This window comes from Enhydra lutris, unplaced genomic scaffold, assembly GCF_002288905.1.
Source record: "Enhydra lutris kenyoni isolate GAN:26980312 unplaced genomic scaffold, ASM228890v2 scaffoldscaffold1, whole genome shotgun sequence".
Taxonomy (NCBI): domain Eukaryota; kingdom Metazoa; phylum Chordata; class Mammalia; order Carnivora; family Mustelidae; genus Enhydra; species Enhydra lutris.
The window spans coordinates 55790440-56078797 of NW_019154085.1; the positions used below are offsets into that span (position 1 = coordinate 55790440).

General features: G+C 37.8%; 1 protein-coding gene and 1 pseudogene across 1 annotated transcript; both read right to left on the reverse strand.

Moving 5' to 3' along the window:
* Positions 1–51612: 51612 nt before the first annotated feature.
* Positions 51613–230795, reverse strand: LOC111145087 (coiled-coil domain containing 148). The gene is made up of 14 exons (XM_022499720.1): positions 230729–230795; positions 229626–229747; positions 222270–222373; positions 216405–216487; positions 216047–216198; positions 214319–214414; positions 214058–214239; positions 195212–195350; positions 192850–193056; positions 138353–138493; positions 110282–110400; positions 58704–58821; positions 55947–56087; positions 51613–51759 (listed from the first exon to the last, which is right to left on the reverse strand). The coding sequence occupies exons 1-14, from the start codon at positions 230787–230789 to the stop codon at positions 51613–51615; spliced, it is 1812 nt and encodes a 603-aa protein (XP_022355428.1). The 5' UTR covers positions 230790–230795.
* LOC111142625 lies at positions 83503–88028 on the reverse strand (annotated as a pseudogene).
* Positions 230796–288358: the final 57563 nt, after the last annotated feature.

Below are 288358 nucleotides of genomic sequence, written 5' to 3' on the forward strand. Positions count from 1 at the left end.
GATCATCTTAGAAATGCTTATTGATTAGCTCAATGGGATTTACATCTTCCATGGACATGCCCTCCAATTTCTTGACCAAAGGATTATCAGGCATTGGGGAAGACATCAAGTAAGACTAAAGAATAAAACTAGTGGTTGTTCTAGCTTGAGAATTTCTTCTTGAAAGAAGAAATATGGAGTAGATCAGTGATTTTAAAAATATTAAGATCCATATCTCCTTGACCCACTGAATCAGAATTTCTATGGGTGAGAGACTAGGTATCAATATCTTTTAAAGCACCCTAGGTGATCTGAAATGTTGATGGAGTTTAGAATCATTAGAGAAGATGAATGGCACTTTTTTATAGAATAATGATTTATAGATTCCATGGCGGAAATCTCCAGATTTTCCACAGGAAAATCTTCAGAGAGCGAAAGCAGTTTTGTAGAGTAAAACAGAAAGTGTAAAAGAAGTTAGAAGAGAAAGTGGATGGCAATGTTTCCTCAAACTTTAATGTGCACAGGAATGGCATTAGAGTTAGTTAAAATCAGATTTTGATTCAGGAAGTCTGGGGTAGGGACTGTGATTTTATGTTTCTGACATGCTTCCTAGGCAATGCGGCTGCTGTTGCTGGTCCACTGACCACACTTTGTCTAAAAAGGGACTATGGGTCAATGTCCTCTTACCCTTCACCAAGAGAAGAAAGGGGGTGTCCTTTTGTCTGGAGGCTTTGAGGCTTGTTCTGAAGTAGGAGAGCATACTAACATCATGGAATGCTTTATTTTTGAAACCAGTCATGATCCACTAACTAATTAAGAATCTGTTACCCTAAATGTTTTTGAGGAGGAAGTTAATAGTACTTCTGTTCCACTTCCTGAACAGTTAAATTTAATTCAACAAATAGAATTTGTTAAGCCTAAGGGATTAAAAAAAGATGTATGAGACAGCTTGCATGAGGGAATTCACAATCTTTCTGGGGAAACAGAAAATTAACATGTAAAATGCTAAACCAATGCTCTAGAAGCTCAGTGTGGGGAATCCATATTGATTGACCAGCAAGGAAAGATTCCTGGAAAAGCCTTCATGGAGGAGGTGATATTTGAATATGAAGTTGAAGAACAAGTAGGATTCCAATACATGAAAAATGGAAGAGAAGGGAAAGGATGGTTCAGGAACAAAGGCCTAAAGCAGGGGTTCCTAACTTTGGCTGCACATCAGACCATCTGGGAAGATTTAAAAAGTACTTTCAGAGAATTGGGGCCTGAAAATCAGTATTTTTTTGAAAAGCTTCCTGGTGATTTTAATGGGCAATTAGGTTGAAGATCACTGGAGATATATAAAGACACCAGGTTTTTATTAAGATTTTTCGAGGTATTTGCAGGGAAATGGGAAGAATGCAGAACAAAAAAGTCCCAGATGGTTCTTGGCAAAGATGGCTTGACCCACTGTGGTGTGGGGAAGAAAACTCATTATCACTAATAATTAAAATAGTATATAATTATTACTGAAATAACCAAAGGCTGTGGATGATGGGCTTCATAAAAATGGATTAGATTGTTTTAAGGTCATTCCTATAGTAGCAGTCATCTCACAGTCTTGCATACATGGCTGGCATTGTTTTGCTGAGAGAGGGGAAGGTTGGTGGTCTAGCTAGCACTGCTCTGCTGGAGGCCTGGACTGGGGCAGTGGCCACCTGGAAGGAAAGGAGATAGATTCAGCACAGGTGGTGGAGTGAGTCCTCAATGGAAGTGCTCCTTAAGGCAGGTTGTTTGGACCAGCAAAATTGGCACCAATGAGGGGCTTATCAGAAATGCAAATTCTGACACATACATCCCCAACCTATTGAATCAGAATTTCTGGCAGAGAGCCCATGAAGTGTCCATTGATTCTTATGTTAGCCAAATTTTGAGAAGCTCTGGTCTGCAGAGCTGAAAGAGGCTTCAGGACTCATAGATTACATGCACACATACACTCAGACATAGACATACACAGGACTCCATGGAAAGCCAAGAAGGAGGCAAAGAAGTGTGTGAGCTGGAGAGACAGGAGAGTGGGGCATATGGAAGGATTGCCATGGGAACCTTGGGCTGCCGGTTCAGGATGCAAAGTTCATGTATTGGGGGAAGGGGCTAGAGGACTGGGAGCCATGGCATGCCTAGGATGGATGGCGTGGCCAGGGTGTGCTGGGATGTTATACCCAGAATGAGTGGGAGTGAACAGTAACCACTGAATCACATTGGGTGATGGAGTGATGGGCTGGCACCATAAATGGCTACAGGGCCTTCTGGCTATAGTCCTTTCTTTCTGGCAAGTCTGTCTTCCTTTGGCTCCATAGCAATTTTTCTACATTCTCTCTAGAGAATCTGGTGGAAGAATGCTGCTGGACAAACAGTATCTATATTAAAATGTCTTCCTTCTTTTCTCACCTTCTGTTTTTCAGTTTAACTTACCTTATTACAATAATTTTGTATTATGCTGTCACATGTTTTGCTAAAATGAGGTTTTTGAATATCTCACTCCCTCCTTCTCCAAGCTCTTTAGCCTCGTGTCTTCTTCATGCTTTTCTTGAGCATTCCTTTTCTTGATAAGCTCTAAATCTGGTTTCTCCAGAACTATATGCCCATTCATTCTTTCTTTGCCCCTACCACAACCAAACCCAGGATCTCAGGTTCCTACTCAGCTCTGTGCCTCTGTCCTCTGTCCTACTCACCTCATCTCCACTTCATTTATTTCTCACTTAAATCTAATGGGACAAAGTTCATTTCCAGGTATGTTGACAAAATTAAAAACCTCTTATTAGTCAGGTAGGCTAATGCTGTTTAAATTATCAGTGGCTTCAGGGGCACCTGGGTGGCTCAGTTGGTTAGGCACCTCACTCTTGATTTTTGGCTCAGGTGGTGACTTCTAGACCATAGAATAGAGCCCTATATTGGGCTCTGTGCTCAACATGGAGTCTGCTTAAGATTCTCACTCCCTCTGCCCTTCCTGCTGTTCACTGGCTCTCTCTCTCTCTCAAGTAAATAAAAAAAAAAAAAAAAAAAAAAAACCATCGGTGGCTTCTTGCGCAATCTAAAATAGTGATAAAGTAAAGGGAGGTGTGGAGGTGTCTACTCTGTAGGCTTTTGAGATCTACGGCCTTCCATCTCCTGCATTTGACCAGAAGGTAAGGGATTGAGTGAGATCCTGGCTTTTAGGAGCTATACCTAGGAGTAGGTGTGTCATTTCCACCCACATTCCTTTGGCCAGAACTCAGTCAGATGACCTCAACTTACTGCAAAGAACTTGGAAATATGGTCTAGCAATGCCCTCAAGAGGAAAAAGATAGGGTTTAATGAATACACTTTGCCACACACTATTTTCCATGTCGGTCTCTCTAAAGCTGGTATCTTTCAGATTCTCCATGTTGGGGAGGCATAATAATGAGAGTTCATTAGTCTCTGTTTCTTATACCTCATGTGTGTCACAAACATTATCTCAGGCTTTAGGTCAATTTTGCAAGTTATTATTTTCACTCTACCTATTTTACAGATGAGGAAACTAAAGAACCAAGATAAAGTAACTTACGCCAGAACCCAGGCACTCTGATTCCATAGTCCAGTAGCTTATATTGCACAGTCCCCATGCAAAGAAAGAAAATGACCACAAGGGCCAAACAAAACTGGAGAAATAAGTGTTCTGTAATCTACTGGTTGTATAATCTTGCAGAAGTTTCTCAATTACTCTAAGCCTTGGCCTTGTTTGTAAGTTGGATTATTAGTATTACTTAATAGAATGGCTATGCAATTGAAATGCAACCTACCAGCAATGCTTGGGGATGTAAAAGTATTTCTAACTTTAAGAAAAACAATTGAGTTTCCTCTGCTACTGTTTCTTATTTTTCTAATATAAAGTTTATACCTTCAGCTAGAAAAATGTCAGATATTCCAGTAGGAACCCAAGCTATGTTGATACTCTAAAACCATTTAGAATGTACACATCATGAACAATTGTTTCCACCCCAACAAAACATAAAGTGTCCCAAACTAAATTGAATACAAGCATGATTATTTGGCTGCTCTGGTCCCTAGAGATGAATACAATTTTATTGACAATACTGCTAAGTGTTCAGAATTCATTACAATTCAGTTCACAGTTTAACATCTACATTCATAGCTGAACCTCACTAGTTCTCATTAAACCATAAAATAACTCAACAAAACTAACAATACTATCTTATTCCACTTCTTGAAAGTAACCATTATCCAATATTTCATATTACTAAGATGTGTTATTTCATAAGAAATATGAGAAAATTTTTTATGGAATACTGTTAGGAAAATTGTACATCTGTATTTATTTTTTCATATATATATACTTTTTAATTATAAAAGCAACTCATGTTCATTATTTGAAATTGGAGAAAATAAAAAAATATACCTAAAAAAACCCCTACTATCAAAACACAGGCACCATCAATTTATTTTTTCTTCCAACCCTTTTTAATAAATAGATTTTAAATAGATTTTAAAATAGCTAGAATTATATAATTTGTATTCTGCCTTTTTTACTTAACTTTATGTCATTAACATTTCCCCATATTATGACATTTTCTTTGAAACATGTTGTATATGGATGCCAAGGGGCTGTGCCATTGGTAATCTTGTCTATTGTTGGCTTTTATGTTGAAGTATTTTCTATTATAAACAGTGCTCAAATGGATATTTTTATACCTAAAGATTTTTCATATTACTTATGATGATTCACAGAAATGATCAAAGGAATAAACTTTTTAAAGAACTTCTGTTTTCTGGGGCGCCTGGGTGGCTCAGTGGGTTAAAGCCTCTGCCTTTGGCTGGGGTCATGATCCAGGAGTCCTGGAATCTAGCCCCGCATGGGACTCTCTGCTCGGCGGGGAGCCTGCTTCCTCCTCTCTTTCTCTGCCTGCCTCCCTGCCTACTTGTGGTCTCTGTCTGTCAAATAAATAAATAAAATCTTAAAAAAAAAAAAAAAAAAAAAAGAACTTCTGTTTTCCAAAAGGTCTGCCCCTATTCATAGTCCCATGAGTTGTATGATTTTTTTTTCTTTTCTATTATTTATTTATTTATTTATTTATTGTTGATTGAAGTGTAGTTGACACAGTGTACACTAGTTTCAAGTGTAGTGCAACATCAGGTTTCAACAAGTCTATAGGTTGTGCTGTGCTCACACAGGTGAGGATTGTGTGAGAATCTGTGAACTATCTGTGCAGTGTTCACCTAACTTTTATTCACTTCTTTAGCAGTGAAAGAGCAAAAGTCAAATTTCTACATTCACTGCTTTGCTAAATCTTCATATTAACTCTTGTAGGTGAATTTAGCAGATACTAATCTCCTCCATAAAACAAGGTAATTGTTCTGAGAGGTTCAAGGAGGTAAATAAGTTATACCATATAGGGGCAAAGCTAGAACTTGGACCAAGTTTTTCCAAGTCCCATTTCCAGGCTTCTTGCCCACTACACTAGGTACACTCTCAGAGTCATAGAAACTGAGAATAGTCCATTAAATGGGAGGAGTATTGAATAAAGGGAGGAAGAAGAGGTAGAGGTTAGCTAGAGAAAAGAAAGAAGGAGAAGAAAGGAAGATGAAGGAAGAAGAAGGGAGGGAGGGTAGAAAAAGAAATAAATCTGCAATGTTCATTAATCATTGGTGCTAAATTGCTTCCCATGTCTCCAAGGGCATCTGTAATAGGCATAACACAGCTGGTTAAGGAAAAGGGTGGGATTAAACCTTAAGTTTCTCTGAAGAAAAAAGTAACGGTGCTTTCTCTATTTGAAAGAAAAAAATACTACACTTTGGTATTCTGAAGGTTAGTTTCCGGGAAATCATTGGGATAGAAAGCTTTGTCTTAGACATGAAAATTATGACACTACTAACTCTCTCTATCTCTCACTCACACCTGTCTGTCTCTCTCTCTCTCATACACACACACACAAACACACACACACACACACACACAGTTGTCTGATCCTTGTTACAATTCCAGGAATCAGGCCTTTACCTTTCTACCCAATAGATTTTCTTTTGCACTTATTCTCACACTCTGTCTGTCATAACCGCTATCCAACCTTATAAACTCACATCTACTTGGTTATGGACCTCTTCTGCAGATTCTCTTTTGGATAAATAAATAAATACATGCTCTGGTTCAGAACCTATGTGTTTCCACCAGAGCGCAACTCTTATTGATTGGGCCATTTTGATGGATAGAAGGCAAAATTCTGTATATGTGTGTCTGTGTCTTTGTGTGTTGCGTGGATTAGGGAGCAGATAATATAGTTCCACATGATCAGAACTCTCTGTTTAACCTATTGCAGGATTCTTTAGAGGCAGCTGGCAAAGTCTGTTTTATACACCTTGAAGATTTTCTTGAAACTTGTCTTCCTCCAGCCACATTTTTATCTTTGAATGAGAGCATGCTAGGTTCAATCTCTTAACTCCCTCAAATCCCAGGGCAGCAATTCTAGCTAAGAAGAGAGCAAAAAAAATCCATCAGTACCTGAAAACTCGGCCTTGTCTTCATAGAGTGGTAATCATTATTAGTAGTATTATCTACAAAAGAAAAGGAGAACTCTGGGTGTGTAAAATTTAAGCCTTAAAGATTCTGATAATCCTTCTTATTTCCTTCATTTCCTTGCTTACTAGATTTTAAAGGGGTTTGCTAGCTGGTGCTGAAAAATATTAGTTGCTTAACACAATGTGAGTTTATTTCTTACTCACATTGACTACAAAGTGAATGTTCCTGGTGGCTTTCCTCCAACTGGTGATTCAGGGACCCAGGCTCCTTTCATCTATCTTGTTGTTCTATCACCTTCAAGGAGTGGCTTATGAGGTTTCTCTGGGTGTCAACACCCATCCAGCAGATGGAAGAAGAGCATTAGTGGGAGATTTCCATAGGCTGGGACTGGAAGTGGCACCCATCAAAAAATTGTTCACATTCTAGTTGCTGAAACTTCAAGCATATAGCTTCATCCATCTGGAAAGGAGGCTGGAAAGTTGAATTGAGTTGTGTGCCTGGAAAGAAGGGAAATAGCTGTGGTGCTCAGCTAATCAGTCTTTATCAAATGGACTAGAAATCAGACCAGATTAATGCAACTTGGACAACATGGCAAAGTTAAGTCCTTTAAGACATGGGATATATTCAAAAGTGAGTTCATTCTGGCAGTCATTACTTTAAAGTCCATAATATATTTTTATAATTCTTCAGAAGAATTCCTTCCCAATACATTTCTATCTTCTTTGATAAAACCAGGAGAAATGATAATTTTGTGTGGGATATAAATCGTAGAAAGTAACACTTAAGGTCAACATTGGTGGTCTTCCACCATATTTTACTTCTCATTAAAGCAGCCAGACTGAAAATTGTGTCTAGAGGTGATACTTAGTAAGTCTGAGTTAGGAGTAAGTCCTCAAGAATGAAAATGTTTCTGTCTATACATATTATCTTTGTGTCTCCAGCAACATTCACAAATTCCTGTTGATTACAGCAGTATCTATAGTTCAAAGAAGAATTCAAACCACAAGCTATTCTAACATCTGTTTTGGTTTTATGGTCGATCTGAATAGTTGTAATTTACATTTGCTGGCACTACACAGTGAAGTTATTTTCAAACTACTGTATTTTGTAAAAAGAAAACAACAACAAAAATGAACTCTTTGTACTTAGATGGTGAGCCAAGTCCTAACTACCCATACCAACAGAGGGAAAAATGTCATGAATTATTGATAATAACTTAAGAACTCACCTTAGACCATAGTCTTACCCTCTTTGCTACCCAGCTTTTATGACTAACTTGCATTGCAGTTCATTACCACCCTTAGGCCCATCAGAGAAACCCAAAAGAGGGCACAGAAAAGACAGTAATGAGGGTGGAAGAGAAGCAGAGACCCTGGATAAAAGGATAATTACATCGTATAGTTGAAAATGAGTGTGGAACAGGAATTATTGTTAAATGGAAACAGAATGCATCATGCAATCAGACCACCCAATAATCCTAGTAAATCATTTGTGAATGAGGGCGCCTAGTCTATAACTTCAGTGTTGGGTACTTCCTTGGACATGTATTCTTCATCGCTGGGAGGAAGCTCACCAGCAATCCTTCTGATCCTCTGCCTAATGCTGCCCACATCATTTAGGCACCACCAACTGCCTTTCCTTACTGGATTTGAACAGCTTCTTTTGTACTAAGTTCTGCAAATACAGAAACAATAAGCAAGTTCAAAAGCAAGGCCAGGGAATTGCTACATGATGTGAAAAAGAGTAGTTGCCATTTGTTGAACACTCAGAAGTCACCTGGCTTTGTGCAAAGTCCTCTGCCATATCTGATCTCCTTTTGTCCTTACCAAGCCCTCCGAAGGATGGTTCTGCATTTTTTCTATCTTGGAGACGATCATCTGAGGCACGTAGAGACTATGTGTGTAACACTAAGCAAGTCACTTAATCAGCAATAGGGTGGGGCAGGCCCTTAAACACTACGTTTGGTGCCTTATCTCTCTGACTTGGACCTTCTTCAGACTCTGTGCACCCCACCGCTTAGCTTAGATTTCCAAATGGCTTTGCTTCTGGTGCTCTTCTATGAGCTATACGTCCTTGGGTCTCTGACGTCACTGCTGGTGCTCACCAGGCTACCCATACTGTTAGGCGGCTGCCATCCTCTCTCTGGTCTCCAGCTCACCCATCCCCAACACTGGTACACCCCTGATAGGCTTTTGCACAAGCTGATAAAACTCCCAGACAGTTTTATCACCGTGTTTTATTCGATTGGACACCCTTGACTGCAACACCTGTGAAAATGTCAAAGATGTTAAAATGGGAACAAAACAAAAACAAAAAGAAATCACTAGAATTGGTGAAATAGCGTGGCGAGATTTCCAGTCTACATGATAAGGCTTATTCCATGAGAATTTCTTCTGAAGGAGAAGTTGGAAAGTCTTGGTGTGATTTCTTTAAAGCTTTAAGTTAACGTAGCACATTTTACAATGAAAACTACTGTTTGGGAATATGGAATGAGAAGACATATCTAAAACTCACAGTTCTTTTTTTCCTCCTGTTACTTGTATTCCATGGCCATGATAAGCATATGGCCTGCTAAGGCACTCAAATGAGCTGTCTGTATCAACTTAAGAGGCTGGTTGATGTTCACTATAAACAGCAACACCGGGAAACACCTACTTGAACTAAATCAACACCTACTTTGATTTTGTGATTACCTTTTCCTTTACTAATTAAGTACATCAAACTTGGCATCTGGTTGCCTTATTTACGGGGCAATGATGTAAATTAGCTAACTCATGAACATAACCCATAGCGTCTATACATACCCTTAAGTAAATTATTGAAAAAATAAAATTAAAACATTAAAGTTGAAAGCTGACCCTTGGTTCTTATCTTGGTTATAAGGCAGGTTTTGTTTACATTTATTAAGAATCTGCATTGGGGGGATCCCCAACACAGTGAAAGAGTTTGCAGTGTTCATGTGCAAGGAGCTGGTGGAGGAAAGTAGAAAGGACGTAAAGGATGGACAGATATTGTATGCACAAAAGTCATCCTGTGTCCTCCATTGGTCTAAGTACTCAATGGTTGCCCTTCAGGCGGTCATTACAAGCTAACAGAAAAAGGTGGGAAATTCTGCATACAGGAGTTCTTTCTCCTCACCTGCTTTGCATTTTCACACAATTAAACTAAGTGCCCAGGTGTGGCATTCATTCTAGGGGTAGAACATGGCATTCAGTGTCACTTTATTTAGTTTATTAGCTACCACTTAGCTATTCAAGTGGGGGGGTCACCCTCAAAGCACACCTCCTCTCTTTAGTTTAGAACTGATTAGGCCTCCAGCAATTTTCTCTCCTCTACCCCTTATCCAGCTTTGGGAATGTTGAGCTTTTCGTACACAGGGGCCAATTTTCCAGATTGTCAAAACATGCTGTTTAACACTATAATCAGCTTGCTGAAAAGCTGCTAATGCATTTCCACAAGCTCTTGTGACCTGCTCCCTGGATCTGGACTATGTTAACAGCTCTGGATACACATGGTGTCCTAAGACAAAATGAAAGTGGACTGATTTACCATTTTAGGGAACACATAGACCATTTCCCTCTTGGACTCCGGGGAGCATCCCCACAAGGAGAGTGTCTACACGAGAGCACCCAGATGGTCTTTTTGTCTCTCTGCCACAGGTCCGTATTCCGAAACAATTGCTCTCTGTCTCTCATGTGTCTGAACACTGCAGCCCTCCTAAGAGGCCCAGCCAGGCGTGCCAGAGGATAGGGCAGGAGTCCACTGCACATGTGTGACACTTCTAAGGAGCTGAATTACCTGCAGCTCCCACCCCAGAGGACAGCCCTCGTCCGTCAAATCACCTGATAGTACCTAGAAGGGAAGATGATGAAAGCCAGCTGGGCAGCTAAGTGGATTTGGACCAAGAAGGCCTCATACCTGCTTGTGAGGCTCAGATGGGGGAACCCATTCATTTAGTCATTTGTTCATTCAACAATCGTAGAATGTCTACATTAGAAGGAAGCTGAGTATTCTCCAATTCTGGCAAATTTTGTTTTACTAATCTTCACTTGACTTTTAGACTACAACCATTTGTCCTTTTTTGCACAGTAAATGGGTAACTGCAAAAAAAGGTAACGTTTATATAAATATGAAACTATCATAAACAAGCAGTAAAACTTCAGAGTCAGAAATAAAAACAGCACTAGACGGATCCTGCTGTCCTGTCTGGGAAAAAGACCTGAAATATATATCATGTCCAGAGGTCAGCCAATTAAGAGCAGTCCTCACTAGGCTGCAGACAGAGATTTCCAATTGGGACTCCTTCTTTAAAAATTCTTTCTCTCCAGCAGCCGCTGAAGGTGTGTGTGTGTGTGTGTGTGTGCTTGCACGTGCTCATGTGTGACAGAGAGAGAAAGAGAAAGAGAGAGAGGGGAGTAAGAGACAGACTTTAGCAGGAATATATAAACCCATTTGTCATTTTATCATCATGTTGCATAATAAGTGATAATCATAAACCTATCAAATATCTGATTTAGAAGGAACCCAATAGATCAAATAATAGTTCATTCTCTTAATTTATAGTCGAGGAAAATGAGATTTAGAGAGTCTACTCATTAATGGTAGAGCCAGTGCCAAAGCCCAGACTTGTTAATCTTGGACCTACAAATTAATACAGCTTTGATTCATGTCTCCAGGAGGCTTACAGTGCCTTTGGAAGTCAGGACATGTTCAGTAGGAACCAAAAATGGGGAAGCCAGAGGTTCAAACTTTCCCTAGTTTAATATTCTTGATGGTGAAAGGGAGAGAACTCAGCTGAGCACATTGTGGTTATGGTTACGATGGGTTTCCAGATTTAGTGAGAGAATTAGTAGCAGGTATCACTTTATTGCCAAGATGCCCCTGGTGCCTGCCCAATGCAAAGTCTTTGTACCCAAGAGGAGAACATGTTGAAGAACACATTTGACCCTCTAATATTATGTTAAGAATGAAATAGCCACTGATTCAAAACTCAGTTCCAGCTACTACAAATTCCAGCTTAGAGGGTCTTTCTGGAGAGTTATTAGAACATATTATAACTACCAGGAGTTACTAAATCTTCTAAATATTCTGGTGATAAAGATTTTATTATAGCAAATGCTGAGGAAAATAGGGTTATGGTCCTGAGTATAGCAACACAACCTCAGCTATGCTCTGAATGGTGAGGTGTGAATGTAACCCATACTTCTACCCTCATACCTTTCAGACTTCTCCTTGAATTAGCAGAGAATGAACAAGGCCACCACGAGCGCAATGAAATGGATTTACTCTTTCATTTAGTACAGTGGAAGAGGACTAATTACAAGGCAGCCAAATTTATATTTCCTCAGAATCAAGTCAATCTTGCAAAAAGCTCTTTTTCAAAGGCTCACTGAAAAGAGCCCTGTGGGGCGATGAGAAATGGCCATGCCCGGACACACCCGTACACCATGCCATCCCCACCTTCTGCTCTTGACAATGAGGGCTGAACTTAGTGTAACTGGCAGGGAGATGTCTCTGTCTGATCCTCGCAGATGGACACATCTATCAGCATGTCAGGTAGGCGTCAGTTAGAGCTGACTTACGTTTTCATCAGCTTTGGCAAAGTCATAATGATTATGTAAATTAATCTGAGGGCTGTTAACTTGTAATGAAGGAAGAAAATATGTCCTGTGCATGTACCAGTTTGCAAGATGTATAATGACTTTCTCTTTTCTCTCAACCGCATGGCACTGGCATTCCCTCCATTTCCATTATGCCTACGCTTCACAAACTCATCAAATTACTGCACCATGTCTGGTGCTGTGATGTTACTGTTATTGGAATTGGTACATCAGGGAGAATAGGTGAGATGGGTTGATTTCTATTATTAAATCCAAGTGATTTTTCCCTACAGGGTAGCTGCCAAAATAGAGCAACATACTCAGAGCCCAGCAGATACCCAGATGGGCTAGAAAGTGTCAGGAGGCTGGGCTTGAGGAAATTTAAAGAAATTTAAACTTAAAAAAATTTTAAAGAAATCTAAAGAAATATTTCCTTTTTATCTTCCTCTTTTTTCCTCCATGGAAATCTGGCATGAGAGATCACACTGCTTATTGCCCAGATGGACTTAGGTATTCTTAAGGGGAAGAATGGAAGAATTGTTGACAAATATGTATAAGGGTAAGTGTAAGTTTTGAGTATAAGTATGAGTAAATTTTGAGGCTGAGGAATTTTATAAGTGACAGAAAAAGTGCTTGGAGGGAAAAATTAATCACTAAGATTTGCCTTGTTTGTCAGCTAAGGAAGCAGACTTTGGAGCCCTTAGGAAAGCTCTGTTTTAGCTCATGTCAGCAACTACATTCCATTACTTGGTGGCTATTTTCCTCATGCACCAGAAGAGATCAGGCTGGGTTTTTAGAGAAGGGTCAGGTGATGTTTCCTAAGGTTTGGCCAGGACCCCCCCCTCCCTTTTTCCTCTGGTTAGGGGCTGTGCCTCTGCTTCCACACTTGGGTTGATGCCAAGTTCTGAGGAAACCTCCTTTCTTTTTCAATCTTTTCTCCAGGAGCAGGCGTTGGAAGGAGGTGATTTTACCATGTCACCAAATGCAAATACAGACAGGACATTGTAACCAAAAAGGTTTGGTTGACAGTGTGATGGGACTGCATGGGCATTGTCAAAAGGGCTTTCAGAATAACACAGTTCTAGAATAAGTGTGACCTTGGAAACCTTGGACAAAGAATTAGAGAAGTGACTTGTCCAGTTGCCAGAACCACTGGTTGTGGAGTGATGCTTCACTAGAAACAGACATGTTCACAAGGATTATGCCCTTTCTACCACTTGACTTTGTATAGGGTCAAGTCCAGCCATGGCCCTTACAGGTGGCATAAAGAACATTTGTGGATGCCCATCCAGAAAGAGAGGGAGAATGTTGGCCATCATTGTTAAATCAGGCATCCTTCTGGATTGTTGTTCCACCAGTGTTACCCCCAAATAATAGGTGGTAGATAACAGTGCATTTGGGGATGAAAGGCATAAAATTGTTATTAAGATTGCTTATAATTTGGGGTTGTGGGTTCTAAGGATCTGTCTTCATTGCCCATGTCCATGCAGTGTACCATCCTTGATGCTGTGTCTGTCATGTGATATGAACAAGGGTCCAGCATGTGCAAGGCACTCTGCTGACCATCCAGCTCATGGTCATGGATCCTAGTTCTTTCATTTTGTGGCAACACAATGTATCCAGCCCATAGGCTGCCCCAGTATCTCAATGAAAGTCTATGAATAGTGGGAAATGAAACCACTGTGCTGTTGTGGAGACCTTCATTTTGAAGTTTTGTCCTCATTAGGAGCCTTAGCTTATTGATAGGATGAGAATGTTTTGTTTTAAGCAGCATTACATTCAGAGACGAAGGAGGTAAAACTCATTCCTTTATTGATGTTCCCACTCCTTAGATGAGCCAACAAATCAAGGATATAATACCTGATTAAATGGTACTTTGACCTTTGAGAGATTTTAACCAAGATATTAATGTTCTAAAATATCTAAATCTTAGGATGGTAGGTGAATAATATCACTTTTGATGCCCACATTTTCAAATTCCTTCTCAATCACTTTCCTGTTCTTGGGACAGTGTGAATAATTCAAGGAGCCACATATTTGACTTATTTTTTACTTACTTTAAAAGTGTCTGACCCACCAAGTCTCTTTCATCATGGGTCTCTCCCTGGACCTTCTTAATCAATCTCATGTTGATCAATATTGGAATTTATAAAAACCCAGAAGGATATGGCTGTTCTCTGAGTCAGGGGTTGATAAACTTCTTCTGTAAAGGGTCAGATAGTAAATATTTTAGGCTTTGCAGATCATATGATTTCTGTTGGAACTTCTCAACTCTACTGTTGTAGTGTGTAAGCATCCAGAGATAATATGTAAATGAATGAATGTGGCTATGTTGCAATAAAACTTTATTTATAAAGACAGACTGAATTTGGCCCATGGATTATAGTTTGCAGACCTCTGCCCTATGGCATCTCTATGGAAGCATTCACTCATTCAACAAATTTTTATTGAGTACCTATAATGTAATAGGCATAATGCTAGGCTTGCAGGACAAGAGTAAACAGACATTGCTCTTACCTTTATAGAGCTCGTATGTTATCCCAGCAATAGACAAACAGTGAGTAATTACAAAGTATAATAAATGTTAAGACACACAGAGTCTAGAGCACTATCAATATATGTCCCCTTATCCAGGCTGTAAACAGAAACCAGAATGGGTCAAAAACTAGATCAAACCTGGGTTGGGGAGATTTAATGTAACTTATCCATATTGCTTTTTATTTTTTCCCCCTCCATGATTCAGTTTTGAAAGAACTGACTTATGTGCATACCTGAAGAATGAGTTGGAGGTAGTTTGATGAAAGAGTGTAGGAGAGGACAAGACAGCAATGTAGGCAGGGAGAATGGGAGTTGGCAGTAAATGGTTTCTCGGGTCCCTGAGACTTGAGTTCCTGAGTTCCCTGAGCAAGCCAGGCTTTGCAGCAATGAAAGGTCAGCCAAGAGGCCTAATTTACATGGGGTTGGAGTGGGGGAGGATGGACATGACAAGAATCAGAAGGGAGAAAGGATAGAGATGCAAAGAAATTATAGTAATCAAGGAGTTGCAGAGAAGATTAAATATCAAGTAGTCACATCACTTTATGAAAGCTACTTGGTGGCAGGCTCATTTACTTTATTCCTGACCTAATTTACTCAAATTTGAGCCTAAAGGCCACTACTAATTTGCATGTCCAAGAGTCATGTTTGTCTTGAAATCTAAACCTGATCACGTTGTAAATGTGAATCTGGAAAGACAGCAAATGTAAATGCCTGTTCTGAATGTTCCTATTTAATTGCATTTGCAAAAGAAAATAATTTAAAAGATGAAAATAGGGAGAATCATTAGCAACCAGCATTAATTAATGTTGGCAGAATGGATTACATACTACATGTCAAAAGTAAACTCTAAGTGACATTTTCTGTAACCACTCTTTTAATCCCACATTGCAATACTGCCCTGGGGTCTGCGGTAATAGCAGATGCTGCCACAGACTCCTTCCTTGATCCCTGGCTTGAATAGGGAATCTTGGACGACATCACCCCCTGAAGTACTAAACTTGACAAGGAACTGCCCCAGGAGTTCCCCAGCTCTAGCAAGGGAATCCGCCCCCCCCCCCTTACAGTCCTTAGCAGACACGTGATATATACCTAGGATTTTTATGAAGGTGACAAGAAGTTCTAAACTGGGAAGGCAACAGAAAATTGTCAGCTACTCTTTGTTATTCAAAGCCATATTTTACATTAAAAACTCTGCTTTAGAAAATTAAATAGTTGGGGATTTACAAAAGGGACTGAAGCAGCCTTTTTGACTTACTAGAGCGTAAGAATGTAAGGACATAATAAGCAGCAGACAAACATCCATAATGAATTTATATTGAGAGTGGGTTTAATCCTCCAAGAACAAATCAAATACTAAAATACAATTAGCAATGTTAGCCAAATCTTATCTCTGTTTATGCCTTTAATTTAAATTGGTGACTCTGGAAAAGAGGAAATGCCGATTCTATGTTTCTGCCATTTTGAGGTACATTCAACCATACCCAGGGAAGAGTGGGGACCAGGAAATAGGGAGAAATATTTGGGGAGGAAGTCTAAAGGGATGGGTGGTCTCAGAATGGCACTTTTTTCTCTCAACCATGAGGGTTCCTGAAATCAGGTGATTTGCCAAGTAGTAGCTCTTGCTACAAGGGGTGGGAGAGGGGCCAGGAGAAAACACCCTCAAGGACAGACCCTGCTCATTCTAGAAGAAAGAACCTAAGCAGGATTGTTACCATTCCTTGAATGGCCTTCTAGAAATCTTATAGTGTTGTTGCATTCATGTATGTTCATCAATTTTGGTATTATCTCATCTTAAATTATGTTTCTTTTCTTTTCCCTTGGATCAGACTTAGGGTATTATATTGAATTTTTTAAAAAATTATGTATGGAAACAGGTTATATTATCTTCAAATGTTACTTCAGTTTAGTAAAAGGGGTGTCAGTACATATGTGTTATAGAATAGGAGGCATGTTGGGTCTGATAAGGTTGAGACTCTGTCATAGGCCACAGGCCCCTTCACTGGGAGGGTCATCGATAGGTTTTAGCCACAGCTTGCAAATGGCGGCCTGTTGGAGTCAATGTTTTCTTTGGCCTGCACAGTATTTTTTAAAATGTTAATTAGTTTGCCAACATTGAAAATTTCTGGAGGTTTCACAAGAAAGTCCAGATTTTTGGCTTCTTGAGATAACATAACATAAAAAATATAAAATAATATAAGCATGGCAGCCCTGGCAAGCCCCAGCTATCATCCAGGCTAAGTTTGCTGAAGGTGAGGCCAGGCTGTTCTTCCCTTCAGACCAGGCAGACCTCATTGATGTTACCTGCTCAGCTTCTGGGACATGGGAGTTTGAACTGACTTAGATGACACTGTATTAGAGGTGTTGGCAGACAGCACTGAGGAGGAGGGAACAAGGAGAAGCAGACAGCCAGGGTGGAAGGAGCGTGTAAGAGAAAAGGGAGAAAAAGAGTGGAAAGGGAGCCGAAATGGGGACTGTGCAAATAATGGCTGGTGACAGAGTGTATCAGCCTTCCTGCTTCAACCCTCCTCACTCAAGAGGGAGCTGCGCGGGCACAGTGGGGGAGGCAAAATAGCATGAGGCTTCTCCAAAAGGAAGAAGGAAGCTTCTTCCTTCTGACTTCACTAGCTGACACAGGTGATAAATGAACCCTGAGAGCAGACTAGAAGGAAAAAAGCAATCACAAAAGGGTGGCATGCAGCCCAAGACATGTGGCAGGGAAGAAGGGAGACAAGTTGACTGCTTGAATGTGACTAGCACTGTCCTCATGGGGATGGAGAACTGCAACGTCTCAACCACCATCTTGATCCTTAATAGCTTCTAGAGGCTTGAAGCCGCTTCTTCTCCACCAGCACCTGTCCCTGAGCCATCCCCCAGTCACAGAAGCAACCTGAGATTTTCCTCAAAGGGCAGATCTCCCGGCAGCCCTCCAGGTCTTGCTGTCCCAGTACAGTGCTAGCTGCTGTGGCCTCTCAAGGATTACTTTTCCCAGAGCTGGAGTGTTCAACACTACAGAGACTCCTCTCTACGAGGGACTCTTTTTTTCTTTTTAAAGATTCTATTTATTTATTTGATAGACAGAGATCACAAGTAGGCAGAGAGGCAGGCAGAGAGAGAGGGGGAAGCAGGCTCCCCACTGAGCAGAGAGCCCAATTGGGGCTCGATCCCAGGACCCTGAGACCATGACCCGAGCCGAAGGCAGAGGCTTTAACCCACTGAGCCACCCAGGCGCCCCACTACAAGGGACTCTTAAGCCAGGCATGGCCGTGCTTCAGGTGCCTTGAGGGGGAAATTCAGATGGCTGGATGTGTCCTACCAGGAGTGCAGACCCAAGCATTAGAGTTAGCCATTGAGCACTTGGGTCCCCAGCAAGACACTTAGTGATGCTGCTGCCACGTTGGTAGGACATCAGGTTGCTAAGAGTTCTCCACTCTCTTTCAGTCTGGTGTCAGCCAGGAGGAGCACTGGGGTCCTTTTCCAGAGAAGAAAAGTTACATTGCTTGAAGGCAGCATATAAAGCCAGAGTCAGAAATACTGAAATGGAATCAGCAATGTTTGTTGCTCTGTGTAGATTTTGTGGTCTAAAAGGTAAGCTATTCATGAAAGCCTCTGGTCCAGTTCTCCTTTTTCATGAAGTTATTTTCACTTCACAGGAGAAGAAAAAGGGATCCAACTATATATTACTTGGGGTTGAACCATGCCTTGTAATTGTTTATAATATCATCATAATATCTTATGGGAGGCAGGACATTATTCTCATTATGCAGATGAGGAAACCAAGTCTCAAGGGTCAAAAGTGAATTGCCCAAAGTCATGAAGGTTATATAGCCAGGACCTGACAGCAAGTTCCACTTTCTTGATCCTGGTAGTGGCTGCTATTTTCTGTTGCAATTAAATGTATCAAGACATGATGTAATTGAGATATTTATAAAATAGTTCATCAAAGGACAAAACGTCAGTGGAGTAGTATGTTTTCAAAATTAATTTACATTCAGTTTTGTTTTTTCCAACTTTTTATTTTGAAAACTTTTCATAATTCAGAAAGAATTTTAAAAACAATAAATATCTATGTACACTTCACCAAGATTAAATAATTTTTTTAATATTTTGCCATATTTATGAATGTTCTCTAAATATTTATAGATGTATATGTATGTAAATAGGTGTGTGTAAATATAAGTACACATACACCTGTTTGCTTTTCTCCTGATTCATTTGTAAATGAATTGCAAACATCATTCCACTTAGCTCTTGTGCCTCAGCATCATTTCCTGAGAATAAAGATATTCTCCTAATAATCAAAATCCCATTATCAAACAAACAAACAAAAAAAAACAAAACTAAGGGAAGTAAAAAGAGCTTCATAACATCACTTACTATCCACCCATATTTAAATTTCCCTAGTTTTCCTAAAACATCTTTCATAGATTTTTTTTCTTCCTCAACATCAAGATAATTTCATATATTACTTGGTTATTATATCTCTGTATTTCTTATGTCTAGAATAGTCCCCCACTCTTCCTTTTCTTCCTATGACAATGGATTTTTTTAAAGAGTCAAGGCTATTAACTTGTTGAATAGACCATGTTCTAGATTTGTCTATGTGTTTCATCAGAGTTTCACTTGTTCATCTTACTGTGCATTTCTTGTAAGTGGAAGTGAAGTCTCATGGCCTCACTAGATTCAGCTTTATGGCAAGAACACTTTATGGCAATGTAAACTTCCATTTGCACCACCTCAGGGAGATGTAATGTGAAGATGTCCCACTATTAGTAATTTCAAATTGGATCACTTGGTTCAAGGGGTTAACTGCTATTGCTTTCCACTGAAAAGTTAAACCTTTCTCTTTGTTTGGAACAAGTAATCTCTGCAGTGACAATTTAGCAACTGCATGAACACCTTGTAACCCAACCACCTTTACCAATGATTTTAGCATGGCTTGCAAAATGACGATCTTTAATGCAATTATTCCCCCTACATTTAATAGCTGGCATTCTGCTTTAAGTTTTTCTCTCTCACACTCCTTTATCTCTTTCTGTCTGGTGGTGGGGGTAGTTATTACTGCTTTGTGGATCTAGTTTGAATCAATATGTTGTAAATGGTTTCTGTCATTGTTTTTGATACTCAAACTCTCCCAAATTTGGCCAGGAAGAAACCCTTCTAGCACACTCTTTTGTCCTTTTGACATAATCCTCTTAGCTCTTGAGAATTTTCTTGCTTTCGAACACAACAGGATTCTCAGCACAACTTGCACTTTCCTTGCCTCAGGTCTGGAATGAGTCATTTCTCCAGGAAGCTCTGGTGTCTCTTGGTGGAGAATGGTAATAAGAAACCAAACATGAGTGTGTCATGCATTTTAATTTTGGGTGAAATTATTCCAATAGAAGCACCAACCTTTGGCTACCACCAAAAAGAATCTGATGAAGTAAAATACAATTTTCATGAGCACTCATCAGAATAACTATTCTTTATGATTTTCAATTATTTTCATAGTTATCCTCTAGGTTTTAAAAATTGTAAATTTTATTGATGGCAGAGAATAAAGCTATAAAGAAGCTATAAAGTGAATAAAATATTATTTTTGAATAAAATATTCTTCATTAAATTGATTAAGAAAGCCTCAGACCTAAAGCAGAATAACACCATCTAAAATACTGTTTTTAGTGGAAAGCAGTCTCCAAATATTGACAGTGATATCCAAGAAAACATTGGAGCAATTTTTTTCAGAAAGATGGTTTTGCATTTCACACAACAATTGTCTTTTTTTTTTCCAAATAAAAAAAAATAGGACATAAAATATCTCATCATCTCAAATGTGTTTTATGGTGTGCTTACTGAGTACATGATACAATACTAAGAAACCTAGTTTTCAAGTCAAATCTTTGGTTGGTAAGATTTATCCCAATTATTACCTTCTTAAAGAAAGGACTTTTTTAAAAAAATTATTTATTTATTTTAGAGAGAGAGAGAGAGAGCACACCCATGAGAGGGTGGAGGGGCAGAGGGAGAGAGAGAGAATCCCTAAGCAGACTCCTAACTGAGTGTGGAGCCCAACTCTAGGCTGGATCCCTGGATCCTGAGATCATGACCTGAGCCAATGCCAAGAGTCAGACACTCAACCAACTGAGTTACCCAGGAACCCTAAGAGAGACTTTCTTCTGTCCATCAGCCTAGTGGTCTGAGTGCCCAGGCACTGGGGATTTAGCAGAGGACAACACAGACAGCCCCTGCCCCGTGGTGTCTAGTGAGGGAGACAAACAACAGCAAAGAGTGATGTATAATAACAGTAATACGTTAGATGCCGAAGAGTGCTATGGCAAAAATTTGGATAGGGGAAGGGAACAGAGACAAAACAGAGTAGGATGGGAAACCACAATTTTAAATCACATGGTCAGGGAAGAATGCATGGAGAAGGTACTATTCAGGAAAATGGCACAGGGATATCTAGGGAAGAGCCTGGGACATGCAAATCAAAGGCTTCCAGGCAGGAGCATGCAAAGTGTGTTGTAGGAACAAGGAGACTAGTGTGACTGGAGGAGGGAGAGCAGTGCAGAGTGGGAGGAGGTGGGGGCTGCAGACTGTGTGGTCACAGTGAGAACTGTGAATTTCACTCTGAGGGAAATGGGAAGCCACTATAAGGCTCTGAATAAAGAAGTGACCATATCTGACTTGCATTTTAACAGGCGCCCACTGGCTGCTGAGTTGGGGAGAGCCTACTGGGGCGGGGGGCCACAGTCAGAGGCAGGGAGGGACGTAAGAGGGTAGTATGGTGGTCCAGGGGGAGATGATGGACCAGGGTGATAGTAGTGGAGGTAGTGAGAAGTAGTCAGATTCAAGGTACATTTTGAAGACAGATGCAACAAGATTTGCTGGCAATTTGATATGGATTTTGAGAGAAAGACAGAAGTTGAGAACAACTTTTAAGTTTCAGTCCTGAACAACTGGAAGGATGAAGTTAACATGACTGGACTGGAGAAAATTAGAAGTAATAGACATCAAACAGAGGCTAAGGAATGAGGTGGATTTGTGAATCTGGAGTTTAGATGAGAAGTTCGGGCTGGAGAAGTAAAATGTAAGTTGACAGCATAAATTTGGCACTTAAAGCCACACAGCAGATGAGATAACAAAGCAAATGAGTCTAGAAACAGAGGAGAAAAGGTCTTTGGTTAGATGTGAAAAGTTAGGGGAGGTAAGGGAGATCCAGCAAAGACCAAAGAGGAGTGGCCAGTGGAATTGGCAGTACACCTGGAGAGTCTAGTGTCCCATCTCCCAGAGAAGAAACCTCCAAAGAAGACGTCAAGAATTATAACATGTTAATGTGTCTTTTAATCACAGGTAGAATTTTAATTCCAATATTTGTCCTTATAGTTGATCAATTATAATATATAAAACTACAAACAAATATATGCAGTAACATTTATAAAAATACATTTTAAGAAAGAAGTTATAGCTCATACAAAGAGATTACTTGTAGAACCACAATGTCTCTCAGAATACACATACATGCAGATCCTTGTAATATATGGGTGAAGAATTCAAATGCATCCTTATCCTCTTTAAAAGGTCATCATTAACACCCTCCCCCCGCCCCAGGTTAGTGAGAGTGAGAGCTGCAGGTGGTGGCGGCTTGACCTTGCCCTGAGCAACAGTCCAATCAGCACACCATCTGTAGGAACACCTGGATTTAGACATGTCTGCCCTAGGAAATGGCTCCTCGAATTTCTTTATTATAGAAATAACAAATGGTCACTTGAACCACAGCTCCACATAATATGCAAGTGGAGAATTGATAACCAGTTTAGTTAGACAAAAACTGCCTCCTTCCGAACAGTGCTGCCCTGGTTGTTAAGTTTGGTGATGACCATTAGTTCTTTCCTAAGAGGCACTGATTGGCAATCAGGAAGAATCTAGGCTTGTGAATGCTGGACCCTGATCCATCTCTCTTTAAGGGTGTTGTCAAAACCCCAGAGAGGGGTTACGAGGGAACTTTCTAGACTCTTAGACTCTTTTCTCTCCTGCTTCCTGTAGCTCTGGGAGCCCTGCCGACCTTTCCTTTCCCTGAGGCTCTGGACCCATAGGTAGCTGATCCCAGCCTTCCAGCACCTAGCTTCTGAGCCTCTGTGGCAGCTCTCGCCCTGAGCCGACCTCTTCTGGACTGCCAACATTCACACTACAGGTTGCATCTGTAGCTCTCATCCTGTAGTGATGGGAACTCTTATCTCCCTCAGACGCCACTGTTTTCAAGGTGAATTCCTGTTACAGTGCCCCCGGCAGATTGACCAGCAGGTCAAATCTCCATGCATTCAATGCCACCATGTCCCCATCTTTAATCACCACTTTATAACATTCTTCCCCCACAGCAGTGAAGCTTGGAAAAGCTCTGTGTGAGCTCAAAAAGCTTGCTGTGCAGAACTGAGAGAACCTTCACAAGAGGCTGCTTTAACATGGAGGAACTTAGGGAGAAGACACCAGTGGTTAAGTACCACTGGACAACATATTTCACTTGGTAGCAATGGCTCAGAGCCCACAGGCTGTGGCTGGCCTCCCAGACCTATTCTCCTGCTCCCCCAGCCCCCCGCCATTCTGTTCCTACTGTTAGTAATGGCCACCCCCACCCTGTCTGTCCAGACCACCTTCTCTAATGGCCTTTTCTGTCCTTTGAATATCACCAGATGCCTATATAACCACTCTGACTTCATACAAAGTTGGTGATAGCTAATGGTTTCAACTCATAAACAGCTTGTTATTTAAACAAGGGTCTTCTAGAAGCCATTGTTCTAACTCAGAGGAGTCACTTGCTGAATTTGGATTGATGCAAAATTGGATCTTTCTTCATCCCCCGGGGAGAAGAAGGTCTTGTGTCCAAGTGGATTACCACTTCTTATCTTATGATTCATATCTGCTCTCACCACAAATCTCACTTCATCAGCAAGCTTTCCTTGTATAATGACCTCAACTCAACTCACTCACCCATTGTACTCCATTTCTCTGCATCACATTCACCACTATAAATTATATTCTGGTTTCTCTATATATTAACTTTTATACTATTTTACATATATTAATGAGTTAGAGGTGTGTATTTAACATCTCTCTCCATTAGAAATATAAGTACCATGATAACACGGGACCTTGTTTGTAGTTTTCTTGCTATACCCCCAGTCCTTAGGATAATATCTGCCATCTGGTCATTCAATAAGTATTTGCTACATGAATGAACAAATGAATGGAAGGAGTGGACATTAATTCTCATTTACCGTGAAAAATGACTATGGCAAATTCATCTGGTTCCTTCATTCCCTGACCACACTGATGGCTTGGAATTGCTAACGGGCCCCAGAGGATCTCTGAACTGTCCAAACAGGAAGAGACAAAGCCTTAGAGTTAAGCCTTCCTTTGCTGTAAGATTCATTCCCTCCTGCTGCTGGAGCTCTAGCCCTTGGATCCTTTGATGTCTGATAGGTGTACAAACTGCTTGAAAGGTAGCCACGGACACCTATAAGTCACTGCTGTTATCCTGATCTTGTTATGCTGAAAAAGAACAGAGGAAATCCAGTGTTGCTTTAACAAAGATTAGGGTGAAGGGAAATGGTGGCATTCACAGAATTATTCCCCACTGAAAGGCTAAACCTTCAGAATAATGTAAACCCACTGTATAATGCTACATAAATGAATTCATCTATGATTCTATATTATGCATACATCTGTCTCTTTCTTTAAGCAAAATCCAATTAAAACCCTAACACTCTGATTAAAGATGATAATCCTTTTGAACTGTGAACTTGTGATAAGTATGTTCAATTTGTACCATTTTTAAAAGACAGTGCTACCTTTTGACATATGCTTGCTTGCATGGCAATAGGTGAAACCTAATATTTATCTAAGATTAAGTTCTGCTTAAATCCTCTTTTTTGTCTTTGTTTCTGTTATTTGCAGCACTCACTGTGGTTTTTTGTTTTGTTTTGGTTTGGTTTTGGTTTTGGTTTTTAGTAAAAGAAGAATCCAGTGTTATTTCTTTTGAAATAAAAGTTACCAGATACTGGTAACTTTGGGGATATAGTCGTCTTTATGATATTACTTCATTACAATTCAATGAAAGGGAGCAGAATCTTGATTTTAACTCAATTTTATATTCTTCTGCTGGTTCCAGCAATGAAGGATAGTGGGCTCTGGGAACTGCATGACGATCACTGGTAAAGAAGATATTACCACAAGGATTAAAGATTACATTCGATCTGGAGCTAGAGCATTTCTTAACTGCAAAATAGAAAAAAATCAGGGTTTTTAAATATTATTACACAAGAGTAAGAAGCAACTAAATGCCACTCTCTTCACCCTCCCAAGAGACCAACTGTGGCTCGCAGAAGTTCAGTAACTAAACCTCAAGTCCCCCAGTTAACACACAGTTGAGCTGGGACTGGAGCCCAGCTCTGATTTGAGGCCTCTTTGCACCATGCCCTGCTGTGTCATCCCAGCAGCTCCCCATGGATACACAAGGTTCACAGTCTGTTCAGAAGACCAACAACAACAAAAGTGCAGATTTCTTTATTTTTTTAAAAGATTTTTTAATTTATTTGACAGAGAGAGAGATTACAAGTAGGCAGAGAGGCAAGCAGAGAGGGAGGGGGAAGCAGGCTCCCTGCTGAGCAGAGAGCATGATGTGGGGCTTGATCCCAGGACCCTGAGATCATGACCTGAGCCGAAGGCAGAGGCTTAACCCACTGAGCCACCCAGTTGCCCCCAGATTTCTTTATTTTAAAAGTTGTGAGCAGATAGTCATTCTACCTCAGCCAGCAAACCCTAAGGGCTAAGCATATACCAAGATGGTTGGAGTTGGAATCAAATAAAGCATTAATTTGACACTTATGCAGTAGGATGCATCGCCATTATTTTGCCAAGAAAATTAGTGTATCTGGGAAATCAGGCATAAATGGTAGGTAATTCATTTATTACTTTTACAAAAATAAGATTTTAAAAAATTCTTTCTTCTTTGTTGATTTTTATATATTTTTAATCATGGTAAGCCTCTATAGTTTTATTTTATTTATTCTAGTTGTCCTCTCCTACCCTCTATCCAACTCCTCCCTTCCACCATACCAATACACTCACATATTAGAGGATCATTTAGGGCCACTGACTCAACCCTCTGTCTGGTTGGCATTGCTTGTGACCTTTTTGGCCCTCACTGTGACTCCAGTGAGGCTTCCTGGGTGCCCCTCCTGGAGTCTCCCACCCGCAGCACGTCAGGTTCCATCCTCTGTCAATCCTGACGCACCTCCAGTTGGGGGTCCAGCATCTAGCAGATGCTCAAGGACTAAAGGCTGCAGCTGGACTTCCTGGAGATGACAGCATGCTCCTCACACCAACAAGATAATGGGAACACATAAGCTGAGAGTATGGACCTGGGAGAGACCTCCGAGATCCAACTTGCCCCTCTCTCAAAGGGTGAAATGAGGCAACCTGCCAAGGAAACCCAGCTAGGCAGAGAAAGATAGATGGATGAGAACTGAGATTTCCTGTCTCCTGATCTCCACTCTCTCCAGTATTCCATAGGTGTAAAAGAGTAACACATTTATCTACTGACAGATTACTTGTGTTCTCTGTTTTTCTTTTTTTTTTTTGAATGGACATTGGCAGCAGCTTTCAATAAAGGAAGAAAGTTTAATATAATTTAAGCAAAGGTAAAGAGAATATATATATATATATATATATATATATATATATATATATATATATATATATTTAAGGGAGTGAGTGGGGAGTTTTCAGTATGAAAGAGGCCACCTGGGAGTATAGTACTAAAGCTAAATACTTAGATTAAGTTCTGAGTTTCCTGGAGGCCAAGTTGAAAATGGAAACACTTTGAGTTACATAACATCCATTATCTAATAAAAGAAAGCATTTGAGACTTCATCCAAATGTTCATCCGAATGTTAATCTTGAGTGGAATTGTCACCTATATTATAATAGATAATGTCTTCAATAATTCTTTTATAAAAGATTTGGGGCAATTCTTTTTTTTTTTTTTTAAAGATTTTATTTATTTATTTGCCAGAGAGAGAGAGAGAGAGAGAGCACAGGCAGGCTGAGTGGCAGCAGAGGCAGAGGGAGAAGCAGGCTCCCCGCCGAGCAAGGAGCCCGATGTGGGACTCCATCCCAGGACTCTGGGATCATGACCTGAGCTGAAGGCAGCTGCTCAACTAACTGAGCCACCTGGGTGTCCCTGGGGCAATTCTTGATAGAGTTCATGCTAAATCTTGGTTCTGTCTAAAATCAGCATTTCTATGGGAACCTAAAGCACTGGGGTTCAGGTATGTAGTTGTATCTTGATTTGATTCAGGATGAAGTTTAAGATTTTTAAAGCAATGGTTCTCAAATATTAATGTGAAAATAATTTATGGGTAAGGTTTTCTTTTCTATGTAGATTTACTGCCCTCCCTCACCCTCATCCCTCATTCTGTATGTCCAGGATAGAGCCTAAGAATCGGCATTATTAACAAACCCTGGGGACGACTCAGTGGCTCAGTTGGTTAAGCCTCTGACTCTTGGTTTTGGCTCAGGTCATGATCTCACGGTCGTGAGACTGAGCCCTACATGGGGCTCTGCAATCAGCTTGAAGTCTGCTTGAAATTCTCTGCCTCTCTCTCTCCCTCTGCCCCAACTCCTGCTCTCTCTCTCGCTCTCTCTCTCAAATAAATAAAATCTTAAACACACACAATACAAGCTGTGGTTCTGATCCAGGGGACCAGTGGGACACATTCAAAAAATACCGGTCTAGAAGAACAAATTATTCTTATGCTCCTTGGCTTTGATCCACCCCTTTGAATATAAATTTTCTCCACTTGGTTTTGACTAGCAGCCAATAGCCTGAAATTGAAGATTCAGGGAAGATAGAGGATATGCATAGGCTCTGGGTTGTTGAGATTTCTATGTTTTATATTCCACACATATACCCAGTAAAGATGGGGACTGTAGGGGGCCATGAAAAAGGCTGGGGATAAGTGGAAGAGGAGCAGTCATAAGGGCCAGCCTAGAAACGCCAAAGCTAACCTTTGCTGCTTCACCATTTTCTTAGGCCCAGCCTTATTTGGGTTCTGCAGTGCACAGGGCAATTTGTGCCTTGCCTTTCTGTCTTTGCCTACAGTTTATGCAAATACCTTCCTGGAAGTCCATCTGAATCAGAGAGGGAGGGCTGAAGTGGAGGTCCATCAAGATCTGTGGATTCCTAAAGTTTTCGTGGTGGATTTCAGGGGCCCTGAATTCCCTGAAATGATACATGAATATTTTGTGTGTATGTGTATTTCTGTGAAACAAGGTTCCAGTGACAACTTTCATCAGATGCTCAAAGGGACAATAAATGATCCCAAAGAATGCAGAATCACGAGGAATTCCTGGTGGGGCTGAGGTACATCAAGCTTCCTGTTCATGTTGGTGTGTTCCATCCCATGGCAGCCTAAGGTCAGTTAGTTGACAACTTCCTTGGTGACAGTTAGGTCACTAAGTATCTCTCCATAGGAGCCACTGTCCCTGCCCAATCTGAGGATTACGGTAGCAAAGCTGTCAGGCTTAATTTTCACAAATTGTTTTGGGTAATTAGTCCCTTTTAATTGCTCATGGAAATAGTAATTTTAGGTGACAAGATTATTATACGCTACTTGTTAATGGGTCCTCCACGGTCGAGAAAACACCGATGGGGTTGCTATGACCTGTTCTTTTCCATCTTTGGCATTCCCCTTGAAATCACCAGAAAAGACATTTAGTAAAGCCAGCTTCCACTCTGTGAAAAGTACAGAGCACGAGTTTCCTTTTATCCTTTTGCCAAGTGAAGGATTAGAGAAGGACTTTCAGCTTTTCCCTACTACTGCCAACCCAAGTCAGGCTTCACAGACTTGCTGATCATTAACTCAAAGAGCTGAGGAAGTTTCTAGCCCTTCCCTTTGCTTATTTACCTGTTCAACCAAGTTGCTTTACAAGTGAGTGAGTTTTGAATACATAAGGTCCTAGGTGATAAAATATTTGACTCAGTTCAAGTTGAATATTTTCATTGCTTTTCACTTCACTGAACAGGAGAATCAGGTTGACCAGGAGTTCAGGGCAGGTCTGGGTAATGGTTCACCACGTGCCTGCTCAGGGGAGCAGTAGATGGAAGGCAGAGAACTCTTCTCAGCTCTTCAGGAGGCTGGGAATTGACTATTTACTGTGTCATTCTGGGCCATTTGTTTGACCTCCTTAAGCCCTCATTTCATCATCTGTCAAAGGGGATAAAAATAATAGCTAGCTCATAGTATGGCTGTAAGGACTCAATGATATTGTAAATAGTTGGCATATAACAAGAACTGAACCGAACAAAAAGGATAGCATCTCATATCATTACAGTCCATTTTTCCTTCCCAAATTGAGGTCTTATTAAGCAGTCTGAATTAGTGTGGAGGTCAAAAAAATAAATATTACATCCACACCCAACTTGATCTCCATGCCTTACAAGCTTGTTAATGTAAGCACATCTAATCCTATGTATACCAAAATGTATAACTATCTAAAATGTTGCAGATGAGGGGCACCTAACTGGCTTAGTCAGTGAGCATGTGACTTTTGATCTTGGGGTCGTGAGTTCAAGCCACACATTGGTTGTAGAGCTTACTTAAATAAATTAATTAAATAAAATGGTACAGCTGAAGATAGAAATTACTACATTGCTATCTATTTAAAGTAGTTAACATTGATTTCAGCTGTGTAACCATGTTCCTTGAAATCAAAGATTTCATGTGAAATTGACAATAAAGAATTTGTAGGGGACCCAGTTTTTCTCTCTGGTTCTTCTTGGTGGAAGAAACCAAAGATACTACCTTCATGTACCTTCATGGTGACTTTTCAAAACTGAGAGATTCTTTTGTTTTGTAATTTTTTTTTTAAGAAAAAGATGTTTGTACTTCTCCCCTGGTTTCATATCTATCTTAAAATTTTTATTCCTATTCTTTAGCAACTAAATTCTAAAAAATTTGCTCCCTCATGGTGCTGGCTCTTAGGTTTATGCATTTCATTTCATATTTTCCTTCTCAAATTTCACAAGGGTCAGGGATCACATTTATTGGTATTTCCTGAGGTTTGCTTTCATACCTCTTCTCTATTTACTTTACTCTTCAGCAGGGGCTGAAGCAGGCAAACTCAAACATCGCACCACAGAGTAAAATGTCATCTCAGGAGTAATAGCTCGTTCTCCAGTAATACCCTCAAGCAAGAAGATCCTTCTTTAAGAATTGGCAATAGGATAGAAAGCTGGGAGCTTTGTGTGTCTAGGATGGCAAAGATCTCTCCGTATTCTTGTCCTGAACACAAAGTTTTCCTGAGCCTTAAAAAGGAGGAGAATGCTTAAGATTATCCCAGTTAACTTACCTAGACGCAGTGTTTGATGGAGTCCACAGAAATATGAATTATATGAAAAGCTAGAGGGTTCAGGAAGTTGCATCTATGTGATGGGAGATAACACAAAGTACATATGCTAGGGAGATCGGGATTTTTGTCTGGTTTCTGTACAAAGATAAACCCATTTGTTCAGTAATGATGTCACCTGCTCTTCTAGCTCCTGCGCTCCATGCGACGCATCTTGTTGGACTTAAATGTGACCAGATCAGCTTACCCCACGAGCAACAGCCTCAACCCCTAATCTCCAACTTCATCAAACAGCAGCTTGGATTTCATGACCAGATGTCATAACTGTGTAGCCCAATCCTTCCCTGCAAGTTTGTAGTTCGAGTTGTAGTGCTGAAGTCATGTATTATTTGTGATGTTTTTATGTAGTTCTTATCCATGTGCTATAATCATTACAGAGTGGTTTTATAAAACCCCTTTCTCTTGAAAGATGAATTTATTGTAAAGGAATTTAATGCTTAATATTAAATTTAATTAAAATTTCATCTTAGAATAACTAAGTTAGTCTAATAATTAAAAATTTAAAACTCCTGGATTGTAACATTTGGAGTTTCATATGTAGCATTAATTAAGCTCACATCAAAATAGATTAGCCACTTGTAGATACAGTTTCCAGACACTCTGTTTCTGAAACCAGTCCAGAAATGTTGGAACATTGTCAGGCACTTACTAGGTGTTGGACAAGTGACAGAAATTGATGACGCACATTTAGAATAGCTACACAAAAAAAGCGTTTGTGTGATGTAGGTCTATATGAGAAAGTCACCCTTCAGGAAATTTGACCACTCTTCTTTTCTACCCTCTGTGTGATTTCAGTGCAACATGGACTAGGATTAGAGGCTTATGTTTGCCTATATTTCTGATTTTATCATGGAGTATAACAATTCTAGGCCATACATTTATATTCAGATGAAAACCCTAGGTAAAGCAAAGAATAATCCTAACTTTTTTCAGAACTCATAAATGACTAAATTGCCTTCTAGCAGTTTTCTTGTCTTTTGAGGAAATGTTTCAAGGAAGCCATATTTTTAAATCTCATTTCAGTATTAACCAAATAGAGTGAGGAATTAATAACAACTGAGTTTAGACTTGAGTTCAGGATGAGAAAGTTGTGCTTTCATGTGACTGTGCTTCATGGGAGCTGCTGCCCCCTGGAGTGGTTTCTGAAGCCCAAGCAGTTGGGAAGTGTGGATGGGGGATGGGTGGAGGATGGCTGACCCACTTGTATAGTGTGTAATGTTGTGGACAGATATTTATACGGTCATGACTCAAATAAAGCTTAACACCAACAATAATAAAAATTATCTGCCACGTGAGTGACAGAGTGGAGGCACAGGGCGGGGTTCCTGTTGGTGGTCAACATGGTCTGGGCTGCTGGAGTCTGCAGGAGCCTGCTCCTGCTCAGAAAAGGATTTTCTCTTTTAGTCGGTGACAATAAACAACCCTCCTGAGAGGTGCATCAGTTTGAGGACTTCTTTTGGCAATAGATATGTTTGGAGTGCGATTTCTAGGGTGCCCCAATAATCAATCATCAGGTAGAAAGATCAGAGCTGAGAGTAATGTAGAATAACACTGCAGCCACTAGTGAGGTTTTCCCTTTGCTTCGTATCTTTGTAGACCACGTGGAATATTTCATAGTGCAATCCATTAGCCTTCAGGTTGAATTTTTACCTGTCAGGTCCTGGAAAATCTCCTTTATTTTCCTTTTCATTGGGAGAAGAGGAAGTTATGAAAGAGAGAGAAGAATTACAGTTAATCATCATCTCAGCTCCTGACTAGGAGTGTGCATGTGCGTGTGCGTGTGTGTGTGTGTGTGTGTGTGTGTGTGTCCCTGCCTACATAAGTATATAAGTTTGTGTATGTATGTGTGTTTTCCCCACTAGTTATTTCCCATCTCAGGAAATGGTATCAGCAGAACAAGCCAGGGACCTGGGCGACCTCTTCAATGATTCTGTTCCCTCCCAGTCAATTGCCCAATCCTATTAATTGATTCTCCTAAATATTTCTCCAATATGTCCACCACCTTCCTGGTCCTCAACCCAGAGTCCTCCCAGCCAGCCTTGGCCACAGCTTCCCACAGTGCCTCTACGGCCTCCTCAAAGTACTCACCACAGCTTGCAATTATGTTGTGATTTGGGTCATTATTTAATGAATGTCTACTGCCTAGACTATAAGGTTTGCGAGGGCAAAGTCTGTACCTATTTTATTTACTGATGTAACCGAAGAACCTAAAACAGTGCCTGTCACATACTAAGTGCTCAATAAATATTTGTTAAACGAAGAATGAATCCTCTTGTTAGCATTTCCTGTATAAACTCTCACAAAATGCCCAAAATCTTTGCAAGACTCATCCTTCCTTTAGTCAGTCCCTTGTCAGCATGGCTCCCCCGACTGTCCTTCCCATCTCACTTTTTGGATGAGGAAAGGCCTCTGTACATTAGTGTAGAGTTGTGGCAATGTCTAGAACCTGGATTTCTCCTATAGCATATGGCTTTCCCCGCTTCACAACCAAACCCAGATTACCCACCTTCAGGAAGGTCTCTAAGCTTAGTTCCCCCTCACCCCATCATGACTTCCCTTCTTGTTCCTTTTGAACTAGGGTTACCCTAGGAGATACCAAATTGTTCTCAGTCCGATATTGTGTTGAGAACATTCATCCTTTTTCATGAACTTGGCTTATGACCACCCAGCTTGTCCTCATTCGAAAGGCCCGTGTCTCCCTTCTACCCTTAGACTGCCATGGAGTAGCCCCCTGTAGGTATTTTCTGTCTGCTCACCTGTGCCTGCCCTATGTCTGGGCACTGGCTTTTCACTTCACCGCTAATTTCATCTTCTCCACTCACTCATTTCATCTTGCCTTCCTTGAACACTCTTCAAGAAACAGATATGCTTGCAAAAACTCTCTTCTGGTTATTCTATGTATAGGGGTTTCTGTGCATTTTTTGATATGTTTGTTCCTTTGTTTGTTCATTCATTATAAATACATATCCCTCCTTCTTCCCTAAAATAATTAGAAACAGTTTATAAGAATAATAAAAGCACATCCAGATAGTATAAATTAGAATAAATGAAGAAGGAAAGGGAAACGTGAAGGGAAGGGGCTTCACTGGCACAGAGCCTGGAGCTGATACTGAGATGCATAGACGCGTTCCATACAGTCTAGTCATTGGCAGATGGCAGGCCATAAATTGGCTTTGGGCTAACTAGCATTGCTTCATAAAGAGAAAATTTTACAATGTCTCTAAGATAAAATGTGAACTAATAATTAGGAGAAGAACAACTAGTCCTGATTCTAAGAGGTCACAGTGTAGTGCAGCGAGAAGCGTGGGCCCTGGAGCAGATGGCCCGGGTGTGGGAGGTGGGGTGGGTGGTGGTCAACGCATCTACTCCAAGTGGTTCTCAACACTAGTACACATTACGATCACCAGGGAAGCCTTTAAAAAACACCATTTGGAGACCTTCCTCAGGCCAACTAAATAAGAATCTCTGGGAATGGGACAAGGAAGCCCTATTTTAAAAATTTCCCCTGGTGATTTGCTGCCAGGGTCAAAAGCCAATGATTTAGAAGAATGGGTAGCCTGTGAATAGGGCAGGGTATTCCTCTAAGTGGACTTCTACAAGTCTTTATTTTTTTTTTTAAGATTTTATATATTTATTTGACAGAGATCACAAGCAGGCAGAGAGGCAGGCAGAGAGAGAGGGGGAAGCAGGCTCCCTGCCGAGCAGAGAGCCCGATGCAGGGCTCGATCCCAGGACCCTGAGACCATGACCCAAGCTGAAGGCAGAGGCCCAATCCACTGAGCCACCCGGGCACCCCAACTTCTACAAGTCTTTAGATAGTGTGTCCCCTGGAGTAGTTAAATAAAGATCAAGCTCTTTCACTTGACTCTTATTCCTCAATGTGTGTGTATATACACACACATATACATTTAACTGAGATATAATTGACAAATAAAATTGTATATATTTAAAGTGTACAATATGATAATTTGATATACATATATATCGTGAAATGATTACCACAATCAAGTGAACTGACACTACCCACTACCTCACATAGTTACATTTTTCACAATAGTCAAGATAGGGAAAAGACACTAAGTGTTGATCAATGAGTGAATAAAGAGAATGTGGCATATGCACACAATAGACTATTATTCAGTCATAAAAAGGAGGAAATCCTGCCATTTGTGACGGCAGGGATGAAACGGAAGGGCATTATGCTAAGTAAAATAAACCAAAGAAAGACCAATACTGCATAGTAATACTTACCTCTGAAATAGTTAAACGGGAAAAAAAAAGTCAAACTCCTAGACACAGAATAGAATGTCAATTACTAAGAGCTGGGGGTCAGGGAACTGGGGAGTTGCTGGTGAAATTGGTTAAAGGTTACAAGCTTTTAGTTACAAGAGGAATACATTCTGGGGATCACAGCATGGTGATTATATTCAATGCTATATTGTATACTTAAGGTTTACTCTTCTGGTAAATTTTAAGTGTCCTTACCGCAGAATAAATCTTTTTTAGAAAGGAATTTTTTATCCCCTCCAAAAGGTATATGTTGAACTTCTGATCCCAGTGTGGCTATATCTGGAGATGGGACCTGTAAGAAATTATTAAGGTAAAGGAGATCATAGGGTAAGGCCCTGACTGGATAGGATTAGGGTACTTATAAGAAGGGACACCAAAGAGCTCACTCGTTCTCTCTGTGTACACATCATGGAGAAAGGGCCATGTGAGGACACATGAGAAGGTGGCCATCTTCTCACCAGATATGGAATAGGGTAGAATTTTGATCTGGGACCTCTAGCCTCCAGAATTGGGAGAAAGAAATTTTCTGTTGCTTAAGCCACTTAATATTTTGTCAGCTTGAGCTGATTAAGACATATATTTTGTATGTATATAATCATATATATATGAATTATATATGTATGTATATACGTAATGAATTTACATGTATAACTCATTCACTCTTACAATGTACCAAGCACAGTGCTAGTGTGTGTGTGTGTGTGTGTGTGTAGTATATAATGATATACATACAAAAATAAACAAAATCAACAAAGCCACCGTAAATAGGATAGATAGACAGATAAAAGTAAATATATAGCTAACTGCCTGTCAACTTAATTTTACCCAAATGATAGTCTTAACCAACCTTTCAGAGTAATATGTATATATTATTCAGTGTAATTTGCTGTGTGAACTCATGAACAACCATGACCAGCTCTTTAATCCCACGTTTCACTTCTAAGCACCAACAAACTAAGTAACTGACACACTTAACAGTTGCTTAGTCAAACTGAATCTTTGGTCCAAAATACACTAAAAAACTTCTCCTGGATTATTTGTATCTAGTGATAGAATGTTATTTAGTGCTTTGTACCTTGTAGATCCTTAACAAGGGCTATAAACCATCAAGCTCAGGAATATAACAAAGTCAGTTTGAATTTTATTTCCATCACTTAAAAATATAGCTCTTAACATTTGGGACTCGTTTTGGAGACTGTTGATAAAATCTATGGGCCCGCTCTGCAGGAAGAGACACAGTCACACATATATCCCCAAATCTGCATAAAACTTCATGGGTCCAGACACCCGCCTCAAGCTGTGCATGGCAGGATAACTTGTGTCCTCTACCTACCAATGTCCAGACCTCCTATCGGTGGGCCTTGCCATATTGCTGTCCTCTCCAGGTTCTGGTAATTTCTCTCCCTACCCCCTCAGATCAGGGCTGGTAACAGCTGTTCCCAGCTGCACCATCCTTTTTGTTCGCTCTGTCCCGACCCATCCCCCTTTGTAAACAGTCCTTTCAGTAACTCTCTCAATACCTCGGTTTAATTGTACCATCTGATTCCTGCTGCGAACTGGCAATACAGCCTCCAAATTACATCTGGGGACCCAAAACAGTTTTGAAAAGCACTGACTTAAGAAACTCCATTCCATATGAAGATCTTTCGATTACAATTTTTTTTACTGCAAAACAGAAGTTAGTATTTTTCTTTTAACTGGTAGAATACTTTCAAAAAGATAATCTTCTAATACAAGAATGTTTATTTTTACACATAAAAGTTCTCATGGAATTCTCCAGGGCTTGAAGCTTGAGAAACATGGTGCTTGACTTATTTTCCTAGAGGGCTGCTGGGCATCACGTGTTTGAAAGAATTGAAAGCTTGAGTAAAAGACAGATAAATGGCTTCTGTTGCTTGCCTCCAAGCTGTATGTCCTGTCATCCTGTCATGGAAGGAAATTAAAATTGCCTGACACATACTGAGTTTCATAAAGCCACACTGTTCCTCTATAGGATCCTGGGCGCCTGGAGAAGTCAGTACCACAAGTAGATTTTTTGAGGATTTGATCTATAATCTTCATTTCGGAATTAAAGTTAAGTAAATTAATATTTAGTTATTGGAGTCTCTCTTTGTCCCTTTTTTTAAAAGATTTTATTTATTTATTTGACAGACATATCACAAGCAGGCAGAGAGAGAGGAGGAAGCAGGCTCCCTGCTGAGCAGGCAGAGAGAGAGGAGGAAGCTGGCTCCCTGCTGAGCAGAGAGCCGGATGCTGGGCTCGATCCCAGGATCCTGGGATCATGACCTGAGCTGGAGGCAGAGGCTTAACCAACTGAGCCATCCAGGTGCCCCTCTCTTTGTCCCTTTTAAAAAGTAAATGAACTCTATAATTTTTCTTTCCTCAGTCCTTCAGGACTTCTGTCTTCAAAGAATCCTAAAACAATAGCCAGTGGCTCTGCCATCCAGTGTCTCCTAAGATGAATAACTGAAAGACTTGTAATTTGCAACCTGCTTCATTATTAACTCCTTAACTGTTTCCCCATTTCTAATTTGCTTTTTTACTCCCCCCAAATAGGTATCACTCAATTCAGAATCGGTATTTATAATTTGTTTTTCTAAACACTGAGCATGACAATTTTCACTAGAGAATAAAAGCCCACCATTAAACCACCTTTTTCCCCTGAAACTTTAAACTTGATTTAAATATTGTAAATATTAAGTAATTTAAAAATCATCAAGCAAAGAACCTAGAACCAATATTATATTTTATAGATGATTAGTCAAGAATTAGCTACAAAAGGCAGTAATTTAAGATTGTGTTTATTTTTTCTAAATTTCCAAAATTTCTTAGAAAAGCTGTTTCTCTCTACAGTAGCTTATTCATTATCATCATGAAACACTGGACATTTGGAGTTACAGAAATCATCGGAGTAAACTGATTTTGCTCCATGCCCTATTAGAATAAGAAGAATGAATTATTTAAGATCTAGGTTCTTCTTTTCATTTTCATATCACATTATTTTTCATCTGAGTTTAAGGTCTTTTGCATTTACATGTCTTCACAACATTGCAACAAACAAAAACTAAGAGGCAAACAAAATGTTATCAATGTTCTACTTATTCTGGGTAAATACTCAGCAATGGAAACCAGTCCACTACTCAGATATATTTCCCACACTTCATTGTCCTGCCTTCTTATTTCTTCCACAGGGACTCAAAAGACATCACCCGTTATACAGCTGGTTCAATGATTGATTTAAGATTGCAATACCACAGATCTGCACTAAGTCAACAAGCAAATGGTAGAAGAAAGGTATTTATAAAGAACCTACTTCAGGTAAGTCATAGTAATAGGTGTTGTGGGAAAGCAAGACACAGTAACTTCCTTAAACAATGTGTAGCTTGTTAAGTTTGAGACACTAAGACAAATGTGTTATAATTTAAAAGATAATCTGATAAATTCCATAAGAGAGGTAGAAATAAAAACATTTGGGGGAGTCCACAGAGAGAACGATCATATGAAGCTAGGATTTGAAAACATTTCTTAGACAAGGTGGATATTTGAGGCAAGCTTTATTTAAGGGCTGTAATTTTGAAACACACTTGGGGGAAGGCATTTTCATTGAAAACAAAAGCATGAAATAAGACAAAGAAGGAAAATAGGACATCACTATTCTAGTCATGTCCTGTTTGGCTGAATCTGGAAAGGTAAAATGGGGTTCTATTATGTGGGACCCTACAAGTCAGGTTAAGGAGATGGGGCCTTGAGCCTAGGCAAAGGGAAGTGGCTGAAAGGCATAGAGCAGAACCAATGAGGAGTCTGTTGGAGGTGAGTGGGAGGAGGGGAAGTAAGGTAGAGACAAGTACCAGTAACAAGAAACTTTGTCCAGGTATGGATGACCAAGACTTGACCACAACCTTCCGCAATATCCCAAGGTTGCAGTGACAAGCTGTGGCCGCCAAAGACATCATTTTCTTGTTAAACTAGTCAGCTCCCCTACTTGTGAAGGTCAGTGCCCTCACATTTTCACCTAATAAGTTAAGCAGCTTACATATTTCAGAATAAAAATTCCCTTTCATGTGAAGATGATGTGTTTCCCAAGTCTTTCTTTTGCTAAAAGGCAAAGGAGAGTTTGAGCAAAAGTGTATAAAATTCAATATATTAAAAAAAGGGTCAGTGAAATTCTGACATATAGGATAACATGGATAAACCTTGAAAACGCCATGCTAAGTAGAATAAGACAGACACAAAAAGACAAATATTGCATAATTCTTCTTATCTGAGGTACTTAGAGTAGTCGAATTAATAGAGAAAGAAAGTAGATGAGTTGTTACCAGGAGCTGAGGGAAAGAAGACAAGGGGGTTATTGTTTAATAGGTACAGTTTCCGTTTGGGATGATGATAAAGTTCTGGAGATGGACAGTGGTGATGGCTGCACAATAATGTGAATGTATGTAATGCCACCAAATTAGATACTCAAGAAAGGTTACAATGGTAAATGTTATGGCATGCATATTTTCTACAGTTTTTTAAAAGCAAGGGCTGTGAGGTCTATATTGTGGTTTTTATGATGCCAAATTCTAATTTACTAGGTGTTAGGGAGAAAATTCACACTATGTGACCTGATAGGATCATGCCTACAGACTGTCCTTTCTACACAGGCCTCTATTCTGCAGAAGGAGTCATGGTCTCTAAGAGGTTACATAGGGAGTTAGGAGTCAGAGCAAAGGAGATGCATATAGTAATGGCTACAGTAGAAAGATTGTTTGGCCTAATGTTCCTGTCTTCAATGTAGGAATATATCTGCCAAGGAGGTCTGAATCTTTGCATTAGCCTGTCTGGGTACTCTTCCTCAAGACAGTGTAGCCAACCAAGGCTATTTTTCAAAGCACAGTTCATCATAGTCACGAATGCAGTGAAAAATATGACAAACACATCAATAGCTATCATAAAGAATGATTAAATCTAAAATACTCACTAGAGAGAAGAGGAGTGATACCTGGGAATATTTCTACAGGATCAAAGTCTGATTTTAAAGTGAAAATTTCCTGCATCAACCCAATATGCATGGCTCTTGGTGTAAATGCCTTGGTGTCTCAATGAAAGGAGAAGACCAATTAATAGGGCTATTTATCTTTGCGGGTTGACATAGCGCATATGGGACTCTGTAGGATCGAAATAAGCTACCAAAGAAAGAAAGAAACTGATGTGAAGTGGGAGAATCTGATAAGAAAAAAATGAAAGGAAATACTGAGAGGTCAGGAAGACTAGCAAGAAAGGAAGGCAGTTATAAAATCATGTTATGTGAAGGAAGAAGTCTACTGGGGTTCTGTAAGATGGAGAGCTAACATATCTCCAAAGCACTGGAAACATCTACAAAAGCTGTATGAAACAGTTTTGGAAGGGAATTAAAATATGCCTTAAAAAAAGAAAATTTGAAGTCAGAGTGGTGACCTGAATGAATACTGATAACCTGGAGGCTTGGGCTTAAACCTCATTTAGACATGAGGTCTCATTTTGGGGGAGGCAAGGTGTTGGAACTAAGACCTCAAAAACCTAAGACCCTCAAATCCAATAATCATGTATTCCCCTAAGAAATCCAAACTCCATGCTTGATACTCATTCAGACTTGGAATTTAAACTTATGTTCTATTTCATGAAACCTCACTTAAAATATAAACAGAAATTTGGTTAGGAAACAGAGATACCCCTTGGCACGAGTAAATGCAAAACCCCCACTGGGGAACACAGACACGCCTATGTGGCAAGGGTGTGACAAGCTCACTGCAGATGAGCCCACGATAAGAAGTCAAAGAATAAGCAAGTAACAATTTTTGTGTGAGGTATAGGCAATGGACACAAGATACAAAAAGATTAGACCCGATAATGGGAGTTACCAGAATGGAACTTAGAAAGTGACTACTAAAGAAAAGATCTTTAAAATTATTAAAACTGTAACAGGAGTGATTAAAACACAGGAATGAGAAATGCAAAAAGACAAGCTACTGTGAATAATGTTGGTGCTGCTGATGATAACAGTACAGTACTGGCCACTTGCTAGGCCCTTTTCTAAATGCTTTGCAAATATTAACTCATTTTGCAAATATTTTGCAAATATTAACTCATTTGGGGGCACCTGGCTTGTTCGTCGGTTAAGCAGCTGTCTTCAGCTCAGGTCATGATCCCAGAGTGCAGGGATTGAGCCCTGCTTTAGGCTCCCTGCTCAATGGGGAGTCTGCTTCTCTCCTCCCGGTTCTTGAGCTCTCACTTGCACACTATCTCTCTCTCTCTCCCTCTCAAATAAATAAATAAAATCTTTAAAAAAAATAGTAGCTCATTTAATCCTCACAGCAACATTGTATTATGAGGTATTAGTATTTTCCCATTTTAAAGAAGAGAAAACTGGGACAAAAAAGCTAAATAACTTCCTCTAGGTCACAAAAAAAAGTGGCAGAGTTGACATTTGTACAAGGACATTATTTATACAAATGTCTTAGTCCATTTAGGCTGCTATAATAAAATAGCATAGACTGGGGGGGTTTATAAACAACAGAAATTGGTTCTTCCAGTTCAGTTCAGGAGGCTGTGAAGACCAAGATCTAGGTGCTGACAGATTCAGTGTCTGGTGAGGCTGGTTTCCCGGTTCATGGACTGCAATCTTCTTAGTGCAACCTCACATGGTGGGAGGGGCAAGGGAGCTGCCTGGAGCCTCTTTTATAAGGGTACTTATTGCATTACTGTGGGCTCTACCTCCATGACCTCATCACCTCCCCAAAGCCCCTTGTGCTAATACCAACACTGGGGGGTAGGATTTTAATACAGGATTTTGCAGGGAGTGGGGGTGGTAATGGTACACTTTCAATACATTTACCAGAATATAGGGTCTTAATCACTACACCAGACCAAAGAGCAAAGTTTATTTTCAAATGAAATGCCAAATTGCAAAGCCTTTCAAGATTTGAAAATTGCAAAAATGAAAAAAACTTGTAATTTTGACAGAAACTCAGTAAATGAGTTAAATAGCAGATTAAGCACAACTGAAGAAAGAATAAGTGTAAAATAGAACTGAAAAAAATCTGAAAATATAGCCCAGAAAGAAAAAGAGATGGGAAATATAAAAGCAAGAATAAGAAATATAGAAAATACAATGAAATGATCCAACATATTTCTAACAGAAGCAGGAAGAGAACAGGAAGAACAATAAAGAGGCAATATTTAAAAACATAGTGGCAGAAATTTCCAGAATTGGTGAAAGACATAAGTATTAAAGAAGTGTAGTATAAGTAAAGTTAAATCACACATGGAAATTTTGTAGTGAAAGTAAGAAAATTAAGAGAAAAATGAGCAAAAAAGAGAAAAATTAAGCAAAAAATGAGCCAGGTTCACTATAAATGAACAATTAGATTAATAGCACATATCTCAAGAGCAGCCATAAATTCTAAAAGATTCTAGATTATCTAGAAGATAATATCTCCAGAGTCCTGAGGAAAAATATCATAAATGTGGAGTTTTATACCCAGATAGTATATTATTCAGGCACGAGGACAAAGTAAAAATCCTACACTTATATTCCTGCTGAAAGAACAGCTAATTGAAGAATCTAGTTCAGGGGGGAAAAAAAACTCAGAAGAATGTATAGAATCCAAGAAGTAATGGTAAGCAAAGACACTGGTGAACATGACTGAGAAATCAATTTGGGGGATTAAAAAACAGTACCAGGTCACGTTAAAAATAGAAAACTGAAGTGTGATCAGTTCAGTCTGTGCACCATGAGGAAGATTACAAAGAGACTCCTTCAAGAGAGTCAGACTATTGAAATGAGTGTCTTCTCTGTAAAAGGATGAGTTGAGGGAATATCTAACTGTTCGCAAAGGGTACAAGTAAGGAAACTTCGTGACCCTGCTCTAGATGGGAGTTACTCTGAAACTGGCAGCATTGCTTGGATTCAGTTCTGCTCTTATGCCCACCACACAAGCAACCCACCGGCTCCAAGGTCCATTTCCGCAGGTACTTTCTCTCCATCAGCTAGCTGTATTCCAAAGGAGGTGGTGCCAGCATTTTCTCTCCATTGTTTCTGTGCATTTTTTCATTCACTGTGGAAGACTAAGTAGTCTCAAGGGAATAATTTCATCCCTTGGGGCCTGACAGAGTTGGAGCCCGGCTGCAGGCAGAAGAGACACTTGGGTTCTCCCCTGGATGCAGACCACTACGACATCATGGCACTACTACATCCTGGCAAGCCACGCCAAGGAGAATGGGACAGACTCCTGTGGAAGAGTTGGCCTGGGATCACATCTCAAATATTAGTCCTTTACTTCTCTGGTCATAATCCCCTTTAAGTCTTTAAGCCTTCAATAAATCTTGTGAATTGCCACAGGCTGATCATAGCTATTACTGTGTGGAATTAAGGAAATTCCCTGTTTTCATGTTTGGAGCCAAGCTTAGAGAGAGAACAGCAACTGTCTATTGTGAAGCCAAATATGAGATAGCAGAAGATGGTCTTCAGAGCCTAGCACTGTGGTTGGAGTCACAGGACTGGCTAAGATGACAAGCTGCACCCAGGACAAGTTTGTATGATATGTAGGCATTTCCAGAAATGTGGAGAGGAGTAGCAAGTAAAAACAAAAGCTGATGGTTATGGCAAAACTAATGATAATATAAAAAGGAAGTGAAACTTCATTGTCACTAGTTGGGAAGTCATTTGGTGCTTGAATAGAAAGTTCTATAGAATAGACCTTGGAAACAATGGCTCAAATTAGTAGCCCTCCTAGAGGATTCACATTTTCATAAATGCTTCACTACTGGAAGGAATTTGGGCTCTCTGTGTGGGCTATCTCCCAGCGGGGTGGTCAGACTTCTCCCATGGTTAAGTTTCTTCCAAAAGCAGAAGCTGCCAGGCCTTTCCTAACCCTCAGGTCCAGAGCTGGCACAGCCTCACTTCTGCCCACGATACTGGGTAAAGAAGTCACAAGGTCATCCAGATGCAGTGAGGAGGGAAGGGACTACCGAAGGGCATAGCTACTAGGAGGCATAGTTCACTGGGTATGGTCTAAAGGAATTTTGTAAAAGGGAAAGGAATGAATGAATTCAGAATTCTTTTTTCTCCATCATTTGATAAGGATCAGACTCCATTCTCCCCCACTTTCACATCACCTCACACCTGATTTATTCTAAGTAATTGTAAAAGGCTCCCCCAAGTCCCAGTCTTCTCCCCACTTTCACCCAACTTGTACCAATTCTCATGTTAGCCTTCCAGAAACACTGTCTTTCTTTCTATGCCCAGGAAAGCTTGACTATGTAGTACTGTCTACATGATAAAGTTTGAACACCTTAGGCTTTTACTCAAGGGTCCACGTGCTTGTGCCTGAGAAGAGGGGTTATGTTGGAGAATGACAGAAGTGAAACTCGCATGCCAGGAACTACTATCTTCCAGCTTTATCAAGCCTAATAGGTGCACAAACAGCACAAAGGAAACATCTGAATGATGCATCTCTTTTTTTTTCATCATAGGAACAGACCATAGAGGTAACAATGGTCAGCAGCTTGCAGGGATGGAAAAAACCTGCCAGATATGAACAAAAGCGCACCCAGAAATTCATTCTTTCCTACTGGAAGGATCCCATTATCACCCAGAAGAAAACTTCTGCTACCTTGTAAAGCCACTCAGCAAGCCATGTCACTTAAGACAATCATCTATGCCCAATGTTTGAGCTCTGGGTCCCAATAATCTTGCTGCATAATATTCTACTATCTATTTTCCTGTGTCTGCACTATAACTTATGCAGCTGCCCTTATATATACCTGTGTAGGAGATTAGGGGATTTCCCATTTCTCCAGGGGGGCAGTTTGGGTTATGGTGAACCACAGAGGTCCTCTGCAATGCTATCCCAATTTCATGTTTTAACTTCAGACTTACCTTTGTGCCACACAGTGTTTACCATAACCCTTTACCCCTTGATGCAAACCTTTGCACCCATTCATATTGGTCTATCTTCTCAGTTTCCTCACTGCCTAGTCCTTTCTCATCACTCTGCATAAGATAGGAAGAAATGGAGAAGACAAAAGCTGTTCTGATGTCCCAAGAAGCTGAGGAGTTGCAACACAAGCCATGAGGGTAGCAAGAAGGACAAGAATGCCTTGTTATGTAGTCCTCTCATACCTACTGCCTTTTACTTATATTTTTTCTTAAATACATGAAATGTTCTATCTCCACAGCCATACACTGAGCATGCTTTGGGAAAAGGACAGATGCATTTTATTTATTTTTTTAAAGATTTATTTATTTATTTTAGAAGGGTAGGGACAGCAGGAGAGGGCAGTGAAAGAATCTTAAGTAGACTCCACACTGAACATGGAGACTGACATGTGCCCAACCCTCCAACCCTGAGATCATGACCCTGAGCTGAAATCAAGAACCAGATGCTTAACCAACTAAGCCACCCAGGCACCCTAAGAAGGGATTTATTTTAAACAGTGTCTTTCTACTCTATATATTTATACTTATTCAGAGCAGCAATAGATAATTGTTAGTTGGTTACCTCATAAAATAACAAAACTCTTACAGTTCACCTGTCCATCCATCAGTCCATTTTGTCACTGACTCAATCATCATTTACTGACTCCTCTCCACCACAAACCTCTGCTGGGCAGTCCCATCACTGGGCAGTGTATGCGGGTTCTGGTATTATTAGATTGCTCAGCATCTGATACATGGCACCAAATAAAATATTCAGCTTTAAAATTATAAAAATAAAGGGATAAAGTTATGAAAATAATACAAGCTCATAGCAAACATGAACACAGCATAGAAGGGTATAAAGGGAAAAGTAAGACTTCCTGGTTGCCACTCTACACAAACTTCCCATTCCAGCTGTCCAAAAGTAATGGTTGAAGGTTTCTTATGTATCTTTCAGAAATTAGTTTTTTTTTTACAAAAATAATATCATTCTATATGTGTTTTTCTCTTGTTGCTCCCACCTCTCATCTATACAATATATCTTGGTTTTCTTTTCATATAAGGCCATGTAACTCTCCTTGTTCTTTTTTTTAAGGGGAAAAAAAAACAGTTTTATTGAGGAGGGGCACCTGGGTGGCTCAATTGGTTAAGCATCTGACATTGGCTCAGGTCATGATCTCAGGGTCCTGGGACCAAGCCCCGCCTTGGGCTCCCTGCTCAGCATGGAATCTGCTTGTCCCTCTCCCTCTGCCCCTCCTCCCCACTCAGGCTCTCCTTCTCTCTCTCTCTCTCTCAAATAAATAAAAAAGATCCTCAGAAAAAAAAAAAAAAAGGCAGTTTTATCAAGGGGCACCTGGGTGGCTCAGTCAGTTAAGCATCTAACTCTTGATTTCAGCTCAGGTCATGATCTCAGGATCATGCAATCAAGCCTGTGTCACTGGGGTCTGTACTAGGTGAGAAGCCTGCTCAAGATTTTCTCCTCCGTCTCCCCTCTTTTCTCCCACTTGTGCACTCTCTCTCTCAAAACAACAAAAAAAGTTTTATTGAGATATAATTCACATACCACGCAATCACTTATTTAAAGTATACCCAGGGGCGCCTGGGTAATTCATTCAGTTAAGCATTGTACTCTTGGTCTCGGCTCAGGTCATGATCTTGGGGTCCTGAGATGGAGCCCCAATCTGAGCCCATGTGGGCTCTGGGCTCATCAGTGATTCTGCTTGAGGATTCTCTCTCTCCCTCTGCCCCTCCCCCCACTCACACGCACTCTCTCTAAAATAAATCTTTTTTAAAAATAGTGTATCATTCAATGGTTTTTAGATTATTCAGAGCTGTGCTGCCACCACCACAATCCTCATTCATTATTTTTAATGGTTGCAGAGATTTTGTTTTATCTTATGCCATGAGGTCAGTAAATACTTGTTGAATTGGTTTAAACTATAGATTTGGATTGAGAAAGTGGAGAAAAAAAAGAAAGTTGTCTAGAAACATAAAAACAAAAAAGCTCCAAGGCTTCTGCTGGTCCTTTAAGCCAGTTTTAAGCAACTATGTTATACTGATATAATATGGATGAAAAAATATTCTTTTCATTTTATCTAGATCTTTTCTTTCCAGATAGCAGAGTTCTAATCCACATGGACACAAATTCATGTTGCATTGTGCTGGATTTCCTTTAGCAAGTCAATTATTTTTGCATTCAAGGAACGCTTTATTTCATTTGGGTAAGTTTAAAAATAAATACTACTTTTAATAATCTTCCCAAATCAAGTTAGTTTGTAATATTTCAACAGTAACAGGACAATTTTTGCAGCATTTGTTTTAAATATACTGTGAAGGTAAGCATTTCAGATTAATACAATATTTATAAAATGTCTAAAGCAATGTAAGCAAATTGTTTTTGAAATTATTTATAAATATTAGGAACTTTAAGCATATGTGGTGCTAAGTAATACTGACATGTCTGGGAAAATGTGCAAAACAGAGGGAGATAATGCAACTACTCTTTCCGCACACTTATATTCCCACATACAAAATAATACATTCTCCGAGGGGGAAAAAAGGCACTTGGTAAATTAGTAAGTCCTACAGTGACATTAAAACATGTACTTAAATACTAACCTGAATCAGGCTAAGCAGTGGAAAATGTGGACTCAAATGCTATTGAAGATAGGAAAGGAAACACGGGCACTTGTTTGTAAAAAGAGGAAATGCTATGGTTGGAAAACATCTTTCTGGAGATTTTAAAAATATGACAAGAACAGGACAGATTTGATGCCACATTCCTCTCTCAGGATCGAGACTTGATCCCACGAGGGCATACTGCTCGTGGGTTCTATTATTATAATCCAGTCCCACGCTGAGCCTCGAAGTGCAATATTCACTATTCCTCAATGCTTAGTGTCTAAGTTCCTGAGAACTTTCCTCCTCAGGATGGCTCTGGTTCTCAGCAGTGATCTAGCAAGTGCTCTTCGTCAAGTGCATCAGGAAGCATGTACCATTTTCCCAAAACAAATTGATCAGATGTCAGAAACAGAATTCTCAGTTCTTTTTCTCTCCTTAGGTCAAACTCCATCATTCCTGGGATTTGACTGAGATCTGAAAAATACTGTATTTTATATTCTCCAGCCAAACAGTCATGATCTTAAAAAGTTTCTAATTTCCCCAAGTTTCCTTAAAAATGTATTTTACATTCTATATGACTTTATACTTTACCTCTGTGTCCTGGACTTAAAATCTAGCACAGCTAAGGAGATGATGGAGCTGTTTTAATGAGGGTAAAAGAAAACCCAAGAAAATATGGGTTCCATAAAAAAATAAGCAAATATATGCCAGATATAGGAAGCTTCAGCCTCTTTGTGCTTTCTTAAAATGCCATATGGGACTCTGGATATGGGGAAATGGGCTGAACTCTTTTAGGAGAGAGAAAGTAATTTCTAGTTGGCCCATCCTTAGAGTGAAAATCATTGCTGTGAAAAACAGTACTCAGCAATTAAGGTGACCAAAAAAAAAAAAAAAAAAAAAAAACCTGAACTGTTTTCTTCTTCCTGCTTTCTGAAGAGAGGGAAGATGTTAATTGAGAGGACAGATTACAAAGACACATCATCAGTGGAGAGCATGCGACTGTGCTTGGTGCATAACAGGAACTGCAGAAAGATCAGTGTTTCCTGCCACCACAGTAGCAAACCGACTTCAGCTAGCTTACATAGAAAAGCAATTTATTAAAGAGTGCTAGGTATTTCTGCAAGACCAGAGAGTCTCTGTTTGAGGTTATCCTACTGGGAAGATGCTCAGCGCTTACCAGGAAACTGCTTCATGGAGACCCACGGCTGCTCTGGTAGTCCCACACACCTCTACGGGCATCACCTACCCGGACTGCTAGATACTACCAGTCATGCAACTTTTACCCCCCAAAGCTTGAAAGCCTCTATGGCTAGCCTTGCCAGAAAATGGATTCTTGGGCTCTCACATAGCTCTCTCATAATGAAATCTCAAATAGGTGCATTGGATTGCCATTGACTATATACCATGAGAACCAGGAAAATGGAGTAGCTAGCTTCCACTCTGGGAAATGGGTACATAATGGAAGACGATTCCCAAATATGAGAATGGTGTGGCTGGGTAGCCACAGGGCATAGCACACATTTTCCATGGAAAGAATGGCTCCATTATAGACGCCGGAAAGTTAGTAGGTCTTGACAGATTAGATATTACAGTGAGAAGAGGGGGCAGCACCAGTGACTCTCAGATTTCACATGTGCATCTGTGGTGGATGGCGGTGCCATTACTGAGTTGGGGTGGGCTTGTTCAGTGCAAGAAAAGCCACCGGGGTCAAGAATTCAATGTGGGGGGATTCTGGGAAGATGACAGCAGAAGTGGCATAATTTGTTAATCTCCTCAAAGCAGCCTATAAAAAGAAACCAAAAATAGCACAATAAAGCCAAACAGTAGTCTTCAACAGTAGGTATAGTCTTCAACAGTAGGTATAGTCTTCAACAGTAGGTGAGAAGGAATTCCCATATGTTACAAAATATGAGTGGGTAAGGAGTAACCACTGACAGCTTTAAGACCTGCTTGTACCAACACCTGCGCAGGACAGAGGGAAGCAAGGGACATCAGACAGACTGGAGAACCCCAAAGAGCCAAGAAGTACTCACTGGAAACTTCAGAAGACTGACAGGGGTTTTATACTCTAATAATGAATGAGCATAAAGAGCTTGCAGTGAACTCTGAAGGGGCGACAGAAGTCTGGGTCCCATGAAGTCCTACACTAAGTATTCAAAACTTACTTCTAGGACAAAGTTCCATCACTACAGGAAATGTTGCAAGGAGAATGCAAATTGAGCACCACAGGAGCGGCAAAGTCCAAGGAAATAGCAGGTCCAGTTAAAAGTAGGGGAGGACGTAGCTCCAGAAAGTAAGCGACACAAATAGGACAAAAAAGAGAGAACTATAGATCTGTGAAGTTAGAAGGATTATCTGGAGCTACAGTTATTTCTAGAGTTAAGGAAAACAAATTTTAAATATAAATGAACAAAAAAAAGAATCAGATCTTCGTGTTAACGTAAACAAACAAACAAACAAACAAACAAACAGATTAAGAGGCAGAATAAACATCCCTACAGATTAGGAAGGAACACTAGAGAGACATTACCACAACATGTCTTGCCACAGAGAGAGGATGTGCTCTGACATGAAAGTAGGGCTTTCATGGCTTATGGTCTGAAGCTTTGTGTCAAGTAAATTGAGGGCCCATGAAGGAACACTGTGACCATGGGAGACCTTCTCAAGAGAGTTGCCAATGTTCACAGCCCTGAGTCTTGTTAAGGATTCCTTTTCCTCTTCTTATTAAGAGATGTGATGATGCAAAAGGCTGAACTGGGAGGGCATTACAATGAATTGTGGATAGAGATAAGGGATTTTGCCAATAGACTTTTCAGTGAAGGTTTATTCTAATGAGCTGGGTTTGCTACATTATTTATTCCCATCATGTTGGAATACTCATGAAGCCAAATATTCCACCGGTCAGACTGGACCTTCTCTTTTTTTACGTTATTCCAGTAACTGCAACCCCTGAGCTAGAGGTGCCTAGGAAATGGCAGGGAGTTGCAATGGAGAGGAAAAGAGCTTGAAGGGGGGGGAGGAAGTCTTCCTAACAGTAATAATGGCAACTTCCAAAAACACAAACTTGCTATTCTGATTAAATAATCAATTTTTTTAAATAGTAAGAAATATATGCTTAAGGTTTTTTTTTTTTTTTTTTTAAGATTTTATTTATTTGAAAGAGAAAGAAAGAACACACAGGTGGGGAGGGGTTAGGAGGAACAGAGGGAGAGGGAGAAACATACTCCCCACTGAGCAGAGAGCCCAACTTGGGGCTCAATTCAAGGACCTCGAGATCATGACCTAGGCTGAAGGCAGACGCTTAACCAACTGAGCCACCCAGGCACCCCATGCTTGAGTTTTATTTGAAATGTTTCCTACCTGGGGCACCTGGGTAGCTCAGTCAGTTGATTGGCCGACTCTTTTTTTTTTCTTTTTTTTTGAATTTTCATACTTTCATTTAACCCAGTGTATCCAAAATATTTTAATTCTGACGTGGAAGCATTTACAGTTATTAATGATATTTTACATTATTCTTTTTTAAATTTTATTTTATTTTATTTCAGTGTTCCAAAATTCATTGTTTATGCACCATACCCAGTGCTCCATGCAATACGTGCCCTCCTTAATACCCACCACCAGGCTCACCCAACTCCCACCTCCAAAACCCTCAGTTTGTTTCTCAGAGTCCACAGTCTCCCATGGTTTGTCTCCTCCTCCGATTTCCTCCAACTCATTTCTCCTCTCCATCTCCCAATGTCTTCTGTGTTATTCCTTATGCTCCACAAGTAAGTGAAACCATATGATAATTGACTCTCTTTGCTTGACTTATTTCACTCAGCATAATCTCTTGATTTAGGCTCACGTTATGATCTGAGGGTTGTGGGATCAAGCCTTGCAGTGGGCTCTGTTCTCAATGGAGAGTCTGCTTGAGATTCTCTCTCTAAAAATGAATAAATCTTCTTTAAAAAATGCTCCTTATCTATAATACTTCCTAGATCTTACATAGATAATTTGGAATTTTTGATAGCTTTTAAATTATAAATTTTAAAATACTCCTTCCAAACAACCACACAAATACATTTTTTTCCCAAGCCAAAACAGATATTCCCGTGCTTGAAATGCTGTTTCTAATTTCTAACTTATTTTTACAGACTAATTTGCAAAATGAAATTGTTCGGATAATTGGTTTGCAGTAAACATGGTATACCAAATTGGTTTCTAAATTTAGAGAAAGGTTGAGTCTCCTCTTATAATAATCAAGAAATAATAGAAGTATTAATGATAATGGAGTTTCCATAATTAAAAAGCCAAATTCTGAAATAACAAGCAGAAATAAACTTTAGCAGGTAGTAGCAACATAAATTATAATTCTTGCAAATAGTTATTTTGAGCTTTTTTCATGGGATAATGCAATCTCCAATATGCAATTTACTAAATGATAAAACATGTATCATATGTGTCATAATTATGTTTCACAGTCTTGTTGAATTTAGTACTATTAGACATAACAAAGATATGGGAAATAGTGCATGAAATTCTGAGAGTCATAAAAGACAAAGTTGTTTTAATTAATGCTTTGATTTCTATGTTTGATATTTAAAAATTTTTAAAAAGTAGTAATTGTTATCCATATAAATGTTTTCAAAGAAAAATCTTGCTTACATATAATAGGATTTGCAGATGAACTATATTTTAAATACAGTAGACTCCATGTCCTTTCTTGGAGGTTTTTGAGGACTGATTTTTGGTAATATCTCTTTGGCATAAAATGTTTTATGAAGTCCAGCTTCTCGAAGTGCTAACTCAAAACGGAGTCTAGGGTCAGAAATTATCTGTAGAAATAAAATACATTTAAATAAGTAGCAATTCATTGAACTAAATTACATTTTATTATTTTGTTTCACATTTCCTCAAGCTGTTTAACTTTTTTTCTGGGTAGATGACTATAAACTTGGTATATACAGTGACTATATTCTGTTGGGTTTTGTTTGTTTTTTACTGGAAATGTCCAGGGGCACCTGAGTTGTTTGGTTGGTTAAGTGGGAAACTCTTTATTTTGGCTCAGGTCATGATCTCAGGGTCTTGGGATAGAGCCCCAAGTTGGGGAGTCTGCTTGTGGATTCTCTCTCCCTCTTCCTCTACCTCTGCCCCTCTCCCTACTTGGGCTCATTCGTGCTCTCTCTCTCTCTCTCTCTCTAAAATAAATAAGTAAATCTTTTTAAAAAAGAAAAGTAACACACACAAATTAAATTAAAAGAAAGAAAAAGAGAAGAAAAGGAAATGTCCAAATCTTCTTAGTATGATTATTTTCCAGTGTATCCCTCGTTTCCAACATAAGGTATAGGGAATATCATGCCAAATTAGTCAAAAAAAACCACATTGAAATTATTTAAAAATGGGGTGAAAAAAGCTTACTTTCAGTACTATTCACTGATTCATTATTGATAGCTAGAATTAGAAAATAAAGACAATCATCATTTAAAATAAATCTAAACCACAACCTTATACACTGTTCTTTAAACATCAATTTCCCCATCATTCAGCAATATGTAAATTATGTTTAAACACATGGCCCCTACTTTAATAACAACAACAACAAAATCAATCAAACTCTCCTTCCAAGGCTGGATTTCTATTTCAAGCAGGATTAGAAAATGTTTCCACCAATGTGATTCTAAGTGGGAATTGAAATATGAGTAGCTCAATTTCTATTTTCATTTATAGCTGATTGGGCCTTCTTCCTCTTCCCCTTCTTCTATGAACATTAAATGTCAACAGACACTGCTTGCTATGATAAGGTAGCCACATATGGATTTTAGCTAATGAGGCATTTTACATGGACTTGAAGTTCCCCTAGAGGATGGGATAATAAGCTGTTGAAAGCAGCCCCTCCTTGAAGAAGCTCTTGAGCTAACAGGGGTAATAAGAATGTATACAGATAACTGCAACTCGCGTGGCCCATGTGACTGATGTTCCAAGAGTAGAAGAACACAGAGGTGCATTTCCTCATGCAGGTGAGACTAGGATGACCTCAAGTAAGCAACAGCACTTGAGCTAACTGTGATGTCCACCCTATTCCTCTACAAAGCAGAGTGGGGAGGAAAACAGAGCAGGAAAGGAAGGCACATGCAAATTTAGAGGTGAAATAGGTCAATTTGGGACCAGGGCGGTTCGGGTAGAACAATGGAGTAGCAGCAGTCTGCTACAGTGCTCTACCCATGAAGTACTAAGTGCCTAAACTTGGCTGGCAGCAAGAAGAAAGAACTGTCGAAAACACGATGAAGGGAAGAATCAAGAGATTCTGGCAACTAAAGAGGGACGGAAATGAGAGACAATGGTGCATGCAAGTCAAAAATACAGAGATTTTGTGTCTGAGAAGCAACGTAGTTGATCCTTCCACCCAGCGTCTCTTCTGGATACAGTCTCCGTGGTCCCCCTCATCCACATCCATGGATTCAGGCTCCACCTGTATGCTCCCTAATTATCTCCTGGATTCACCTGTCTTCTCAGCTTCTGGTTTGTGAGGTTTAAAATGTCTCATTATTCTATTTTTAAAATAGACGAAGTGAAATGGAGATCTCTCTCAAAAGCTGACCGTCATTTCCCCCAATTCACCTCCCCAGAAGCAGCCAATCAGTTTCTCGTAAATATGTTCTAGACATCTTCACCCTAGACATGACAGGAACAAAACACATTCTCTTTCTCCCTAAGTCTGTTTTTACTTCTGTATTCTTATATGGTTAATGGCAGCCACAACTAATGATTATAATTTACTGAATTACTTCTAGGTGCCGGGCAATATCCTAGGCAATTGACATTTATTATCCTAATCCTCACAAGAACCTTACAGATTATTATTTTACAAATGAAGTAAACAAGACATAAAGATGTTAATAGCTTAAACAAGTTCACATAGCCAGTAAATAGCGGACGTGGATTTGAATCCAAAATGCAGGCTCTCCTCAGTATCACTTGCTACCGAGCTTGGTATCATGACTCCCTCCTCTCAGACAAAGCCATTCATGCCCCTCCGTCCCGTGTTGATGAGGCCTCCGCCATCTGAAAAGGGTCTGACCCCTAAACCCACCAATTTTCTATCCAGGACATGTTGCTAACACATATCTGATTATATAATTCACCTGCTTTTGAGTCTCCCCTGTGCTCACAAGATAATGTCTTAGCAAGCTAGAGCTTCTATACTTTTCATCCCGACCGTAATCTAGGTTTCCAGTCTCATCTCCCAGCACCCACCCTTGCCGCTTACTTTACAATGAAGACACGCCAGTGAGGGCCCCTTTCTGCCCTCCTCTGCTTGGTGAAACCCTTAATTGCCTCAGCCCAGGTACCTGAAAGTTTTCCAGTTTCTGACCAATTCTCTGCCAACCCCGGCTGCCCTCCCTGCTTTGGCTTCTGGAGACACACTTACGTCCTTATAATAAATCCCTTTCTTTTTACCCTACCCCTCCTCCCAACGTATTTTTGTTTGTTTGTTTTTAGTTTAAATCACCTAGAGTAAATTTTGTTACTGCTGCTAAGAATCCTCGCCTAAGATGCAGATTAGTTTCTTCTTTGACACTTTGACTTCCCTAGTCAGCGTGTCCATGCATGTCCATGGTCTGCTTACCCCTGCAGCCCTTAGACCTCCACCATGGAGGTAGTCTCACCCCAGGGGCAATACTGCCACACAGGCTACTTTCCCTCCCAACCCAGCTACCCTGCTCGCTTCCTCCAAGAGAACAAGTCCATCCTGTTTGGAATGCAGCCCTGGCAACTCCACAATGCCAGAGACACTGTATGTTCCATAAATATTTGTCCAATTAATAAATGAATTGTTCACAAAGAGGCACACTCAATTTATTTGCCAGTGGGTGAATGGATGCAGTTTCTTACTTTTTAAATAATTAAATATTGAGCTGCGCTCTTTAGATTTGTAAAATTAATAAACTAGGGGGAACTACTTTCTCCCTTAATTTCAGTGATATCCATTCATTCATCTGTCTTCCCTCCTGCTTTCCATCCATCCATCCAAGAAGACTTTTTTTAAAAAATATTTATTTATTTATTTATTTGACAGACAGAGACCACATGGAAGCAGAGAGGCAGGCAGAGAGAGAGGAGGAAGCAGGCTCCCCGCTCAGCAGAGAGCCGGATGCAGGGCTCGATCCCAGGACCCCGGGATCATGACCTGAGCTGAAGGCAGAGGCTTTAACCCACTGAGCCACCCAGGTGCCCCCCAAAAGACTTTTTAAGATTCTTTCTTGGTAACAGACTAAAAGGAGTCAGAAGTTCCTGGAAATGGTTAAATACACCTTAATATTTTTCCACAGAAAATGATTTCTTTTATCACTAGCTCTGATGTATTATCTTCATTTTCATTTCTGAAAGCTCCCCTCTGCTTTATCCTATCAGTATCATCAGCTGTTACTTTAATAGGACTTATATTATGATTTTAAACAAATTCCAAATGATAGAGAAACATTTAAACAAAATACAATATTAACACAACTTTAAAGTTTACAAGTTTTAAAAATAATTTTTAACATAAAAATGTAAATTTAAAAAATAATTTTCGGGATGCCTGGGTGGCTCAAGTCGATTAAGCGGCTGCCTTCAGCTCAGGTCGTGTCCCAGGGTCCTGGGATCGAGTCCCACATCGGGCTCCTTGCTCCGTGGGGAGACTGCTTCTCCCTCTGCCTCTGCCTGCTACTCTGCCTTCCTGTACTCTCTCTATCTCTCTGACAAATAAATAAATAAAATATTTTTAAAAATAAAAAATAAAAAATAATTTTCAGTGACAGATTCATATGTTCAGATAAACTATTCCACGGTCACCTATCAACTATTTTATAACATTACGAATTGGGCAGTGATTGTGTGTTATCATTTAGCAGTAAAAATTACGTTAATCCATGTGGCATTCAAATGTAAATATTGAAAATAATCTGAAACCCAAAACACACACTTCCATAAATCTTACCGTCATGGCTTTTGCATCAATCATGCTAATTCCCATAATTACCTGGTATTCATTGTATGTATTCAATGTAAAGAGTGGCTTTTGAAGAATAAATTCTTCTTCAATTCCAATACCCATCCTTGCTTTCGATGCCGTTGTATCTGACATCATTCTAACGGGATCAAACTGAGCGACAATAGCAACCTAAAAGAAGAAAAGGCACAGCTACTTGGATTAAGATATAAGCTAACTACTTCTGGGGAACACTACTATTAATGTTTAATGTCTAATAAAATTTCCTAACTTTAAGGAAGATAAAACCTAAGGAAGGGCAGACAGAATATTAAACCAGGCCAGTCCTAGAAATCCATGAAGGAGTTAATGGTTTAAAAACAAAATATGGGGACGCCTGGGTGGCTCAGTTGGTTAAGCAGCTGCCTTCGGCTCAGGTCATGATCCCAGCGTCCTGGGATCGATTCCCACATCGGGCTCCTTGCTTGGCGGGGAGCCTGCTTCTCCCTCTGCCTCTGCCTGCCATTCTGTCTGCCTGTGCTAGCTCTCTCTCCCTCTCTCTCTGACAAATAAAAAAAAAAAAATATGTTAAAAGGCCATGAAATATATTGTTTGCTGCTGATTGAATAATTACAGTTACGATTAAATTTAGATAAAAATTTATATTTCTGGTACTAAGAGGAAATCAAGCCTAGAAAACCTACATACTGAACTACCCTAAAAGTAACCAAAAGTAAAAAACATTGACTTTTAACCACTAGCAGCATATGGCCATGGTAACAACCCCATGGAGCTATCTAGGAAGTTTAATCCGATCAAGCTCAATCTAGAATATATTATTAATGGGTTAAGTTGAGTTGTGTTGGCATCATTGGGCAAGATGGGTGAATGCCATTGTGTAAGTAACTAGAGTTCCAAAGATTGTTGTAAACCATTGTTTTCCCTCCTACTGAAAAACTGTATAGTCATTTTAACATAAATGCCCTTGTCCTTTATGATAATTGAAATCATTCAAACCTGTATCCTAATGAAAAGAAGCCACTAATTTTGTAAATTATATGCACCATTAGTAACACCTGCCTGTTAATTCCTAAAGTCAAGAATTAGCATTAAGAAAATGGCATTTTTAATGCCATTTAGAAACCGTAATGACATAACTGAGTTGAACGTACTTTAATTATTATAGGTTTCCTAGCCAAAATGTCTTATACTATAGTTCTAAACACTGATTACAGGTAATGGGCACGGATATTTCCTCTTTCAAAGAGTTCACAGATGGGAAGAATTCTAATTATATGGACTCCGTAGTTATCAAAGTTATATTGTGAACAAGAATGTGTTTAGAAATAGTGACATTAAAGTTTTGTCCCCAGGAATGTAATTATTTGCTAATGATAGAGTAATTTAACGTTTGTTGAATCTAGGATGACAGGTCTTAGGTTCCTATGCTTTGAATTTATTTCTGTCAACTATTTTATCAAGGAAGATGATATAATAGTTGTATGCATTAACACTTCCCCTAAACTATGCCATTTAACTAGACCTCCTCAGTTTGAATCCAGTCTGACAGTTACTAGCTGTGTGACTTTGGGGAACCTATGCCTCCTCAGTTTCCTCTTCTATAAAACAGGAATATTGCTATAAAATAGAAATAACACATACATCATGGGGTTGCTGTAGAGATTGAGATAAAACCTAAGAACATTTAGAAGAGGGCTTTATACTTAGTATTAATTTTAAAATATGAACACACATTGGGCACCTGGGTGGCTCAGTGGGTTAAGCCTCTGCCTTCAGCTCAGGTCATGATCTCAGGGTCCTAGGATCGAGTCCCGCATCGGGCTCTCTGCTCAGCAGGGAGCCTGCTTCCCTCTCTCTCTCTGCCTGCCTCTCTGCCTGCTTGTGATCTCTCTCTGTGTGTCAAATAAATAAATAAAATCTTTAAAAGAAAATATGAACACACATTACTGCAAACCTATGGGCAGGTACTATTTAGTCCCATCTTTCAGAGGAGGAAAGGAAGTTTAGGGAAGTTAGGTAAAAAATCCAAGTTTCCTCTGCCAGTAAGGACCAAGCCAGGTTGTACCAGGTTTGAAGGACACTGGAGGCCAAGTTCTTATTCAAGATTCCATGTTTCCTCCACCGACATGGAAGGGAAATGAGATAGTCATTTCCTCTCAGCCAGGAAATGGTGTCAATGGACTTTGGAGCTTATGATTTGAGCTAATTATTTTCAGATCAAAACCTCTGAAAAATTACCAAGTAAAACTATTTTATCACATTTCTCAAATTCTTAAACTCCTGCTTTTGCGATCTCCTCTCTACTTTAAAAACTTTTGCCTATTTTCACTAGGCAAAGCAATGGGAGGCTTTAATTAGCTCACAGAAGTTTTTAAAAAGTGGTTTTTTGCATGTTTGCTAACTAAAGGGTATTTCTAAACAGAGGTTCCTACCCCAAAGAGGATTACCTTGCTCTAGCTCCCCCAGGTTTTTTGAGAGCATAAAATCCTTCTGGTAGATGTAGAATTTCACTTCTGTAAATGGATACTCTTCAGCTATTAAACTAGAGGTAATATGGATGCATTTAAATCTTGGGAGAGCTTTTTGAAAGATGCTGATAAAGTTATTTTAATACACTAAGAAACTGGAAATCGTTCAACATAAACCTAATTGCTCCCAGGAGTGAAGACCAGTGTCCCAATTTGGAAAAGTTACATTTTATATCACAGAGTTTGTGATCTAAGCCTACTAATAATGTTATGAAGGACACTCAGAAACCACCCATGAAAATTTCCAAATTAAAAACACCTGTTTCCTAAGGGCTTCTAGACGCCTCTCTCTCTCCTCTTCTTCATGAGCATCTCGAAGGGCCACTTCTTTTTTCTCCATCAAACGCTTTTCCAGTAATTCTTGTCTATATTTAACCCTTTAAAAATAAGGCAGAAAGACGTGAGGAAAATATCATAATAATTGTGGAAATTATATGGACAGGAGCATAGGGGCAGGAGGCATGTCCGAGGTGACATCATGGCCAGAATTTGTTCTTACTTGCTTCTGGTTGATTTCTCACAGCCACACAATCAAATACACTGGTATAAAATGCAGGCTACAGCAATTCTAAGAACCAGAGAACTGCAGATCAGGAGCTAGGAAAACGTAGGGTAAAATCCAATCCATCTCTTTCATCGCTGAAATCATTGTATTGACTCTCAAACTGTCCGTCGCCTATCACAGCTGCAGCTAATCTAACCCAGCAGATGACAGTCTCACTCCTGAGTGCTTATTCCAGCAGCTTTCTGAAGAGCAGTTCTACCACAGTTTGAGATGTTAAAAAGGCTATGTGCTAGTTAAACATCATACTTTTAGAAAGAATAGTAAATAAAATGCTGTAATAATATGCCAAATTACTGGAACTTAAGCCAGACTTTGTCTATATTGTCACTCATTCTGTCAAGAATGCCCTTTTGGATGTGTGTGTGTGTGTGTGTGTGTGTGTGTGTGTGTGTGTGTGTTAAGTTTAAAAATTGCACTTTGACTGTAGATGGCAGCAAAAACATAATTTTTCCCTTAGCATTGTTTCTATTCTCCTTAAAATCAGCAGATACTAACCCAGAGAACATTTCAATACCTCCAAGCTCATTTGACCCTCTTTTGCTGCCTTTTTTAGACAGCCTCCTTCCCATCTTCTTGCTCAAGCCACTCTTCTATTGAATTTTAGGAATGAGATTTGTCTTTTCTAAAAATGTAGACACTTGGGTTCTCAAGGGAGCATGAGGTCATTGCCTCTGTCTTCCATTATTGATGGTTTAGATTTAACTTTAAGACATCAGTCACAAATGTGCTTTGCCTTTTGTGCGTATACCTGCATTTTCCACAGATGAACCCTCACTAGACCTATTTAATTCTGGATCTTGAGGTTTACTGAGGTAGCTGTTCACTACACATCAACTCTGTTGCTAAGTGCTTTGTGTGTTTTAGCTCAGACTTCACCACAACTTGATGTTGGGGTACCAGTGTTGATCCCGTTTTAAAGACAAAGAAATGGAGGTATAGACTGGTGATGTAACTTGCCCATGTTCTCACACCCAGCAAGTGGCAGATCCAGAGATCCAACCCAGGCAGACTGGCCCCAGACCTCCCGCTGACCCTGACCCTCCCACCCCCCTGCTATTAGCCTCTTCTCTCTTCTCCCCTTGATTTTTCCACTCCCCTCACTGACACGAATACCTGCTGCATGCTTCCTCTGTGCTAGATATTATAAGCACATCGAGAAAAAGACAGCTCTTAGACACTCGTAATTTAATATAGAGACAAAAAGACAGGCCTAAGAAGTAGTCAAGGTACGTAGTGCCTTCAGAGAGGTATAAAAAAGGTCCGCTGAGATTTGCAAGGTTGTGGGAAGGACTGGGAGGCTTCAGCAAGAGCTTCAGGGAGGAGGCAGCATCTGAGCTGGGTCTCAAGGATTAGCATTTGGAGAGACATGGTAGTGGAGGGCAGGCTGGCCTTCCTGGCAGACCACCCTGGCAAGGGTGAGTCAAGAAGGGCGCTCACACTCAGGCCCACGCAAACATTGGGTTGGCATCTGAGACTGGGTAACTTTTAAGTTTTGCACCCTGGGCACCTTGCTTGCCTTACTGGTCACAGTCCTTTGAATGGAAGAGTTCAAGGTGGCTAGAACAGAGTAAGGCATCTGAAGCTGCGTCATTTGAGCCGGGTGAATGAATGAAAGAGAAGCCCAGAGAAGTACTGGCAGGCTGAGTCTGGCAGTCCCTTGGTTCCTTCAGGAAGATTTGCTCCTGGGGAGGAAAAAATCTTTAAAATCAGGCTGCTCCTGAGGCTGACATTAAAGCAGCAGCAGCACAGGAGAGGAGAGGAGGGAAGCATGCAGTAGACACTCTCAGAGTACAAAACCTACAGTGGGATTTAGAAGGCAGATCCTAAACTCCTCTGACGGCCATGGCTGTCCTCCTCATCTCCCATATCAGGAGTCAGTGGTCAGATACACAGATTAAAGGAGCTACAAACCACATTGCTCCCTTTCTCCAAGGCTTCCACGTCATGAGAAGCTCTTGCTCATTCTCCCCATTTTCACTAAAGGCATGATACAACCTCCCTAATGAGGTGCTACTCAATTTATGTACTGAGTACAAGCTAAGGGAACTACTGTGAAGGTTCAATTAAAAGATACCCTGGGATTTGATAATTACCATATGCTAATCCTCAGAACCTTTGAAAAGTTTCTCTTCCTCTGGGATATATAGGTTGCTTTGTCTGCATCAGAGTTTTGTCTGCTGTGAAAAAGTAATAGTTGTTCCAGTGAGGGGAGCTTGACTAGTGAGGAAGAAGTTGCAAACGAGAATCAGGCATTTGGACCTGTGTCTGAAAAGGCCTGGCTCACAGTTTACTCTGAGGCTCACTTGCTCATTCAACAAATGTTTACTGAGCACCTGTTCTGCATCAGCCACTGTGCCAGGTACTGGAGATACAATTTCAACATGGGAGGCATGCTCTGTCCTCACAGAACTGACAAACTAGTGAGGATACAAAGACCCAGGCAATTTTGATAAGGGGCGGGGGCGGGGTAGTTCTGGAGAGGCCATGTGTCATAGGAGTTGGGAGAGGCACCTTGGCAGAGTGGGGGCATTCAAGGGAGACCCAAGAGGAACCTTGATTAGGGAAATGGGGTGATCAGAAAGACCTCTCCTGTAATATGGACATGGATTGTAAAGAGCCAAGACCAGAGAGCGGTATCCACAGGCAAGCTGATGTTTTCCTAACCTAGGGAATGGTAGGAGGTAGATATTGAGGAGATACTGAAGAAGACACAGACTTAAAATTTATGTAGGAAATAGAATAAATTGGAATGTTTAATTTATTTCATGGGAAAGCAGAAGAGATAGAGAAAGGAGTTAACCTTTCTTTCTTGCACAATGAGCAACGGTGTCCCTCAGTACATCTGGGTACTTAGAAAAACAGGGAAAAGAAGGAAAATAGGTTCATTTGGAACATAGACCAGCCTTCACAGATCTGGGCTGAAGACGGAGATGGGGGATCTTAATCAACAGCATGGAATCCAAGCCATGGAGCAGATGGTATCAATCAGGAAGAGAGTGTGGGGCAATAAGAAAAGTAGGTCTAGGAGAGATAGCCAAGGAAATATTTAGGAAAGGGACAGAGGAGAAAACTGTCTAGAAGAACGGGAGAAATGGTGCCAAAGCAGTGAAGGAAAATGACATGAACACTCTCAAATGATACAGCAAGTTCTGATGTAACACCGATGGTCGCTGGACGAAATAGGAGGGAGTCATTGGTGATCTTGGCAAGAGATGTCAGAAGAGAGGTGGCTGAAGAATTAGTGGAGCCCACGAGGTGGAGGTGGGTGAGGGACTAGAGACAACCCCTTCAGCAAGACTGGTGCTGTCGTGGGGAGGAGAGGGGGGGAAGCTGCCGGGAGCTCGCAGCCCATCACACCTGTGTTGCCTCCGAAGTGATGATCAAGATTACTCTGGCCACCTTGAGGATTTGCCATGGAAAACTTAAGCAAACAGGCAACACACCGAAATTCATTTATACAGATGCTATGGTTTAAACTCAAATAATAATTCCCTTGAAAAGGGGAAACTCTTGGTGCTGCTTTCTTCTCCCAGTCTGGATAGAAACTTTTCTTTGCCTAAAGAGAAGTGATGCAGAAAAACTCCTGGGAGGAAGCCAAATACATATTCATGGGGAAAGAAAATAGCAACACAGTAAAGTCAATCATTTGGAAAATTTTCCACATAAATACCTTTAGCTATTTGAGGTGGCAGATTTTCTCCAAATTAAACTGTTGCTATGAAAGTCAATGTCAGGAAGTGGCTAAACTCAATAGTCTTTAAGTTGTGCACAGAATTCCTGAACAGGAGTCTTGCGTCCATCCCTAAGTCCCTTTTATGCTCTTTGAGTTCACAAAGGTTGGAAGTGTAGCAAAATGGGCATTTTCAGCTTCTTGTCAAGGAGGAGAAGCATCCCATTGTTCAAAAGCGACAGCTGCTACAGAATCAGGCCCGGCATTAACAATAATCTGGGAAGGATTTTCTTTAAGCCTCCAGGCCTGAGTAGTTGAAGGCACAGGAAGCTTTCATGTAGAAAGGGAGAGCTGAGGTAGGTTAGGAGACTGTATGTGTGTACTGCTCTCGAACAGATGAATGGACAAATGCAAATGGCTTGGAAGCACCTTGAACCTTAGTAGCAGCATCCCTTTACTTCAGTAAAACTTCAGTGAAAACTGGGCAAAATATTACGTACTAAACCTTGACCTGCCTCCTGTCTGAAGCCCAGGTGACTTCAGTCTAAACAAACCTATAGCGACCGAGGGGGTTGGTAGCCTATAGTGGCAGGATCTACAATAAAAAAAGACAAAAGTTTAGACTGTAAATAAAACAACCTTAAGACACGTCTTAATCAGGGTACTGGAACCAGTATTAAATTCCCCCCGAAACTTTTTCAGGGAAGTAATTTGCCCTACTGAATTGAAGGCAGTTTATGCGCAAACTTGCTACTTAGTGTTGAGGTCACGTGGTTCACTCACTATTGAACAAGAACCCTTTAAACAGACACCTGCTGGGGTGCTGCTCCCAGAGGCCCGGGAGCAACAGCATGCTGAAACTCTTCCTGCCTGTTGGGAAAGCCATTTTTGGCTCAGACGCACTCAGAAAGTCATTCTGCCCACCAAGTGGAGAGAAACTCTTTTAGCCATAGGGTACCCCAACAGGGAAGAATCCATGGATCGAAACACAGGCAGGCCAGGTGGCATCATCTGTCAAGAGGTAGATGGTGGGCGGGGGAGGGTTGAGAGAGAAGAAGGAGAAGCCAGCCCAGAGAAGAGAAGGAAAATAACGTAACTGGATGCTCATTGGATGCCCCTGGTTGCTTCTAATGATATGGTCAATGAGACTCCACTCTGGGCATTCTGTCTAGGGGCATAAGCAGAGACCAATTTCTGCCAACAGAATGTGAATCGTGATACGGGGAAGTGATATCCTGGTACAGAGAGGCATGGGGAAAGAACAAAGAGGATTCACAGACCCAAGAGATGATCCTATGCCAGCCCCAAACACAGACTATTCTTCCAGCTCAGAGCACTTACTGGTTCCTTTGTGAGGTAAAAAGACAAGTGGTCATTGGAACTCTATTCTTTAACTGATTGATTCAGTTAGTCAACATATGGTTATTTGAGCACCTACTATGTACCAAGCCCTGTCCCCAGGTCTAGGATACAACAGGGAAAAATTAAAACTTGGCCAAAAATATCCCTGCCCTCTCAAGTCTTACAGTATTTGTGTGTGTGTGTGTTTTTTTTAATAAGCAGGCCTAAATTAACATTCTAATAAAATATATAAGATTGTTCTTAATAAATTATTTATCACAAAGTCTTAAATTAGCCCCTTCTTATATTGCTATAGAGTGATGGTCTTCAACTATGACAGTCATTAGAACCACTGAAACTTATAAAAAGTTCTGGTGCCAGGTCCCAAGCCAAACTAATTACATCAGAATCTGGTGTTGTGTTAGTGGGGCTCAGGCATCGGTATTTTATAAAAAGTTCCCCCCAGATGATTCTAGTGTACAGTCAGTCCTGAGAGCTACACCCCCTGGCCCATTGGTTCCCTAACTTGAGCTATCAGAATCACTTGGAGGGCTTGTTAAAGCCCAGACCACTGGACCACCTCCAGAGTTTCTGATTCAGTAGTAATGATGTGGGGTCTGAAATTTTACATTTATAAGATATTTCCAGGTGACACTGATTCTGGTGGCCTGAGGACTACATTTTGAGAATTAGAGTATAAATATTCAGATTACAGGGATTCTGCATGACTATTGTTATCAAGACCAAACCAGGTACAGCATACTACCCAGACAGGGCTGATTTCGGTTTGCATGTGCCAAATAGCACAGTTATATGCCTCAGGACTGATCCAAACTAGAAATTCCTGCTTTGGTGCTACTGACTTTCAAGAGCAGAATCCTTCAACTTCTCCTCCCCCTCCATGACCCTACACACACAAATAACAGGTTTCCCCAACCACAGTGGCCCTCTCAGCCTTGGGCCAGTGTCAGTGACAAGCAGTTGCGAGAAAGGCTGCTACTGAGCCAATTCCTTTCTCCCCAATGGACAAAGCGCTGGTTATCCTATGACAGTTGAAAACATCAGGCTACTGGAGATACTTAAAGGGTACACTCAGTAAAATCAAAGAAGGAAGAAAACACTTGAAAGCATTTGAGCCTTAAAAAGGAGGTATGATGGGGCACCTGGGTGGCTCAGTTGGTTGAGCGACTGCCTTTGGCTCAACATGGTCCTGGAATCCCAGGATCGAGTCCTACATTGGGCTCCCAGCTCCATGGAGAGTCTGCTTCTCCCTCTGACCTTCTCCCCTTTCATGCTCTCTCTCTCTCACTCTCTCTCTCTCATATAAATAAAATCTAGGGGGGAAAAAAGGGGAGGTATGAGCCACTTCCTTTGGAAATAACTCTTGTAGCTCCAAGGGGGTGGGTATTTCTCACACTGGAAGTGAAAACCCATAAAAGAGAGTGAAGTATGTTTTCCTGGTTGCTGTGATCAATTTCAACCTCGCTGTCTGACTTCACTTGAGTTAGAAGTATGGTTTTATAAACAGCAGTGAAACAAGGACTGAAGCCTAGGAATCCAGAGTTGAATAATTATAAGATGTAGGGAGAGGGTTACTGAAAGAATGTCGCAAATATCATATTAGCTCTTTCCCCATAGTAGTGCAGAAAGAAATTTTTTTCTTTTCCTTTCTTTCTTTCTTTTCTTTTCTTTTTTTTTTTTTTTAAGATTTTACTTATTCATTTGACAGAGAACAAGCAGGAGAAGTGGCAAGCAGAGAGAGAGTGAGAAGCAGGCTCCCCGCTGTGCAGGGGGAGACTGACTCAGGACTTGATCCCATAACCCCAGGATCATGACCTGAGCCAAAGGCAGTCGCTTAACCAACTGAGACACCCAGGTGCCCCAGAAAGACATTTCTACAACAATTTATTTACCCTCCTCTTGTTGACCATTTCCTAACCCTTCTAGATTTCAGTAATCCTTTCATACCCTTAAATTTTGCCTACCACACTCCATTCTAATCACATTTCAAGAGGTGCACCTTCTATAAAGAATTAAAAACAAGAATAAAAGTCATTTTTTTGATCACACACTAGCAAGTCTAAACAAAGTGAGTGATGAAATATTCCCTTCACTGGAGCATATAACCCCATCCCATGTCACTCTTGGTTGCTCCTTTTAATAGTTTTTCTTAATTGAAAACCAGTGCTTCCCAGGTGACACTACTCCCATTGCTTCCCTTTAAAATTGTGGAAGGAGAAGGCTGGCATTTTCCTGGCTTTCTAGCACCAGTTCTAGGAAAGCTTTATCCATTGACAATGAGGTTATACCACCCTCCTTCTGATAGGATTCTTGGAATCAACTACTAGTTGCCCATGTCACTGCCCAACACTTACTGAGGGTTATTCAAAACTCCCCCCTTGCAGTCCCTTGAGCCTCAATAGCATTCACTTCTCCCCTGTCTCAACAGCTCATTCCTTTGACCAGACTTGGAGCTTGGCATCACCTAAGACTGTTTCCTACCATCTTTTTTAAAGATTTTATTTATCTATTTGACAGACACAGTGAGAGCAGAAACACAGGCAGGGGAAGTGAGAGAGGAAGAAGCAGACTTCCCACCGTGCAGGGAGCCCAATGTGGAACTTGATCCCAGAATCCTGAGATCATGACCTGAGCCGAAGGCAGACTCTTAACGACTTAGCCACCCAGGTGCCCCAAGGCTTTTTTTTATTTATATTTTGACCGAGAGAGAGAGAGAGAGCACACAAGCAGACAGAGCTCCACGCAGAAGGCGAGGGAGAAACAGGCTCTCTGCTGAGCTGATGTGGGACTCCATCCTGGGACCCCCGGATCATGACCAGAGCTGAAGGCAGTCGCCTAACCAACTGAGCCACCCTGGTGCCCCTCCTGCCAAAATCTGAAACTGAGGAATCCTGTTCTGACTCTGATATCAGGGCCACCACATATACTGATAAAGCCTGCACAACTCCAGGGGTGGGTTGCCACTAACTGCCTACCTTTCTTATGCTCTCATCATCTATCCTTACTCAACCAGCTACTCTAGCCCATCAGGTTCTCCATTTTTCAATGATCTATTTAAACTGTGTTCTATGTGCCAGACATGGGGCTAGATCTTCCCTCATGAAATTTACTGTTCTACTTCTTTCCCCCGCTGCCCCCAGGTTATGAGACACAGCCAGATTTTCTTCACTTCATTCTCTTTTCAGCTGTGTATCCCTGGGTCTATGTTTGTAAGGGTATTATGACTAGTAACCCCTACTTGTTTTCTTTTTTTTCTACATATGTCCTGCCAACTCCCAGCTCCAATCCTTTGCTGAATTTATTATGTATTTATGAGGTCGAACTTTACCTGAACACTCCACACTCACTCCTCCAAATTGTATTTTCACCAGCTGCTTAACATTCTCCCTCTTAGCAGAGAACCTCCCTTCCTACTTTACTGGAAAGGCTATAAGCATTCCTTTCCCCGACATGCTTTGCCCATTCCAATTATGTTAAGACTCGTTCTTATTCAAGTCCTTTGCTTCTTAAACCTGGGCTTTTATCCCATAAGCCTAGTTGTTTCTAGGACCTTGCTTTCTAGGACCTTGCTTGAATTTCTTCCTTTCCTATTTCTTCAGTCTCTTTCTTGATCCCCCTTCATGGATCTTTTCCCTCTATAGACAAACTTCTTCAAATGGGGGAAAATATGTCTCCCAACTCTGAATCCCTTTCCAACTGCCATCCTCTTTTTCATTTTCCCATCGCTGCAAAATTTTTTAAAAGAAAAAGCCATACTTTCTGTCAGTTCTTCACTTCTCATTTAACCCAAAACCCATGCAGTCTGCCTCCTCCACTTCCTGGAAATCATTCTCCCCAGTATCACCAGGGACTCCCAAATGTAAACCTAGCTTCTTTTAGAGCTCCTCTGACTTAACCTGTCCACAATGCCTGCTACTAATGAACCCCTCATGAAATGCACATCCTACCCCTCTGCTTTCCCCTCCTTTTCTTTTACAGGTTCCTCCTCATCTGTCCACCCAAGATTTTTCCAACATGAAAAATCTTATTAATTTAAAAACATCTTCTGGGGAGTATGACTCCTGCTATAATCCAGGCAGCAGTATCTATAGCCTCCACCTCCTTAAAACCCCCAAATACTTGGATCTTTTATTTTTTTCTTTATGCAATATCACAAAATTGGTTTCAGACAAATCTCTCAAGTATAACTACTTCATATTGATAGTTATATGTAACTATCAATAATACAGAACATCTGCTTTAATGGGCATCTGAGTTTGGCATAGTTTTTTTCACACACAAAAAAATCTTGGGAACAAACCTAATAACACATGCCTATGAGAAGTCTGGAATGCCACCCCACATCCTCTTAAGAGTTGAGAGGGCCAAGATTCCACCTAGTCTGTTTTTTTTTTTTAAATATATAATTTTACTTTTATACTTGACAGAGGGAGAGCACAAGCAGGGGGAGAGGAAGAAGCAGGTTCCCCACTGAGCAGGAAGCCTGATGTGGGGCTTGCTTCCAGGACCCTGGGATCATGACCTGAGCTGAAGGCAGATGCCCAACCGACCGAACCACACAGGTGCCCCTCTACCTAATCTGTTATTTTAGGTTTGCTCTAATCCAAAGGCAGAGAAATAAGTTCCTATTGCTTAATACCTTATAATATGTCTGCAACGATTTTAACCTGAAATATTTATAGCAGGGTTAATCATTTCAAGTATTTAAAAATCATAGAATATATAACTTTGAACAATACAACATCTTGGAGCCAAGAAAATCTTTTATATAATTAAACCTGTCTGAGGTCACAATATTTGGGATTATTAGCAATAAACCATTTTATAAATTAGAAGATGCATTCTAAAAATAATGACTTTAATATTAGAAAAGTTGTCTTTTATTAATTTTTATCCCTAATTTTTGGCAGTAATTAGATACTAGGCTAACTACCTATTATGGCCAAATCTAGATTTTAATAATTAGACCACATTGTTGTAGACATCTGTCTGGTTTATCCTCTAACATCAACCTAGTAACATCAATCCCTTTCAAATTGCCTTTCCTCATTCCTTCTAGGTCTGTTGAAACCTTTAATCAGAGAATACCACCCCCCTCAACATTCCTGGTGACCAGATACGGTTAATAATACTACACTGCAGTTATGACCACAGTGATTGGCCCAATCACTTAGCTGAAGTGTGAGCTTCAATTAAGTCAATCAGAATCTTTCCTGGGTATTTATATGGCTTTTGAAGAAGAAAAGTTTTCTTTTCTTTCCAAGGTCACTAAGTAAAAATAACGTAAATAAGCCTGGAGCTGTTCAGGAATAGTCTCCTTTCTCCCCAGTCTCCCCAGCCCAGACATATGAGAAAGTCCAGACCAATGCACGAACAGGTAAGAGTAAAGAAGTAGAAAGAGAATGAGAAGAACCTAAAGATGCCATTTGAGTCCCTGAGGCAAGACTCACTCTTGGATTCCCATTCGTGTGACTCAATCTATTCTCCTGTCTGCCTAAGCTAGTTTGAGTTAGGTTTTTCTCAGTTGCTTCTGAGGAGTCCTGACCAATCAACATATCATCCATGTATAAGGGAATGCTTATCTTTTCATCCTCTATAACAGGAGGGCATGTACCCAGCTGTCCCAATTGATAATCAGCTCATTTCCAAAATTGATGGCTCATGGAATGTTAATATCCCACAGGATGTTAAGATGTGTGCCATGGATAGTGTGTTTGGCTATTCAAGTAAGCTTCAGAAAGATAAACAAAGTGAAATGGGTTTCTTTATAGTAGAATCTCTCAGAATATTTATTAGAATATGGTGGTATGCATTATGAATTTTCAAAAAGAAGACTAGTATGCTAATTTCCCCAAATTATCTGATAATAGCTTTTTCTAATAGAATCCAGTTTGGGAAATATTACTTGTCTTTCCATTGAACAAGCAGAGATATTCAAGTAAGCAAAGTAATAGGCATAAACAGATATACACTTATTCATTTACACTACAGTGATTTGTTTCCATGTGTTGTTTGTGTTAGACTACATTTCCTGAGTACATTGGCTATGTCTTAAATGAGTTTGTATCTCTAACAACTAGCATAGTGCCTAAAACAGAAGGCAATATTCATTGTTCATCAAAAAAATGAAAGAATAAATGACGAACAAAATTTTAAATGTAATGGCAAACATTCAATTAAATTTTCTAAATTGTAGATAAATAACAAGAGTCGACAGAATAAAAAATAAAGAATAAGTTGAATACACACCCTTCTGTTAAGCCTGTCTAATCAATGGGTATTCCTTGTAAGATATGTAATCATTTGAGGAGGTGACAGAGGAGTAAGAGAAGTTGAAACACTGGAGAGCAAATCAGGTGCTTAGATCCTTTGGACAATCTGGAACCATGGATGCTAAAAACTATGACATCCGTGACACAGACTTGCTAGTTCTGTGGTTTTGGAGGGACAGCAGAGGCAGGAATGACTTGGCTTTCAGCAATGATTGATGATGATCTGGAATGTAACAGGCTACCCCAGTACAGCAGCATTTATTTGCCTAATTGCCTTCATTATTTCATTTGTTCAACATATTTTTATTAAGTGCCACATATGTGAATATGTAAAAATCATAATTCTATGATTTTTATGATAAGCTCAGAGCAATTAGAAACACCTATCAAGTAAACAAACACATAGTTTTTAATCCATCCAGAAGCTTGCCACTTGCCATCATAGGAATTCACTAAGAAGAGACATCTGTCATTCAACACTAATTGGGTTTTGCACAGTGACTCTTGAACTCACAAATGGTTCACAGTAGATAAAGTTTAGTGTTACAGCTAATATGTATTGCATTTTAAAAAATCTTCAAGAATCTATCTAATCATTTTATCCGTTATATAAGAAGGGAACTCATGTTGAGGGTTTACCTCACAATATTAGCTTTCTTTAAATTTTCACACTTTGGTTTGTAAAGAAAAAGAAATAATTTAAAGGTAAGAAGGTGACAAGCATGGGTGTTTTGTTTTACTGGATTTTTTTCTGAGGAATTCTTATAAGATATGTATAATTTCTGATGACCTTAATTTCAAGAAGAGTGTTTTCAGAATAATCAAAACTGAAAGAAGCATCATGTTAGACTAAAATTTTAAAAAGCCATACTAATAACATACACCACTGGGTTATCAAATTATAACATTTCAGTTTTTTTTTTTTTTTTCTATTTTCAACTTCTGACTTCAACTGGTCCGTTATTTCCAGAGATAGACATTTGTGTCATTTTGATGGAACTGGTTTCTCTTCTTCAGGAATCCCGATGGGATGGCATTGAGAACAAAAGAAACCACAGTCCTCTCCCTCAAACAAATGATTTAAGTAAATAAGATTAATAAAACTTGCCTTCTCTAATATTGTTTGAAAATCCCCCTTACATTCTCTTTCTTCCTTCCCAGGTCTCTCAGAACTTCTGTAGACAGCAAACATCAAAAGGACCAAAGATTTTTATAGTGATTCAGCTGCCCACAGCAATGAAGTAAACCCTGATTTTCTTTCAGCCTAGGAAATGATCAGCGAAGAGGCTTCACAAACAGCCTCTTTAACATTTGAAGTTTAAAAAAAAAAAAATCAATGTAGCAGAATGGTTACTTTCATAAACACCTTTGGGGGCTTTTTTTTTTCTCTCCTTTTTTTTTTTTTTTTTTTTTTAAGTAACCCTGCTAATCCTCCCTCTACAAACATTATAGAATATTTTCTTTACCACGAAAATATTTTCTTTTTGATTAGAAATTTTAAGTATGTTTTCTTAAAAAAACAAAAGATGAAATGTATTTTGTTTTGGGCATGATTTTCCTCATATTTTTTCCTTGGCTCCCATAAATGCTGATAGACTCTCGTCGCCCCTGGAGTTTCTGCCTCCAAGTTTCGGCTCGCCTCTCCAGTGACTTCCTGCCCAGTCACGCCTCTCTTAGCAATCTCCTCTTGGTCTCAGAATTCAGCCTTAGGGACTGAACTCTGAAATCACTGTATGTTTTCTTTCTTTAGAGGCAGATTCAGTGCACCCTACAGTCTGGCCAAGTGAACAGTGATGTTTCGATCTCAGGGGAGAGGGCCCATCCCCAGGGCCAGCTCCATGAGCTCTAATGGCAGTACTGCAATTTTTCCAGGTGAGATGCTGAAGCCGATGTTCAAAAAAGGCTATTACTTGAAGCCAAGAGAGAGATGTGTGGCTTTCTCCACAGCTCAAGCAGATAAACAAAATTGGAAATAGTACTATAGACTGAAGTGACAGGAAACCAAATTTACCGGAAAAGAGAAAATAATAAACAGGGCAGAGATCCAGATAAATTTAAAGGTAATACCTACAGGGGCGCCTGGGTGGCTCAGTCGGTTAAGCTTCCGCCTTCGACTCAGGTCATGATCCCAGGTCCTAGGATTGAGCTGCGTGTTCGGAATGCGGCTCAGCGGGAAGCCTGCTTCCCCCTCTGCTCCTCCCACCCTGCTCGAATTTTTTCTCTCTCAAATATATAAGTAAACTCTTTAAAAATAATAATACTTACATCACTGACCTTCAGCTCCCCTTTTAAAGGATATATATTTTTTCTCAACAACACTGTTTAGTTACAGGCAGAAATAAATTTCAAAAAACACTGTATTTTCCTTTCCTACATTAAGCTAGAGATATCCACACCCATATTCCTTGCAACCTCTCTTTGAATGGAGAAATGGAGAAATTCCTAGAGGAGAGTCGTGGATCAGAGAAGTACAGTAAAGCAGGTGAACAAAAACACACAATTTGTACAATTTAATAGAATATCAGAATTATAGTTTAATCCCAAGCTTGGGGAGCAGCTGGGGAAAAGGTGGACAGTCTAGAAGAGAAGTAATGCAGAGTTTCCTAAGTAAGTTGCTGGTGTAAACAAAACAGGTAATTAACTTTCATGGAATTTTACTTAATAAAAGTTATATTTAAAAAAGAGTTATGGGGCGCCTGGGTGGCTCAGTGGGTTAAGCCTCTGCCTTCAGCTCAGGTCATGATCTCAGGGTCCTGGGATCGAGTCCCGCATTGGGCTCTCTGCTAGGCAGGGAGCCTGCTTCCTCTTTCTCTCTCTCTCTGCCTCTCTGCCTACTTGTGATCTCTCTCTGTCAAATAAATAAAATCTTAAAAAAAAAAAAAAGAGTTACATTAGCCAGATGATGGCCTCTCTAGACAGCTAACAAAGACACCAGAAGATGGGTTGTCTCTGTACACATTTTGCACAGAGTGTAAAGCAATAGCATGAGAGGTTCCTTAGGAAGAAGAGCTCTCTCCAGTCTTAAGATCTTCTTAGTTATCAACCTCAGAAAAGAAACAAGCCTGGCTCTGCCAGGAGCCCTAATCATGACCCCCAAACAGTAAGCCAATAGGAAAATCCACTTAGTCTAAATTAAACTAACGAAAGGTCTAGATTATTTACCCTAATTCAAGTTACTGGGTGATCCAATGGCCTGGATAGCAAAAGAAAGCTTTCCTTTAAAAGCTATAATCTGAAGGTGAACACAATTCTAATTTCCTTTTTTTTTTTTTTACATAAGGAATTACCTTACTTATTAAAGTAATCGAAATTGATAAAACTAGAAAAATAGTTTTGAAACAAAAATTAAATATGGCTGCCCCAAATGACTAACACAATGGGCAATAGTTAAATTCGCTCTTCAAATATTAACACTACATGTACACATCCTTCATCCTTACTTTTTTAAATTGAAGTATAATTGACACACAATGTTACATTCCTTTCAGGTGTGCAACATAGTGATTTGACAAGTCCTTATGTTATGCTGTGCTCATCACAAGTGCAGCTACCAATTGTCCCCACACAACACTATTACCATACCACTGATTGTATTTCCTATGCTGTACCTTTTATCCCTGTGGCTTATTCTATAAATGGAGGCCTGTATCTCCCATACCGCTTCACCCATCCATCTTGCCCATTCCCCCACTCCTCTCCCCTCTGGCAACCATTAGTTTGTTCTCTATTTACACACAGTTCTAATTTCTTAAAGATACAGCCAACCTTTCACATATATGAAAGGCAACTCACATTTTCTCTCTGAGTAACTCTAAATTTTAATCTTTATTGTCCTCTCCCAGATGTCACAACTCCTCCTGCCAGATTCTCCATTATTTCAAGAGACAAGAATATTCCCTAAGGCCTCCTTTTGAATATACATCTTTCTGAGATCATGTTTCTGGTTTCCCTGAAGGCTGTCACATCAATAAATCTATCTTCTGCCTGGATCCTTGGTTTTGAAAATAATTTTGTCACCTTAGCCAGGCATAGCCAGCATTTCTCTCTTACAGGTATTTGTCAATCCAAGCAGAAATGTCTTGTTTGAACTGCTTTGTTTGAATGCATAAAAACATTTTATGTAGACGTTGGCATAATTGCAGATGGTCATGAGTCTTTCTGCAAATAGGCCAATTGCCAAACAGACCATAGGAAGACCCTATCTGAACCTGTTCCAACATAAAATCAGTTATGTCCACTATGTGGAAGTCTTAGGAAGGTATAGTTTGTGGAGCATTAGTCTGAGACATCATAAGGATTAACTTGTACCAAAAGCTCCCAAGTATTTAAAAAAAAAAAAAGTATCAAAAGCCTTGCTCTTCTAGAAACGTTTAGAGCTTTCAAGACCACACACATTCAGAGAGTACTGATAATCCTCTCTCTGTTTGTAGGATTTGGAAGAGCTACAAAGAACAAAGAGCCACAATATTTGGACAAAGTGATGTATTCTTCTCTTCAGGCGTATGTGATGGAAAATATGGACTTTCCCCCTTCAATTAATAAAATATCATAAGTACAAGAAACTTTGAGTATATAAAGACTTTCTAGGAATATAATAAATACACATACTTATTTGGTAGATTTAAAGTACGGATATTTTAAATATCACCTAGTTGTATAAAACTCCAATTTTCAAGATACTCTCATATACATTACCATGAAAGATTCAGCATAGCACATTTTATTATTCAACTAATATCTAAACAGCATTACTTACTTTTTCCACTTCTGATTACATGAGAGAGGCCATCAGCAATTAATTTTAAATTTAATTAGGATGTTTATCCTACCTGTTTCCAAACAAGATTTAAAATGATGTGTAATATTAAACCTAAGGTAAAATGGCAACATTAAAAATCAAAGAAGATACAAAACCAAGTAAAAGAAGTAGATGTTTCCAAGTAACTGCAACAAATTGAGGTAGCTGGGCCATGAACTTGCCTCTCACAGGAGTTAGCATTTGCTCACCAGGCGGAAATGCGGAAACTCTGGGCTATTAACAGAACCATCTCACCATCAGGGCCCTTGGATTAATGATACTTCTGTATTTCTCAGAAAGTGGTTGGTGAACTAACTGAAATGGGATTTTCAGTGGTGTTTATTTTTAGAATGCAAATTCCTGGGCTTAACCTAAAATCACCAGTGGTAGGATTCTGGGATTATATTTTCACATAATTGTTAGGTTGTATTTTTGCTCTGTAAATTTGGACACCACTGCTTCTCTGGATTAGTGCTTGTTACATAGGAACAACTGAAAACCCAGCACCAAGAAAGTAGAAAATAAGGGGTGCCTGGGTGGTTCAAGGGGATAAGTGTCCAACTCTTGATTTTGGCTCAGGTTGTGACCTCTGAGTTGTAAGATAGAGCACCCCCCCCCCCATCAGGCTCCATACTGGGCGGAGAGCCTGCTTGGGATTCTCTCTCCCCCTCTTCCTCTGCCCCCTTCCCAGACCTCTCTCCCTCTCTTAAAAAAAAAGAAAAAAAGTAGAAAATTGTTTTGGTAATCAGTCTCTTGGATACTGCTTTTTGCCTCCCTATTTCTGCTCTGTGTTCATACTATTTCCAATGCCTTGACCATTGATCACTTAATATCTTACTTTGGATATTCCCACACACTTGGCCTTTTCTGACTATAATATTCTCCTTCCAGCATCCCATCCCCTTCCTGCTCATCAGCTTGTTTTTGATTCCTGCCATAGGCTCCTGATATTTGTGTATGTTCCATCACCTGCTGGTAACTCCAGGCTCACTTTTATAGCTCTGCACATGCTGTAATCTCTACTTGTCTCGCTTGGGGATAATGGCTCCACTGCTGTTTGTGGGAACATGTGAGATCCTCCCTCCTTGGCTTCTGGCCATCCATGCCCAAATGTGAACCTATGTAGGAAGAATTATCTGTTCTCTACCCTTTGATGTTATTTCCAGTTAATGGACCTTATTGGGTTATTCTCTATATTTGAAGTACATATCTCATGTTTTCCCACTCTCCAAATGCTCTCAGACAGAATCTACTGCTCTTGTTATTTTCCACTTTCCCCAATATATTCATTGGCTTATACTGTTGTCTCCTGTGTTTCATCATTCACTTGAAGGCATGTCCAACATCCTAATTAAATTTAAAGTTCATGGTCCTAATTTCTGTGCTATAATTATCAATCTTCCAGTCATATGTTTGGGAATTCATCATCATTCAACAACCATGTAGCCCCAAGGTTTTGCTGCTCTTGTTCCCTGTGAATTTTTGCCTTTTCTCTCAAAATTTAAGGTAATCCTCTGCCCCACCCCTGACTTTTATTAGGACTGTGAAGTCTTCTGCCAAAAATATTTGCTCCATCTTAAGAAGTAACTTTGTTTGTAGCTCAGACCCTGTGTTTCTGGTCATAGACCACCTTGGAAACTATTTTTTAAAGGTCATATACGGCACAACCTAAGAATTACCTATGTGTGACTCTGCTTCCTAAACTACCAGTGTTAGTAAGTATACAAGATGAAAATATTCCCTGTATCCAGCTCCTTCAGTCTTCCACTCAAGACTTCCAAGTTTCTGGAAAACCTTCTACTTTTCTTCAAACTGACCAGACAAACCAGAATAAGTGAAGAGTGTCCAGTAGATGCATGAGGTTTAGGACCTCACTTCTGAATTTTGGGAGCATTCACAGGGAAGCAGAACAGCTAATATGGCACAGCAGGTATGCAAACAGGCAATTCCATAGCAAGCCACAGGGAACCACAATTATCTCTTCATGAGACTTAAGTCCTATGATTGCTTTCATCTGCTGGGGTAACTGTGAGCCTTAGTCAAGTACGAAAGCTGTCATACCAGCTGGAAAGAGCCAATTGCTAATCGTTCAGGACCTTTGCAAGCTAGTTCTTTAATACAGCCATTAATAAACATTATATTAACTTACAATGAAACAAGTTGTATTTAAAAACAAAAGTAACATGGCTAACAGATATGGGAAAAGATGCTCTCAACATCACTCATCATCAGAGAAATGCAAATCAAAACTATGTCACACCTGTCAGAATGGCTGAAATCAAAAACACAAGAAAAAACAAGTGTTGGCGAGAATGTGGAGAACACAAAGGGGAACACTCATGCACTGTTGATGCGAATGCAAACTGATGCAGCTACTGTGGAAAACAATACAGAGGTTCCTCAAAAAAGTTTAAAATAGAACTACCCCACATTCCAGTAACTGTACTACTGGGTAGTTACTCAAAAAATACACAGACACTAATTCAAAGGGATATAAGCACCCCCGTGTTTATTGCAGGATTATTTACAATAGCCAAATTGTGGAAGTAGCCCAAGGGTCCATCAATAGATGAATGGATAAGGAAGAAGTGGTGTGTGGTGTATACACAATGGAATATTATTCAGCCATGAAAAAGATGAAATCTTGCCATTTGTATCAACATGGATAGAGCTAGAAAGTATAATGCTAAGTGAAATAAGTCAGAGAAAACAAATACCATATGAATTCACTCATATGTGGAACTTAAGAAACAAAACAAATGAGTGAAGGAAAAAAAGAGAGGCAAACCAAGAAACAGACTCTTAACTATGGAGAACAAATGGATGGTTCCCAGAGGGGAGGTCTTGGAGGGATGGGTGAAATAGATGATGGCAATTAAGAAGGGCATTTGTGATGAGGAGCACTGAGTAATGCATGGAATCATTGAATCACTGTATTGTACAACTGAAACTGATATAGCACTATATGTTAACTACACTGGAATTAAAGTTAAAACTTAATACAACACTAAAAAAATAACAAAGGTAATAAATAATCAAAATTCATCACTTCTTAATTATTTTACTATTACTTATGCTCTTGAGTTTATTTATATCTGTTGTGTCTGTACAGTAGGAATACTATATAATGGCATATAACTGCACATTTCCTCCAGATTCTGTGTTAGGTGTCATCAGGTTGGTTGTTTGAAGTAAGCCATGGTGAAAGTATGTATACCACAGAAATCAGTAAATACTACAAATCAGGGCTTATCCCATCCCCTTCCCCAAACCCCAGCAAGTCATTAAATATTTACTAGTACATTATTGCTGTGAATCCCCTTAGTAGTGAAATGGAAAAACACAAAGATAAAGTATAGTTATGTGAAATTTCTCAACTTTAATTCACTTCCCCACTTCCTCCACCTGCTTTCCTTTCAAAGTGGTCTAACTTCTCCCAAGTCAAAACATGTGGAACCATAACCTATACCAAACAACTGACCTGAATAATGTTCATATTGAGTCATTACTTTATTAATTGGCTCTCCTAAGGTGAAGTCAGAAATTCCTTTATATAAATTTTTTATCTGATTTTTTTCTGTTCAAAATCTCTGCTCCTTTGTCTACATTGTCCCCTAGACCCTATTCTGCACATGTGTGTTTGTACCTGTGTTTGTGTCAGTGTTTGTGCATATCCATGTGCTCTGGACAGTAGCTGTATACTTACTTCTTATTAGCTAACTTGAACCTCAAATAACTACAATTTAAGCCCAACTCTGTATCTACTAAGACACTAGAAAGGGAGATCATTAAATGTCTCAGAATCAATACTTGAATTCTTAAGAGGGAATTCAGAAGGAGGTCAGCAAATGTTATTAAAGGATCAGGAACTGACTCAAGAAAATATAAAGAAAGTAAGACTCCTTATATAGCAATGATAAGGCTAATGGGAAACTGAAAGTGATCTTGGAGAATGACTAGGAATTTTATACAGAGGAATCATTGTTCTCTGTTTCCACTTGGGATGAGCTAAGAGAGATTCAACTTACAACACTTCATAGAAAGAACTTGAGAAGAATTCAGTAAGAGAAAATTGTCTTAAGGGTTTTTGTCCCCTAAAGTTGTTTTTAATCAGCCATTTTAATCAATAATTCCATAGAAGCTTAATTTGGAGATAGAGAGTCTTATTGCTAAAAAGTCACTCAAAAATGCAATCAATGGAAGATGGGATGTCTGGATTTTCTCCAAAAGTAGATAGGGACTTTAGCTTTCTAAATATTCTCTGACATTCTAAGCTCACCTGAAGATCATATTTACTGAGGCTACCTCAAATAGATGGGTATGTATACATAAGGGATAAGGATAAAAATACCCAGGACACATAATACCAGATCAGACCAAAAGAAATGCTCTGAGACTCAGTTTCTGATCATGAGGTCCCTTTCTGGGAAGGTGTGGGATGGCCTTAAATAAACAAGTTTCCTTAACAACCTACCATTTGTGTGTCTAATCCCATTTTAAAGCCATTTATGCATTAATAAGTACAACCCACCCATGGTAATTACTTCCCTAGTTCTTTTTTCTTCTAGTATTCTAGATTTGTTAAATCTCTATGCATATATTAAAATCCTTTTGGAAATAGAAAAAGTATAAGCCACTAAATGTTTTAATTGTTTAATTCAATTAATTATAATTAATAAATTAAAAGTCAGAATTTACCGAACTCAAACCCTATAAGATTTAAGACTTCTACGGACTTCCCATAACTTGGATTCAACTTATCCATTTAATCTTTTCTTTTACCACAACCTTTCCCTAGCCCACTCCAAATCATATGCTTCAACTATACCAAATCACTGTCAGTTCCTTTAAATGGCCATGGGTATTTGGCAGAAAGGTATTTCCTATTTCTGGAAGATGTTTCCTTCAACCATGAAGACTTCCTGACTCCCCCTGCCACCTCCTACCGCTCCCATTTGTTCCCATTGTATTTGTGCTTGCCTTCACCAAGAATATCTGAATTCCTCATTAGACTGTCAGGTCCTTGAAAACAGGGACGGTCCTTTTTGTTCATCACTCTTTGCCAACATAGTAGGCATTCAGTTATAATTATTAAACTTATAAATTAAATAGGTTAATAGATTTAAATAATAATATCACCACTATATTCCATACTCGAGGTTCCGTCCATCAACTCTGGCAACTCTTACAAGAATGACTTGATTTCATGGTCATTATAGGCATCATTTTCTGAATCACATTAGGAATAATTCAGTCTCCCAAATACAAATTTATGATGATTTTGTACACATGCCAAGTCATGTTTTTGCTTTCTTTCCTAGTTGGTGTCTGGGATTTCTGTTGAACTTTCTGGCTAATATCTTCAGGCAATACTTGTAGTGGCTTCAAGGTCTATTTTACAGGTTGGAAAAGAGACTTTAAAACTACCATCCTATAAGAATGGTCTGTAGGATAAAAAAGGCAGAAACAGTGAACTGGGTTTGAATTTGTCTTGTTTGATTTTGTATGTTATTGGTAGCACATGCTTCAGACCTTTGTTAAACAAAGGTGAAAAGCCACTGTGAAGTTCAAAAACATCTCCTCCCCTAAGGAACAAAAGCAGGAGAAACTTTCATTGTGATGAGGGAAATTAAGCCTTGATTTTGAAACAGGTTTGTCCTCACAAAGATGACTTATTAAGACAGGAAACCAAAGCAAGAGTGGAAAAATAAAGGCAGAGATGATCAGACTAGTGAAGATTAGTTGAACGTAAAGACATTTGCTCTTAAGTCATGTACAGGCTTTACCGGGAGAACAGAAGACTGTCATGGCAGTAAGGTGTGAACTGGGGGAAAAAAATGTTAATCTATAAGAAATCTTACTTGGCTTTATTAGTTTGCTCAAAAGCGTATGATACTAATGATGTTAATTATTTTATTTATTATTTATTTATTATTTATTTTTATTAATTATTTTATTTTAAATTTTAAAATATGATAACTTAAGCTTGGGAAATAACTGTTTTTTAAATATTTTCAACTAAAAAGATATGTTGATTTTAATTTAAAACTAGTTTTGAGCTGGTAAGTTATTTTGAAGTTATTTCCCTATGACAGAACTTAGTAGTTTTAAATGGCCTTTTGTGAAATAAATTGAGATTTTAATTCCAAGTCATGTCTCATAGGAAAATGGCAGGTGAATAAGGAAGGTCACCTTATTAGTAAAAATACAGTTATCTACTTAGATTGTTATTAGGAACAAGCAAATTTTTCTTTACCTTTGGGAATAAAAGGGTTAAATGATACAAACCTCCTACTTGTGACAGATAATAATTAAAGATTGGTGATTAAAGCATAGGTGGTGTTTGTTGTTTTTTTTCTGCCTCCCTCGCTCTTCATAAACTTGCTTTCTTAATGATTTTAATCAAAAGTTTAGAGAAAAATAGGATTGATTTTATGTCCCAAGACTCTGAAAAGCAACCCAGAAGTGTTGAGACACTCTCAAGCAAGTCATTCTGGTAGTGATTGCAGATCATTCTAATGGAAGAGAGAAGATAACCAAATGATTCTGCACAATGGTCCAAAAAATCATCTGCACAAGAACAGGGATGTGGAGACAGGATTTAGTGGCACGGTGTGTAAAAAGGATGATTGCTAGATCTATCTAGATCTACACACACAAACTGATTCTTATGCCTCACTAGTTTATTTTAGGCTGAGCAGTCAACAGTTCCATCACTTTTACCCATGACACTGATTTTTTTGAAGCATTTAAAGTTGTTTTGTGGCATTTCCATCGTTTTGGATTTGTCTGATTATTTCCTTTTGGTATCTAAAGCTTTCCTGTCATTCCTCTTCCCCCCTGACTTTCCTTTAAGTTAGGTCTCAAACAAGACTTGATCAACAATATAACTCATAGGCCAAATCCAATCCCCCACTTTATTTTTGTAAATAAGGTTTTATTGGAACAGAGCCACACCCATTAGTTTACATATTGTCCATAGTTGTTTTCCTGGGGCAGGTTGAGCAGTGGTGACAAGAGACCACATGGCCCACAAAGCCTAAAATAATCATAGTCTGTCTCTTTCTAAAAAATCTTTGCTGATTCCTATACCAGAAAATTTATTAGATTGGGATAAAGTATTTTTGGCACAAAGATGATGTATTTCATATTGCATCATTTCAGGAGATTATTAGTCCTCCACTAGTGATGCTGTTTGTATACTTAATTAAAGTGGTGATAGACAGATCTCCTCATTGTACAGGCATGTTTCCCCCCTCTTTTCACTTAGTAAATAATTCATGGAGTGATACTTGGGCTCTGTGTAAATATCCTATTTACCATCTAAAACTCTTCCATCTAAAGATTTTACTATCTATTGATGGCCTTCACCTGAAATAATTACTACATTGGAGATTGAAAAGTGCCAGTTTCTAAATCTATCATGTCTTCAACATTTATGAGATGACAAAATAAAACAGCCTAAGTTCATTTTCTTAGCTATCATAATGGTATTGTGGTTACATCAGTGATTGTCCTTATTCTTAGCTAAGTCATGCCAAAATATTTAGTGGTGAGATTTCATGGTGTCTGCAACTTTCTTTTCTTTTTTTTTTTAATTTTTCAATTTTTTAGTAAACCTAGATTTGTTAAACTATTACAAAGACAAGACAATTATCATCCAAAGTACTCTGAGCACTTCATCCCAATTTCACTGTTGTTATGGAAACCAACCTAAGAGGTTAGAAATTAAAGAATATAACCTAACAGGTTATAACAAAAGAGACTGGTGACACATGGCAAAAGGAGTAAAGGCTAGTAAGAAGCACTTGTGTTAGTGGTAGTATATATAGTTAGGATGTTTCCCAAAAGGCTCCCTGAAGATGCCTGAGTGAATTAACCTGGGTCCCCAGTTAGTGAAAAGACCATTCCCCCTGTGGAGAATGAGCAGAGGCCAGAATTTCTCTGAGATCTTTTTGTCTTTCTTTCTAAGGTGTGAGGGAATGCTTAGGCTATACAGGGGTATGGCTTGGACTCAGCCTCCCTTCTTCCCATCCAGTCTACCTACACCTTCAAACGCCTGCGCATTCTCAACGTGTGGACCTTCGAGGTTACAGGAGATCCCTAGAGTGAAGGCAGGAAGTATAGGCCTACTCAGAGGGGACCTATACACAAAAAGTTTTGTGGTAGATGATAAACTACAAATACCCTCTTGGTTAATTCACCTTTGTTAATAAAGATCATAGTTTCTTCTGCTGGCAACAAGTTCTTGTCTCAGTATAGTCTTTCTCAAAAAAGAATTGGTTCAGATAAATTTTCGAGAAGCAAAAAGACTTTAGTCAGCACCGACTGCACATAAGAGGCACCCAGTTCTTTCCTACAGTGAGGAGTAGAATCTCACAGCTGCATAAATCATTCTCGGTGATCACCATCTGCATCCTCAAACTGTCCAGCAACAGTTAGTGTAGTAGCTACCTCCACCCCGTCTTCACAGTCCCTTACTGAATCTTGTCCAGACTCCAGCCATGTTACACAGGCTGCACACAGACAGAGAAAGCATTCGTTCTCATCTCTTCGATGCGGCTTGGCCTTCTGCTGTTAAATGGGATAATCCTTCTTCATAGGTGTAAAATGAAGGGATGTCTCCCTGCTCTTGTTCCTGAGCTTCCATAGCCTATTCTTCTCCATCACAATCATCTGAATCGTCATCCTTGGGATCTGGATGCAAAGCCTGGCATTCACACAGTGCAGTGAACAGTGCTGATTTATCACTAGGCACAAATCGAAATTCAGCAAGAGGTTCAACATTATCATCACTGTCTTCTCTTCAGCAACAGATTCTTTTGATTCTTCCCCAGATCTGGCATTCATCATAACATACAAATACTCTTGTGGATAGGCATTTAGGTCCCTGGACACTACTGGTGGGGTATTCCTGTGAGAATCCTAATCCAGGGCCGGCTAACCAAGACAGATGGCTCTCAGCCAGGTAAGGGGTGCTGGGATGCCTTGCTGTGCAGCACAGAGCCCCTCAGCTGGGCCTGGCAGCAAGAAACTTTTAAGGAAGCTCATTGCAGCAGGGGGCATGGAGACGGGGAGCTGGGGAGGGAACGGAAGCACAGCAACCCCAGCTGCTTGCCTGCAACTCTCTTCTAATCGTGTATGGCAGACCTCCGTGTGAGGGATGGGCTGGAGGGAAAGAGAGAGAGCAAGAGTACAAGTGATGAAGCAAATAGGGCAAAATACCAAAAGTTCATAAATCTGGGTAGAAATTCCTTTGTACCATTTTTGCAACTCGTCCTTAAATTTGAAACCCTATCAAAAAGTTAGAGGTGGAGAAAAAAGAGAAAGAAAATCATGAGTTCAATATAGATTTTTTAAAAGAGATCCACATACACATGCATAAACGCTTTGTCACCTTGGGCAAGATTAATTAAGATGTTTGTGCTGGAAAGAAGCTTTAATTGTGCTCTGCTTTGGCAGAGGGGTAGAGCGTACCTAGAGCTCTAAGTGCTTTAATGTGAAAGGGAATAGACAAAAAAGAATGTACTCAGAAGAAAGGATGGTGCTTTGGATTGAGTAGAATGTCAGCTTTTCCTAGCTTTCCTTCATTCCAGTTCAATTTATCTAGAGGCTAGTTAAGGATAGAACCCAAGAGGCGCCTGGGTGGCTCAGTGGGTTAAGCTGCTGCCTTCGGCTCAGGTCATGATCTCAGGGTCCTGGGATCGAGTCCTGCATTGGGCTCTCTGCTCAGCAGGGAGCCTGCTTCCTCCTCTCTCTCTACCTGCCTCTCTGCCTGCTTGTGACCTCTCTCTCTGTCAAATAAATAAATAAATAAAATCTTAAAAAAAAAAAAAAGGATAGAACCCAAATACATAAGGATATTTTGCAAAAAACAACAGCATTAATGCCCTTCCCTTCTACAATCTCACTAGACCTAGATAGAACCCAAATACATAAGGATATTTTGCAAAAAACAACAGCATTAATGCCCTTCCCTTCTACAATCTCACTAGACCTAGGATCAGCAAACTTTTTGTAAAGGGTGAGATAATAAATATTTCAGGCCTGTTGTCCATATAGTCACTGTATGTCCTTATCACTGTGGGCCATACAGTTGCTATATGTGTCATTGTGGCATACAGAAGTATCCACAGACAGATGAATGAACATGGTTGTGTTCAAATAAAACATTGCTTTATGGACACAGAAACTGAAATTTCATATAGTTTTCACATAACATGATCTTTTTTCCCTAGCCATTTAAAAATGTAAAAAATATTCTTTGCTTACAGACAATACAAAAAGTAGAGAGAAGGGTAGATGTGGTTCAACCCAGAAAACAAAAGGGAAAAACTTACAATTGTGCCTTTGTGCTGACTGCCTTTTAGCTGCCTCACTTAGCTCTGGTAAAGGAAAGGGGCTCCTCCTTTGAATGGGGTGACAGGGCTTAGCAGCTTTGTGCTTTCAAACCATCAAACAGATAGTAAATCTCTTCCCAGACCTCCAAGACCCAAGAAGTCCATCAGCTCCTCTAAATAGTAAGGCTGTTCTAAGTTAGGAATCACTGTAATTAGGAGAAGTCATAATGTAGGTAATAACAATTAGAATCTTGGTCTATCAGCCTAGGATCCACCTGGACTAGATGATTTCTCATTTATTTCCTCCTGCAAGTGAAGTCACCTCATCCACTGTCTTTACTCTGGGACCTTGCCATGGCAGATTTATGTCATGTTAACACCTCTGTGCAATCAAATTAGTTTGCCTGTAGATGTAAACTTGTCTTATTTAAATAAATATATGTTAGATACTTACACAAATAACTTCCTAAGTAATAACTTTTACTTACAATAATTTCTATCCTTTGATAATATTTCCATAGTGACCCTGAACCATGACATGTGCTGAATCATGATGGGTCCCTTTGGCCAGTGAGGGTTTTCCCCTAAGCCCCTCCTTCCCTGCAAATGACAAATGAGTTGAAAACCTACCTCTCCAAGAAGAGCTTATGAAAAGGAAGGGCTTATAAGGATGGAGATGGAGATGGGGAAGGAGAAATACATAACTTTTCTTAGTATTTAAATGGTTGTCAAGGAAAAGAAGGTTCAGACTTTTTCGCTTACTCTCAAGCGATAGAAGGAGAATTAATGTATGGAAGCTGAGACAGAGCTGGGCTTACTACCAAAAACTAAAGAAATAACAAGAGGGAAAGAAAAAAATTCAAGAGCTGTCCAAAGATGAAATGGACTGCCCTGGAAGATAGCAAGTTCAGTATCTGGAGATACACACATACGTAAGGTATATGACCACTTAGTGAACACAAGATTCAAAAATTGAAATCATTGAACTAGGTAACTTTTAAGATTTATGACACTTAACACTTAGGCCTGACACTTTGAAATGGCACTCTTCTTAAGAAAAAAAGGGGCAAAGATAAATAATTGTAAGAGTGAGGCAATTCCTATTCCTCTAGTTTAACTACAACAAAGACCAGTGTGGCTCATTCACCTACAGTAAATTGAGGCCCTATCATTCCCCAAATAGTGCTTTATGCTAGTTATAAGCATTCTCCCATATAATGACTATTTATTGAGACTGTGTGTTATCTATCTACATTTACAATGTGCCAAATATGAGGATATTATGGTATAGACACAGATTCTTTCCTCATAGAATTTATAATTTGTTGGAAAAGATAAAAATCTAATTAGTAATTACAATTAAAATATGGGTGTTGAGATTGTGTAGATATAGGGCATTGTGATGGTCTTTGAACATGATGACGGAGGTCAGTTCAGTGTCTGCCTTCAGCTCAGACCATGATCTCAGGGTCCTGGGATCCAGCCCCATATCCAAGTTGGCTCCCTGCTCAGCGGGGAGTCTGCTTCTCCCTCTTCCTGTACCCCTCCACCCACTTGTGTGTGCTCTCTCTCTCAAATAATAAAATCCCTTAAAAAAAATAAACATGATGACAAATTATTTGATATTTCTCCTGTTGAGAGTTTGGGGCTAAATTCCCTTCATTTGAATCTGGTTGGGCTTTGACCAATAGATAAAATAGAAATAACACTATGTGATTTCTAGGTCCTGTGGCTTCTGCCTTGTTTGTTGGAAGATGAGTTTCTGGAGCCCTGAGGTACCCTGTAGGAAGTCCAGCTACTCTGAGCCCACTGTGCTTTGAAGAAGTCAAGCTTCAGAGAGAGACCAGGCAGAGCTCCAGCTAATAGTTTCCTGCTACTCCCAGCTTTCTAGTCATCCCAGCCCAAATGAAAGAGGAATTCACCAGAGTATTCCAGCTGCAGGTATTCAAGTCACTCCCAGCCATTCATGCCTTCTAGGCTGATAGTCCAGACATCATGGAGCAGAGAAAAGCCATTCTCCCTGGGACATGTCCAAACTCCTGACCCAATGAATCCATAAGCATAATAATAACATCATTGTTATCCCATGCCAATAAGTTATGGGGTGGATTGTAACAACAGTTCATCACAACAGGCCCATGAGGACATGTATTAAGAAGGCATAACCTTGTTTAGGGGCCAGAGAAGTCCTCTGAGGAAATCACATTTGAGCCAAGACATGAAGGAGTAAAAATTAGCTACAAGAGTGTTCTCGGAAGAAACAGTTTGAAGAGACAGTGGAGGCAAAAGAAATACCTGGGTCCTTCAGGAACTGGTAGAGTGTAGTAGTCCAAAAAGGAGTAGGATGCATAGGAGTCAGGTGGGAAGTAAAAGATGAAGTAGTCTGACCATGGTCATCTCATAAGCAATATCATGGCATCTGGGCTTCGTCAGAAGTGTGAAGATAAACCGCTGAAGGGGTTTTGGTATCAGAATCACGTGACTGGATGTGTTTGCATTGCAGGCAAGGATGAAATAGTGAGAAGTCAGAGCCTTAATTCTGGTGAGAGATAATAGTAGGCTGATCAGGATAGCCATAGGGATCAATATTCAAAAGGTAAATTCATGGGACTCACTAAGCCTTTGGCTATGAGAACGTGAAGTGAGAGAGGGAGGAGTCACCTAGGCAGTGGAGTGAGTAGTGGTATCGTTTACCCGAAAGGAAACAGTGGAGGAAGAACAGATTAGAAGGGGTTATGAACAGCTTGATCTGGGGCATGGAGAATTTGAAGTGCCAGAGAGACATCCATGTGGCAAAGCCAGGCAACAGTTGGTTAAACATTATCAGTAAGGAGGAGAGTATGGAGGGGAACTAATATTACCAAGTGAGTATTTTAATCCAGGTACTGTTATTTCCCTTGATCTGATAACAACCACGTGGGGTGTTCAGAGAGGTAAATTACCAGCTTAAGATCAGAGAGACAGGAAGTGTAGGGTAGACATTTCAATATAGATCTTCTTAATGCTAGTTCAAAGTAAAAGACACGTGGTACTACTTTCCACTTCAAAAAAAAAAAAAAAGTCGTAATGCTGGGTGATACTCTTTGGATTTAGAAAGCAGCAAAATCAGGGGCGCCTGGGTGGATCAGTGGGTTAAGCCGCTGCCTTCGGCTCAGGTCATGATCTCAGAGTCCTGGGATCGAGCCCCGCATCGGGCTCTGATCAGCAAACTTTTTGTAAAGGGTGAGATAATAAATATTTCAGGCCTGTTGTCCATATAGTCACTGTATGTCCTTATCACTGTGGGCCATACAGTTGCTATATGTGTCATTGTGGCATACAGAAGTATCCACAGACAGATGAATGAACATGGTTGTGTTCAAATAAAACATTGCTTTATGGACACAGAAACTGAAATTTCATATAGTTTTCACATAACATGATCTTTTTTCCCTAGCCATTTAAAAATGTAAAAAATATTCTTTGCTTACAGACAATACAAAAAGTAGAGAGAAGGGTAGATGTGGTTCAACCCAGAAAACAAAAGGGAAAAACTTACAATTGTGCCTTTGTGCTGACTGCCTTTTAGCTGCCTCACTTAGCTCTGGTAAAGGAAAGGGGCTCCTCCTTTGAATGGGGTGACAGGGCTTAGCAGCTTTGTGCTTTCAAACCATCAAACAGATAGTAAATCTCTTCCCAGACCTCCAAGACCCAAGAAGTCCATCAGCTCCTCTAAATAGTAAGGCTGTTCTAAGTTAGGAATCACTGTAATTAGGAGAAGTCATAATGTAGGTAATAACAATTAGAATCTTGGTCTATCAGCCTAGGATCCACCTGGACTAGATGATTTCTCATTTATTTCCTCCTGCAAGTGAAGTCACCTCATCCACTGTCTTTACTCTGGGACCTTGCCATGGCAGATTTATGTCATGTTAACACCTCTGTGCAATCAAATTAGTTTGCCTGTAGATGTAAACTTGTCTTATTTAAATAAATATATGTTAGATACTTACACAAATAACTTCCTAAGTAATAACTTTTACTTACAATAATTTCTATCCTTTGATAATATTTCCATAGTGACCCTGAACCATGACATGTGCTGAATCATGATGGGTCCCTTTGGCCAGTGAGGGTTTTCCCCTAAGCCCCTCCTTCCCTGCAAATGACAAATGAGTTGAAAACCTACCTCTCCAAGAAGAGCTTATGAAAAGGAAGGGCTTATAAGGATGGAGATGGAGATGGGGAAGGAGAAATACATAACTTTTCTTAGTATTTAAATGGTTGTCAAGGAAAAGAAGGTTCAGACTTTTTCGCTTACTCTCAAGCGATAGAAGGAGAATTAATGTATGGAAGCTGAGACAGAGCTGGGCTTACTACCAAAAACTAAAGAAATAACAAGAGGGAAAGAAAAAAATTCAAGAGCTGTCCAAAGATGAAATGGACTGCCCTGGAAGATAGCAAGTTCAGTATCTGGAGATACACACATACGTAAGGTATATGACCACTTAGTGAACACAAGATTCAAAAATTGAAATCATTGAACTAGGTAACTTTTAAGATTTATGACACTTAACACTTAGGCCTGACACTTTGAAATGGCACTCTTCTTAAGAAAAAAAGGGGCAAAGATAAATAATTGTAAGAGTGAGGCAATTCCTATTCCTCTAGTTTAACTACAACAAAGACCAGTGTGGCTCATTCACCTACAGTAAATTGAGGCCCTATCATTCCCCAAATAGTGCTTTATGCTAGTTATAAGCATTCTCCCATATAATGACTATTTATTGAGACTGTGTGTTATCTATCTACATTTACAATGTGCCAAATATGAGGATATTATGGTATAGACACAGATTCTTTCCTCATAGAATTTATAATTTGTTGGAAAAGATAAAAATCTAATTAGTAATTACAATTAAAATATGGGTGTTGAGATTGTGTAGATATAGGGCATTGTGATGGTCTTTGAACATGATGACGGAGGTCAGTTCAGTGTCTGCCTTCAGCTCAGACCATGATCTCAGGGTCCTGGGATCCAGCCCCATATCCAAGTTGGCTCCCTGCTCAGCGGGGAGTCTGCTTCTCCCTCTTCCTGTACCCCTCCACCCACTTGTGTGTGCTCTCTCTCTCAAATAATAAAATCCCTTAAAAAAAATAAACATGATGACAAATTATTTGATATTTCTCCTGTTGAGAGTTTGGGGCTAAATTCCCTTCATTTGAATCTGGTTGGGCTTTGACCAATAGATAAAATAGAAATAACACTATGTGATTTCTAGGTCCTGTGGCTTCTGCCTTGTTTGTTGGAAGATGAGTTTCTGGAGCCCTGAGGTACCCTGTAGGAAGTCCAGCTACTCTGAGCCCACTGTGCTTTGAAGAAGTCAAGCTTCAGAGAGAGACCAGGCAGAGCTCCAGCTAATAGTTTCCTGCTACTCCCAGCTTTCTAGTCATCCCAGCCCAAATGAAAGAGGAATTCACCAGAGTATTCCAGCTGCAGGTATTCAAGTCACTCCCAGCCATTCATGCCTTCTAGGCTGATAGTCCAGACATCATGGAGCAGAGAAAAGCCATTCTCCCTGGGACATGTCCAAACTCCTGACCCAATGAATCCATAAGCATAATAATAACATCATTGTTATCCCATGCCAATAAGTTATGGGGTGGATTGTAACAACAGTTCATCACAACAGGCCCATGAGGACATGTATTAAGAAGGCATAACCTTGTTTAGGGGCCAGAGAAGTCCTCTGAGGAAATCACATTTGAGCCAAGACATGAAGGAGTAAAAATTAGCTACAAGAGTGTTCTCGGAAGAAACAGTTTGAAGAGACAGTGGAGGCAAAAGAAATACCTGGGTCCTTCAGGAACTGGTAGAGTGTAGTAGTCCAAAAAGGAGTAGGATGCATAGGAGTCAGGTGGGAAGTAAAAGATGAAGTAGTCTGACCATGGTCATCTCATAAGCAATATCATGGCATCTGGGCTTCGTCAGAAGTGTGAAGATAAACCGCTGAAGGGGTTTTGGTATCAGAATCACGTGACTGGATGTGTTTGCATTGCAGGCAAGGATGAAATAGTGAGAAGTCAGAGCCTTAATTCTGGTGAGAGATAATAGTAGGCTGATCAGGATAGCCATAGGGATCAATATTCAAAAGGTAAATTCATGGGACTCACTAAGCCTTTGGCTATGAGAACGTGAAGTGAGAGAGGGAGGAGTCACCTAGGCAGTGGAGTGAGTAGTGGTATCGTTTACCCGAAAGGAAACAGTGGAGGAAGAACAGATTAGAAGGGGTTATGAACAGCTTGATCTGGGGCATGGAGAATTTGAAGTGCCAGAGAGACATCCATGTGGCAAAGCCAGGCAACAGTTGGTTAAACATTATCAGTAAGGAGGAGAGTATGGAGGGGAACTAATATTACCAAGTGAGTATTTTAATCCAGGTACTGTTATTTCCCTTGATCTGATAACAACCACGTGGGGTGTTCAGAGAGGTAAATTACCAGCTTAAGATCAGAGAGACAGGAAGTGTAGGGTAGACATTTCAATATAGATCTTCTTAATGCTAGTTCAAAGTAAAAGACACGTGGTACTACTTTCCACTTCAAAAAAAAAAAAAAAGTCGTAATGCTGGGTGATACTCTTTGGATTTAGAAAGCAGCAAAATCAGGGGCGCCTGGGTGGATCAGTGGGTTAAGCCGCTGCCTTCGGCTCAGGTCATGATCTCAGAGTCCTGGGATCGAGCCCCGCATCGGGCTCTCTGCTCTCTAGGGGAGCCTGCTTCCTCCTCTCTCTCTGCCTGCCTCTCTGCCTGCTTGTGATCTCTCTGTCAAATAAATAAATAAAATCTTTAAAAAAAAAAGAAAAGAAAAGAAAGAAAGCAGCAAAATCAGCATTTGAGACTGCCTCTCTAGTCCGTGTAGTGGGTGACCTGAAAAGCTACAGTTCTGAAAAGGGGCCAAAGAAAAAGAAAGCTGTCCCGCTGATCTAAGCCACAGTGCAGACAGCAATGCCACGTGGCCCCATGACACCATGGATTCACTGATGTATTCTGGATGATCAGAATGTTCGATAGAGCTTGGCTAGTGAGATCTTTAGGATTCGACAGCATACTCAGGCCTTCTTTGAAAGTTGTGATTTTTCTTTGAAGAACTAGCTCTTGGTTTACGGAGGGACCATGATAATTACTATAACTACCATTTGTCAAGCAGGCACAATGTGGTAGGCATCTTGTACCTGCTTCCATGTTTTAACTTTTTAATTTCTCATGAAAATCCAAATGAGATAGGTATTATTTTTTAATCTACCTTTTATAGACAAGGATGGGTATCGACTGGACTTTTGACTTTAAGACATCAGGTGACAATGAGATTCAGCTACTCATAATGAGCTGGATGCTATCTGAGACACCCGGCCGTAAAGCTGGACGTGACTGGCAGCACAGACTAAGGAAATGAAAGTAGATTGAGCTTGAGCATGAGCGTGACCAGAAGACACAGATAATTTGTATGAACAGGTATTTCACTGTCCACACTGACCTCCCTCTCTCAACACACACATCTGGCCCAGGGGGCATTCCCAACAACTAGTTGACTGGAGAAGGGAAAAATGAGCCAGTTTTATAGCCAGGTCTACACAAAAACTGGCCCCAAACAGAAGTAGACAGCTATGGTGGATAGCTCTGCTCTGAAAAATCCCTAAAACAAGGTAAAAAAGTGAAATCTTCCATGTGGGTATAATTTTAAGAGGACTGTCTCAGTGTACATTTTACCTGAGGTTAAGGACGAGTGACTGACACACATTAGGTGCTCAAATATTTTTAAGTAAATGAATAAATAATGAATTAATAATTTGTAGACACTAGTGAATGGTTTGGTCAGCTGGTTAGGGATATTGAAGGAATGTGATTGGAGGATTTGTGACGGGAAGATCCAGAGAGATTATGTGGATGGACCTAATGGAACTGGTTCATATTGTGGGAATAATTTACGAGTGGTTTTAAAGAATTAGGTAGAAGAGATGATCTGCTATAAGTGTGTCAGTCTTCTTCCCAGGCAAATGAGTACTTGTTCAATGGGCTCATAATAAAATTCTCGCAATGGTGGGAACAAGACTTATACATTTCTCAGGTACATGAATTTATCCTTATCAAGACTGATCTGGCTGCTGTCAGTATGAGCCCTTGACAGGGTAAAATACACCAGGGGAATTAGACAGTGTTAGCTGGTTATAACATTGTATCACACTCATTCTGTAATGGGAAAGGCAAGAAGAATTTGGACTTTCTTTCCCTGTATACCACATGTGCACTGTTTGTGCACTCCTAGTACATCCCACTAGATGATGCTTCTTCCTAAGAAACTCCCTTAACTGTGTAAGAAGTAAGGCAGTGGGCTGAAGCCCATATGCTGCTGTTCTTATTGAACAAAGAAATGGCCTCTTGAAGACTCAGATACGTCATAGCTGTGAGATAGTATTTCGTGAGCTTGGGTGCTATTTTACAGGAGGTGGTTTTGTTCTGAAGTAGTTGCCAATATATTGTGCTGTTTCTCAACACAGCCAGATCACGTACAGAGGGAATGGTGCTTTTCATTATTAGCCCTAAAGGCCCATTTCCAAAATCTCTTTTTCCCATCCCTGAAATCCTTATCTCTCCTGGTTTTAACTTTGAATACTGTCACTAGGAGGATAACAATGGTTACATTGAATTGGGAGCTGATACAAATATTTGCCTTTTGGGATTTATTATACCACTAAGTAACCAGGTAGAAAAGGAGGTTACAGTGGTGGAACAGTTGGCATCAGAGGGAAATAGGAATGCTGTTTTTTAATAGAGGCAAGAAGGAGATGGAATCCAAGGAGCTCCTAGGATACCTTCCGGTATTGCGTGGCCAGTGGTAAAAGTTATCATACACAAGCCAGTGTAAATCAACCCATTGGGTAAAGAACCTCACCCAGCCAAGATGCTGGCTGAAAGTAAAGAGCACATGTAACGCTTAGCAGAAAAGAAAAATCACAAATTTGAATTGTCATCTTGACTGTTTACTCAAGGTGTTCATCACCTGCCACATACACACACATATATCTGCATACATATAATATGTATAAATACAGATCTTCCTTGACTTACGATGGGGTTACATCTCAATAAACCCATCATACGTTGAAAATATTATCATTTGAAAATGCATCTAATGCACCTAATCTACGAAACATCATAGCTTAGCCTCACCTACCTTAAGTGTGCTCAGAACAATTGCATTAGATTACAGTTGAGCAAAATTGTCTTACGCAAAGCCTATTTTCTAAAAAGGTGTAGGTATAACTCATATAATTTATTAAATGTTATACTAAAAGTGAAAAAAGGAACGGTTGTGTGAGTGTAAGTGTATCTATCAGTTGTTTAGTCTTGTGTGGCTGACTGGAAGCTGCAGCTCACCGCCACTGCCCAGCATCAGGAGAGAGGACCACAATGCAGATCACTAGCCCAAGAAAGATCCCAAATCCTGAATTCATTTTGTATATATATGAGTTTTCTGTCTCCTTTCTTCATTTCTCTTTTCCTTATAATTTTACTTAAGACATGTTTATTGGTAGTAAACTAAAATTTATTCCATAGGTCATGGAATATTTGGATGGATCATAACAGAACCAGAGGACAATAAGGCAAAAAGATATCTCTTAGAGTTATATCTATTAATCAGAGTGTTAGGTGGAAGGAAATTTTTTTGGCAGTGTAGTATAAAAAGAAAAGTCTATTGATTTTGCCAACTACAGTTATAGACAGTAAGAGAACTTCTTTTTTTTTACTTTTCTTTCCTTTTCTTTTCTCAGCTTCTGAATCCCCCTCCTTCCTTTGAAGAAATCTATAAAATTATGTCAGATACTTGCTTTCCCACCTTTGCAACTAGCTCATGAGCATTTGACCTGGGTTCAGCCCAGGGGTGCTTCACTTGGAAGCCGGTGATGCAAAGAGGCAGGGCCTGTGTAGATGTCCATTGGCAGATGAATGTGGTGTATTTATATATACATGTGGTATGTGTGTGTATACACACACACACACACACACACACACACACACACACCATGGAATATTATGCAACCATCAAAAAAGTGGAAATCTTGCCACTTGCAATGATGTGGATGGAACTAGAGGGTATTATGCTAAGTGAAATAAGTCAATCAAAGAAAGACAAGTATCCTACGATCTCCCTGATATGTGGAATTTGAGCAACAAGGCAGAGGATAATGGGGGAAGAGAGGAAAAAATGAAACAAGATGAAACCAGAGATGGAGACAAACCATAAGAGACTCTTAATCTCATGAAACAAACAGAGTTGCTGGAGGGGAGGAGAGTAGAAGGGATAGGGTGGCTGGGGGGTGGACATCTGGGACGGTATGTGTTATGTTGAGTGTTATGAATTGTGTAAGAATGATGATTCACAGGCCTCTACCCCTGAAACAAATAATACATTATATATTAATAATTTTTTTTTTTTAAAGCAGGGCCTGTGGAGACACTGTGAAGACTCCTGGCAGAGCAGCAAGGCAGGGGTATGATTAAGAGCAGCACTGCCAACTAGGATGTCCAGAATCCAGAGATGGCAGTGGAGGAGGTGCAAGCCGTGGCATCTGGTGGTCAGTGGCTGGACTTGCTGGGATGATTCTGTGCAGGGAGCTGGAGTACAGCTTGACTCTTCTTATCTTCTCAGCCTCGGTTATTCCCAAGCATTTTCTAAGCTCAGGTCTGCAACTGATTCTGTAAGCTACCTTAATATAAAATATTTTTATTGCAAAATTCAAGCAGAAATGGTTTCTTATGTTTGCAAACTAGAACCCTAGTTAATACAAGAAGGCTGGGCTAGTTGCTTTCCAAGATTCTGCCCGGCTCTAAAATTACAAGACTCTGTAAAACTCATATTAAAATATATAAAATAAGAAAACAACCTAGATTATAAACATGTTCCTTTCACTAAGTAATTACTATTTAATATCATCTGATAGCTGTGTGTGTGTGTGTGTGTGTGTGCGCGCGTGCGCGCGTGCCCGTGCCTTACAGTAGTTCCAAGCAAAGGAAGGAAGGATAAACAAGTGCTCGAAGCTATATTGTATCCATCACAGTGGTGTTATTTTGTGAAAGCTACCATTACATTTCTCCTAGCCCATGGCTTTATACATCCTTCATTTAACCATGCTTGCTAAGTTTCTGCCTACCTAGCCCCACAGCTTTAGAAAATCTTCCTAGAGTTTATGCCTAATAGGTCAGTATTTCATTACCTGAAAGTCCTTAGTAAAACTCCCTAAGGAGTTAGCAATAAAAACCTCAGTAACTTAAAGAGTGTTTGTCCCCTCACTCAAAAATACTGTTTGGGGCATCAGAGGACTAGCATCCCTTTGCTGTAGAAATGACATAGCAAATTATTTGCCTCTACATATTGGTACAAATGTTGAATGGGAGAAAGGCAATGTGGTTTCAAAACAACCCAATCCCAAGTAAGAAATTTTTGAATATCTGTAGCATTCATTAATAATTACAATTAATTAATTAATTAATAATTAATAAGGCAAGATAAAAGTCTGTGTTCCTGTGGAGAGAATATGAGGTAAGTGATTCTTGAGAAAACCACAGCATCTAGCTATTCTATTTGAAATGGTAGCATCTGTGGTCACTTCATTGATACATACATATGAAGGACAAATAATGCTAAAAGGGTACTAAAAGGAAGCAATAATGCACATTTTGTATAAAAAAACGCATTATCAGGGGTTCTGAACATTGCCAGCCCTCTACCAAACACATACCTGCTGACATTCCACTTTATGTCCTAAGCATGTAACTGTAACAGACAGATCAACGTGGCATATGGTAGAAATCCTGTAGTTTTTTAATGAGCAAAGATTTCTAAAATCAAAAATCAAAGTTGTAAACAATAAATTAAAGCAACCCAAAGTACTAAACAAAAGATGCTCTCTGATTGTTGTGGTTTGGTAAGGATCATAAATCTAAAGCTGGACTTGATGATCAGGAGATAAATCGTCATCCAAGACCTCTACAATGACCCTTAGCTGAGCCATCTCTGCCCAGCTGGTGCTCCGTCTGCCCACTGGCACAAGCTTGCTTGTTTATTTTCACATTAAAATTACCGCACATTGCTTTGTTCATAAACTTCTTAGCTTCCCTCTTATGCTTGCTCAGCTAAGATTCATTCAAGGACCATTACAATTAAGTCAAATAATCTGTGTATTCATGTTCCAATGTATGAAAATACACACACACATACACACATACACACGTCATAATTCATTATGTTATACTGATGAGCAGGTTCTCAGTATTATTTTTAGACAGAATTACCTCTATGAGTTGGAAAATAGCATGTTGGCTACCAGTGGATTCTATTTCAATCTTTAAATTTTTAACTTGTGAAACATTTCTAATATCCTTTAAAAGACAAAACAGACAGTCTTACTAAGAACTCTATTTGTTTAATGCCTCACAGTGATCCTTGGTCGGCATCATTTGGCACATCTACTTGGAATGGAGATTTGGTTGACAGAGATTTAATGAACAAGAGCATTCCACTAATTTTGGGAAATCTCTTGCTGAGAAGCAAAAACATAACAAATGTTTGTAAAGTTTCTGTTAAAGTCACCCTAATAAACATACTCTTTAAAAAATCACAGATTAGGGACGCCTGGGTGGCTCAGTTGGTTAAGCGGCTGCCTTCGGCTCAGGTCATGATCCCAGCGTCCTGGGATCGAGTCCCACATCGGGCTCCTTGCTCAGCGGGGAGCTTGCTTCTCCCTCTGCCTCTGCCTACCACTCTGTCTGCCTGTGCTCATGCTCGCTCTCTCTCTCTCTCTCTCTAATAAATAAATAAAATCTTTAAAAAAAAAAATCACAGATTAGACTGTGAACCCACTTTAAATGTCCTTAATGTCTTCTAATACAACATGCTGAATTTTGCATATTGTTAAGAAAAGACACGGAAAATAGAAACATCTGGTTTTGCTACTTAGAAAATGCAATAATTGTCAATTCCCTGCTGTTGGCAAGCACCCCCAAACACACACTAGATTAACAAGGCCAATTTTGTGTTAGGAAGGCAGCTGGCTCTAGTTTCTTCCTTCCCAAATGGTCATCACCATCTTAAACTTCAAATATGTACTGTTTTGCAACAAAGAAAAACTCCTTTCTTTTGGAAACAATAACTAAATAACTAAACAACTAAATAATAATTTCTCCATTAAACACATACCCATGCACACGTATGCACACACATACACGTTTGCTTAGACAGAAACATGCAAGATTTTTGCTTGCAGAGGATTCTTGAATTGATAAACTCCTCCATGAATATGAAGTTTCATTTCCATGACTTCCCTGGACTATTTCAATGAGGGAATAGGATCAGAAGAAAAAAATTCAGAGGCAGGTCTACAAAAAGTGGAATCTTCTCAAGAATCCAATAGAAGATTTGGGTCCAGACTTCAAAAAGTATAAAAAGAGGTCTAGTATAATAGTCCTCAAACTTCACTGCATTTTAGAATCCCCTGAAGATTTTCATAAACTGTTGGGACCAAAATCCCATTGCCACAGGTTCTGATTTAATTGGTTTGGGTCCTGGCCTACGCATCAGGACTTTCAGACTTTTTCTGTTCTAGCAAAGAATGCAACTGGGGCCCTAGTATTACACTAGCATTGACCAATGTTGTTCTTATATCCTTACCTTCCATCTGTTGGTCATGCAAGCTTCATTCAGTCTTCTGGTTAAGAAATGTTATCCAGAGGGGCTACTTAGCCAAGGAAGTCTACTTTAGAAATCTTTAAATTATCCTCCAGAGCATATAGTTAAAAATTAAAATATGTTAAAGTTACTACAAGGGAGGTAAGTGGGACAGGCAGGCTTTTTATTAAATTGCAAGGAACAACAATGAATATAAATAAGTGAAAGGTCAGATTTACATACATCCTTGCAAAAATAATAATTGACAAATATGGAAGGAGAATATATGTTAGCTGCACCTCAGAGAGTGAACTTCAGAGCAGTTAGAAACTGAACATTTTAATAAGTGTTTACAAAATGTCATAATGACAAGAGGAGAGAGGGTCCCGTGCATTGAAGGGTGATCTAATTTCTGCTTATTTACTCCACAACTTTCAATGGTAATGAGAAGCAATGATGTTTTCTTCTCCTCCCTGTTCATGTCTCACATGAAGAATGCTCTGTAAAGGGGCACGTGGCCGGCTCAGTCAGAAGAGCATGCAAGTCTGGATCTCGGGGTTTTGAGTTCGAGCACCACCTTGCATGTACAGATTACTTAAAAATAAAATTGTGGGTGGCCCTGGGTGACTCAGTCGGTTAAGTGCCTGGCTCTTGATTTCAGCTCAGGTCATGATCTCAGGATTGTGAGATCACATCCCCTTTGAGGTCTGTGCTGCTAGGTGTGGAGCCTGCTTAAGATTCTCCCTCTCCCTCTCCCTCTCCCTCTCCCCATGCTTGCTCAATTGCTCTCTTGCGCTCGCTCTCTCTCTCTCTCTCAAATATATAAATACGTCTTAAAAAAAAAAAAAGCCAATTCCACCTGTCACTTTTTACATCTTTAAGTGTGGCTATGAGAAAATTTTAAATTATATGTGTGATTAGCATATATTTCTACTGGATAGTACTGCCTTGTCCCCTGGGGAGATAGAAGGATGGGATGAAATTGCATAGGGGAATGAGGACCCTGAAGGGTGTCAGAACCTATAGGCTAACCAGGCATTACATCCTTCCATTGAAGGAGGCTACCTGACCAGTCTGGAGTTGGTATTTTACACCACTAAATGGGTAGAGGTAATCTAAAATGAGATAATTTTGAAATGAAAGTGCTTGAGATGACTTTTAATTGAAAAGTTTTCATCTTTCTTCACTACCCTGCAGGAAGTGGTCTCATATAGAAGTTGAGATCCGTTATTATTCTTCACACATTTGGGAGTGGTGTGAGTAAATACTTGACCTCAGTACAAAGTAAAGTCTTTTACAGAATTCATATCATGCTTTTATATAAATTATGAACCCTACTTGGTTAATCATCCTGCATACATTAATCTCTCACCACCAGGAAAAAATATATATTGCCCTAGCAAAACAGATTTAAAAAGTAATGCTGAAATGGAATACTATTTGGAAATAAAAGGAAAAAAATAATACATGGTATAACATGGGTGAGCCTCAAAAACATTATGCTAAGAACCCAGATGCATTACATTTATATAAGATAGCCAGAAAAAGCAAATCTACTGAGACAGAAAGAGATTAGTGGTCATTTTGGGCTGGGAGTAGGATGGGGAATTAATGGAAATGGGCACGAGAGACCTTCCTGGGATGTTGTAAAGCATTTACATCATGATGTAAAACTAGACTATAGCAAGGGTTGTACACCTATACAAATTTACTAAAAATCATTTAATTGTACACTGAAAACAAGGGAGTTTATAATATATAAGTTGTTCTTCAACAAATGTTAATTTAATGTTAAAAGTAGCAAGATCAGGGCGCCTGGGTGGCTCAGTGGGTTAAAGCCTCTGCCTTCAGCTCAGGTCATGATCTCAGGGTCCTGGGATCGAGCCCCGCATCGGGCTCTCTGCTCAGCGGGGAGCCTGCTTCCCCACCCCCACCCCCACCCCCCCGCTTCTCTCTGCCTGCCTTTCTGCCTACTTGTGATCTCTTTCTGTCAAATAAATAAATAAAATCTTAAAAAAAAAAAAGTAGCAAGGTCAGTAGCTTCCCATAAACCATTCTAAATTTTTGCACATTGTTATGGAAAGATGTGGAACATAGACACGTCAAAAAAATTGAAAACTATCAGTAACCCTGCCTTTGGCAAACACTTCAGTATCAACCAATTTATTGTTAGGACATCAAAAATGAAATGTAAGTTATTTAGAAATTAGATAATGAAACCCGATTTCAAAACTTGTAGAACGCAGCCAAAGATACACAGAAAAAAAGGAACCCATAGCCAAATAAATTTATTAGAAAATAAAAGAGACTGAAAACTAACTAAAGCTTTCAACCTAAGAGGATAGAAATAGCTCAATAGTATTCAGAACCATGCTTCTTTCTCTGTTCTTCCCTCAAACTCCACTCCCAATGAACAAGTTATCATATTTCACCTAATCTAAATACTTGATGAACATTTGTCACCTCGGCATCCCCACGTCCACTTGCTAGTTCCTACACTTTTCCTCACACAGCTACTAAAGAAATTTAGAATCAGCTTCTTGGTCATCAATTTCTACTTATTCCAAAATAATTTCCAAGCCTTCACCAGAAAACAAACAAACAAACAAACTATGAAATCTTTTGCAGAAGTGAGAGAAGACTTGAACTGGAGAGCTATACCAGAAGGATGATCCTAGATTGGAGATTAAATTTGGTATGTATGTCAGCATTCTCTAACAAAATTGCAATGCGAACAATTAACAGGATTTTTTAAAATAAAATTAGACATAAGAATAAGATATCTTTGAGAAGAATAATGAGTGAACACTTGTTCTATCAGATAGCAAAACAGATTAAAACAGCACAGTATCGATGTAGAAATATAAATATAGATCAGTTTTATTTAATCTACTCAAGAGTCCATATGGATATGAAAGTTTAATTAGAAGTATAATATATAATAAAGGTGGCATTTCAATTCAGTGGGTTAGGATGAATCATTAAATAATTGGTGTTGACAGAGTTTGCTATCAATTTAGACCAAAAAATGAAAATCAGACTTTTAAGTCATATCATTCTTGGAAATAAATTCCAGATGGCTAAATTTTAGAAGAAATGTGGATAATACACACTATTTAAAAAAAATAAGTACATCTATTTGCAGGGGTGCTATATATCATTTTGAAGTTTGTGCTTTGCAAAAGTAATGCTGGCCCAGGAGTATAAATAGGGAATGGCATCCAGTTTTGTCACTGCTTGTCAAGCTGCCTGCCATGGTCCCCCCATCTTTTCCTAATTTGTCTATTCAGGTAGGGAATCTATGCATTTTGCCACCAGAACAGAGTACCGTTTCTAATTGGCACAAAAACCTTATCTGCTAGCGTAACCAATAAACAGTAGTTAATAGTAATAGGTTATTTGTAGATACATAAATGCTTTTTTAAACCCAATGATTGCTATAAACTGAACGTGTCCCTCTAAAATTCATATGTTGAAGTCCTACCACCCTCCCCCAATGCAATAGTGCTTGGAGATGAGGCCCTAGGTAATAATTAAGTTTAGATGAGGTCATGAGGGTAGGTCCTCTGGATGGGATTAGTGTCCTTAAGAAGAGACATCTTAGAGCTACTGTCTCTCTCCCCACCTATGGGCACAAAGCAAGAAACCACTTGTCTATAAGCCAGAAAGTGTTCTTCCCAGAAACTCACCATGTTGGTACCTTGATCTTGGGCTTCTAGTCTCCAGAACTATAAGAAAATAAATTTATGTGGTTTAAGCCACCAGTCTGTGGTACTTTGTTATGGCAGTTGGAGCTAATACAATAGTAGTATATTATAAAATGTATTGGGTTTTGTTTTTGTTTTTGTTCTTAAACTCATTTTTTTTGTATAGGTATATAGAGATAGTATGTATGCATATCTATCAATAGACAACTGATAACAGAAAGGACTTCTAGAGAAGACATTGTATGAGAGTAGTGATCAAGGGACACTTTTGCTTTAACCTCATATTTTTTATTTTTAAAAAAATGTCCTCATTGTTACATATTTTATCTAAAATATTAAAATGGGGGGGGCGTCTGGGTGGCTCAGTGGGTTAAAGCCTCTGCTTTCGGCTCAGGTCATGATCCCAGAGTCCTGGGATCGAGCCCCACATCGGGCTCTCTGCTCAGCGGGGAGCCTGCTTCCCTTCCTCTCTCTCTGCTTACTTGTGATCTCTGTCAGAAAAATAAATAAAATCTTAAATAAATAAATAAATAAATAAATAAATAAAATATTAAAATGGGTATTAAGGAGGGCACGGAGCACTGGGTGTTATACACAATAATTGAATCATGGAACACTAGATCAAAAATTAATGATGTACTGTATGGTGACTAACATAAAATAATAAAAAAAAAGAAAAAAGAGAAAATATTAAAATGCTTAAATATTTTTTTAAAGATTTTATTTATTTATTTGACAGAGAGAGAGAGAGATCACAAGTAGGCAGAGAGGCAGATAGAGACAGAGGAGGAAGCAGGCTCCCTGCTAAGCAGAGGGCCCAATGCGGGGGCTCGATCCCAGGACCCTGAGATCATAACCTGAGCCGAAGGCAGAGGCTTTAACCCACTGAGCCACGCAGGTGCCCTGTTTAAATATTTTTTTAAAGATTTTATTTATTTGAGAGAGAGAGAAAGCACAGAGGGAGAGTGAGTGAGAGAAGAAGACTCCCCACGGAGTAGGGAGCCTGATGCAGGGCTTGATCCCAGGACCCTGAGATCATGATCTGAGCTGAAGGCAGATACTTAACTGACTGAGCCACCCAGGTGCCCCAAAATGCTTAAATATTTTAAGAAATTATTGTTAGAAGGTATCTTGTGTTTTAAAAATTTAGTTGATAGTAATCACTTATATTTAATATGTACTACATTCACTACCTCTTTAATCCTTCCAACACTCCTAAGAAGTAGACACTAGATATGTCTTTATCGTACAAAGAAATTTAAGCACAGGGAAGTTGAATAACTTACATTGCTATAAAGATGTAAAAACTTGAAAAATTCACATCGCTATAAAGAATAGAGCCAGGAGGGGAGCCTGGGTGGCTCAGTGGGTTAAAGCCTCTGCCTTCGACTCAGGTCATGATCTCAGGGTCCTGGGATTGAGCCCTGCATCGGGCTCTCTGCTCAGCAGGGAGCCTGCTTCCCCCTCTCTCTCTATCTGCCTACCTTTCTGCCTACCTTTCTGCCTACTTATGATATCTGTCAAGTAAATAAATAAAATATTTAAAAAAAAAATAGAGCCAGGATTCTAATGTCAACAACTTGATTAAAGAACCTTCCCTCTTAACTTCTCTGGCATGTTCAGAAAGAAAATAGGGAAATGAGAAGGTTAGTGGAAACTTCGGTGAAAACAATTTCAATAAAATAAAATAACTCTTAACTATAGGAAATAAACTGAGGGTTGCTGGAGGGGAAGTGAGTAGGAGGATGGGGTAACTAGGTGATGGGCATTGGCATTAAGGAGGGCACTTGATGGAATGAGCACTGGGTGTTATATGCAATGGATGAATCACTAAATTCTACCTCTGAAACAAATAATACACTTATATGTTGATTAAATTTAATTTGAATAAAACATTTTAAAAATGAGGGCAAAATACAGAATATAACTGAGAAGGGAAACATAATTAATAAGTAAAATGAATCACTGAATCTTTTTATGTTGAACCACATGAAACTGCCAATACTTAACCATTTCTGACCTGCAGAAAAGGAATTTTCTTTTGGTTAGACCTAATCAATCTGCTAATTTATGAATATTGTTTTCAAGACACTTAGAATTAAAACATAGAAGAAGAAAATAAACAACAGAAAATTTTAAACGCTTAAGGCCATGTGTGTGTTTTTAACAGATCTGGAAAATGTTTTAAGCTTTTATTCTGATATTAAGAAAAAAATGTGCCTCTGGTTAAAAAATTAAACATGAGATTTGTGAACTGTATTTCAGTAGTAGAGAAAAAGTAATTATCCAAATCTCTTAGTGTCAGGGTGGTTACAAAAGAACACAACTTCTGATTCTTGCCAGAAGCAAAAGCAACCAACAGTTGCTCCATCTCCCTAAGTCACAGAATGAGGACAACACTTTCATCTACATTATCCAAAATTTTCTGGGGACTGTTTCTTGTTATATCATATTATCCTGATATTTTAATGACCTTCCTTACTGATTTCCCATTGGCATGCAAGTACTGGACTCATAACAATCCATATCTACAACATTTCACGTGAGTTGAAAACACAGATCATAGACCCCTAAAAGTTGATAGCTCACTTAGCCCTCAGAAGCTATCCAGTTCAATTTTACAAAGAACAAAGCAGAGCTTCACAGAGGTTAAATGAATGGTTTTAGCCAAGTCATACACTATTCCAAGAAGATTTAAGACTAAAACTCTGGTCCCCTGGTTCCTAGTCCTTAGTACTCTTTCTGCTATGTGTGATATGCCTATTTTTTCCTGTTATGTAATGCAGATTAATCTGATTTTCCTTTTCTTCTTTTCAATTGGAGTTCTGAGTCAGCTAATCTTGATAATTATTGAAACAGGAAGCAAAAGACTGAAATGGTTCTCTAATCAAAGAAACTCCCTGGCTATGAGAGGAGATTCTATTAGAAGCATGTCTGCTAGATGCTGGGACCTCATATCTCTTCATTTTCCCCACCCCCGTTAACTCCTGTGGCTCTCTTAATTCCCCAGCATAGCTTCAGACTATCCAACAAGCCTTTGACCTCACCATTGTCTTGCTCTTTAGTGGGATTTTTGTCTCTGACCTATGGCATGACCTACCTGCTGGTATCCACTTTATCTTGGTTTGTGCTTTTTGGCTGGTTTCTCATTAGCTGTTTCACCTCTTAATCTAGAGACTTGGCTTTGCTGTATTCTCATTTGTCTCCATAATAGATTAAACTGAACTCTAAAATCCTGAGATACCTAGAAAATTATGTAAGTTTCATCTGGAAAATCCTTGGGAATTGCCCAGCATCTGTGTGGAACTCCAGATTTACTCTGCAAGTTTGGTGGCTAGAGTTTGAGATAACTGTCCCATGACTCACAAAGGAATCTTCCTTGATAAAAGTGAAACTTGTTGTATAAAATGGTTATGTCTTCCAAGGTTATGTATAAGTCTAAGGGATAATTTTATTTTGTATTTATTTATTTATAATAAATAAATAAAGATTTATTTAGAGAGAGAGAGAAAGGAAGGGTCAGAGGGAGAGAGTACATCCAAGCAAATTCCTGCTGAGTGTGGATCCCAACTTGATCTCACAAACCATGAGATCAGGACCTGGGCCAAAACCAAGAGTTGGAGGCTTAACTGACTGAGCCACCCAGACACCTCTAAGGGGTAATTTTTTAATAGACTTTATTTTTAGCAAAATTGAGCAGAAAGTATGAGTTCCAGGCAAGGTTTTTACACTGACTAACCGTAAACTTATTGTGATTTCTGTTATGAAACAAAAGAGCTATTCTTAATTTATCTCTTGTGAAAATCTACTCAGAAGCTAGCTAACTAGATAACTATGCTAGTTACCAATTTATTGTCTGGCACAATGTTAAGCTATGTTAGAAATGCGTTCTGGAAAGATGCTGAAGAAGGAAGAGGCTTTCTTTTCTGGTTCCCCTTTTCTGGTACCCCTTCTTGCTCCTACCATATGGCTACCTGCTGCATGTGTGGGGAACTTACAATGGCCTCTGTGCCCATGGAGTTCCAATGGCAGCCAGTGGTCAGTTTCCCATCAAATTTGAGAGGCACTCCCAGGGTCAGATTCCCACTGAGTTTTGCAAGCATCCCAATGGTTGACTTCCAGCTTTGGCCTCCTACACTCAAGCAGGGCATTTCCTGCTTGCCCAGTGACTATGAACAAGTTCTGGTTGAGCCCTTTTAAAACTTCTCCACCATGCATTGGGCTACAACCATGCCTTCAACAATGAGGTCTGAGTCTTAACCATGGAGGTGGGGGTGGCTTCCATATTCTTTTTGTTTGTTTGTTTGTTTCTTTTCAGCATAACAGTATTCATTGTTTTTGCACCCCACCCAGTGCTCCATGCAATCCGTGCCCTCTCTGATACCCACCACCTGGTTCCCCCAGCCTCCCACCCCCCGCCCCTTCAAAGCCTTCAGATTGTTTTTCAGAGTCCATAGTCTCTCATGGTTCACCTCCCCTTCCAATTTCCCTCAACTCCCTTCTCCTATCCATCTCTCCTTGTCCTCCATGCTATTTGTTATGCTCCACAAATAAGTGAAACCATATGATAATTGACTCTCTCTGCTTGACTTATTTCACTCAGCATAATCTCTTCCAGTCCCGTCCATGTTGCCACAAAAGTTGGGTATTCATCCTTTCTGATGGAGGCATAATACTCCATAGTGTGTATGGACCAAATCTTCCTCATCCATTCATCCGTTGAAGGGCATCTTGGTTCTTTCCACAGTTTGGCGACCGTGGCCATTGCTGCTATAAACATTGGGGTACAGATGGCCCTTCTTTTCACTACATCTTTATCTTTGGGGTAAATACCCGTAGTGCAATGGCAGGGTCATAGGGAAGCTCTATTTTTAATTTCTTGAGGAATCTCCACACTCTTTTCCAAAGTGGCTGCACCAACTTGCATTCCCACCAACAGTGGAAGAGGGTTCCCCTTTCTCCACATCCTCTTCAACACATGTTGTTTCCTGTCTTGCTAATTTTGGCCATTCTAACTGGTGTAAGGTGGTATCTCAATGTGGTTTTAATTTGAATCTCCCTGATGGCTAGTGATGATAAACATTTTTTCATGTGTCTGATAGCCATTTGTATGTCTTCATTGGAGAAGTGTCTGTTCATATCTTCTGCCCATTTTTTTTATATGATTGTCTGTTTTGTGTGTGTTGAGTTTGAGGAGTTCTCTATAGATCCTGGATATCAACCTTTTGTCTGTACTGTCATTTGCAAATATCTTCTCCCATTCCGTGGGTTGCCTCTTTGTTTTGTTGACTGTTTCCTTTGCTGTGCAGAAGCTTTTGATCTTGATGAAGTCCCAAAAGTTCATTTTTGCTTTTGTTTCCTTTGCCTTTGGAGACATATCTTGAATGAAGTTGCTGTGGCTGATTAAAACGCTTCAAAGTATAGGGATAGAGGGAACATTCCTGAACTTCATAAAATCTATCTATGAAAGACCCACAGCAAATATCATCCTCAATGGGAAAAGGCTTGCAGCCTTCCCGTTGAGATCAGGAACACGACAAGGATACCCACTATCACCACTCTTGTTCAACATAGTATTAGAGGTCCTAGCAACAGGAATCAGACAACAAAGAGAAATAAAAGGTATCCAAATTGGCAATGAAGAAGTCAAACTCTCTCACTTTGCAGATGACATGATTCTTTATATGGAAAACCCAAAAGACTCCACCCCCAAACTACTAGAACTCATACAGCATTAAGCAACGTGGCAGGATACAAAGTCAATGTACAGAAATCAGTGGCTTTCTTATACACTAACAATGAAAATACAGAAAGGGAAATTAGAGAATCGATTCGATTTACTATAGCACCAAGAACCAGAAAATACCTGGGAATAAACCTAACCAAAGAGGTAAAGGAACTGTACTCGAGGAACTACAGAACACTCATGAAAGAAATTGAAGAAGACACAAAAAGATGGAAGACCATTCCATGCTCTTGGATCGGAAGAATAAACATTGTTAAAATGTCTATACTGCCTAGAGCAATCTATACTTTTAATGCCATTCTGATCAAAATTCTACTGGTATTTTTCAAAGAGCTGGAGCAAGTAATCCTAAAATTTGTATGGAATCAGAAGAGACCCCGAATCACTAAGGAAATGTTGAAGAACAAAAATAAAACTGGGGGCATCACATTACCTGATTTCAAGCTTTACTACAAAGCTGTGATCACCAAGATAGCATGGTACTGGCATAAAAACAGACACATAGACCAGTGGAACAGAGTAGAGAGCCCAGATATGGACCCTCAACTCTATGGGCAAATAATCTTCGACAAAACAGGAAAAAATATACAGTGGAAAAAAGACAGTCTCTTCAATAAATGGTGCTGGGAAAACTGGACAGCTATATGTAGAATAATGAAACTCGACCATTCTCTTACACTGTGCACAAAGATAAACTCAAAATGGATAAAAGACATCAACGTGAGACAGGAATCCATCAGAATCCTAGAGGAGAACATAGGCAGTAACCTCTTCGATATCAGCCACAGCAACTTTTTTTTTTTTTTAAGATTTTATTTATTTGACAGACAGAGATCACAAGTAGGCAGATAGGCAGGCAGAGAGAGAGAGAGAAGAGGAAGCAGGCTCCCTGGGATCATGACCCGAGCAGAAGGCAGAGGCTTTAACCCACTGAGCCACCCAGGCTCCCCAATCCATATTCATTTCTTCTATGGGAAACTTTCTTCAGCAGCGGGGGGGGTCTTCCTTAAAGTGCCCTTTATCTCTTTATATAATAGAGGTTTTCTATTAGAATTAGTGATTCTTTATCTTAAACTTTCCCTATTCAAATTACTGTGTTGTCTCTGGCTCCTTGCTGACACTGATTGATATGGTAAACTTAGAAAAGTGATTTTAATTTCTCAGGGTACTCATTCACAAAATGAGGACACTGGGTTAGTTGATCTCAAATGTCCTCTTCAGCTCTAAAATTACACTATTCCAAGAAATCCTCTGTGTTTTCCTACATAGGGTGCATTCTAAGTATACTAGAATTAATCGCATACACAGTATAATTGTGCATTGTCTTCCCCAGCCATAGTCACAATAAATGGGTCTCCCTTCTTTTCTGAATAATGGTTTCCTCCTTCTATGTCACCATATTAAGTCATAGCAGCAGCCAGTATCATTTCATGCACACAGTGGGCAATCAAATACTATGAAATTACCTGTGAGGGTTTGAACTTGGAAGCTATCTAAGTAACTAAATGACAAACTAGAGATTTGTGTATGAATATGAGAGACTGAAATACATTATAAGTGTGATTTTATCTATTTGTGAATATAAATATTGTAAGAATACTTTAAGTTAGAAAAATGCTCCCTGTTTACTCTAACCACCTCCATTACTATGCAATTTAGGATTTTTCTTTTACCTTTCTCTGTCTTTCACTGACTGTTCAGCCATTAATTTCTTCAGTTCTTCCAGACGCTGAAGATCTCTTATTTCCATTTCTTGCCATTTCTGTTCTTTTTTAGCCCAGTATTTTTTTATCTATAGTACAAATGATATATAAAATTTAAATTAACAATAGATAAGTCAAAATGAAGAGAAAAGTTATAACAACATATCTCCTGGTTCATATAGCCAATATTAAATTTAATGGCATGTTATCTTTTTTCATTTCTTAGATCTGCCTACAGTATATTGAAAACAAATAAAAATGAAAACATGAAGGTACATGTCTTGAGAAACTGCATTGTTTAACAACTTCTAAAGTGAAAATGTAACTTATGCTGAGATCTGAAGTTTAAATCTATGGTTAAAATAATTGACTTTCAGAGAACCACAATAGAAGCATGTTATCTCTAAAATCTATGATCTACCTGTTACTCAAGAATATTTTTATCCTCTTACGATAATGCAGTCTTTAACAAATACAGCATTAAACCTATTTTTACTTTAAAAGCAAGGGTTTATTTATGCTAATGGACAGCAGGATGTTGAAAGCTTTATGCTTCTGGGGAAGTGGCAGGAGATAGGTGGGAGGAAGGAGGAGAAGAAAAAATTAGCAGGGTTGTGATATATAGTAGTTCTGACTTATGTGGTAAAATAAAGGACAAATTTATCAAACTCAGAAAGGTGAGAGCTTTGTTCTTCCTAGACCTGTTTTACTTCCCTTCTCTGAAAATGGAGGCAGACTGAGAAAACTGAAAGCACTCATATGGATTTTCAGGAGGATGAAACAATTATTCAGGGTTCCCCTAGTTCCGCAGGTGGGACAGTTGAAGTTAATGCTTATTTGACAGAGGCCCCTTCAACCACTCTGGCTTGTCATGTTGTGTGTGATTCAAGAGACTGGATCTTGCTGGAAAAAGCAGAGTACCTCAATGGTGAATGATAGTGAGTAACTGCCTGCAGAAGGTCTGTTGTGGAAGACACTAATTAATATGCTTGTTTCTCCCCCGCTAGACTTCAGAAAATGTGACTTATTTTGGTACTTCCAACATTAATTAAGGGTTTAGACCATAGTATATACCAAAAAAATTTTTGATTGATGAATGAATTACACAATTGTGAAACTTTTTCTATAAAATTTTCTACAAAATTTATTTCTACAAAATTTCTACAAATTTATGGTTTCAACTGAATCTTCATTAATAACCAGCATTCCTTGTATGAATTCCTGGTTAATGACTCTTAATTTCTCATGGCTACATTCCAAAACCTGTTCACTATGTTAAGATCTATAACTACCTCTTTCTTCACTTTTACCAGGAAAAATGGAGGCTCTAAATGATACCTTTCTTGATGCCTTGCCCCTCAGAAGAAGAGATGTCATTCATTTGTACAAGATGGGTTCCAGATTCTACTCCCCATTTCTGTCTTCTCCATAACCTTACTCTATCATCTACCTCTCTTCCTTTCGTACCTTCAATCTCTTTGTCTGTGCTGCTTCCTTCTCCTCACATGGAAATACGTACAAATCTCACCCATTTACAAAATTTAAAATAATTTTCTTTAGATACCCAAGACTGTCCCTTCATTGTTCCTTTTTCAGTCAAGCATCTTAGAATACTTATTGTTCTTGAATTTCACATCTCCTATTTTTATTTCTCATCCATGACTTTCCCACCTCTGCCTTCCCACCAAATTCACTAGTCTCACCAGTGACAAACTAAATGAGCAAACTAAATGATCCTTCTCAATCCTTATTTTACATAATGTCTCTTGTGTATTTAATTCTGTCACTGTTATCTCCAGTCTTAAGATATTACTGACTTTGGTACTCATTTGTTCAGCAAATATTTATTGAACACATGCTTTAAGCCAGGTACTGTGCTGTGTACTTGGGATATGATGCTTAAAGAGAAATAAGGCCTCAGCCTCATAGAGCTGGGACTTCTAGAAAGAGAGAGAGAAAGAGAATAAACACATAAATGAATGAACAGAATATTACATGTCAAGTTCCAAGAAGGAAATAAGTATAGTAATGATTAATTTGAAAATTTGAGGTAGAATTTTCATTAGAAGGCATATTTTTGTAATGACATTTGAATCAAAACTTGGAAGATGATTGTGAGACAATGAGAATGATCACCACAGAAGTGGGAGCTCTAGGTACAACAGCATTGAGTAGGGAAAGACCTTGTGCATTTTCAGACTGGGAAGAAGCCAGTATGGCTGAGCATGTGGTATGAGTTAGAAATGGAAGTGAGACTGAGAAGCTAGCTGGGGGCTAAGTGATTAGGTGAGGATTTAAGGTCTAGAAACAAGGAAAAGCTATTGAAGAATTTAAAGCAGGGAGTGACATTATCTGACTAATATTTTTAAAAGGTAGTTCTGGATATTGGGTAAAGAATGGATAGTAAAGGAGCAAAGGAGAAACAAGGAGACCAGATAGAAGAATAAGGCAAAAATGATCACTTGGACCAGGAGATGAAGGGAAGTGTGCAGACTTGAGATGGCTTTTGAGTGGAGCCAGACTGCTCACTGGGGGATTGGGTATGAAGTTTGAAGAAAAAGGGAATCTAGATTTTTGCTAGAGCAACCAGTTGAATGATTAAACCAATAACTGAGATGGAAGATTAGAAGAATAACAGGTTTGGGAAAGAAAGACAATCAGGAGCTCAGTATTGAACATTGAACAATTGACATGACTGTAAGACCTTGAAGTGAAGACTCCAAATAAACATATGGAGGGTGCAGATGGGTAGCTCAAGGGTTGATTCAAGGATGGAGATCTGAATTAAGGAAATATCCACTTAAAATGGTATTTGATGCCACAGGATTAGATGAGCTCTCTAGGGTGAGAGCATAAATAGAAGAAGATGACCATGTACTTTCTTTCCTATCTGCCTTTTGCAAAATTTCTTAAGTAGGATGACATCCTTTCCCTCTTCCACCTGTCAGTTTTACTCTACCCTTACTATCAGAACAAACGTCATCTCCTCCTTGAATCACCCTCTGAACCCTTCCAGGAAAATATCTTAGCTCCATCCTTGACACACCAACGACCTCTGGTGAAGGTTTATACTCTCCATTTTGTCCTGCCTTGAGTTCCTTGATTCTGCCACTGGATTGTTACTGATATATTTAGGTATTTACTATATGCCCAGCATGGTCTACCCTGCCTGTAGCCTGCTAAGTCCCTCCTATCCATTCTTTAAGACTCAGTTTTAGCATTGCTTTCTCAGCCTTCCTCCTTCTCCCTCTCCTCCAGGCATAAGTGTACCTTCTAAGGCACTATTTATGTATCCTTAGCATAGCACTTTCCATATTGGTCTGCATTATTCATCTTTGTATTATAGTATCTTGTATCATGTCTGACACAGAGCTTAATTGATCATCATTAGGTGAGTGGAAGCTTCTTCTGGTCTCTGGTCCAAGAATATCAAAGTTGTGGATGGGAACAAGGCCAGCAGTTTTAGTTGCAGGATGGTAAAGTCTGAACTAAGGACTTCCCTAAGGACAGTTCCATTCACTTTTTGACAATTAATAGAAGCAGGAATTGTGTGTCAAGAATTATTGACTTTGAAAGCCTCAAACTAAAGTTAAGGCTAAGGAAATTCAGCTAGTTCTTTGGGACATTTGTTGAGACACAGATTTCAAACATGCTGTTTTTTACTTTTTGAGTGATCCTTATGACATTCTAGGGATAGGAAAATCAGAAAGTAAGTTCAAGTAATAAGAGTTGAATTTAAAGTTTCTTCCTTGACTTTCACAGATGACATTTTCAGGAAAAGCTTGCTTTTTTGAAAAACAAAACAGGACTTCATTCCCCCCCACCAATCTCCTCGTATTATCTCAGATTCATATTGGATGTTCCCCTTTCACAGTCCTACAGTTTGCTCGTTTTGGTGAAGTTAAGCCAGTAAAGGTGTAAATAAACCAAAGAAACTATTCTGTAAAATAATGCTATGCTAACTTTTCAAAGAGTTTGAGATCATTTTTTTTTAAAGATTTTATTTATTTATTTGACAGAGAGAGATCACAAGTAGGCAGAGAGGCAGGCAGAGAGATAGGAGGAAGCAGGCTCCCCACTGAGCAGAAAGCCTGATGTGGGGCTCAATCCCAGAAACCTGGGATCATGACCTGAGCCGAAGGCAGAGGCTTTAACCCACTGAGCCACCCAGGCGTCCCTGAGATCATTTTTACATCCCATCTTACCTTTCTAATCTTCCAAACATGTTTCCTGTTAAAAATTCCACTAGGACACAATGTTTACAGCATTAGAGTACCTCAAAGTTTAATTCTAAAAAAGCTTAGACTAATACTACACAACCATTAAATTATATTTTTTCACGCCCTCAGTCCAAGAATTATTATAATTCAGCATAAAATAAGAATTTCTTGTTTACACACAGAAAGCAAAATGGTAGGACTAAAGCATTGTAGAAGGAAGATAGTTTGGTTTCTGATTTCAAGCAATCTGTATGTTGTTGAATCTTCGAACAAATAAACTTCTATACTTTGTTCCCAGGTCATTATTTCAAGGGCTTTATAGACTTATTCAGAAGGAGGTCATAATTCTTAACTAGATGCTTAAAATATATGAAATAGGAAATCCAAAATATCCAATTCCATTACTCATAAGCCACTGAGATAATGGACTTTTAGTCCATTTTCTAGATTCTAATTTACTTAGCTAATTCTTTGCATCTTACAGATCTTTCTACTTTTGGTATGGAATATGCACCCTCACAAAATAGAGATATTGTTACATGGAAAAGCAGCAGGTCCTCTTAAAAGAAAATTATTGTGCTTTTTTTTTTTTACTTTAACTTTTTTTTCCATTTGCTCCATTTAGATCAGCCTGTATCCCATAAAATCGCCGCCAATTGAAGTATGACTATTCTTTCCTTACAATCGATTTGATAAGCATCTAGATTTCATCACATAATCTTTCACACATTTATGTGAATTTCTGAAGGGTAAGGAACATGCTTACACTGTAATACGTATTTGTATCTAGTACTGCATCTTGCAATACATGATATAACCTCTGCTAAATAAATCCAGTGACAAACAATATAGAAAAGCAACACTGAACAAAACTCTTCTTATTTCAACTTATATAAAACCAAAACTACTAAAAAAGTATTCAATTAGACAATAACAACAGACAACAAACAATCAGTGGTTCACTCCACTAACTCATGTGTGGGGGAGAAGTGCATTTAATCTCAAAAAAGCCTGGGGGTATGGTATTTCTCAAGATAGGTCATCTATGAGGGTCAGATTAAAGATTTTTTTCTTCTTCTAGAGAGGGACACTCTGTCACCCTATCCTCAAAACCTTTCAGCCAACATCATCTCTTCTATAGTTTATGGTATAGAGAGCTCTGTGGGCTTCAACCCAGGACCTGGTGAAGCTTCTCAATAAAAATTCGGCCCCAAAAGAATTACTTTGCATTGCACTCTTTATGCAAACATTTGAACACTCTTTATATGGGTAAGAAATCAAAATAGAAAGTCAAATCTGCAAACTTCCTGCCTGGTTATTTGAATAGATCTCCTTTCAGTCCACAATTCAGACTATTTGTATTTCAGCTACTGACCAGTATCCTAAACTTGAACATTTTTGCCACCAATCTCCAACCTGATAAACAAGTACATCCACCACTGGTAAGAGGGTAGATTGACACACTCTTTCTAAAGAATAAGTAAGAAAATCACTAGCAAAAAGCCTCAAGGATTAAGAAACAAAGTTTAGAATTAATAAGCAGGGACATATGCAAAGACTTAGGTATCAGTATATTCATTACAGCCTTAAAATGGTGAAAGGTTGGAAATAATTTAATACTCCAAAATAAAGTGGTTAAATGCAATATTTCACATGATGAAACACTATGTAAACACTAAAAAATATGTGGTAGGAAAACAGGGGAAATATATAAGATTTATTGATAAATTTTTAAAATAGGTTAAAAATAATATATGCAGTATGATTCTAGTTAAGTTAAATTCCCCATGTATGTAGAAAAAGGAATATAAGTCACAAAAAACTGAGGGTTGCTCGGGGAAGGGGGGTTGGGAGAAGGGGGGTGGGGTTATGGACATTGGGGAGGGTATGTGCTATGGTGAGTGCTGTGAAGTGTGTAAACCTGGCGATTCACAGACCTGTACCCCTGGAGATAAAAATATATTATATGTTTATAAAAAATAAAAAATAAAAAAATGAAAAGAAAAAGAAAAAGGAATGTAAGAACACTTAATAATTTTCTTTTGGTACTGGTTTAGGAACTGGGGTGACTTTTATTATAGTCTGTGTGCTTGTTTGTATTTTCCAAACTATCTACAATAGACATAAATACAATTACAAAAGTATGTTTTTTGAAAGTCTGGCCAACAAAAAAAATCAATGTTTAGAAGGAACGTCTAAGGGACATGACTATTATTCATTCCAGAAGTTTCCAAACTCTATTTCTATACCAAGTCAGATGACAAGAACATTGAATATTCCTGTATATAACATTTTCACTTTTTATCACTCTTGCATGCAGCATCACTTTCACTTTCTAGAGAAAGTTTCACAGGACTATGGTTTAATTTTATATCCTAGGCCTTATAAAGGTTGATGCAATATCATATGAGGATTGATTTAGATTCTTCTGTAAAGCAGTTCTACTAAAAATGCTATCCACTGGGTGGTTTGCTTCCCTCCCCCCCAGTACATGCTGTCAGCTCCTGATGTGCTAGGATGTTGTCTATTATTAGCAAATAAGAGCTAAAAGCTTCCTTTTAACTTTAACCATGTTCAATTACAGCACCCCTTTTTAGTCCTGGTTTGCTGACATAACTATATTCCCATCCTCTTAATTTTTTGTCTTACATTCTCTTACTAATTTTCTATTTTAATGATTCTTAATAGGAAACAGATGGCATGCTCAAAATTAGAATAAATGAAAAAGAATATAATAAGGGGACAATTGACAAAGGAGGGTTGGAATTCAGGGCAATCATAAGACATCATGCAATAGCTGAGCTCCTTTATCACCAATACCAGAGTCAGAGAAAGCTGTGTGAGGAGGGCCACCGGACAGGAGGGGCTGAGAACTTTGGTGGAGGACATAGCTGGTCATCACAACTCTGCAGAGCTAGGAGCTGGGGAAACAACTCTCCCAACGTCAGTCTCCTTTCTCATCAACATCTCTAGTGTTCATTTGACTGAATCTGACCAGAACCAGAGGGCAAGGGAGTTGTACAAGACAACTAAAAAAAATGGAGAGTAGGTATGACCCAAGGGGAGGGTGTTCAGCACAGTCGTATTAATGCCTCTTATTATAATTTGGAAGTAGGTAATGTCTATATGCATAGATAAATTATATTAATCTCTTTTAGGTGGTGTTCATTTTGGTCATTTATGAGAGCATTTTTTCCACAGCAGAGCTGTCTACTTGAATTGGCAATAGCTGTTTTGTGCTGTGATGTAGTCTTATGCCCTTAGAACAATGATGAGCCAAGAAAGTGTTTTGGGGTAAACACATTAGTTATCTCCCTCTTAATTGAAATGCCAGGTAGATTAAAAAATTACTGTCATGTCTTCTTTAGAAGTAAAGTCTATTTTCAGTATGGGCATTGAAATATTACATAATGATCATGTCATATGTTGATATTGTTAAAATGAATTTGTCTGTAATCTTGTTTAATTTCTCTCTTTTCACTGTTCATTAGGAAGGGAGTATATATACTGAGGATGTTGTATTTCACAACCTGAGGTGTCACGGAGACTGAAAAGTGGAAAGTAATCAAACCTCAGAGTCATTCAATCATAACTTCTTGGAGCTGAGGTGATTTTAGCAATCATTTAATCCAAACACCTCATTTTACAATTGAGGAGGCAAAATCCCACAGAGCTGTATAACTTGCCCAAGGTCATCCACCTTTTTTTTTTTTTAATATTTTATTTATTTATTTGACAGAGAGAGAAAGACACCAAGAATAGGAACACAAGCAAGAGGAATGGGGGAGGGGAAGCAGGATTCCCGCTGAGCAGAGAGCCTGATGTGGGGCTTGAGCCCAGGACCCTGGGATCAAGACCTGAGCCAAAGGCAGATACTTAATGACTGAGCCACCTAGGCACCCCCCAAGGTCACCCACTTTGTTAGGTCCTCCTAGTTCAGCATATTTTCCTCTATAGCTCAGCATTAAAGTACAGCTGCATACTGCTCGTTCATTATATTCATTCATTCAACTATTATTTGGTGAGTGCCTTGTGTCAGGCACTGGAGATAAAACAACGAAAATAGAAAAAAACCTCTTTTTTTATTGTAGAAGAGAAAGAGAAAACAGTCAATAGATAAATAAATGGGTGTCAGGTGGGATGATAAGTGCTAAGAAAAAAATAAAAGTAGGGCAAATGAACAAAGTGACAGAAAAAGAGGGTGCTATTTTAAGTTTGGTAATTGAGGATGAAGTTTGTCTCTGTTAACACGATATTGGAGTGAGACCCTGAATGAAGTGAGAGTGAGTTATGCAGACATCTGGAAGGGTAGTATTCCAGGCAGCAGAACAGCCACTGCAGAAGCCTAAGACGACATGTGCCAGGGTGTTGGAAGAGGAGGAAGTAGACTGGTATGGCTGGCACAAGATGACTTAGGGGGAAAGTGGCAGGATATAAGATCCAAGAGATATAGAATGTAATGCAGGAAGTGACATAATCTGACATGAATTTTAAAGACATTTCTTTGACTGCTGTGTGGAAAATGGCCTGGAGAAGGAGAATGGGAATGGAAAAGGAGGAGGCAGAGAAACTAAGAGATTAAGAAGTTATTATAATAGTTCCGATTTAAAAGGTAGAGCCTTTGTTTATGACAATAGATGAAGGTATCGGTAGGAGGTGTGCAAGGGGAAAAGTAAGAGTCAAAGATAATACCAAGGCTTTTGGTTGGAGCACTAGGAGAATAGTTTCCATTTGTTGAGAAAAAGAAAACTGGGGAAGGGGTAGGTCTGCAGGGAAAAACAAGAATACATTTTGGGCGTACTATATTTGAGGCAATAGGATGCATGAATTTGGAGTTCAGGAGAGAAGCCTAGACCAGAGATGTTAATTGCTATTGTCAGCATATAAATGACATCTAAATAATACTGCATTGATTGAGATCTCCTAGGAAGTACATATACTTAGAGCCCATAGGGCACTCCAAGGCCCAGAAGTTAGAATGATGTGGAGGATCCATCCAAGTTTATTGAGGAGAAACCAGTGAGGTAAAAGAGCAAGGGGAGATAAAAGCAGAGAGAATGGCTTCCTGGGAGCCAAGTATCAAGTTTTCCAAGGAGGAGGTGGTGATCACTTCTGTTTCAATAGTTCAAATAAAGTGAGGACTGAGAACTGACTCCTGGAATGAGCAATATGGGATCAATGATGACCTTGGTAATCACAGCTTTGCTGGAGTGGTAGGACAAAATAGCCCATGAGAGAGTGAATGGAAAGAAGTTGGAGACAGTGTGTAGGCATAGAATGGTACAATTTCTAAGGGAGGAGGTATGGGGTCAAGGGAGAGTATTTTTTTAAATAGAAGTCATAATGGCATATTTGTAGGTTAATAGGAAAGATCTAGAAGAGAAGAGAGAAATGGTGGTGGGAGAGAGATTGGGATGACCTTGAATAGGAGAGAGAGGATAGGGTGTAGTGTATGAAGGGGCTGGCTTTAGGAGCACAGATACTTCATGCATTGTAAAAGGGAAAGTGGGTAATGGGTACAAATTCTGATCGGTTGGTAGATGTGACACTGGAAGCCTGTGGAGATTGTCTTCTTGTTAAATAAGATACTGAATGGTTAAAAAAAAAAAATCACATCTAAATCATTATTTTCTTTGGTCTCCTTAACAAAAGAAGAGCACCAAAGAAGCAATGAAAGTGGTTTTTAAAATCCATTCATAACACATGTCTTACACTTGACACTTCAATTGTGATCAAACTATAACGGTGTATGTAAGTGATGAATCACCACATTCTACACCTGAAATAATATTGTACTGTATGTTAGCTAGCTGGAGTTTAAATAAAAACTTGGGGGAAAACACCTATAATTGTGTGGTTTCTTATAAATTGTTTAGTCATAGTGTTTCATCAGCCCAAGGAGAGAAATCCTGAAGAAATATTAAGAGGAAAAAGGAGACAGACACAGTGATACTCTTTGCGCATATAGAACAACAAATACTCCTAGTAAGCAGACGACTAAAGAGTTTTAAAATTATCAGTTTCCTACCTATTTAGAAACTCTGAGTAATCTAGAACAGGGCCAACGCCATGAAAATGACCCTAAAGCAAAAAGTTTTAAACTGAGTTTTCTCAAAATTTATTAATCACAAAACTAATAGCAAACAGCAATCACAATGGTGCACAGCATAGCACAGTGTTTAGAATCACGAACTGTGGAGTTAGTCCTGCTGAGTTCAAATTCTGAACCTCTTTATGGTTGTATGACTTTGGGGAAATTATGTACCTTCTATGTGTCTCAGTTTTTTCTTTTATAAAATGAAGATCACATTAGTACCTTGCCCTTAGGGTTGTCAAGAAGATTAAATGAACATAGAACAGGGCCTTGCATGAACCAAGCATTGTATAGATGTTTATTAATTAAATCAAATCACCATGAATAACCAAGACTTAGACAGAAAATATACCCAAAAATTGATACCTGGGGTTAATTTAAAAAAATTTTAAAACTGCCTATTGAAAAATCTCTTCCAAAGATACATACATCTGGCTCTTGACTAATCCAGGTTGCTTTTTTTCCCCTCTCCATCTGACTTTCTTAAAACTGTGTCCTGACAAAAAATAGGAAGATCCTATCATCACGTTTTTGTTTTAGTTTTACTTTTCAAAGAGAAGTTCTAGTAGAAAATTTCATTTTTTTCCAGTTTTATTGAGAAATAATTGGCATACATCCTTGTATAAGTTTAAGGTGTGTAGTATGATGGTATGATTTACATATTTAAGATGATTACCATAATAGTTCAACTAACATCCGATTTCTCATATGGATCCAATAAAAGGAGAAGAAAGAAGAAAAGAATAAAGGGAAAATATTATTTTCTCCTTGTGATGAGAACTCTTACTCTCTTTTAAAGATTTTTAATTATTTATTTATTTGTCAGAGAGAGAGAGAGAGTGCACAAACAGGCAGAGTGGCAGGCAGAGGCAGAGAGAGAAGCAGACTCCCCGCCGAGCAAGGAGTCTAATGTGGGACTTGATCCCAGGATCCTGGGATTGTAACCCCAGCCGAAGGCAGCGGCTCAACCAACTGAGCCACCCAGGTGTCCCAAGATTTACTCTCTTAACAACTTTGTATACACCAGTGTTAGCTATGGACACCATGTTGTACATTAAATATCTGTAATGTGTCGTTCTTATAACTGAAAGTTTGTACCTTCTGACAATCTTCCACTAATGTCTCCTCCTGCCACCCCTCCTTGTGATCATAAGTCTGATCTCTTTATCAGAGTTTTTCTTTTAAGATTCCACACAAGTGAGATCATATAGTATTTACCTTTCTCTGACTTCATTTAGCATAATTACTTTCTCTGGCTACACTTAGCATTATGATTTCACTTTCTCTGTCTTCATTTAGCATAATGCTTTCAATGTCCATCCAAGTCATTGCAAATGGTTTATTTCCCCATTTTTAATGCTGAAAATATTCCATTGTGTATATACACCATGACTTCTTTATTCATTCATCATGTTTCCATATCTTGACTATTGTAAATAATGGTGCTTTGAACATGGGGGTGTAGATATCTTTTTGAGTTAGTGTTTTTAAAAGTGTTTTATTTAGGGTGCCTGGGTGGCTCAGTTGGTTAAGCGACTGCCTTCAGCTCAGGTCAAGATCCTGGAGTCCCAGGATTGAGTCCCACATGGGGCTCCCTGCCCAACAAAGAGTCTGCTTCTCTCTCTGACCTTCTCCCCTCTCATGCTCTCTCTCACTCTCTCAAATAAATAAATAAAAATCTTTAAAAAAAATAATAAAGATTTTATTTATTTATTTATTTGAGAGACAGAGAGAGAGAGAGAGGGAGAGAGAATGAGATGAGGGGAGGGTTAAAGGGAGAAGCAGACTCTCTGCAGAGCAGGGAGCCCAATGCAGGACTTAATCCTGGACTCCAGCATCATGACCTGAGCTGCAGGCAGTCACTTAACCAACAGAACCACCCAGGTGTCCCTGAGTTCGTGTTTTTGATACCTTTGAATACAGCCTCGAAAGTGGAATTTCTGGATTATATGATAGCTCTATTTTTAATTTTTTTGGATCTTCCATATGGTTTTCCATAGTGGCTGTACCAATTCACATAATCTCGCCACCAGTGCACAAGTGTTCCCTTTTCTCCACATCCATGCCAGTGTTTGTTACTTCTTGTCTTTTTGATGATGGCCATTCTAAAGAGCATTAGGCAATATCTCATTGTGATTTTAATTTGCATTTCCCTAATGACTAGCGATGTCGAGCATCTTTTCATGTACCTCTGGCCTTTTATATGTCTTCCTTGTAGAAATGTCTATTTAGATCCTTTTAAAATGCCTAAATTTTTAATTGGGTTATTTTGTTTTTGCTGTTAAGTTGTATGAGTTTTTTTTAATATATATATTTTGGATATTAACTCTTTATCAGATATATGGTTTGCAAATACTTTTTCTCATCCCATAGGTTGTCTTCATGCTTTGTTGGCAGTTTCTTTTGACTGAGAACTTTTAGTTTGATGTAGTCCCACTTGTTTATCTTTTGTTGCTTGTGCTTCAGGTTTCATACTGAAAAATCATTATTAAGACCCATGTCAAAGAGCTTTGTTCCTGTTTCCTTCTAGGAGTTTCACAGATTCAGGTCTTATATTTAAGTCTTTAGTCCATTTTGAGTTAATTTTTGTGAGTAGTATAATATATGGTTCCAGTTTCATTCTTTTACTTGTGAATATCCAATTATCCCAGCTACATTTATTGAAGAGACTATCTTTTCTCCAGTGAGTATTCTTGGCTCTCTTATCAAGTGTTAGCTGACCATATAGGGTTGAATTTATTTCTGGGCTTTCTATTTCGTTTCATTACTCTATTTGCTTATTTTTATGCCAGTACCCCCAATGTTTTGATGACTATAGCTTTATAGCACAGCTTGAAATCAAGAAGTATAATACCTCCTGCTTTGTTCTTTCTCAGGATTTCCTTGGCTATTCAGGGTCTTCTGTGTTTCCATATATATTTCAGGAGAGTTTTTTCTACTCTTATAAAAAATGCCATTAGACTTTTGATAGTGGTTGCACTGAATTTATAGATGGTTTTCTGTAGTACTGACATATTAACAATATTACTTCTTCCAATCCATAAACATGAGATACCTTTCCATTTATTTGTGTCATCTTCAATTTCTTTTGTCAGTGTCTTGTAGATTTTAGCATGAACACATTTCACTCCTTAGTTAAATTTGTTAAGTATTTTATTGTTTTTGATGCTTTTGATGCTACTTGTAAATGGAATTGATGTCTTTGTTTTTAAAAATTTCATTTTTACTGTATAGAAATGTTACTGATTTTTGTATGTTGATTTTGTATCCTACAACTTTACTAAATTTACTGATTAGATTTGTCAGTTTTTGGTTGAGACTTTAGAATTTTCTATATATAAAATTATGTTATCTGCAAATAGAGACAATTTTATTTCTTCCTTTCTGATCCTGAAGCCCTTCCCTTCCACCCTTTCTTCCTTTTCTTTCATTGTCTGATTGCTCTAACTAGGACCTCCAGTACTATGTTGCATAAAAGTATAAGAATGAGAATCCTGTGTTACTGATGTTAGAGGAAAAGTTTAATCCTTTCACCATTGAGTATGATGTCAGCTGTGGGTTTGTCTTATATGGCTTTTATTGTGTTGAGATATCATGAATGGATGTTGAATTTTGCTGAGTAATTTTTGTGCATCGACTGAGATGATCATATAATCCTTTCCTTTCATTCTATTACTGTGATGTATCACATTGGTTGATTTACACTTGTTGAAACATCTTTGCATCCCAGAGATAAATCCCACTTGATTATGGTGAATGATACTTTTAATGTACTTCTAAATTTAGTTTGCTAGTATTTTATTGAGAATTTTGGCATCTCATTCATCAAGATATTGACCTATAGTGGTTTTTTTTTTTTTTTTTTTTTTTTTTTCTAGTTTCCTTTCCTGATTTTGGTATCAGGATAATGATGGCCTCAAAAAATGAGTTTGGGAATGTTCTCTCCTCATCAAATTTTTGGGAAAAGTTTGAGAAGGATTGGTGTTAACTGTTCTTTACATGTTTACTAAAATCAAACAGTGAAGCCACCTGGTCCTAGGCTTTTCATCATTGTGAGACATTTTATTCATGATTTAATCTTCTTAGTAGTAATTGGCCTATTCAGATTTACTATTTCTCACTGATTCGGTCTTGGTAATCTGTATGTTTCTAAGAATTTTCCCATTTCTCCTAGGTTGTCCAGTTTGTTTGTTTGGTTGGTTGGTTGGTTGTTTTTTTGACATATACATGTTCATAGTAGCCTATGATGGTTCTTTCCTTGTCTGTGGTATCAGTTGTAATGTCTCCTTACTCATTTAAATTTTGTTAGTTTGGGTCTTCTCTCTTTTTTCCTTAGTCTACTTAAGGGTTTGTCAGTTTTGTTTATTTTTTAAAGAACTGACTCTTAGTTTGGTTAATTTTTCAATTGTTTTTCTATTCTCTATTTATTTCTGCTCTAACCTTTATTATTTCCTTTCTTCTAATTTAGGCTAATTTTGTTTTTCTTTTTCTAGTTCCTTAAGGTGTAGAGTTAGGTTGTTTACTTGGGATATTTTTTACTTCTTAATGTAGGCACTTATTGCTATGAACTTCCCTCTAAGAACTGCTTTTGCTATGTCCCATAAGTTCTGGTATGGTGAATTTCTATTTTCATTTGTCTCAAGAAACTTTATTTCTTAATTTCTTCTTTGATTCATTGGTTATTCAAAAGAGTATTGTTTAATTTCCTGTGTTTGTGAATTTTCCAGTTTTCCTCTTGTTATTAATTTCTAATTTCATGCCATTGTGGTCAGAGAAGATACTTGGTACAATTTTAACATTATTTTTGCTAAGACTTGTTTTGTGGCCTAACATAAGGTATGTCCTAGGAACTGTTCCACGTGCACTTAAGAAGAATGCATATTCTGTTGTTGCATAGAATATTTTGTATATGTCTGTTACTTCCATTTGATCTACAATATTTTTTCCATTTTATTTTATTTGTTTTCAGTGTTCCAAAATTCATTGTTTATGTACCACACCCAGTGCTCCATGCAATACATGCCCTCCATAATACCTACCACCAGGCTCACCCAACCCTCTAGCCCCCTCCTCCAAAACTCTGTTTGTTTCTCAGAGTCCACAGTCTCTCATGGTTAGTTTCCCCCTCCGGTTTCCCCCATCTCACTTCTCCTCTCCATCTCTCAATGTCCTCTGTGTTATTCCTTATGCTCCACAAGTAAATGAAACCATATGATACTTGACTCTCTCTGCTTGACTTATTTCATTCGGCATAATCTCTTCTAGTCCTGTCCATGTTGATAAAAAGTTGGGTATTCATCCTTTCTGGTGGAGGCATAATACTCCATTGTATATATGGACCATATCTTCTTTATCCATTTGTCCATTGAAGGGCATCTTGGTTCTTTCCACAGTTGGCAACTGTAGCCATTGCTGCTATGAACATTGGGGTACAGGTGGCCCTTCTTTTCACTACATCTGTATATTTGGGGTAAATACCCAGTATATTTGGGGTAAATACCCAGTAGTGCAATTGCAGGGTTATAGGGTAGCTCTATTTTTAGTTTCTTAAGGAATCTCCACACTGTTTTCCAAAGTGGCTGCACCAACTTGCATTCCCACCAACAGTGTAGGAGGGTTCCCCTTTCTCCACATCCTCTCCAACACTTGTTGTTTACTGTCTTGTTAATTTTGGCCATTCTAACTGGTGTAAGGTGGTAACTCAATATGGTTTTGATTTGAATCTCCCTGATTGCTAATGATGATGAACATTTTTTCATGTGTCTGTTAGCCATTTGTATATCTTCTTTGGAGAAGTGTCTGTTCATGTCTTCTGCCCATTTTTTTACATGATTATCTGTTTTGTGTGTGTTGAGTTTGAGGAGTTCTTTATAGATCTTGGATATCAGCCTTTTGTCTGTAGTGTCATTTGCAAATATCTTCTCCCATTCTGTGGGTTGCCTCTTTGTTTTGTTGACTGTTTCCTTTGCTGTGCAGAAGCTTTTGATCTTGATGAAGTCCCAAAAGTTCCTTTTTGCTTTTGTTTCCTTTGCCTTTGGAGACATATCATGAAAGAAGTTCCTGTGACCGATGTCAAAGAGTTTACTGCCTATGTTCTCCTCTAGGATTTTGATTCCTGCCTCACGTTGAGGTCTTTTATCCATTTCAAGTTTATCTTTGTGTATGGTGTAAGAGAATGGTGGAATTTCATTTTTCTATACATAGCTGTCCAATTTTCCCAGCTCCATTTATTGAAGAGACTTTTTTCCACTGTATATTTTTTCCTGCTTTGTCGAAGATTATTTGACCACAGAGTTGTGGGTCCATATCTAGGCTCTCTACTCTGTTCTACTGGTCTGTTTTTGTGCCAGTTTTTGTGCCAGTACCTTGCTGTCTTGGTGATCACAGCTTTGTAGTAAAGCTTGAAATCGGCATCATGATGTCTCCAGTTTTGTTTTTCTTTTTCAACATTTCCTGAGCAATTCGGGGTCTCTTCTGGTTCCGTACAAATTTTAGGATTGTTTGTTTCAGCTCTTTGAAAAATGCCAGTGGAATTTTGATTGGGATGGCATTGAAAGTATAGATTGCTCTAGGCAGTATAGGCACTTTAACAATGTTTATTCTTCCGATCCATGAGCATGGAATGGTCTTCCATCTTTTTGTGTCTTCTTCAATTTCTTTCATGAGTGTTCTGTAGTTTCTCAAGCACAGATCCTTTAACTCTTTGGTTAGGTTTATTCCCAGGTATCTTATGGTTCTTGGTGCTATAGTACATAGAATCGATTCTCTCATTTCCCTTTCTATATTTTCATTTAGTGCATAAGAAAGCAACTGATTTCTGTACCTTGATTTTGTATCCTGCCACATGACTGAGTTGCTGTATGAGTTCCAGTAGTTTGGGGGTGGGTTTTCCATATAAAGGATGCCCACTCTCACCACTCTTGTTTGACATAGTACTAGAAGTCCTAGCAACAGCAATCAGACAACAAAAAGAAATAAAAAGTATTCAAATTGGCAATGAAGAAGTCAAACTCTGTCTCTTTGCAGATGACATGATCTACAGTATTGTTCAGATCCACTGTTTCCTTATTGGTTCTCTGTAAATCTACCTGTTGTTTAAAGTAGACTATTAAAATGTCTATTACTATATTACTATTTATTTCCCCTTTTAGCTTGTTAGTTTCTGCTTTACATATTTAGGTGCTCTGATGTTAGGTGCATAAATATTTACAGTTATACCATCTCGATGTCTTAAACACTTTTTCATTATATATTGACTTTCTTTGTCTATTTTTACCATTTTAAATTTAAAGTCTATTTTATCTGCTGTAAGTATAGCTACTTTTGGAGTTTTATTTGTTTTGTTTAGTTTTTTGTTGTTTGGTTGGTTGGCTTTAATTACTATTTGCTTGAAATGTCTCTATCCATCCCTTCACTCTCAGTTTATGTGTATCTTTAAGGCTAAAAAGAGTCTTTTGTAGGCAGCATGTCGTTGGGTGTGGGATTTTTATTTTTTTTATTAAATCCATTCAGGCATTATATGTCTTTTGATTGGGGAATTTAATCTGTTTACATTTAAAGTAATTTTTGATAGGTAAGAACTTATTATTGTCATTTTGTTAATTGTTTTCTGGTTATTTTGTAGATCCACTGTTCTTTTTTATCTTTTTTTTTTTTTTTTTTTAGTTTTGATGTCTTGGTATTAATATGCTTTGACTTCTTTATCATGTTCTTTTGTATAATTACTATAAGATTTCCCTTTGTGGTTATCATGAGTCTTATATAAAATATATTGAAACTTATTTATTTATTTATTATTTCAATTTTTCAAAGATTTTATTTATTTATTTGTCAGAGGCAGAGAGAGAGCCAGCACAAGCAGAGCGAGTGGCCTACAGAGAGAGAAGCAGGCTCCCTGCTGGGCAGAGAGCCTGATGCAGGACTTGATTCCAGGACCCTGGGAACATGACCTGAGCCAAAGGCAGATGCTTAACCAACTGAGTCCCCCAGGCCTCCCTATTAAATTTATATTAAATCTACTTTAAACTGATAACAACTTAACTTCAATATAATTAATATATTTTACACATTTACATCTTTCCTCCCCCATACTTTAGGTTATTGCTATTACAATTTACAGGTGTTTTCTTTTCGTTGTGATGCTTTTTACCATATTCTTTTTTTTTTTAGATTTTTATTCATTTATTTGACACAGAGAGAGAGAGATCACAAGTAGGCAGAGAGGCAGGCAGAGAGAGGGAGAAGCAGGCTCCCCGCTGAGTAGAGAGCCCGATGCGGGGCTCGATCCCAGGACCCTGAGATCATGACCTGAGCCAAAGGCAGAGGCTTAACCCACTGAGCCACCCAGGTGCTCCACCATATTCTTTTATTAACTTTTAAGCTAGACTTTTGAGTTATGTACCACTATTACCATATTGCAGAATCTAACAATGACTATGTATTTACCAGTACCAGTGAGGTTTATGCTACTTTTTTGTGTTTTAATTATGTTAATTAGCATTCTTTTACTTCCACTCAAGAACTCTCTTTAGTATTTCTTATAAGGCAGGTCTGGCGGTAATGAACTCCCTTTGGCTTTTGTTGTTTGGAAGTCTTTATTCCTCCATTTCTGAAGGACAGCATTGACAGTTATTTTCTTTCAATTTTTTTGAATGTCATTCCATTGTCTCCTGGCCTGAAATGTTTGTGTGGAGGAATCTACCTATGGTCTTATATATAAGTTCCCTTATATGTAAGTTCTCTTTTTCTTGCTGCTCTTAAAATTCATTCTTTGTCTTTGAATTTTGACAATTTACTTATCATGTGTCTCAGTGTAGCCCTATTTCATCCTACCTTTATGTCACCTGTTCATTAATATACTGATAGTTGGCTCTACATTCAGTCTCATATTAGAATGTTAGAATCAGTTAATAAGCTTATGTTAATGTCCATTTCTAAATTTTAATAACAAAATAAGGAACATTATGAACATTTTAAAATTACATGATCTTTGATTTCTTTTGGATAATTAAACTTGCCATATTACATTAATTTATTTATTTAAATAATATTATTCAGAGGACTAATATTAAAAATTCAGAAAATAAACTCTGAACCCCAGTTTCTTTGGAGTCAGTTTTACATAAAATATATATTAACTATGTCCTCCTTCTGATGATTATAATATCCTGATAGTTATTTTACTCACTAGGTTTTATAGCTCCTCAGTTGGGATATTTCATCAGATTCCCAAATAAAAAGACCAATAATTAAAGACAAACACCTCCTCAAATGTTTACTGCAACTTCACACTTTTAGGAATTAGTAATTGAGAGAACCACAAAACTGAGGATAGGAAACAGTTCAACAGATTGGACCTCAGCCAGATGGAAACACTTTGGCTTTAGTAGCAGGTGGTTCCTTTAAAAAGAGGATGTTTGCAAGTGAGAGGTTTAGGTGGGTGTATGTTAGAGCAGACATCAAACTGGAGTTCAGAGAGTTTCAAAGACATATTTTCAAGGTCCAAGTCATCGATCAGAGTTTTTATATTCCATATTCTCCATCTATGAGAATGTAAAAAAGTGCTTTAAGCAGATTTAGATCACCTGAAAGTCACTGCATTACTGTGTTGCTGAGTGCTGCCAGAGTGTTTTTGTAAGTTCACTGTTCAGTTGGTCCCCAGTGATACACTACCAAATTTACAGTATTTATATCTTAAGTCATTTTAGTCTAAGTGGGATCCAGTTAGATCACTAGCTCTCTTTTGCACACACACACTCCTTTAATCAGTCAGGGGATGTTTTCCCGGCAGTGCTCTTATCTTAAACGTCCTTTTTCCCACTACCTAAGTCCTTAAATCTATATCCCTCACCCTCTGGAATAGCAAAGCTTGCACTGGAAATAAAAGGTAATCAGCCATAGGCATTTGAAGGAAATTGCACAGGACAGTTCTATATTCTGCAGTTCCTGCAGTGCACAAATGCATACAGTAGCAATTAAAAGCCTAAACAAAAAGAAAAAAATTAATAGAGACTTGATGAACCTTACTGGAGTCAGTCAGGGCAAAATGTTCATATGTTAAGGCCTGAACTTTGATCAATGGTAGCAAAACTAATAACTTTTATTGGCATAAGAGGATTCACACTAGGAAGTAATCAGACTAGCATGGACCATCATGTGAGGACAGATACCCAAAGTATGGTTTGCTGACAGAACCAGGAAATAAGAGAAGAGGAGGTCTAGGCATAAAAGAAGGTGAAGGCACTATCCTAAACTCCCTAAGCAATCAGTACCCAGTGAGAGAGGCAGGAAAATCACACTATACTTATGTGTGTGTGTGTGTGTGTGTGTGTGTGTATGTACCTACACAAATATACCCATTTGTAAATACTGTGTATATATGCATATATATTTAATTTACTATACATAGTCATGCTTAATTTAACTAATTGCAAACTCTATATATTTCACTCCATTTTGTATTTTTAATTTTTCTCTGTTAACCCTTTTGCTTACTCATAAAGTTTGAAGATAAAAGAAACACTTCTGTATTATTAGTTAGAGCTTCTACTAACCTAACCAAGAATTGTGTATTATCTTTGTGATGAGCAGGTAAACACATTCCTTTAAAAAGATATCAAAGTCATAGGGTAGTTCTATTTTCAACATTTTGAGGAACCTCCATGCTGTTTTCCAGAGTGGTTGCACCAGTTTGCATTCCCACCAACAGTGTAGAAGGGTTCCCCTTTCTCCGCATCCTTGCCAGCATCTGTCATTTCCTGACTTGTTAATTTTAGCCATTCTGACTGGTGTGAGGTGATATCTCATTGAGCAATTCCACTACTGGGTATTTACCCTAAAGATACAAACATAGTGATCCGAAGGGGCACGTGCACCTGAATGTTTATAGCAGCAATGTCTACAATAGCCAAACTATGGAAAGAACCTAGATGTCCATCAACAGACGAATGGATAAAGAAGATGTGGTATATATATACAATGGAATACTATGCAGCCATCAAAAGAAATGAAATCTTGCCATTTGCGATGACGTGGATGGAACTAGAGGGTATCATGCTTAGCGAAATAAGTCAATCAGAGAAAGACAACTATCATATGATCTCCCTGATATGAGGAAGTGGAGATGCAACATGGGGGGTTTAGGGGGTAGGAGAAGAATAAATGAAACAAGATGGGACTGGGAGGGAGAAAAACCATAAGTGACTCTTAATTTCACAAAACAAACTGAGGATTACTGGGGGGAGGGGTTTGGGAGAGGGGGGTGGGGTTATGGACATTGGGGAGGGTATGTGCTATGGTGAATGCTGTGAAGTGTGTAAACCTGGCAATTCACAGACCTGTACCCCTGGGGATAAAAATATATGTTTATAAAAAATTTAAAAATTAAAAAAAATAAACACCAATAACAAGAACAAAAAAAAGATACCAAAGTGGTGGCTGGGTGGCTCAGTTGGTTAACTGTCCAACTCTTGACCTCAGCTCCAATCTTCATCTTAGGGTCATGATTTCAAACCTAACATTGGGCTCCACACTGGGTGTGGAGCCTATTTAAAATAAATGATAGATAGATAGATAGATATCAGAAAAGGGGCAACTTCTGTTTGAGTAGGGTGACCTCTTACAATTTCATGAAGGACTGGGTATAATGTGTGTCACATTAAAGACAATTGGTACATACTTAATGAATAAATGAATACATACATAGATGAATGATAATCCTAAATAGGACTTCTAGTGACCCCTTTGGGTTTATATACAATCTACTGTCAGTATATCTTACTGGAAGGTGATACAACCATTCTATGTATAAGGTGGTGAAAAGTAAAGCGAAGATTTTCCTGAGCCTAGATGGGTGGGTTGGTCCAGTGGTAGAAGTATTAGGAATGCCAACTTTCTAAGTAGTTTTATCAGCCTGCTTCCTGCCAAGAGAATTTTGGGAGGTCCAGGAGCCTCCTTTCATTTCATACTCGCTCTGTCCCTTTCAGTCAAGCTGGCAGTGTTTCTGAAAAATTGTCGCAAGAACCAAGTGAGCCTTTGCAGATTTTATAAGGATTCACTCCATTAGACAAAAGCCACACACCCACAGGTCTTTTTGAGATAATCCTTTCTCTCTCTCTTGGTTTTCTATTGAGATGGCTGAGAGAAATTGCCCTTAAACTTCCCAGAGGCCTTCTAGTTTGAGATCTAAGAGAAACACCCTTAATCTCCTAGAAGGGTCTTTTATATGACTGAATACTCTGACACTGTGATCTTTTCAATGCTGTAACAGGACCGTATATTCACACTTTCAGCCTTTTCTCTATGGCATGATGGTGGCAATAATCTCTTAACTCTGGAGTCTTTTGCCATTTACATAGATTGAGAATTTTCCCAAAGCATCAAATCTCTCCTTGTTACTGTAAGCAGCAAAAAATCCTAGTGACACTTTCAACATTTCAGTAATCTTCTTTGCTCATCACATATGAAGTTCATTACTCGGGAATGTTTTCCACCTAACTGCAGTGCAGAATTAATTCCTTAGGCTTCTTGTCATCACATAACAGTGATCCTTTCTCCAGTTTTGAAGAACATGTTCGTCACTTCCTTCTGAGACTCAGAAGCCACATCTTTACTAAATCAGTTCAAGGCATTCTAGACTTTTTTCTGTCATGTTCCTAAAATTCTTCCTACTTCTTCCTACTTCCTAATTCCATTCCACATTTTCAGGTGTTTGTTACGGCAACAATTCACTTCTAGATATCAAAAACTGTACTAGTTTTTTAACTGCTGTGTAACACTTACCACAAATTCAGCAGCTTAGACCAAACTTACTTATGAACTCAGACTTCTTTAAGTCAGAAGTCCAGCATGGTGTCCCTGAACTCTTGCCCATGATATCACAAGAACAAAATCAAGGTGCTGACAAAACTGAGTTCTCACCTGGAAGCTTCAGAGGAAAATATGTTTCCAAGCTCATTCTTGGTTTTGGCAGAATTCAGTTCCTCACAGTTGTAGGACTATAGGTTACAGGTTCCCATTTCCCTTCTGGCTGTCAGCCAGGGCCACTTTCCGCTGCTGGAGTTTACCCACATTCCTTGCCATGTGACCTCCTCAATCTTCAAGCCACAATATTTAGTCATGTCCTTTTCATGCTTTAAATTTCTGATGACCCCTCTTGTGACAAGCCAAAGAAAACTCTTTACTTTTAAAGAGCTCATGTGACTAGATCAAGTCCTTCTGGGTAATCTCCCTTTCCCAAGGTTGTCTGTGCCATATAATATAACCTAACCCATGGAAGTTATAATCCTGGTGATTATATAGGATATGTATCCCAGGAGGGCAGGAAATCTTGGAGCCTATCCTAGAAGCCTGCTTATCACAGGTGTGGTTCATTGGCCCCTTTCAGTCCCAACAATCCTGAAGTAGAGTTTATAGTCTGGGAATTTATTTTTTATCATTCTTCAGTGTCTATCTACCCACCCCCCTACTCTTAGCTCTTTAGGTCAGTATATTATTAGATTAAGAAACAATGGGGAGGGAATTTCATGATAAATTGTTCTCATAAGAATGCACAGATTCCCACACTGAGAGAATAGCTTTGATATGAATTGAGAAGACACCCTCCAAAGAGCAGAGCTTCTTAAATCTTTTAGGAAGCAGTACTGGCTTAGCCCTCTAGCCTGCATTCTGTTTATGATAACATACCCTTTTTTATTTTAGACTGTTTTTGCTGTCTTCTGGTTATCTGTAGGATGAATGTAATTCTGAGTATTTACCAAATCACCTGAGGTCAAGGGGGACCATGTAAGTGCCAAGGTTCTACTGATGCCTGGGTCTATTGATATTTACTGATATGATGTCCCTTGAGGCTGAGAGATCACAGAATGATAGATTTCTCCCCAGAAACATCTCAGAGGTAAGGCTGAAGGTCACATGGCTGGTGGGCCACAGCTGTTGAAGTTATTCTGACTTTCCTGATAATGCTTCCCATCCTTCAGCAGTACAATGTGGGGGCTTCAGTGCTGGATTAGGAACCAGTAAAATTGGGAGAGAAATGTAACATGCTAGAACAAGGAAGGAATCTGTCTCCTTTTAATATGAGCCTTGCTTGAAATCTCTATTTTTGCAATGAGGCTGAAACTATCCTTGCTTTGATCCCATAGAACTCCAGGCATGAAACGAGGTAAAAAACCTCCTAAAACGCTGTGATGCAGAGTAGTTTTTATGTTATTCAAGCCATCCAAAATGCTACATCTAGTGAAAGGGTGGTACTGGGGCCAATATTACATATCAGGCATTTTAAGGTTCACCTAGCACAGTAATTTTGTTTCTTACAATAGCTCCTAGGGATAGTTTATGGAAAGACATTATTCTTTGATTTTTATCATGACAATAATATCAAAAGTGAAGAGATGTTACTGAAATATTACCATTATCACCTAACAGCCTAGGAATAACAACTTACTTTGAGTCGTGAGATAAAACTATGAAAACTGGGTATCCTATGTTCAACTCAAGTTTTAAAGCACAGAAGAAAAAGTAATCTAATTTAAAGGTCAATTTGAAAAGAGTTGGGCATCTACCAGAGTAAACTTTGGAATACAAATTAAAAATGTTATTCCAGCAAAAAGACAGTGTCATTCCCTAAAAGACAAGTTGCTGAGAAGAAGAATTAGGAAAAAGACGATCTGTTATTCAGAAATCCTCAGGTGGGGTATTATACATGGAATAGTTTTTCTACCTCTATGGCTGCTAGCTTATGAGAAGAGAAATCTAGGCAGGTGAAACAGTAGATGAGGAAAACCAGAGCAACAGCTAACAAAGCAATCAGTCTCAAGTCAGGGGGAGCTTCTGATTTGAGAAACTATAGGAGGGTTTCTGCCAAAACAGTAAAGAACTAAAATTTGTCTCTAGCATAGAAAATAGAACAAAGAGAGTCTGGATTCATAGTATATATAAAGGCAGCCAGAACTTTGGTCAGTTTGTCTGAGTAGACATAGAAATCTCCTTTCCTACTTTAAATACATAGAAATTTTGGACAAACTATAATACAACTGCACACAAACACACACAAATGCCCCAGTGCTGAAGATAAAGATGGAACTCAAAGTCAGAGCAGTAAGAGGCGGCCAGAGCCAAAGGGCTCTTGTATAGAACTGGGACTGAGACAGACCTGAGGAGCTGGTGGCTGGGTCTTTAACAGTAGCTATGAGACTTCTGTGCATGGGAGCTGGAATCATGCCTCTTAAGAAGAGCAAGAAGTCCTGTAGGACTTGTCCATGCACACAGTGAGATTCAGACACACCAAGACCACTCCCCAGAAAAGTGATAAGGGGGCTAACTTTCTGGTTAGGACCAGAGAAGGAGAAGGGTCATCAGAGGAAGCCAGGCTGGTGCTGTGTATGAGTGCTAAGTTAGCACTGTCTGCAATCTCACAGCACAGGTCCCAAATCTCACACAATACATGCACTAGTCCTGGGCCAGAAAAATGTACAAGGTCCTAAGCAGAAGTGATCAAGAACTCTAAAGATGCTCTCACTATCAGGTCATGGTTCATAAAGGAAAGCACAGTTTGCAAAGGAGAAAAGTTTAATAACTTTGATTACTTGATCATTTTAAATTTCCATTGAACCGTAGACACCATAGACCAAATTTAAAGGCAAAGATGACCAATGAAAGAAAATATAACTGACAAAAAGAAATAGTATCCAGAATTTATAAATAACTTCTACAGATTAATAAAGAAAAACAGACAAACAAAAAGTACTAATAAGCAATTTACAGAGGAAGAAAATGGCCCAATAAACAAGATTTTTCCATTTCACTTGTGAAGATTGAAGGAGAACCTGACTTAAAACACTGACACACTGTTCACCTTCATCCGATTGGCAAAAGTCAAAAAGAAGATTTATGTTATCTTATAAACTAAAAAAAACTTTATAAAATTAAAAGCGTACAAATCCTACCACATGGTAATTCTCCTCCTTGGTGTACCGTGGAGAGAGCTGTGCACATACAACCCAGTCGACATGTACAAGGCGGCTATGCCAGCACGGTTGCAGGAACAAAACTTCAGAACCATAAGTGTCAACCACTAAGAGAAGGGATGAAAGGCAGCTTTGTTCTCTATGGAAACAGTATATCACAGTAGAAAGGGGTGAACTCCATCTCTGTTTATTAATATAGCTGTATCTCAAAAGTTCAGGTTAAATGAAGAAGTACATGCCACAGAATGATACAGTCCGAAAGTATTCAGGAAAAAAATTTAAAAGTCACAAATTACATATTAAAAGATGTTAAAAGCAGGGTTCCTGGGTGGCTCAGTCGGTAAAGTGTCTGCCTTCTGCTCAGGTCATGATCCCAGCCCCACATCAGGCTTCCTGCTCATCAGGGAGCCTGCTTTTCCCTCTCCCTCTGTCACTCCCCCTCCTTGTGCTCTCTTGCTCTGTCAAGTCAATATATAAAATCTTTAAAAAAATGTTAAAAGCAGGGGCTTCTGGGTGGCTCAGTGGGTTAAAGCCTCTGCCTTCGGCTCAGGTCATGATCCCGGAGTCCTGGGATCGAGTCCCGCGTCAGGCTCTCTGCTCAGCAGGGAGCCTGCTTGCCTTCCTCTCCCTCTGCCTGCCTCTCTGCCTACTTGTGATCTCTGTCAAATAAATAAATAAAATCTTAAAAAAAAATGTTAAGGGGCACCTGGGTGGCTCAGTGGGTTAAGCCGCTGCCTTCGGCTCAGGTCATGATCCCAGGTCCTGGGTTCAAGCCCCACATCGGGCTTTCTGCTCAGCAGGGAGCCTGCTTCCTCCTCTCTCTCTGCCTGCCTCTCTGCCTACTTGTGATTTCTCTCTGTCAAATAAATAAATAAAATCTTTAAAAAAAATGTTAAAAGCAATTGATGGCCTGTAAAGATAGGAATAAATTTTACGATCAAGACTGGCTTTGAGGAGGTAAGAAGGAAAATGGTACTGAGTACATCCTCAAGAGAGGACTTCAACTTAATCTGTAAAATAAAATAAATCTATAAAAGAATAAAAAACCTTAAGAGTTTCAATGCTAGGTGATGAGTACTAAAGTGTTTGTTTACACCACAAAAATTGATAAAATAAACAAAAACATCTAAATAAATACCCCAGACACATGTTTAAAATCCCATCTCAAATTCACTTTTTTCCTTCCATGGAATATCAGCAATCACTTTGAAGCTGTTAATAAGTGTTGTGATTAATTTTTTGAAAACTGGGAAGCAAATGTTTGCTCAAAAGTAGAGTGATGAATTCGTGTCAGCAAATGAAAAACAAACAATCTAACAAATAATAAGTCAGGAAGTAAATTCTTTAAAGGGCCTTCTGGTGTGCCATAAGCTGCTCTGACCTTGGTACAATGTATTTTACCAGCAAAGACCTCTTTTGACAGTTGGTTGCTACACTGCAGTCAACCAAAATGTTACCCTGGTATCCTCTTGTCTTTGCATGTTCCTACTTAGAACAAGACTTAACAAGTCATAAACCCTGACTTTTCTTTCCTTACGGCTTTCTTCTAATCACAAGTACCTTTTAATGCAGGTTAATAAAGTGGATTCTCCTCCATATCCACAAATTTTGAAGCTTAAATGAACTGAAGCAAGACTCCACTAGAACCTTACGAATCTTTCTAAGAACTGCCTATGATGATTCCATGTCAAACACCAAGATAATCAGAACTCAGACAACTGAACATTCATTCACACATTCGCAGAAATAGCAGATTTCATACTTTCTTTTTCTTCTCTGCTCTTTGTAACAATTCCTTCTCCTTCCAAAGCTTCTCTTTCTCCTTCTCCTTTTCTCTTCTTCTGGCAGAAATTTCCATTTCCAATCGTGCTACCTCTTCCTGGTGGGCTCGCCATTGAAGAACCTGAAATAAATGGAAATTCATTCCAATAACTATACCCAGAGGTTTATAAGACTATGTTCTATATCAAGCAGGTGTCAAAGCTTTTCCAAATACACATTAAAATTCTGTGTGTGACGTGTGCATGATGTGTATGTAAGATTGTGTGTGTGTGTGTGTGTGTGTGTGTGTGTGTGTGTAAGTGTTAAAAAGAGAAAGCAATTTTAAAATCATCTCATTCAGGGATTCTTCACTTAGACTCATGGACTGAGATCCTAAAGAGTCTGTGAATTGACTTCAAAGAATCTATGAATTCTCAAAAATAGTACCTATAAATTTCTCTATTTTTGCACAGGTTTGTTTTTCTGAAACGACAGTTCAAGTTTCTAATCAGTTTTCAAAAATTCTCAAATGATCCTACGATCCTAAAAGTTTAAGAACCACTGATATATTTCATCCTTATTTTATAAGTGAGGAAAATGAGCCTGTTTGAAGATGAAAAAAAATTTTAAGACATTTAAAAGAACTTTCTGGGTATTGATTGATATTATTGGTAGAAGCATAATTGGTACTGACTTCTAAAGGACACTGGACAATATGTAAATTAATATGTACCACAATATAAAATATGCATAGCCTTTGACCCACAACCACATTTTGGGGAAATTACTCAAAAAAGATAATCAGTTGGATAAGTGCACAAAAATGTATCCACAGGAGTGTTCCCTGTGGTGCTGCTTAAGCAGAAAAATTAGAAAGAGTCTAATTGATTCCATGTCAAACACCAAGATCAATCAAAACTCAGACAACTAAACATTCATTCACGCATTCACAGCAACAGGATGTCTGGCAACAGGAGAGGTCTTAAATTAATTCTGATACATCATGCAATGACTGCCATTGAAAAAGAATGGTCTATACCTATATTAATTGACATAAAAATGTCCACAACATATTATTAGATGCAAAAAAGCAGGTGCAAAACTACATTAATAGTATGATCTCAACATAAAATATCATCTATGTATTGCTATATACTTTACTCTTAGGACCCCCTTTGCTGCATCCCAAAGATTTTGAACAGTTGTGTTTTCATTTTTGTTTGTTTCCATGAATTTTTTAAATTCTTCTTTAATTTCCTGGTTGGCCCATTCATTCTTTAGTAGGATGCTCTTTAGCCTCCATGCATTTGAGTTCCTTCCAATTTTCTCTTGTAATTGAGTTCTAGTTTCAAAGCAAGGTGGTCTGAAATATGCAGGGAATGATCCCAATCTTTGGTACTGGTTGAGACCTGACTTGTGACCCAGGAGAATCTGGAGAATGTTCCATGTGCACTAGAGAATAATGTGTATTCTGTTGTTTGGGATGGAATGTTCTGAATATATCTGTGATGTCCATCTGGTCCAGTATGTCATGTAAAGTCTTTATTCCTTGTTGATCCTTTGCTTAGATGATCTGCCCATTTCAGTGAGGAGGATGATAAAATCCCCTATAATATTGTATTATTGTTGATGTGTTTCTTTGATTTTGTTATTAATTGGTTTATATAATTAGTTGCTCCCATGTTAGGGGTATAGATATTTACACTTGTTTGATCTTCTTGTTGTACAGATCCTTTAACTAGGATATAGTGTCCTTCCTCATCTCTTTTTATAGTCTTTGGTTTAAAAATCTAATTTATCTGATATAAGGATAGCCACTCCAGCTTTCTTTTGATGTCCATTATCATGGTAAATGATTTTCTAGCCCCTCACTATAAATCTGGAGGTGTCTTTGGGCCTAAAATCAGTCTCTTGTAGACAGCATATATATGGGTCTTCTTTTTTTAATCCATTCTGATACCCTGTGTCTTTTGATTGGGGCATTTAGCCCATTTACATTCAGGGTAACTACTGAAAGATATGAATTTAGTGCCATTGTATTGCCTGTAAGGTGAATATTACTGTATATTGTCTCTGTTCCTTTCTGGTATATGTTACTTTTAGGCTCTGTCTTTGCTTAGAGGACCCCTTTTGTTATTTCCTTTAGGGCTGGTTTGGTGTTTCCAAATTCTTTTAGTTTTTGTTTGTCCTAGAAGCTTTTTATCTCTCCTTCTATTTTCAAAGACAGCCTAGCTGGATATAGTATTCTTGGCTGCATATTTTTCTCAATTAGTGCTCTAAATATATCATGCCAGTCCTTTCTGGCCTGCCAGGTCTCTGTGGATAGGTCTCCTGCCAGTCTAATATTTCTGCAGTTGTGGGTTACAGACCTCTTGTCCCAAGCTACTTTCAGAATTTTCTCTTTGTCTCTGATACTTGCAAGTTTTACTATTAGATGACAGGGTGTGGACCTATTTTTATTGATTTTGAGGGGGGTTCTCTGTGGCCCTTGGATTTTGATGCCTATTTCCTTTCCCAAATTAGGGAAGTTCTCCACTATAATCTGCTACACTATACCTTCTGCCCCCCCCCCTTTCTTCTTCTTATGGGATCCCAATTATTCTAATATTGTTTCATCTTATGGTATCACTTATCTCTCAAATTCTCCCCTCATGATCCAGCAGTTGTTTATCTCTCTTTTTTTCAGCTTCTTTATTCTCCATCATTTGGTCTTCTGTATCACTAACTCTCTCTTCTGCTTCATTTATCCGAGCAGTAACAATTCTTGATTGCATCTCATTAACAGCTTTTTTTATTTCAACTTGGTTAGATTTTAGTTCTTTCATTTCTCCAGAAAGGGATTCTCTAGTATCTTCTATGCTTTATCAAGCCCAGCTAGCATCTTTATACATCATTCTGATCTCTAGTTCTGATAGCTTCTTAATGTCTGTATTGATTAGGTCCCTAGTTGTCAGTATTGCCTCTTGTTCTTTTTTTGAGATGAGTTTTTCTGCTTTGTCATTTTGTCCAGAGCAAAATAGATGAATGAGAGAACAAAACACTAAAAGGGTAACAAAGACCCCAGAAAAATATACACTAAACAAATCAGAAGAGACCCAAAATCAGGAGGAAAAGAAAGGAAAAAAATATATATATGACCAGGCTGGCAAATAGAATAGAGCCATACACTTGATTTGGGGTGTATTTTGGTCTGTTAGAAGAAACTGCCTCCCAAAATTTTAAAGAAAGAAAAAATATATATACAAAAATAAGGGTAAATTTGATGAAGTGATAGAATAAGACTATAAAAATGAAAATTTAAAAAGATTTTAAAAAAGGAATAAGATAATAAGTTGGTTGAAAAAAGAAAGAAAAAAATTTAACAAAAAAAAAAAAAAGGAGAGAATGTGATCAGACGGGAGACTAAAACAAAGCCATACACTAGATTTAGGGTATATTTTAGTCTATTAGAAGAAACTATCCCCAAAATTTTAAAGAAAGAAAAGCTTATATGTACAAAAAATAAGGTTAAATACAATGAAGGGATACAATATGACTATTAAAATGAAAATTAAAAAAGATTTTTAAAAAGGTATTGATAAGATGTTGGTTAAAATAGCAAAGAGGAGGGCGCCTGGGTGGCTCAGTTGGTTAAATGACTGCCTTCGGCTCAGGTCATGATCCTGGAGTCCCAAGATCGAGCCCAGCATGAGGCTCCCTGCTTGGCAGGAAGTCTGCTTCTCCCTCTGACCTCTCCCCTCTCATGCTGTCTGTCTGTCTCTCTCTCAAATAAATAAATAAATAAATAAAATCTTTTTAAAAATACAGCAAAAAGGAAAAGATTTTAAAAATAGAAAAACAAATCATAAGGAAAATTTTAAAAATTTAACTTTGAAAAACTAAAGAATCATGGGGAAAAAGCCATGAATTCTATGTGCTGTATTCCCCTAGCACTGGGGGTTCTGCAGTTCTCATTGGTAAGTAAACTTGGTCCTGGCTAGATGTTCTTGCTGATCTTTTGGGGGAGGGGCCTGTTGCAGTGATTCTCAAATGTCTTTGCCCAAGGCAGAATTGAACCACCCTTGCCAGGGGCCAGGCTAACTAATCTGCTAGGTTTTGGTCTCAGTAGCTTTTGTTCCCTGAATGCTTTCCATACAGCTTTGGAGGATGAGAATGAAGAAGGTGGCCTCCCAATCTCTGACCCCAGAGGAGCTGAGAGTTCGGGGCCCCCCTCTTTAGTGAGTCCTCAGAGAAAAACAGTCAATCATGCTTATCTCTCTGGTCTCGGGCTGCACTCTGAACTCTCCTGGCCTGTGACTGAGCATTTCTATCTCTGGCACATGGCCCATTTGGAGTCTCCAAACCTAGCAGATTCTTACAGCATGCTCCTGTGCCACTCCAGAGCTGCTGCTTGTTGGGTCTCTGCTTGAAGAGTAGTGGCCAACTGTCCCGGAGATCACGGTTTATGGCAACCCTGAGCTGAGAGCCCACTCCTTGGCTCCATCTCTACAGCCAGCTTCCCCACTCTGATACCTGGGAGTTCTGCCACACTCAGGCACCCCTGGTCTTCCTGTGACTCTGAGATCCTGAGACCACACTGCAAGGATTCCACTCCCCTGCTTAGCCACTGGAGCGATGTACCTCCATGGAGGAGCCTTCTACAAGTTCTGATTTTGTGCTCTGCTGCTCAATCATTTGCTGGGAGCTGGCCCCACCCCCTGTAGTCTATTGTCCCATATATCATCTCAGATTCACTTCTCTGCAAGTCCTACCTTCCAGAAAATGGTCTTTTTTCTGTCCACAGAATTGCTGCTATTCTTTTTTTTTGATCTCTTGCTGCATTTGTAGGTATTCAGAATGGTTTGATAACTATCTAGCTGAATTTCTGGGACCAGAGGAAATTTAGGTCTCTTACTCCTCTGCCATCTTGATCCTCCCCCACTCATCTATTATCTATACCTAGAAAAAGACTTAGAAGGAGATTTACCAAAATAATGATACTGGTTATCTCTGAATAGCATCATTTCATGAAATTCAAAAAATTTATTCTTTAAGTCTTTCTGTGCTGAGTGACATTTTTACAATAAGTATGTGTTATTCTTTGTAGGCAGCAAACCAATGAAACTAACAAAATAGAAACAAATATTTACATGTTCTACATACACTAAGAAAATTAAGAAAGCAGAAAGAAGGAAGATGAAGATGCAGAATTCTTTTCAGAAAAGAAAGGAACTAGCATTTCCAAATTAATACCTCATATCTTATGTTTTACATAAGGATGACTCATTATGATAATACATAAAATGAGAATAGAACAAATAAAATGTCCTAAAATATAATGAATTAAAGTGACTAAATAGTTAAGCTCTTTGTGCACTTTCACTGCTCTAAGTTTGTTTTCTAAAAATATACTTTGTCTTATTTACCAAAATAACCAAGGAGGGGTGACTGGGTGGCTCATTTGGTTAAGTTCCCAACTCTGGATTTCAGTTCAGGTCACAGTCTCATGGTTGTGAGATGGAGCCCGGCACGGGGTGGGGGGAAAGTCCATGCTCAGTAGGGAGTGTGCTTTTCTCCCCCACCCCTGGCTCCTTCTCTTCCTCACATGTGCTTTTTCTCTAAAACAAAAAAAAATAGATTCCCCCCCCCCCCCCAAAAAAAAACAAGGAAATTCAGACTCTTGGTTTTCAGACACACCTAGGTTTCCTCATCTGCTGCTTGCCCTAGTCCTTATATTTACCATCTCTTTTGGAAGCCCATTCCTAGGATAAGATCACATGTCTTCTGTCCTGATCTCCCACTCCCAAACCATTCCTTCCTGTAAGCCATCTTCCATCTGTAACATACTGTATTAAAATCAAGTGTCTTGTCAAATGTTGCTAGTGATGGTGGTACATCATGTTGACCCTGCTGACCATCTCTTCCCAATTAAAGTTCTTTCCTTCCTGACCCAAAACAATGTTATCTCTGCTTCTCCACTAATGTATACTACTCTCTTCTTTTCCTGTTCTGTCCATCCTCCACTCTCAACTCTCCTGCTATTTTATTTTATTTATTTTTTTTTTTGAGAAAGCTAGAGAGCATGAGTGGTGGTGGTGGTGGGTGATGGCAGAGGGAGAGAATCTCAAGCAGACTCCATGCTAAGAATGGAGCCTGACCTGGGGCTCAATCTCATGACCCCAAGATCATGACCTGAGTCAAAATCATGAGTCCAGCGCTTCACAGACTGAGCCACCCAGGTGCTCCTATTGCTAGTCTTTTTCTGTGAACTCAGCCTCTCTATGCTTGTTATGTGTGTCTCCTATGAGTTAACCTATCACTTCTGTGTATGACTAAAGTGTACAATATCAGCTTTGTCTTTTTGTCTGCAATTCTATCCTAACAAATGTTTAAGGTCTTTACTATTTGCACGTGTACTCAAAATACAATATTTTCAAAATTAAACTCAACATTTTTAACTTTGCCACCCTCACAAGCCCTATGAACCTGCCTCTTTTTTCAAATATCCTGGTTTGTTCTGTGGAACCACAAGTATCGCTATAGTTTGTATTTTTTATTACTGTGTACACCTATTAAAACAACTAATTCTTTACATTTTACATGTGATTTGGGCAATCTTATATTTCTTAAGATCAGATGAGTTTTACTTATGACAAATCAATTTCTAAAGTACTGAATTTTTCTAGGCCACTTTGCTGTAGTTTCCTTGTTCACCCAAAGTCTATGCCAAATATATTGAGAAAAATGCCAGATTTCATGGGGTGATGCCAATTTATCCCAATAGGACCTAAGTAATTTAGTTTTCTTACTCAAAATCAATGCTTTGTTTTAATTTAACTAATGTGTAATCTCTACATAGATTTTTTTCTTCCTGTGCCTTTCCATATGTGACCATTCTTGTTCTTAGCCTCATGGTTTGGTCCAAACTGTTCTCCCATCTGAAACACCCTCCATTTCCCCCTATTTCATTGAATGCTTCTTGGACCAGTACATGTTCCACTTCTTCCATGTAATATTCTTCAACCCATAATCGTTTCTCTTTTCTTATTTCACTTACCATACCATAGGTGTTCTCTAATCATTTTGAGCATAATGTTTAATTTTTATTTACAGAAGGGTCCATGATACATACGTATTTTGTCTTCCTCTTATACCGTCTAGCAGAGTACTAGCACATCATAGATGCCCAAATATTACCTTCTATGTAATTTACAAAACAAACCTTTTTAGACAAAACCTAATAAATGAAGAAGAAATAAATGTATTAGATGTATTAGAATATACCATTTTGTAACAGCTAATGAAATCATAAATCCTTGTTTATGATCATCAATGACTACTAAATACTTCATGTTAATAGCAGATGGGAAACTTTATAATAGAAGAATCATTGTTAACTGAACAATGTTAACATCACAGAGAAACAAGTAGATATTTTGGTCTCCTGATGGAAATATACAACATTCCTTGAAGTATTTTTGCCAAAAAATAAAAATGAATATCATCAACTCGCTAGACCTATCTATTATGTTATGGGAAATTCAACTAATGGAGAAATAGTTACATGGGGATGTCATCAACAAAACTGAAATTTGAAAAACATTAAAGGACTTTAACAAATTACAAGAAAAAAGGAAAGAGAACTATTGATAAAGGAATTTAAGAAATATAGTAATCAAATGCAATGTATAGATTATATTTGGTTTTGATTTGAATAAACTAAATGTAAAAATTATAAAACAAAAATATTTGGGTATTGATTAGTTGATACTATTAAGGAAATATTGTTGAAGCTTTTAGGTATGATTATAACATAGTTCTGGTTTTTAATTTTAATTTTTTTTAAAGATTTATCTATTTATTTTAGAGAGAGACAGAGAGAGAGAGAAGGGAGAGGAGTAAAGGGAGAGGGCAAAGAAAAGAAGCAGACTCCTCACTGAGCAAAGAGTCTGATGGGGGACCCAACCCCACAACCCCAAGATCACGATTTAAACTGAAATCAAGATTCAGACACTCAACTGACTGAGCACCCCTAGCTATGCTTTTTTAAAGAGTCTTTTGAATTTTAGAGATATATATTGAAATACTAACAGATCTAATGGTATCATGTCTGGGGATTTGCTCACTATTATCCAATGCTCAAGGGTATCAGTATACATAAGACCAATTTGACTAATGATTTGGTAATTGTTGCCATTGAGTGATAATAGACTTGTATATGTTTAAATTTTTCCAAAATTCAAAATTCTAAAAATTCTGTAAAAATAAATTCTGTAAAATAAATTCTGTAAAAATAAAGAAACCATAAAATATAATGTATGTCCAAAGAGCTTTATATAATAAAATACTGTAGTCTCAAAGTTCTCAGACAGTAGAAAGGGAGATTTGAGGCACATTGAACTAATGAAAAGAAAAGTAGCATAAATTTAGCCTTTCTGAGTACTAAGACTACCAGTTTTATAAATTTCAATAGAAAGAAGCTTGGGTTTTAGAACTACTCTTCTCACCTTTTAAGACTAACATGGGAATAGGGGTGCTTCAGTGGCTCAGTGGTTTAAGGCCTCTGCCTTTGGCTCAGGTCATGATCCCAGGGTCCTGGGATTGAGCCCTATATCGGGCTCTGCTTCCCTCTCTCTCTCTCTCTCTCTCTCTGTCTGCCTCTCTACCTACTTGTGATCTCTGTCAAAAAAATAAATAAAATCTTAAAAAAAAAAAAGACTAACACAGGAATTATAATGTGATTATATGTGATGCTTAAGACTTAAAGAAGCCAATGCATAAGCAAATATCTATAATTAGAGAAGATGTCTGTTTCCAAAGGCAAGTATAGCAAAATAATAATGATAATAATAACAACAATAACAACAACCAGACCAATAAAACTGGAGCAACACACTTCATCCACCAATTTAACAAATTTACCCCTCTTTGTAATTGCAAGTCTAAGTGATGTTTCTCCTATTCTCCAGAGAAGAAAGATTATGGTAGTTTGTTATTTTTTTAACTTTTCTTAGCTGGTTAAGTTTATATTAAATCCACATAAGTAAAAACTGTTTGAGAGGCTATGGTAGGTTTTGAAATGGGACAAACACACTGAAAAATCATGAAACAAACTGAAGTTCAGCAATCAAAAGCCAATGGGTTAAGATGTCAAATAACACACATATACATGAAATTCTGGGGAAAAGACTCTCAAGCAAGTCAGCATCAATCTTTAGAAACTAAATTACTGCACCTAATATTGGAATTATGAGAATGGTTAGGGACCCTTAGAGGGCTGCTTGAAATCAATAACTTATAATATCTGTAATTATAACCATGCTCAAAAAAAAAAAAAGGTAAAGAATAAAGGAGAGAAGGTTGTTGAAGGTAGCATTATATCCTAAGTAGTTAGAGTTGTGAGATCTTGACAAGAAACAGGCTCTGCAGTAATCAGTTTCTAGGCAGTAAGGTAAACAGGACTTTTCAGAATGCACAATGGACACAGTGAAGAATCTGGTGGCAAATGGGTGCCATTGAAAAAAAAAATCCTTATCCAATTGATTCCCAGAGGCAGTCAAGGGATTTGGATGGCTCCCATGTGGAGAGAATGACAACCAATTTTGGTGTTTTTCAGACGCCCAAGAATAAGAAAGCTGGCAGGTGGGCAAAGGAATCAATATTATTACAACAAGCTAACATATAGAAGACTCTTGAATGAACAGTGAGCAAAAGGAAGAATAGCCCAGTAGAACATTTTAGTGGTTTGCTAATTGTATAGCTTTAAAAAGAGCATGTGAGCATAACTGTGCAACAATAATAACCATGAAAGAACATTACCACTGTGGCAGTCAGGTGCATGTTAGAAGGAGAGCATTATTTAGATTATTAACTACAGATTATTTTCCCAGGTCTTTAGTTAATACCTTAATATTCCTGCAAAGGTACAGTCTGAATGAAACCTTAACCCAACAAAGAACAAATGGAGTTTAAAATATGTCCATCTACTGCAAATAATAAATTAAGGGTTTAAAATGAAAATGGTGAGTAGCATTATATGTATTCCTTGCTCTTAATGTAAAAGTAAAATTGTTCAAGTAAAATTAATAAATACACATATTCTCAGAGTAAATAAAGTACTAGAAAGGATGAATGGATAAAGAAGATATGGTCCAGGGGCACCTGGGTGGCTCAGTGGGTTAAAGCCTCTGCCTTCGGCTCAGGTCATGGTCCTAGTGTCCTGGGATCGAGCCCCACATCGGGCTCTGTGCTCTGCAGGGAGCCTGCTTCCACCTCTCTCTATCTGTCTGCTTCTCTGCCTACTTGTGATCTCTGTCTGTCAAATAAATAAATAAAATCTTTAAAAAAAAAAAAAAGAAGATATGGTCCATATGCACAATGGAGTATTATGCCTCCATCAGAAAGGATGAATACCCAACTTTTGTATCAACTTGGACGGGACTGGAAGAGATTATGCTGAGTGAATTAAGTCAAGCAGAGAGAGTCAATTATCCTATGGTTTCACTTACTTGTGGAGCATAAGAAATAACACGGAGGACATTGGGAGATGGAGAGGAGAAAGGAGTTGGGGGAAATTGGAGGGGGAGACAAACCATGAGAGTCTGTGGACTCTGAGAAACAGAGGGTTTTGGAGGGGAGGAGGATGGGAGGTTAGGTGAGCCTGGTGGTGGGTATTATGGAGGGCACATATTGCATGGAGCACTGCGTGTGGTGCATAAACAATGAATTCTGGAACACTGAAAAGAAATTAAAAAAAAATAAAAATTTTTTTAAAAAAGCACATCAAAACTTCAAAGGTAATAGTGGAAATTAATACCAAGGTAACAACATCAACACAATTTTACAGCAAAGTTGAAGGCCTTGAAAAAATTCTACAAGTGGCAATGTGGTATGAAGGAAACAAATAATGAACTGTTGGTCAGAACATCTGCTTTTTTGTCTTATCTCTGCCACTAACCAATAATATTGTTACTTTGAGCAAATGGCTAACCCAGTCTTCTTGTGTGTTAAAGGGGAGGACTGGATCAGATGACTTCCATGATTTCTTTAAGTTATATTATCCTGATTCTATTTTACATTTTTGTTATATGGAGAGATCACAATATATGACACCTGCAATTTTCTTCTGCAAGCAAAATGAACTGCAATGAGAAACATCAGTATTTTATAGGCCTGTTAAATAATAATAGACAAATATTAATACAGAATTCTATCATTCATATTTATGGAAACATTGTGTCATGTGTGTTGTCTTACACAGGAAAAGTTCTGTCTGACCACTACTTATAACCGGCAACAATAAAATATTAAAAACTGCCATTTATGAGGGCTTATTGTATGCCAAGCCCATGCTTTATAAAGGCACTGAACTCATGGTATGATGTAATCTTTGAAACAAGCAACTTATCTTCTTCACACTTCATCTGGCTAACTTCTACTTACCCTTATTCATGTCTGAGCTTAGAGATCATTTGCTCCAGGAAGCTTTCCCTAATTTACCATGTCCACGCTAGGTGTCTCTTCTCCATTTCCCTAGCACATTGTCCCACTCTTCTATTACAACATGCATTAAACCATTTACCTGTACTTCCAACTTGGCTATAAACTTCTTAAGGGCAGGGACCAAATTTGTTTTATCTATAACCGCTCTACAGAGCCTATCACGGCATCTGGTACTTAAAAAGAGTTCAAGAAATACTTGGGATATGCACAGATAAGGCTCTGAGACTATCCTTGGCAGTTAAATTGACAACATTTCCCCTTCCCTACACTGGACTGATCTTTAGAAAGAAAAGGTAACCATGCTTAACTACACACACACACACACACACACACACACACACACACACACACACCTGCCCACCACACATGCTGGACTGATCTTTAGAAAGAAAAGGTAACCATGCTCAACTACACACACACACACACACACACACACACCTGCCCACCACACATGCTGAACTGATCTTTAGAAAGAAAAGGTAACCGTGCTCAACTACACACACACACACACACACACACACACACACACACACACCTGCCCACCACACATGCTACCATTTTCTGACTCCCCCACGGGAGACTTTCAATTCTTGATTTCCCCAGTCCTAGTTGTTTCCATGCCTCTACAGCTCCATCTCTGTTTGCCTGATAGGGAAAATATCCAGAAAACTTTGTCAGGGTTTTCAATGACTAATTCACATTTCTAGCAATGAGAAGACATGTGTAAAAAAATGGTAAGCTCTCTGTCTTCTCCTTCAATAGTCCTGTAAGTTTCTAGATTCAGTTCAGCTGAGTAAACTTCAAATTTTCATTTTATTAAATCTTAATCTGATAGTTTCATTAAGTTCTTTCCAATTGTCCCACTATTTTTCAAAATTACCTAAGCTTTTTAATCTCGTGGGTTCCATTCGTGTTTAAATTTACTCATGACATATAGTACCTGTGATTTTGCGTATGTTATTAAAGCCTTCCATTCTCTCCTTGGCATTTTTACTTAGCAGAAAGACTTGTTTTTTTCTTTTGGTTTCACAACTGCCCCCTTGGTTTCTTGGGTTATTTCATAAGTGTATTTTTTATCACCTCACTTTGATAACCACTTTCCATTTTCCATGGCTTTTTATTAGTCTTTTGCAGAATCTCAAAGATTATTCACCATTATCTTGACTGTTTCATGTCCTTTACTTTTCAAATAAAGTCTTGCAAAGTTGCATTTAATTGGGTCCTACAGGGTCTTTTTTTTTTTTTTTTAAAGATTCTATTTATTTATTTGACAGAGAGAAATCACAAGTAGGCAGAGAGGCAGGCAGAGAGAGAGGAGGAAGCAGGCTCGCCGCTGAGCAGAAAGCCTGATGCGGGGCTTGAACCCAGGACCTGGGATCATGACCCGAGCCGAAGGCAGCGGCTCAACCCACTGAGCCACCCAGGCACCCCGGGTCCTACAGGGTCTTAACTTTAGTGTAAAACAAAACTTGTGGAGAAGAAAACAAACTAAATGTCAATAAGCAGAAAACTATCAGTCAGTTTTATGTATGAAGCTGACAAAGCCAAACTGTATATTATTGTCAGAAAATGGGGCTAACAGTCAGGAAATCACTTGCCTGTTGACTATGAGATCCAGGGAAATCAGTTCCTATTTCTGGGCCTCAAATCCTCATTGAAAAGATGAAGAAGACTGGTTCACTTTTTCAAAATAGTACCACAACTCATTAGTAGATAATGAAATTGATTTTGTGGATGGGAACTAGTGTTTTCTTACAAAAGAAAACAGTACAGAAAATATCAGAGTGCATCTCATATTATTATAGTAACACAGTTTCAAGAAATTTGTGTTTCCATTTGGTGTGTGTGTGTGTCTGTGTGTGTGTGTGATATAAAATACATTTCTCATTGTAGGCTATGGTCAAAGAAGCTTGACAAATACAGTAAGAAGTTCTCTATAGTCCCTTCCAATGCTAAAATTCTATGACTCTGTAATATAAAGACACGAGTTATTGTGTTGCCATCATTAAGCCACAGCCCTTATTCCTTCTGCAATCAACCCAGAAGCATAATATAGATGAGAAAACCCAGGTTTTGCAATAATAAACCAGAGCTTGAGTCCTACTAATTTATTAATGGCATTCTCTGGGGTCCATTGCTTAACCACCTAGAACTAGACTAATGTAAAATGGGACAACAGTGATGCATGCCTTACAGGGTTTCTGTGTAAACACCATCAACTTGTACAAGCCAGAAACTCAAGAATCATTCTGCTTGTCCTGGCACTCCATTTATAATCAATGGCTAAGTCCTGCTGACTATACCTTTGACTATCTCTTAGACCCCATTCACTTCTCTCCATCTTCACAGCTTCCATCCTAATGCTACCAGCATGCATCTGGCATCCACTCTTATTTCACTCCATGCCCACATCCCCATCTCACTGCCTACATTTTCAATGGTTTCCATTGTTTCCAACAACAGACCATAAGGCCTCCAGGGTTTGTCTCTGCCTGTGTCTGCAGCCCCAACACATAACCCCATACTACTCATACACTCACCCTCTGTGCTCCAGGTGCACTTGTCCATCTTACAAATCCCTGAAAAGGCCACATTTCCTCAGCTATGTGGATATTGTACATGCTATTTCCTTTGCTTGGAATGCTCTTCCCTCCTTGCTTCCCCACACCTTTTCCTAATCAATACTTACTCAGTTCCAAATTTCAGTTCCAATGCTGGCAGTGAAGCCTTATCCACCCACACTAAATGAGGTAAAGCTCCCTCCTTCCCAGTTGCATATTCCCATAACAATTTATTTTGCCTTCCAGATACTTCTCATAGTTTAAAATGAAATATTCAGTCTTATGATTACATGACCAGTGTCTGCTTCCCCACCAGACTGTGATCTCCACAAGGATAGGGACTGTACATGATAGGCTCATCATTACATCCTCAGCACCTTACACACCACCTGACACCTAACAGATGCTCAATAAATAAGTCTGAATGGATAATAAGTGAGATAAGAAAACATAAGTGCTACACAAATGTTAACTATGTTCTTGGACTGATGCAATTATTTTCCAGTTGACTTTTCCTGACTTCAGTGTCACTTTGATTCAGCCTATTCTGTATACATTTGTCTACTAGATTATTTCTTACATATTTTTGCTCAAGATTTAATAATAGGGGCTTTGCAATGGTTATCATTTCAAGTGGCTTTTATAACTATTTATTTGGACACGACTTTTTTCAAAAGGAGGATTCAATCTTTAAAGGCATATTTGGACTTCAACCCATACATATGACCTTATTTCCTGTTATACTCCAGGGTAGACAGTCCACACCTTCTTCTTCCTCCTTTGCCTCTTTCTCTTCTCCCTACTCCTACACACTCATGCTTATCTCTGTCCCAGGCCTTTGCCTAGAAAGCCCTCACTCCATTCACCTGTCTTTCAGGATCATTCAGAGCCTCCTCCTAATTATTTTATCCAACATTTGCTATCCCATCTCTGGTCTGTATTCATGAATAGTGTCTAAAATAGACACTATCCAGTCACTCTCTAGTCTGTCTAGATTTATTTTCATTTCATTTATCACTTATAAAAGTATATTACCCTAAGAGTTTTCATCACAAGGAGAATTTTTTTTCCTTTCTTTTTATTGTTAGATACATTTAGATACACTGTAGACCATGAGATGATGGATATTGATTAAACTTATTGTGGTTATCATTTCATAATATATGTAAATCAAATTATCATCCTGTATGCCTTAAACTTATATAGTGATATACTAATTATTTCTTAATAAAACTGAAAAAAATAATATTATTAATTGATTTTATTTTCTTGTCTTTCTTACTAAACTTTAAGCTCTGAGGTAACAAAGACTTGACTTTTTTACTGCTCTAACCCCACTCCTGGAACAGCCTCACCCAAAGTAGTTTCTCTATGAATATTTCTTAGATAGATGAATGGGCGTCCAAAACTCAGATTATAAACTGTATATTTTTTAAAGATTTTATTTATTTATTTGACAGAGAGAGACACAGCAAAAGAGGGAACACAAGCAGGGGGAGCGGGAGAGGGAAAAGCAGGCCTCCTGCTGAGCAGGGAGCCTGGGCTTGATCCCAGGACCCCGGGATCATGACCTGAGCCGAAGGCGGCTGCTTAACAGCTGAGCCACCCAGGCACCCCATAAACTGTATATTTGCTTAGGCTATAAACCTCACAAAAGTAAATGCAAAAAAAAAAAAAAAAAAAAGCAAAAATAAACAAGTGGGACTATGTCAAACTAAAGTTTCTGCACAGCAAAGGAAACCATCCACAAAACAAAAAGGCAATCTACCAAATGGGAGAAAATATCTGTAAATTATATATCTGATAAGAGGTTAATATCCAAAACATACAAAGAACTCACACAACTCAATAGAAAAAGAAAACAATTTGAAAATGGGCAGGATCCTGAATAGATATTTTTCCAAAGAAGACCTACAAATGGCAAACAGGTATATGAAAAAATGATGTTCAACATCACTAATCATCAGGGAGATGCAAATCAAAACCATGATGAGATCTCACCTCATACCTGTTACATCAAAAAGACAAGAAATAACAAGTGTTCGCAAGGATATAGAGAAAAGGCAAATCCTTGTGTACTATTGATGGGAATGTAAATTGGTGCAGCCACTATGAAAACAATATAAAATATTAAAAATAGAAATACCGTATGATCCAGAAATTCCACCTTTGGGTATTTATTTAACAGAAGTGGAATCACTATTTTGAAAATAGTGGATCTGCAACCATGTTCACTGTAGCATTATTTATAATACCCAAGACTTGGGGAAAATCAAATTGTCCATCAGTGGATGAATGGATAAAGGAAATGTGTCTCATACACATACCTGTGTATTCGTAAATGTATATAATATATATGTATGTATCATATATATTACTCAGCCATAAAAAAAGAAGAAAAGACCTTGAGGGCATTGTGCTAAGCAAAATGAGTCAGAGATCATACACTGTATGATCTCACTTATATGTGGAATCTAAAACAAACAAAATGAACTCATAGACACAAAGAATAGATCGGTGGTTGCTAGAGGTGGAGAGGTTGAGGTAAAACAGATGAAGGGAGGCAAAAGTTACAAAGTTTCCGCAGTAAGATAAGTAAGTCCTGGGTATGTAATAGGCAAAATGGTGACTATGGTTGTCAATAATGTATTGTATATTTGAAAGTTGCTGAGAGAGTTAGTCTTAAAAGTTGTTACCACAAGAAAAAATAAGTAATAATTATGTGTGGTGATGGATGTTAATTAAACTTATTGTGGTAATCATTCCATGCAATATATACCTTTTCAAATCATTTTATTGTACACCTAAAACTAATACAATGTTATATATCAATTACATCTCATTTTTTTAAAAAAGATAAAAGAGGTTTTGTTTATTAACCATTTCACATGCACATCCCACTTTCCAACTAGATTATATACCACTTATATTCTAGATCAAGGTTTATGCAGTTTTGTAATCCATAAAATCCACAACAATGCAAACTCATAGGAGATACTCTAAGAAATTTTATAAAGATATCTGTGACCTTTTTAAAAAAGATTTTATTTATTTATTTTTGAAAGAGTGAGAGAGAGCACTCATGTTTGTGAATGAGGGGAGGGGCAGAAGGAGAGTATGTTCAAGCAGACTCCACACTGAGCATGGAGGTTGATATAGCTCAATCCCAGGACCCACAAGATTGTGACCTGAGCCAAAACCAGAATCAGATGCTTCATCCACTGAGCTACCCAGATGCCCACAAGATATCTGTGATCTTACAAACATCCTATAAAAGGTTGAGACAACTCTCGGCTTGGCAGTAATTGTAGTTTTGTATCAGAGATTTTCTATAAAGACACCAACCCCAGAATGGCTTCACATTTTATTCTGCAATTCTGAGCTTTCTTACCTTGGGCTATGGTTAAAAATAAAATACAAATAAAATTTGCCTAACAAGGCATTTGCTTAATTAATACAAGTGAAAGGGATTACTGAGAAGAGAAGTTATCTAGAATCCTTTCCTGTATTCAGGATGGTATGATGTCTAGAGGGAGAAAGTGGAAGATGTGTATTACATAGTGTAAATAAGCATTAGTAAACTATTCTTAAATGCACAAGTTTACATAGCATAGCTTATACCTTACAGCTCTGATATTTCCCTTAGAGTTATTATTTTAACGAACAGAACCTCAAGAGAAATGCTCATAGATCAGTAACCACTGGAACAGTTGTTTTTTTTTTTTTTTATGAGAATAAGATGATTTTGGAACTATGAAATGGAGACCACTGCTGAGAACAAAAATTAAGGAAAATGATTATAGAGTGTGATAAAAGTGATTACAGTTTATGGATTTCCTAACTCTTAGGACCCAAATAGGAAGCCTACAAGGAGAACATTGTTCTCCCCCATCAGCTCAGTTCTTTTTAGATATAGCAGAAAATCAACAACGGATAATTTACAGAACTTGGCAGTACTTTTAATCTCTTCACACAAACTCATTATATCTTACCTATATGGGGGCCAAAAAGATAAGTCAAGCAGAGATTAACTGGGAAAAAATCATAAGGGAAAGTGACTTCCATTATCATCAGCAGAACTCCCTTTACTCAGGATGTTATTCGGCAATAAATATTTCAAACTAGATATAGTGCATATTGATATATGCATATTGCCTGAGTGCTTCCTGCAGAAAGCACAGTCAGAACATATTAGAGGGAAAAAAGCCCTATCTTCTTATGGCAGAAGAAAAGCAAAAGGAAAAAAGGGGAGCTGAGGAAGACAAAAGTTAAAATGAAAATTAAGGTGCCATTGTATCTATGCACAGGGACCTCACCCAGATTATCCTCCAAAATGTTAATGGATGTTACAAACAATAATTCCTCAAGCATTCACAAGATGATAAATCCTGTCATCTTGAACTTTTTCCAAATAGATACTAAGGAAGAAACAGGATGCTATACTGATATTACAATATGTTCATGGAAATGGGAAATCTCATTCCTTTCCATAAAGTCTTAGTAAACTTCTGAAATGAATGTTCTGAGCAGATAAACACTAGAACAATGTGCATTATTTTGAATTCATTTATTTTATGTTCAAGATTTAACCAATTTTACTTCTAAATGACAACTCCACTGAGTCTCATTTATATATTCCCCTACCTTCCCCAAACTTCTAATTACTTATTCTGCATACTTTTCTCACAGGAATAGCTATGACCCTTTACATAAAATTCTATACTACTCAGCCAAGGAGACATTTCTGTCCTAATCCATAAAAACGTATTAAATAGAACATATAAAGCATGATGGTGTGAATCTAATTGGCACTTAAGCTACAAGATTTAGAAATTTGAATTTGGTCTTTGAAGTCTACATTCTATTGCAAATTTCCTGCTTACAGATAATTGCTCCCAGCTAGGAAAAAAAAAAGATCCTATCTGCTACAACAGGGCTAAAGCTACTGACCGATAATTCTGTACATCATTATTTACAAATACCTTGGGCATTTTTTACATTTAAAACAAATTTGTATTTTCAGAGGAGTAAGACAAGTTATGGCAATCCAGGTTTCTCATATGTGTGAGTCGTCTATGTCATGTGCATTCCATGAATCACCTAGAAAGAGGCTCTGATCCTTGAAAAATATTACATTAGTGTTTAAGACATTCTATGACATTAACAAGAAAGTGTGTCTAACTTACAATTGAATAAAAGCATACTTTAAAGAGCTAGTAACATGTCAGAATTAATAATGCCAATTGTACATCTTCATTGGCTACTTGAACCCACCTCCTGTATGTTCCCTCTGTGTTCCCAGGGTCTCCTTTTCCTTCTTTCCTTTTGACTCAACCCAAAGGAACATGCTCATAGCTCCCACGCTCATGACTCCAGATCCATATACACAACTACCTGAAGGGTAACCCACAGCACTCTAAATGTAATGCATTCAAAAAAAGAATCACTATTCTTCCCTCAGAACCTATATTCCCTATCTAGGTTGATGGCATCATAGATAATCCAGTTGTCCAAGCCAAGAGCCACTCCAGACTCTTTTCTCTCCTTACCCCTCCCATCTTGTCATCAAATCCTTCTTAATATATCTAGACTCTTTTATCTCATCTCCAGCACCAAAACTACTATGTTCAGTCAAACCTTCATCATCTTTTTCTTACATCATGAGAATTATTTCCTAACTGGGCTCCCCACTTTCAGATTTATCCCATGTCAATCCATCCTTCACATCATGTCTGACTAATCCTTTTAAAATGAAAAATCTGATCATATTACTCCACTGCCTCAAGGCTTTTAATGGTTCCCTACTATGTCTAGCAGAGGCACAAGTTCAAACATCTGTCAGGGCCAGGTGAGTATCCGTTATTAAAAGGGGGTGGATATAAGATAACAGGTGGTGGCTGGAGCTATACCCAGACAGATAGGCACATGCTATACCTAAGGCACTTAAGGGAGGCAGTTGCTTTTGACTAGCTAGTTGTTGTCACATAGAAACATAAGTTCTGGGTCACCAGATGTTCCAACTTTTCAAGAGAAGCTGGAAGCCTGGGTTTGTATGGGCATTTTCCAAAATTATAATGTTGAAAATAGACCTACATTCTTAAAAACAAGCATATGAAGACCTAATTTAATATTTAGGCTATCATTTTCAACCTCTCATCTACTAGATACAATTCAACTCCTGGCGTGACATACCAGATACCCCATTATCTGTCAAAGAACATTTCTTTCTTCAGCCTCCATGTTCCACTCATAACAAACTACATGCCATGCTCCTTTAGGCTTTCATGGCTTTGAGCAGCTTTTCTACTTCTGGAACACCCCGCTACCCCTACTCACCTCTTATTTTAATAGAAAATTATCTACTCTTCCAGACTCAGATCAAGCATCTCTTTCTCCATAAAACCTTCCCAGATCCAGTCACAGTAAGACAATTACTTTGTCCTTGTGACCACCATTCTAAAACATACACTTATTACAGAATTAATCACAGTTTGAAATTATTTATTTTATACTTGTCTACCCTATCTGATAATGGAACTCTTTTTCTTAATAATTTTTTAAAAGATTTTATTTATTTATTTGTCAGAGAGAGTGAGCACAGGCAGACAGAGTGGCAGGCAGAGGCAGAGGGAGAAGCAGACTCCCTGCTGAGCAAGGAGCCTGATGTGGGACTCGATCCCAGGACACTGGGATCATGAGCTGAGCCGGAGGCAGCCACTTAACCAACTGAGCCACCCCAGCGTCCCGATAATGGAGCTCTTTTAAGGCAAGGACTTATTCAGCCTTTTACATCTATTCACAGCCCATAGCCTGTTATTGAATATATACTACTACTGGAGAGAAATAAGACCTAAGTGACTATGCCATTTTCCCCTGTTTATAATAAAGTATTAACAGTAGGAAAACAAATAGAGACCTTCACTCATGTCTGAATGAATTTAACTTTGCTTTCATATAAATAAAACAACCTTAGCTTTAATCGAAAAATGCTGACAATCTGTCTCTTCTTCCAGGCTAGTCAGTCCTTCACTCATTTGCAGTGACTTCAGCCCTGTTTCCTGACTCTATAATTTTGCCTTTTCCAGAATGTTATAAAAGGAATTACACAGCATGTAGTTTGGGAGTCTGGCTTCTTTCAGTTAGCATAATGCATTTGAGATTTCTCCATGTTGGTGCATGTATCAGAAGCCAATTCCTTTGTATCGTTGAGTATTCCATTGTATGGATGCACCACAGATTGTTTATCTACTCACTAGATCCAGGACATTTGGATTGCTTCCAGTTTTTGGTGGTTATAATTAAGCTGCTATAAACATTTGCTGAAGGTTTTTGTATAAACATAAGTTTCATTTCACTTGGATAAATACCCAGTAGGATCAGTGAGTCATATGGTAAGTATATGTTTAACTTTATCAGAAATTGCCAAACTGTTTTTCCAAATTGGCTGTCCCCATCTGCATTTCCATAAGCAGTGTAAAAGAGTTCCAGTTGCTTCACAACCTCTCCAGGTCACGATGTTGTCAGATTTGGGGACGGTGAATTTTTTGAGGGGAGGAATTATTAGAAACATTCCAACAGAAGTGTCAGGGTATCTCATTTTGGTTTCAATTCGCCTGACCTCCTATAAATCATTTTATATTTATTCTTCCTTACTAGCTGACATCCTTATATATCAGACATCTTTGCCCTATTCATCAGATATCTCTGTGTCCCACCTCACATCCTCCTGGCCAACGTTTTAAGTGCACCATTGTTGTGGAACCAGCTGTTCACAGGGATGACCTGAAAGCAACTCAGCTTCACCTCACATGCACCATGTATCTCTCCTTTCTGCCCTGCAGCATCTCTGTCCCCATCCCCCACATGAAATATATGCAAAAACTTTCTCATTCTGATGCATGTGTAAACCTAGAAATGTAAGAACATTTATACTCTAGAGGAGGAGTCAAGATGGTGGAGAAGTAGCAGGCTGAGACGACATCAGGTAGCAGGAGATCAGCTAGATAGCTTATCTAACCATTGCGAACACCTACAAATCCAACAGGAAATCGCAGAGAAGAAGAGCAACAATTCTAGAAACAGAAAATCGATCATTTTCTGAAAGGTAGGACCTGCAGAGAAGTGAATCCAAAGTGACGGGAAGTTAGACCACGGGGGGAGGGGCTGGCTCCTGGCAAGCAGTGGAGCAATGGAGCATAAAATCAGGACTTTTTTATTTTTTTAAAGATTTTATTTATTTATTTGTCAGAGAGAGAGAGGGAGAGTGAGCGAGTACAGGCAGACAGAATGGCAGGCAGAGGCAGAGGGAGAAGCAGGCTCCCTGACGAGCAAGGAGCCCGATGTGGGACTTGATCCCAAGACGCTGGGATCATGACCTGAGCCGAAGGCAGCTGCTTAACCAACTGAGCCACCCAGGCGTCCCTAAAATCAGGACTTTTAAAAGTCTGCTCCACGGAGGGACATCGCTCCAGAGGCTAAACCGGGGTGAAGCCTACGCAGGGTCAGCGGGGTCACAGAAGGACCAGGGGTGTCTGAGTGTCACAGAGCTCGCAGGTATTAGACCAGGGAAGCTGGCTACAGCAACAAAGCTGAGGAGTGAGCTCTCAACTTGGAGTTACCTTGAACCGGGCACAGGCTAGGTGAGCTCGGAGCGCGGCCAGAGGCCAGGAAGACGGAGTGACTGAGCACTTTTCTCCAAGCGCACAGCTGGAGCCCAGGGAGATGAAAGCGAGCAAGCGCTTTTCTCCAAGCGTGAGCGATTGAGCACTTTTCTCCAAGCACGATCAGAGGTCAGAAAGACGGGGGCAGTTGGGTGTTTTTCTCTGAGGGTGCACTGAGAAGTGGGACCCCAAGCTCTCGGTTCCTCCCAGCCGGGGATTGGGAGGCCGCCATTTTCATTCCCATCTTCTGGAACTCTATGGAAAGCACTCAGGGAACAAAAGCTCCCGAAAGCAAACCCAAGTGGATTACTTAGCCTGGCCCCTGGTAAGGGCAGTGCAATTCTGCCTGGGGCAAAGACACTTGAGAATCACTACAACAGGCCCCTCCCCCAGAAGATCAACAAGAAATCCAGCCAAGACCAACTTCACTCACCAAGGAGAACAGTGGAATTTCAGAAGAGGAGAAAGCAAATCTTATCTGGACAAAATGACAAGGCGGAAAAAAACACAAAAAAAAAAGAACAAGAGGCAGTACTGAAGGCTGGGGACCTAAACAATATGGACATTGGTAATATGACAGATAGAGAGTTCAGAATGACGATTTTCAAAGTTCTAGCAGGGCTCGAAAAAGACATAGACGATATTAGAGAAACTCTCTCTGGAGAGATAAAAGCCCTTCCTGGAGAAATAAAAGAACTAAAATCTAACCAAGTTGAAATAAAAAAAGCTATTAATGAGGTGCAATCAAAAATGAAAGCTCTTACTGCTAGAATAAATGAGGCAGAAGAAAGAATTAGTGACATAGAAGACCAAATGATAGAGAATAAAGAAGCTGAGCAAAAGAGAGACAAACAAATACTGGACCACGAGGAGAGAATTTGAGAGATAAGTGACACCATAAGACGACACAACATTAGAATAATTGGGATTCCAGAAGAAGAAGAAAGAGAGAGGGGAGCAGAAGGTATATTGGAGGGAATTATTGGAGAGAATTTCCCTAATATGGCAAAGGGAACAAACATCAAAATCCAGGAGATGCAAAGAACGCCCCTCAAAATCAATAAAAATAGGTCCACACCCCATCACCTGATAGTAAAATTTACAAGTCTTAGCGACAAAGAGAAAATCCTGAAAACAGCCCAGGAAAAGAAGTCTGTAACATACAAGGATAAAAACATTAGATTGGCAGCAGACTTATCCACAGAGACCTGGCAGGCCAGAGAGAACTGGCATGATATATTCAGAGCACTAAACGAGAAAAACATGCAGCCAAGAATACTATATCCAGCTAGGCTATCACTGAAAATAGGAGGAGAGATTAAAAGCTTCCAGGACAAACAAAAACTGAAAGAATTTGCAAACACCAAACCGCCCTACAGGAAATATTGAAAGGGGTCCTCTAAGCAAAGAGAGACCCTAAAAGTAGTAGATCAGAAAGAAACAGAGACAATATACAGTAACAGTCACCTTACAGGCAATACAGTGGCACTAAATTCATATCTCTCAATAGTTACCCTGAATGTTAATGGGCTAAATGCCCCAATCAAAAGACACAGGGTATCAGAATGGATAAAAAAACAAAACCCATCAATATGCTGCCTACAAGAAATTCATTTTAGACCCGAAGACACCTCCAGATTTAAAGTGAGGGGGTGGAAAACAATGTACCATGCTAATGGACATCAGAAGAAAGCTGGGGTGGCAATCCTTATATCAGATCAATTAGATTTTAAGCCAAAGACTATAATAAGAGATGAGGAAGGACACTATATCATACTCAAAGGAACTGTCCAACAAGAAGACCTAACAATTTTAAATATCTATGCCCCTAACATGGGAGCAGCCAACGATATAAACCAATTAATAACAAAATCAAAGAAATACATCAACAATAATACAATAATAGTAGGGGACTTTAACATTCCCCTCACTGAAATGGACAGATCATCTAAGCAAAAGGTCAACAATGAAATAAAGGCCTTAAATGACCCACTGGACCAGATGGACATCACAGATTTATTCAGAACATTCCATCCCAAAGCAACAGAATACACATTCTTTTCTAGTGCACATGGAACATCCTCCAGAATAGACCACATCCTGGGTCATAAATCAGGTCTCAACTGGTATCAAAAGATTGGGATCATTCCTGCATATTTTCAGACCACAATGCTCTGAAGCTAGAACTCAATCACAAGAGGAATATGGAAAGAACCCAAATACATAGAGACTAAAGAGCATCCTACTAAAGAATGAATGGGTCAACCAGGAAATTAAAGAAGAATTGAAAAAATTCATGGAAACAAATGATAATGAAAACACAACAGCTCAAAATCTGTGGGACACAGCAAAGGCAGTCCTGAGAGGAAAATATATAGCAGCACAAGCCTTTCTCAAGAAACAAGAAAGGTGTCAAATACACAACCTAACCCTACACCTAAAGGAGCTGGAGAAAGAACAACAAAGAAAGCCTAAACCCAGCAGGAGAAGAGAAATAATAAAGATCAGAGCAGAAATCAATGAAATAGAAACAACAACAAAAAAATAGAACAAATCAATGAAACTAGGAGCTGGTTCTTTGAAAGAATTAATAAGATTGACAAACCCCTGGTCAGACTTATCAAAAAGAAAAGAGAAAGGACCCAAATAAATAAAATCATGAATGAAAGAGGAGAGATCACAACCAACACCAAAGAAATACAAACAATTATAAGAACAAACTATGAGCAACTCTATGCCAACAAATTGGACAATCTGGAAGAAATGGATACATTTCTAGAGACATATAAACTACCACAACTGAACCAGGAAGAAATAGAAAACCTGAACAGACCCATAAACCAGTAAGGAGATTGAAACAGTCATCAAAAATCTCCAAACAAACAAAAGTCCAGGGCCAGACAGCTTCCCAGGGGAATTCTACCAAACATTTAAAGAAGAATTAATTCCTATTCTCCTGAAACTGTTCTAAAAAATAGAAATGGAAGGAAAACTTCCAAACTCATTTTATGAAGCCAGCATCACCTTGATCCCAAAATCAGACAAGGATCCCATCAAAAAAGAGACTTACAGACCAATATCCTTGATGAACACAGATGTGAAAATTCTCAGCAAAATACTGGACAATAGGATCCAACAGTACATTAAAAGGATTATTCACCACGACCAAGTGGGATTTATTCCAGGGCTGCAAGGTTGGTTCAACATCCACAAATCAATCAATGTGATACAATACATTAATAAAAGAAAGAACAAGAACCATATGATACTCTCAATAGATGCTGAAAAAGCATTTGATGAAGTGCAGCATCCCTTCCTGATCAAAACTCTTCAAAGTGTAGCGATAGAGGGCACATACCTCAATATTATCAAAGCCATCTATGAAAAACCCACTGCAAATATCATTCTCAATGGAGAAAAACTGAAAGCTTTTCCGCTAAGGTCAGGAACACAACAGGGATGTCCGTTATCACCACTGCAATTCAACATAGTATTAGAAGTCCTAGCCTCAGCAATCAGACAACAAAAAGAAATTAAAGGCATCCAAATCAGCAAAGAAGAAGTCAAACTATCACTCTTTGCAGATGATATGATACTATATGTGGAAAACCCAAAAGGTTCTACTCCAAAACTGCTAGAACTTGTACAGGAATTCAGTAAAGTGTCAGGATATAAAGTCAATGCACAGAAATCAGTTGCATTTCTTTACACTAACAACAAGACAGAAGAAAGAGAAATTAAGCAGTCAATCCCATTTACAATTGCACCCAAAACTATAAGATACCTAGGAATAAACCTAACCAAAGAGGCAAAGAATCTATACTCAGAAAACTATAAAGTACTCATGAAAGAAATTGAGGAAGACACAAAGAAATGGAAAAATGTTCTATGCTTATGGATTGGAAGAACAAATATTGTGAAAATGTCTATACTACCTAAAGCAATCTACACATTTAATGCAATCCCTATCAAAATCCCATCCATTTTTTTCAAAGAAATGGAACAAATAATCCTAAAATTTATGTGGAACCAGAAAAGACCTCATATAGCCAAAGGAATATTGAAAAAGAAAGCCAAAGTTGGTGGCATCACAATTCCAGACTTCAAGCTCTATTACAAAGCTGTCATCATCAAGACAGCATGGTACTGGCACAAAAACAGACACATAGATCAACGGAACAGAATAGAAAGCCTAGAAATAGACCCTCAACTCTATGGTCAACTAATCTTCGACAAAGCAGGAAGGAATGTCCAATGGAAAAAAGACAGCCGCTTCAACAAATGGTGCTGGGAAAATTGGACAGCCACATGCAGAAAAATGAAATTGGATTATTTCCTTATACCACATACGAAAATAGACTCAAAATGGATGAAGGACCTCAATGTGAGAAAGGAACCCATCAAAATCCTTGAGGAGAACACAGGCAGCAACCTCTTTGACCTCAACCACAGCAAATTTTTCCTAGGAACATCACCAAAGGCAACAGAAGCAAGGGCAAAAATGAACTATTGGGATTTCATCAAGATCAAAAGCTTTTGCACAGCAAAGGAGACAGTTAACAAAACCAAAAGACAACTGACAGAATGGGAGAAGATATTTGCAAACGACATATCAGATAAAGGGCTAGTATCCAAAATCTATAAAGAGCTTAGCAAACTCAACACCCAAAGAATAAATAATCCAATCAAGAAATGGGCAGAAGACATGAACAGACATTTCTGCCAAGAAGACATCCAGATGGCCAACAGACACATGAAAAAGTGCTCCACATCACTTGGCATCAGGAAAATACAAATCAAAACCACAATGAGATATCACCTCACACCAGTCAGAATGGCTAAAATTAACAAGTCAAGAAATGACAGATGCTAGCGAGGATGCGGAGAGAGGGGAACCCTCCTACACTGTTGGTGGGAATGCAAGCTGGTGCAACCACTCTGGAAAACAGTGTGGAGGTTCCTCAAAAAACTAAAAATAGAGCTACCATATGACCCAGCGATTGCACTACTGGGTGTATATCCTAAAGATACAAACGTGGTGCTCCGAAGGGGCACGTGCACTCGAATGTTTATAGCAGCAATGTCCACAATAGCCAAACTATGGAAAGAACCTAGATGTCCATCGACAGATGAATGGATAAAGAAGATGTGGTATATATATACAATGGAATACTATGCAGCCATCAAAAGAAATGAAATCTTGCCATTTGCGACAACGTGGATGGAACTAGAGGGTATTATGCTTAGCGAAATAAGTCAATCGGAGAAAGACAACTATCATATGATCTCCCTGATATGAGGAAGTAGAGATGCAATGTGGGGGTTTTGGGGGATAGGAAAAGAAAAAAATGAAAGAAGATGGGATCGGGAGGGAGAAAAACCATAAAAGACTCAATCTCAAAAAACAGACTGAGGGTTGCTAGGGGTAGGGGGGACAGGAGAGGGTGGTGGGGATATGGACATTGGGGAGGGTGTGTGCTATTATGAGTGCTGTGAAATGTGTAAACCTGGCGATTCACAGACCTGTACCCCTGGGGATAAAAATACATTATATGTTTATTAAAAAATTTAAAAATTAAAAAAAAAACAGATGAACATAGGGGAAGGGAAGGAAAAATAAGATAAAAACAGGAGAGGGAGGCAAACCATAAGAGATGCTTAACTATAAACTATATATAAACTACTGAAGGTTGCTGGAGGGGAGGTCAGTGGGGGGTTGGGGTAACTGGGTGATGGGCATTAAGGAGGGCACATGATGTGATGAGCACTGGGTGTTACATGCAACTGATGATCACTAAATTCTACCTCTGAAACTGATAAAATAGTATACGTTCATTAAATTGAATTTAAGTAAAATTTTTTTCAAAAATTAAAAAAATGTAAAAAAAAAAGAACATTTATACTCTATTGGGCAACTTTTTTTTTTAATTTTTTATTTCTTTTCAGCATAACAGTATTCATTGTTTTTGCACCGCACCCAGTGCTCCATGCAATCTGTGCCCTCTCTAATACCCACCACCTGGTTCCCCCAACCTCCCACCTTCCACCCCTTCAAAATTCTCAGATTGTTTTTCAGAGTCCATAGCCTCTCATGGCTCACCTCCCCTTCCAATTTCCCTCAACTCCCTTCTCCTCTCCATCTCCCCTTGTTACTGGGCAACTTTTGACCAATGGTGGATGGAAGCTGGTGAATACATACTCCTTCCCTTGGAAGAATGGTTCCATCCCTTGGAAGAATAGTTTGAAGGCACGTCCTTGATAGCTCCTCAGAGGATCCCAAGTGAGAATGAGTACAGACTAAATGTTGTGTTGCCCGCAGTGGTGATCAGCAAAATAATATATCTCAGCAAAGGCTTTCCCTCCTTCTTTGTTTAACTCTTTTGATGCCTCTACTTTTTTTCCTTGAGGTTACTTTCCAAAATAAATTATCTGTACACAAGCCCTTGTCTTGGGCTCTGCTTTAGGTGATATCCAGGCTAAGTCCACTTTTAGAAAGTACTTCAGCTCAAAGAGGAAGAAAATAATAGAACCAAGCAGTACCTATGCTAATACTCTCTGTAAGAAACACAAGAACTACATTTTTTTTTTCTCTTTGGTGGGTACTATTTTTAGGCATGCCTTCAAGTCTAAATCAAGCATAAGATCACTAAGTTATAGGACTAAATTGTTGGATTTTTAATACTTAAATATGTCTCTTGAATTAGCATCTCAAGGAGATATGTGAAGACAACATTTTAGATTTACTGGAAACAATATTAATGTCAACTTGCTAAACATTAATATTTAATGTTTATTCTACACTAATTTGTAAATTTGCATTGTTTTATTTTATTTGCATGTTTTGTGACAGTGCCTCATGGGAATAATGGAAAACAATGGGGGTGGCTTACTTAAATGTGGTTTCTTATGGAACGGGGGTGTTACTGTGTACAGAGGTTCACATCAGTTCTGAAAAGAGGACATGAGTGACCCTTGTGTCATTTAGGACAGAAGCAAATAGCAAAGGAAAAGTTTACTTTATTTCATATGAGGAACACAGTCTTTGATCCTGATAAGTCTGTCCACCAAAACCATACTCAAGTGGCTCAGATAAATCTTACGCTCTTAAGTGTCCATATGGGAAATAATTTATAGGTAAACCTGGGATCTTACAAAGGTTTGTATTATTATCATTGCTTTTAACAACAGATACTACTTTTCTGGTTGTCCATACAAAAGTAGCTTTTGTTAGCAGGCAAGAGAAAGCTAGTCTATTCATAAGGCTAGATCTCTAAATTTCCTTGATGACAATACAAGTATAACTCAACACTTTTTGGCACATATCTTTCTGGAACATATACATTATTTATGTACATGTTCGTTGATTATATCTACAGGCACTCTTTCTGTGGGAGTTCTTCCCTATTGCAGAAAGCATTCTTAGTATCTTTGTAAGAAGTAGAAGCTAGTAGAAGTAGAAGTAGACAGAGCCACACATGTATACACTATTAGAAGATAGCTCCTGAATTTCATTCACAGTTTTTAGGCTTCATAGATAAACCCTGGAAGAAAAGCTCCTAGGAAAAATGAACAGTTTAGGTGTGATGTGATTCTAGATAAAAAATGCATAAGAGAGGGATGCCTGGGTGGCTCTGTTGGTTAAGCATCTGCCTTTGGCTCAGGTCATGATCCCAGAGCCCTGGAATCCAATACCGCATCCAGTTCCTTGTTTGGATGGGAGGGAGCCTGCTTCTCCCTCTGTTTGCTTCTCCCTCTGTCTGCCACTCCCCCTGCCTGGGCGCTCTCTCTCTCCCCGACAAATAAATGAATAAAATCTTTAATAGTAATAATAATAAATAAAAATGAAAAAAATTAAAATACCTAAGAAAATCATACAAATAGCTTACTATTTATAGCACTCAAGCATTGTAAATATTTACAAAATATTGTCTTGTGAAACTGCTTCTCTTTCATCAACTAATGGAGTTAATGATGTAGATTTTTATAGTTAATAAGCTACTTTGAAGATTTTATGTGTACTCTTCTAAACTTTTTAGATAATAATTCACCAATACATGAGTAGCTTGCAATATATCTATTTTATTAAACTGAATTCAGAGAAAACCTTGACTGCTGATTATTTTTATTTAGGAGTACAACTATCATTTAAACAATATGCCTTACAACCAAACTTAGTGATTTTGGCACAAAAGTAATTTCTCTTCTCTTTTCTCTGTTATTCTAGACACTTCAGATTGGACATTTTAGGACTCTTACATCTTTGTCTCCCTATAGTAAGTTATATTAATTCATCCTTCGTTTTATTCAATTCTTTTTTTCTTTCTTTCTGTTCCCTCTCCTCCTTTCCAAGTCCAAAAGACTAGACTGGTGCTCTATTACTATCAGTACCAATTGTAAGTGAGCTCTGAGAAGACATGAAAATTACCTGACAAGCTTAAATATGGCATTCCAAGAGGTTTTCATAAGATTTATAGCAGGAATTTTTATGGTGGGAAAGCACGAGGAGCTGTATGTAGCTCAACTTTAGACTTATGAATGATCGTGGAATAAGTCTCAGGGACAAGTAAAGCATGTGCTAGAGGTGGAGACAAACATATGGGTCCTAAATCCAAGTTAGTCCCCTTGATGGAAGAAGGAGGCTTTCATAACTCCTTCTACATCTCTGGTTTATGGAAGGTGAAGTACAGTTCTTGGATGAATGGAATAAAGTATCCTTGAACAAAAGTCAAGAAGAAAAAGAGCACAACTACTTCAATGCTTCGGCAATTCTTATCTTTGACACGGAGAAGAAAAAGAGGAAATTCTATAATGCCTAACTCTCCATCAAGTACGAAACTCTCCCCAAGCAGAGAAGATGCAGACCTTCTGATGTAGCTGCAGAAGCCTTGCCCAGAGAACAGGACACCAGTACTGCACGGGCCTGGATGTGTGGGTCTTACTGTAGAAGACGAGACACTGGATGCAAATCTGTTGTGGGAAATCAATCTTCCCGATGTACTCAGTCAGGGCTCAAGAAGAGCTTGCCTAGAATCAAACATACCAACCCCCACATCTCTGTTTATTCATTGGGAAAGAATTGAAATAATGAAACCCAGAATATAGATATCTCTGGGGCCTGAAAAAAAACTTATCTCACAAATTGAAGCCCTGGAGACAGAAGAAGTAGACTAATTTTTCTTCTAATTGGAGATTGTGCATTTGGAAGAAGCTAGAGAATGTGAGAGGTAAATGGCTGGCTCCGAACAAAGAGTCAAGAAAAGATTTGCTTTCTATACCACAAAGTAGGATTCTGGATCACCAAACCCCTACATGAGCATTTTATAAAGATCAGGAAGAAAATATAGGTGGGAGTCATATAGATCTGATATAAAAGATGTCAAACTATGAGGAAATGAAGATGGGTAAAAAGTGTACATTATGGTGATAACAGGCATGATATATAGAGAACAACAGTAAAGAAGGTATTTGATGATTATAAGTAATAAATAACAATATATCCAATCTCCAGTAGTAAATAACAAGGTCCCCAGACTTCAACCTGTGACTACAAATAGTCACATTAGCATTTGTGGACAAATTTTACTGCCTCCTTATGCTTACCCTCTCCCATGGGATTTCAGCCCACTGTAAAATGCTCCCAAATTATTTCTAGAAATTAACAGAGAGTATACTAACAAATGTTTACATGTCTGTTGGGCATTTGCCTCTTTCTTAGACGTCAGGGGAGGATCTGCCATCTCTCATCTGATCCACTAAGTCTGCAGTTCTTACAAGGGATTTCCTTGCAAGCTATCTCCTGGTGCTAGCAAAGCCACCAAACGCTACAGGTGCTAGCTAGCCCTGCATTCCCTCCAGTCTTTCTGTACCATAGCAATTCTAGGTTCCTTACAGTAATGCATCGTGCTCATTATTCCGTTTCAAAGGATTCAGATTCCATGCCATCCCCCCATCATAATCTCTCATGCACTTGTCTAAGGTACCTGAATACCTGAATAGATACGTGGCACGAAATTATAGAATCAGTTCAGGTTTAGCAGGGTCTATCTTGCTCCTCTGTACTACCTGCAAAATACGACAGTCCCTTGGAGACGACTCCAAACTTAGCCACTGACTCTTTCTCTGAGAAGGGGACAGTGTTCTTTCTGTAGTTTCCTGACCTACATGGCTAAGTACCATAATAGCAGTTACTGTAATACTCAGATGACCCCCATACTAGAATTCATAAAGTCTTGCATGGAACTTCAAAATTTTACTGGAATATCCCTAGATGTTATTAGCCTCTGTATACAAATGAAATCCCCCCAGTCTAGGCTCTGACTATTCAACATGTAGTCCATGGACCTACAGTATAGGCTCACCGGGGGCTCATTAGAAAAGCATAATTTCAAACTCCCTCCTAGAATGTGCAGTTTGCGGAGAACTCCAGGTGATTCATGTTTACATTCAAGTATGAAGAGAGAGTGTTACAGACTATATCACTAAATTTTATCATTTTATTTGTGTGTTTATTTTTAAGATTTTATTTATTTGACAGAGATAGAGAGTGAGTGAGAGCAACAGTGCACATGAACCAGGGTAGGGGCAAAGAAGCAGGTTTCCCACTGAGCAGGGAGCCCCACATGGGACTCAATCCCAAGACTCTGGGATCATGACCTGAGCCAAAGGCAGATGCTTAACTGACTGAGCCACCCAGGCACCCCGTAAATTTTACCATTTTAGAAAATTACATCACTGACACCAACACTGTTCATGGATTTGAGTCATGAATATATACATCTGTACCCATCTGTATCTGCAGCCTTCACAGTCTCTGTGATCCTGAATATAGGCACAAATATCTGACCATTGTGTCTTCTGGTGGTGTCACACCCACATATTTACATACTTAAGTCCATATTCTTTTATACTAAATTATTTTATTTTACTTCCCTTTTACATTATTGTTGGGGCATTTTATTGATTTCATTTTCAAGTTATGTGTATAGGCTGATTGTATTTTCTATGTGTTTCATTTTAGGAGAGTAAGGAGATTTTATAGAACACTGTTACAAATAAGAGGCATTTGGTCCGAGGGCATTGACAAACACTGACAAGGTCCATGGGAAGCTATTCCAAGTTTTAAGCAGGGAAGTAACATGGCTAGATATTTTGTTTCAGGTAGAATCTTCTGGCAGTTGTTTGGAGGATAGATTTAGGTCCATAAGACTGGTGTTGGAGGAACCCATGTGGGAGACTATTACTGCAGTCTAAGAGAGTCTGGAGTAGCCATAGACTAGAAGAAAAATTTGGACAAGGAGGATTCTCAGAAGCAAGGATGAGAGAATTCAAGAAGGAAAAGGCAAGTAAATAGAGCCAAATGGATTTATACAAATTTATTTCAGTTGGTAGCCAGATGGCCACAAAATGTGGCCCATCCCCATACAGCTGGGAATATCAAGACCAACTCACTTTGCTGTGGCATGAGTATTGAGGGAAAAGGACACAGAAAAGGAGAAAGAGGAAGGAACACTTCCTTGCTTTTCTCAGAGCAGCATTTTCCCATTTATTTCTATGTCTCTGTAAGTGATCCTGCAGTCTTTAGAAAATGGCAGCGGTAAGACTCTGCAGAATGAATTCCAGTCCCAAATCAAACGCCAAATACGTCACTTCTGACAGGCCTATTTTCTTTGACTCAATGTCCTTATCTGGGGCTTAGGGGTAATAATTTGTCTTCTCTCTTAAGATAGCTTTGGTGACAGAAACATATATATATATATTTTTGAAGAATTAAGGAAGATAACTAAATTGTGACTGTTGTATTGTTTAGATTTCAACAATATATTAGGTTTCCATTCAGAGCATCAGTATGCATGAGTGGGAGCCACGCCACTCACTTCTAGGTAGTAATTAGGTTTTTCCTTTCTCAAAAAAGAAAGAAAGAACTTTCTGATATTAACGCTTCTCTATGGCTTCATACTAGGGAATTTATGTGAACAAAGGGGCCTAACAGTTCTGTGCCTTTTTGGGTCTCTTTTTCTTTTCTCAAATCCCTGTCAATCTTGTTTTATAATCAAAGTACATTCTTTGGAGACCTTTGGCGACAGCTGGAAGTCAGAGTTGCTGTTCGTTATATTTATTCAAAGTATTTTGTAAAAGATTCTTGATGGGGAAATTTTAAATTGAAAAAAGTCTCTGGAGAAATTATTATTACTTTGGAAAAGTATAAGTAGTCATGATGACTTTGAAAAGGTCCATATTATGGTGAGCTATTTTCCTGCAAAGTAAGTTCCAGACAGAATCACCCATGCACATCATCAGCAGTATTTGTTAGTATCCAAAGAAGTCTATGGCTTGAGCATATATGTATTTTAAAATCGAAGTATTACTAGTACACCTATAAATTTCTGACAAGCTTTCTTTTTTTAGAGAAAGAAAAAGATGCCTAAATTCTCCAAAAAAATTAAATTTATTTTTAATTAACTATAAAATGATATATAGTTATAAATTATTTATATAAGTTGAATTTTTTCAAGAGTCTTATCAGACCAGGATGAGGCATTAGAAGTTTACTGGGTTGGTGTTCAAAATTACCTAATTGTACCATTGAGCCAACTTTAAGTATGAAGTATTACATTAGGTGCACTGCAATTCCATTCATACACACAAAATGGCATTTCCATTATCACTGATGAGGAGTTTTTTCAGCCATATGAAATACTGTGAACTAAGTAGGCATCTAAAATGGTCATTTACACATGGATAATCATGGTTCTGGACCAGACTTTGAAAAGGGTCTCTTGGATCAGACTAAACCCCATTTTAAATGCCACACATTTGTTCTAGAACACAGATGCTCTGTTAATATGACAAATGGAAAAAGTATGATGCTATGATGCTTCCTACTAATTATCAGCCTATAAACAGAAATTTCAACCTATGCAGCTAATACTAGAAATTGACTCAAAGACACAAGTTCACAGCAGAGATACTAAAATCACGTGTTACATGCAAATCTTAGAGTTTCGGAACTGGAGATAATTTAGTCCAACTCTTGTCTTTGACAAGGAACTAGAAGCCTGAAAATATTAGGTCATATCTCCTCCAGATTACTTATGAGCTTCTTAAACTTGATCAAGTTACTTAACCCCTCTAAGCTCTTGTTTCCTCATTTTATAAAACAGAGAGAATTAAAGACCTAACTTACTGTGTTATAGCAAGTATTAAATGAGGCCATGTATTTAAATCAGATGGCATAGTCCCTAAAATGCAGTAAACATTTCATAAATGTTAGGCATTACTTTCCTTGTTTGTGAGTCAGAGAGAAAAATAACATTAGCCTGATTTGGAACATTTGGTAGGTATGAATTGTTAAGTATCAAGAATGACCATCATCACCTCAAGGAAGTGTAGGGTGTGTTAGAGCAGCTCTTCAACTCTTCAAAATGATTTTTTGCATGAAATAGTCAATCCTGCTGTGACTAGTCATTCAGCCTGTGCACTGCCCAACTTTAAGTTCTGCACATGTCACCATCCCTTGAGCTGTGTTCTATATTTACTTTGCACAGCTAACATGTAGCAGCCCTGGGAATAGTTTTCAGTAATGATACAGTCTTAAAACATTCACAATATTTATTTGTGATCCATAATTGGACTTAGGGTATCTGTTGTAATTGGTCTTAACAATTTTTTAAATTTTTTTAAAATTTTTTAAAAGATTTTTTTATTTATTTGACAGACAGATCACAAGTAGGCAGAGAGGCAGGCAGAGAGAGAGAGGAGGAGACGGCAGGCTCCCTGCTGAGCAGAGAGCCCGATGCGAGGCTCGATTCCAGGACCCCGGGATCGTGACCTGAGCTGAAGGCAGAGGCTTTAACCACTGAGCCACCCAGGCACCCCACAATTTTTTTATTTTTAAGAGAATTTTTTTGAATTCTAGTTTTGGCCCTGGAGATAAAGAAAGATATTTTACACAAAATACAAGAGCATTAACCATCAAAGAGAAAGGTTGATAAGTTCATTACTTAAAAATTAAAAACTCCCCTATGCAGAAAGTTAGTACTCAGACAATGAAAATGAGATGTACAGAGTGGAGAAACATATCTGAAACACATAAAATCCACAAAGAGTTTATATCCAAAATACTTAGTGAACAAGTATAAACTAATAAGAAAAACACAGACTGTCCAACAGGGGAAAAAAATGAGCAAAAGATTTGAATAGGCAATTTTACAAAGAAATCCAAATAGCCATTAAACATGCTAAAAGACCCTCAACATCATTAGAAATTAGAGAACTGCAAGTGAAAATCACAACAAAATATCAATTCACACCCACCAGATTGGTTAAAATGAAAACATCTGAGAATACAAACATTAGCAAGAATGTGGAATGGGAACTTGCATGCTCTGCTGCTGTAAGAGTCAATTGGTACAAACCCTTTGGGAAAAAAGTATAGTAGCAAGTAGTACCTTGCAAAGTTTTAAATATGTATATGCTATGACCCAGCATTCAACTCTTAGGTATTCTCCACAGAAATGTGGTACCAGGGAATATATGTAAAAATGTTCATAGCAACATAGTCCCTTAAAAAACTCTAAACATGCAAATAGTGCAAATATCATCATTAGCAAAATGGGTCATTTAGTTGTAGTATACTAAAGTCACACACAACAATAAAACATAGAGGAAAAGATGCCATGCACAATGAAATAACATACTGTTTGAGTCTATTCACAAAAGTTCAAACACAGGCAAAACTAATTTGTACTGTTCAGGAATGTATATCCAGTGGTAAAAGCAGAGAAATGATTATCGCAAAAATTTGCTTATACTATTCAGAGGCTGAGGGTTGGTGTTAGGGTAGAGCCTGAGAGGGAAACTGGGTAGAGGTTGAAAGAAAGGGACTAAGAGAAGCACACAGCCAAGGGACTGGGGTGGGGCAGAAGTCTTGGGGAGGAGGAGGTGAAGAAGAACTAGACCTGGAGGGACAAGTAAGATGCAGATACGGAAGTTGAGGTGAGTCACACAGGGAAGGGAGCTGAGGCGCAGCAGCAGGCTAAGGAGGTGGGGTCACCACAGCAAGCTAACGGAGAAGGAGGCTACCAGTGGGCAAGAGCTGGGCACAGGGCATGCTCTGCCAGGCAGTCAGGTTATTGTTATACCTAACATTCCATACTATCAGCTCTAGCCTGGCTAACTGCAAAAGCCTCCAAATGGGTCAGCCAGCTTCTTCCCTTGCCCCTCTAGCCTATTCTCAAACCAACAGTTAGAGGGATCCTGTTAAACTGTTGATGTCAGCTCATGTCATTCCTTACTCACTATAGCCACAATATCCTCATTTCTGTTCCTCAAGTACAATAGGCAGGGTCTTTGCACTTGCTGTGCTCTTTGCCTAGATTTGCCTGTTATATTTCCCCTTGATACATAGCTTGCTCTCTCATCTCTTTCAGGTTTTACTCACCTGTCGTCTTCTCTCTAAGGCTTTTCAATGATAGGCTATCTAAATATTCAACAGCACACCCCCCAGTTTGTCTCTTTCCTTTTTAAAATATTTTTCTTACTAATACTACTCTCCTGCATTATATGTTTTACTTATTTACCTTGCTAAGCATCCCAACTTCTATTAGAATTTAAGTACTGATATACATACCAGGGTTGGGACTTAGGGGTCTTTTTCATGTTTGACTCCCCAGTATTTAGAAGAATGCCAGTATATACTCAGCATTCACTTATAATTTGTTGAATTAATCAACAAACCCACCCATCCAGTAATGAAAGCTAGAAACCTGGGCACTTTTCCCTCGTTCTTCTCTGTCACCCAGTTCTGTCTATTTAGTTTTCTAAATATCCCTCTACCCCTTCCTCTTCATCTCTATTTCCATCACTCTAGCTCAGACCACTATCTTTCACCCAGAATATGACCATAGATATCTGACTTTTGTCCCCTCCTCTAGTCTATGGCCCATAAAATCCATCCACCCTGAAACTATCAGATTGATCTTTAAACAGGTCGATCTCCTATAACCCTTCAATGGCTTCTCATCACGCATGGTGATGACAACTCCAGTTCCTTGACGTTGCACATCCCTGCAAGATCTAGCACACACTTACCTCTCTAGCCTTCCTCTCATTACTCTGGACCACAATTTACTATCAGGAAACACCAAAATGCTTTTGTTTGTTTGTTTACATTTTTATTTATTTTTTAAATTTCTTTTCAGTGTTCCAGAATTCACTGTTTATGTACCACACCCAGTGCTCCATGCATTTCGTGCCCTCCACAATACCCACCACCAGGTTCACCCAATCTCCCACCCCTCTCCCCTCCAAAACCCTCAGTTAGTTCTTCAGAGTCCACAGTCTCTAATGGTTCACCTCCCCCTCCAATTTGTATGCTAACATGTTTCTGATCTGTGGGAGACTGACTCATCTGTCCTGTGTTAAGAATGTATTCCCACTTCTCATTTTACCATGCTAATAAATACCATTCTTTAGGATTTAGTTCAAATGCTTGCCTCTATCAGGGCTTACTATTGCTGCCTGCCCCGTTTGCTATGTACACTCCTCCATACTCCCATAATTTTCATACATGCTGTCCTGTGACGCTTACCATACTCTGTCATAACTATATTTATACACTGCTCTCTTCTACTGGAATCTAAGATCTTTGTGTGTGTCTTAGTCATCTCTGTATGCCTAGTGCCTCTATCAGTGCCTGACATAGGCAGGTGCTCAAAAATATTTGACTGAGTAAATAAGTGAGTTATGCTATACACAAAGAAAATGAATTTTTGTAATAATCACTAAGGAAATTGGTAACAAGCAACTTGTGTCATTTGCAAATACTCAGGCATTCAACATATGTCTTTTACAAATTCCATCTTTTGTGTAAGTAAAGAAATAGGCACAGAGCCCAGAAGAATCACTTTTAACATGTCTCTTATGGTTCTTTCATGCCCAGAAATTTGCTTCTCTTTATTGTAAATGCCTCAGGCACCAACAGATCATTTTCTCATTTTTTTGTTCAACTTTATCCCTTCACTACTCTGCCTCTTTCACCTACCAAAAAAAAACTTTCAGGGAACCACCATAACCAAATGTAACATTTGTTATAATGTGACAATATAGGAGAAACTCATATACATTATTTTTGACATTTGCAAAATGGGGATTTTCTCAAGTAGTCTGCAGTTAAAATAGGCTAATGGGAATTCACTGGGTAAGAATCAGCTTGGTGGCAAGAGACAAGCAGTCATTGTGTTCAGAGAACTAAGTGCTCCACTAGGTAGAAATATATACCATAGATAATACAACAGAGATTTCCTTTTAATAACTAATATATTTAATTTCTCCATTATTACCCAGAGAGGTCTATGAAGATACATCTCATATTAAAAAGATACCTTCATCTGTCCATTTATTAACTGTTAATCCTAAACTTGAAATTCTTTTGTTAAAAGACTTCTGTTCCATCTGGAGCTAAGAGCAAGGAATCAGGACTAGGTTTTTCTACCCAATTATCCTCTCATTCACTGCCTAGAGTTTTCCCAATCAAACAATGCCAGGGTAAAAGGGCAAACTATAAAAGGCAGGCAGATCTGCCCTTTGAGTTTCTCGTTGGAGAAAAGTATATATAGAAACCAGAATGAGCTCTGGTGTCATAAAAACTATAGGGATTGTCTTAAAAAGACTTGGATGAATTAATGCCATAATACCATACCATACCATTTGATTTTAAAATGCAAAAAAGTTTTTAACATTAAAAAAAAACATAAAAACCAGATGTGAACAATATGAAATGCAAGCAGATTGTCAGAGAACATAAATGGGTATACAAGATTCTTCACATAGCACTTTTTAAAAATTAAAGGTTGATTTTATACAAATACAACTTATTCAAGGGTATATGAAGTCAATATGGGCTTTTTGAGTACTTATTATAGATTATAACTGGCATTAGGCATTAGGGATACAAAGATGAATGAAAAATGTATCTTTCTCTTCATATGTTTAGAGTTCAGCAACAGACATACAAACATTAGCATCAGATATAATAAATGGAATGTGGGAGGTGAACATAGGGAAGACAATGTGGGGGAGGGAGGAAGAACACATTTATCTACTGCAATACATATAAAATTAGATTTCTAGAGAAAGTTACACTGTTAATATACCATTATGTATAATGTAAAGGAGCCAGCATACCTTATATTTATCTTATATTAGGCTGGGCTTGCCATAGGATAGTATTAATATTTAGCCATTTCTGATCTACAAAAACAGGAATTTGACACCATTTATCCTATGGGTTTCAAAACAAAGTTTCATTTGTTTATTCTACAAATATTTGGTCATCATATAGCAAGGGCAGGTGGATGAGGCATGGGGAGAAGAGTAAATGGCACCAAAGGGGATGAGAGAAGCTAAAGACTGTAGTTACCCTTCGGCTGAATCTATTTTTTTTCCTAAGGTTTCTCCTAAAAAATACCATAGACTCAGCCCTCGAAGAGAACAGTGTGCCTCTAGAGGCCCTGTGTTTGTCCTAACAGATAAGCTTTTGTGAGATTGCCTGCAGTAAAAGGAGAGTCTTGGGGAGGCAGGGTCCCCAAATCCTTTGCTGACACCTCATAGCCAGAGTTTGCTGGTTATCCCTCTTACTTACTCTCCCCTTTTTTCATGGAAGTGACCTCCTAACTCGGGTGGGACATTAACCACCTAAAACAGACCACCCTGTTCACCTTGCAGTCACATATGGCAGGTGTCAGGTAAGTGCTGGTTCATGAGAAGCCAAGTGGAATCAGAGTGCAATTTCTGGAAAGTTAACTTGGAGGTAAGTGGCCTTCTCCTATTCCTCTTCCTGCTGATAATGGAAGTCCCTCCTTCCCCAGTTCTTAACTCTTTCTTTGCAAGAAGATCATATAACTGAAATCACATAGTATGCAGCCTTTTGCCTCTGGCATTTTTCACTTGTAATACCTTTGAGATTTGTCCATGTTGTTGCATGTTTCCGTATTCATTATTTTTATTGCTAAGTAAAATTCTTCCATTGTATGGAAGTATCATAGTTTGGTATCCCTCCTCCAGTTGAGGACATTGGGGTATTGGGGTTGCTTTTGGTTTTAGCAATGACAAAACTGCTGCACATGGTCACTTATAGGTTTCTGTGTGAACATAGGTTTTCATTTAAATAAGTAAACACCTAGGAGTAGGACTTCTGGGGATTGTGGTAAGTGTACGTTTAAGAGCATGAAGAACTGCACAAATATTTTACAAAGTGATTGTATCATTTTGTATCTCATTGCATCATATATGCATCATTGCATACTTCTGCAGCAATGTATGAGATTCAAGTTGTTCAAGCTGTTCCACATCTTTGTCAATATTTGGCATGGTCAGGTTTTTTTTTAGACTTTTTAATAGATCTATAGGAATATCCCATTGTTGTTTTGATTTGCATCTCTCTAGTGACTAATGATATTGAGCATCTTTTCTTTGGCAAAAGATATTTGCCAAATATCTTTTTTTTTAAGATTTTATATATTTTTTTGACACAGAGAGATCACAAGTAGGCAGAGAGACAGGCAGAGGGAGAGGGGGAAGCAGGCTCCCCACTGAGCAGAGAGCCCGATGCAGGGCTCAATCCCAGGACCCTGGAATCGTGACCTGAGCCAAAGGCAGAGGCTTAACCCACTGAGCCACCCAGATGCCCCATTCTCCCCAAATACCTTTTTTGTGAAGTGACTATTCTTCTTTATTGACTTGTTTGATTACTTATTATTAAGCTTTGAAAATTCTTCATTAACTCTGATGTGAGCCCTTCATCAGATATATGATTTGCAAATATTTTCTCCTAGTGGGAGGCCTGCCTTTTTATTGTCTTCACAGTGTCTTTTGATGAGCAGAACTTCTTAAATTTTTTAAAGAATTTTTTATTCATTTATTTTTTAAGATTTTATTTATTTGACAGAGATCACAAGTAGGCAGAGAGGCAGGCAGAGAGAGAAGAATGGAAGCAGGCTCCCTGCTGAACAGAGAGCCCAATGTGGGGCTCGATCCCAGGACCCTGGGATCATGACCTGAGCTGAAGGCAGAGGCTTTAACCGACTGAGCCACCCAGGCACCCCTTTTTTATTTATTTTAAAGAGAAAGAGAGAGAATGTGTTAGCAGAGGAAGGGGCAAAGGGAGAGGGAGATAGAAGCAGAGTCCCTTTGAGCATAGAGCCCCACACAGGGCTCATCTCACCACCCTGAGATCATGACATGCACTGAAACCAAGAGTAAGAAGCCCAACCCACTGAGCCACCTAGGCACCCCAGAATTCTTAATTTTGAGAAAGTCCAGCTTATCAACTTTTTCTTCTAGGGATAGTGCATTTGGTGTTGTGTTTAAGAAACTTTGCCCAACCCAAGGTCATAAAGATTTTCTCTTTTATTGTCTTTTCCTGTGTTTTATAGTTTTCAGTTTTACATTTAGATCAGTGATCCATTTTGAGTTAATTTTTGTATAAAGCACATGTTATGTATCAAGGTTCATTTCTTTTTGCATCTGGATATTCAATGGCTCCCACACCATTTGTTGTTAAGACTACTCTTTCTCCATTGAACTTACTTTGTATCTTTGTTGAAAATCAACTGAGCATGGATGTGTGGGTCTATTTCTGGATTCTCCATTCTGTTAAGTGAGACACAGTTAAAGTTTTTTCTAGTAAATATATATTTATTTTTAATAGGAGTTTTTAAAGTGCTAGCTTTCCAACCTCAAGTTGTGGCTTCTTCTCTTAAATTACCTAGTCCTTATGATTGTGTTTGCCTAAAGTTATATTGCATAAACTCACTCTAAAATGCAAACATACAATATATGTCACAACAAGTATCCTCATTTGTAAAACATCTTATGAGATGTTTTTATGACTTGCCATTGAAATATAAGGCATTCATTTTAAAGAACTTTAAAAAGTACAGTTTCTTTTAGACTTCATTAAATAGACCTCAATGCAGACAAATATACTTTTTAAAACTAAGACATTTTAAGAGTAGGGCTATTCCAACTATTTTACTTGGAACTAATACATAGATTCATCAAGTCCCCAAACCCTGTGGAATTTCAATTAGCTACCTGCCAAGAGCCACAGATAGCATAATATAGCTGTATAGAGGAAATACCATCTGCCTCTGTGAACAAAAATCACTCTAGTATCGATGCCTATGGTTCCTCAGAGCTCTCTTGGTATTGCCAATATTATACCCATGGTTAACTACAGTGAACTTCTCTGAATGTCCCCAACTGCAGAGACTATAGGGAAGCCAACAATGCAAAGATTCACCGATAACACTGATTATGCTGAGGGTGCATAACACAGTAATACATAGCACACACTAAGACATCCATAAACAAATTCCCTAAATTGGCAGAAACTACTGAATTCTTGCCAGTTCCTGTGATAAACTAGACATCTAAGTTTTTCCAATTACTTTGTTTCTTCTTCTTTTCTAATCAAGGAAGCATGTAATATGAGCATCATTAATGCCGAGAAGAAACTTCCTATATCTCCCATTACCAAGGAAAAACCACCAGAGGTGATATCAGATATATAAATGGAAATGAATTACAACTATGGAGATTGAGAGATTGTTATCATGTGGTGCCTTTCTCTTTGGCATCTAGTCACTCAAGCCATGTGACTTATGGGTAAGTTTTTTGTGGCCACCTCTTCGTTTAACATGGTCTTCTATAGAGTCCTGTATGCCTATAGTATCAATTCCAGCTTGAACCAGGTGAGTGACGGGCCATTATTGATTCTGACTCCTGCTCATCTTAACGTGCAGTCAGCAAGCCAGCAAGTTAGAATAGCATAGCAGAACGCATACGTCACCTGGGTTTGAGTTATTAGTTGCACATCAGAATCTACCCTAGTTAGTTTAAGAAGGAAAGCATTAAGTGCAGGATTTTAGAAAGTTTCCAAAGTCTTTGTAAGGGCCAGAGAAGCAAGCTCTAGACTAAGCTTCCAGGAATAACATCCAGAACCACATATCACAGACTTGGTCACGTCATACTGACTCTGGCACAACTGGGAAGTTGCTACTATCACCACTGACCCAGCACATGCTGCTTTTGCTCTTGATTGCACCAATGGGATGGATCTCCATATTGTATCTGTCTCTTCACATAACTCTTTAACTTTTGTTTCAGTAGCTTGATTATCATGCATCTCAGTATTATTTTCTTTGTATATATCCATCTCAGGGTTTGCTAAGCTTCTTGAAAATACACATGGATGTTGCTTGTCAAATTTGTGAAGTTCTTGGATGTGATTTCTTCAATATTGCCTCTATTTCATTCTCTCACTCCTCCTGGGGCTTTAATTACATATATATTAAAACTGTTTGCCATGTTCCATATTTCTCTTATGTTCTCCATTCTGCTCTTAATTTTATTACTTTCTCCTTATATGTTTCAGTTTTAGTATTTTCTCTTAACCTGACTTCAAATTCATTAATTCTGTCTCCTGCTATGTCTAATCTCCTCTAAAAGCTCATCCAATGAGTTCTTAATTTCAGGTATTATATTTTACATTCATTTCTAGAATTTTTGAGGGGGGGGGTCTTTTAACTACAGTATCTATATCACTTCTGAGTTTGTTTTATTCCTTGATTATCTGTTAGTTCATTTTTCCTGTTTCTTTGAACACTTGACCATTTTAACTGTGTGAATACAGGGCTCAACTTCACAGCTTTTCTTATTTCAAGAATTTTATCTATGCACTTTTTGTCCAATGCCTGCAAACAATATTTAAAAAAAATATTTTGCTAAGTTTTTATAGATGTCTATCATATCAACTATTCATTATCACTGAAATTGAACCTCAAAAAACTCTCTATTTTAAATTAAAGTATCATTTCCCATCAGATTTGTGAAACCTAAGTCCAAGTTTGTTCTCCATTGGGAAAGAAGCCTAAAGTCTATGGAGAAGGGAGATTGTGAAAGGAGTTGATGCTCTAAGAAATTATCAAAATGTGAAAAGTGTGTCCATATGGTATTTATTCAAAAAGTGTCTTCTACTCCATCACTACCCGATTCTTTAACTACTATGGCTTCTTGATTACATTAGCTGATCAGCTAGAGATGGGGCAAGAAGCACAAAAGTAAGATGAAGTGGAGAAGAGTGGAAAAGTGCCTGGTCGTTTTTTGTTCATGCCTAAAATGTACCTCAGTTTTATAGGTCACCAGGTTTTATTTTTAAAACCACATTTGAGTACATGTGTCCTGATGTTTATAGTAGCATTATCAACAAGAGCCAAACTATGGAGAGAGCTCAAATGTCCATCAACTGATGAATGAATAAAGAAGATATGGTGTGTGTGTGTGTGTGTGTGTATATACACACACATATATACACACACAATGCAATATTACTCAGCCAATCAAAAAGAATGAAATCTTGCCATTTGCAATGATATGGATGGAGCTAGAGTGTATTATGCTAACTGAAATAAGTCAGTCAAAGAAAGACAAATATCTATGATCTCACTCATATGGGAAATTTAAGAAAAAAAAATGTGAACATATGAGAGGGGGGTGAGGGAGAGAGAGAAATAAACCATAAGAGACTCTTAATGATAGAGAACAAACTGAGGGTTGATGGAGGAAGGTGGGTGGGGAGATGGGATAGATGGGTGAAAGACATTAAAGAGGCACTTTTTGTGATAAGTACCAGTATTGTCTATAAGTGACAAACCACTGAATTCTACCCCAGAAACCAATACTGTACTGTATGTTAACTAAATAAAATTTAAATAAAATAACATAAAAATAAATTAAATAAAATAAAACCGCATTTGAGATTTTAGCATATTCAATATTGACAATTAAAACTTAGACTTCATTTCTTAATGCTTTGCACATCCATATACTTGTTTCTATAGCTAGTTTTCTCAGGTAAAAAGAAGATAGTGAAAATAGTACTATATCAGAAGGTACTGAGAAGAAGAGGGAAAAAATGCCCAAGGCTTATTAAATATGTCACTTCAACAAAAGTTACTGAGTACCTACTATGTTCCAAGCACTAAAATATCTGCAACAGTTGCAGGTAGTGGTGGGTTCAAATGGAAGGTGAAGGTATAAAGGAGTTGGAAGGGGTGTATGTTATACCAAGATGAATAAGATGGGGTTCCTGCTTGCATTTGTGAAGCGACATAGATTTCCCAGTGTGCCATAATCATTGTCAAGTCAGGGTTATGTACAAAGAGTAAGGGAGAACCAAGAATGGATTGAATCTGACCAAGGACTAAGGAAGACCAAGAAAGTCTTCCTGTAGCAAACATTTAAGCTGAATCTTGAAGATGAGTGAGACTTAGCCAGACAAAGGAAGCAGAGGCATTCTGGACAAAATTAACAATAGCAGGAGCAAAGGCACAGTCAGGAAACAAAAGGTTGTACAGTGCAATGGCAGAGGTAGAGTGGAAGTGGATTACAAGGAGTTTGACGTTTCTAAATTGTAAAGTATGAGGTGGAGTGTGTCAAGAAAGGAGGCTGGAAAGGGAGCTGGAGTCCATGTTATTGAGGACCTGGAAAGCCATGCCAGGAAGTTTGGCCATTATTTTAAGCAAAGGGTGCCACAGAGGTGTTATCATCAAGGGAGGGCATAACCCAAATTGCATTTTAGATATAGCATTCTGCCTACTGTTTAGGGGGAAAAGTTCAGAAGGGCGGGATTTGACCCACCCAGCATGGATGCAGAGAAAGCCGTTAGAGTGCCACTGCAATAGTCCAGGAACAATGGCCAGGCCCAGGTTAAGAGAGAAAATTTCTAAAGCTGGTAAATAGCTATGGGGGTGAGAGAGTGGGAAGAGGAAGTTAAAATAAGTTTTCAGAAAAGAGTGTCAATTTATAGGAGGGAAACAAAAATTCCCATTTTGGACATAGACTTCAAGGTATCTATAGACTTTTAAATTGATCTAATCAGTATGTAGATGGATAAATGAGGTTCAAGAGAGAGCTGTTCAGAGATGAGAAAAAAGAGTGGGCATCTAGATGGCTTAGTCACTTAAGCGTCTGCCTTCAGCTCAGGTCATGATTCCAGGGTCCTGGGATCAAGTCCCACATCAGGCTCCCTGATCAGCAGGGAGCCCGCTTCTGCCACTCTCCTTGCTTGTACTCTCTCTCTTTCTCTTTCTCTCTCTGTCAAATAAATAAATAAGTACATAAATCTTAAAGCATATAAAATAGGTAAAAACATAAGTGGGATTAGGAGCCAGTGAAGTACTGAGAGAAAAGGAAAGAACAAGGACAGCAAGTGAGGAAACCAGGGTTTTAGGATGGTGCAGACGATGACAAATACACAGGCAGACTAAGATATGGCAAACAGAATAATATTTCAGAAGCTGAAACAATATTTTAGAACAAAGAGTACATGGTCAACAATGAGAAATGAAGCAGAGAGGTCTACTAGCCTAAGGATGGAAGAGCACTGACAGGATTAGGTAATTAATTGAGGTCACTGGTGACCTTGGGGAGAGGAGAGGATCTTGATAGAGTAGAGAGGTCAGAAGTCCTAAGAAAATATAGATTATTCTTTCAAATGGTTGATTTCAAAGAAAAGGATAGAGATTAGGGACTACCTAGGAGCTAGAGGATGACTTCCGAGAAGAGAAGGTTTGATTTGAGTAAGAAAGACTTAACCATATTTACAGGCTGGAAGAAATACTCATAGGATAAGAAAGAAAAATAATAATAAAAGGAGATAATCAGTAGAACCAAGTTCCTAAAGTTGTTAGATGGGTTAGAGGCCGGAAGACTGGGGGAAGGACTGGATATGAGCACTTAGAAGGCATCACATCTTGCATCAGGAAGAGAGTGGGTGGACTAGCAGAAGACACAAGGACATAGGGTGAGGCAGGAATTAGGGATCTATTTCACAACTCCATGACTTCATTTTATTGATAAAATAGAGGCAGGTTGTCTCCTGGGGCTGGAAGGGGATGGTGTGTGGCATTAGGTTCCAGGTACAGAAAGGATTGGTGACCTTTTGAAACGGTCATTAAGAGAAATGGGGAGAACTGTAGAACAAAGGATAGAACTAAGTCCTCTCATGCGGCTTTGAGAGTCCAGGTAAACTTAGTAGCTCTTGGCCACCCAGCAAGGGTGCAGAGAAAGTAACTAAGACAGACCTGGGAATAAAGTTCCCCAGCCATGGTGTAAAAAAGCATGCTAAAAAATCAAGTGCACAGCTAACAGAGTGGTTTAGGCTGCATGCTGGGGAAGGGCTGGATTTTCGGGGATCAAAGAGTGAGCTTTGTGGTAGCAGGAGAGTGAGACTTCCATTTCCCTGCTTTCCTCACTGCTCTGGGAAGAGTTCTCTACTTGGTACAGCATCCATTACCGATAGAAAACCAAAATAAAACACAGAAGGGGTGAAAGAGAGTGAGAAAACTCATTATTTCAAAATTCCTTTAACACTTTCCTTAAAAGGCATGAATCACGTAAATCATCCCCAAAAATCCTTTTTAAATTCCAAGACTAAGAACAAAATTATGGTTAAATGTTTAATTAATGTTTATTATAGCTAGCATGTTAGTTTTAGAAAGGTCAAATTTATGATACAATGAAGTAATATTTTTCACATTCTGTGTGTCTATTTTATAGTGCATTGGGGCTCAAAGTATAATAAATATCTTCTATTATTTTTGCAAGATTCTTGTATGCAAAGCTGTGTAGGGCCAAGATAATATTGAATTTCAAGTCAAATGAGCTGGCATGAACCTTAAGCAAGTCACTTTATCTTTCAGGACTTCAGCTTTTAGACTTGTAAAATGAAGGATGAGGATAAATCTCCAAGTTTCCATACAGGTTAAAAAAAAAAGAGAGAGCATAATTTAGTATTTTAAATTACTTAGAATTGATAGGATTACTTTTTTTCCTTTATGATATACTTTTGTTTCTAGCTACAACTTATTGAGCCTCAGTCCCTGACCAGGAACACAAACTCCAAAGATAATACCATCTCTATGGGAAATAGAACATATTTTGCATCACAATTTAGTTTATGTTCCACCATTCTCTGCTCATATTTACTCTTTGGAGGCTTCATCTCCAAAAGTTCAGAGACATTTGTTCACCATCTTGTGACCATGGGTCTCTGAGGAGATGCCATATTATATTGCTTCCAGAAACCAAGCCCCTGATTTCTGTGGGTGGGTACTCCACAGCAACCCCTACACATCTTGGATTTGTCACTGAAGATAATATGATAAAATGCTAATAGAATGCCTGAAATGCAGGAACACTTCATAGAGTATATCCAATACACTGAACAGCAAGATACATGGGAAATAATCAAAACACAGCATTATTCTTGTCCCCCATTTAGATATTTCACCTGCCACTAGATGAAAACTAAGCAGAACCCATGGTTCACCCTTGGGTTACAAAGGGTCTTACAGTCACTTTAAGTCGCAAAATATAGTTAATTCAAAATCAAATTGCCCAGTTCCAAGAGATTAATCAACTCTTTCCTCTTTATTCAGACAATGACCTTTCGTTTCATTCCTTAGGTGTTTAGACCATCAGAGTCCATGCGTAGGAGGGAGAGGGAACAATATGTATATTGTATATATAGGAGAGGCCAGCAGAGTTGTCATTAGCCTGGTGACTGACAATGTCCCCCAGTAAACCTGGCAGGTGGTTAATGCGGACTCTTGCCCTCCTATAACTTTCATTGTCTTGATTGCCAGCTGGGAAACATTCCTGGAAACATTCCCCTGATGTGGGTCGTTTACATTTTCCTTTGTCTAGCTGCTTCTCTTCCATCTATCATGTTCCCAATTAGGGCTCTTCTACCCCACTTTTGGGGGGTCCCCTCCCCATTAGCAGAAGTCCTATTGGGAAGAAAAATCTCAGGCAGGCTGCCTTTGAAAACGACCCTGTGCTACTACGCAATGATTTCTTAAGCAGGGCACACACAAGATTGATAAATAGTATTTCATGAGGACCTTCCAGGTTCCATTTAGAATGTAAGAAGCCAGAAAGAATGTCACCTCCCACTTTAAGCACAAGGAAAAGCTATATATGAACTTTTCTCAAATCCATCAGAGGACTGAGGTCGCAGGGCAAATAAGCCTGAGATTTAAAGAACGGCAGATGTTTCCAAAGAAAGAGGCAATACAGAAACTGACCTATTTGAGACAGAGCACCTAAAAAAGTCAAGGCCACTGTATAAGTGGGAAAGAAGATTGCAGCTAATACTCTGTAATGAGTCAACAGTTAAATTTTTTTATAATTTGCTGTTGTCATAAAGCAGGGAGTATAGAACCCATGGAAGTTACAGACACAAGGGAATTTACACCCCCTTTCAGGCTTTTCTCCACAGAAAGCTAAAAAAAAAAATAGATCAGGGTCAAGGGAGGTGAGCAGAGGAAGATTCTTAAGTTAATACAGGTCCAAGAAATAAGAAAAAAAGCCCTATGTAAGTGGCTAACTCTTGGTTTTGGCTCAGGTAATGATCTCAAGATCATGAGATAGAACACCCCACCCTATCTGGGCTCTGTACTCAGTGGGGAGTCTGGTTGAGATTCTCTCCCTTTGTCTTTCCTCCCACCCTCTCTGTCTCTGTCTCTCTCTAAAAATAAAAGAAGAAGAAGAAGAACGAAGCCCTACAGAATAAAAGTCACTGGGGGTGGGGAGGGATGTAAAGCAGGGAACCCACCAGAGTACAAGTGTACACCTATTACAGCTGGGGGAAAAGACAAAAAACAAAGATACCCTCTTCTCTTGGGGTAATGGGGGAATCTCTCTCCCACACAAGAACCACCAAGACACAGGGCAGAGTTTGTCTGCCATGGTGAGGAGGCCAAGATCACTGAGTAGGTTCTGGTCCCAAGACCAAGTGAAAAAAACCTGCCTGAGGCTATGGCTGAACCAAGAAGGCAGAAGGCCTCTCCCTTATCAGACACAGTCCAGCAAGTGTCTAATAAGAATCTACTACTGGGCAAGGAAAATCAGTGGCAAGTCTCTCTGAGGCACAGGCTCACAGGGAAAGCCTAAAGCCTACTCCACCCTAACCAGAATAACACTAATTGCCAAAAACTGAAAATAGCTGGTGAATGGATAAACAGTGATTAAACCACAGACTACTACTCAGTAATAAAAAGGAACTAATTATTGATACACATAACAAAATGGCTAGATCTCAAATACATTATGCTAAGTGCAAAAAGCCAAAACCAGATTTCCACATACTATATGGTTACATTTATATGACATTCTAGAACAGCCAAGTACAGGGACAGAGATCAGTAGTTGCTAAAGGCTGAAGGTGGATGTGGGGTGAAGCACAAAGGGCAAGAAGAATTTCTGAAGGGTGATGAAGCAGTCTGTATGTTGCTTGTGGTGGTAGTTACACGTCATGCATTTGTTAAAACTCAGGGAACTACACACTAACTAAAACAGGTGATTTTATTGCATATAATTTATATCTCAGACATTTAAATTAAAACAAAGAATTTCATTGAAACTAAGAACTTTTGTTTATCAAAAGACACCATTAAAAGAATGAAAAGTCAAAGAAAGAAAGGAAATAGAATTTGCATATGGAATATATAAAGAACACACAAATGAATAAGAAAAAACAGACAGCCGAAATAGAAAAATGGGCAGAAGTCTTGAGGGGACATTTCACAGGAGCAGATACCCTAAGGCTTAATATGCATGTGAAAAGACACTCATCATCTGCTCTGAAGGCAGATGAAAACCTTGTTGAGGGACCACTACACATATAGGAGACTAGCTAAATGTAAAGATTGGCAATATCAATGTTGGTGAGGATGTGGAGCAACTGAAACCAGCGGCAAATTTGTATAACCACTTTGGAAAACTATTTGGCAGTATTTACTAAAGCTAAATACCCCTGATCTGGCAATCCCACTCCCAAGTATAAATCCTATAGAAATGAGTGCATATGTCCACCATAAGACATGTTCAAGAGTGTTCACAGGCCCATTATCATAAGAGCAAAAACCTGGAAATAACATGAATTTCTATTAACATGATAACCTACAAATAAATTGTGGTATATGTCTACAATGAAATACTACCCAGCAATAAAGAAAACCAAATAATTGCAACATGGAACAAGAATGAAACTCACAGATATGAGTGAAAGAAGTACAAAAGAGATATATGTACGATTTGAGTTATATGAAATTCATGAATAAGAAAAACTAATTTATAGTGATGAATTTAGAATAGTGGTTATGGGTATGGGTAGTATATGCTAGGAAGAGACATGAAGGAACCTGAGCTGCAGGAAATGTTCTCTTTTCAGCTCAGCGGTTTTTACATGCGGCAGTATAAATTTGTAAAATTTCATTCAATCACCCACTTCCCTTCTCTGTTCTTTACTGCATGTTTACCTCAATGCAATACAATAAAAAGAAAATATTCCCCCACAGCACAGCTAAAAGGCTAATGATACTGTGCACAAAATGAATATAAACAAGACTCTGGAGTATATAGAGACTTGTCCTTGTCCCTGACCCATGTGTGTTTCTTATCGGCTGCAGGTAGAGAAGAAATGTGCATTAGCTCTATAGTCCATGGTAGGCAGTTCAGACTTGATGCAGCTTCTGTTCCTTCTAGGTCCCAAGCTTATCCAATGCCCAATATAGTATCTTTTTGTTTAAAAGAATATGGAATAGGCATTTCTCCTCTAATGTTTTAAAAGAGACATTTCTTTTTACATGCTGTTAATTGCTGTGGTATAACTATTAATTGCAGGTTATTTTTTTTTCTACCAATAGAATAAAACTTCTTGTGCCATCATTCTCCTACCATTTATCAATAAATAAAGATTTGCAGGGGTGCCTGGGTAGCTCAGTCGGTTAAGCATCTGCCGTTGGCTCAGGTCAGGTTCTCAGGCTCCTAGGATCAAGCCCCGAATTGGGCTCCCTGCTCAGTGGGGAGCCTGCTTCTCCCTCTGCCTGCTGCTCTCCCTGCTTGTGATATCTCTCTCTCTCTCTGTCAACTAAATAAATAAAATCTTTTAAAAAATAATAAAAATATATAAAGATTTGTGTACTTTACTATAGATATGCTGTAGCTCAACACAATTTGTTTAATAGTCCTGACAAGGAAGGCTATATCCACCTCGGGCCTTCAGGACTCATGCACCAGTGAGCAGTCTGGGGAATGAAATTATTCCCAACACAGCAGCCATCTTTGTTTTCAATTCTGCTGTGGAGGCAGCTCCTCTGGCTTCCTGTGACCATGAAACACTAGTCCTCAAGCTCCAACTGCAGGGGTTCTCCACTAACCTCGCCAAGCCATCCCGGAGACCCCCTCATTGGGTCTGAGGAAGAGGAATGCCCCATCCACTCCACCTTTCACTTTGCCCATCAAGTTCCCCCCAACATATCTCTTCACAAATCTTCTCTCCTCTTCATAAATTTACCTTTTTTGACATCTTTAATGTGAATGAGAGGTCCAAGAGTGAGCTCGAATCAGACTCTACTCTATAGTTACTTTCTGCATTTTCATCCAGCACCTCTCACGTAGAATTTGTAGTTCGTGTTGGATATCGCTCAATCCAAATTTGAACATTGACCTGTCACGGTAACTTCCGTGTGAACCATAAGAAATTGTTGATTGTTGACTACTGTTGATCTAAAACAACTGCAATTTCATATGGTTCCAACTAACAGTTTTATTCAAAATAAAATTTTTAGAGAAACTGAACTTCAGGTTGGGTTTGAGCAAACAGGACAGTGGGTTCTTAAATGAATGCCAGGGCAAATAAATCCCCAAACACCATCAGCAGAGCATCTCACCTTGGCTTTCAGATGAGCACACAGTTTCTGCTGCTTTCTCCTGTCCTTAGCCAATGTGTCCTCCATTGCATGTGTTGCACAGGCCTCAGTGAGGGTCAGCACAGCCTTCTGGATAAAGTCTCTCCTGTTCTTATTCCAATTTGATATCAGGATCCTTCGCTGCTCCCTGGCAAAGCGATATTGATCACAATATTTCTCATGTTCCACCTGAAAAGAAAACAGATGGCAAACACTTATGAAACTGAGACTATGCTTTATGTCATTGCTACAAAAAATGAATAAAGTGAATTATAACCAGTAATTTTGAAAAATTGGAGACAAACATCTTAACAGTGAATGCAACCAGGACCAGGTACAATTCCCCAAGTTCTGAGCCTATGGCTAACTGGTGACTAAGGACCAGTTGTTTAATGTTTGTTAAGTCCTTAGTGTCCCTGTATGGGATGGAGTCTGATTAGGCAGCCCTAAAACATTTTCCATGTCTACATGTCAGTGAATTTATTCACAGAAAGTATTACTTCCCTTGTATATAATTTCAAAAATATTCCATCTGTAATTTAGTTTGGGTATTTTAACAATTACTTCAAGTGCTTCACTTAGACACATGCTAATAAACATAAATTGCTACCATAATCCCCAAAACTCAGTTTGCCCTTGATTACTGATATATTCAGGTTTTAGGATGTCTGAACTTAAAGGAATTACAGCAGTCATATTAGTTCTTCCCATCCTGCAGTCCTGATGGACTGATATTCTCACATGGGTACTGGCAGTTCCTGTTGGCAGTGAATCCCAACCATGAGAGATCTGAGAGTCTTGAGGGAAAGTCTTGAGGGGAAGAACAGGGATGGAGATTGCCTGAGTCGTTTGAAAAGTCTTTGTAGGTATTTCTGAAATGTTCTTTATATGAAGTTGTGTCTTCTGAAATTGAGAGCCACTGACCCTCTAATTCTTTATCTTGCTAGTATAGACCACATCTCTGAATTTATACATTATTTAACCCCTAAGTGGTGTGAGAAAAGAATCTAGCAAGAAGGATAAGGTTGTTGTTCTAAGATAATAATCCAGGTATGGTTAATTAGGTACATGATGAAACAGGCTATGGATTCAATTAAACCAAATATCAGCTGCTAATATATGTTGTGGAAACTTCTGAGCTTTGTTCCCAAAAGTCAAAAATATACTAAAAATCTGTCAAACACTAAGAAAGGAAGCATATACCATGCAGAAATGCATACTAATCAACACATAATAAAAATTTTTATCATGTTAATAGGTAAATACAAAAAGTTAAAAATCATAACTGGTCACAGAAACAAATAGAATCAACAGGGAATAAAAAGAAAGATCTAACTTAATAAATTAAAACTTTAAAAAAGCTAGAGTGAATTATTTATTATATAACATGTTTTTTATATAATAGGTATCTGCTATAAAATAAAGATCAAAATTAAAACAAATAATCATTTGGTGAGGGAATCAGGGATAGGAGAGGATGGTCATACTAGATGTGTGACCTTTGCTTCAGTTTCTTTATCTGTAAAATATAATAAAAATAGTACTCTTTCATCCACTTCTGTGTGTTATAGAAGTTTACTCATGACTGAAATAAGGTAAATTCTATATACACGTCGGTACTATTGTTACCTGCTTATTTAAAATAATTACAAAATGCAGAGTATGTGATAATATTTTATAGCATGGCCCATTTAAAAGTTTAAATGTGTTTGTTTACATATACGTTTTAAGATGAGTCATTGTAAAGTTAATTGGCGACATGGTAACTTCTGTTGTCTTTGTGGTCTTATGAACTAAAGACCCTTCTCAGGGAAATTTCAGTCATGACTCTGAGTTCTAATTTGGGGCATTTGTATTTCAGACCCATCTAGGGTGATCAAGTGGAGATGTTGTTGTGGGGATGATATAAGTAAGCACCAGCCCCCAGGGCAAGTGCTGCCTTCCCCATGACTAGAGGGGCTGAGATGTGGGAGGTTCTGCAGATAGATGGGTAGCAGGCACCCCCACTTTCAGGCAAGAGCCAGAGATTGCAGAACCTCTGAGGGCAGGCAGGTGAATGCACAGACACCTAGAGATCAATTACGGGCAGAGCAACCCAGGAAGTCACAGTAAAGATCTCTCGGGCAGGTAAGCATAGAAGAATGAATGTTGCCTGAAGGGTTCTCTACATTCTTATGCACCATATGACTTGAAAAATGAGAGACTTTCAACCTATAACTCTATTATTTGCTAGAGTGTAGGAAAAAAAAAATTTAGAGCACCATTCTAAAAATACAAATTTTGCCTAGTAATTATTGACTACTAAAGCAATTTAACTTGCTGTTATATAGGGTCCTGTACTCACCAAATCATGCCTAGATCTGTGAGGAAAATATCTTTGTATCATGTTCAGATACAGAGTTCTTCTGTTACAGAGCTCTCCAGGATACTGATCCAAAATAGCCTGGTAAATCCAGTGGTCTTCTTCACTTAATTGGAAGTTTCTAGAAGCAACAAAAGTGTCACAACACATTGTTAAGCAATCACCGAGTTTGAGGGAACTCAAACTGCTCAAACTATTAACGAATGGTACTGATTATATAAAATGAAGTCTGGGGTTGGTTTTTTAAAATACATTATAGCCAAACTATATGTCTGCTATAGAAAAGGTTCTAAATCCTAATACGATGGGTTCTTCAATCCTTTATTGGTCTTGCCACAAGTTCCAGGCATAATTTCAAGAAGTTTGCAAAGTGACATAATATTTTTAAAATATTTATTCTATCCTCCCTATAAGAATATTTAAAAAATCACAATCAATGAGTGAAATAAATGAACATTGGGAAATAAAACATACAGACTAAAATGGAATTTTTATTCCTGGAGGAAAACACAAAAGTAGACAGTTAAATGAACAATTTTACAAAGAAAATTAAGGCCTGAGGAAAGCACTTATTTAAGGTTTCACTTTAAAACAAGTCTAAAATTATCATTAATTTACTCTCTCAGCTTCTCGTGTGGTGGGATTAAGACTAGATAATATTAGTGAGAAGATTACCAATGGCATTAGATTTCAGATCACTGAAGAAATCATTTGTAAATAGGACCTCTTCAAGGCCCTACCTAGTAACATGTCCACCCTGGTCCAGAATGCCTTTTTCATTTCAGGGCACTCCTGGGCACTAGCCTGGTATGTGTTTTACATAAGGTATTAGCAAAGCCCTATGCAGAGTGGAAAGGGTGCGATATTAGCTTAAACTCTAAACTGAATTAATGCCTCTTTATTATTCTGGATTTATTTGCATATTGTTATTCCTGTTTAATAAATTGGAATAATGAAATACAGGTGCAATCAGAGTGAATATTATTAGCAACAAGTATTTCTTTGATCCAAGATGGAGACTTGCTATTGTTTATTTCTACTATATCAATGATCTTCTACTTTAAAGTTAATAGTGCAATTAACGAATTCATAATATATCTTCTATGCCCTTGAAAAATACTTGACAATTTAAAATGAATAAAAACCTCTTTAAATCAGTGATACTAATGGGAATTCCACTGTCCTCTTATCATACAAAGTTACCTGGTTTTTGTAAAGTGTTTCACTATTCTGGTAAGTAGCAAGAAAAAAAAATTCTCTTTCAAAAAAGATAATCTTCACTAACAGCTCTATAATGGGAAGAAAAAGAGGCATGGAGGTATTTTACCAGAAGAAGCATACTCCACAGTTCTTCTGTATGACATAATCTATTGCAGAGAAATAATTTGAGATGAGTTCATTCATTGAACACACTGAGTGTATTGCTTCTGTCTGAATCAGGTATGAATGTATAGACATTCAAACAAAGCATTTCATATAGGGGTATTAAGCCTGTGGAAACACTTGCCTAAGTATACTTGGCATTTAGAACACCCTCAAGACTTCATGGGTAATACCTAAGGTCCTCTCTCGAACTCATTTTGTTCACAATAACAAAAATGCATTTTAATAGCAAAGGCAGCCACATAAATTCTCTATTACTACACCACAAGTAACAAAAATAAATAAATAAAAATAGACCTGCGGTCCATGTCTTCATTTATGCTTTTAAACTATCTCTAATCACAGGGACTTGAACATGGTTTGACTTTCCACTTTTATTTAATTACAAATGTAGATGTATGTGGCGGGGTATGCTGAGGAGGGGAAAATAACAGATTTGAGGTCAATAAATTGTCCATTTGTTTTAAGTTGTCATCCATCTATTTGGTGGATGCTGTTGGTGCCATGCTAGATCTCCCTTACTAGCTAGAAGTCCCATCACCAAGATGCTGATAATTCACAGATGCACCTGTTTCTCTGCAGAATTGCCCCAGACCAAATGGGAAATGCCTCACCCAGGAGGCTTCTCTCCCACCCATTTTTGAGGGCAGCTGCCACCAACGTTTGGCTGATATGGGGGAACAGAAGGTCAACCCACTTGCCTCACGATGGAACCAACTCTGTGATACCATTCATGCTCTAGAATTTCACAGTGGAAGCAAACTGCAGGCTGTTTCCACTGAGCTCACCTCCATGCAGAACCATTTTCCCCTCCTCTTTCTTTCTTTCCTTACTATCCTTCTCCTGAGAGCATTGCCCAACAAATCACTTGTTCTTACAATTCCTATCTCAGCTTTGCTTCTATAGAACCTGACCTAAGATAGTATCTAAGCCATCTTACCCATAATTTTCAAAAAATAGTTTTAATCCTTTGGTAAATGGAGAAGTACTTCTAAGCTAATTGCTTTGATGATCTCTCAAATTGAATGGTGGTGCAAGATTTCAGCTGCACTCAAAGAGAAAGTGCAAATGGCAAACATTTACAAAAATGCTTTTCAAATAAAAGCACACATTAAGCAGTGTGCATTGCTATAAATAAATATAGCAGCAGGAGAATCTGTGGCACTGAGTGCATTTTTACGTATTGTGCGAATGTATTAATTACGTGCCATTATAGTGACAACATTAAAACCACTTAAACATATGAAATGATAATATAACATCAAAACTATTTCAAACCAAGTATGCCACAAAAGATCACATCCATTTTGCTCTTCTTATTGATTTTAGAAACCTCACATTTCAACAACTTTTTCCAATTACCACAATTATGCAAACTGTAAGTCATTTTTCTAGTATACATAGAATAAAAACAAAAACAAACTTTAAAATGATACATAAATACTCACAACATTATTATTTTAGAGTATTTATAGCAGTTTTTAGAGCCAAAGGCTTAAATTTGGAGGCAAATATTCATACTGGCAATAGTAATAGCACAGTCATACATCTCCATTAGGATGCTGTTTGTGAGGGAGAAAGCCCCCATCATTATATATTTACTGAGTCTTCTGGATAGTAAAAATCTAAGAGGAATATTCAAATATAATGGCCTCTTCAGAATAACAAAGTAGCTGTTTTCTATTTAGCCTCTAAAATAAAATCAAATTTAATAAATCTGAATTTCTAAATTCCAATCTGGACATTTTTCTTTCCTAATCAAATATCTTTTCAGGGGCGCCTGGGTGGCTCAGTGGGTTAAGCTGCTGCCTTCGGCTCAGGTCATGGTCTCAGAGTCCTGGGATCAAGCCCCGCATCGGGCTCTCTGCTCAGCGGGGAGCCTGCTTCCTCCTCTCTCTGCCTGCCTCTCTGCCTGCTTGTGATCTGTCAAATAAATAAATAAAATCTTAAAAAAAAAAACCACAAAAAACAAAAAACAAATATCTTTTCATTGTACAGAAAAACCTATGTAAAATAGCTAAGCTATATAAAATAACTAAGGTTAGCTTTTTTTTTTTTTAGTTTTATTTATTTATTTAACAGACAGAGAGAGAGCACAAGCAGGCAGAGTAGAGGCAGAGGGAGCAGGAGAAGCAGGCTCCCCACTGAGCAAAGAGCTTGACCCAGGGCTCCATCCCAGAATCCTGGGATCCTGACCTGAGCCAAAGGCAGTTGCTTAACCAACTGAGCCACCCCGGTGCCGCTAAGGTTAGATTTTACCTTCAAAGTTCCTGTTTAATTTAATTGCTTTGCTGGTGATTCCAATGACAGAAGTAGCTAAGTTATACAGCTATTAAAAGCTCTTCTAATCATTTACCTACTTTCTGAATTTGAAAAGTGACTCCATAATTTTAAAAAATTTAAAGAAGGCTTTAAAATTATCCTAAACTTTTGTAATTTTTAAATTATCTTTAGAGAAAAAAATCTGTGGCAGATCTGTGCAATTTCTATTCTTTTTGTCCATCCAAATTTTCTGATTTAAAATGTTTCATAGTTTTCATCTTTATAATAGCATACCAAGATTTTACAGTTTCTAGGCTTACTGGGCACTTCTAACACTTCAGGAAATTCCAGACTGCAGAAGTGTAAAATATCTACAGTTCAGTCTCCACCTACCATCCCCGCCCCATAATGAAGTCCCATGATATAATTTTATCATGATATCCCAGGATATGAGACAAAATGGGTAATTCAGAAAAGAATGACAGCTATAAGAATCTAACTACACCAAGGCTGACTGTCTCCCTAATTCTACCTGTTTGAATCATTCCAAAAATTCTAAACTGACTCACAATTAACTTAGCCACCAATTTTCTTCTTAGTCATGCTTAAGTCATTTCCTTAAGGTTTCGGCTCTATGACATCAACACACATTTGTGGTGGGGGGAGAAGCAGAGAGGCAACCAATGGTGGCAAACAAGGTGACAAGTACTTTAACAGCAGAGACAAGTTTATGAAATTAACCATTGTGTTCACAAATGGCCGAAAGTTGTTTTATAACTTTCTCAGAGTGAAGGGAGATTTCCAGCAAAATGGTAGTACCTCCTGAAGCTGCATGATACATCTAATAGCTAGCTCAAGATTGGCAACTGGCCACAGTGAATCTGGCCTGGAGAAAAAATCTTAACTCTTCTAGTGTAACAGTGGTAGGAGACATCTAGTGCTTCTCTCCACTAAGAAGCAGGATTGCAAGGAAACACTGGTGGATTAAGGTGAGTAAAAGATAGCTCTGATGTAATCAGCTTTTGGGGCTGTATGGGGTCTGACCCTCTAGGAGATATAACTTGACTCTACTTTTTAATGTTGTCTTTCCAAATCAGACCCAAACACTGAATCTAATTAGCCTGATTCCTGAAACTGTCACCCCACCCTACTACCACACCACCCCACTCCCATTATCCAAAAATAAATCTCTCTTTGGTTTCCAGCCAGGTTTACAGGGGGCTCCTGAGCCTTAGAGTTACTTCTGACCAACAGAATCTTCTCCTTGGATTTTGTTTGAGTAAGTATATTGTCTTTCCAGAGACCCATTCTTACTTAGCAGCTCTCACTTCCAGGGTCCTCAGGCTCTGCCCAGTCTGCCTACTTAGGTGGAAGCTGATGGCTAGAATAAGGTAGGCTCTCACAAGTATGGCCCTCACTTCTCAGCCTTTTGGCTAAGATCAGTTGTAGATGTATGGCCAAAATCCACTGAATTAAAGAATCAACAACAAAACTGCCTATAGGGTAAAGCCAGAACTTACATCAGCATCCAAAGCCACAGTCTCCTGAGAGCCACAGTAAAGTGAAAATATGGCAGGGCTCTAAAATTGATGACTCCAGAATTTCTTCCAGAAGGGTTTAGGGGCATGAATCTGGCCAGAAGAGGAGGTTAAATGATTTTTATGGAAGCTGCAATTGCTATTGATATGGCAAGCACACTTTTTTCTTAGATTTTTTTGTGTTGGAGTAGTTGTCATAGAAAGCTCAATTTTTTACTTAGAATGTATATTTTTTAGAAGTGGAGTAGCTGGGATGATGGCAAGGCTCCTAAACCATCATTTGTCCCTACATCCATCTACACAGTTTTAAGAGGCAATATAATTCCTAGTGGAAGTTTTGAGATCGTATGATCAAGATAAAACAGCCTGTTAAAAGTAACACATAACGGCCCAACCACTCCACATGCTATGTTTTAAGTAATTATATTCATCATAAGTGTAAGGAAAAGGTAAAAAGTAGCAAACATTTCCCCTACTCCTGCTTCTGCTCATCAGAATCCTAATTTTATTCAAGACCTACCTTTCTCCATAGGGCCTCCACTCCAGGGAAGGCTTAAATCCCCATCCCCATCCCTGAGAGAGAATCTTGACTGATTTTAAGCCCTTTACAGACATCCATTCACAAGCTTCCTGTTCTTCTGGCCAATGTTTGGTATAAGTATGGACAAAACACCCAATTCTGGCCAATGAAATGTGAGAACTAGTCTTCTAAGGCAAAGGTTTCCTAGCTTATGAGGAAGAAAAGTTCTTTTTCTGCCTCTGAGTGTTATGGTGGGAATTGCTGCAGGAAGTCAACTACCTTGCAGGAAAGCAGGGCAAGAGAATGCAGAAAACCAGATTTCACTGTGCTTGGACTTCTCTACTTCTGCATTTTATGGGAAATAAGACATCGCTATTATTTAAGTGATGATGACTTGGGTTGGGATTCTCTTACTTACAGCCAAAGATACCCAATTTGATAGGGTATCTTGAAGGAAATAAAAGTGACTTTTTAAATGTGTCCAGAGACCCTCATCTACACTAACATTTCTCTGATGATTGGTAACTGACAAGTATTCAACATCAAGGACCATTTTAAAGGCAAAGACCCAGAACTGAACAAAACCAGCTCAAACTCGAATGTATACAATCAGTAAAAGATCACCTACAAACACACAATATGCTCTATTCCTTTTAATCCCACTGAGCCAGAACTTGCCTCCATGTACCAGTTATTTTTCATTTTGGGGAAACAAGAACATTTTTAACTGCAATAAAGGTGAAGTGAATAAAGTTACTTATATAGACATTATGACTCAGTTTTCCAGATTCAAAAACAAGAATAATAAAACTGGCCTATTACTTTGGGATGGCATGAGGAAACATTTAATTAACCATTGAGGACTTTTGACATTTATTTATTTATTTATTTATTTATTTATTTGGCTCCACACCCAAAGTGGGGCTCGAACTCACAACCTTAAGTTCAAGAGTCACATGCTCTAATGACTGAGCAGGGCAGGTGCCTCAGGCTTTTGAAATTTTAAATGCCACATAAAAATGTTGTAATATCACCTCAAACCAACTATCAATAGTCATTAAGAAATTATAAGAATAGATTAGAGGATTGATGATTCTCTTTCTCAGAGAAGTTTATTATTTTTTAGACATTATCAATATTCAACTTTATGTTCTTATATAAGCACTAAGATGGCAGATAAACATAAGCCTGAGCATGGGGATTATAATTTCTTATGTTACTGGTTCTCCATAGTCTCAGTTCTAATGATACAGTTTCCTCAAAGGATTGGACCTCAAGGTACAAGGAGTAGGAAAATCTTGTTATGAACAATTGATTTGATATATAAAATAGGCATTATAATTCCTCTCTTGTCAAAATTTGGCAATCCTGTCCATAGCAATTTTAATCTTGTCTTTCTTTATAGCTACACATATTTTATTATGTTAATAATAAACTCTATCTGTATTATCCAGGTTAAAAAATAACATATGTCAATTGTCCTGGACACAAATCGCTCGAGCTGCTGTGTTTCCATTTTCTCCAATCTGATTTACTCAAGATTAATTTGATTTCATATCCACCAAAGAACAGAAACCTCTCATAAATGACTTTCACTCCTTCATCCTATAAAAAGCAGATTTTTCAGTCTCCAAAAGTATTAAAAAATGTAGCCTCAAACACCACTACACTGTGTAGTTTCTAGCTGAAACAATTATATCAAGAAGGTAGGTGTGGGCTTCAGTGATACTAACAATAAGGACTGTTGAACCTAGAAACTTACAGCTATTATTTCTAGATTTATCCTCACAGATACATTTAAACAAACATAACATCCAAGTAAATATACAAGCTGAATTATTAATCAAGCAAGGCAAACTCTAAGACTAGCTTTTCGGGTATCCTATAGAAAATGCATCCATTTTTCTCCCTTGATAAAATACATTACACTATAGCCAAAAGAACTTAAAATATACTTTATTCCCACAACAAACCTGAAGTAGGTTAAACAGTTGTCAAATATGGCTTTTAGTTCAAGAGTCATAAAGTAATTAATTATTTTCAATGATGTATTTATTTTAAGAGAAAGTTATTAAATATATATGACAAAAAATAAATCATAGTCTACAATTATGACCTCCTTCTAAAAAATATAAATTGCAAAATCAGGTTGGACAAACCATGTTGGAATACCTCAAGAGAAAATGAGAGTTGCAGTTAACAGGGTGTTGCTCGAGTAGGTCATGTAACCAATGTAACTAAGTGAACATGCCAATGTTCAAATAACCATGTTCCTAATTCTGAGCACTTTTCCACTTACTAGCTACCCTTGACATACAAGCAGCCCAGACCAGAAATGTAGAACCTGAGACTGGACATCCCTAGGCAAGGAAATTTTCCAAAATTTCTGAGACTACATTCTCTAAAAAGAATCCCATCTGGTAATTAAAGCCCCATTGTTTTAACTTGTAACGTCATCAAGTAAGCAAGTATCAGTTATTCCATCCCTTTCCTTCTCTTTCTTCTATCTTGTATTCATCAAGCAATATCCTCATATGTAAATATTTGTTTATTAAAAATACTTTAGGGGCGCCTGGGTGGTTCAGTGGGTTAAGCCTCTGCCTTCAGCCCAGGTCATGATCTCAGGGTTCTGAGATCAAGCCCCACATCAGGCTCTTTGCTCAGCAGACAGCCTGCTTCCCCTTCTCTCTCTGCCTGCTGCTCTGCCTACTTGTGATCTTTCTCTCTCTCTCTGTGTCAAATAAATAAATAAAATCTTTAAAATATAGGTATTTTAAAGAAAATTACATGAAGTCACTCATTGTTTCCTGAGTGCTGAGTTTCTGATGCTGGCTTTTATCTTTTTCATCTTTTTCCCAATTCTGTTGGCAAAGCTTTCACAAAAAGACAGTAACAGAGCTATGCTATGTAAATAAGTATTGAAAAAGAGAGAGAAAGAGAATATGAACAAGACACTGGTGATATTCACACAGGATTATAAAATCCAATGAAATCTAAAAGATGAACCAAACAATGGAAAGTCTGTTGGTCAATGTATAAAGTGTTTCTACTTTTCTGGAGAGCAATATAGCCATACTCTCAAAAGTATTATAATTTTTCAATCCCTTTGACTCAGCAATTCCATCTCTAGAAATTCGTGTTAAGGGAATAATCATGGGATTACTCAAAATATAGCAACAGAGTTATTTGTCCCAAGGTTTTTAACCAAATACCAAAATGTATACTAAGTAATTGTCTAAAGCCAGAAGATGGGTTGAATTTATCTGGTACAACGACATATTGTAATGTCATATGTATAATAAAAAATACATTGTAAAGGAATATTTAATACAGTGATCTAAGACATAGGTTAGTAAACACTGATTGGAAAAATGAATAATATTAGATTTGATTCACAAACAGGAAAAATAATGAGTAGGTGTAGAGTATGTTTTCATTTTTATAAACATACATTTTTAATGTATATGTATAAATATACATTTTTATAAACATTTCATTTTTATAAACATACATATGATTTAAATATATAAATTGTTACCAGAGACTGTCTCTTGGTGTTGAGAACTAAAGACTAACTTTTACTTCCTTTTCTTTGCTTGCCTTGGTTTTTTAAACATTTTCTGTAATGAATGTAATTATTTCTATATTAAAAGAAAAAATACATATATAAGGTAACATATATAATGCTACTAGTTATCTTGAAACTTACTAGTTAGTAATTTACTTGCCTTGTTACTTGAAAGTTACTAATTAGTAACTTTCAAGTAATAAGTTACTAGTTACTAGTTACTAAGTTTCAAGTAACAAGTTGAGTAAATTGAAATAATTTAGTTGAAAACATATGAAACTATAGGCCTTGGCAATGTACACGTAGAGGGACAAAACTGTTATAATCATTGTAGATTTTAAATAGTATTCAGATTCTGATCTCATAAAATAACAGGATAATAATTATGAATCAATATTTAAAATTTAACATGCCTATCAGACAATAAAGTAGAAATTACTCGTTATCACTCTATAGCTTTGCTGTATATTGGCTTCAGATCTGACATAGCTAAATGGAGCATCAGACAATTATGTCTCATCTATATGATTAAGTCATCTAAATGTTAGGAAATTAAAGCCACAATCTCATCGGAGTCTAAAACAAGCAATTAAACTTGTCTTCGTGTTACTAATGAAATACAGCTTAAATAAAATCTAAATAGCTTCACACATATTGAATAAAGCGATAGGTTCAATTGCTGTCAGATTTAAAGAAAAAAAAATATGTTAGAGTAAAAGACAACATCCTTTAAAGCTGTGTTGTCCAACACAGTGGCCACGAGCCACTATGTCGTTATTCAGGACTTAACATGTGGTTAGCACACCAATTAAGGTGTGCTGCAAGTGTAATATCCAGACCAGATTTCAAAGACTTCATATGAAAAATGGAATGTAATGTATCTAATTAATAATTTTGAAATACTGATTGTATGTCAAAATGCTAATATTTTGAACTATTGAGTTAAATGAAATATACTATTAAATTTCATCCTTTAAAAAATATTTTAACATGGCTACTTAGAAACTTCAAATTCTATATGCTGTTCACATCTGTGGCTTGCATTGTACTTCTGTTCAAAAGCACTGCAATTTACCAACACAACTGATACATGTAAATGCTTGAATTGGAGTGGTGTGAGGGAAAGCTTTCAATTCAGATGAGCAGAAGAAACTCATTCCTGTTCAGCTATCTGGTAACTCAGAAACTTTGGAGAGATTGTTCACTTTCCACTTAGCTGCAGTTTCTTCATTTGTAAAGTCGTTTTATAAATGGGCTGTATTGACAGGTAAAATGGCATGTACCTGTCATGTCATTTAACAGGTACTCATTAAATATCAATAGTATCCCCTACACTCTTTAACTTAGATTTTTAAAAGTCTGTGTTTTGCTTTACAAATAGAAAAAAGCAGGTAGGCCAAACTTATTTATAATTTTACTTCCTGGGGATAACTATTGTTATTGCTGGTTTGGATAAACTTCCAGTTTTTTCTGTAGCTTTGTAGATGTAGATGTAACACTTTCAGAGGGAAAAAGGGAAAAAAAGAGAGAGATAGACTCCACTATTTTGTGGCCTAATTTCTAATTGCACAGCAACTTATTGAAACTATTTGTATCATTAAAAATTATTTAATATAATTATTAATGACAGTGTGGTATTCCATTACATAGGTATATCATAATTGATGAAGGTAATTCTCTAATTGTTGGCTATTTTGTCATTTTGAAGATTTTCCATCACTAAAGAAAGGAACAAAAAAATGTTGACTATCCTTGAAGCCAACTATTTATTTCACTTCCATGATTATTTCCTTTAAGATTATTTCTAAACAATGATCGCTCACATTTATAAAGATTCTTGACGACACAGTTTCCTTTCAAAGGAAAGGGTCAAAATTACCTTCTTCATAGCCACAAGCAGCCTGATTACAATGCATCCCCCAGAAAAACAAAAGAGAAAAAACAAAAAACTCTCTCCTTCTTACTTGATGAACTCTAAAATCTCCTTAACAAGGTTGGGATGGGAAGAGAGGAAGGATGTTTATTTTACAATTAGAGACTTCAACTAAGTACACGGCTGAGTTAACATTTCATTGTGACTGAGTTTCAATAAAGTGTAATTAATTAATCAATCAGCACAAATAAAAGATATATTATTAATTTTCCACCAGCTTTAATGCAAGGTGGGATGGAATAAAGGAAGGCAGAGAGGCGGGGAAAGAAGGGACTCTTAGAAGACCAAAAAGTGTCTGCCTACAAGGAACACCTGGGGGCGCCTGGGTGGCTCAGTGGGTTAAGCCGCTGCCTTCAGCTCAGGTCATGATCCCAGGTCCTGGGTTCAAGCCCCACATCGGGCTTTCTGCTCAGCAGGGAGCCTGCTTCCTCCTCTCTCTCTGCCTGCCTCTCTGCCTACTTGTGATTTCTCTCTGTCAAATAAATAAATAAAATCTTCAAAAAAAAAAAAAAAAAAGGAACACCTGACCATCCCCATAGAGATGTAAGAAAAATATGGGTCAGGAAAGAGTCAGACATCACCAAGGACTGCCTCTCCAAGTAAGACAAGTAGAAGCTGGGTTTGGAGACTCCAAACAGGGCCATGTACCAGAGGTAGAAATGCTCCATCACAGACTGGGTGAGCTCGAAGTGCAGCCCAAGACCAGGGAACAGGAGTGATTAATGGCTTTTCTCTGAGGCCACACTGCGTAGTGGGGGCCCTGAGCTCTCGGCGCCTCTGGGCTGGAGACTGGGAGGCTGGTATTTTTATTCCTGGCCTCCAAACATATACAGAAAGCATTCAGGGAACAAAAGCTCCCGAGAGCAAACTCAAGCAGATTACTTAGCCTGGTCCCTGGCAAGGTTGGTGCAATTCTGACTCAGGCAAAGACATAAGAGAATCACAGCAATGGGTCCCTACCCCAGAAGATCTCAAGAACACCCAGCCAAGACCAAGTTCACCAATCAATGAGAATTGTAGAACTCCAGAGCTAAGGGAATGCAACACACAGAATTCATGGCTCTTTTCCCATGATTCTTTACTCTTTCAAGGTTAATTTTTTTTAAAGATTTTATTTATTTATTTACAGAGAGAGAGATCACAAGTAGGCAAAGAGGCAGGTGGGGGGTGGGAGCAGGTTCCCCACTGAGCAGAGAGCCTGATGCAGGGCTCCATCCCAGGACCCTGAGATCATGACCTGAGCTGAAGGCAGAGGCTTAACCCACTGAGCCACCCAGGCACCCCTCAAAGTTAATTTATTTTTTAATTTTATTTTTTTCTTATTCTATTTTCAAAAATTTTTCCTCTTTCCTATTTTAATGTCTTTTTAACTATTTTATCTTATCAATACCTTTTAAAAATTTTTTTTTAAATTTTTATTGTTATAATCATATTTTATCCCTTCATTGTATTTAACCTTATTTCTTGTATACATATAGGTTTTTCCTTCTTTAAAATTTTGGGATACAATTTCTTCTAATAGATCAAAATATATCCTAAATTAACTGCATAGCTTTGTTCTAGTCTCCAGCCTGATCACATTCTTTTCTTTTTTTTTTTTAACCAACTTCTTATCTTATCAATTCCTTTTTTAGAATCTTTTTAAAATTTCATCTTTACAGTCATATTCCATCCCTTCATTGTGTTTATCTTTATTTTTGTATATGTATGTAAGTTTTTCTGTCTTTAAAATTTGGGGAGATTGTTTCTTCTAAAAGACCAAAATACACCCAAAATCAAGTGTGTAGATCTGTTCTATTCACCGGTCTAATATATATATATATATATATATTTTTCTTTTTTCTCCCCATCCTTCTCCCCCCAGTTTCAGGTCTCTTCTGATTTGGTTAGTATATATTTTTCCAGGATTGTTGCTACCCTTTTAGTACTTTGTTCTCTCATTCATCTATTCTTACCTGGATAAAATGACAAGGTGGAAAAACTCACCGCAAAAAAAAAAAAAAAAAAAAAAAAAAGAACAAGAGGCACTGCTGACAGCTAGGGACCTAATCAATAGAAACAGTAGTAATATGTCAGAACTAGAGTTCAAAATGATGATTCTCAAGGTGCTAGCCAGCCTCAAAAAAGCATGGAAGATGTTAGAGAATCCCTTTCTGGGGAAATAAAATCCCTTTCTTTAGAAATAAAAGAACTAAAATCTAACCAAGTTGAAATCAAAAAAGCTATTAATGAGGTGCAATAAAAAATGGAGGCTCTTACTGCTAGGATATATGAGGCAGAAGAGAGAATTAGTGATAAAGAAGACTAAATGATAGAGAATGAAGAAACTGAGCAAAAGAGAGACAAACAACTACTGGACTACGAGGGCAGAATTGGAGAGATAAGTGATACCAAAAGATGAAACAATATTAGAAAAACTGGGATTCCAGAAGAAGAAGAAAGAGAGAGGGGGGCAGACAGTATATTGGAGCAAATTATAGCAGAGAATTTCCCTAATCTGGCGAAGGGAACAAGCATCAAAATCCAGGAGGCACAGAGAATGCCCCTCAAAATCAATAAAAATAGGTCCATAATAAAATAGGTCCATCATCTAATAGTAAAGTCTCAGAGACAAAGAGAAAATCCTGAAAGCAGCTCAGGACAAGAGGTCTGTAACATACAATGGTAGACATATTAGATGGACAAAAGACCTATACACAGAGACCTGGCAGGCCAGAAAGGACTGGCATAATATATTTAGAGCATTAAATGAGAGAAATATGCAGCCAAGAATGCTATATCCAGCTAGGTTATCATTGAAAATAGAAGGAGAGATAAAAAGCTTGCAAGACAAATAAAAATTAAAAGAATTTGCAAACACCAAACCTCCCTACAGGAAATATTAAAAGGGTCCTCTAAGCAAAGACAAAGGCTAAAAGTAACAGACCAGAAAGGAACAAAGACAATATACAGTAACAGTCACCTTACAGGCAATACAATGGCACTAAATTCGTATCTTTCAATAGTTACCCTGAATGTAAATGGGCTAAATGTCCCAATCAAAAGACACAGGATATTAGAATGGATTAAAAAAAAAAAAAAAAAGACCTACTGATATGCTGTCTGCAAGAGACTCATTTTATACCCAAATACACCTCCAGATTTATAGTGAAGGGGTGGAAAACAATTTACCATGCTAACGGATATCAAAAGAAACCTGGGGTGGCAATCCTTATTTCAGATAAATTAGATTTTAAGCTAAAGACTATAATAAGAGATGAGGAAAGACACTATATCACACTTAAAGGGTCTGTCCAACAAGAACATCTAACAATTTTAAATATCTATGCCCCTAACATGGGAGCAGCCAATTATATAAACCAATTAATAACAAAATCAAAGAAACACATCAACAATAAGACAATAATAGTAGTAGGGATCTTTAACAACTCCCTTACTGAAATGGATAGATCATCTAAGCAAAAAATCAACAAGGAAATAAAGGCTTTAAATGACACACTGGACCAGATGGACATCACAGATATATTCAGAACATTCTATCCCAAACAACAGAATACACATTCCTCCCTAGTGCACATGGAACATTCTCCAGAATAGATCACATCCTGGGTCACAAATCAAGTCTCAACCAGTACCAAAAGACTGGGATCATTCCCTGCATATTTTCAGACCACAATGCTCTGAAACTAGAACTCAATCACGAGAGGAAAGTTGGAAAGAACTCAAGTACATGGAGGCTAAAGAGCATCCTACTAAAGAATGATCCACCAAGAAATTAGAGTGGATTGGTTGATCCACCAAGAAATTAGAGAAGAATTTAAAAAATTCATGGAAACTAATGAAAATGAAAACACAACTATTCAAAATCATTGGGACACAAAAAAGTGGTCCTGAGAGGAAAGTATAGAGCAATATAAGCCTTTCTCAAGAAACAAGAAAGGTCTCAAATACACAACCTAACCCTACCCCTAAAGGAGCTGGAGAAGGAACAGCAAGGAAAGCCTAAATCCAGGAGGAGAAGAGAAATAATAAAGATCAGAGCAGAAATCAATGAAACAAACCAAAAGAACAGTAGAACAGATCAATGAAACTAGGAGCTGGTTCTTTGAAAGAATTATTAAGATTGATAAACCTCTGGCCAGGCTTATCAAAAAGAAGAGAGAAAGGACCCAAATAAATAAAATCATGAATGAAAAAGGAGAGATCACAACCAACACCAAAAAAATACAAACAATTACAAGAGCATATTATGAGCAACTATACACCAGCAAATATGACAACCTGGAAGAAATGGATGCATTCCTAGAGATGTATAAACTACCAAAATTGAACCAGGAAGAAATAGAAAACTGGAACAGACCCATAAACGGAAAGGATATTGAAGCAGTCATCAAAAATCTCCCAACAAACAAGAGCCCAGGGCCAGATGGCTTCCCAGGGGAATTCGACCAAACATTTAAAGAAGAATAAATACCTATTCTCCTAAAACTGTTCCAAAAAATAGAAATGGAAGGAAAACTTCCAAACTCATTTTATGAGACCAGCATTACCTTGATCCCAAAACCAGGCAAAGACCCCACCAAAAAGGAGAATTACAGACCAATATCCTTGATGAACATGGATGCGAAAATTCTCACCAAAATACTAGCCAATAGGATCCAACAGTATATTAAAAGGATTATTCACCATGACCAAGTGGGATTTATTCCTGGGCTGCAAGGTTGGTTCAATATCTGCAAGTCAATCAATGTGATACAATACATTAATAAAAGAAAGAACACGAACCATATGATACTCTCAATAGATGCTGAAAAAGCATTTGACAAAGTACAGCATTCTTTTTTGATGAAAGTTCTTCAGTGTAGGCATAGAGAGTACATACCTCAATATCATCAAAGCTATCTATGAAAAACCCACAGTGAATATCATTCTCAATGGGGGAAAAACTGAGAGCTTTTCCCCTAAGGTCAGGAACATGGCAGGGCTGTCCATAATCACCACTGCTATTCAACATAGTATTAGACGTCCTATCCTCAGCAATCAGACAACAAAAAGAAATTAAAGGCATCCGAATCAGCAAAGAAGAAGTCAAATTATCACTCTTCGCAGATGATATGATACTCTATGTGGAAAACCCAAAAGACTCCACTCCAAAACTGCTAGAAATCATACAGGAATTCGGTAAAGTGTCAAGATATAAAATCAATGCACAGAAATCAGTTGCATTTCTAGACACCAACAGCAAGACAGAAGAAAGAAAAATTAAGGAGTCGATCCCATTTATACCCAAAACCAGAAGATACCTAAGAATAAACCTAACCAAAGAGGCAAAGAATCTGTACTCAGAAAACTATAAAGTACTCATGAAAGAAATTGAGGAAAACCCAAAGAAAAGGGAAAACCTTCCATGCTTATGGATTGGAAGAACAAATACTGTGAAAAATGTCTGTGCTACCTAAAGCAATCTACACATGTAACACAATCCCTATCAAAGCACCATCAATTTTTTTTAAGGAAATGTAACAAATAATCCTAAAATTTATATGGACTGGATAAGACCCCAAATAGCCAGAGAAATGTTGAAAAAGAAAACCAAAGTGGCACAATCACAATTCCAGACTTCAAGCTCTATTATGAAGCTGTAATCATCAAGAGAGTATGGTACTGACACAAAATCAAACACATAGATCAATGGAACAGAATAGAGAGCCCAGAAATAGACCCTCAACTCTATGGTCAACTAATCTTTGACAAAGCAGGAAGGAATGTCCAATGGAAAAAAGACAATCTCTTCAACAAATGGTGTTGGGAAAATTGGACAGCCACATGCAGAAGAATGAAACTGGACCATTTCCTTATACCACACACAAAAATAGACTCAAAATGGATGAAAGACCTCAATGTGAGACAGGAATCCATCAAAATCCTTGAGGAGAATATAGGCAACAACCTCTTCGACCTCAGTCACAGTAACTTCTTCCTAGAAACATCACCAAAGGCAAGGGAAGCAAGGGCAAAAATGAACTATTGGGACTTTATCAAGATCAAACGCTTTTGCACAGCAAAGGAAACAGTCAACAAAATCAAAAGACAACTGACAGAATGGGAGAAGATATTCACAAATGACATATCAAGATAAAGGGCTAGTATCCAAAATCTATAAAGAACTTATCAAACTCAACACCCAAAGAACAAATAATCTAATCAAGAAGTGGGCAGAAGACATGAACAGACATTTCTGCCAAGAAGACATCCACATGGCCAACAGACACATGAAAAAGTGCTCCATATCACTCGGCATCAGGAAAATACAAATCAAAATTACAATGAGATACCACCTCACACCAGTCAGAATGGCTAAAATTAACAAGTCAGGAAACGACAGATGCTGGTGAGGATGTGGAGAAAGGGGAACCCTCCTACACTGTTGGTAGGAATGGAAGCTGGTACAGCTACCCTGGAAAACGGTATGGAGTTTCCTCAAAAAGTTTAAAATAAAGCTACCCTACGACCTAGCAATCACACTACTGGGTATTTACTCTAAAGATACAAATGTAGTGATCTGAAGGGGCACGTGCACTTGAATGCTTACAGTAGAAATGTCCACAATAGCCAAACTATGGAAGGAACCTAGATGTCCATCAACAGATGAATGGATAAAGATGTAACATATATCTTCAATGGAATACTAAGCAGCCATCAAAAGAAACAAAAACTTGACATTTGCAACAATGTGGATGGAACTAGAGGGTATTATGCTAAGCAAAATAAGTCAATCAGAGAAAGACAATTATCATATGATCTCCATCATATGAGGAATTTAAGAGGCAGGGCAGGGGGTCGTGGGGGTAGGGAGGGAAAAAATGAAACAAGATGGGATCAAGAGGGAGACAAAACTCTTAATCTCATGAAACAAACTGAGGGTTGCTATGGGGTAAGAGGTAGGGATAGAGTGGCTGGGTTATGGACCTTGGGGAGGGCATGTGCTATGGTGAGTGCTGTGAAATGTATAAGCCTAGTGATTCACAGACCTTTACTTCTGGAGCAAATAATACATTATATGTTAATTAAAAAAAATAAAATAAATCCCCTAAAGTTGTATTTTGTCGTTCAGAAGAGGATTTGTCATTCTCAGGATACATCCAGAAGTCCCATTTTCTAAAAAAAATTAACATGTTTTTAAAAATTTATAAAACATACTTTGTGTTTACTGTAGAACAAAATCACAGCAGATTACAAGTAACATAATTCCATGGATACATTTTCTATTGCAATCAATTATTATTAGTATTGATTCATAAATTTCCACTGAAGAGGAGCTTCACACATTAAAGTCAAAATTCATGGTTACTGAAAACTGTTTCTTAATTATTCAGTAAAGAGCTCAGTGAGGTGGTATTTTCATCATGTTTCAACCTTATAAAAATTTAAAGTCATTGTTCAGGAAAATTATCTTGGAGGAAAGAGAACCCTTATTCAACAAATGGTCAATCTAAACATTTGCGGATTGACTATGTTCCAACCACATAATAACTATGAAAACAATAAATCAGAAGTATAATAACCCCTAATAAAAATAAAAATGTAGTGGCAGAAATCTACATAATTCAAGTAGTGTTATCACCTGGATATGTCTTCTAACTGCAGATCAACGTCTTGAAGTTTCTTTTGATAATTCTCTGTAAAGTTACAGAACTCATGAAGAATTGAAGATTTCAAATCAGGGTACGGGCATTCCAAAGTTTCTAATTCCACAGGCAGTTCACTAGGCAGGTTACTTCTTTCTTCTGAAGAATAATCTAGTATCTGAAAAAAAATTATATGATTGTTGTACTTAACATAAATGACAAATTGATAAACAAATTACTATACACATGACACTTACCTTCATACTCCAGTCTGAAAGATAATTTTCTATTTTCTGTTGCTCCAGACTAAGACTTTCGAAGACAGCTTTCAATTGTTTCTTCACGAAGTCAATCTAGAGGATATAGATAAGAGAAGGTCTCTTTGAGGACCTGTGGAAAAGGGTTCAAGAAATGCCATAGCCAGATAGTGCTTATCAGAGAGGACCTCTAGACACATATCCTAAAAATGGGCCTAGGAAGTACAGTGGGGTCATAGCCACTCTGCATTCTCATTTGGATTTTGTTTGTGTTAAGACAGAGAGCTTACCAGATTGTCTCTGGTTTAATCACCCCCTTCCTCCCTTTGCATCCTTGCCTCCAATCCCCAGCTGGACATGCATTTTTGTTTTAAGATTTTATTTATTTATTTATTTATCAGAGAGAGAGAGAGAGAGAAAGCATAAACATAACCTGAGCCAAAGGCAGACGCTTAATCGATTGAGCCACCCAGGCTCCCCTTATCTATTTTTTTATTAGTCTATTGACTACCTCCCCTGACTAGAGCATAAGCTTCACAGTCATAATGGCACTAGATGTATGCTTTTAGATGATTTTTCTTACCATTTTTCAGTTATTCTGTAGTGTTATTTTGCTTTCATAAATAATATATATATTTAAAGGCATTGAAAATCCCTTGCCTAGGGACTCCTGGATGGCTCAGTGGGTTAAGCATCTGCCTTCAGCTCAGTTCACGGGATCGAGTCCTGTATCAGGCTCCTTGCTCAGCCGGAAGTCTGCTTCTCCCTCTCCCTGTGCTCCTCCCTGCCCCGCTCATGCGCACTCACTCTTTCTCTTTCTCTCTCACTTTCAAATAAATAAGTAAAATCTTTTTTAAAAAAATAGATAAGATGATTATCAAGAGGAGATAAGTGACATAAAAACAGGGTAATATAATAGAGAATAACTGTAGCTTCTCTCATGTGGATGATTGGGACAGGCCTCTCAGGGGAAAAGACACTTAAGCTAAGACCTAAGTGACAAAAAGTGGCATCAGTGGGACAGAGAAAACAGGTGATGCAAAGGCTTTGAGATGAGGAGTCTGGCACCTCTGAGGAATAGATGGGAGGTCAGCCTCAGTGTGACAAGGTCTAGGAAAAAGGGGAGTGTCAGGCAAGAGATGAGGTTTAAGAGGAGAGAAGCCAGGATGTATCAGGAGGAATTACGGGCCTTGAGGGGATCTATCAGGGGGATGACTTGATCTCCCTCCACCTAAGGTAGAATACCAAAACGTACTGTGAAGAGTGGCAAGAATGAGTGCAGGGAGACTTGTCATGAGGTCATTGTAACTTTTCAGGACAGAAATAAGCATGCTTGGACAGATTCAGGGATATGTTTAAGATACTGAAGAGACACAATCTGCTATACCTTGTATTTTTTTTAATTTTTATTTTTTAAAAGATTTTATTTATTTATTTGACAGAGAGAGAGAGAGAGAGAGAGAGAGACAGCAAGAGAGGGGATATAAGCAAAGGGAGTGGGAGAGGGAGAAGCAGGCTTCCCGCAGAGCAGGGAGGCTAATGCGGGACTTGATCCCAGGACCCTGGGATCATGCCCTGAGCTGAAGGTAGAGGCTTAAGGACTGAGCCACCCAGGTGCCCCTACCTTCTATTTAAATACAAGGCACACATTTATTTCCTATGTCAAACTGTTCTAGTTGGAACAAAAATGAAATATTATATTATTAGAAGTAATGGTAATATACTGACCTCTTCCAGTACTTTCACCGAGTTAAGCTCAATATGTGAGCATGAATGCTGTGAAATGTGATGCTGTCTGTATTTTAGATCTGCTCTCAATTGCTGAATAGGACTTATCACATTCTTAAGATATGTGCACCATTGTTCTGATAACTCTTGTTCTATGAAGAAACAAAATTACATCCAGGTAACCCCTTATTATTTTAAGTTCCTTCAAGAACCGGTCATTACAATGCAGATTTAGCTTTGAATTCCTTCAGAAAAAAACAAGCAGTTAATAGGAAGAGAACCTATGGTGAGTGGCCCACTTTCATCTTCAAAATGAATCTCCCCTTTAAACATAGGATCAAAAAGGAAAACAACTCACCAAAATTTAGAAGGTCAGAAAGACATTCATTTCCAATGTTTTCCTCACTGAGAAAGGATTTTATTTCAGATTCCACTTTACATCTGAAATAGACATTATCTCCATCAGTTTTTTTAAATAATCATAAACATACATAGATTTTAAAATTCACCTGTTCATTTATTCAGACCATACACTAAATTCCTAGCATGGGTTGGACACTTGCTAGACATAGAGATAGAAGCGTAAGTGAACACCCCAAGTAGAAGTAACAGCATGAGCATAAAGGCAAGCGCATGGCACATCCTAGCATTGCTTTGTGTGGAAAGAGCTTAGGGCAGTAGGAAGCCACTGAGGGATATTCAGCTGACCTCACCTGCCAAGCAGATCTGTGTTTCGGAAAGATTCCCAAGGCAGCAAAACGGGGTGTGGGCTGGGAGGAGGAATGGTCAATAAAAACAGAAAATGAAGAGGGAGGGGATCAGGTAAACCTGGACCAACATGGAAGTTATTTCAAAAGTTAAGAGATCATGAGGTCCTGAAATAGGGAAATGGGAGTACAAGTAGGATTTAATTACTAATAAAAGTAATACATCTTAATGACTTTTTATCATATTACTTAAATATAGTCATTTTTAGAATAAAACCATAACCAGCTCTAAATGGACATCCAAAAACATTGTAGTCTATCCCATGCTTATGGCAGATTTAATGAAATCATAGAAAAGAGTTTTGATTATCATTTATCAACATCTGAAATGATATCAAATAAGAAAATAGCATCAATTACTTTAATACAATGATTATTTTTATTTTTGCATATAAGTTTCCAGTCCCTGTCTACATGCATATATATTTTAAATAACTATACTTATGACATATTTACCATTTTATATTGGAATTTTTCAATAACATTTTAAGATATTTCTAGGGGCACCTAGGTAGCTCAGTCATTAAGCATCTGGCTTCCACTCAGTCATGATCTCAGTGTCCTAGGATTGAGCCCCACATCAGGCTCCCTGCTCAGCCAGAGGCCTGCTTCTCCCTCTCCCCCCCCCCCCCCGCTTGTGTTCCCTCTCTTGCTATCTCTCTCTCTCTCTCTGTGTCAAATAAATACATAAAATCTTTCTAAAAAGATACTTCTAAGTAATTCTCACAATTGCCATTTATTTTAATGGCCTCATAGTATTCTATTTTATATATGTGCCACCATCTTCTAAGCCAACTTACTTACATGGACAGAGGTTTTATTTGTATCTATAATGGAGGGATTTGGGGTACCTGGGTGGCTCAGTGGGTTAAGCCTCTGCCTTCAGCCCAGGTCATGATCTCAGGGTCCTGGGATAAAGCCCCACATCGGGCTCCCTGCTCAGCAGGGGGCCTGCTTCCCCCTCCCCCTCTGCCTGCCTCTCTGCCTACTTGTGATCTCTCTCTCTCTCTGTGTCAAATAAATAAATAAATAAATAAAATCTAAAAAAATTAGTGATTAAAAAAAAATATATATATATATATAATGGAGGGATACTACTGTAGATGATACTTCATTGTCTACTTTTTTAACATGTAGTTTTTGCCAGAAATATATTTGAAACTGTTACATGAAGGATGGTTGCATAATTGTGGAATAAAAACAAAAATTATTTCATGGTGGATTTGTTTAAACAAAAACATAGCACTTATCAACCATCTAGCTCAACTCCCTTAAGTTTTCAGCACCCAGAAAATCACAGTAAAACATACAAGCCAATAGGAGAATTGACTTTGTTCATCCAGGAGACCAACCTGCTACTTATATGTAATAATTCTAGTAAGTTCCATCTTGGTTTCCTAGGTTAACAACCTAACCCATCTGCCAAGATCAGGCTTTTTCTCTGACAGTCCTGATTGCCCAGCAAAATTCAAAAGCATTTTTTTAAGTCCTCAAGAACTACGAGACTCTGAAACTAGCTTGTGAATATAAGCTAACATTTCCCGAATTGTGTTCTATAAAATAATACTGTCAATGAGATGCTGGGATTGGGGGGAATGGGAAATAGTAAACTAAACAAAATTTAATATGTTTCAGCTTATCATATGTTTCAGCACAGGATTTCTCAAAAACTTGATTATGCTAAAGTGCATTGAGGTGATTTTCTTGAGGTGATTGAGAAATCGATTTTCTAATTTATAGGAACATGAAATTCATTATTCTCAATGGAGTATCTCAAAGAATATTTCTGTTTTGTAGAATTTGATTTAGCAAATATAAAAATTGTGGTTGGGGGCTCCTGGGTGGTTCAGCCAATAAAGCATCTGACTCTTTAGCCTTAGGTCATAATCTCAGGGTTGTGGGAATGAGACCTGCATAGGGCTCCATGCTCAGTGTAGAGTCTGCTTAAGACTCTCCCTCTCTACTTCTGGCCCTCCCCACCCCCAACTAAAGTCAATCAATCAGTCTATCTATCTATCTTTTAAAAAAAATTCTGGTGGATTCAAAAGCATTAAAAATTGTAACTCTGGAGAAGAGAACCCTGCCCTATTCATCACTGACTTGCTAAACCAGGTCTCAGGTGTTTTCCAAGGTGGAGCTCTACAGCACATACAATGTCTTCCCCTCTGAAGAGTGAGCAAATGTAAGGCAGCTTTCTGTGCCCAAATCTGGCAATTTAAGTACCTCCTAATGCTATTTGGCCTATCCTCTGTTACCAGTGAATCTGACAGCACTACAAAAAAGTCTCCTGAGTTTTTGCCTAGATGATATGTTCATCTACTTCCTAGATCTGCCTAGTTGCAATGCAACCACCTGCAAGGTAAACCAGCCTGGTGATGGGTGTTATTGAACTCTCGGGAGTCTACTGCAATACAGGTCCTCATCCTTCCAGGATGGTGCCAAAGTTCTAGGTATAAAATCAGTCTCCTCAGAACATCAAACATCGCCAGAGCTTCCTGAGATTTCTAGGGTAATCACTTGGTTACCAATTTGGGTAGAACAAACAAAACATGGGGTACAAGAATGGTAGAGACAGAAGCCATAAGCAAACAATAAGCAAAGGGACACGGATCATGAAAGGCAGAGCAAGAGAATATGATAAAGTTTCATTAATGAAACTAACAGCCAGGAGACCTGCAGAAAATTAGGGTACCAGAGCAGGCTGAAGGTCAAAGCTCTGTCCCTCCCTCAGGGAAGGAACTTAGCAGGTCAGGCAGCTTGGTTCCTTACACTCAGCTATTTGATCCACTTCTCACCTGAGTTTGTCCCAAGTGAGCATACCACAGAGGCAGAGAAGGGAGTCTCAGAACCAATGGCTGGGGAAGGCACTGAGGAGCCCCTGGGCTTAGAGAGTTCTTTGAGGCTCTGAGTTGCACAGTATGAATACCGGTGTCAATTTTCTCTTTAAAGATATATTTATAGACATTTAATTGTTGTTGGTAAAACCCCATGATATCCTCCGTAAAAAGGAGACATTTTTAAAATAATATTTTAAGATTAAAACTGCAAAAAAAGAAGAAAGAAAATAAAACTAAAACTGTGAGCAAGACACTACATGTATTTCTAAGGGATTTGGTTATAAAACATCTCTTGTAGGAATTATCATACAAGTAGTAAAGTATACAAATGAACACTCCAAATTTTATGATTCAACAATTCTGACTAAAACAAAAATTGTAATTCTTTACCACATGGTCAATATAAATAACTCCCTCCTTAACTCTAAACCAGTCATTCTGAAACAAGGAAGCAAGTGCCTCTGAGAAAGTATATCGAGGTCTCTAAGAGGTATAGTTTGGGAAAGCACATTAAATACTAAATGTAATTTTATAAGTTTAAGTGTGAAATTTTATAAATTTAAATTTTATATATTTTAAATATTATATTTAAAAACTATATATTTAGAAATTTTGTATGTCTAGTTTCCTTAGGACAGATTTCAAAGAATTAAAATTTGGCCAAAAAAAAATTTTTTTTGCTAGCAAGATTAGACCAATTCAATCATCAGGTGGTATGAATGGAACCCTGTGGGGGAGATAAGCTTCTGAACTCCAACTTCCTGGAGCACAGGAGTTAAAGGCAAGTGCTCCAATGCCATCTTCACATAAACAAGCTGATTTGCCTTCTGTGAAAAACTTTGATCCTCTGAAACTCAAGATTGTCACCTGTAAAGTGGGGACGCAAAGATACCTACTCTGTAGGGTGGTCATAAGGACTTAATGAAATAAAGCATATAAATTATTTACCATATTACCTGGCACATACTAAATAACCCAACAAAAGTTCAATGTCATTGTAGTCACCCACCTTCTGTGGGCCTGAGAGTCTCAAACGCACTCTCCTATGGTGAGGCATAAAAATATTTTATTTTTAATCTTTTATTAAAAAGGAGTATAGGTTTTTAAAGGTTGGAGCTCACACTCCTGACTTTCTGGTGGTCCCTAAATTCTCCACAAATCAAACCACTTCTCTAACTTTCCTCCTTTCACTCTTAGTTTTTATTTCACTGAAAACATATTGAAATGAGTCTGCTTTCTAGAATAACACAGAAAATTATCTTAGAATTCTTCCTTTTGTTCTGTTTTTAGCACTTACAAGTTTCAACACATTAAGGCTATTCCTTGAATGCTCCTCCCTTCCATTGCCTTTGTGTCATTCCAGGTCAACAAAAAGAACCATTTTCCATAATGATATGTATATGCCTCTTCTATCTAGCTCTAGAACAGCTAATGCACACATTTAGAAGCATGTGGAACAGCCAAGATAAAAACTTTCACCAGTGTCTTCCTTTACCTTTGAGCTTACATCAGTGAGCGCTGTAATAAAAATTTTCTAACGGCTTTTCTTTCTACCAAGTTATGCAAATTTAAAAAAAAATTTCTAATGGGCTCAAACATCCTCTCCATAAACGGTGACTTTTTGAGACATATAATGGGACTGATTTGTTTTTATGTCAGCAGCATGGTGATGGAGTCTAATAATTTTGTTTTTATATGTTTTAAGTTATACAATGTTGTAAAACCATTTCCAATCATGAGCCTTTTAGTTCAGTTCAGAATCTCTTGCCGGAATAAGAAACTCCTACTAATTTGAAAAGTACCTACAAAAGTACCTATCAAAAGTAAAGTTAATGACCTTTGGGTTTGACTTAGAATAAGACCATAAAACAACCTATTTTAATATAAAATATATGATTAAAAATATACATTTTAAAAAGCATACTTTATAAATACCACCATCATTAAAACTAGTATACATGTTTCATACGGAGGGAAAACATATCTGCCTTCTCCTTCTGCCCTGACCTTTGAAAGAAATGTATTTTTCAAGGATTACAATTAAGAACAAGGATAGAATCATTATTTTGTTGCTTCATCTTGAAACAAGTGCTAGAAATACTAACAAAAGTAAAAAATGCAAATTGACTTAGTCATGATGCAGCTACATCTAGAAATCAGTGAACAACTTGAACCCCTTAGTTCATTTTTTATTCATTTATTGAAATCTTTTCTGTCTCCTCCTATGAATCCTACAACAAAAAGATAAAACTGATGGTATGTTTGCCCTTGTTTGGCACTTCATAGGGAAGACAAACATGTAAACAAGATATTATAATTCAATGTGCTAAGGGCAATATGAATAATTACAAGTATGAGAGGGAATGTAAAAGAATAAATGATCAGCAGATATAGAAGATGATCTTTTTTTCCCGAAGGAAAGCAAAAACCATATTAATGTATTCACTGGATTTCAAATTAAATTGAGGAAATGAAGAAATTTTAATTTAACTCACAATCAAACTGTAACTTTAACTCTTTTTAATGGTTCAATTAACATGGAAAGTTATGGAACTTCTAACTAAGTGCAACTCTTAGCAAGTCTCACATGTTCTTGTAGAGATTTCCCTCAGTTCTTACCTGACATCAGTTAGCCGTTGGTGTTCCTGCCACCACACTTGCTTGTGTTGTTTTAGTAGTGTTTGTTCCTTAGATATCTTTGAAGTCTCCACTGCTTTCCTGATCTAGATTTAGAAGAACAAAAAAGGAGCAATTCCAATGTTTTCTAAGTGTGTTTTCCACAAGGAAATTGTTTAATTTGTCATTTCTAAGTTAAATATTTATTCTTTTTCAATTCTATTAGTGCATTCTCTAACACAAAATCCACCTTAAAATAAGTAATTCATTAAACAAAATGCAGGACAGTGAAAGAGAAAATGGTTTGGAATACTGTCCAAGTCAAGAATTGTCTTTAAAGTAGTTATGAAAAGAAAGATGATGTAATTCTATTTTCCTTACATACAGTGAAAAACACCTTAATTCACACAGTCTCGGGAAAATTTTTCAAGAGCTTTCCATATATTTCTTCTCTTTTTGATACCTCTTCCCTACCAGGCATTATGGCCATCATTATCCCCATTTGACTTATGAGGACACTGAAGTTCAGAGAGGTTAAAAAAACTTGTCAAGATCATAAAGCTCATAAACTTCAGAAACACATAGAACCTTGGTGTTCAGATTGGCTTTTACATGCTCCTTCAGCAGAGGATTGGGAAAAGTCAATTGGATAAGTTGTTAGAAAGTCTGGCTTTAGTTTCAGCTTCAGCACCTACTAGAAATATGACCTTGAAATCCAGTTTTAATCTTTCAACTCCATGACTTCATAAGTAAAGTTTTAAAAAATTTAGGCAAATATTTATTTGAAGGAACTTAAAGAAATTGTGAAAAATCATGTAACACTAAAGCCCACATTTGTAATTAAATTTTAAATTTCCCCAAATTTTATGGCTTTTTGAAAATGTGGTTCATAATTAGTGCTTTGGAGTTTGTTGACAAGTTATATCAGGCCTGGATCTGTTTGCCTTAACATCCATTCTTGGCCATCTCCCTGATCTGCTCCATATCACAGAGCAGCCCGTTTCCCAGACAACCCTATTAACAGGCTTCCAGCTGGTTTCAGCCAAAGGGAGAAACTGGTTTCAGAGACTGAACAGAGGGAGGAAAGCAGAAGCCAAAGGATTACTCTGCCTGCCTTTTCTACTCTCAGAGTGGTCTCCAGAAGCATCTGCATCTTCTCCTTTGCTCTAACTTTTCTTGACAGTTCTACTATGGTTCCAACAATTTCTGGGTAAACTCAGCCCACACAATGTGGTACAGACTTGCTTTTTTCTAATGTCCCTCTGACCCAAGCATGGCAGTGACTTTTGCTGTTGTTAACCCCTGTATTCCTTCATGGCCCCATTTGGCTTCTCAGCCTGTGTAACCATTTCCTGCATTAATGACACCTAAAATCCTCAATGTCTGGATGCCTGGGTGGCTGAGGGTCATGATCCTGGAGTAACAAGGAGTCTGCTTCTCCCTCTGACCTTCTCCTCTCTCTTGCTCTCTCTCTCTCACAAATAAATGAATAAAATATTTAAATGCTCAATGTCTGTTTCCTTGTTAGACTGATATTCATGTGTTCACTGAATTCACATATCCAATATTAGTACTTCTAAACATCTACAAAAGTGCTACTCTCAAATCAGAAATTTGATGAAATATGCATATTTTATGTTTTCTGTGCTACTAGAATACTTAGTAGGCTGAAAGCTTTAACAGATCAATGATGAAGATAAAAAAATTTCAGAAGACAAGTCTTAAAAAGAGACTCTTTATAATGCATGCTATTTCTAGCTGTCATTCACTGATTGCTTTAACCTTGCGTTTATCTTTCCACTGTTCCAGTTACTGATTCAAAATTAGGGGTATAGGAAAACAAAAACATGAAGTCAAAGTCAAATCTTTTTCTCAGGAGGTCTTAGGAGTGTTACAATTAGGAAAAGTACATTTAAATAAGAACAGGAGGGGCACCTGAATGGCTCAGTGGGGAAAGCTTCTGCCTTCCGCTCAGGTTGTGATCCCAGAGTTCCGGGATCAGCCAGAATCAGACTCCCTGCTTAGCGGGGAGTCCACTTCTCCCTCGGCCTCTCCCTCTGGCAGCTGCACCCTCTCTCTCTCTCTCTCATTCACTCTATCTCTTTCTCTCAAATAAATAAATAAAATCTTAAAAAAAAAAAAAAGGACACTGCAGAGAAACACTCAGCAATCCTTATTTCACCTACTAAAAACATAAAAGTACATAGTGTTTCTAAAATCTGACACTCTTGCATTTGCTTTAAGAATGCCTAAAACCCCTTCCAACTATTTGCCACCTATAGCCTCTAAAATTTGTTGCAGCAGACACAACTTTTAAAATTAGATTTCTTTGACATATTTGGTCCATGTTGTACAAAAAACTTAAAACACATTGGTGAAAGATGTAGACACATTTTTATAGCTTAAAAAAATCAATGTTGTAGCCTTTGAGCCCAGGGTAAGACCAATTAAGTAGACTATAAAAGTGGAAAATAAAGCTACTATTTTTCACTAGACACTTCCAATATTTAAAGAACATCCTGATTTTTTGTAAGTTCACTCATTGACTCCACTTCTATCCTCAGGCCAAAAATGAAGGAAAAATAAAGTCTTAAAAGAACAAAAAGATTTAAAGTTGTGTCTTTTTCAATAGAGAGATTTCTAGGTGATTCTAATGTATTTTGCTGGGCAATAAGCCATATGAAATCAATATTTAAGGTGGATGATGATTTATGCAGAACGCTAATGAATTAAAAATAGCAAAAATAATAAATTCATTAACGAATAAGAAACTAGAGGTTTCCTATATGGTCTATTGTGATGATCCAAAATAATAAGGCTCTAAATCGGCACCTTGAAATGCATGAAAACCCTTTGGGCAGATGGTCCATTTTTAAATATAAGCAACAATAAGTAGTGGAAAACTTAAATGTTGGTTACATATGTATATACATTTGTCAAAATTCACTGAGATGTACATAAGATCTGTGTACTTATTATACCTCCTCAAAGGTAAAAGAACAGTTAAGTGTATAAGGAACTGTTAACATAAATAAAAAGAAAAAAACCCATCTACCTAAGATGTAATTCCTCATCTATCAAGTTAGAAAACCTCAGATGTGTCACAAAATACCCTGTGAGGCTATAGGGAAACATATTCTTTCCTGTTGCTGGTGGGAATGCAAAATGGGGCAGCCTCCCACAGAAAGGAATCTGGAGGTGTGTAGTGAAATTTCTAATGGATTTACCCCCCGACCTAGTAAATTTGCTTACAGAAATCTATCTGAAGACTATACTGACAAAAGTATAAAAAGACAAATAAACAACAAACTATTCACTGCAGCACTATTTGTGATGGAAAAAGACTGCAGTACAAAAATTCTATCAATAAGTGATCCTGCCAAAATAATTGAACCGGAATCTCATCAAATCTGCAGATATAACTACCAATTTACTGGAAATACAAGAGACAGAAAAACATGTTAAGTGACACCACCAGGATGTAATCAGCAAAATCCAGACTATAAGAAAATATAAAAGACAAACAATATAATTTCTTCAAAAAATAAATTACAAAAATACAAGAGGATAGAGGAGGAGACCTAAAAAATAAAAATCAACTGTAATATACAGATCCTACTTAGATACTGATTTGAACAAACTCTAAGTAAAAAGAATTGAAGACAATCATGGAAATTTAACATTGGATATTTGAAATTAAGAAATTATTAGTATCCTAATGGTAATGGTATTATAAGGTTTGGGGTGGGGCTGTTTAGCCCTCATCTTTTAGAGATACATGCTGAAATATTTATGGTTAAATATTATGATGCCTGAGATTTACTTCAAAACAACCCGGCAGAGGGGAAAGTTGTAGTAAGGACTACAGAGAAAACAATAGCCAAGAGTTGATCATAGTTGAAGCTGGATAAATTACAAAGAGATTATTAATCATTCACTCTCATTTTGCATGTGCTTACAATTTCTGATAATGTTTTTTAAAAAAGAATTAGTAGACAAATAGTTAGATAATAAGAAATATTTATTCTTGCTAAGCAAAACTATTCAAATAAAAATAATTATAAAGATCTCTTTTATACTTAACCTAAATTATATGTGAACAGTTAACATATAATATACCAAAAATTGGTCTCTGTTTCCAGCCCAAATCTACTTTTTGACTTCAGGTTCAATCTCAGCCTGTGAAAGACTAGATCACTCTATGTTCACATCAGTGTCTTATCTGGCAGTCCACAACTTGTGCATGATCAATGACATAGACACATCTGATCAATATACCAATACGAGTAACAGAAACAAGGCAAGTCTTCTGAATTTACTGCTAATTAACAATAATTATCAAATATAACTAAGTACTCTAGATCCAACTTGATGCAAATACATCCTTAGTGTTCAGTTTAAGTATATTTACATTTAATATTGCCAGAGTATACTACTATAGTAATTAACAATGATTGTTAAAGCTGTTAATTTCACGAGCAAGAAAAGAACATATTTAGTTAGGTAAAAAGGAGGAAATGAACTGATATTTAACAAAAATATTGAAAGAATGTGGTAATTATGTAATATGAGGAAGAAAAATATTCTTCTTGAGCCAAGGCATATTTTATATAAATGTAAATAACAATATAAGAAAGAGTAACAGAGATAACATTATAATAATAATCCCAGTTGGTATAGACTGGTTCGTATATATATTAGCATTCGTAACATTAAACAAAATAAACTTTAAGAATTATACTTAATTTCTAGTTATCTAATTCCATTTAAGCCATGAATCTTTCAAGGAAAAGTCTTCTTTAGGAATTGTTCACATTTTGTAAGAGTCAATTAAAAGCAAAATATCAACTTGTTATCTCTAAATTAAAAGAGAAGGAAAGACCAAAAATCACATGAAACAACATTCTCAGTACATCTTTCTTAATCCAGCTGTACTAAAAAAATGAAAACTATAAAAGGAAAGAAGAAAGTATTAGAAAATGATGAGGTATCCAGGATATGCTTTGTTCTCACTAACTGAAATTCAAAACAACAGATACTATAAAAATGCTCTAACAGGACAATTCCTTATCATTATGAATCTATGAAGACTAAAAATGGAAGCAAGAAGCTTATCAAAATGATTGCTACAGACTGTGGACCATTTTCAGTAGCTGAAGACAAGGGATTTTTGAGATTTGTCAAGCTATAAATCCCAGGTACAGTTATTTCCAGAAAATATGTAACTAAAAATCTTCTTCCTGAATTATATTCTGTGAACAAAAAGGTTATTGATGTTATTTAAAATAACATCTGTTGAAAGTGATCATCTGTTTAATCTCACAAATGTGTAACACAGTGACCAGAGAAGCAATCTACAGCTGACCGGGCTGAGAAATTACTGCCCTTGCACTTAATATAAAAAACTGAAAGCCACATCAATGATTAAAATTTTCAAACATGTTTATTCTTTAATAGTGATTCTATTATGAAAGAGAAATTCCCCATGGCCAAGCAATGAGTTATGACACTCAACCATTCTACATTCAGCCAAAAAAATTGTTTTGGAACATGATGGATGGACAAACAGAGACAAACAGATATATAGATAATATTTAAGATGTATGTGTGTATATATATGAATATATATGCACATATTCCAATACTGAAAGGGTGTAGAGGAAGTACCTGTGGTGGTATCTTTATTAGAACAACACTTTGGAAAAGAACTTTTTAAAAAACATCCAAATTTTTTTTCCTTGAACACTCCAATCATGGGAATTTATCCTATGAGGGTAAAAGATTCTAAAACATGAAAATTGTCTCTGCATGAAGATATTTACCAAAGTATGATTTGTAATATTGTAAAATTGGATACAATCCAAATATCCAAAAATCGAGACGTGATAAGGCATATTATCTTTTTCTATTTGAAGTACTCATCACTCCTGTTTTGGCTTAATTTTTATTGGCCTTGACATCCCAATTCCAATGTCATTGCCTCAAAAAGGGCTTTCCACTGAACTACGATCAAGTGCTGTTAGTATACACTAGACAGCATGTTTTTATTATTTGAAAACACTCACTTTCCTCCTTCTCTCCTATAAACAGTGCATGCCATGAGGGTAAGGGATGTATTTTGCTCATTATTGTATTATTGAGCCACATAATAAATATTTATTTATGAGAGCAATTAAATATTCTATAATAAATATTAAAAAGATTATGTGGCAAAGTGTTGGGGGAAAGTATACAGGATTTCATGTCTATGTTTATCATGGGAGAAAATAAAATATATATGTATATATTTATGTCTATATATGTATGAATATATGTGATGTATATACAATGGGTCAGAATAGAAGTCAGAAATATGAAAATAGTTTTATTAGGATGATGGTTATATAATGGTTATAATGGTTTATATGGTTATATAAGTGATTTTCCCATAAAATTTCTTTCAATGTCCTGAGAACATCAAATTCTTTTAAAGTTACATCTGAACTGAAAAAATAAGGCCCTTTCTAAGAAGTCTGCTTAGTTTGAGGGGATATATCTCATGGGTAGATAGTCATTTCTTTAAAATAGGTACAAAATGTGCTTTGGAATCATAATGTTTGCCATTTAAATAAGACATTAACCATAAAAAGCCATGTAAAACTCTCTCCCTCTGTCAAATAAATAAATAAAATCTTAAAAAAAAAAAGCCATGTAAAACTAATGTAACACAAAAAATATTAAATGCAAATGAAAACTTTTAATTGCTTAATATGTCACTTTGCCAAATCAGATTTTTAATGTAACAAAGCAATGAACATGTTGCTTGTAATGTACTTTATTATTTGCACAAGAGAGAAACATACTGTAAGAGTAATCCTAAACCACACTTGATCCTAAAATACTGTACAATCATTTGTACAAAAAGCTTTTGAAAAATCTAGTCCAGGTTCACCTTTTCTGAGATGAGGGCAAAAAAGGGAATTGTAGAAAAGAGAGGCACTTGAGGGCATATTTGTATCATGTTGCAAAAGGAGCCTTAAATCAGATGGTAATCCATGGCTGGCACTTATTTGCAGTTCTTATTTTTCAGAGTAAGTTAGAAATTGTTAAAAGCTAATAAAATAGCTAGCTTTCTAAAAGTAAAGACCTCAGGGATGTTATGAACATTAACTGAGGAATGCATGTAAACTATATAGCAAAGAGTCTGAGAGCATTCAATAAACGTCAGCGGCTCTTCACTATTATTAATAGTTGGAAGATTCTAAAAACTATTTAGAATGTCATTAATATTCACATTTACATTATAAATATCATTTTACTTCCAGGAAACTCAATTTTCCAAAACTAGAAAACACACATACACACATACACACTTCTAACCTTTAGCTCTGTAGAGGCAGAAGCTAATTTTTTTGCTTCCGTTAATGCATGCAACTGTTGATAGTCTACTGGTTTATACTTGATGTTTCTCATTCCATTTTTCATATGGAACACCAGATTATCTGTTTTTCATTAAAACAAAAGATGACAAAAAAATAATATCACATTATTGGAAGTCTCAAAATAGCTACGGCAACATGTCGACTGTTGTCTTATTTTTAAGTATTTTTAAGCAAAAACAAGAAATGATATTATAACATTCATAGTATAGTTGGACCTCTATGTTTAGAAACTTTAAAAATGATTACCACTATATACTTTGCATAAAATTACTTCTAAAAGAACATAAAGGGAATACTTCCATTTAAATAAGTTTATTGAGAATTTTAGAAAATTGTCAAATTTTCTTCAAATTGTCAAAATTGTCAAAGTGTAACGTCTTTTTATTTTAAAAAGTTTTAGGCATCAACTGTGAATATTTAAGTATCATTATAAATAAAATTAAGTAGATTTTTAAAGTCATAGCTGCATTTCTAATAGAAAAAAATTGAAATAATTTCAAGTAAATTTGAAAAAAGGTTGAAACTTAAAGCCAAAAAATTTAATGGGCCAAGTAAGAATAAAATGATGTAAAATGGTCAGGTAGGCATTCTCCATCCAAATACATAAAATATCCTAGTTTAGTATGATGTTCGCTTTTCTGATAAAGTAAAACGTAAGTAGAAGGTACTCAAAGGCCTCGTAGCATAAAGTATAATAATCTGAGTAATTCAAGGGCAAAATGCATTTTTGCCCCAATTATATAAATAATTAATCTGTACCATACAAAGTAATTGAGATTAAGTATATCATGAGTCACATGACTTTTAAGTAGACTCCAAATGATTTAAGGACAAACACAATAAAGGAGATTATTGTTATCTTGACCACTGTTGAAGATTAAAGTATACATTGTAGAGTATGCATTGTAAGAGAACTGGAGAAACCTTCAGTATGACCAAACAATGAGCTTTCCATTAAAATTTTGAAAATCAACATTCCAACTTCACATCATCCATAATCCACTATAAATCATAGGACAGATCTGGAAGTAGAAAAAATACCTGAGCTATCGTTTTTCTGAATTGTCATGAATGGTTGATCTCTTTTATTCAAGTCCTCCATATCTGTGGAAGAAACAAGAAGACAGCTAAGATTTCACAATGTTACTTCCCAAGTGTTTTTAAAGATGCGTTAATCGTAGTTTTCTTTCTTTCTTTCTTTTTCTTTCTTTCTTTCTTTCTTTCTTTCTTTCTTTCTTTCTTTCTTTCTTTCTTTCTTTTTCTTTCTTTCTTCCTTTCTTTCTTTTAAAAACAAGGCCCATGGCTGGATGCCATAACTCTTTGTATTTACTAAAATTTTCTTCTCCAAGTTCTAGAGTTTTCTTCCTTCCATTAGTTTTTTCCCCTCCATGCCTTTCCTGTTCTTGGTGTCTCCTTCCAACCTCTGATGTTTTAATCCCCCTCTCTTGGATTGCCTTAGTGACTGATAAATATTTTGTGATAAAAATTGTGTAAACTTTATCCTGAGTCCCTAGGAGGAAAAAACTACATAAATTAAAAAATAAAGCAGCAGGGGCACCTGGGTGGCTCAGTTGGTTAAGAGACTGCCTTCAGCTCCGGTCACGATCCCAGGGTCCTGGGATCAAGCCCCACATCGGGCTCCCTACTCAGTGGGGAGCCTGCGTCTCCCTCTCCCTCTGCTGCTCTGCCTGCTTATGGTCTCTCACTCTTTCTGTCAAATAAATAAATAAAATCTTTAAATATTTATATATATATATTTATATATATATAAATTTTAAAAAAAGCAGCAGGCCAAGTGACTCACTGCTCGGATGTGCCATCCACTTCTAGAAAGCATTCGATGCCCAGCTGTCCCTTCTTTCTGAGAGTTGGACTCAGTTTCAGAGAGTAACCTCGTCCAGAGATATACAAATGCTGGGGCATCCTACACCCAAAGACTGAGCAAGGCAGGATTATAAAGTCTGACCAGTTTGGATCCAATGTGAGTCATCCTGATGAGCAATATTTCATCCAGAGTTCCCTGCAGGGTTGACCCACACTTTGCTGGACCTGCAGTGAAACTGACTTTTTCATCTGCCCAATCCTGCTTCCTCCTTCTTCCTTTCACAGATATGGATCCCTAATGAATATCTAGCACCCAACCTCTGCCTCAGCATCTCCTTCCTGAGAACTCAACCTGCAGTAGCACCAAACTAAACTGGCATCGTTTTAGGGCACCTCCAGGGCAACAGACTAGTCAAATGGTGTAACAGTACCATTTTTCATAAATTTTTATTCCATATCCACTAGGTTCAACTACTCATGTCTGGTGGCTTTTGAGGTAATCTAAGTCTTCTTAAATGAAAGAGAAAGTAGCACAAGTACATGATTTTTGGAAACTCTTCCAAGTTACTAAGAATCATGGTGATTGCCCACCAGCTTTCAGAATACAGCGATTAACTCCAGTGCATAGATCAGGGAACTCTTGTTTTAAGCCTTCGGTAACACTGACATTCCTCCCTATAGTCTGGTTTCTACTCACATCTACATCCTATCCATTAGGATTCTTCTTTTGGGGGGAAGATTTTCACCTGTCAGTCTGCACTGCCTTAAGCCACCATCAATTCCTGCCAGATGACAGCAGCAGTTCTACTTTGTACCCTTAGAGACCATTCTTCACCTTCTAAGCAACCTCTTTAAAAATTCTAGTCTGACCTTGCTGAATCCTTTCAACAGCTTCCATTATCCTTTACAATAGTGCCCTAAATGGCCCATAAAGCCCTGCATAACCTTGCCCTTGTTCATCTCTCCATTCTGATCTCATTCACACATTCCAACCACACTCTCTTTCTACTTCTCAAATATACCAAGTTCATTTTGCCTTAAGGCCTTCCCACATGCTGTCCTCTTTACCTTAAAGATATTTCCTTCCTCTTTTTTTTAAATTTTTTTTATTTATTTGACAGAGAAATAGAGAGCACAAGTACAGCAGCAGGCAGAGGCAGAGGGAGAAGCATTCCCTGCTTAGCAGGGAGCCTGATGCGGGGCTCGATCCCCAGACCTTGGGATCATGATCTGAGCGGAAGGCAGCTGCTTAACCGGCTGAGCCACCCAGGCACCCCTATTTCCTTCCTCTTTTTACCTGGCTGGTTCCTACTCAGCTTTCAGCTAAACCTCAGAGACTTAACCAGACTTCTCCATCTAAATAAGAGAGAACGCTTTGTTTTTCTCTCTCATCACATTCCTTCTTTTCTATGATAATTTGTATTAGTCTTCGCAACCCCATGTTTACTGATTCAATGTCTTCTTCCTCCATAGATCTGTGGTCTATGTGTGTCTTCTGATTGCATCCCCAGTGCTCAGCACAGGTAGTAAATGTTCAATAAATACTATTTGAGAAAATGAGTAAAAGGTAGCTGGTGGTAGCTCAATGTCTTCTAACCCCCGGAAGGGCTGCAATACCAATTCCTTAGTCCATACTATAGCCTCCCTCTCCAACAATAAATTTCCACTTTTCAAAAGGCTGCCTTAGTAGTGTAGCCTACAGGCAGAAATGGCACATTTACATGCCTTCAGAGGCCATCACGTCAATGAGAGAGTGACAAGGTACACAACCACAGGGAGTGCAGAAAACATAGAACTCTAAAGAGCATTCCGTGCCCAAAGATAATCAAATACATTTTTTTTCTTTTAATTAACAAAGGTATGCCACAGATAAAGCAAGTATCCAAAACAAATGGATGTTGCATTTAGCAAGCCGTCTGTGAACTCTAGCTAACTGAATCTTGCCTTTTGTTTTCTCCGACTCCCACCAGGAACTTGACATGAGCTTGCTATCTCCATCTTGGAGAGATCTCACCAGTTTTCTAATTGATTAGCTTTAGGTTTTTCCTCAGTGGGGAGCCCAGCCCCTCAGATTTAGGACTCATTTTCGGGAGATTTAGATTGCGTGACTGAGGCCCTGAAACAAAGTGGGGTTTTGCAGACTCCCTTTAGGTTACCTTGGTTGAACGTTGCTTAGATTTTCAGGTTTCCAGAGGAAAGTCATGAAGTCCACAGAATATTTCTTACCATTTCTGCATGGTGCAAATATTAATTATGACTGTAAGACACTCACAGTAGAATACATTCTGAAAATCAAAATTGCAAACAAAAACTACTCTGTCTTCATGAACCTGAAATCTAGTTTGGTTGCAACTATACAGAAGACCTTCCAAGTAAAAACACTTCTTGACCTACATTCTTTAATATTTGTATATAAAGCATAAACAGTTACCATTTACATTCCAGGGATATTGAGGATCTCTGAACTAAATAATTGTTAAACTGAAATAATATAAGAATGACATTCGTAGTGTTTCTTATATCAAAGAATTAAGTAGGCATTATATTTGGAATCTGAAAAGTTCACATATAATTCACTTAGTCTAACTTCTCATTTTAGCTTATGAGATGATTGCAGCCCAGAAAAATGACCAAGATCACAGAGAACTTCAAGTCCAAAATCTCATTTTCATAATACAAAAATCTCTGAAAATAAAGGTGTATATCATAATCAAGATGGTGTCCAAATCCAATCTGAGCTGAAATCACTTGGTGGCAAACTTGACCCAAACCTAAGTTTATTTTATTGAATGTAAACATTCATACATTTGTCTAAAAGTGTTAATGTGCTTTATTATAGGGCACTGCCTAGATACCATCAGTTTTAAGTAATATAGGGCATATGCTCTATATTACATTTGCTCTATAGTACATTTCTAAAAATCTGAAAAACCAAAACTACATCTGGCACCACAGACTTCAGATAAGAGAGTATGAAACTGTACTAAAACAAACAGTCCTTGATTCCCAAACAAGCATATGTCATCTGGCCATTTCAATTTTATGCTTACCAGTGAAATTCAAAGTGGCTACTTCAGCCTGCAGTTAAAATGCTTTTGACTGAGTAACAGCTACTTGAACAGAATTTTCCATGTTAAACAATTTTAAAGCACTTAGTTTTAGAAATTAATTCCAAGTTCACATTATGTGACATTTTAGAAATTGCTTATGAGGATGATCAAAATGTTAAACCTTTTAGATTTACTCAATTACTGAAAATATTTTAAAATAATATATTTTTATGAGAAGTTTCTTATAGGAAGAAGGTTATAATATATAATGTAACGATAGCTTCACAGTAGCTAGAGGATTGAATAAAGATTTTAATATAAAGTTAATTTTTACAGATTTGATAGAGAATCTAAACTTAAAAAGCTACATGACCTCAACTGGTCTCTATGGGGTAGGTGAGCAAGAAGGACTTCTCTAGAGATGAGAAAAAAATAGCAAAGAGATCATTTATATAACAAGGCAATCTTTTTACAGTATTAAAATTTGTATTCTTCTCTTTCCTAAGAAAATTTCTTTTAATACTCCAAGGAAGAAAATCTCAGTTGTACTTAGGCTTAAAATTATACAACGCATGGATAGTCTGTTAACTCTAAACTGCCTAACTGTATAGATATGTAGATTAGCCAATCACCCCATGAAGGTAAGTTTTCAAAAGTGGTAGGGATTCTGCCAGGCCAAATAGTGTGAGAACAATGCAAATATGAAAAAAAAATACCTTGGATGTAGCATCATATTATAGCCTTTTTTCATATGAAAGATCTCATTTCAAATGTGAGTTCAAATACTATGGCCAAAGTCTGGTTTAAGCAATAGTTTTCTAACATGCAAAATTCTCTTTTAAATTATAAGCAGAACAGTGCATATTACTTCCATTATGAAACATTATACATTGTAGTCAGCATGAGATAAAAATATTGTCCTGGAAAATGAATGGAAGCAAAAGTGAAACTATTAAAGTTAACAAAAATAGTTAAATAAAGTCTTCAGTTACATAATAAATAATAATTTCAAACATAATGCAGAAGGCTCTCAGTCAAAGGAGCAAATACAACAGAACAAACAAAAACAAAATACCTAGGAATAAACTATACAAGAATTGTATAGGACTCATACCCTAAAAAACCACAAAAGTTCATTAAAGGAAACAAAACTTAATTCTGATTCTGTGGGTCAAATACTTAATAGTGGCAATTTGGGGATAGTAGGATTATAGTTGATTTTGATTTCTTCTTTTTGTTTGAGCAGAATTTCAAAAATATTTACAGGAAGAAAAAAATACACTTTAAAAAATACTAAGCCAAGACAATATTTATTTCACTATAAATTAGGGGAAATGATACCACAGTTTCCATATTTTACCAGTCAGAAAAGAAACTGGATTTCATGACACCAAGAAATCTTTAAGATGTGAACTTGTATATATAATATAGTTTTCCACACTAATATTGAACTGAAATATTTTTCACTAGTCCTCTTCTATTAAAAAAACAGGGTATGTAAATACATTGGTAGCATTTTTTAGAACCTGAAAATGTTAGCATTAAAATATTCACAAGGTCACTTTTTAATGTTGTATGAGGAAAAAATATATTTAATGATCCTTTCAATTATAAAAGTACTGGTTAAATAATATGAAACTATACAGAAAAATATATGGTAAAAATTAAAGTTTCCAGCCCTACTTAGCCGTAATACTCCAGATGTATTTAGTCCTGGCAGTCATTTTCAATGTTTTATTGTATATTCTTTCAAAGATTTTCTGTGCACATAAACAGACACATGCATATCCAATTTTTACACAAATGCAATCATGATACATGTACAATTCTACAAGTTGCTTCTCATTTAATAATTCATCTTTCCGCATCATTCTATTTGTGTGTCTATGCATATATGGATATATCTTTAATGGCTGCTAAATAACTAATTCACAAAATCACCATTTATTAACCAGTACAAGAATCCAAGAATGAAATTCTTCAAAAAATATTTTACCCTTTTATGCAAAATAAAATCCATAAGGAGACAAAGGTAATTCTATAAAACCTCTGCCCTTTTCATAATTCATATAAATTCACTTATGAAGCAAATTCTACATATAGTCACTCTTTACGAATATCCCGTTTTTTTATGTCTAGAATAGCTCAAAGAGGAGACTCTAAATCAACCTCACTAATGAAAATGATTCAAATAAAAATCTATTTATCCCATACACTTTTCCAATAAAAGTCTGGGGAGCAAAATCAAGTAGAAAGAACAGAATTAATTAAGGCAAGGAACTTAGAAGTTTCTGACAGATTTCAGAGCTCCAGAGAGTAGAAATAACTTCTGTAGAACCTCCCATGCCCTTATTCCTCCTATATCCTCAAAGCTGTTTTAATCATTTCAAAAATACAAGAGAAATTCCATGTGTACCTAGTTTAAAGTAGTATATAGTAAAAACAAAGGGTGGGGGAAGGAAGGAAATTGAATTTATCTATTCCCTCTTCTCCCTGAGAAATTCACATTGATTGCCTCAGAAATTCCAACCAGAAGACATGACTGGCAGTTTTAAGCTCCGGCAAAACAACTTGGGGAGATTAAATAATTATTTATGATGAAATATTACTTTGTCCTAAATTTTCTCCCTAAATGTGCAACCCAAAGGAGAGTATTAAAAGTGATCCTCTGTTGTGAGAACACTCATCACTTGTCCTTCTTCACTTGCCATTTTGGACATGCTTAAACTGGAGACTTTGTCAACTTTCTGATACAATCTGGGAATCCAGTTCCTCATCCTATATAGCTGGACTTGAAGTTAGAGGCTTATCTGCTTCCCCCGCTCATTTTATTTCTAACCTCTCCATCAGTAGAGGAGCATCATGTAATTCACCCCTTCCAAATCTTTTATGAGGATTTTTGCAGTAGCAATAGGAAATTGACAGTGCTCTTTTATACCTCCCTACTTTTGCATATGCTGTTACCTGTGCTTGGAATGCCCTTCCCAATCACTGCCTCTCTGGCCAATGACTACATACTTTCAGTCTCATTTTAAGCATCCTACTGAAGCTTCTCTTAATCCATATATATATTATTTATCTTCCCTCTTGTGCTACTATTATATTTTTGTGTATCCCTGCTGATGCCATTATTCATTTATTCAGTGTTTATTGAACATCTATCATAGACTAGTCTAAGGGATATAGATTTATTCAGGCTCTACAGAGAGACCTGCCTTGGGCATCTCATCTAAAGTAGCCCCCTTCACCTTCAATCACTCTTTATCCCCTTAATCTAATTATTTCCCTTCATAGCTCTTCTCACTATGTGGCATTATACTATATATTCATTCATTTGTTGATCTGCTTATTGTTCACTTCTACAACCAAGGATGTATGCTCTATAAAAGCAAGGCCTTTAGCTGATTATCTCTATTTCTCCAGAATGCCTAAATAGTGTATGTCATATACTATACACTCAACAGATATTTGCTTAAAAAAGCATCACGTGATTGCATTACAGATCATGGTCCTCTCCTTAGGGCATGGTACTATAAGAGACAAACACATAGTTTCCCTTCCTCTTTTCCAATGTTTAAAATCTAGGCTCACTTGTATGAGATGAAAATTTTTATAAAAACAAATTCCAAATCAAAATGGTCAGTGTACTAAGGCATATGTCAAGAAGTAAGAAAGGAGAAATACCCCTACGTTATCTTGGTGAGTTTCAGCTCTGACTATAAATTCATGTCAATGACAGTTGAAGGTGCCCCTTGACCAGCTATTCAGCTGCTAATCACAGCACATAACACATCTGTGTCATCTTACCTCTTCAAGAGGGTAAGATCATTCTGATAGTACACACAGATTATCTGGTTTTATCTTCAACATGTATTGTTCAATGAAAAAAGCAAGTTGCACCAACATACATATCATGTGATACCATTACATAAACATACAAAGACACCAAAAAATGTTATGTATATTACAAACACACTCTCCCACACATGCATTCTACAAAGGGTTGAGCATGTAGGGAGAAAAGTCTAAAGGACATATAAATAGACCAAACTAGAGAGGATACTGAAACTGGAGGTTAGTTTCAAAGGGTACTCTATCTCTAATGAAATCTTTGCCTTTTTACAAAGAGAATGTATATGTGTGTGTGTGTATATATATATATATTTATATACTTAAGAGTAATAAACATTACCCCCAAAGATCTTATTTCTAAATACTTATATTATCTATTGTATAGTTAATACAATTACATTTGAGTTTATAAGTGATTATCCAGTGGGTTCTATAAGTGGAGCCCCAGGGCCTAACAACCCAATTGCACCCATTTCAGAACCTGTTAAACGTGGTCTACTTCCAAAGGAACTTGACCCTCCCAGGACTGACAACCCGTAAAGCCCAGCCTGAAATATCCAGTTAACTTTAGCTTTAACTTTGAATATAATTAAATTTGGGGGGGCGCCTGGGTGGCTCAGTGGGTTAAGCCACTGCCTTCGGCTCAGGTCATGATCCCAGGTCCTGGGTTCGAGCCCCACATCGGGCTTTCTGCTCAGCAGGGAGCCTGCTTTCTCCTCTCTCTCTGCCTGCCTCTCTGCTTACTTGTGATTTCTCTCTGTCAAATAAATAAATAAAATCTTTAAAAAAATATTGGGGGGGTGGTGGTGGGGAGAGAGTGCACATGTGCTAGCAGCAGGCAGGGAGGGACAGAGGGAGAGGGAGAGAGAGAATCTTAAGCAGGCTCCATGTCCAGTGCAGAGACTGAGGCCAGGCTCCATCTCACAACCCTTACAGAGATAATGACCTGAGCTAAAACCAAGAGTTGGATGCCTAACTGACTGAGCCACCCAGGTGCCCCAATCAAATAATTTTTATACAAATTTGTTGTGCCTTATATTAGAAATTTCTTCTGACATCTTCTTTAACAAAATGCTTCAAAACACAGTATTTTTAAATTTTACTTAATGGTCACAAAAGCACTGCTCATTCTTTTGATTGCAAGTTTGTTCGTTAAAAGAAAACTATTAATATCAAGGCCACAACAAGGTTATAGAGTTTAACAATTAAATTGAATTTTCCACTATTCCACTATTATTGCTGAGAAAATTATACCATTCTTCCTTTTTTCCTTCCTAGCATAACCCAGTTTTATTCAGGATTAAAAGACTGGCCGTCTTTGATATCCCTTAGATTCGAAGTGACCATGTGACACAGTTCCAGCCAATGAGATATAAGCAGAGGTCTGCTGGGAATTGGGGTACGGGACTTGCTTCTTCATAGGAGTACTATCCCTTCCCTGTCCTCCTCCTTCCTTCTTGCCTGGCAATGTGAACGTGAAACTGGATATGGAGAAGCCATCTGTGACTATGTAGTGAGTATTAGGATAAAAGATATATACTAAGTATCCCAGAGAAGAAAGCCAAAGGGAGCCTGGGACACTGATGATATCAAGAATCTGCTACACCAGCTGTAGACTACTTCTCTTTGGACTTGTTATGAGAGAAATAAATCCCAAGCTTCTGCAAGCAGGTTCTGTAAGTTTCAGTCTAACAAAATTCCCAGCTGACACAGAATGGGAAAATCTGAAGTGTCCAAGAAGTATTGATGCCCTTCCATATACAGCAGTATAAAAATTCTTCTAGAAAAGCACCCATCAATACAGCATAGGATAAAATACTAGAAAATATTACATGGTTGCTTTTCAACAGTAGTTTGAGAAAACCACAGCTAGAAAAATTTCCTATTTGAAAACTCCAATAGAGTTTCATTTGCAGTTCAACATCACTGAAAGAGAGTAGGTAAAGAGTGTAGGTGGTTCTGGAAGGGAAAAGAAGAAAAATCTTCAGAAACTTAGTTTCACTATCAAAAAATAACACAGAAGAATGTATCTGTGGGTTTTCAGTACTCCAGAATAAATAATTTTCCACAAAGGATTAACTAATTTGAAGAGGAATTTTCTCTTAAAATGCTACATGATTTTTAAAAATTTTAAATAAAAAATGGCAACCGAGCACTCTTTAATAATAAGGACTATAAGAATCCATTAAATGATAGTGCTTGGAACACAGTAGCACTAACACATTTTAAATGCATGAAGTAATTATAATGGGTAGGAAATTTTAACTCATTTTTGTATAAGGGAAAGATCTCTAAGGTGAAGTCATGAAGAAATGAAAGGAAAAGGTTAAAGAAATTAAGATAGTTTAAAGGAGGGAAAGAAAGTATGAAGAAAAAGAAAATTAAAAAGAACAAGGAAAGAAAAAAATTGTGTTCATTTCTTATTTCTACTTTCTAGTTCCCTTAAGTTTGGTCAAAGAAGAAGGCATCCTCCTCCCTCTAAAGGCAAACTCACAGTTTAGATCAGCTTCACTGAAGTGGTTAGCAGTCTTATTGCAGAGGATGTAGAGCAGGTAATTTTCAAACACAAAGGAGGACCCTAACAAAGGCAGGTGTGGTGGGATTCCCACTGGCAGCAGGCAACTAACTCAGGATGAACAGCTCCACTCTGAAGAAGAGAAAGGGAATATCTATTTGGTGTGACCAGATGGGATGAATGCAGAAGATATAATGAGAGATGTCAGTCTTTTCCTGTTTCAATTTTTGTTTCAACCTAATTCTTCACACAGAAAAGGAGAAAGGAAACTTCCACTCTCCTCTATTTCATGTTCTCCTTCCACAGGGATCCATATTCTCTGAATAAAGTTGGAAGTCCTTGGATGGAAAAATCTCAATAATATCTTATTATTATTGATAAAAGCTGGGGAGACAGAAGAAAAATAGATTTCTCTCCTTTAACAAAAAGAGTGAAAGGGGCGCCTGGGTGGCTCAGTCATTAAGCATCTGCCTTCGGCTCAGGTCATGAGCCGGGTCCTGGGATGGAGCCCCACGTCTGGCTCCCTGCTCAGCGGGAAGCCTGCTTTTCCTTCTCCCACTCCCTCTGCTTGTGCTCCCTCTCTCGCTGTCTCTCTCTATATATCAAATAAATAAATAAAATCTTAAAAAAAAAGTGTGAAAGAAGAGTTCTTTCTGCCTGGGGTGGTGCAAGAGGAGAGTAAGGGGGAGGGTAATGAGAGGGCCAAATGTCATGTAACACAAGGACAAACAGTAAGAATTTGGCTGCACAAGATTTTCCACTTGGCTTTAAAAACACCATCGAAGTAATTTGGTCCAAAATATAATGGTCTATAATACATAAAATGATCATTAACATATGACTACTACTTGTCAGTGGTAATTGAAGACACCAGATGCATGAGCTATCCATGCAATGGGAGATTTTTAAAAAATTGCTCCTGTAGAAAACATTGCCAACAACATGGGGTTTGTTTAAAATTTAATTGATATGAAAACACACATTCTCAAAACTAAGATACACCTGAACTCTGGAGGACTGTTGGGCTTTAGAATGAGACTACAGAAGAGTGAATTCCAACTCACCAATTTTAAATTATGGAACTCACAGCAAATTACTTAAATGATAGAAAAGACTGAATACTGTAAACATGTCAATTCTTTCAAATTAATTTATATACTTCAATTGAAATCCTAGAAGATTTTTTGGCAAAAATTGGCAAGCTGATTTAAAATGTGTATAGAAATGCAAAGGACAAAGGACAGCCAAGGAAATCTTGAAGAAGAGAACAAAGCTGGAGGGTTTATAGTACCATATATCAAGATCCATTATGAAACTGTAGCAATTAAGACAATGTGTTATTGGCACAGGGATGTACAAATAGGCCAATGAACAGTACAGAGAAGCAAGAAATAGATCCATATATATATATATATATATATATATATATATATACACATAGTCACCTGATTTATGACAGAGGTGAGTCACACTGCAGTGTGCAAAGAACAGCCTTGAATAAATGGTCCTGGGATAGCTGGATGTCCATATGGAAAAAATGAATCTTGACGCCCTACTTCCCAACATTCACAAAATTCAATTCCAGATGTATTAGATATCCAAATGTGAAAGATTAAAAAAAACGAAGCTTTTAGAAGATTACATAGGAAAACATATTCATGACCTTGGAGTTGGCAAAGATTTCTTAAACAGTTCACCAAAAAAAGCTAATCATAATTAGAAAATGTAATAAGTTGGGGAATCCTAAAATTAAGAACTTCTGTTCACCCAAATACACCACTAAGGTAGTAAAAAGGCAACTTTTTCCCACTATAAATAGTGGGAAAATATATTTGCAATAATATATTCAACAAAAGGCTTGTATCCAGAATATAGATATATTTAATATAATATATTTAAATACCTACAAATTAATAAGGAAAAGTCAGAGAGCCCAATAGAAAATGAGGCAGAACACCTGAATAAACATTCCACAAAAATGTGGAAAAAAAGGAAACCAAATGGTCAATGAACTTATTAAAAGGGTTCAACTTTATTCATTAGGAAAAATCCAATTTATTTTTAAAGGATTTTATTTATTTGAGAGAGAGAGTGTGTACGCCCAAGTAGGGGAGGAGCAGAGGGAGAGGAACAAGTAGACTCTGTGCTGAGTGTGAAACCCTCACAGGGCTCAATCCCACATCCCTGAGATCATGACCTGAGCCAAAATCAAGTCAGACACTTAATCAACTGAGTCACCCAGACACCCCAGGCAAATCAATTTAAAACCAAAATTCAGTACATCTAAAAACATACTAGAGTGGCTAAAATGACAAATATCAAATGTTGCAAAGAAGGTGGAGCAACCAGAACATTCAAACATTGCTGGTGGGAGTATAAGTTGGTACAACTGCTTTAGAAAATTCACTGCCAGTTCAGCTACTATGACCCAGTGAATCTACTCCCACATGTACCCAACAGAACTGTGTACATACATTCATCAGAAGGTATGTATAAGAATGTTCATAGAAGCACTATTCCTAGTAGCCCCAAATCATAAACTACTCAAATTCTATCAGTGGTTGAATCAATAAACTGTGATATATTCATAAATTTACTATTTGACTTTAGTCGTTAGGAACAAGGCTATGACAAGAAGTGTGTAGTCAAATATCCATCAGTAATAGTGCCTTCTTGGGTCAAGAAGACAACTTGCCCCAAGAAGACAGGACGATAACTTCTGGCTTTGTCCAAGGGGAAGTATTCATAAGAAAAAGGATACATTAATATCAGGCATTATTCTTCTTTAATATTTGCATAACTTACTTGTTCAAGATATCTTTTTCTTTATAACTGCTATAGCTGATGTTAATTCGCCATGGTGACAGAGATGACAAACTTGATGAGAGGCACTCAATTATGATAAAATCAAATCTGAACATTTCAAGCAATAACATAATATATTTCACATGCAAAAAAAAAGTCACCAGAAAAATTAATATTGTAGGAGCACCTGGGTGGCTCAGTTGGGTAAGCGTCTGAGTCTTGGTTTCAACTCAGTCAAAATCTTGAGGTCATGGGATCGACCCAAGTAGGGCTCTATGCTCAGTGCAGAATCTGTCTCAGATTCTCTCTCCCTCTCCCTCCCACTCTCTCTCATTCTCTCTCTCAAATAAATAAAATATTTTTAAAAATTAATATTGTAGAAGACTATTTAATGAGATATAGATTACATATAAATACAAAAATCTTAAAGCAAGATACAAAATAGGAAGAATTTTAATTTTATAAAAAGTGTGTATGTATATGTGCCTACATGAATATTTAATAAATGATTGAGAACTGTATACCATAGCATAACAAAAAGTATGAATAGATTTTTAATTTCTTTTTGTTCTGTATTTACAAATTTGCAAGTGATTGAAGAAAAAATATTTTCTTTTTAAAAATTTAATAATTTATTAAAAATTTCAAACAATCACAGACTTACAGAAAATTTGCAAGAACAGCATAAATTTATGTTTCTGAAGGAAGACGACTCCATTTCAGAGGAAGTTGCTGCCCTAATTCCCCATCACTCCTAAAGATACATAAGGATGTCTTTCCTATTAACAAGGACATTCTCTTGCATAACTGCAAGATGATTATTAATAAGAAATTAACATTGATAAACACTACTATCAACTAATCCTCAGACCCCACTCAAGTTTTGCCCATTGTTCCAATAATGTTCTTTATAGTAAATAATGTTCTTTATACTAAACAACTTCAGTTCAGAATTAAGCATTACATGTAATTGTCATGTCTCTTCAGTCTGAAATCGCTATCCAGTCTTCTTTGACTTTCATGATCTTCATGAAGATCTTTGAAGATCATAGAACAGTTATTTTGTAGAATGATCCTCAGTTTGGGTTTCTCTAATGTTTCTTCACAGTTAGACTCAGGTTACACATCTTTGACAGGAATGTCACAGAAGTGATTTGTGTGCTTCTCATTGCATACTATCACCTGATTTCCATTTGTCCATTACTGATGATGTTCATTTTAAACACTTAATCAAGGTAGCATCTGCCACTTTTTTCCACTTCTAATTAATAAATATTTTGTACAGACTTACTTTGAAATGCTGTAAGTATCCCAAATTAAACATTTAATTTGTATATTTCTTTTCCTGTATCTGTATAGATTGATTTTATTCAGTAGGCTATCATCTGTTAGTATAATTATGTTTTCTTAAGATTTAATTTTTAAGGGGTATCCAGGTGGCTTAGGTGATTAAGCATCTGCCTTTGGCTAGGTCATGGTCCCAGGGTCCTGGGATCAAGCCCCACATCCAATTCCCTGCTCACTAGGGAGCCTGCTTCTCCCTCTCCCTCTGTCTTTCCCTACCCATGGCTGCTCCTGCTCTCTCTTTTAAATAAATAAATATAATCCTTAAAAAAAGATTTTATTTTTAAGTAATCGCTATACCCAATATGGAGCTCAAACTTATAACCTTGAGATCAAGAGTCTCAAGCTCTATTGACTGAACCAGCCAGGTACCCTGTTACTGTAATTATTTATTTTGATGCTCAAATTACCTTCAGTTTAGCCAGGAGATAGCTCTTCAAGTTGGTTCCTGTGTCTTATGTGTTTTTAAAAAATAATGCTCATTTATTAGCTCATAGTTCCATAGGTCAAACATCTGGTATGGTATGGCTGGGTTCTTTGCTCAGGATATGACAAAGTTGAAATCAAGGTATCAGCCAGGTTCAGTTTTTCTGCGGGTGCTCTGGACAATATCCACTTGCAATCTTATTCTTATTGTTGGCTGAATCCAGTAACGTGCAGTGATAGGACAGAGGGCCCTTTTTCCTTGCTTACTTTCAGCCAGTGGCCACTCTCTGCAACTAGAGATTGCGTTCCTTGCCAAGTGGCTCCCTCCGACTTCAAGACCACCATGATAATCACTCCTATGTTAAATCTCTCTCATGCTTTGAAACTCTGACTTCCTCTGTCTCTGACCATTAAACCTTGATTTAAAGGACTCAAGTGACAAAAGCAGCCCACTCAATAACCTATCTATCATAAGGTCAACTGATCTGGGACCTTAATTACCTAAGCAAAATCCTTTTGCCATATAAAATAACAAAATCACAGGAATAATATCTCTGCATATTCATACTCCTGGGGATTACACAAAGCACACACACCAGGGAACAGGAAGTCTTGGAGGCCATCTTAGCATTCTGTCTCCTATTGCTTACTATGTAAAGCTCTAGAACAGTGCTTGGCACACTGTAAGCACTATACATGCATTAGCTATTATTATTATTCATTATCTTACAGATTCACAGAAATTTTAAAAATAGCAATGATACAGTAATGACAAAGGTGTAGTAAAATGATACTTCAATGTAACATCAAAGAAATACAAATTGTTAGACGTTTCTGGAGATCACTTGGCAATGTGTACTGAAACCCTAGTATTTTCACTTCTAGGAATTCACCCTAGAACAGAGGTCCACACAAAGATATAGGAAAGAAGATTTTAATTATAGTATGTTTATAATAATAAACACTTTAAAAGAAATTAAAAAATATCTTTTTTAGGGGTTTGGTTAAATAATAGTGTAGTTTTTCAATGGAATACTATGAAGCCTTAAAACAACAACAACAACAGAACACAAAAATACATGACATGAAAAATATTGAGTAAGGAAGGAACATACTCATGTTAGGAGTGAAGGAATTACAGGTTACAAAATTGCCCTTTGTAGTCTTACCCAATTTTAGTCAAACACCAAATGGATTCCTGCTTTTCTCTCTCTCTTGAGCTGTTATAGTTAAAGGCCTATGTTATGGAAAGATAGGTATTAGCCTCCCTCACATTGCTGTACGTCAAATAAGGTTTCTGGCAACTGCTAAGGGAGCCCTGGCATGTTTCTGGGAGTGGGAAGTGGTCCTTGGGCAACACAAGGTAACATGAAAAGAGGGAGAACATTCCCTGGCACAACCTCTCTGGTCATGCCCATTTGCCAAAGCAACAGAAGCATCCTGAAGACCAAGGCTCTGCATCTTCTCCCCTGCTTTACTGTATTGCTGCTTTAACCAAGGCCTTAAATTGCAAAAAAAAAAGTGTGGTCTTGCTTCTCATTTCTAATGTATAATCCACTTTATACTAAATTGGTTAAATTATACTCTCAGCTTAGATTCTAGAGTATAATTTTTGTTTAGAGGCATCTGAGAGTAAGAAATATGTTTGGTAAATTAATTGGGTAAAGGGGGAACAGAAGTTTCCCTTTATTGAGAGAGCACCTATAACCCTTTTAATACTATAAAATAGCTACTATTAGTCCCATTTTACAGGTTAGAAAACTGAGGCTCAGAAAGGTTCAAGGACATACTTTTAGGAAATGGTAAAAATAGGTTTTGAAGCCACTGGCTTCTTCTCCCTTTTACCACTCCAGTGATTCCTGGTGATTTCTGATATATATATATATATATATATATATATATATATATATATATATATATATATATATACTTTATTTATATATGTATATTTTTTATTTATGTATTTTAAAAGCTCCCTACAAAATGTCAACGATTAGCCAAGGTTAAGACCTACTATGTACACATCACTGCTTCACTAAACCTGAAAGCAAATTAACCATATGCAATGTGATTAATTTTTTTTCTCCTAAGCTTTTTTCAGCTCCAGCCTCTCAGACTTTTACTCTCAAATTAGGAGATACTCTTTTAACTGGGGCATCCAGATATCACCACAAATTCAGATTGAAACAATTTTTCCCCTTGCTCTCTCAGCCCAAAGACAGATACTCCAAACTCCATGTTCAGAAAGAGCATCCTTCCATAGACCTAAAAACCAAGGATAATTTCTTCTACCTCTTTCTATGACACAATTCTTTTTTTTTCTTTTGCTTTGAAATAACTTTTATTTTTTAAATAGGGTTATTTATATACAAATGTTGCTTTTCTGTACTCTCAACTGATGAAAGGTTTTCTCCATTAATAAAAATTACAGTGAATAAGTATTTATAAATACTTTTAAGTTAACAAATATATATAAATCTATTTTTTAATTCAGTTAATTAACATATAGTATATTATTAGTTCCAAGGTAGAAGTCATTGATTGATCAGTCTTATATGATACCCAGTGCTCATTCCATCACATGCCCTCCTTAATGTACATCACTCAGTTATCCCCACTCCTCTTCCCTCCAGCAACCCTCAGTTTGTTTCTTATGATTAAGAGTTTCTTATGGCCTGTCTCCCTCTCTGATTTCTCTTGTTTTATATTTTCCTCTCTTCCCCTATGATCCTCTGTTTTGTTTTGTTTTGTTTTTTAATATTTTATTTACTTCACACAGAGAGAGATCACAAGTAGGCAGAGAGGCTGGCAGAGAGGCAGGCAGAGAGAGAGGGGGAAGCAGTCTCCCCGCTGAGCAGAGAGCCCGATGCGGGGCTCGATCCCAGGACCCTGGGATCACTACCTGAGCCGAAGGCAGAGGCTTTAACCCACTGAGCCACCCAGGCGCCCCCCTCTGTTTTATTTCTTAAATTCCACGTATGAGTGAGATCATATGATAATTGTCTTTCTCCGACTGACTTATTTTGCTTAGCATAATACCCTCCAGTTCCATCCATGTCACTGTAAATGGCCAGATTTCTTTTTTTTTTTTTTTTTTTTTTGATGGCTGAGGAATATTCCATTGTGTAAATGTACCACTTCTTCTTTATCCATTCATCTGTCAATGAACATCTGGGCTCTTTCCATAGTTTGGCTGTGCGGACATTGGTTCTATGAACATTGGGGTGCACGTGCCCCTTCAGATCACTACATTTGTATAATTGGAGTAAATATCTGGTAGTGTGATTGCTGGATCATAGGGTAGCTCTATTTACTTTTTGAGGAACCTCCATACTGTTTTCCAGAGTGGCTGCACCACCTTGCATTCCTACCAATAGTGTAAGAGGGTTCCCCTTTCTCCACATCCTCGCCAACATCTGTCATTTCCTAAGTGGTTAATTTTAGTCATTCTGACAGGTGTGAGGTGGCTTCTCATTATGGTTTTGATTTGTATTTGCCTGATGCCAAGTTATGTTGAGCATTTTTTCATGAGTATATTGGCCATTTGGATGTCTTCTTTGGAGAAGTGTCTGTTCATGTCTTCTGCCCATTTCTTGATTAAATTATTTGTTCTTTGGGTGTTGAGTTTGATAAGTTCTTTATAGATTTTGGATATTAGCCTTTATCTGATATGTCATTTGCAAATATCTTCTCCCATTCTGCCGGTTGTCTTTTGGTTCTGTCAAATGTTTCCTTTGCTTTGCAAAAGTTTTTTTATCTTGTTGATGTCCCAATAGTTCATTTTGCCTCTGTTTCCCTTGCCTTTGGCAATGCATCTAGCAAGAAGCTGCTGCAGCTGAGGACACAGAGGTTGTTGCCTCTATTCTCTCCCAGGATTTTAATGGATGTCTGTTTCCCATTTACATCATTCATCCATTTTGAGTCTATTTTTGTGTATGGTATAAGGAAATCGTCCACTTTCATTTTTCTGCATGTGGCTGTCCAATTTTCCCAGCACCATTTGTTGAAGAGACTGTCTTTTTTCCATTGGATATTCTTTACCACTTTGTCGAAGATTAGTTGACCATAGAGTTGAGGGTCTATTTCTAGGTTCTCTATTCTATTCCACTGATCTATATAACTGTTTTTGTGCCAGTACCATAGTACCTTCAAGATCACAGCTATGTAATAGAGCTTGAAGTCTGGGATTGTGATACCCCCAACTTTGGTTTTCTTTTTGAACATTCCTTTGGCTATTTGGGGTCTTTTCCAGTTCCATACAAATTTTAGGATTATTTGTTCCAACTCTGTGAAAAAAAAGTTTATGGTATTTTGATAGGGATTGTAATAAATGTAAAGATTGCTCTAGGTAGCATAGACATTTTAACAATATTTGTTCTTTCGATCCATGAGCATGGAACGTTTTTCCATTTCTTTGTATCCGCCTCCACTTCTTTCATGAATGTTCTAAAGTTTTCTGAGTACGGATCCTATGCCTCCTTGGTTAGGTTTATTTCTAGGTATCTAGGCAATTGTAAATGGGATTAACTCCTTAATTTCTCTTTCTTCAATCTCATTGTTAGTATATAGAAATGCAAATGATTAATGTGCATTGATGTTATATCCTGCCACTTTGCTGAATTGCTATATGAGTTCTAGCAATTTGGCGGGGGGTGGTGTCTTTTGGGTTTTCCACATAGAGTATCATGTCTTCTGCAAAGAATGAGAGTTTGACTTCTTCTTTGCCGATTCAGATGACTTTTATTTTGTTTTTTGTCTGATTGCTGAGGCTAAGACTTCTGGTACTTTGTTGAATACTGGGTTTAGGCTTTATTTGCTGTTCTTTCTCCAGCTCCTTTAGGTGTAAGGTTAGGTTGTGTATTTGAGACCTTTCTTCTTCCTTGAGAAAGGCTTGTAGTGCTATATAGTTCTCTCTTAGGACTGCTTTTGCTGCATTCCAAAGGTTTTGAACAGTTATGTTTTCATTTTCATTTGTTTCCATGATTTTTAAAAAATTCTTCTTTGATTTCCCGGTTGACCCATTCTTTCTTTAGTAGGATGCTCTTTAATCTCCATGTTTGAGTTCTTTCCAACTTTCCTCTTGTGACTGAGTTCCATTTTCAAAACATTGTGGTCCGAAAATACGCAGGGAATGATCCCAGTCTTTTGGTACCAGTTGAGACCTGATATGTGACCCAGGATATGATCTGTTCTGGAAAATGTTCCATGTGCACTAGAAAAGAATGTGTATTCTGCTGCTTTGGAATGGAATGTTCTGAATACATCTGTGAATTCCATCTGGTCCAGTGTGTCATTCAAAGCCCTTATTTCCTTCTTGATCATCTGCTTAGGTGAACTGTCCATTGCAGTGAGGGCATTGTTAAAGTCCCCTACTATTATTGTATTATTTTTTATATGATGATAGATAGATAGATAGATAGATAGATAAAGAGAGACTACACCATGTACAGTAATATGTCCAACTGCAATACAACAGTATGAAGTTCATTCTCATTCTGTCCTTTCCTACGTTTGTAACTTATTCTAATAGTGAGATACCTGGCCCCCCCATTACCCTTTATATATTTTTATTTCATCAACATTCTATATATAACCAATCTCGCAACTCTGATTCCATTCCTCCTCTACACCAACTCCCTCTTCAACCCATTTGGGTTCCAACAATCCAGAGCAGGTACCCCACTACTACCATATAAGCACCAATATTCCATGGCAGACTAGAATCTTCTAAATAGACTTCTTTCTCACTTTGACTCCCCATCTGTCTTTGCAGCCCACTGCATGGACATGGCTGCCCCTATGGCAGAGTTTCAAAACCTCATGTCAGACTGCCCTCCATTTATATATTCACACTCTACTCACCCTACTTCAGCTCTAACACACCACACTAGATCACCCCCATTCGTAGGTTCTCCCCCCCAGCTACACTTGAGTTCTGGTACCTGTATGAGGCTGCACCTCCACATGGATGTAGTCCTTATCTTGGTTGGTCAGCCCTCCCAAATGAATCCCCTCCTCTCCTGTTTTGGGCTCCAATGCCATGCCCTGAGCCACTGCAGTTCCCTCCTCCTTTAGTGCAGAGACCATTCTTGTTCTGCCCCTTCAAATGGCTTCAGGACTGATTGTTCAGGAAGCGAAGAGAGGGAAGAGGAACTTGTGTAGAGAAAACATTGTTGCCTTCCTAAATAGGTAATATACCTCAATAGAAATCTCTACTTTATTCCTACTACAGTTAAACAGTTTGCTATTGCTAACTCCAAAAATATATTTTATATAAATTAATTTATCCAATAAGCTGTCATACTCTTAAAATAAGGATCAGTGAGTGCCGCACCTGGGTCCTTTAGTTGATTAAGCATCTGACTCTTGATTTTGGATCAGGTCGTGACCTCAGGGTTGTGAGACTAAGCCCTACTTTGGGTTCCAACTCAGCACTCAGCATGGAGTCTACTTGTCCCCCTCTTTCTGCTCCTCCCCCAACTTGCTCTCTCTCTCTCAAATAAATAAATGAATAAACTCTTCTAAAAAAATAGTGACCAGTCAACATTTTCTGAAGTCCTTTTATTCTAAGAAATTAAAATTTATAATCATTAAATTAACAAAAGTAATTACTTTTTAGTGATCATAATTATAGGTGACCAATGACAAAGAAAGGGAATAGTACCCATTTTTCCATTTAGGGAGGGAAAATATCATACTATTCAAGAGAGCGAGCTCTGGAGCTAGAATATTAGATTCAAAACTCAACTCTGAGGTCTTTGGCAAGTTCCTTAACTTTTTTGTGCCTCAATTTTCCCATGTGTAAAAAGAAGATAACAGTGGTACTTCTTAGAGTCATGAGGATTATGGCAGATAATATATGAAAATTTCTTAGAAGAGCATCTGGGATCAAAAATATTATAAAATATTATTTATTGATGTTATTATAAGAATACTCCCAAATACTAGAAAATGTGTCCATAGACTCTGTGATTCTTAGACCCTGATATGAACAATATATTAAAATGTAGACTCTGGCACTTAGGTGATCACTTGGCACTTACATATCATAAATCCATGAGCACAAAAATAGGCACCAAAAAGACTGCATATTTATCTTCTTCCCTTAAAGATTGTGTTTGAAATAAAAACATGAAATAGTTAAATTCTCATAGGAAACTTCTAAATCTCCTAGCATATATTGGTGATCTCTAGTGTGACAATAACTCCTTAGAACAGAATAATACATTTTCATTTTCTCTATAACTTGAAGTAATGTAAACAAAGATTAAATAGCCTTTTAATGAATTTTATTTTAGTTTAAATTGTCAGGGCTTCTTTCAATTATTCTAAATAAGAATCACCTGAAACAAACAAAAAGAGAGAGAGAGAAAGTTTATGTATGATGGAATTCATGCTAATCAACTGCAGAACATGAGAAGATTATGATGAACTTAATTGAGCTGATCCTAGATCAACTCCAATTTTCAACCCACATTCTCTTATGGGCAAAATCATTACTGTTTCAAAAGCACTTATCCATATCCTCATAAACTTATTAATGTACAACTTCATTTTTCTTCATTTAAAAACAATTTCACCAGAGAGATCAGAGTTGAATGCTCCATAGGATTACTCCCTTACTCACTTAGATTCATTCTGCTCTCTGACTCTATTAGTAATTATTTTCTCAAGATTTAAGATGTTTTTCCAGGACAAGTCTCTCACATTTTCTGAATTCAGTTCAAAAGTTTAAGTGGAATAGTGAAGGTGAAATATCCTACTCTAAAAATGGGCTGGCAACTCCTTGGTCATAGCCAAATAATGTCACTGTCAAACATTGACTGAGGTTAGGCTCTGCTATGGCTCACAAAAAAGGAACCTTAATTGTCCAGGAACAGAAAGGAAAGACTGTATTGCTCATTCTCATGCTTCAATATGCATGTACCTCTTTACCAATCAAGGTCATTTCTGAGTACTTGTTTCAGAGAAAATTCTAGTTGTCTGAGGATTGAAGGTGTCCCACTTTACAAAAGAAGTTATTTTAAGAACTTCTACCCTATTTACATGCTGCTTGGGAGTACAGTGGATATAAAATAACTGCCTTTGTCCTTAAATGAAAACCTTTTAAAAGCAGCAGGAAGATTTAATACAGTTATGGGATGTGTATTCTTGAAACTTGCACATTATATGCTCAGTTCCTCCCAGACAGAAAGCTGGAAGGGGATTCCCTGGGCAAGAAGTCTTCACTCAAGATAAGAGGATAGAAGGACTCAAAGGCATATCAAGCCTGAGGAACAGGAAATCTCAAAACCAAACATGCCAGGGGGTAGAGTTAAGAAAGGAGAAAGCCAAGGCAGGGACATCCAAGTTCACAAAGAGGAAAATGATGCTGAGGGAAAGCAGATGGGGATAAAATCAGGAGAATAAGAAAGGAGGAGTGGGATTGCAAATTAATTGCTTAGAGCGAAATTTTTTCAGACCGTTTTCAATAGCCAAACTCTTTGGTAAACAAAATTCCTTTTACAAGATTTTAAACTTAAGGACAAAGAAAGCCTGAAGTCGGTCTTTATCCGTGACTAAAGTTCTAAAACATAAAGCTTAACAGCTGTCACAAGCTATGTTTCCTACTAACAGAAACCAGTCTGCAGTGAGCACATATGAAGCCAACATCTTGAGAGATGGAGGTGGTGAGTTTTTCTGAGGCAAACACTGAATCTTGCCCTTTCATTGGCTTCATTTGTTCTACCTTTGTTGTATTGCTGAGCAAATGTTTTTGTTTTTGTTTTGCTTAAGCTATATTCCATTGTAATTAAGAATCCTGACAAATATACTCGGGTCATTTAAAGGTTTGGCAGAAAGTAATTTACTGATTGCAGAACCCCTCAGCATCTCCACAGAACATCAATGTTCTGCAGATCCGAAACTGAAACTCCCTGCCCTAGTAGCTATTATTTGAGACTTGTTTTTCTAGATAGAAATAGGTATAATGTGCAGTTGGTGTCAGGGATGAACCCACACATATTGCATTATTCATTCAACATATATCTATTGGATTTCTGTTAAGTGCTAGCCATTGTAGTACACATATGGTCCGCTACAGCAGACAAAAGAGACATATTGCTCCCTGCTTTCATGGTACTTACTAATGGCGTAGTGTGATCATGGCCAATGAATTACATAAGGCAAGCTTTCCTCACTATTGATGGGTTGCTACTCTTGCATAATAATGCAATGAAAAATATTAGTGCTCAAATGAATATTCTATATTTATCATGAACACTTAATTAAAAGATCAATATTATTTGTGAAATACCTATATTACTAGTCTTGACATACTAGCTCAGTTTATAACTACCTTAAAATCTCATAGAACATTTAATCAAGGTGACAGAGATGAATTAAACATTTGCCACAAAGTAATGAGGCTTTATTTTATACTAGTTATTGAAACCATTTTGTTCTTCTAAAATATTGAGAAAATATCTTTCTTTAGTTCTGAAAACATGTTAATTGCTAGCCCATATTACTTTCCTTAGCACTTAAAATGATTACTTATGCATAGAAATGATTAAAGAATTCCTTTATCACAAACCAAGATCTTCTAAGGATAACTAATCCTTAAATAGTGAAACAATTAAGTCCTAAGGTGAGATTTTTGGTGTGGTACCACGACATGAATTTGAAAGATTTTTGCCACTATATTGAAGGACAAGCCTGGGCTTGCAGGGTTATATAAGTATAGTTGCAATCATTTATCAGAAAATACTTTGGGGACTGTGACCATAGTAGAGACAAATAAAATCATTCAGGAATGCAGGTGAGTAAAATTCCATAAGTCTCTACAGTAACAGAGGCACAAGTGGAAGGTGTGAAAGGACAAGACCTGGATTTGAATCTGAGCAATGAGGTTCAGTTTTAAGATAAAATCACAAGAGAATGATCCCAAATTCCTTCCTTTGACTGGCAGTCTCTTTTCCCATGAGACAGGAGGTGCTGACCTCACCAGACATATTCACATTACAGGATCATCATTTCACTGCATGTACTCAGACATAAATCTATTTCCTTCATCTGACTCATCTGATTTTTTCATCTTGGTTTCTCACCTCTAGATTGAGGTTGTACCAGTACCAGTTTAAAACAGAAGAAAAGATTTGGATTTCTCTGCAGAGCATTCACCTTCCTGCATTGATTCTACCATTGATTTATTCCTCACTTATTTTCTGAGCATATACTATGCTCCAGTCACTGTGCCAGGTGCTGGAGCTACAAAGATGAGGAAGACACAGTCTCTATCCTCTAACAGCTTTGAGCATTTGGTCTCTAAGCTCATGATAGTGCTCTCTCAACTTTTCTAATCCATACTCTTAATAAAATTTTTATTATATCCTGTCAATAATGGATATTTACTATTTGTAAATTATCACAACTATAATAGGTTATTACTGTTATTGTATTCCTTTCATCTAATATCTCAGGGCAAAATAAACCCTTAGGATAATGTTCCTAGATAGCAATAGTTGATGTAAATCTATTGATTCTTTTAATTTAAATTTTTTTTCTTTTTAAAGATTTTATTTATTTATTTATTCATGAGAGAGAGAAAGAAACTGTGCCAGAAAGAGAGTAGGAGCAGTGGGGGAGGGCAGAGGGAGAAGAAGAAGCAGATTCCCCACCAAGCAGGGAGTCTGACACAGGACTCAATCCCAGGACCTTGGTATCATGACCTGAGCCCAAGGCAGATGCTTAACCAACTAAGCCACCCAGGCACCCCTATTTATTTTTTTCTTAGAATTATTTGAGAGAGAGCGAGAGAGAGAGAGAACAGAAGTGGGGGGAGGGGCAGAGGCAGAGGGAAAGAGAATCCTCAAGTGCAGATCTTGAGTGCAGAGCCAGGACACCGGGCTCAATCCCAGGACCCTGAGCTCACAACCTGAGCTGAAATCAAAAGCTGGCCACTTAGCCAACCAAGGCGCCCAGGCACCCCAATGTAAATCTGTATTCTAAATGATCTTCATAATTTAAGTCTTCTTCAAAATACAATCAGGCTGCTACTGTTACTGTTTTTACTTCTAATAGGTCTGACAGCCGGGCCCCTGCATATTATTGTAAACAGCCACATGCCGTATTGCTGCCCAGGAAGTCCTCAGAGACAGACAGAAGAGTTCGCTCTGATAGCTTCTTGTTACTTGTTGTACCTACAGTACAAATATCATTAAGAATCCAGGGGTTTTGAAGGAATATACTTAAGGCATTTGCCCATTTTATAAAGGTTAGCTTTGTTTTAAAAAATAAAACAAGTTAACATCGTTAAGTTCACTTAAAACCATATGAAAGTAATTTACAACATTTCAAAATATGCTGAATATGAGGAAATGAGTGAGAGTAAACTTGGTATAATGGGGGAACTGAGTGAAAGTACCAGGATGTATCCATGCATTAAAGATAAGAAAAGTTAACTTTACTTCCTTAGATTTAAAATAAATATAAAAAGAAAATTAATATTGCCTTCCTATATTTTCCAGCATGGGGTCAACTTGTCCTCCATCTGGGAGAACACTGGCCTGGAGAGTGAGACAAAGATCCTGACATCCAAGACGCTGGAGCATAAAGGGCAGACAGCTTCATTTCGCTTGAGGTGGAAGGCCAAGGTGGACAGAGGTAGGGCTGGAGACATGTAAGGTGACTCCTAAAGAACAGTAAGGTGGTTTCATCACGTATAGGAAGAGAGTAGGCCTCAGAAGATACAGCTTTTGAAATCAGGGAGCACAAGAGCAGGACATGTTTGGAGGAGTACCAGCAAGTAATTCTGCATGCCTACAGGTAAGGGGGCCAAGTGGGCAGCCTTAGATATAGACAGAAATAATGGATGAGAAGAGGAGTGACAGAAATCTGCTGGTGCCAAGAACACTGATGGCTTCAATTTAGAAAAGGGCAGCCAAAATTAAATAGATGAGCTGATGAGAGAGCAGATCACAGAGGTGGATAGATTTTTAAAGAGAAATCACTGAGGAACATGTCATATTAAAAGACACAGCTATAGAGTTGCTTTCTTGGTAACCAAATAAATCAGTCCTATCTCCTGGAATATCACAGAGAGTAGAGCAGTTATCCATAAAAGCCTTTCCTCGTACCAGTTATTTGTGGGTTAGACAAATGGAATAATTACATAATGAATTTGATTTTAAAGGATATAATGATCACTTTGCTTTAATGGCCAAAGAGCTTTCTGAATTCTAGCCCCAGATATTTCTCTTTGTAGCTTTGTTCTCTTCAAAACCTCTCAGGGACTCTGGGGATTGACCAATGAGAGATATCTGGGTCCAAATAGCTTAACAAGTCCTTATCATTGAGCTGTATCCTATCACCGTCTACCAGTTTTGAATTTATTTACAAAAAGTAAAACTTAGCTATTCATTAATCTATGCATACATTTAAACACCACTCTTATTATGTGAAATTATCCCATCATACCTTAAATGTCTTATAATTTTGTCAATTATGTCTCAGCAAAGCTGGAAAAAATATTACTATTCTATGTTTGGAAAATGCAAACTTATGAAGAAAGACAATATACAATAGTTAAGCCAAAGCAAAAAAATGCCACTAACAAATAACCAGGAAATTCAGTGGAGGATCCCAGGTTGCATTTGAACCACAATAAAAGAATAATGGTTTTTATAACTGGTTTTTATAACTGGTTTCCCAAATGAAAGAAAACAGAACTATTCTGGGATAGCCAGAAAGAAGAAAAGAGATTCATGTTGCAAGGAAGCATGAGAAAATTCTACATTAAGGGGATGTTTTGGGCAAAGCTGTCTAATAAATAGCAGTCCTAAGGCTTAGCAGATGTCAGGGAACTCTTAGCATCGAATCACCCTGAATTCTTCCAACTCTTCTCATTTTTGCTTGCAGAAGGAAAAAAGATCTGGGGAAACCCACACTCCATAAGGCTCTAGGAGTGGGGAGAAAGAGAGAGAAAAACTTTGAAAGTCAGCTTTTCTGCTGCTCCCTTTCATGTGTCCTACACCCTTACCAGGGCCCCTCTCATTTAAGATAATTCCAGATTTAGCTCATAAGCAGTGAAACTTGACCACCTTATTCTTACCACACCTTGACAACTAAGAATTTTTTCACTATGCTTCAATAACGTAATTCTGTTGTTTGTTCTTCTTCTAAAATGAGTTATCTTATTATAAAAAATTCAAATAATACATAAAACGTCCATCATAATCCTCTCCCTTAGAAACAGCCATTTTGTGATTATTTCTTCAGCTTTGTTTTCTCTTTCGTTATTCACTGGGTTCCTTAATCCGAACAATAACAACAACAACAAAAAAACCAATTTTTTAAAGATTATATTTTTTATTTTAGAAGTATAAAAGATGTTCAAAATCTATCAAAGCAAAAATGCTGCATTCTCTCTCTCTCTTTTTTTAAATTTTAGTTGAGTATAGTTGACACAGAATATTACATTAGTTTCAGGTGTACAACAGAGTGATTCAACTTCTCTATACATTATGCTATGCTCACCACGAGTGTAAAAGTGCTGCATTCTTGTAGCATAAATGTAATGGAATAAAAACCACCAAGCAATAATATGGTCTCATCTATTTGAAGGGATAGCTCTAGGCAAAAAGTGAAGTAGCTAACAAACTTGCATTTCTGTTTTCCTGCTTCTAAGGCAGCCAGAAGCCTAACCCTGAGACTAGGAGCCTATCCCAAGTTACTCCAAGCAGTTCCTCCACCTGAACAGTGATCCATACCTGAGAACAGCCCCTTTTTCTCCCCTCCTGTCCTAGGAAAACCCCAAGATCTCAGCTAGTTGTTTAAAGCATATTTTCTGATTAATTTCACATTAACACATGATTGAAACAATGGTTACTTTAGCAGAGACCTTCTAAGGAACATGCTTGTTAACACAAAAGAATCTCTAAAGGCTAGAATTTCAAGGTGCATGATAAAGTGAAATGGAAGAACTTCCAGTAGTGTGCAAAGATAATTTTGACTCGAGGAACTACCCCCAGTGAAACTGAAAATCACATGGAAACACTGTTGCGCATGCTTGAGTTCCAGCATAATGCTCATCTAGTTGAGATATAACACTAGAAAAGCAGGTAAGAGCTGAGCAGCAAGATGAAGGGCTTTGGACAAAGGTACATGTGGATTCAAACCCACACTGTACCTAGCTGGAGGAATGCCTTGGGCACGATGCTGTTGCTATTACTGTTGAGATTTCCAGACCTCTTTCATCACCTGTGATGCAGGATTGCTTTGGGGAGTAAAAGGAATAAAAGAGCATATATAAAGTGTTTGTTGGAACACAGTAGGTACACAAAAACAGGAGCTACTGTTCTTTGTGCTGTTCTTTTGGTGTCTATACAACATGTGATAAACTGGGGTTTTGCCAGTCTTTTGTTAAGCAATAGTTGATGGAGTGGCCAAGGAAAGTCTAACTACTAGCCAAGGGGAAACAAAACATCCCTTATTGTACTATGTCATAGCTCTTTGAAATGGTTAGAATGTTGCAAAATTCTTCTCCTAAGAGAGGTTACAAACCAGGCCAAATTTGGTCCCCAGATGTAATTACTTTAACCTTCACAGAGTTGTGTTTAGGTTTTTTATCTGAATTAGTTGCCAGCATTTAATAATCAGGAAATATGTCATAAAATCTATATTTCCATCATTTAAAAAAAAAATTCATTTTTCCGGGAAGCCTGAGTGGCTCAGTCGGTTGAGCATCTGAGTTTTGGCTTTGGATCAGGTCCTGATCTCAGTCAGGGTCATGGGATCGAGCCCTGTATTGGGCTCCCTACTCAGTGGGGAGTCTGTTTGAGATTCTCTCCCTCTGCCCCTCCCTCCACTGGTGTTCTCTCTCTCTCTCTCTCTCTCTCTCAGAAACATAAATAAATCTTCTAAAAAATTCATGTTTCAAAGCTTATTCCCTAATGAAAACAACTGCTGGAGTAAGCAGCAGTTAGCTTTTTTAGGTAGAACATATGTTCTCCAGTTAGCCACGGTCCTTGTCATGCTTTATAGCACCCCAACATGGTGGAAAAATGTCAGTTGCCATTTGTCATCTGACTTGCACTGTTGCCTTGCTAACTTTAGGCTTTCCCCACTAATTTTCAATTCTGGCCTAGTTCCTATGGGCATTTGAGTTAGTGACCTCTGCCACAAGAGCTAATGAGCATATTCTACAGTATGCAGTAGGGTATTCAGGTTCTGAAACCTGATAATCTGGGTTGAATACTGATTCTCCAGATTACTAGTTTTGTGACCTTCGGCCAGTTACTTTACCTCTCAGAGCCTCAATTTCTTCAACTGTGCAAGAGAAAGAGAAACTGGCTCATCTCACAGGACCATTGTGATGTTTAAGTAATATAATGCAGAAGAAGAGCTTTTCCTCACACCTGGCTGTAAAAAGGGGCAAAATGTTAACTACCACAGTGACAACAATGCTGAGGACAATGCTGATGACAGCTGCTATTGTGACTCTCACCATTACTGCTAGTAGCAGTATCATGACAATTACTATACTAGTGTTTGTCAAGAAGGATAAACACACTTCTGGGCTTACTTCATTCACACTTCTGTTTTCACAGGCTAAAAACTGAAATTGTTTGGAAAGCCCTAGGGAACGTGGAGCCTTTCAAAAGTGGGAAAGAGCAGTTTCTGTCTAATGCTGTGCAAGAGCACAATGAAATGGGCCATGGGATGAAGTAAGAGAGCTTCTAATCTCAAAGGCAGTGAGACCACCAGCAAGCCAGACTCATGATCAAGCCCAGGTGAGGAAAGGCAAGAATGTGTCACAAAATCCCCATCCCTGTAAGAAATGTTTTAGATTAGATAATCCAGCAGACAGAACCAAAATGGGGAAAAGGACCTCTAAAGACATGGGGCTAGAAAGCTCCAGAGGGGTGAGGGCGGTATCCACAAGTTGGTACTGACCCAGGGAAGACAAGCCTTTCTCTCTGGGGATGAGGTACTGAGGCAGAACAATGGAGGAGTGGGAGAGTACAGCTAGAGAACCAGACAAGACTAGAAGAGAAGGGAGATCATGTAGATGGTGCGAATTTCACCATGTGTGACGGCACACAATCAGAAATTACTTCTCCTTAGGGCTTCCACAAAGTGGAGAAAAACAACTAGGCTGTGTACCTAATGTACCTAACAGCCCCAAGGCAGGACTTTCATCACCAACACAACAACTAACATCCATCTTGTACAAAGTACTTTCATGTTTATCATTTGATTCCAGAGTAGCTATAGGATATAGTATCCTCTTATTTTACAGATGAATAGCGAAGAAGAGATTAAATCAATTGCTTAAAGGCACAAAATCAGTAAATGGTGAAGACTGCTAGAGCTTAATTCTTCTGAAGCCAATTACTTTGCACGGCTTGCTGCACCGTCTTCAGAAATTGCATTTTGATCACCAAGTGGTTTCCAGGTTTGTTTTTTCCTTTATAGTTTTCTTAATTTGCCTAAGGAAGTTTGTGTTATTGTTTATTTATTTGTTTGTTTGTCTGAATGCAGATAGATATGCCTTGGTTGAATATGGAAGAGAAAGGTCAAGAAGAAGACCTGTCAAAGCCTGGGCCAGCATAGCGAAGAAGATCAACTTCTCTAGGGTGTCAGACATGGGGTCACCAACAGTTCCAGGTACAGATCAAAGTAACCCAATTTCCCTACCACCACCCAGCCCAGACCAATGGAGTTGGAGATTACAATGTAATAACATTTCCATACAGGATTTATAGTAACTTCATCCAAAATATCTTTATCCTCCCAATGGATAGGTTAATCTTGTATTATTCTTGTCGGAATGAAGGATTACAGTCAAGAAGAGACTTTAAAAAGTTGTAGGAAAATGTAACTCAAAGGAATATTCTCTGCCAGGATTTGGAACTTGCCTGTTTAGATAGTATAAGTTTGCCAAGGACTTTCCAGTTAATACTATGCTTTCAACAATGATTAGAAAGTAAAATGTATTATCTCAAACTAGAGTAATATATATTTTTTTTGCAGGTCATGTGATTTTGCTTTAAAAGATTTTTCCAGAGCTGAGAATAGAGCATGTCTCTAAGGCACCCAGTCCAGTGAACTAAACAATGTGGTTTCTTCACTCTTAAATGGTCTGTTTTGAAATGAGCAAATCTTAACACTTCATCAAGCTAAGAAAAGAAACAAAAGGAAAGAAATAGTCTCTTAGGCCAGGAAAAGCTGAGCTCGGTTTGAAGATGCAGAAGCTGAAGTTACCTGTAAGGCTGCCAAACAAAACTGAATCCATTGATTCAATTTTTTTTTTAATCAAACAAAACTCAACACAAACCTATTTTTCATTTTTTCTGACCCAAAGTCTGCCTTTCAAAATTGGGTGAAATGCCTATGAAATCCAATGATACACAATAGATTGGCAGATGTTGATATTTCATAAGATATAGGGATTTAAGAATCCAGCGTGTAAGCTTGTAAGATGGGGCTTGCAAACAAGGTGTGCATGTGCACACAGACACACCGTCACACATACCCACATGCCACACATGCATGCATCTTCTCTCCAGAAGGCACAAAGAACTCATCTCAACCACTGAGGGAAAGCACCTGCAACACATATAAAATATCTATTACATCACCCATTAAAGTGTATATTTTTAGAGCTACTGACCTTTATGTGAACTAAACAATAAGCTGTTCACAAACCTGACAGAGAGCAGCTTTTCCAACGTAGAAGAGTGAACCATTGTCCCTAATGCAGCCATCAAATTGAACAATTAAATGACATCTAGCACAAAATTTAAAAATCCATTGTAACAAAACACTGCCAAGATTATTGGTCCTGTGTCAAAAAAAAAAAAAAAATCATTGTTTTTCTCTGGCAATTATTTAAAAAAGAAAAAGAAAAAGAACTAATTTATTTATTTATCTGCTGAATGGCCTGAATAAATTTAAGCCCCAGCAATTCAAGCTGCCAAACTAACTTGCACACTGGTGGCCACAGGCTGACCCTAAAAACACTCTTAATATCAAATAGTTATTGGATGGATGAATTCAAGTCCTAATTCCTGGGTTATTAGTTGCATGAACTTGAGTAAATTAGTTAACCTCTTAGCTTCCATTGTGTTTTGTAACATAAGTATCATAATACTAGTTGCCTATTGGAAGTTATACTATATGCAGTTATAAATGAAATCATATGTGAAGAGTTTAGCACAGTTCCTGGTATAGAGCAGATGTCCATTAAAGGTTAGCCATTATTAGAGTTGAGAAATCTCATAGGGTGATCATATAATTTCTCATCCAAGCCAAGACACTTTTGAGGTTGAAAGGAGCTCTATTAGCCATATGGTGGCAGGGATGGAAAGTCAATCTAATCATTGTACAGCACAGTTTATAGCATAGAATACTGTAACTATAGACTAAGAGCAAGATTTTCGTGATGAGCCACATGAAATATAAAATTGCATTGGTAAAGGAAAAAGCCTAACTACCTAGCTATGCAAAGGAAAGACTCAGGTTAATGAAAAATTTCCAGTTTTGTGCAACAAAATGGATGAAGCTAGAGAATATAATACTAAGCAAAATAAGTCAGAGAAAGACAAACACTGTACAATTTCACTGATCTGGAATTTAAGAAACAAAACAAGCAAAGAAGAAAAAAAGAAAGAGAGAGAGAGAAACCAAGAAACAGACTAAACTATAGAGGACTAACTGGTAGTTACCAGAGGGGAGGTGGGTGGAGAGATGGGTGAAAGAGGTGATGGGGATTAAATAGTATACTTGTTGTGATGGGCACCGGGTGATGTATGGAACTATAGTCACTATATTGTATGCCTGAAACTAATATAACACTGCATGTTAACAATACTGGAAATAAAATGAAAAACTTAATAAAAAATAAATAAAAATAAAAATTTCAAGTTTTGTAATCAACTGGTGGTATGATCATACCAGAGACAACTGTCAGTACCAAAATGTTTTCTAGCATTCTAATTTAAACAGGTCAAGCTTTTTTACAACATCACTTTACACAACACTTTGAAATTAAGGGTTTTTAACATTTGCATTTATCATAAAACATTATTAACCATTCCTTAGGTCCATATATATCTTCCCATGTGGTGTTTTTAGGCATAGCTTTTATGCTAAAAATTAAACTAATGTTTAAATTAGGGAAGAAATAGTACAGCAATTATCAAAATAATCAAGCCAGGAAGGCAGTAATCTGGATAGTGTACCAAAACATTCCAGTCACTAGAGAGGACCAGCTTCCTCTCTGACATCCTTAACTCAAACATTGTGCTTATAGCAAATTAGTTAATCCATTCAGAAATTTACAGGAGTGCAATCAATAAATGTTTACCTAAAATCATCTCGTTAATTTTGGTAACTTTATGGAGATCTTGTGAATGTGTATATAGAGGATTTCATTAGCCCTCTTTGCAAAGAAAAGGTGAATTATTAACTGGCAAATGAATTAGTAGCAATATTAAAAGGACGTTATGGGAATTTGTATGGAACCACCAAAAGACCCTGAATAGCCAAAGCAATCTTGAGAAAGAAGGACAAAACTGGAGGTATCACAATCCCAGATTTCAAGATATACTACAAAGTTGTAGTAATCAAAACAGTATGGCACTGCCACAAAAACAGACGCAGAGATCAATGGAACACAATAGAAAGCCCAGAAGTAAACCCATGCTTATATAATCAGTTAATTTATGACAAAAGAGGCAAGAACATATAATGGGGGAAAGACAGTCTTTTCAATAAATAGTGTTGGGAAAACTACACAACTACATGCAAAAGAATGAAACTGGACCACTTTCTTACACCATGCACAAAAATAAACTCAAAATGGATTAAAGACCTAAATGCGAGACTTGAACCCATAAAAATCCTAGAAGAGAACACAGGCAGTAATTTCCTTGATATCAGCCTTAGCAATATTTTTCTAGATGTCTCCTGAAGCAAGGGAAACAAAAGCAAAAATAAACTACTGGGACTACCCTAAAATAAAAGGCTTTTGCACAGCAAAGAAACCATCAGTGATCTACTGAATAGGAGAACATATTTGCAAATGATATATCCAATAAGGGGTTAATATGCAAAATGTATAGAGAACTTTTACAACTAGCACCAAAAGAACTAATAATCTAATTTTTAAAAATGGGCAGACCACCTGAATAGACATTTTTCCAAAGAAGACATCCAGATGACCAACAGACATGTGAAAAGATGCTCAACATCATTCTTTATTAGGGAAATGCAAATCAAAACCACGATCAGTTATCATCTTACACCAGTTAGAATGGCTAACATCAAATTGGCAAGAAGTAACAAATGTTGGCGAGGATATAGAGAAAAAAGAACTCTCATGTGTTGTTGGTGGGAATGTAAACTGGAACATCTACTGTAGAAAACAATATGGAGGTTCCTCAAAAAATTAAAACTAGAAACACCACATGATGCAGGAATTCCACTACTGAGTTTTTACACAAAGGAAATGAAAACACTAATTCATAAAGATATATGCACATCTATGCTTATTGCAGCATTATTTACAATAGCCAAGATATGGAAGAAACCCAAGTGTCTATCAACAGATGAATGGATAAAGCAGATTATATATATATATATGATACACACAGACATACACACTGGAATATTACTCAACCATATAAAAGGATGAGATCTTGCCATTTGCAACAACATGGATGGACCCGGAGGGTATTATGCTAAGTGAAATAAGTCAGAGTGAGAAAGACAAATACCATATAATTTCACTTATATGTGGCATCTAAAAAACAAAACAGGGAAACCTGACTGGCTCAGTTAGCAGAATATTCGACTCGATCTCAGGGTTGAGTTTGAGCCCCACACTGGATATAGATATTACTTTAAAAAGGAAAATACAATCTTTTAAAAATTGCATAATCAAACCAAAAGCAGAAACAGACCTATAAATATATGATGGCTGCTGGGGAATAGGAATGGGAAAAATGGGTGAAGTGGAACAGGAGACACAGGCTTCCAGTTATGGAACAAATAAGTCATGGGAATAAAAGGTACAGCATGGAGAATATAGTCTGGTTTTATAATAGTGTTGGATGGTGATAGAGGGTAGCTATACCTGGAATGAGCTGTCGAGTCACTATGCTGTAATACTGTGTGTCAACTATACTTCAATAAAAAAAAGAAAAAAGAAAAAAATGTGTGAGGTGTTTTCAAATTTAATAATTTGATTTGACAAGCTAGTAGTATAAGATACATCAATATTTTGGGGACACTTGACTGGTTCCATTAGTAGAGCATGAGATGCTTGATCTCAGGGTCATGAGTCCAAGCCCCATGGCGGGGGGTGGGGAGCTAGAGTTTACTTAAAACAATAAACAAAATTTGTTTTTGTTTTTTTTTTTGTTTGATGATTTTATTTATTTATTTGACAGACAGAGATCACAAGTAGGCAGAGAGGCAGGCAGAGAGAGAGAAGGAAGCAGGCTCCCTGCTGAGCAGAGAGCCCAACACGGGGCTCGATCCCAGGACCCCGGGATCATGATCCGAGCCAAAGGCAGAGGCTTCAACCCACTGAGCCACCCAGGCACCCCATAAATAAATTTTTTTAAAAATTTTTAATTTAAATTCTTAAATTTTAATTAATATAAATATTCTGAGTAAGCAATATATAATGTAACTTTCCTTCTTAGAGAAAATAAATGAACACATTTTTTAAAAATTGAAAAAAGGGGCATTCTGGGAAGAGTTTTTAAATTTTGCCTGATTTTGAAAGACTACGAGAAAAACAAGAATGCATATTTGGGTTTTCTTGTATATTCATTAAGGAACACAGAAAAGATTAAGAAACTACTAAAAATGATTATGTATGAGGCAAGAGGAACATGGGACCCCGAATGGAATAATGGTTGGATTTCTCCATGCATACATTCTGGCATCATTTTAATTTTTGAACCGTATCAAGTTTTCAATATTAAAAACATTAAAAGAATTTTGGGGCACCAGCGTGGCTCAGTTGGTCAAGTGTCTGCCTTTGGCTCAGGCCATGATCCCAGGGTCAAGCCTTGAGTCTGGATCTCTGCTCTGTGGGGAGTCTGCTTCTCCTTCTTCCTCTGTTCTTCCCCTCTACTCCCCACTCATGTTCTCTCTCTCTCGCTCACTCTGTCTCAAATAAATAAATAAATAAATCTTTTTAAAAACTAAAAGAATTTTTAAATTGTTGGTTTTAAAAAGTAAAAAGTCTTTGTTTTTTTAAGTAAAAAGTCTTAAAGAGACTGTTTTGAATCTACAAACAATGAAACAATTTAAACATAGAGGAAGAAAAAGTACCTTCCTACCTCTTACAACTATAAACTTTACTGGTCACGACAGATGATGATGAGCAAGTCTAAATGAGGAAAACAGGCCAGCCTTATAAGGATAATCCATATAAAGACAATAAAACACACAGACACAATTCACATTTGATCAGCAATCTCTTATTACCCCTATTTTCAGTGAATTTGCAAATGGAGATAGAAGCAGAGGAAAAACTGAAGAAAATATTAGAAATATGTGCAAAATATTTTAAACTTAATCATTTACATGAATAAAATGTGTTAGATGTTTAGTTAATTAGCATTAAACATTAAATTAACAGTTCAGTGAGACTGAATCGTGTTTTTTTAACGTTCCCCAGGCAGGTTAATGACTTCCTTATTTACATATTTCATATTTTGTTGTAGTAGACACAATAGGAATTATTTATAATAATTGCATTTATTGGATAGTATATTTTTGGATATTGTTAATAGTGTAAAGTAAATCACATGGAAGAATGGCTAGGGTTCATAAATATATGTATATACAAAGCATGTATATGAATCGTGTATGTATGTGTACGTGCATGTTTTATAATTTATATATATGAATGTTATGACTTCTGAAACTATTTCAATAATTATTTGTAAAAACATGAAAATTCTAACTACTTTCTGACTATGAGAGCAATCTGGCTGAAACATCTACCTCTGGATTGATTGCCAGGGGTTCTGTATGATGGGGCAGACTGGACCAGCGCTTCCTCCTTGATTTCTCGTTGTAATCTCCCCCAAACCAGCTTGATCTGTGACCTTGCTACCTTGATTCACAGTTCCTCAGATAGTTGGAACCCTAGAAACAAATCACAATGCTGTAGAAGCTCTGGCTGAGGTCTGAAATGTCTTTACCCAGTTATGAAGGCTCTCCTTGTCCTCTCTACTGCCCGAAGCCTAAGGAGAAATTCAGTTCTTTGTAACAGGGCTGACATAGAGGGCTGGGCAGGGAGTTCACTACCCAAGTGGTTCTGGCAATGAAGAGAAATGGTGGCTGAAGTCTTGACTGTGCTTGCTTGCTAAGCCACATGCCATGGCATGGGGCTGCATCTGTCTGATTTACACAAAAGCGTCCCATGGGCTACTGTGAGCCCCGCGTCATTATCTGACATAAAGGTGAGACACTGGCCCTTTTGTATTCTCTGATACTCTTCCTCTCACAGTGAGACATAAAACACTACAATCTACACTCTCGGAAAGTCATTTTCAAGTACACGCTTGAGGTTATAGCCAGGGAGGCAGATTACATTTCCAGTGTATCAGTGAGCCTGGTTTTGTCCAGTTTAAAATAAGTGTGGCTTCTTTCCTGAACTTCTCTGTCTGTCTGCTTTTCTCCCTGTCCCACTCCCCTCTCTCTCCCTTCTCCTCCCCCTCTCTTCCCCACTCACTATTTCTCCCTCTCTTCCCCCTCTCTCTCCCTGTCAACTTCATCCCTAAGACCTTGAAGAAAACAAGATTCTTTCTGCCTGAGTTTTTGATACAATGCTCAAATTCGGGTTGAAACAGTTCTCTCAGAAGCCATCTGCCACCCAAGCTGTTTGCATCCCTCAGTGAATTCTCATTTCTAAAACTAGGGAGGAATCAAGGGCCTATCCTGTCAGCTTCCTCTGAATTCACCCCTTTTACTCCAGTCGGCCTGATGGTTTTCATTGCTGGTTTCTGATTACCACAGCTTTCCCCCCAGGCATCTTCTTTTTGATCACATGGTCTATCAGGAGTCACCCAATCTCAAGGTATCTATCCCTCTATCATTCCTCCATCAAACTGTCGATTTCTTGTTCTTTACATAAATAGCATTCTCCAAATCCACAGCTGTATCAAAATTTTTTTTAAAAGGACATGGTAAGCAAAAGAAGTACAATGACAGTTTATGTCCTATTTAACTGGAAAGAGAGATGCATACAATCAGGATACCAACGCAATTATGAAAGTTTGGCTGCATGACATCTGATAGAAAAAAAAATTAAGGTTAAAGACTTCTGGAGGTAGAGCAAAATTTAAAATAAAGGGGGTCCAATAAAAACCAGACCTTAAATTGGCCCATGGATAGAGTCCATTATTATATGTCAGGGTTAGTAAAAACCTTGTAATTAGATGCAAAATTTTTGTGTGTTAATTTTCCTGGGGAGAGATTACACAGATTTCATCAACTTCTCAGAGGGAATCTGTGACCCAAATAAGCTTAAAATATTGAAGGAGTGTCAGTGACTGAAACATCAAAAGAACTTCACTCTAAGTAATTGGTGAAATTAACTAGTATTTAACCTATTTTAAGTGCAAATATTAAATTCTATGTGTTAACATTAAAATGGTCTCATTATTGGTGGGAGTATATTTTAGGTCCAGGTAAGCTTTTCAAGCCCATATTACTTCATCCATGTTCAAGAAAAATGTGAAGGAATTCTTTAAAGTAGCATTTCCTAAAATTCTGTGATTATGTGAATCACTTGGGTTGCTTATAATTAGAAAACAAGAAGTCTAGGGCCCCACATTACAAATACTGATTCAGAATTTAGAGGAAAGAGGCCTAGGAATTTTTTATTCCTTTTTTTCCGAGATTTTATTTTTTCATGAATAGTATTAGGTTCACAGCAAAATTTAATAAAAGGTACAGAGATTTCCCATACACTCCCTGCCCCCCAAACACGCAAACAAGCCATTATCAATAGCTACCATTATCAATATCCCAACCAGAGTGGTGCATTTATTATAATTGATGAACCTACATTCATATGATATATCATTAGCATTCAAAGCCCATAGTTCTAAGTTCACTCCTGGTGTTGTACATTCTATGGGCTTGAACAAATAAATGTAAGACAGAATAGTTTTGCTGCCCCGCAAAATCCTCTCTGCTCTGCCTATTCATCCCTTCCCCCTGGAAATTTTTTTGAAGTGATGATTCTTATCAACAGGAAGAATTTTATGGAAATTTTTGAAAGCTCCTATTAATTAATGTCCTTGTTAATTACACAAAACCAAATGGACTGAGAAAATAAAATCATAGAAGCCTGTGCCCTAGTTTTTAAAAAAGTATCATCTATTTAAGTTACATTACTTTCTTTGTGAAATTTTGAATACAAATGATTAATCAATTGTAATAGCTTAGAAAATTTTTACCTTTATAGTAATATAACAAGTATTAATTTTGTAATTCATCTGTAACCAGATACAAAGGCTTTTCTACCCAATTTTCCCAAACCAGGTACTATAATACATTTACTGAAATATTTAGAGAGCTTCATGCATGTGAGTCTAGGAATTTGATGAATTATCATGCCTACAGTATTAAGAAATTATGAAAGGAATCTTAGTACAAAAAGCAAAAGTTGAAAGAAGCAGCAGGGGATCAAGTATTCACTCTCAAACATATTATCTCATTAAACTAATAGTTTATTCACAAAAGGAATATTTTTCTAATGTATTACAAATCACCCCAGGAAAATTATTTATAATGGTCACTCTACTGCACAAGCCCAGCTAGTTTATTCTATAGTGCCAGCTTTAATAAAAAACATACTGGGAGGCAATTTCTTTTTAAGTATTTAATTTTTTAAATTAATGCAATCAGTTCAAGTTCACAAATATTTGTTTAGTAGCTACTACAAACCTGGCTCTAGGCTAGCTACTAAGGATAAAATGACAAATAAGGCACAGTCCCTACCCTCAAGAAGATATCCTGTTCTAGATATATATATATATCTACATATATATATATAGATAGATTTTTTTTTAATGTTTATTCTGCTTTTCAAAATTTTGGGTAAACTAAATCAGAGGTTGGCAAACTTTTTCTGTGAGAGGTCAGATAAATATTTTATGCTTTGTGGTCTACAGTATCTATTGTAACTATTCAGTTCCATTGTGTGGCATGAAAGCAGCCAATATGTAATCTAAAAATCATCATTCCAATAAAACTTTATTTACACAAACAGACTGCTGGCCAGATTTGGCCCTTGGGCTTTTGTTTGCCAACCACTAGACTAAATAATTTGTGAATGCTTACTTAACCTTTCAAACACCTATTTAATCTTTTATCATATCCACTCTACTAAAAATGCTTATGCCAGGAATAGTGAAAGGCAGCTATACCAAGGAGATAGGTAATTAAAGAATTACAGAAAAAAATAGGCTGAGAGAATTCAGGAAGTTGTTAAAGGAGGAAAGGCAGTGTCACCTAAATAGAAAACGATTCATCAAGAAAGGTAAAGATCTACAGTGCAAGTATGATAAGGTTTCTTCTACGCAATATACCTTTATAGCTCTATATTTCTTTAAAATGCAGATGTGTTAATGAACTGGGCATAAAATTATAAAAATGTAATGCATATTCACTTTCTAAATTAAAAATACAAATAAGTACACAAACAGAATGTAGTATCTCCTCAAATACTACAAACCAGGGATAATACTTTTCAACTGAATAATTTTCAAATATTTTACAAGAGCTCACTCTTCAAAGGATCCTTCTGCAGCTTAAGAATCAGTGCTTCATGTATTCATTCACTCCCTAAGTTCACGTTTTGGAGATTGCCGAATCTGTTCAAGCAGGCATACTGCAGTGCTCAACCCCCAAGGGCCTATCACCATAGGAATAGTGTGTGCCAGGCATTGTATGAGGAGCTTTCTGGAGATCACCTCACTGCATCCGCCCCACAATCCGAGGAGGCATGTCCATGTTAGAAATGAGCAATCTGAAGCACAGAGAAGTAATTTACTCATGGTCAAGTATCTAATTAGTGACAGAACCACATTATGCACCCAGAAGTTTTGTCTCCAACTTCCATATTCTGAATCTTTAGTGCTTCCCCTAAGGAAAAATAGGATCATACACACCATATCTTATAGCCCTGCCATAATATTCTGACACTAGTTGCTTTGATTGTGATAAACATATATAGGAAAAGTATGTCTCTGTCACTCATGAAGAAATAATGGGAACAAAGCCAATTTTCAGTGGTTTGATAACTCCTGCTTATTGACTTTTAGTAATAAATTTGAGTCCATACTTTGGTTGCTGAGGGCCACATTTATTATTTTGTAATTTTTAGTTCCAATGTAGTTAATATATAGTGTTATAGTTTTAAGTATACAGTATGTTACAATAATTCCATATATTATTCAGCTCTCATCAAGATAAGTGTACTCTTAATCCCATCACCTATTTCACTCATCTCCTTACCCACCTCTCCTCTGGTAACCATCAGTTCTCTATAGTTAAGAGTCTGGGTCTTTTGGTTTGTCTCTTCCCCCCCTTTTTTTCATTTATTTTGCTTTTTAAATGCCACATGAGTGAAATCATATGGTATTTGTCTTTCTATGACTGGCTTATTTCATTTAGTTTTATGCTCTCTAGGTCCATCCACATTGTTGCAAATGGCAAAATTCCATTCCTTTTTTATGGCTGAGTAATATTCTGCTGTATATAGGCCCGATCTTCTTTATCCTTTCATCTATCAATAGACACAGGCTGCTTCCATAATTTGGCTACTGTAAATAATGTTGCAATAAGTATATGGGTGCATATATTCCTTTGATTTCATATTTTCGTATTCGTTGGGTAAATATCCAGTAGTAAAATTACTTGATCATATAGTACTTCTTTTTTTAATTTTTAGGGAAACCTTCATTCTGTTCTCCACAGTGGCCACACCAATTTGCATTCTTTGAGGGCCACAAATGAATCAGGTGGGTGTCAGAACAGGCAGTAGTTCCGAACTTTTGGGGGAACCCACCCTCTTAGCAAATATGACAAGAGCCACTGATGCTTTCCCCAAAGGAACACACATAAGCATAGTGAGATGGTGCTGGAAATTCACCACTTAATCTCTTCCAGAGAACTGCTCCCAGGAGCAGAGTTGATAGACAGCCCCAGCTGTTGCCCCCTTGGATCCACGATAGTGTTCACAGCAAAACCACACTTCCCCTGGGGATGCTTAGAGCCAATAACTGAGCATGGCAGGACACTAGTGCCAGTGCCTTTCAGCTGGACACATGATACCTTAACTCAGAAGCTTTTCCATGGGGATTCCCCATCACCCTGGCTGATGCTTTCTTGGAACAGTACTGACATTTGAGACTTTCTACCCAATTCTTCCTTCCCCTTTTCCCTTCACAGATGTCAGACCTATCTTGTGCTCTCATTGTTACCTTTTCCTGCTCCCTCTCCTTTATCCTCTGTAGGTAGGCATTTTCCTATAAATTGTCTAAATCTTTTTTGATGTCTGTTTCTTGGAGAAGCTGAAATGATACTCATAAGCATGTAAGATGTGCAACTTTCCATAGGGTTAATAGAACCTTGAAGCCCATTTGTGCATCCCTTGGAGTGTAAAAACAGCAGGTTAAAAACCTCTACGGATGGTACAATGAAAGTCAAATGAAAGATAGACACTAATTCAACGTCTGAATTATTCTTTTCTTGTAAGAATGTGGCCAGGGTGCCTGGGTGGCTCAGTCAGTTAAATGTCTGTCTTCGGTTCAGGTCATAATCCCAGGGTTCTGGGATGGAGCTCTCTGCTCAGTGGGGAGTTCGCTTCTCCCTTTCCCTCTGTCACTCATCCTGCCTGTGCTCTCTCTCTCTCTCTCTCTGAAATAAATAAATAAAATCTGAAAACAAAACTAGAAAAAAAAATAAGAATGTGGTCAATGATTTTTAAAAACCATGTGCAATCCTAAATCAAAAAGATTCCTATATACTGGTTAAGTTATGATAATTTACTATTTAAAAAAATTTCAGTGGAAAACAAAGAGCCATAGAAATGCCATAAATTTGAAAAACTTTGAAAGTTTTGTTTGAACGTTTTCTTAAAAACTGATTTCTGGCGGTGCCTGGGGGTCAGTTGTTGAGTGTCTACCTTCAGCTCAGGTCATGATCCCAGGGTCCTGGGATTGAGCCCCACACTGGGCTCCCTGCTCAGCAGGAGGTCTTCTTCACCCTCTTCTACTCCACTTGCTTGTGTTCCCTCTCTCACTGTTTCTCTCTCTGTCAAGTAAATAAATAAAATCTGTAAACAAACAAACAAACTGGTTTCTGGAAAGAGCACTGGACTCTGCAATACTGAATCCTGAGCTCATATTCTAGCCTGCCTGGGTTTGCTACATTTTCTCCTGTAAGTCAACGTTTCTGGGCTAACATTGCCTTATCTCTAAAATAAGAGGTTGCTGGGGGGGGCACCTGGGTGGCTCAGTTGATTAAGCGACTGCCTTCGGCTCAGGTCATGATCCCAGGAGCCTGGGATCAAGCCCCACATTGGGCTCCCTGCTCAGTGAGGAGCCTGCTTCTCCCTCTCTCTCTGCTGCTCTGCCTGCTTGTGCTTTCTTACTCTGTCAAATAAATAAATGAAATCTTTTAAAAAAATAAAAAATAAAATAAAATAAGAGGTTGGACTACATAATTCCTAAAGAACTTGTCAATTTGAAATATTATGATAAGATATGTTTCAATTGATGAATTGTTTCAGAGAGATAACGTTAATTTTAAGGCAAATATAATAATATCAAAAATGTTATTTCTGAAGAAACTGATGGTAACTTTAGGTTTATTTGACATCCTCATGATCTGGCCCCTGACTCTTTTTCCAGCATTATAATCTCTGTTCTAGCAACACCTCCTTTCTGTTCCCAGTACCTCCCAAGATCATTCCTCCCTCTAGGTCTCTTGCATCTGTTTGGAAAGTAGTTCTTGCAGCTTTCTAAAGGGGTGGCTCCTTCTTATAGTTAGTTCAGGTCTTGGTTTAAATGTTACCTCCCCCCAAAAAGGCTTTATATGATCATCTTGTCCAAAATAAATCTCCCATACCCTCCCCAAGCCTCATTATCAGAATAGCCTGCATATTTTCTGAGCAGCAGTTCTCATTACTTGTTGTTTGGTTGTCCATTTCTCTCCACTAGAATAGAACCTCTATGGGAAAAACATTTTGTCTGTCTTCTTCATCATTATATCTCCTAGAATGATGCCTGGCAGGTAAGAAGCACTCAATAAATGTCACATGAATGAATGAGTTAGCAACTGAATAGATGCACCCTAATAGAAAACATACATTTTAACTTTTAAGAAAATGAAAGGAATTATAAAAATCATAGTTCACTCCATTTTTTTTTTCCAGGGTCATATAAAAGCAGAATATAAACGTGGCTCTGTGTGTTGTTTTTCATGGCTAGAGTAGATAATACCCCAAATGTGAGCCAGAAGTAGCATTAGTGTTAGCTTTCAGCTAGGTTTTTCTGCAGAAGGTCAATAGAATTTTATGCTGATTAATATCAAGATCATGTTCTAACTAATTGAGCAAAAAGGCTTAAATTACTTAGTTTTTAATATTTGGAAAAAAGTAAGTATCAAAATAGTTCTATTGATTTCCAAAGAATTGAAAATCACAATGTCTAATAATAAAGGCATGAAATAACTCTATGAAAATTTAATTATAGAAAGGTCATATTAAGAATGAGTCATAGAAATTTAAAGAAAACATTTTTACAAGATAATCCTTTAAATGAATTTGATATCATAAAGTACAAAGAGCAAAAAAATTTGAAGTCAATTCTCAACCTTCCATGATATAATCAAGCATTGGCTCATGAAGAAGTAGCAGAAACAGTATAGGTTTTGGAGTGTTGTAGATCCTGGCCCTGGCACTTACTAATTATGGCTCTAAATAATTCACTTAATTTTTAGTTTGTAAAATAGTACTACTAATGCATGTTGCACTATTAGAATACTTGTTTTGAAGATTCATGATAATGAACACAGGATTAGCAACATATGAGATGGTGGCTAAGCTGAACAATGAAAATGCATTGCAGTGTAAGTCCATGGTGCTCAACAGTATGTGTTTGTGAGAGGGGAGAGATACTAGAACTACCTCTATAAGCCCATTTCCCTCACTAGAAACTAGATACTATTGCATTCTTTGTGAAAATACATAATATGTACAGTTGAAAACTGAAATATTTTGAAAGTAGGCCTAGTTTCCCTCCCTGCCAGAAATACAAATGGCAAACAGCAACCAGGGGGTGAACTTTTCAACCATATTTTTAAAGAGAAAAAAAAAAAACTTGCCCTCATAACGAAAGTTTACTTGAAATTAAATTCTGTTATGCTATTATTTTCAATGAGATATGAACCTCATTTTTTAGAGGCTATAAATAAACTGTCACTCAGAATATATGAAATGATGTATATTAGGTAATAATTCATAAAGTGGTCAACAAATTTTCATTTAGGATCTATCATGCTCATGATCCCATAAAAATAAAAAAGCAATCATTGACTTGTTCATTCAACAAATATTTATGTAGTGCTTACTGTTGAAGACATGAAGCTTATTTCCACTGGGGACAAAGTGGTGGTGACATAATTAGTTTTATCTAAGTATACACAAAGTACATGTTTAAAGATAAAGGAAGGAAAAAAAAAAAAAAAGATAAAGGAAGGCTTTCACAAAGCACATGTTCAAAAGTAAAGAAAGGATTTCTTGAAGAGGTGATAGGAGCTAAAACCTATAGACAAATAAGAATTAACCTGGAGAAGGGTATGATTTGAAGGTGAAAGATAATTGCAAATGTTGAGATCTTATGGCAAGAAGGAATGTGACATCTCCTAAGAATGGAAAGAAATTCAGTACGGCTGGAACACAGAGTGAGAGGTCTTATGGTGAGAAAAAAAGAGAGGTAGACAAAGGCCTTTTAGGTCTTATTTAAGATTTGGGTCTTTATCTAAAATTAATGAGACTCCACTGAGGATATTCAAGGAAGAAGGTGACATGTGTAGATCTGCATTTTGGAAGATCACTTTAGCCTGAAGTATTGGATGAATAGTTAGAGGGGATATACAGAGGTCAGTTAAGGGACTGTTATTGTAGTTAAGATGAGAGATAATATTTAGCTTGTGCTAATTCAGTGGCAGTGGTTAGAAATGGATGGAGTCAAAACAACTTAAGAGGTAAAACTGGTAAGATCTGTTGACAAAGAGACTACAGAGGCACAGGTGGGGATGGCAGAAGACTAAAGGAAAGGAAGCTGTCTAAGATTCCTCCCTGGTTTCTGACCAGCACAACTGGACATGGTGGAGGTATATAAAACACTGGAAGTGCGTCAGGTTTGGGGGCAGGGGTCAGGGCAGATGAGAAGATCAGAAAGGCCAAGTGATCAAAAAACAAAGATACAAATTATCAATATCAGAAATGAAAGAAGGGCCATCACTACAGACAATATACACCTTGAAAGCATAATAAGGGAATACATTATAAACAAATTTACACCAAGAAACTCAACAACATAGATGGAATGTACAAATTCCTGAAGGATGTAAATCATCAAAGGTCACTGAAGAATAGAAAACCTGAATAGCCTTATATCTATCAAATTAATTACATTAATTGATTTTTTAAAAATTCCCAATCCTCTTGAAGGAATAAACTCCAGGGCCAGACCATTCTACTGCTAAATTCTATTAATATTTTAAGGAATAAATAATGCTAATCCTAACCAAACTCCTTCAGACATTAAAGGAGAAGGGAACATAGCCTAAATTTTTTTAATTTTTTATTTTTTTATTAACATATAATGTATTATTAGCCCCAGGGGTACAGGTCTGTGAATCGCCAGGTTTACACACTTCACAGCACTCACCATAGCACATACCTTCCCCAATGTCCATAACCCACCACCCTCTCCCTCTCCCCTCCCCCCAGCAACCCTCAGTTTGTTTTCTGAGATTAAGAGTCTCTTGTGGTTTGTCTCCCTCCCGATCCCATCTTGTTTCATTTATTCTTTTCCTAACCCCCAAAACCCCCACGTTGCCTCTCTACTTCCTCATATCAGGGAGATCATATGATAATTGTCTTCCTCTGATTGACTTATTTCGCTAAGCATAATACCCTCTAGTTCTATCCACATCATCGCAAATGGCAAGAGTTCATTTTTTGATGGCTGCATAGTATTCCATTGTGTGTGTGTGTGTGTGTGTGTGTGTGTGTGTATACACACACACACCACATCTTCTTCATCCATTCATCTGTTGATGGACATCTATGTTCTTTCCATAGTTTCATAGCCCAAATTTTTAAAAAGGTTGGCATTACCCTAACACCAGAACCAAAAATGAAATTACAGGGAAAGAAAACTAAAGACCAATATTCCTCAGGAGCAAAAACAGACAACTCCTTTTTAAAGGAGCATATTGAATCTAAAAGCATAGTACACTTGACCCAGTGGTGTTTATCCTAGGAAGGTAGTATTCATTTAACATTTGAATATCAATCAATTAAATTAAGGATATTAACAAAATAAAGCAGAAAAACTGATCATCTTCAGATGCAGATATTTGACAACATTTAACATTACCTCATGACTGGAAATTTCAACAAACTTTGATACAAAGAAACTTCTTTAACTTGATAAAGGGCATTAGTAAGAAATTTTCAATTATAACAATACTGTATGGTAAAAGAGAGAGTGCTTTTCATTCTCAATCAGAAACAAGGCAATGATGTATCCTTTGGCAACTCCTAGTCAACACTGTTCTCCTCTTCACAAGTACACATAAAGAAAGAAAAATGACATAAAATGCCAAGACTTTGGAAAGAGGAACTAACACCATCTCTATTCAAAGACAGCATACTGATCTCTCTGATAAGAAGAATTTGAGAGGCAGGATTGGGGGTTATGGAGGGTGGCGGGGGGGAATGAAACAAGATGGGATCCGGAGGGAGACAAACCATAAGAGACTCTTAATATCAGGAAACAAATTGAAGGTTGCTGGAGGGTAGGGAAGTAGGGATAGAGTGGCTGGGTTATGGACATTGGGGAGGGTATGTGCTAGGGTGGGTGCTGTGAAATGTGTAAGCCTGATGATTCACAGACCTGTACCCCTGGGGCAAATAATACATATATATTAATAAAAAAAAAAAAACAAAGACAGCATACTGTGCCTATAGAAAATATCAAGTAATATACAAAAACAAAACAAACAAACAAACACCCACCAAAACTAATGCAAGTTTAGCTAAGTCACAGGATATAAGAATAATATACAATATTTAATTGTATTTCTACATGTTGGTGATGAACAGTTGGAAAATGAAATTTAAAATATCATTTAAAATAGTGTCAAAACTATGAACTACTTAGGAATATATAGCAATATACATTCAAGACCTCTATCTTAAAAACTACTATATAGTCCCAAGAGATATTAAAGAAAATCTAAATTAAGAAAGAGAAAGGGGCGCCTGGGTGGCTCAGTGGGTTAAAGCCTCTGCCTTCGGCTTGGGTCATGATCTCAGGGATCTAGCCCCACGTCGGGCTCTCTGCTCCGTGGGGAGTCTGTTTCCTCCTCTCTGTCTGCCTGCCTCTCTGCCCACTTGTGATCTCTGTCTGTCAAATAAATAAATAAAATCTTTAAAAAAAAAAGAAAGAGATATATTATATTCACGGATCTAAAACTGATGTTATCGTCAGTTCTACCCATAGTAATATAAAAAGTAACGCCATCCCAATAAACTTCCCAGTTGGCTTCTTTAAAAAATAGAACTTGATAATCTGATTTTAAAATTTATCCAGAAAAGCAAAAGACTTAGAACAGCCAAAATAATTTTGGGAAGGAACAACAAAGTTGGAGAACTTAGACTATCTCATCTTAAGACTATATAAAAAGTACAAATAACAAGATATTATAGTTTTGGCATAAGGATAAACATACAACAATGAAAGAGAAGAAAGTCTAGAAATAAAATCAACAAATATGGTCAGTTGATTTTTTTTAATTGTGGTAAGATAAAAACAACATAAAATTTACTATTTTTGAGTGTATAGTTCAGTGGCACTAAGTACATTCCCATTGTTGTGCAACTATCACCACCATCCATCTCCATAATTTTCTCACCTTCCCAAACTGTAACTCCATATTCATTTAACACTGGCTCCCCACTGTTGTCCTCTTTGACCCCTAGAAATCACCATTCTATTTCCTGTCTCTATAAATTTGACTTCTAGAAGAAAACAGACATAAATCTTCATCACTTTGGAGTAGAAAATGAATTCTCAGATAAGACAGTAATGCCCAAACCATAAATTAAAAAATAGAAACAGTGGACTTAATCAAAATTACAACTTTTGCTCTTCAAATGACACTGTTTAGGAACTTAAATTGCAAACAAAACACTAGGACATATATGTAACTGGTACACATATCTGATGTATGATAAATGTGTATGTATCTTTGATACATATAGCTGACAACCTGAATCCAGAATATATAAATACCTTATAACTTATAATTGTAAGAGAAAGCAATTTAAAAAGGTAAATTATTTGAACAGATGCTTCCCAAGAGAAGAGCTACACGTGTCCGATAAGCACAAGAAAGGATATTCAACATCTTTAGTCATTAGGGAAATGCAAATTTAAACCACAATAAGATACCATTACACACATAAGAATAGCTAAAATTTAAAATATTGACAACTAAGTATTGACCAGAATATAAAGCAACTGGAACTTCATACATTGTTGATGGGTGTATAAAATGGTATAGCTACTTTGGAAAACTTTTGCAGTTTCTTAAATAGTTAATCATAAACTTATCATAAGACCCAGCAATTCCGTGAGAAATATAAATATATGCCCACACAAAAACTTGTACACAAATGTCCACAGCAGCTTATTTATAATAACCACTGAAACAATTCAAGAGTCCATCAATAGGTAGATGACTAAACAAATTGTAGCATATACATATAATACAGTACTACTCACCAATAAAAAGGAATGAACTAATGATATATACAATATGGCTGCATCTCAAATCGCTATGCTGAGTGAAAGAAGTCAGAAGCAAAAGGGTACATGTATGATTCCATTTAAGTGAAATAAATCTAATGTATAATGACAAAAGGCAGACCAATTGTTGCTTGGCAAGGGCCAGTAAGGAAAATTTTTGAAGTGATAGAAATGATTCTATTGGTGCTTATGTGGATGAATGGTCTATCAATACTCATCAAACCATGCTCTTAAAATGAGTATATTTTGTTTTATGTAAATTATATCTTATTAAAGTTGATTTAAAAATGAAATGACTCACCTCCATCCTAACGTTCAATATTGATAGAGAGGAGAAATATGAAACAGGAAAAAAGATGAAGATGTTATCAGGAAATTGGATGATTTGGAAATTAGAAACTCAACTCTAAGTCTTCCATGTAATACAGGGCATAAAAGGCCAGACTCCAGAACTAGACTCAAGCTGGTTCAAATTCCAGCCTATGCTATTTAGAAGTTGAGTGATTTTGGATAAGCAAAGTAACTTATCTGTGCCATAATTTAATACCAAGTGAAGATAATAATAGTATACCTACCTCATATAGTTCTTATAGAGATAAATGAAATAATATACATGAAGTGCTTAGAACTGTGTCAGGCATACAGTAAATGCTATATAAATGTTAGATATTATGGTGCAAATAAAAACGACTACAAATCTACTTCACATTGCTCATATCTGAATGGTTTTATCTGACGGATATTCAGTAGTCTAGTAAAAAGTAAATGCAATATGCTCAACAACGAGAACCACCTCCTATGTGTTATATAAGCTGACTGTCCAAAGATTTCATGGAAAGAAAACTTGGAACAAAATCTGAAGTACTATTATAATCCTGAGGTGAGTGAATTAGCATACAACACCAAGTTTGGACAAACTAAGGAGATGTTAAACATCTCTTACACGGGTCCTATTAAAAATGGGATTTTGCTTTCTAGAGCTATCAACTGGCCAAATTAAACTGTGAAAACTCTAAATGTACAATATTATATAAGAAGCAAAATGAAGAGATTATCAGAACTAATTATATTAACCATAACATTTCTGAACTAAATATCACACAAAAAAATCTAAAATAAATCAGAAACATCTAATTAGAAGGTTGCAAAATAATCACAGAATTTAATTATCTTATATATCCTGGAACATCTATTGACTTCCTTATTTTTTTATGTAATTGTAGCTTCTTTTTACTAGTAGGAGTGATAACAATAAAAAATTTTTATTGTGATAAAAATATAAAATTTACCATTTAACCATTTTTTCCATTTATTGAAATATAATTGACATACAACATTGTGTTAGTTTTAGGTTTATAACATGATGATTTGATATATGTATATACTGTGAAATGACTATCACTATTAGTTTAGTTAACAGCTACTACCTCACACAGTTAGAAATTTTGTGTGTTTGTATGACAACTTTCAAGATCTAATCTCTTAGCAACTTTCAAATACACAATGCAGTATTTTAAACTTTAGTCACAATTTTGTTTACATCCTGGACTTATTTATCTATAACTGAGAGTTTGTACCTTTTGAAATGTACCCATTTCACCCTTGCTTCTGGCAACCACCAATCTGTTCAATGCATCTGTGGATTGTGGCTTTTTAGATTCTACATATAAATGAGAATCATACAGTATTTATCTTTTACTGTCTGTCTTATTTCACTCAGCATTAATGCCCTCAAGGTCCATCTTCGTGGCAGGATTTCCTTCCTTTTTATGACTAAATAACAGTTCAGCGTGTGTGTGTGTGTGTGTGTGTGTGTATTACAACATCTTTATCCATTCAGCCCTTGATGGATGCTTAGGTTGTTTCCATATCTTGATTGTTGTAAACAATGCTGCAATGATCTATTGTAATAAAGGCTTGCAGATATCTTTTCAAGATAATTATTTTTTCACTTCAGATAGATACCAAAATTGGAATTGCTGAATTGCATGGTAATTCTACCTTCAATTTTTTGAGGAACCTCCATGTTGTTTTTCATGTTACACCAATTTATATTCCCACCCAATGCACAAGGGTTCTCTTTTCTCCACATTCTCATCAATGCTTATCTCTTGTCGTCTTTATAATGATACCATTCTGACAGGTGTCAGGTGATATCTCATTGTGGTTTTGATTTATATTTCAATGATGATTAGTGATATTGAGCACCTTTTCATTGATGTGCTGGCCATTTGTATATCTTCTTGGAAAAATGTCTATTTAGTTCCTCTGCTCATTTTTAATCTGTTTGTTGTTGTTGTTATTGAGTTGTATATCAGTTTCTTGCAATGATCATGTGATATGTGACTTTCTCTCTTATTTTAGTATTTGAAATAAAAATTTGCTGAAGATGTTCTATTAAAAAGCATATTTTTTGCCAAGTGACATCCTTTAATTGGGAATTCTAATTTCTACTTTTGTTCATATATTTCTTTTTGAGATTCAAAAATATTTATGACCTGATAAGTACATGTACTAACATTTTCCTTCTTCCCTAGAAAACCATGAGGAAAAGTAAAATGCTCATTGATTGAACCAGATTCGGTATCTTCCATGCTCATCAAGTATGTACAGTACTATAATTTTCTAAACACTATAAAATTTTGGCTTCTCACCAGTCAAAATTATCTCTTGTACTTTTTTTTTCATATGACTTTTGTTATGCTAGCGCTACAGAATATTAGGTATATGGACTCCTTAATCAAAATGGATAAGCCCTTCCCCATTTAAAAAGCTCACATAGTTGAATATTAAGGTGGAAACTATGTTTTATACCCAAATGACAATCTTGTTATTAAATTTGGCTGCCTTTTTATTATTAAAAGAGCAGTCATATTTTTAAAACCTGCTTTTATAGAGAATAGAAAGAGAGCTCCGTTATCAAAAACAAAGACTTGTTAAAGGTAGTATTGAAAATAAATAATTGGCTTTTGTTCATGAACGGCTAAATCTATTTTGTGGTTCAAAGAGCTAAGAACAGATTGCTTCCCTTAGATTGTTAGCAAAGAAATGTTTTCATCAATTAACATTCTTTGCTAAGAACAGTTTTTTCCAGTGCTATTTCTCAAATGGAGCATTACATAAATGGAGCTGTCCAAAGGACAATTCTTGGGCTTTTTTCTTTAATGTTCTAGAGTATAATAATTATGGCATACCAGTTCAAAAGGCTGGCAAAAAACAAAACAAAACAAAATCAAGTTTCATACAGATAATTTACGTGGAGGAAAAAGTTGCCATTAGGTAGCCATTCCTGCAAATTAAATAAAAGGTACATCACCCACAAATTGTGCCAGTCTTCCTCTTCATTGTGCTTTTGCCCAACATTTACATCCCAGTAGGATGAAAAGTAAAGGGCAAGGTGTAGGAAATACAGAATGTTGTCACAAAAGGCATCAAACTGTAGGAACACACCATTCAATTTACCCAGAGCTATTCCATTGCCTCAGCTTTATCCTTTCCTCTTCTAGCTTGTGCTGAAGTGATTACCACCATATGAGGGTCCACAGAGCGCGTGCAATAATCGTGGATGTTTATCGATCAAGTTCTTATAAGACAGGCACTATACTAAAAGCTTTACCTATCTTGATTGAGTTAAGATTCACAGTGATATTTGGATAACACTGTTGTTCCTACTTTGCAGAATAGGAAACTGAGGTAAAGATCATACAACTAGTGGGTGGTAGAAACCAGATACACACCCAGGCTCAAGAGCCCATGTACCTAACCTCTCTATTCTCCCTGTCAGTGAAGGGAGACAACTCACAGGCAGTGTTCCTCAACATGCAGAGAAATGGACCTCTGTCACGATTTTTTTAGTAGAGAGATGTTCCCTAAGGGGAAAGAGAAGGTCCTAGACAGAGAGAAAAAAAGGCAAGATACAAGTGGGAGTTAAGGGGAGAGACAGATATTGAACCAAGAAAAAGAAAGCAGTGTATTTAAAGGCAGTTTATGAGAACATGAGAACAAAGAGGGCGGTGGAAATAGACGTAAGGGCAAAGTGATAAACATTTGTGGTAAATTTCCTTCAAGAAAATAAAGAAAACAAAGCCAAGATTTAGAATGAGATCATGCATTTCATTTAATACACAAATTAACCTAAACCCAGAAAAGATTTGAGTGTGACTGATATATTTTACAGATCAGTAAAAACGGCCAGACAGATTAAATGACTTGTCTAAGAGATAAGGAAGCAGGTAGCATAGGTGAGGCTAGAACCCAAGCAGATCTCCTGACTTTTGAGCTCAATACTCTTCCACCAACTATAGCAAACACATTTTGTCAGCTTTTAAAACAGAGGTGATGGTCAATAGGTTTTGACTCAATTTAAGGACCACCACCTCTGTGTTCAACATGTTGAAGTTTAAACACAAAATACCTTAAAGTTCTTAAAGTTATCATCTTCTCAATAGTCAAATAGTATTGTAGAGGAGCAATGAAGATAAAGTAGTCATTTATAAATGCAAGGAAGAGAGTTCTTGGCATAGATGCATATTTTTTTTACCTCTAATGTTTTATCCCTACACAAATTTTTAAACTGAAATTATTTGAGCTTTGAAAAATTTAGTCACACATGTATGTATGGCAAAGAGTGAAATGTCTAAATCATACTAATTTGTTCTTTACTAGAGAGACTGAAAAGGTTGGATGGTGAGAGTTATATATCCAGTGTTAATGCTGATTTGTAATCTCTAATTTTCTTCCCAGCTCGAAAATTCTATAATTTTAGAAAACTGGTAATTAGATGTAATTAGATAAAATATTTTTATAATTTAAGTATATTTGACCCAATGAGATTACAATACACCACCTAAGTCTATGAGAAAATTATTTATAGTGACTTCAAAAAGGGGAGATTTATAAGTTAATAAAATGCTGATGGTTATCATCTATGGCATTTCAGACTATGGTAATTGATCAAAAATTTTTTTTAACTTGTTGAAAAATAGAAGGAAGAAAGTAAAAAGGAAAGCTGAAGTAAAGTAGAAATGAGATCTTTTCTCATATAATCTCTTAGATACCAAGGATCCCTGTATTTGTGATAGGTACAGTAGTATACTCATACTAGAAGCTCAGAAGTTTACATATTTCCCTTTTTTCAAGTTTAAAAGTTAATGAGTAGTGTTTGCGAGAAAGAAGTATCTTATGCCTCATTTTCATTAATGTGGGGGCAGTCAGTGGAAAAATAAATGAGTTTTCCAAAGCCAAATAGTAAATCATTGAAAGCCTAGAGTTTTGAAATCAGGTTTTCTATTGACCATAGAAATGAATTAATTCTGTGTGGGTGGAATTTTTTTTCTTATCTCAAATTCTCTATCTTATGGCAATTTCCTTAGCCTTCTTTCTACTGTATTTGTGTTATGTCTCACTTCCACATCATTTGGCTGTGTCAAAAGAATACTCTTCTCAATACCACTTGAGACTTCACCTCTCTCAAGATGGATCACAGTTATGATTAGTGACTCTAATGATGTTAGAAATTCAAATGTGACTTGTTAGAGGTAAAAAGATCTTCCAGAACTGATCTTCAAGATCTAGAACTGATCTTCAAGACAACAAAAACACCAAAAAATTAGAATGTAGTTTTCCAGAGATTTATATCACCTGCGGTAGACAGAGGAAAAAAACTAAAAAACCAACAGAAACAAAGCAAACAAGAGGGAAAAAATGTATATTATACCTAAAGATGTTCTATTAAAAATGAGGTCTGTAAACATTCTCAATCACATATCTCTATTACCAAACATAATTATAAATTACAATTATTTAAATGTAATGTCTTAACATATAAAACACAAAGAACAATCCACAAGAACAAAAAAAAAGATGTACTGAAATATATATTGATTTTTTTTAAAAAAGATTTATTTATTTGAGGGAGGGAGGGGCAAAAGGAGAGAGGAAATCCTAAGCAGATGCCTTGCTGAGCACAGAGCCCAAGGTGAGGTCTGATCTCATGACTCTGAGATCATGACCCCCACTGAAACCGAGAGCTGGATGCCCTACCAACTGGGCCATTTGGGTGCCCCTATGTATTGATAATTTAAATAAGTTTTAGTGAGAGTTTTGTGATGGAAAATGTTGCATTACCTTGAAAATCATGGTTTAATACCTGGTCATAGAAAGATTCAAATTTAAGATCAGTTTATTCCCATACTTGGCTGTAAGGGCTATAAAAGCTAAAATAGATACCACAAAAAGATATGGAAGAAATACAAAGTTGTCTTCATGTGCTCAATTACGACACTCAAATTTCAACTCCAACCAATAGTTATACTAAGGTTGTAATTTAGGCTTTTTCTCTAATAATTTTCTGACTTTCCTATCAATCAGTTTTCCCTGAAAGTTTTTTTTCTTTAACGTTTAACAAACAGCCTCTCAATCCACTGAAATGATATTTGGAAGATTTTCGATCATGTTAGAAGATGATGTTAGTAAGATGATATGCTTACATCATTTTTTAAAGTTTTTGTTTGTAATAGCTTGAGACATAATTTATATTCCATGAAAATATAGCCATTATAAGCATACAATGTGATGATTTTTAATAAATGTGTAATTGTGCAATCATTACCACCCTTCAGTTCTAGAATATTTCCATCATCTGAAAATGTTCTATCATATTCACTTACATTCAATCTTCACATCCCAGCTCAAAGCAATCACTAATTTGCTTTTTGTCTATTTTTTT

Excerpts from the sequence above, each read along its gene's own strand:
- LOC111145087 (XM_022499720.1), bottom strand. The coding sequence starts at position 230,789 with ATGGAGGACTTGAATAAAAGAGATCAACCATTCATGACAATTCAGAAA. Across the intron at positions 214,415-216,046 it reads CGGTGAAAGTACTGGAAGAG|ATTGACTTCGTGAAGAAACA; the intron begins GTCAGTATATTA and ends TATATCCTCTAG. Across the intron at positions 110,401-138,352 it reads GAGCAGAGAAGAAAAAGAAA|ATAAAAAAATACTGGGCTAA; the intron begins GTATGAAATCTG and ends TTTGTACTATAG.